This window comes from Callospermophilus lateralis, chromosome 6, assembly GCF_048772815.1.
Source record: "Callospermophilus lateralis isolate mCalLat2 chromosome 6, mCalLat2.hap1, whole genome shotgun sequence".
NCBI lineage: Eukaryota > Metazoa > Chordata > Mammalia > Rodentia > Sciuridae > Callospermophilus > Callospermophilus lateralis.
The window spans coordinates 48498672-48787029 of NC_135310.1; the positions used below are offsets into that span (position 1 = coordinate 48498672).

Consider the following 288358-nt stretch of genomic DNA (forward strand, 5'->3'; position numbering starts at 1 on the left):
TCTGCTCACTCACTAGCTGAGTGATTTGATCCCTAGGAGGCACCTTCCAGCACTGAAACAAATTTAAGTCCAGGGCTTTAATTATTCTCTCAATCTCCTACAACTTGGGAAGGATTATAGCTCTATGACTCAGCAATGGGATAGGGGTAGGGGAGTGTTATTTTCTACCCATTTTATCCTTAAATCTCAATTATCATCATTTAAAAAAAAATAAATTCAACCTACAGACTGAATCTTGCAAATCACCATCAGTGTTAAACAGTGACTTCAAGTAAATATCCAGGCAATTTAAACACCCTGTCAGGGTTGTTGTCCTGTCAATGAATTTCCCCTTTCTATTTCTCTTTTCGTAAGTGGCACAGGACATGGAAGCTTAGTGTCCACATTTTGTGTTCTGTCTCCTTGATCCTTGCTGACCTTCACTAAGATGTGTCTTCTTCCACCTAGGCGTCCAGCAAAGGTATCTCTCAAGTGAAATTGGCAACTACAATTGGGGGCAGTGGACCTGCCTTGTCTAAGGTCTCAAAAGTCTTCACTCAGTCACCTCCTTACCCTTCCCCAGGCCCTTCTTCATCCTTTGACAGGAGCTTGGTAGAAATTCTTTATGTCCTAGAACAATGATTCCCACCCTGTTAAGACCTTATCTCTTGTATTCCCCATTTTATTTTCCCCACAATACTCTGTTTTAATGGAAGTATAATAGACATACTACAAAATACATATATTAACACATGGATTATGGATTTTTATAAAATACATTTCCATCAACTCAAATCTTTTCCAGTCAGTTTCCATATCTGAGACAAGCATTATTTCAGTTTTCTTAACATAGGTTTTGCTTCCTGAAACTTCATATAAAGAATAAAAATCATCTTTTGCTAAAAAAAAATTGAGACTCATCTGTTTTCTAATGTATACCAGGAGGTGTTCTTTTGTAAATGCTGAGTAGAATTTTGTATAAAAATCACATAAATTGTTCATTTACTCATTGATAGCTTAGGTTGTTTCTAGTTCAGGATTTTCATGAATAAAATTGCTATGAATAGTCTTGAACAAGATCTTGTTTTTGGACAGACATTAAGTCTCTTGCATAAATACCTAAGAATAAAATCACCAAGTCGTAGAGCAAATGAATTGTTTACTTATAGGAAATTCCTGTTTTCCAAAATGATTATACAATTTTACACTTCTAGAATCATTTGTGAGAGTTTCAATTGCTCCACATTCCCACCCTATTGAGATTATTTGTCTTTAAATTGTAATCATTCTAGTGAGCCTGAAGTATTTTATTGTGGTTTCATTTACGCTTTTCAAAAAGTTCTAATTCCTTTACTCTCCTGAGATAAAATCCACAGATAGCATGACATATATATATATATATATATATATATATATACACACACAATTTGGACAAAACTCAATACCATAACTAAAAAGCAGAAACAGGAGTGTAATAAAATTGATTTACATATATTTATATGTGAAATATGCAAGTACTACTAACTATAACATAGTAAGGTACAAATTATTACATCTATAAGTAGAATCACTATAATTCAAGAACTACAAATGTATAAAATATATACATTGTCTTGGCAATTCATGTATAATATAAAGCCTTGGAATCAATAATGCTATTTTGTTAAATGTTGATAAGCTCTTGATAAATTTCTGAACACAATGAAGTGTAATCTTTCCTCAATTTGTATGGCAATTACATTCTTAAAACACTCAATGGATATTAAAAGTTTACAAAACAAACTTTGAGTTTATATGTAAAATAAAATGAAGTTCTGCACTCAATTTTATATATGTTTTTCCACAGTCATAAATGTCTAGAGAAACATTAGAAATTTGTGCAGCATTTGGAACAGATTTTTGTCTTGTTGGACTATTCATATCAGAAAATGTCTAGTATCAGCTACCACATATTCTACTACCCACCCAAAACCTCTCTTATTAGCACAACCTGGAGTCAGTGGGAGTTAGCTTAGGCACTAGCTCAAGACCCTTCTGACCAAATTCTGCTCTCAGCCAGGTCTGATCTACTACCATCTGCCATTGGGTCACCATGATTTTTTAATTTAAATCATTGTATAAGATGCCTTAGTTTGAGTTCTCCCAGGGAAGAGACGGAGGTGTATATAGGCTGGGAAGAACTCCAAGGAACCATATCTTTGTGGGAGTGGAGCAAGTATGACCTAGCAAGGGAGAAGCTGAACTGAAAAGCAGTTGCAATAGAGACCACAGCTGATCAAATAGGGGGATAAGGAGCTCCCTATTCTACTCTTCAGAATTATTCTAAGTTGAGGCAGGTTGGCTGCCATAGGTGGCAATGCAGAGCAACATTTGTGCAAACTAAAGGAGATACACACTGCTAAATAAACTTTTGACTTTTTCTGGGTTTAGATATTTTGAAGATATAGTAACAAAGGAAGATGGAAAAGTATACAGCAATGGAATTCAATTGTGTAGGGCTTGGGGAATAAGATGCATCAGGAAACATTTATAGGCAAAGCCCAGTAAAAAGCTTTACTGTAACTAACCAATAACTCAACAATTTTCCATTTCTAAAGATGAATCCTTAAATATTATCATCCCACCCTTACAGATGAGACAAGGATCAGACAGGTTCAGTGAATTTTCTTGAAGATCACACTACTTGTGCATGACTATTTCAATCCTCACCATTCTATACAACTGTACCATTCGCTTGCATACTAACAAATGTGCCAACATAACTGGTGAAGTAACATATTAATTTTTAAATACTAAATCTTTACTCTTATTTCTTGTTTTCTCTTGTGCTAAAGCCCCTCAGCACTGGCTCAAAGTATGCAAGTTCATTACCAATTGATTTCCAATGAAGATAGACAGAAAAACACCAACCTTTCCACATAATAAACAAATGTGCAGACTTCCTATCCCAAACAAAATCCCATAAAATTAATTAATAATAGCAAGGAAAGAGAATAGTGGCAAATATGATTTTATTTAAAATGCAAACTTCATCAAAGCTATTGTTTCCCATTTTCTAATCACTGATTTTGTTATTGCTATAAAAATTTATTTTAGTATTGTCATATAAGTGCATCATGAGATAGTTTATGGCCCAACCCTGCCTCCTGCTTTTGGTGGGTTAAATAATTCATCATTAAAAAAGGGGAGAACTAAAGATACTTTGTTTCCAACTTATTTTCAATGAATCCCATGATGCATCTTTCAGATAAAAAATGGTTCAACAGTAAAAAAATTTCCAAAAGTAAATACTCTTCATCTCTGTGCAAGTAAAGAAAGTCAGAAAAACTAGCAGAGTGTTCTTTCAAAGAAAAATTGTTGCAAATGTAGAGATGAGGTGGAACTAGAAGAAGAAATTCTTAAGTATGTTTAGGATGAGCAAATGCCTAACAGAAAAAGCCAACAGGCAGGAAAATGCAAAAATTTTTTAAAAACATTAATTAAATGTAAAAGGAACTGAAAAGATTTGGTTAACTATGGGAAACAATTCTCTTAGTTTTTTGAAAACAACCCTTTTTCTCATTAGCCTCTTTCAGAGACTACATTTTCCAAGAGTATGAATCAGTGTGTCTCTCTTACTCTACCTATCTCCTCTTCCATCCAGTGCTCTCTTCTCAGTTGGCTTAATATACCTAAAATATTTAGCTGCAACCACAGAATTGAGAAACAATGAAATGCCACTTAACTTGGTAGTTCAGGACTGCAAACAACACCATTTGTGTTGGTGTGCTTGCTTGTGGCGTACTGGGGAGTGTCTTTAAAAGTGGTTATTACAGAACCTAACCTATATTTTGGTGTGGCTACAAGTGGATAAAGTGATGGTCAGAAAACATGGGGCCAAACTGCATTATTTTACTTCTTTTCACAGTGAGGAGGGAAAGAACATTCACATTACCACAAAGGACAGCTGGCACACAGTAGCACTCAAATGTTAACTGAATCAGTTGCTCACCTTACTGGCTCAATAAGTCAGCTTAGTAAACAGAACTTTCAAAGTGAGCATTCCCAATAAGAAACAACAAAGTAAATTTGTGTGTATCTTTCGTACTTTCCATAGTGATTGTGAAAATGAAATTTTTAAAAGTTGGACCAAAAAATGAAAACTGGGTTGAGGTTCAGTCACTTAGAAAGGATAATGCAAAATAAGTTTAGATGTAAGATTAAATCATCATAGACCATTTTTTAAGTCTTTTGATGAGTTTAACCAACAATTATGAGTTTAACCAACAGAATGACCCATCAGCCACCTTCTGACACAAGTAACTTCATCAAAAGTTCACATGAATTCATGTAAAATGAAACCTGAAAACCAAATAATATAACTTTTTGACAGTATTTTTAAATGTCACTTTGACACAGTTCTTAAAACAGCTAATTGTTGTTGTTCACATATATACAGTTATACAAATTCTTACTTTTCATGTCATTTCTTTTGAAAAAGTTAATCTACCATTCAACGTTCTCAAAAAACACTCGCTACAGTTATTAAAGTGTGTGATTCATTTTGACACCAAATCACATAATGTCTCCTACTTTTACCATCTGACATGTGTATTCTTCAAAAGACAAACACCATATATTGAGGCAGTTCCCCTGCTTTTCATTTGTACTTCAACACACCTAACAAAGTGCAAGCACACAAATACTGAAAACCCACAATAATTTTCTTTGTCTGGAATCCAACAATGCAGCTCTTTCCTTCTTGGCACATGTATCTTGAGGTTATGACAATACCATCAATAAACTCATTCTTCCCATTGAGATGTGACTGATCACTCGCCTTGGTTCTGTCCAGGCAATGTCCACATAACTATTTAATGTGCTGCCTTAGATCACAACCTGTTCAGCCTTATACCCAAGAGAGCCCCACTGGCAAAAGTACATCAAGTAATATGGAATCTATTACTGTCCAAAGATGTAGTTGGCAAAAATGAAATTTCTTTGAATTCTCATGTTTTATCTTTTGAAGTACATCATTTTGCATTCTATTCCATTATTCATTCATTCCACAATACTAGCTGCTTACTCCATGACAGGCATTACTAGAGTAAACTGTAATGAATATAGTTTTTATTTTTAACCTAGTAAAATTTAACTTGGCTCAAGTAGAAAAACTAAACAACGATTTGTCCAAATCCAAGAAAAAAACAGATAATTCAAGACATGCTAATTATTGCTTCATATACCATTAGCCATGCTTTGCTCATCCTGGGAGTCTGTGTACTCTATTTTGAAAAGCTGAATCTTGATTTAATTCCCAAAATAACACCAAGAGCAAACTGAATACCTACATGAAAAGACTTGGAAATGATATTAGAACTAACCAGGTAATATTTATTTCATCACTAGATTTTTCGTATAGTCTGAAATGACAAAAGTAGAAACCCATTTCAATACCTGGAGGAAATATATAAAACTGATCCTTAAAAACAACATGAAGGGGAGAGAGGAATCTTTTTTAATTTTTGGCAGTGCTAGGGATTGAATTCAGAACCTCACACGTACTAGGTAAGCACTCTACCACTGAACTACATCCCCAGGCCCGGGAATCATTCTTGATACCGCGAGGTCAAGTCTTCACTGAACTCAGTACCACATGGCTCCTCACTGCTATTTTAGCCTCAGACTGCTTCTTCTACGTGCTTATGCATCTTTTATTTTATTTTTTTTTTATTTTCGCATTTTAAACTTTATTTTTAGTTGTTACATAAAAACATGAAAGTTTTACATATTAACGGGTTAGCACATTATTTTGGGGGGCAAGGTTGTAAAAGTCTTTTTTTTCTTTATTATTCATTTTCTAATTTCTAATTAGCATTCTGTTTTTATTATTACTTGTTCAAAACATTACAAAGCTTTTGACATATCATATTTTGTACATTTGATTCAAGTGGATTATGAACTCCCATTTTCACCCCTATACAGATTGCAGAATCACATCGGTTACACATCCACGTTTTTACTTACTGCCATACTAGTGTCTGTTGTATTCTGCTACCCTTCCTATCCTTTACTCTCCCCCCTCCTCCTCTCCCCTTCCATCTTCTCTCTCTACCCCATCTACTGTAATTCATCTCTCTCTCTTGTTTTTTTTCCTTTCCCCTCACTTTCTCTTATATGTAATTTTGTATAACAATGAGGGTCTCCTTCCATTTCCATGCAATTTCCCTTCTCTCCCCCTTTCCCTCCCACCTCTCATCCCTGTTTAATGGTAATCTTCTTCTCATGCTCTTCCTCCCTGCTCTGTTCTTAGTTGCCCTCCTTATATCAAAGAAGACATTTGGCATTTCTTTTTTAGGGATTGCCTAGCTTCACTTAGCATAATCTGCTCTAATGCCATCCATTTCCCTGCAAATGTCATGATTTTGTCATTTTTTAGTGCTGAGTAATACTCCATTGTGTATAAATGCCACATTTTTTTTTATCCATTCATCTATTGAAGGGCATCTAGGTTGGTTCCACAGGCTAGCTATTGTGAATTGTGCTACTATGAACATCGATGTAGCTGTATGATGTTCATAGCAGCACAACAGTACACTCTTTTAAGGTCTTTGAGGAATAGTCCAAGAAGGGGAATAGCTGGGTCAAATGGTGGTTCCATTCCCAGTTTTCCGAGGAATCTTCACACTGCTTTCCAAATTGGCCGCACCAATTTGCATTCCCACCAGCAATGTACAAGTGTAACCTTTTCCCCACATCCTCGCCAGCACTTGTTGTTGTTTGACTTCATAATGGCTGTCATTCTTACTGGAGTGAGATGATATCTTAGGGTGGTTTTGATTTGCATTTCTCTGACTGCTAGAGATGGTGAGCATTTTTTCGTGTACTTGTTGATTGATTGTATGTCCTCCTCTGAGAAGTGTCTGTTCAGGTCCTTGGCCCATTTGTTGATTTGGTTATTTGTTATCTTATTGTTCAATTTTTTGAGTTCTTTGTATACCCTGGATATTAGGGCTCTATCTGAAGTGTGAGGAGTAAAGATTTGTTCCCAGAATGTAGGCTCCCTATTTACCTCTCTTATTGTTTCTCTTGCTGAGAAAAAACTTTTTAGTTTAAGTAAGTCCCATTTGTTGATTCTTGATTGTAACTCTTGTGCTATGGGCATCCTATTAAGGAATTTGGAGCCCGACCCCACAATATGTAGATCGGAGCCAACTTTTTCTTCTATCAGATGCAGAGTCTCTGTTTTGATATCAAGACCTTGATCCATTTTGAGTTAACTTTTGTGCATGGTGAGAGAAAGGTATTCAATTTCATTTTGTTGCATATGGATTTCCAGTTCTCCCAGCACCATTTGTTGAAGATGCTATCCTTTCTCCATTGCATGCTTTTAGCACCTTTGTCTAATAAAAGGTAGTTGCAATTTTGTGGATTGGTCTCTGTGTCCTCTATTCTGTACCATTGGTCTACCCGCCTGTTTTGGTACCAGTACCATGCTGTTTTTGTTACTATTGCTCTGTAATATAGTTTGCAGTCTGGTATCACTATACCGCCTGTTTCACTCTTCCTGCTTAGAATTGCTTTTGCTATTCTTGGTATTTTATTTTTCCAGATGAATTTCATGATTGCTTTATCTACTGCTACAAGAAATGCCTTTGGGATTTTGATTGGCATTGCATTAAACCAATAGAGAACTTTTGGTAATATCGCCATTTTGATGATGTTACTTCTGCCTATCCATGAACAGGGTATATTTTTCCATCTTCTAAGATCTTCTTCTATTTCTCTCTTTAGGGTTCTGTAGTTTTCATTGTATAAATCTTTCACCTCTTTTGTTAGGTTGATTCCCAATTATTTTATTTATTTATTTATTTATTTTTTGAGGATATTGTGAATGGGGTGGTTGACCTCATTTCCATTTCAGAAGATTTGTCACTGATAAACAGGAATGCCTTTGATTTACGCATGTTGATTTTATATCCTGCCACTTTGCTGAATTCATTTTTTAGCTCTAGCAGTTTCTTTGTAGATCCTTTTGGGTCTGCTAGGTATAGGATCATGTCATACGCAAATAGTGATAATTTAAGTTTTTCTTTTCCTATCTTTATGCCTTTAATTTCTTTTGTCTGTCTAATTGCTCTGGCCAGTATTTTGAGAACAATATTGAATAGAAGTGGTGAGAGAGGGCATCCCTGTCTTGTTCCAGATTTTAGAGGTAATGCCTTCAGCTTTTCTCCATTTAGAATGATGCTAGCCTGAGGCTTAGCATAGATAGCTTTAACAATGTTGAGGTAAGTTCCTGTTATCCCTAGTTTTTCTAGTGTTTTGAACATAAAGGGATGCTGTACTTTGTCAAATGCTTTTTCTGCATCTATTGAGATAATCATATGGTTCTTATCTTTAAGTCTATTGATGTGGTGAATAACATTTATTGATTTCCGTATATTGAACCAGCCTTACATCCCAGGGATAAGTCCTGCTTGATCATGGTGCACAATTTTTTTGATATGTTTTTGTATCCGATTCACCAGAATTTTATTGAGGATTTTTGCATCTAGGTTCATTAGAGATATTGGTCTGTAGTTTTCTTTCCTTGAAGTGTCTTTGTCTGGTGTTGGAATCAGGTTGATGTTGGCCTCATACAATGAATTTGGAAGAGCTCCCTCTTTTTCTATTTCCTGAAATAACTTGAAAAGTATTGGTATTAATTCTTCTTTAAAGGTTTTGGAAAACTCTGCTGTATATCTATCCGGTCCTGGGCTTTCCGTGGTTGGTAGTCTTTTGATGGCTTCTTCTATTTCCTCCATTGATATTGGTTGATATTGGTCTGTTTAAATTGTGTGTATCCTACTAACTCAATCTGGGCAAACCATATGACTTAAGAAATTTATCAATGTCTTCACTATCTTCTACTTTATTGGAATATAGGTTTTCAAAATAATTTCTAATTATCTTCTCTATTTCTGTAGCATCTGTTGTGATATCACCTTTTTCATCCCGTATGTTAGTAATTTGAATTCTCTCTCTTCTTCTGTTCGTTAGCATGGCTAATGGTCTGTCGATCTTATTTATTTTTTCGAAGAACCAACTTTTAGTTTTGTCAATTTTTTCAATAGTTTCTTTTTTTTTCAATTTTGTTGATTTCTGCTCTGATTTTAATTATTTCTTGCCTTCTGCTTCATTTGCTATTGTTTTGCTCTTCCTTTTCTAGGGTTTTGAGATGAAGTGTGAGCTTATTTATTTGTTGGTTTTTTCTTTTTTTGAGGAATGAACTCCAGGCAATGAATTTCCCTCTTAAAATTGCTTTCATTGTGTCCTATAGATTTCGATATGTTGTGTCTGTATTTTCATTTATCTCTACGAATTTTTTGATTTCCCCCTTTATGTCTACTGTAACCCATTGATCATATTGTTCATTTTCCAAGTGATGTAGGATTTTCCTTCCTTCTTTTATCATTGATTTCCAATTTTATTCCATTATGATCAGATAAGATACATGGTATTATCTCCAACCTTTATATTTACTAAGGGTTGCCCTATGGCATAATATATGGTCTATTTTTGAAAAGGATCTATGTGCTGCTGAGAAAAAAGTATATCCACTTGATGATGGTTGATATATTCTATATATGTGGGTTAAGTCTAGGTTATTGATTGTGTTATTGAGTTCTTTAGTTTCTTTATTCAACTTTTGTTTGCAGGATCTGTCTAATGATGAGAGAGGTGTGTTGAAGTCACCCATAATCATTGTGTTGTGTCTATTTGATTCTTGAACTTGAGAAGAGTTTGTTTTATGAACATTGCAGCACCATTATTTGTTTCATAAATATTGATAATTATTATGTCTTGTTGGTGAATGGTTCCTTTTAACCATATATTTTGTCCTTCCTTATCCCTTTTGATTAACTTAGTCTTGAAGTCGATTTTATTCGATATGAATTTGGCCACCCCTGCTTGCTTCTGAGGACCATGTGCGTGCTATGATTTTTCCCAACCTTTCACCTTCAGCCTGTGTATGTCTTTTCCAATCAGATGTGTCTCCTGAAGGTAGCATATTGTTGGATCTGTTTTTTTAAATCCAGATTACCAGCCTATGTCACTTTATTGGTGAGTTTAAGCCATTAACTTTTAGGGTTACTATTGATATATGCTTTGTACTTCCAGTCATGTTTGATTATTCATCTTTTTTTTTTTTAATTTGGTTTCTCCATGATTAGCTTCCCCTCCCCCCACTCTCGCATTACTGAGGTACTTCCCACAGTTGGTTTTGATTGTTGTTTTTCATTTCTTCCTTGTGTAGTGTTTTGCTCAAGATGCTTTGTAATGCTGGTTTTCTGGCTGTGAATTCTTTTAACTTTTGTTTATCGTGAAAGATTTTTATTTTGTTTTTGTACCTGAAGCTTTATTTTGCTAGATACAAAATTCTTGGTTGGCATCCATTGTCTTTCAGTGTTTGAAATATGTTGTTTCAGGATCTTCTCGCTTTCAGCATCTGTGATGAAAAATCAGCCGTTAACCTTATTGGTTTACCGCTAAATGTAATCTGCCTCCTTTCTCTTATAGCTTTTAGTATTTTCTCTTTGTTTTGTATATTGGCTATCTTCATAACAATGTGTCTTAGCATTGGTCTACTGTAATTTTGTATGCTCGGTGTCCTATATGCATCTAGAATTTGTACTACCGTTTCCTTTTTTATATCTGGAATTTTTTCTAAAATTATTTCATTCAACAGATTGCTAATTCCCTTGGTTTGGACTCTATACCTTCCTCTATCCCAATGACTCTTAAGGTTTTTTTTTTTGTTTTGTTTTGTTTTTTTATGTTATCCCATAGCTCTTGGATGTTTTTCTCGTGGTTTCTTACCAGCCTTTCTGAGTTGGCTAGACTCTTTTCAAGATGATATATTTTGTCTTAATTGTCTGACTTTCTGACTTCTACTTGCTCCACTCTGCTAGTGATACTCTCATTTGAGTTTTAATTTGGTTTATAGTTTCCTTCATTTCTAGGATTATTGATCAATTTTTTTTTATAATCTCTATCTTTTGGTAAACTTGCTTATTTGCTTCTTGAATCTGTTTATGTAATTAATTTTCAATGTGTTCTTTCATTGTTTGAATTTGCTGTCTCATGGCCTATTTAAGATTCCATTTCATCTGTATAAGGTATTCCTTGAGTTCTTTATTTGACCATTTTTCTGATGCCTCTAGGTTCTCCTGTAGACTTAGGCTGTCCTGCATTGTTTGTACTCCTTTTCTTCCTTGCTTTTTCATGCTGCTCACGTTACTTCTGGTTCTGTTTGATTGCTGAGTTACTGTTTACTCCTATAAATTTATTTTGGTTTTGTGTATCTCCGGAGTCTCTCCTTTGTGATGGGAGACTATGACTAGAGATGATGAATTTTATTGCACTTTAAAGCAGATTCATTCATTTCATAAAATGCATACAGATTCTGATGGCATATAGCAATCTGCAGTTTGGTCTTGGGACTTATGTTTAGGTGGAGTGATGTGATGGTATAGAGTTTGGTATATCTTGGCAACCTTGGAAGATTGCTCTACTGATGAGGGATATTAACAGGAGAATGGTCTGGAGTATTTGGGGGTAGCTAGGGAATTGGTAGCACTATATAACACCCCAGAACATTTACCTATACACATTTAGTAAATTACACATAAACAGCGTCATAATGCTTGGGAGGAAAGGTACTATAAGGGGAGGGAAGAAGTTGCTAAAGAGAATGAGAATAAACAGGTAGAATTCAAGAAAAGCAGAATAAGGAAATTGAAAAGAAATGAAAAGACGAAAATATAAAAATAAAAAATAAAAATAAAACCTTAAAAATGCAGTCTTAGAGTTCAATTAACTTCTCTTAGAGTAGGTGGAGCTGTGAGCACCGGGCCAAGCATCTCCTCTTGATATGCAGGAACCAATCCCTGTGAGGCGGCTCCTCCTCCCCCACTGGGTGGCTCTCCAATCCTGGGCACCCAGGGCCTTTCCTGTTCTCCAGTCACTTCCCTGCTTTTCCTCCAGCCAGGCCCTACTCATTGGTGGCATTCACCACAAAACTGGCTACACGCAGGGTCTGCCGCTCCTGGGAGCCCTATTTACTTGAATGACTGGGCCCACTCTCTCTGTTTGCCATTCCCCCAGACCCTAATGTTGTGGAGCAGGGGGCTGGGAACCGTCAGCTTATTCTGCCTGCTTCCCACCAGTAGCCATGCCCCCGGGAGCTGCCGCAAGAGACGTCGGTTGTCAGCGCTGGTGGGAGAGGTAGCTGGGGGTCAGGCGCCACTCCTGACTCCCTCTGTCTGACAATGAGCTCACAGGAGGGCTGGATGGGGGGCCCTTGAAATTTCCCGCTGTGTGGGGATAATGGGCCTGGGGGTCACACACTTGCAATTGCCGGTTTCAATGAAGCTATCCCCTCCACCGATTTCTGGTGACATCAGTTCTCTGCCAAAGTGGTGTCCAATGCGAAGAGTGGGTCTGCTCCAGCTCTCCCAGGTCCCTTCTCAATTCTGGGCCCGCTGCCTAAGAAGGCTCGGTTGGTATCACCTCAAAAGGTTCACGGAGGAACTTAAGAGTTGTTTCTCTATTCCGCAGGAGCTTCTGTAGCGCTGAGTCACGGCGGTTTGGCGGTGAGACACAGTCAATCAGCCAGAAACTGCGTATGGGAGCCTGAATTCACCGGTTCCAGGTTCGGTGTGGGTTCTGAGGGGCACAAACTGCTCGCCCCAGGTCCACTTCAGCCCAGCATTGCCAAGTGATCCTGAGCAAACAGCATTCAGTCAGTTTAAGACTCCCTTTGCCCGCACAGCTGAAGAGGGCACAGAATTGATCTCTCAGCGCCCGCCACCATGTTGGATCCCTTATGCATCTTTTAAACAGCTTTCGGCAGGAGCTTTTAGATAAAACAAAACCTCATGTAACAATATTTGGATTTCTCCCTGCTATTCTGTTGTATTGCTCTGGCATCAAGACTGACTAGAAGTTTCCTTCAAAAAGTATTAAATTTCCAATGATAAATTGGCTTTTAATAACAAAAGTCCAAAAGTCAATGTGGGATTGATATAGTTTTGTTTGCAGATATGTGGCATGGGTCTTTTTTGACTAAAGACAGCTCTATACAACAGCACAAGTGATTTCCCACTGGATTTAGATCAATCCTCCATGGCTTCAAAGACTGGAAAATTCACATGAAGCCTGGCTCTCGCATATGGTACACCCAAGTCAATCATTTCAAATTAATAAAAAGACAGTCTTACACATGTATGGAGATTGATGTGTGTTCCTCTTGTACACAGTGTATAACTCTTATAATTCAGAAAACTTCAGATTGGCTAATTAGAAAGCAGTATGGAAACATTAAAACGTACAAAATTCACAATTGCAAGACAGTAGTTCAATCAGGAGTGTGCATCAGAATCACCTGTAGAACTGGTATGCAATTGCACTGTTTAAAAATGCAGACTGGGACTTACAAAAGTCTTACCTGAGAAGTGACCTAAGAATAAACACCTCTTAAAAATACCACAAATTCTGACTCCAATACTACTATTATAATGAAATCCATCTTTTTTCTGCCTATAATATAGGCTCTGGTTTTATTAAGACTTAAATTTATTGTGTCAGAAGGATCTAGGATTAATGCTCTATTTGACTCAGTCTTCTGATACAAATGATAACACTTAGAAAACAAAGAAACAACTATCACCAGCAGAGAAATTCTGAGATATTCTGATTCCTCATGTATGAACCCTCACATGCCAAAGCCTACCCTCAAGTCTTGGTGTTATAGGAAGGATCTCTCTTCCACACTAAATACCTTTATATATGTTATCTTCTACTCATCAATTAGAAGACATGAACATTCTATATTTGAAACTTTAAGGTCAGTTTATTAAGTTCATTGATGAAAGTGATCAGAGGAATAGTCTCCTGAAAATTATTATTTTTTTCTTAGAAAAAAAGAAAGGAAGATCAAAACCCTCTCAGCATAGCCACAGATGCTTTGGCAGTCAACTTCTCTGCAGATGGGGACAGTCCATTAGTCTGCCAAGTCACTCCCTGGGTCAGCAGGATTGTAGTCTGGATCATCTTCATCATCCTCCAGCTCCAAGTCATTCACTTCCTGGAATAAAGACTCATCTACTCCACATTGTTTCCAGCTGCAAAAAGCAAAACAAAATTCCCTCTCAGCTTTACACTCAAAAATCAAACATAGAACTCACTGGAGTGCCAGACAGAAGCTTCTCAGTGTATACAGGATGTGTCACTTATGAAATCCCAAACTACTAGTGCAAAATGACATCTTTCTTCATCGGTAGAGACTCTTAACACTTTAAGAGGAATTTCATTGCTCCAGGTCACAGTTCAAAAATCTGTTGTTATTGTTGTTTTTAAGGGATTATCATAGAATACATATTTATAATGTGGCATGTTATATACTGAAGATATGTTGCTCTGGTTATAGTAAGTTAACTATCAATAAGACTTGTACCAGAAATCTCTCATACTTGCTATAATTGACAGATGGAACTTGACCTTTTCTCTCCATCAGTACTCCTTGTAATCAATAGACTTCTCAAGATTCCATGTGTCTGAGTCCTACAGTAAGCAATAGCCAGGCTCCCCATTAAAGATCTCACTCTTCACTTTGTCTGAAGTAGATAAATAAAGGATAGCATAGCTCTATTGAATCCCCACACATTGTAAACTTCCTTCCCTCTCAGATTTACTTACTGACCTTCACTGTAATGAGAATATAAAGAAAACAAGTGAGGGCTGGGGATGTGGCTCAAGTGGTAGCGCGCTCACCTGGCATGTGTGCAGCCCGGGTTTGATTCTCAGGACCACGTACAAAGATGTTGTGTCTGCCGATAACTAAAAAATAAATATTAAAAAATTCTCTCTCTCTCTCTCTTTAAAAAAAAAAGAAAACAAGTGTTGTTTCATGCCTATGAGTAGATCAGAAAGAAAAATATGAAATGCTAAGCCCTAGTCAAAGAATAACTGTCTCTGTAGGGTTTCACAGAGCAAATGAAATCTAAAATATCTTTGTGATATATTTGAATTCACCAAGAAGAAAAGGTCAGGTGAAAGTAATTGTTGGTAGAAATGTATACAAAAGCACGAATAATAGTAAGACCTTGAACATGTCGAACTGGAAGGCAAGATTTTTAGGAAAAATACCAACAGATAAAGCATGGATAAGGGTCAGACTGAGGACAGCATAAGTCAACCTTTTTTTCAAACTAATAGAAACCAAGAAAGAATTTCAAAAGAGAGGTTTATGATTAAATATAGATTTTAGAAATGCCATCTCAAAGGCAGCAACAATAAAACAGATAAGGACATTAGAAGGAGGAACAGATTTGGGGATAGAGTTTCAGAGGCTACTACAAAAGTCCAAGTGAAAATGATAAAATCTTCAAGTAAGGGAAGGAAATTGATCAGGAGACATTTCAGAGGCAAAATCAATAGGTATGTTTTGGTAACTTACTGGATATGAAGAGACAGCGAGAGAGGAAATACTAGGAGTTCTATATCTGAGGTTTTACCAAGCTCCATGAGAGACTATGGAAAATCATTCCCATAGACTTGTGATACTAGAAATTTTGGGGAAACAAGTCATCTGAGTCACCTGTTTTCTTGTCACCATAGATGTCTATCTGTTCCTATCTAAGATTGTTTAAGTTATCAAAAAACGTTCAAATAGTACATTGTTGTAGAATTAAATATTCAGTTCAAATATATTAACTGATCAACTGTTAGAGTTCTTGCTTCAAAATGAATTTTTTTTAAATCAGTCTTGGGAGGAAAAATTTACATTGAATTATCACTCTGATCTTTATGGTTTAAAATTAAAGATAAGATTATACACATATGGAATTCTGATATTATCTCACCATCCTCCAAGAACTGGATATCAGATGTGTCAAGATTATGATCTGTTTCAAATAGCTGTTTCCCTAAAAGATATAAGTATGATTAACTCAAATGGCGTAGTGTTCATTCACCTTCCATAAAAACATTGAAAAAAATATAAAAATTCAGGAAAACAAGTCTGAAAATCTATCTTCCTACAAATTTCAATAAATTTATGAACTCAATTAGTAGCTAGGATGTATACGAAATATATTCACATTAAAAATGAACTAGTGATAAACCTAGTCTATATAGAGTACTAGAAAAGTGAGATTGCTTCTATATAAAATGTAAATATTCCTGTATTTCAAAATCTATTTGCCGCAGTCCGGCTGCAGCAAAATAACCGGGGGGGTGACGAACAACTTGTGTACATTTGTACAGCAGGAGTGAGAGCCGTTTATTGTAGGAGAGGAGCGGTATTTATACATTCCACACAGCTTATCTTAATTAACATAAACTAGATACAGCAGTCAACCAATAAGGAATCTCCACACTTAATGGCTCACTGGCCTTACTTCACAAACCACTCCCTCTGGCAAAATGCCAGGCACCATCCAGGCTTGTTTACAGACCTTAACATCTATTAGTTGTAATATTTGTACCAGAAATCAGACATAAAAATTCCTCATAACCAGGCACAGTGAAACATGCCTGCAATCCCAACTACTTTGGAGAATGAGGCAGAAGGATTGCAATCAAGACAGGCCTTGTCATCTTAGTGAGACCCCCATGTCAAAATAAAAAATGAAAAAAAAGGCTGGGGACATGGCTCAGTGATAGAAGGTCACTGGAATAAATCCTTAGTACTGGAGAAAAAATAATTATAAATTATAGTGTAAAAAAATAACATCATGTTGATATGTTTTCTCTTTTTGTCCTAGATGCCTACAAATATTATTGTCTTATAAAAATCTGTTCAAATGATCCTCTTGCTGCACAAGAAAGAATACCAAAATATTTGAGGGTAACAGAAAAAAATACGGGGTAGGGGAGTATCATACCACTTAATTTATTTTTTCCTACTTGCTCTTCTTCTTTTATCTGTTTTTTTTTTTTATTTGCAGAAGTTCTAGATCAAACTTGGCCTCCCAACTTAAGAAATTCTCTATTTTAACAGGAGTGCCATGGAATAATTGCTTAGAAAATAAAAATTAGTCCACCAAAAACTGAAAAATAAATATTAGAAAAAATTGTCTCTCTTAAAAAAAATAAAAATAAAAATTATATAACTCACCAGATTGACATGAAAGTTTCACAAATGAAGCCTAACAATGTCTTCTAGATAAATAAGTACAACAGCTTAAAAGAGAAACCACTTATAAGAAAAATTAATGTTTGAAATTTTGAAACATTTAATCTGATTTCTTCCTGCCCTGGCTGCTTTCATTGGTTTTGGCAACTTGCTCTGGAAAAGCCCATTTTTTATGTTATTATAAAAAACAAAATAATACACAATGTAGTTACTATATTTACCACTGATATTTACCATTAAGAAGAATTTTGTCAGTTTTATTCATTTATTTATTTTTTTAAAATTTATTTTTTAGTTATAACTGGACACAACATCTTTATTTTATTTATTTGCTTCTTTATTAGTTGCTCAAGACAATACAATGATTTTGACATATCATACATTTGACTCAAATAGGGTATGAATTCTCATTTTTCCACATGTGCAGATTGCAGGATCACATTGGTTATACATCCATGTGTAGCAGAATGAAATTCAACCCCTATCTTTTACCCTGCACAAAACTCAATTCAAAGCACATCAAGGACCTAGGCATTAGACCAGATACCCTGTGCCTATTAAAAAGGAGGCCCAACTTTCCATGATACTGGCGCAGAAACTGAGTTTCTCAAGAAGAAGCACAAGAAATAAAATCAAGAACCAATAAATGGGGGCTAGGACTGTAGCTCAGTAGCAGAGTGCTTACCTAGCCTATGACAGACACTGGGTTCAATCCTCAGCACCACATAAAAATAAATAAAATAAAGACATATTATCCACCTACAGCTAAAATATTTTTAAAAATCAATAAAAGGGATGATATCAAACTAAAAAGCTTCTTCACAGCAAGGAAATAATCAAGAATGTGAAGAGAGAGCCTACAGAATGAGAGAGAATTTTTTCCATGTATGCCTCAGATAGAGCATTAATCTCAAGGATATAGAAATAATTTGAAAAACTTTACCACTAAAATAATAATAATAATAATAATAATGACCCAATTAATAAATGCACAAAAGTGATCTAGTCTGTTGGTGATGCTTTCTATTGAGTTTTTTATTTGATTTATTGTTTCCTTCATTTCAAAAATCTTAACACCAAAGAAACAAATAACCCACTCAATAAATGGGACAAGTATCTGAACAGATACTTCTCAGAAGAGAATATGCAATCAGTCAACAAATATATGAAAAAATGCTCAACATCTCTAGCAATTAGAGAAATGCAAATCAAAACTAAGATTTCATCTCACTGCAGTCAGAATGGCAGCATTAAGACTACAAACAACAATAAGTGTTGGTGAGGATGTGGGGGGAAAGGCACACTCATACATTGCTGGTTGGACTGCAAATTGGTGCTGCCAATATGGAGAGCAGTGTGGAGAATCCTTGGAAAACTGGGAATGGAACCACCATTTGATATAGCTATCCCACTTCCTCGGTTTATACCCAGAAGACTTCAAACCAGCATACTCCAAGGACACAGCCACATCAATGTTTATAGCAGCACAATTCACAATAGCTAAACTATGGATCCAACCTACATGCCCTTCAGTAGATGAATGGATAAAGAAAATGTGCTATAGATACAATGGAATTTATTCAGCATTAAAAGAGAATAAAACCATGGCATTTGCAGGTAAATGGATGGAGCTGGAGAATATAATGCTAAGTGAAGTTAGATAATCCCCCAAAACCAAATGCCAAATGATTTCTCTGATTTAAGGATGCTGATTCATAATATTCTGCAGGGGTGAGGGGGATGGGAGGATTAAATGAACTCTAGAAAGGACAAAAGGGAAAGGGGAGGGAGTGGAACAGAGGGGGAATAGGGGCAGGAAAGACAGTGGAATGAGATGGATATTATTACCTTAAGTACATGTATGAAGACACAAAGGATGTGAATCTACATTGTGTACAACCAGATATATAAAAAATTGAGTTCTATATGTGTAATATGAATTGTAATGCATTCTGTTGTCATATATAAAAAATTAAACTTTTAAAAACTCAGAATAAAACAGGAAAATCTTCCTATTGGATTTAGCAATTAATTCTTAGATATGACATTTGAAGTATAAGCAACAAAAGAAAAAAAAAACAGAATAAATTGTGCTTTTTCAAAATTGAAAAAAATCAGTTATTTGTACTATTAAAATATCAGTTATTTGTAATAATATAGTGACTAATAACATTATTACTACTTAAAAAAAGAATACAAACAACAATAAGTGTTGGCAAGGATGTGGGGAAAAAGTCACACTCATACATTGCTGATGGGACTGCAAATTGGAGCAGCCTATATGGAAAGCAATATGGAGAATCCTTGGAAAACTGGGAATGGAACCACCATTTGACCCAATTAACCCAGTCCTCAGTCTATACCCAAAAGACTTAAAATCAGCATACTACAGGGACACAGCCACATTAATGTTTATAGCAACACAATTCACAGTAGCTAAACTATGAAACCAACCTACATGCCCCTTCAGTAAATGAATGGATAAAGAAATGTGGTAAGTATACACATGGAATATTATTCATTAAGAGGGAATAAAATCATGGCATTTGCAGGTAAATGGATGGAGTTAGAGAATATAATGCTAAGGGAAGTTAGCCAATCCCCCAAAAACAAATGCTGAATGTTTTCTCTGATTTAAGGATGCTGATCCATAATGTGGTTGGGGAGGGGCATGGAAAAATTAGATGAACTCTAGATAGGGTAAAGGGGAGGGAGGGGGAGGGAGAAGGCCTGCAGGTAGGAAAGACAGTGGAATGAGATGGACATCATTACCCTAAGTACATGTATGAAGACATGAATGCTGTGACTCTAATTTTTGTACAACCAGATAGAGAAATTGTATTCTACAAGTGAATTGAAATGCATTCTGCTGTCATATATAACAAATGGAAATTTAAAAGAAAGAAAAAAATGGGCAAAAGAACTTAACAGGCACTTCACAGAAGAGATATGAATGGTCAACAAAAATATATAAAAAAAAAAAGTTCAACATCTTTAGCCATTAGAGAAATGCAAATCAGAACTATACTGAGACTCCACTGTACTCCAAGAAGAATGGCAATTATGAAGAATACAAGTAACAATAAATGTGAGCAAGGATGTGGGGAAAAGGGTTCACTCATACATTGCTGAGGGGACTGCAAATTGGTGCAGTTGTGGAGAGTGGTGACTTGAAACCTGGTCTCTGATTCCCTCATGGCTCCGTTTGTGCTGGTAGTTGCCTATAAAAAAGTGCAAGTTGAGATGTTCCAATTGCTATGGTAACAATGTCTACAGGTGGCTACAAGCAAAGGCATGCTGCTCTAACAGTTACAACCTTGGATTCAGACACCAACTCCTGGGATAGACAATTCTGGGCATAACAAGATGACCTCAAATTCTCTCAAGTTTTGCTGCATCCTTCAGGTGGCCTGCTTTGCTAAAACTTTCTCACAAATAACCTTCTGATGACAAAACCTATATAATAAACATGTTGAACAAGCTCTAGTGTCAGTCAAGCCTCTCCAGGGCTTGGCTATCCACCTGGCCCCAGCTTTGTCCTCTATGTTTGTCTGTTTGTCTATTGTTCATCCCCTCACCAACTTTCCAGTTTCTGAATTAACAGTCACGCTGATTGTGATATGCAATCACTCTAGAAGGCAGTGTGGAGATTCCTCATAAAACTAAAAATAGAAACACCATCTGATCCAGTTCTGTCACTCCTTAGATTATAACCAAAAAACTTAAAATCAGCATACTCCAATGATGCAGTCAGATCAATTTTTATAGAACTCAATTCACAATAGCTAAGCCATGAAACTAACTAGGTGGCCCTCAACAAATAAATGCATAAAGAAAATTCGGTATATATACTCAATGGATTATTACTCAGCCATAAAGAATAATGAAATTATGGCATTTGCTGGCAAATGAATGGATCTGGAGACTATCGTGCTAAGTGAAATAAGCCACTCCCAAAACTAAAGGCCAAATATTCTCTCTGATATATGAAAGCTAACCAACAATCAGTGGGCAGCAGGAATAGAAATTTATTGGATCAGACAAAGGGGAATAGGTAAGACAATAGAATGAATCTGACATAACTTTCCTAATGCATCTATGAATATACCACCAGTGAACCTCCACAACATGTATAAGCACAAGAATGGGATCCTAACTAGAACGTTATACTCTATGTATGTATAATATGTCAAATACCCTCTACTGTCATGTATATCTAAAACAACAAATGAAAAAATGAAAAAAATACAAAAAAAAAAAAACTTAACCCTTATTTGACCTCTATGTTCAAGCAGGATGAGAGCTCCAGCAGGATCTGGCTAGGTACTTTCCTTAAGGCCTTATAGGACTAAAATCAAGTTGTTTTCCTTTCTGATGGCACTGTGGAAGAAGCGGCTTCCAAGGTCATTCATGAGTTTGAATACATTCAATTCCTTGTGGTTATTAGACTGAGGTCTGCCTTTCCTTCACATGTGGTTCCCTCCATCATCAAATCAGCATTACCTTATTGGATCCATCTTGGTTTTCTGATTTTCTTTTCTGTTTCATGGGCTTGTAAGATAACACTGGGATCTGCTGGAAAATAAAAAATAATCTCCCAATATTAAGGCCACCTGATTAGTAATCTTCATTCCATGTGCAAGTCTTTTTGCAATGAGATAATGCACACTTGCAAGGAATGGTGCGTGGGAGCTTCATAGGGGCAGCATAATATATATACCACATAATTCATGTTTCATACTTAAAGGTTAACAGCTGCCAAGTGTTCATCATTTTCTATGAGGTAATAAGATATCTTTTTATTCATTCTCTTCTGTATTTTATAAGGATGACTAGAGAAAGTAGTAGGACAAGAAGTACTCTTTCTAACTAATTCTCCATGGCTTCATTCAGAAACTGCATTACTGGTGCTATGCAGCCTGGAGGGACAGTAGGTGATATGCAGAGTACTAGTCCAAACACAGAGAGAAGAAGGCTACAAAATGAAGACTCTTCACAGCTGAAGCATGGCATGGCCATCTTTCATCCCACTGAATCTTAAATATGGACCCTGCGTCTCTTCATGATGAAGAATATAGAAAAGTAAAGCACTTAAAGAAAAAGTAGATGTAGGTCAGAAGCCAGCACAGAGAACATATTGGCCATGTGTGCAGATGACCATTCGCATTCCTCAGTATTCTGGATGCCAGAGCAGCCCTCCATAACCAATGTCACATTCTGCAATCCCACCAGAGCGTGGGCCTCTCATCCACACCTTGTCAGCTCCCACAGGAGGAACCCAGGAGTCTGCAGTTATCAGTTAAGCAAAGAAGCCTGGATAATAATGATGCAGACAACATTACAGACATCATGTATTGCTTAATTATGAAATACAAATAGTAGATAAGACTACAGAGAACACCTTCACGCTTACACTGAAGTCACATACACCCACCAATCAGTTTTAGATACAGAAAGTATCTTTCTCTGATTGCATTCCCCTCTTTGCTACACCCTCCCACAGAGAAAAGTAAATTCCTACTGATGTTGCTTCACAGATGTGTTTCTTTAACTTGATATGTCAAGTTGCTCTCCAAATTGTGTCAATTTTTATTCTGACCAGTAATACCTGAAGTTCCTGTTTCTCCACATCCCCTCGGACTTACCCTGTCTGGCTTATTTTCAAGCATCCTAGTGATTGGGAAGTAGTTTCAATTTGTATTTCCATGATTACTACCAAAAACAAAATTGAAGATATCTGTTAATACCCCAATCAGATTTCCTTTTGTGTACTTATTCATTCATATTTTATTCATTTATTCCATTGGGTTGTTTTGATTTTTCTTACTAAAGTAGTTCTTTATACCTCATTAATCTAACTCTGATATTTTTATAAAAGATTAAAAGCTATAATCTTTATTACATTTTATTTAAATTATTAATTTCTACGTCAGTCCCCAAAAGTCAAAGGTTGAATGTTTTCTCTGATATGCAGAAGCTAATCCAAAATAACAAGGGAGGATTAATAAGAAAAATATAGAAGAAAGATCAGTGGAGCAGACAAAGGGAAATAAAGGGAGGAGGGTAGATGGGATGGGGAAAGACAGTGGATGAATCTGACCTAACTGTCCAAGTACATATATGAATATGTCATAGTGAATCTCAACATCTTGTTCATCCACAAGAAATTAATTTTAATAAACTATAAGTGAATAGCAGAAAGATCAGTAGAGTAGAATGAAGGGTAGAGGAGGTGGAAAGAGGAAAGAGTAAGGGGAAGTATTGGAAACAGAATTAGAACATGCTTGTATAATTGCATCAAAATGAACCACATTGTCATGTATAACTAAAAAAGAATTGATTAAAAAAAAAGAAAACAATTGGAGTGCAAAATAGTATGCAGTTATACTAGCTCTGGAAATACTTAAGCTTGCCTACTGATAAAGATAGGGGGCTTAATTTAAACTGATGTAAATGATGATGATAATATTAAGTGGATGCTCATTTTCTCAGGAGTTTGTGTGATTAACAAAAGCACCCTGAAGTGCTTTTTAAAAATACTCTATTTTAATTTAATTTTTAAAATACTATATTTTTATATTTGTTATTTTCTTTACTATACTACATATCTCTTTTTCCTTTTACATATATAAGAAATATTTGAGGCTTTGGCTCAGAGGAAAGAGCACTTGCCTGGCATGCATGAAACACTGGGTTCAATCCTTAGCAACACATAAAAATAACATAAAAGTATTATGTACACCCACAACTAAAAAACTAAATGTTTAAAAACAATTTGAGACTAAAATCATATCCTTGTATTCCTATTTACTTACATGTGAATTTCCTTACATGTGAATTTCCTTACAATAATGACATTATCTAAAACATAATATACTTATCAAAACCAGGAAATGGAATATTGATATAGTCCTATTATATAAACCATAAATATATATATTTTAAAATGTTCAGTTGTAACAACAATGTCCTTTATAGATTTTTTCTGTGATAGGATCAAATGCAACATCATGCATATTTATTAATTTATTTACATTTGTGCTCCTGGGTATAGAACCCAGGGGCCCTGTAACACAAAGGTACACTACCAGGCTCTTCTATTTTTTATTTTGAGACAGTGTCTAACTAACTTTCCCAAACTGCCTCAATCTTGCAATCCTCCTGCCTCTGCCTCCCAAGTCACTGAAATTACAGACGTACAGTACTGTGTGAGACTATGCTTTGTATTTAATTGTCATGTCTAGCTAGTTTCCTTCAATCTCAAATCATTGTCTGTCCTGCTTGCTTATTCCTTTTCGGCATTTATAAAAATAGTATATGGCATAATGGGGTTAACTTTGAGTTTATCTGATGTTTACTCATAATAGAATAAGGTTGAACTTTTTGACAGGAGTGCCCTAAATTCAATGTGCTCTCAGTGGTCAATAGGAGAAATGTAGGTTGGCTTAATGTCAGTATTAGGGATGCTACTTTGATTAACTTGGTTAAAGTGGTGTCTACCTGGATTTTACCTAGTAAAATGACTCTTCTGCACTTCATTACTTAAAAATTAATTATTTGGCAGTACAAACTTTGAAACATGTAAATAACCCCATCCTCATTCAAGCATTTCCTTCCATTATTTCTTCTATATTTATTTCTTGATATTTAGGTCCAAAGATATATTTTTCCTTCTCATATATTTAATCATGCCTTCATTTTTTTACCAGTATCCATCAGAGATATTTTATCTAAATATGTGAGGCAAATCCACCCCATCATCTGTTTCTATATAGTCTGTGAAGGAAGAATGATTTTCCTTCATGAATGGAAAAGAATTAAAAGAATTTTTTTCTCATAAACATTATATGAACTCTAAATTTCATTGTAATTTCATGAAGTTTCATTTTCAAAATGTTATGATTCATTTAATATGTCTCTGTTCACTTTTGTATTACATAGTCAGTTTGATCAACAGTTGCAGAAACTACACCTGGCTGTCTACATGAACATTGCTTTGCACTCTTGCCTATATCACTACAAGTCACAGTGATGTCATTGTAACACAACAGTGCTTCATGTGGCATGTGTTTTTTCATACCCTGGTAGTTAGTTAATGTTTTAAAATTACCAGTGCATACTCAGTGTGTAAAAGCTAGAAGAGAAAAGTGTACTATGAGTGTTTTTAAGGAAACCTGGAGTGCAGATTACTTCTTATTAAGGAAGTTGGCAAAGTACCCATTTGCCTATCAAATGCTGAAGAACATAGTGTACATCAACATTATCAGATTAAGCAGTCATCACAATATTCCCAACTCACAAGAAAGAAATGTTTAGAAACATTTAGAAGCTTAAAACCCATCAAGTTCCAAATTTTTAGTTTTGCAAATATTTCAACACAGGTTACTGCAAAGTTATTGAAAGTGTTATATTTTTTGCTCCATTTAAGCTTTTATATGTATTCCACATTTGACAGAATGGGACAAAATATTAAACATGGTTTCATAGATTCCATATAAAGGAAATAGTCTGCCCTGCTTGACTATCAAATGAATCACTGAGATGTTGACTTTGATTACAGATTCATTTTCATGGTTTTGTTTTTATAAAAAAAATATTTCACATGAGATTTAATGAGTGATGCCTTCTAAACAGTCTAGTCTTTGGAAAGAGTAATACTTTTTAAACGCATGATTTTTTACAAAAAAGAAAAGGAAAAATGAAAATGATGCTGGAAACAAACTTCTCAGTATTCATTTGTGAGTCAAGCAAGGCAGGCTGTATCCTGCTGTTCAGTCAAGTAAATGATCTTTGATTAAAGCAGCTGAAGATATGTGCCCAGAGAAAATAAACGTGCCTAATATCATATCCCATTCCAAAATGAGTGCACTCTAATTTTAGTTCAGGTATAGACAAGAACTGTTATAAATTAGTGTTATCTTTGAATCTGTTAGTAATATTAGGAGCTTTTTTTCTTACTTGTTGTCAACACCTGAATATTATTTCATTCTTGCCACTTTTCCTGAAAGGCCTAAAACTTTTAATGTCTGTCTCAGCCAGTAAGGTTTGTCTTATCTTTATATAAACTCATATTTTCTCATTGTACTGAAATGGTTGTAATCTACTCTATGATTATGTATTTCAAAATTCAAATTGTTCCTGAAGTAGTCAGATGTGATACCTGCAAGCTGGCTCTGGTGTCCTTTTGACTTTGTCATTATTCTTTGTGTGAATCTTTACACTGTGGTACAAGATGTCCCACATCTATCCTTTCCTGCTCCACCTCTGCACTCAGCCATTGCTCTAGATTTCTCTCAGGCCGTCTTACTTGCTAGATGCACATAACATTGTGTGGTTGGGAAGAAGGGAATCAAAACGCTGCCTCTCATTCCTCACATAAATAGAAAAAGCAATTATGAAATTCATCTAGAAAAATAAGAGACACAGAATAGCTAAAGCAATTCTAAGCAGGAAGAGTGAAACAGGTGGTATATATACCAGACCTTAAACTATACTACAGAGCAATAGTAACAAAAACAGCATGGTACTGGCACCAAAACAGGCTGGTGGAGCAATGGTACAGGATAGAAGACACAGAGATCAACCTTCAAAACTACAGCTTCCTTATATTAGACAAAGGTGCTAAAAGCACGCACTGGAGGAAGGATAGCATCTTCAACAAATGCTGCTGGGAAAACTGGAAATCCATATGCAACAAAATGAAATTGAATCCCTATCTCTCACCATGCACAAAAGTTAACTCAAAATGGATCAAGGATCTAGGAATTAAACCAGAGACTCTGCATCTAATAGAAAAAAAAAGTAGGCCCTAATCTCCATCATGTGGGGTTAGACCCCAATTTCCTTAATAAGACACCTATAGCACAAGAATTAAAACAAGAATCAACAAATGGGATGAATTCAAACTAAAAAGTTTTTTCTCAGCAAGAGAAATAATATGTGAGGTGAATAGGGAGCCTACATCCTGGAAACAAATTTTTACTCCTCAAACATCGGATAGAGTCTAATCTCTAGAGTATTCAAAGAACTCAAAAAGCTATACAAAACAAACAAACAAATAACCCAATCAACAAATGGGCCAAGGACTTGAACAGACACTTCTCAGAGGAGGACATACAATCAATCAACAAGTACATGAAAAAATGCTCACCATCTCAGCAATCAGAGAAATGCAAATAAAAACTTCTCTAAGATACCATCTCACTCCAGTAAGAATGGCAGCCATGATGAAGACAAACAACAACAAGTGCTGGTGAGGATGTGGGGAAAAAAGGTACACTCATACACTGTTGATGGGACTGCAAATTGGTGCAGCCAATTTGGAAAGCAGTATGAGATTCCTTGGAAAGCTGGAAATGGAACCACCATTGGACCAGCAATTCCTCTTCTCAGACTATACCCAAAAGACCTAAAAATAGCATACTACATAGACACAGCAATATCAATGTTTATAGCAGCACAATTCACAATAGCTAGACTGTGAAGCCAACCTAGATGTCCTTCAATGGATGAACGGATAATTAAAAAAATGTGACATATATACACAATGGAATATTACTCAACACTAAAAAATAATAAGATCATAACATTTGCAGCAAAATAGATGGCATTAGAGCAGATTATGATAAGTAAAGTTAGCCAATCCCCCCCAAAAAAAATCCCAAATGTCTTCTTTGATATACATGGGTGACTCAAAATAGAGAAGAGAGGAAGAGCAAGGGAAAAGATTACCTCTACATAGGGAAGAGAGGTGGGAGGGAAAGGGAGGGAGAAAGAGAATTGCATGGATGGTGGAAGGAGACCCTCATTGTTATACAAAATATATGTATGAAGATGTGAGAAAAAAAAAGAATAGTGTTACCCTAGATTAAGTAGACAGAAGTAGAGAAAGGAGAAGGGAGAGGTTGGGGAGATAGGAAGGATAGTAGAATGAAACAGACATTATTATTACTGTGTGTATATATGTGACTGATGACCAATGTGATTCTGCAACCTGTGTACTCAGAAAAATGAGAAATTATATCCCATCTGATTCAAATGTATGATATGTCAAGATCATTATACTGTCTTGTGTAACTAAGTAAAAACAAAAACAAAACCGCTGCCTCTGCTCATGGAAGCAGCTGTCTTATTCACTTGGCTGTTATTACTGACTGGTCTAAATGTATCACAGCTGGTAACTATGGGGAATCAGGGAGAAAAAGAGGGAAGAGAGGAAGGCAAAAGAGTCCAAGAATCTGAAAAGAGCCCCTTATACATTTGGTTCATTAAAATTTGTATAATAAAAGAAAGTCTTACTGAGTTTGTCATAATAATAGTCTACTCCTATTTCTACCCTTCACAATGTGTTGATCTTCACAAAATGGACTATTTCAGAAACACAGACTTAGTTGACAAATATCATGAGGAATAAGAGACAGGTTTAATATTTATAAACTGAAATTAGCCTCAGATTACATCTTACTTTCTAAACAAGAGGATTTGTACATTGAAAAGATTCAAGATCTCCCCTGGGATCAAATTCTGTATTTAGCAGGAACTTGAGAATCATTAGAGAATCATTATCTAAGAGCAGCTTGTATGAGCAACAAAAGACTGAGGAATGACTCAAGATTCCAGGAAAGATATTAGAACAGACCTGAGATGAATAACAGTTATGGTGGAAAACAAAAAGGTAATATCCACCATTAAAACAAACAACGGGACATCGATTAGAAAGGGCAACTCTATGTGTAGTGGAAAACAAATTTATGTCCTTAGTGAGTTCATATAACCCACTTGCAAGTTTATATATTTGCAAGTTTATATAACCCACTTGGAAGTTTATATAACCCCTAGAGCTTTTGTAGCTACCGCCAGTTAAGCAACAGAAAAAACAAACTTCCTGAGATTATGCAAGAAAGGACCTGAAGAATGATCAGCAGCCACTGAGATGGGCTGGAAAGAGGTTTACCATCATTCAGGTACAAGGAAGCTGCCCTTGTAGATTTCAAATGCATCCTTGTCTTTGTTTCATAATTGCTGTAATTCAGTAAATGTGCCCTCTCTTCTACTAAAGGTTTTTAAGTATCTCCAAAGCTTTTGATCTCTTTAAAGAACCTGGGATAACCTGATAGGCTTTCTCCAGTGTCAGCAAAATCTTTCCCAATTTATAAGAGCTGATTTACTCAGGTTCTAGTACACTACTTACTGGCCAAAACAAACTCCATAGGGACTATTTATTCCTCAGTGACAGAGCAGTTCCTGTCAGCCTGAAATTTTTGTGAGAACTGGTTTTCCTTCAGCAGCTGATCTCAACAGTGAGTACTAACAGAATAGATTCAGAGCCACTGTCAATTCTCACCCTCTTTGGAATGAGAGATTACTATATGTATTTACCTCTTTTTCTCCCTAATTATCTATGAACACCCCCACCCCTTTTCTTTGGGACTTCCATGAAGGAATAAGAAGGAGACACAGACAGGCTTGCTACTTACACAATTGCCTTCTCCTACATGCATCAAAGACATGAAAACTATACTGAGGAGCCAGTGAGCACCCACCTGAATCCTCCTCACATGCAGCTTTCTCCTTTGTGTCTGTGCCACAGGTTTTAAATTTCTTTCTCCCTTTAGACTGAAAGTTGAGTGATTAAATATAATAAACAAGGAAATAGAAAAATTTCATCCAAAATGTTTGTAGACACTGCCTGATGCTCTTTCTCATCACCCAGCATTTCTGGAATCCTTGGTGATATTTCAGGGTATGTGTGGTGGTGTTATGGACTGATAGGAGGGATATGGTAGGGATCACACTTCACTTTTGGCTTTCTCCTCAACTTATATCTCCTACTATGGGCTTCTCCATTTTATCCATGTGATGCAGTATAAATTCTCCCTCACTACAATCTGAAGGCTGAATTCTCCAAGGTTTTTCCTAGGAAATGCAGGATGTCAATATCAAAATAGCTCTCCATCTGCCTGTATTGAAAACAATATTTTGATGCATCAGCCCAGCTCTTCTGTCCCCAGGACTCAATATTTCATGTTTCCTAGATGTCAACTTAATTTACTATTATTAGAACTACAGGATTGTCTCAATCATGTAACCTTCAAGGAAAGATTTCTCAGGAAGATCTAATAGAAATGCTTGGATGGTCTGAATATTGTAGGTAATCTAACTGTGGAAATACACAGGGAAGCATTCCTTTTGTGAGCAAACTCAGAGAGGGTAACTGGCACTCTGTTTCCCACACTTAGAAAGCCCTGCAGTTTCTCCTAGGAACCAGTAAGATAATGAATACATGAGTTATGTCTAGCTGCCTCGGCAATACCCCTAAAGTCTTATCAGCCTCAACCTTGATTTCAGGCACCCAGCTCCTGGGACAACCACAATGTTTCACTGAGCCTAAACCTCTCCACATAACAGTAACTTTATACAATGGACTTTCTTGAGACCTACACAAAGTTCCTAACTTTGCACTTTGCAATTTAGTATGTAACTGAGGGATAAGCTGCATAATGTTGCTAAGTCTGTAACCTGCCTAGTAATACAATGAACAATACATACTAATGATGCCAATGACTTAAAGTAAACTATGGATATAAATAAAGCTGGCTGCTTGGCCATTCTGCCATCTTTCCTACTTGTGCATCTTGTCTCTGTGTCTCCCTTATTATTTTCCTTACAGATTTTTAATATTTGTCTTTACATTGTTTGCTTTCTGCTTTTGTTTTAGTTTATTATTGAGATTCATACAATTTCTGATTTTAAAATCTACTACTGTAAACTATGATAATTTTTATGAAGTAACTTGTAACTACGAGGGCAGCATTTCTGAAGTAAAAACTAATTTAAAAAAGGAAAGCATTTTTATTTTTCAATTTCAGCAGCATCTCAGATCCCTAATTCAGAAGTTTCTTTCAGAGACAATAAGTTATGTATACTCTAGAAAAACATTAGAAATAAAAGCATATCCATTGAAGAATTTCTTATTTCTACAACAATCAAAAATAAAGGGAATAAAATATAAAACAATAAGAATTTCTCCATAAAAAGTATGAATTTTCTGGCCAAATTATCCCTTCTCCAATATTTCCAGTTCAGCTAGCTGGACAAGTTTAAATAATTTGGTTGACTTCTCTGACTTAATTTCCTCTTCTCTATGTTGAGGATCATGAAATATGTTCCTCATGGACCTTTAAGAAGAGTTGTCTCACTTTTCAGCATTTCTGCTGCCTCATCTTTAAAATACTGATGCTAGCAATACAGCAATTTTGGATTATTGTGACGTTTTAAATCATTCATATTATGTGCTGTGGTTAGTGTCATTAGTATGTTCATACACATCAGACATTGCAACAATGCTTGGCATATATTGACCACTCAATAACTATTATTCACTTCTAAAATAACTTGAAATTATATGTTTGCACTTGTAGGTGAAAAAATATGGACAACACAGAGGAATACTTACTTGAATTTAAAGGCTACAATTTTGAAAGGTCTTTAGTTAAAATTCATATAGTAGAAAGTGTGGATGATTTTGAAATTAGAGATGATGATGTCTTCATAATCACCTATCCAAAATCTGGTAAGTGCAAAGAGTGGTCTCATGATAATAGATTTTTGCCTAAGTTTGGTATATATGTGTTTGTGTGTGTGTGTGTTTTTTTTTTTGTGTGTGTGTGTGTGTGTAAATGTGCTGTTTTTCAGACATCCACAGCAGCTTGACCTACATTTATATATCCATTAAGAATCAGAAAAAAGTTAGATGAATCTCAAATCTATACTACCAAAGCTCATTTGTAATGGATATACTGTCATTCATATATATATATATATAAAGAAACCAAATGCTGAGCCATGAGCAGGTACTGGTTAAATGCTGATCTGTTGGCTTGGTCTGCTGGACAGAGCTGAGACAGTCTAAACTCATCTTTTCTCTAATTTGTAAATGCTTCCTGAGTTGGAAGATTTATTCATGTTCCAAGATGTTTCATTTTCTTGAGAAGTATTCCATGACAGCTGAGTTCCACTGAAGATTCTCAAAAACGTTTTCAACCAGTAAGTTCTACTAGAAAATAAAATAAGAATGATTTTGAGATTTGTGAAGACCATCATTACAAAGAAGTGGTAAAACACAATCCTAAACAGGTACTAATGAGTCTTATGTAATAGTGGCTTCTACTTCAGCAGGGCAGGATACTTGGCTTGGTTTGAGTTTTTATAGTTGCCCATGCAGACTAAGAGATAAAGCTGTAGTTATTAAGATTCTACATACAATGTTTTGCTTATTTATAGTGTGGTTTCCCCAGAACACCACAAAGAAGTTGGTTGGTCATATATGATTAGGTCATACAATTAAATAAAATTATATATATATGGCTTTGCTCATGTCAGGTTCTGCTATTTCCTGACATCCTTGGATGCTTAAATAGTTTACAAAACCACCTTAAGTGGTAAAGAGAAAAGGGGGAGAAAGTGAACTTGCTTATAATTTTGTTAATTTGTCTATAATTCTAAAGGGTAAAGTTCTAAGAAAGGAATCTCAGGAAGGAGAAAGAGGTGCCCACGAAATATAGTAAAAAGAGATTCAGTAACCAGTAACATATTTTAAGAAAATATAGAAGAAATAAGCTCCAAGACTCCAAACAGAAAGAAATGATACAGAAAGGGAAATGCTAATTTCCCTGATGTGATAGTGCAGGGTGTATGCATGTGTGGAAATATCACACTCTACCCCATCAATATGTAGAATTATTATGAGTTAAGGAAAAAGTTAAAAATACTAAAAAGGACCTAACATGGAGCAGGAAACAGAGAAGGAGAGGCAGAAATAATCCAAATCATCACTATCATGGAATCAGAACAAACACAGATCTTCAAGTGATAAAGGAATTTAGAGTCTTTGATCTTCTTTATTAACTTTAATGTTTCATAGAGAAAAAAATGAAAATCAGACAAAGTTGTTAGCATACTTAGAGTGTTCAAAAGAAAAGAAAGCTGAAATGATTTTATGGTGAATGACACTATTGTTGACTTAATGTTTAATGACTAATTGAGTTTGAAAACAAGATGATTTATTTTTTTCAGGTACCATCTGGACTCAGCAGATACTAAGCTTGATTTATTTTGAGGGGCATCGTGACAGAACTGAAGACATCAAAACAATAGATAGAGCTCCCTTCTTTGAATACAATATTCACAATTTGGACTTTATCAAAATGCCATCCCCTCGCCTCTTCGCTTCCCACCTCCCATATTATTTAGTTCCAAAAGGTCTGAAGAACAAAAAAGCTAAAGTATGTCCTAGAGCTTAATCTTTTTTTTTTTTTTTTCACAAACGAAATAACCTGGTTTAAGTAGATTCCCCAACCTCACTAAACCACAGTTTTTCAAATGTTACAATCATTTTATATTTAGGATATTGCCTTCCTCAATAAAAATATATGAAAGTCCTAAAAACTATGCCTGTAATAAGCAATTGTGGATATAATTTGCAATGTAACTCTATAGCATATAACAAAAATTATTTCACATTGGCCATAAAATGCCATTCTTTTTTATGGTTTCATAGAATTTTATTGTGTGGCTTTGCAATAATTAATGTGTATTTGATGGACAGGTAAGTAGCAGCCAATGGATGTCTTGTGTTGTAATAAACATTCCTATAAAGATTTATACTTTAATTCTCAAGACATGTTTCAATTAATGTGAAGGTTTCAAATTAAAATGTCTAATATTTTAAGTGTTAACAGGAATTACCTACCTGCTTTTTATCATATATATGAATCATACTTCATCAAATACCATGTAGGAATGCCTCTGTCCTCACATGCTTACTAGTAATGGGAATTATCAAATTTGCCTAATATGCTAAGTAAGAAAGTAATCTCGTTTTTGAGGAAATTTAAGTCTTTTACAATTTTAATAAGATTATCTTTTTATATTTTTATTGGTCTTTAAATATTTTTTCCAGGTTTTCTTATTTACTGTTTTGTGGAAAATTTATTTGTGGCAAAATCTTTCCCTTTATAAAGGAAAGACTTTTAAAAAATTGTTGAAAACTTTTAACCTTATGTAACCCATTAATACTTCTTTCATGACTTCTGGTTCTGATGCTTTACTAAGAAAACACAACACCACCAACAAAGATTATGTAAATGCCCTCCAGCTTTTTTCTAACTAACAGTATAGTCAACCTCTTTGTTGGTGGGGTGGGAGGGTGGGGTGGTAACCAGGGACTGAACTCAGGGTCACTGACCACTGAGCCACATCCCAGCCATTTTGTATTTTATTTAGAAACAGGGTCATACTGAATAACTTAGCACCTCTCTTTTCCTGAGGCTGGCTCTGAACTCATGATCCTCATGTCTTTGCCTCCAGAGTAGCTGGGATTACTGGCATGGGACACGGAGCCTGGCTATTTTTAACCTTCTTATGATTATAAATTAAATCTGATACTGCTTATGAGACATGAACATTGCCTTATACTTGTCTAAGGAGTTTGCTGATTGGTCCAAAACAATTTATTAAAACATTCACTTGGGTACCTCTACTGTTTTGAAGCCTATATATTGGTATGCTAAATTTTCATAGTTGGACACAAATTTATTTTACTTATTTATTTTTATGTGGTGCTGAAGATTGAACTCAGGGCCTCACCGCTGAGCCACGGTTTGAGCCCCAGATAAAGCAAATTTTTCTATCAACTTTTTACGATGTAGTTTAGTTCTACACTGATTGTCAAATGTCGGTTTTATTTTAAGAGAGATTTGTTCTGGGAAAACAAACATTGCAATATTCTGACATTCCTCGAGTTTCATTCTATGTATTAGGTCTACTTTAATGCCATCTATATGTACCTTTTATTGTTCTCAGTATGCTTTTTTCCCACTTGTAGATATTTAACATTGAAAAAAGTATAAAATTTTAATGATCTTGTCAATTTACTCCAATTTTGTGGTCATTTATTTGCATTCAGGCTGCAATGATAAAAATTTCATATTCTCTTATTTTTAGAGTTTTCAGGATATAAGGAGTTTTCTATTTTACTAGGTTTTTACTCTCTGAGGAACTAGCTTTTTTTAAGCATAATTCAAGTTTTCTTTTTTGTTCATGTATACTTTCATTTTAATTATTGTCTCATTTTAGTATATATCTTTCTATCTTTTTAAATTAAATGTCTAGTATATCTATTTCCAGTGTTTATTTTTGTCAATATTAACATTTTTAAATGAATACCATTTTTAGTGTAACTATGGGTGTAATTTTGTTAATGTTTAAATACTTTGTCATTTCAGTTTTACCTTTTTAATTGGTTTCAGCTCTTTTGAGATTTTTTTTAATTTGAAAGTGTTTGTATAGTTTTCTATCATGGGCAATGGTGTTTACATATTCTAATTTTGGGAATTTATTTTAAAGTTAATTGTCAATTGCATGATCAATTTTCAAACATGTAATATGTTTCATACATGAGAAAAAGAGATAAACTTTCTGTGTTGGATACTTATACAAATTTTAAAAACTAAATAAAATAAAATTTTAATAATCAATTTAACAAATATTTTTCCTTTTATTGTTTTGTTAAAGACAATTCTCTGTAAATGTTCTACTATGATTGTGGCTAAATCAAAATACTTACAGATTTACTGGAACTTTTCCATTGAAGTTTTTCTATTATGATCATCAGTGTGCAAATGTTCCTTTTCTGTTGGTCTTTGAAAACAAATTATGGGCCATTCTGTTAAATCATTTGGCCTGCAATTTTACTTAATTTCATTTTATTCCTTATTATTCTCTAATTCGCTGGGACTTTGCCACATGCTCTTGTTTGTTCTTGATTTGAAATGCCATTTTCAGTGCTGCATAACTTTACAACTTTTGAAAGTAGTTTTATCAGATCTGTTCTTTTTCTTCATAGAAAAATTAGAATATTCCAGCATTTGAATATCACTACATGCTGCTATGAGTGTTCTTGAGAACACCCTTTGGGCACATATGCAGGAGTTTCCCTGGAATATACATCCAAGAAGGGAACTGCAAAGTCAAAAGTACAAGGATGTTCAGTTTTATGGGATTGGGGCTATATTTTCTTAAGAAAGTAGGTGTATCAATTTCTACTGAAATTGGTAATGGACATGTTTTTATTCCCCCCCCCAGTAATGATACATATCAGACATTTAAATTTTTTCAATGTGTTATTTATGAAGAGGTATGTTAAAGTGATCTTAACCTACATGTCCAATACTCAGTAATGAGAATAAGCCTATTTTGACAGGTTATTGACCATAATTATTATATATTCTGTGAAAGGACTTTTTTGACCCAATTTTTCATTAGTGGTATTTTTCATATTAACTTTCTTTATACAGTTTCTCTCCTATATATAAAAGTATTTATTTCAACAATACTTTTTGTAATAGAGGAAAAATTGGGGGAACACCTAATTTTCCATGACTAGAAGAATGGATTAAAATAATTATGATTCATTCAGCTAATGAATATAATGCAACTGTTAAACATTTGAAATAATATACTGGAATTGTTAATATTATTTCTAATTCTCCCTGCAGATTCTTTATATCTACAGAAATCCTAAAGATGTTTTGGTTTCCTTTTTTCATTTTTCAAATTGGGTGGCTCGATTAAAGCCTTCTGATACTTTTGAGAATTTTATGGAAATGTTTCTAGATGGACAAGGTAACTATGAACTTATTTATCAAGGAATTTAGGAAATATATGTAGAGAGATGGAAAAGGGCAATTGTACAATGGATGCTCTTGAGTAGTTACTATGACACATCAACTTAGTCTGCCACCCAGTGGCTTTTCCTTCCTTGCCAGGACCATGTGTGTCTTGTCAAGTTTTCAAAGGCATGTTGTTTAGGAAACATTTTGACCAGTCCATAAGAGGCTTACACGTATTCTATCAAATTAAACTAGCTACAAATATAATTAAAACAATACATTCCAGAATCACTAATGATCAGGGTGTTTGTGTACTCTCTCATGGACCTGTGGTAAGCCTTCTAGGGCCATGGTGGAGTTTATCACTCCACTACTGATGAGGATTGATTGCTGCAAGGCCCTTGTAGTGAAAAGTATCTGGATCTCACTCACTTAAAGATTACATTCAGGTTCTGTCTCATTGTAAACAGGTGGCTTCCCTATCCAGAGATATTAGAGAATGAAAAGAAAAATAGACATGTGTGTTTTCTGGTTGATATAGGAAAGTGTAAGAAATTGCTTTAAAGGAATCTGATTTAAACTTAGGTCCAGGGGCTTTTTATTTCTTTATTGCTGCCTTCCTTCCTCCATAAGGGCGCTTTTCATGGTCACTTCTCTATGAAAACCATGATTGTTCCCCTAAGCAGTAATCATTTCAAAACAGTAATATAGATGTCCAGTGGTTGGGCCTTTATTTTTGTTTTTGTGACTATAAGGAGGAAAAGACAGAATACTTTGCTATTCAATAAGTGCAACATCTTCACCTTGTTACTAATTAATTTTTGCACAGTGGTGGGAAGTCGTTGGTTTGATCACATAAGAGGCTGGTATGAACACAGACATGACTTCAATATTCAGTTCATGAGCTATGAAGATATGAAAAAGGTAAAATAAGAATTATTTTTAAAATTTCATTTTTGTAAATGTTTTTTTTTTCTCCTGGTTTCAGGAAAACTCATTCTCCTAGTCATTTATGAAAATACATATTTTGTAGGCTTTTGGCGGTAGTGGGGGTTCTAATTTCCTGCTTACCCATTAATTACTGGTTTTCCTCAAGGGTTTGTTCTCAGTCACCAGTATTATCATGTAACAACTGTAGTATTAAAGGCAACCTCAAATATCTAGGATACCAGTCTTTGTAAAACATTTTTATTAATATTAATTACATATTAATGAATTTTGTTTTCTGATTTCTATATGACCATACAACATGCACTGATCATATCCAATCTCTCCTTCTTCCACTCTCTTACCTCCCCTTCCCCCTGGACCCTTCAGAGGCCCTAGTATTCATGATTCTACTTTCAGTCAATATTTGTTGTTGTTCTCATGTGTGCTGCTTGTGCTATTTGTCTTTCTATGTCTGGCTTATTTTAGTAACATCATGTCTTCCAGTTCCATGAATTTGTCTGGAGGACTTCATTTTTTATATGTGAATAATAGTCCAGTGTGTGTGTGTGTGTGTGTGTGTTTGTGCGTGTGTGATAATTTCTTCATCTGTTCATCTGTTGATAAACACCATGTAGGCTGAATCCTTATCTGTTGTGAATAGTGGTACAATAAACACGGGCATGTGAGTTGTCTCTTGTATGGTGCACCGTTTCTTTTTGATATATACCCAGGAATGTGCAGTTGGATTATACAGTAGTTCTGTTTTTAGTTTAGGTTTTTTTTTTTTTTTTTGAGGATACACCAAACTGTTTTCCTTGGTAATTATACTTAATAAAGTTCATCAAGGAGCACTAAGGCACTGAGGCATGAAGTCACTACTAAGAGAGGATAATTATTGTTGAAAATGAGGGTGAGCCCTGTGAGGCACGTTCTTCCTGTAAAGAGAATCTTAAAACTAGTTCTCATGTGAAGTCATAGAATGCTTATATGCTGGTGAAAGATGCTAAACTGCCTGAAAACTTTGTGTATTCAAACACAAGACCGGTGAATCTTATTGTTCTGTGGACTCTGGTTGGTATGTTGATTCATTAATACATCATCTAATTAGTTACTTTAAAAAAATCACTGAATGATTGCTCTGTGCCTTGCACTGAATCATGAGTAATAGACGACTGAATCTTTAATAGACAGCACTCATAATCTATCAGGGAAAACACATACTCACCAAGCTAGTATATGTATTTCAAAAGTAATAAGTGCAAATATTAAGGAAATGTTTAATACAATGTCAATGTGTATATGTACTGAGAGTATCTAATATACTCAAAAGTAATGGTCTTTTTTTTCCTTTCCTGAAATAAAGAACATGAGAAATGCAAGCTAATAAATAAGAGCTAAGAGAAAGAAAAAGAAAAACATGGGAGAGACTTATAAGATAAGAAAAAAGGAAAGTACATGAGACCTTTGAGGACCTAAGGGAAGAACTTGAACAATGTGGGAGAGATGAAAGTTTAATATAGGGGGGTTTATAGGAACCAGATTTTATAAGATCTGTAGGCTATGTTAATGAGAGTGATTTTTTTAATGTTAAAAGTAGTAAGGAGACTCTTAAGAGCTATTAAGAAGGGTAGCCATAGATTATACTTAATATTTTTGAATATTATTTACATTTATGAGTTGAAGAGGAAAAGTAGTGAATATAAGGAAACCAGAATAGACAGAGACCACTGTATTAATCCACTGTACATCGGTGGTAGCTTGGATTGGAGTAGTGTCATTGTGAATGAAGAGAATACAGAGTTTTGAGGCACAGTTAAAATGTTAAAAGAAAAGGGATCATCTTCTCTAACTCCATTCATTTACCTGCAAATGCTATGATTTTATTGTATTTAACTGCTAAGTAATATTCCATTGTGTATATATGCCACATTTTTTTTTATCCATTCATCTACTTAAGAGCATCTAGTTTGGTTTCACAGTTTAGCTATTGTGAATTGTGCTGCTATAAATATTGATGTGGCTGTGCCCCTGTAATATGCTGTTTTTAAGTCCTTTAGGTATAGCGGGATAGCTGGATCAAATGGTGGTTCCATTCCCAGATTTCCAAGGAATTTCCATACTGCTTTTCATATTGGCTATACCAATTTGCAGTCCCACCAGCACTGTATGAGTATACCTTTTCCCCACATCCTTGCCAACACTTATTGTTGTTTGTCTTCATAACAGCTGCCAATTCTGACTGGAGTGAGATGCTATCTTAGAGTAGTTTTGATTTGCATTTCTCTAATTCCTAGTGATGATGAACATTTTTTCATATATTTGTTGATTGATTATATATCTTCTTCTGAGAAGTGTCTGTTCATTACCTTGGCCCATTTGTTGATTAGGTTATTTGTGTTTTTTTTTTTGGTTTTTAGCTTTTTGAGTTCTTTATATACCCTAGAGATTAGTGCTCTATCTGATGTGTGAAGGGTAAAATTTGCTCCCAGGATGTAGGCTATCTGTTCACCTCACAGATTGCTTCTCTTCCTGAGAAGAAACTTTTTAGTTTTTTTTCATCCCCTTTATTGATTCTTGGTCTTAATTCTTGTGCTATAGGACTCTTATTAAGGAAATTGGGCTAATCACATGTGATGAAGATTAGGGCCTACTTTTTCTTCTATTAGACACTGGTTTAATTCCTAGGTCCTTGGTCCACTTTGAGTTGAGTTTTGTGCCTGGTGACAGATAGGGGTTTAATTTCATTTTGTTGCATATGGATTTCCAGTTTTCCCAGTACCATTTATTGAAGAGGCTATCTTTTCTCCAATGCATGTTCTTGGCACCTTTTCTAACATAAGATATTTATAATTTTGTGGGTTAGTCTTTCTGTGCTCTCTATTCTGTACCATTGGTCTACCAGTCTGCTTTGGTGTCAATACCATGCTATTTTTGTTACTATTGCTCTGTAGTATAGTTTAAGATCTGGTGTAGTGATGCCACCTGCTTCACTCTTTCTGCTAATGATTGCTTTAGCTTATGGTTCTCTTATTTTTCCAGATGAATTTCATGATTGCTTTTTCTATTTCTATGAGGAATGTCATTGGGAATTTGATTGGAATTGCATTAAATCTGTATAGTGGTTTTCACAGTATGATCATTTTGATAATATTAATTCTGCCTATCCAAGAGCAAGGTAGATCTTTCCATCTGCTAAGGTCTTCTTTCATTTCTTTCTTTAGGGTTCTGTAATTTTCATTATATAGATCTTTCACCTCTTTCATAAATTGTGTCCCAAGTATCTTATTTTTTTTGAGGTTATTGTAAATGGGGTCGTTTTCCTCATTTCCTTCTCAGACAATTTGTCACTGATATACTGAAATGGCTTTGATTTATGGGTGTTGATTTTATATCCTGCGAGTTTGCTTAATTTATTTACTAGTTCTAGAAGTTTTCCGGTGGGACTTTTAAGGTCTTCTAGGTATAGAATCATATCATCAGCAAATAGTACTAATTTAATTTCTTCTTTTCCTATACATATCCCTTTAATTTCTTTCATCTGTCTAATTGTTCTGGCCAGTGTTTAAGAACTATGTTGAATAGAAGTGGTGAAAGAGGGTATCCCTGTCTTGTTCCAGTTTTTAGGGAGAATGTCTTTAATTTTTCTCCATTTAGAAAGATGTTGGCCTAGGGCTTAGCATAGATAGCCTTTATGATGTTGAGATATGTTTCTGTTATCCCTAATTTTTCTAGTGTTTTGGACATAAAGGGGTGTTGTATTTTGTCAAATGCCTTTTCTGTGTCTATTAAGATGATCATATGATTCTTACCTTTAAGTCTATTGATGTGATGAATTACATTTATTGATTTTTGCATATTGAACCAAACTTGCATCCCTGGGATGAACCCCACTAGATCATGGTACATGATCTTTTTGATCTGTTTTTGTATTCGATTTGCCAGAATTTTATTGAGAATATTTGCATCTATGTTCATTAGAGATTTTGGTCTAAAGTTTTGTCTTTCTTTCTTTCTTTCTTTCTTTCTTTCTTTCTTTCTTTCTTTCTTTCTTTCTTTCTTTCTTTCTTTCTTTCTTTCGTGTCTTTGCCTGGTTTTGGAATCAGGGTGATATTGGCCTCATATAATGAGTTTGGAAGTGCTGCCTCTTTTTCTATTTCCTGAAATAAATTAAAGAATATTGGTATTAGTTCTTTTTTAAAGGTCTTTTAGAACTCGGCTGTGTATCCATCTGGTCCTGGGCTTTTCTTGGTTGGTAGACTTTTGATGGTGTCTTCTATTTCGTCACTTGAAAGTGTATATCATTCTGATTCAAGTTGGACAAATTATATGACTCTAGAATTTGTCGATGTCTTCAATATTTTCTATTTTATTGTAGTACAAGTTTTCAAAATAATTTCTAATTGTCTTCTGTATTTCTGTAGTGTCTGTTGTGATATTTCCTTTTTCATCACATGTTAGTGATTTGAGTTTTCTCCTTCTCTTTGTCAGCATGGCTAAGGGTCTGTCAATTTTATTTATTTTTTCAAAAAGACAACATTTTGTTCTGTCAATTTTTTCAATTTTTTTGTTTCAATTTTGTTGATTTCATCTCTGATTTTAACTATTTCCTGTTCTCCTTCTTTTGGTGTTGATTTGTTCTACTTTTTCTAAGGCATTAAGAGTAATGTTAAGTCATTTCTTTGTTGAATTTGTCTTCTTTTAAGGAATGAACTCCATGCAATAAACTTTCCTCTTAGAACTGCTTTCATAGTGTCCCAGAGATTTCAGTATGTTGTATCTGTGTTCTCATTCACCTCTAAAATTTTTTTAATCTCCTCCTTGCTGTCTTCTGTAACCAATTGTTCATTCAGTAGAATATTATTTAGTCTCCAGGTGTGGGAGTGGATTTTATTTCTTATTTTATCATTGATTTCTAATTTCATTCCATTAAGATCTGATAGAATTCAGGGTAGTATCGCTACTTTTTTATATTTGCTAAGGGTTGCTTTGTGGCATAGTATATGGTCTATTTTATAGAAGGTTCCATGTGCTGCTGAGAAGAAAGTGTATTCTCTCATTGAAGTATGAAATAGTCTATATATATCAGTTAACTCTAGGTTATTGTGTGTATTATTGAGTTCTTTGTTCAGCTTTTGTTCAGAAGATCTATCTATTGATGAAAGAGGTGTGTTAAAGTCACCCAAAATCATTTTGTTGTGGTCTATTTGACTCATGAATTTGAGAAGAGTTTCATGAACATAGATGCTCCATTGTTTGGGGCATATATATTTATAATTGTTAAGTCTTGTTGGCATATGGTTCCCTTGAGCAGAATATAGTGTTCCTCTTTATCCTTTTTGATTGACTTTAGTTTGAAGTCTACTCTATTTGATATGAAGATGGAAACCCCTGCTTGTTTCCACAGTCCATGTGAGTGATATGATTTTTCCCAACACTTCATCTTCAGTCTGTGGATTTCTTTTCCTATGAGATGAGTCTCTTGGAGGTAGAATATTATTGGGCCTTTTATTTATTTTTTTTATCCAATCTGTTACTTTATGTCTTTTGATTGGTGAGTTTAGGCCATTAACATTCAGGGTTATTATTGAGACATGATTTGTATTCCCAGTCATTTTTGTTTATTTTTGGTATTTAACATGACTTGGTTTCTCCTCTGATTAGATTTTCCTTTAGTGTAATACCTCCCTCTGCTGATTTTCATCACTGTTTTTCATTTCCTCTTAGAATATTTTGCTGAGGATGTTCTGTAGTGCAGGCTTTCTAGTTGTAAATTCTTTTAACTTTTTTTTTTTTTATCATGGAAGGTTTTTATTTCATCATCAAATCTAAAGCTTAGTTTTGTTGGATATAAGATTCTTGGTTGGCATCCATTTTCTTTCAGGGCTTGGTATATTTTGTTCCATGATATCATGTCTTTGAAGGTCTGGGCTGAACATTTTTCTGAGATACAAATTGTGAGCCTGGGTCCCACATGGGCTAGTGTGGATGGTCCCAATTTTAAGTTAGTTTTAATATGTGGCATAGGATCAGGATCAACTTCAAGCTTCTGCATGCAGTCATTCAATTTTCCTATTACCTTTTGTTGAGGAAACTGTCCTTTTACTATGAAATGTTCTTGGCATTCATGTCAAAAATCATTTGACCACATGTGTGAGAGCTGGTTTCTGTGAACTCTATTCAACTCTATCGATTCATACTTCCGAAGTTATGGCATTATCAGACTATTTAGATGACCATTATTTTGTAGTAAGTTTGAAATATGGAAGTGTGAAAACGGAGAATCTAGTATTCTTTTTCAAGACTAACTATTCAGGATGCCTTGGAGTTTTATAAGAATATTGTGATGGATTGTTCTTCTTCTTCTTTTTTTTTTTTGCAAAAAATATCATTGGGGTTGTCACAGAGCACATTACATCTATCTGTGAATTGTTTTACATTGTATTTTTTTAATTCCAGTCATCAGTGTAGGATATTGTTTCTTTTATTTGTTCGCTTTTACTTTTCAGTAATGTTTTGTAGGTTTCAATAGGCAACACTCTTACATCCTTGTTCATTCCTTGGAGTTTTAGTCTTTCTTCTTGTGATTATTAGTATAATTGTTTCTTAATTTCCTTTTAGGTTTACTCATTGTTAGTGTATAGAAATTCAACTGATTTTTACAAGTTGGTTTGATTTTTGATTCTACAACTTGATTAAATTTCTTTGTTGTTATGTTCTTTTTTGTGTGTGTGTGAGTGCTTTTTTGTGTGTGGGGGGGTTCTACATATAAGAAAATCTTATGGGCTAACAGGGATCATTTCATTATCTTTATTTTCTATTTCAATACCTTATTTTCTTTTTTATTGCTTAGTACCTCCAGTTAGTATTTCTAGTATCATAATAAACAGAAGTGGAAAAACTGAATTGGACTTACTCCACATCTCAGATGAAAATCTTCCTCTCAGTTGAGTTTGCTGTTAGCTACAGGTATCCCAAATAAGACCTTTTTTCATGTTGAGGTAGTTTCCTTCCATTGCAGATTTATTGAGCATTTCATCATAAAAAGATGTTGGGTTTTTTTAAAGCTAAAAATTTATTGTCAGAGTAAATAACAGTAAGTATTTTTTTAACATTTATTTTTTTCTTTTTTTGTTTTAATTATTTATACATGATAGTACAATGACCTTGACATATTATACATTTGAATCAGATGGGATATAATTTCTCATTTTTATGAGTATACAGATTGCAGAATCACATTGGTCAAGCATTCACATATATACACACAGTAATAATAATGTCTGTTTCATTCTACTATCCTTCCTATCTCCCCAACCCCTCCCCTCTCCTCCCATCACTTCTCTCTACCTAATCTAGGGTAATTCTATTCTTTTAATTTTTTTCTCACATCTTCATACATGTATTTTGTCTAACAATGAGGGTCTCCTTAATCCTTCCATGCAATTCTCTTTCTCCCACCCTTTCCTTTCCATCCCTCTTCCCTATATAGAGCTAATTTTCTTCCCATGCTCAAAGATGTTGGGTTTTGTTAAATGTTTTTGAGCATTAATTGAGATAATCATGTCAGTTTGTTTCCCCATTCTCTTCTCATAACAAACTGCATGGTTCATATGATGACACTTCTTTGCATTCCAGGAATTAATTTCACTAGAATATGAAAATGTTGTGTGTTTAGCTGTAACTCATGCATACTCATGATTCTTTCAGGACCTCAGAAGTGCAGTACTGAAAATCTGTAGATTTCTTGAGAAAGAACTTAGTGAAGAAGTTGTGGATACTGTTGTGAAACAGGCTTCATTTCAGAACATGAAGACTAATCCACAAGCAAATTATCATGATATTATAAAATATGAAATTGGAACAAGAAGTGATAAAGGAAATTTTCTGCGCAAAGGTACTATTCAGTAGTTTATAGTAGCAAGATGTAAGCTGTCATTCAAGTCCTTGGTACCTAGGAGAAATGATAAGTGCTTCCAATATGTCTCTCCAAGTAACAATGACATTTGGAACCTAGAGAAATTAAGCGTCTAATTGAGAGTAGGTCTGAAGAGTTTTCCAAGAAAACTAACTGTTTTAGTACATAATCTGACACATTAACTTGTTTAATTAATATTGCCTTATGTCTAAGCCACATGAGCCTGTTTAGGTATATCAAATGAGAGGAACACTAATCCTTGTTTTTCCTTTTTTCTTCTATAACAATCTAGGAAGTAAACTTAATGTGTATTTTGCTCTGCTGGGAGGAGGTTTGGATTATTGTGTTCCCATGTGTCAGATTGCAACATCACAAAGAGTGTTATCTTGTTAGTGCTATCTGCTATGAAATCAGTTACTTCAAAAAGTCATTGAAATAATTTTTACTGTGATCTTATTACATGCCTGAAGTAGTTGACAAAAATGAATATTATTTCCTTGTAACTGATACCCTTTAATTCAAATTATTATTATTATTATTATTATTATTATTACTACTACTACTACTATTACTACTACTACTACTACTACTACTACTACTACTTCTACTACTACTACTACTACTACTTCTACTACTACTACTACTACCAGGGATTGAACTCAGGGGCACTCAAGCACTAAGCCACATTCCCAGCTGCTATTTTGTATTTTATTTAGAGACAGGATCTCACTGAGTTGCTTAGAGCCTCACATTGCTGAGGCTGGATTTGAACTCAACATCTTCCTGCCTCAGCCTCTTGAGCTGCTGGTATTACAAGCATACACCACCACACCTGGCTTCAAATTGTTAATTTTTAATTTAATCATTTAGTGTATAAACATTCTAAACACTTCTACTTTATTCACATTTTGTGTCATAATTAGCTCATGATTTACCAATAGGATGATGATATTAATTTATGAACAATTATATAAACATCTTATGGAAATTGCCCTAGATATTGATATATTTTAAAATTCTTATTTTTTTGATGACATTTATTATCAATTCTCCCGTTTCATTCCCCAGCTACAGCAGATAAAAAGTAATTCTCATACCCCTAAGAGCTTGTTATCTACTCCAAAGGCCAATAATAATGTCTACACAAGTGAACCTGATAGCTGGAAATGCCAAGTTAGTTTTCACTTAAGAATGGCGTAATGTAATCCCTGCTGCTCAGAAGGCTGAGGCAGGAAGAATGCAAGTTCAAAGCCACCCTCAGCAAAAACAAGGTGCTAAGCAACTCAATAAGACCCTGGCTCTAAATAAAGTACAAAATAGGGGTGGGGAGTGGCTCAGTGGTCGAGTACCCATGAGTTCAATCTCCAGTGCACCCCCCAAAGAAAAGAATGGCATAATGATGGTTTAATTTTGTATAAAATAAAGATGCAGAAAGGGAAGCTCTGGTGCTCTATATGACTTTAATTTTGTTAGTTGAAAATATTTGAGTCTCTTTTTTCAAATTTAAAAAGAAAAAAGTACTTACCTTGGAGGGTTTTAGTAAGAACTATATTACAGTTGATAAATGTGGTTCACTTAGTGTGAGGTTCACTTAGCATATATACAAGAGTATATATACTAAAATATACTTGTTAAATTCTAATATAGTCATATCCTTTATAGTTTTTCCCTCCTAAGGATCATATAGTGGGAAAGGCTAACATAAGGTGAAGTGAACTTTAAATCTATTTACTGCATTATTGTGTTCCTAGATTCTTTATTCAATCATTCCTATGTAAGAAAAGATGAGGTCTCCAATCCTGTGGACACGAACAAATATTTAGCTTGGTTGAAAAGAGATTTACCCATTAATTTCCAATTTTTTAATTCTGTGAACACAATAATATTCACATATTATTACAAAGTTACCATAAGAGGTATATTTGTTGCTCCATTTAAATTTGACAGGTGTTCCACATCTGGAACAATGGGACACATGGGTTCAAATGGTTGAGGCAGTCTTTAACATGAAGTGTTCTTTATTCACCAAGGTGCCATTCATTTTCTTATCCCATTAGGTACCACTGGAGATTGGAAACATCATTTTACTGTGGAGCAGAATGAAAGATTTGACCAGATATTCCAAAAGGAAATAAAAGACATTCCCCTGAAGTTCATCTGGGATATAAATGAGAAGTAGAATTCTAATCAATCTATAAAAGAATCATATAAACTCTAATCAGAGGCTATACCTTAACATACATAATAATAATAACATACATAATGCCTATTTAATTACTAATTATATAACTTAATTAACAAAATAAATAAACTATGCTTACATTAGTTGCCAAGAATTCTTTAAAATTAAAAAAGATTAGTTTTACTTTAAAATTAAAATTACAAATCAGAAATTAAATTACTTTTGCAGCTTTGAAAATGGAAAAACAGAAAGCATAAAACATGACTTGCAAATGTCTTCAGAGACGGTTCTGTATTGTGCATTTTTCTTTACTCACCATTAAACTCAGGATCAATTAAACATTAAAACTCATTTTATTCTTATACTTAAATTTTAATTTTTTGGTTTCAAAATCAATGTGGATATTCAAATGTGATATAGAATAAATGGAGAAATCCTTTATAAACAGGTACTTCTTTTTAATAATTTTACAGATCACAGTTTGCACTAGTTTTTTTCTGGCTGGTCAGGATGGCATGCACCTGTAACCTCAGGACTCAGGAAGCTGAGGCAAGAGGATAGCAAGTTCTAGCCAGCCTCAGCTACATACAGAGACCCATCTCAAAAGTTTTAGAAAAGGAAAGGGAGCTTGGGGATATAGTTCAGTAGTAGAACTCCCCTGTGGTTATTCCCTAGTACTGTAACAACACTGCCACCACAACAAAAGTTCTATCCATAATGTATCACTCAGTAAAATTACATCACAGAAATTTAACAGTTGAATATTTAATAAAACTTTAGTAGATTTATAAGCCTTTAAGGGTAGCACCATACGAAGTCATCAAATGGAAACAACCTGTGTTACTTGACTTTCCGTTATTATAACAAAATACCTGAGATAATAAATTCATCAGAAAGGAAAAGTCCATTTTGGATCATTGTTTCAGAGGTTTCAGACACAGTCACTTGTCTCAGTGGATTATAGGCTGTAGTGAAACATTATTTCATGATGGGCAGTGTGTAGTGGAGTAAAGCTGCTCCCTTCAAGGCATCTGGGAAGAAAAAAGAGAGAAAAAAAAAGTCCAGGGCCCTAATATTCCACAATTGAATGGCCCTGATGACCTAACTTCCTCCATCTAGACCCAACAGGTTGCTCTGCTTCCTAAGAGCACGAGGGGGTAGGGATGGAGCTTTCAACAGAGGGGTCTTTTGGAGGACACTTACCCAAACCATAGCACAAACCAATTTCCATGTGCATCCAAATAAATAAGTAAATTGTGGCATTTCACATAATAAAACAAATTATCTATAAAGAATCATGAATTACAACTCTCTGAAAAATACACAAGTCTAGAAATATAATATTCAGTGGAAAAAAGCCAGACACTTATTGCATGTTTTCTTATATGATTCAAAAACAGGTGCAACTAATGATGGTTTTAGAAGGTGTTCACCTTCAAGGAATAATGTGGTAACTTAACAGGTAAATGAAAGCACTTCTGGGTTGTTAGGATCATTTTTTCCCCCTTGATCAAGTACTGTTAATTTTGGGAATATTTGTGTGACAGTGTACATAGGATTTGTATATTTTTCTGATTTTTACCATACATTTATGAGATTTATAAAATAAATAAGAAAACATTTTCAAAGAGCAGAAAAAAAAATCTTGCAGTAACTAAATGGACAAAACATTATTTCATAATTAGCAAAAGTTTAAAAACTAGGGAATACTCAATGTTGTGCCCAGACACAAAATTCCCGGAGGAAGAAAGAAAGAGAATAAAGCATTGGGCCCTTAGAAAACCACTGACAATAAGGACTGATTAAATTTTAAATGTTAATTTTAATGTTTCCTCCTCTGAAATGGGCAGAAATCTCCTATCCTTGAGAATGGAAGGATCAAGTATGCCCCCTACAGACTGAATTGGATGGATGTCATTACAAGGATTAAAGAATATCTTCCCTGTAACTGTTTAGGAAATTGGGCATATAATGTTTCTTAAGCCATATATCTCTATAGAACCTGAAATACACAGGACCCTTAAAAAGATCTAGAAAAGGGATATGAATTTTCATTTATATGGATTTTATTGTATCATAAAAATAAGCACACTGGTTTACATTTATCTGGGAAAGTCTCAACCTCTCGGGTCACCCTTTAATAAGGTCAATGATCTGGGCTGGGGTTTTATGTAGCTCAATGGAACAGCACATACTTAGCATGTGTGAAGCACTGGGTTCAATTCTCAGCACCACATATAAATTAATTTAAAAGATTAAAAGTTCATTGACAAGTAAAAAAAAAAATATATATATATATATATATATATTTTTTTTTTAAAAAAGTAAGGTCAAGGGTCTATCTATTTCTCTCCTTTCAATGGAGTTGATGGAGAAAATAAGGAATCCCTCACCTCTAGAGTCTTGGATAAATGGAGATGAAGATGAAGTTTAAATTCAATATCACTGTAACCTGGAAAAATCAGGAATTCTGGGAAAGTAGGGAATTCAAGGAAACAAAGGTTCCAAGGGAAAATTATAGATGCCAATTGTGGGGAAAAATGTACCATACAGGAGAAAAACCCACCTAAGAGACCAGGGTTTTGTCTCTAATAAATCCAGCCTACAGGAGGTTAAAGCTCAGTGTGGTTATTCAAAGATTCATACAATCCTACAACCCAAACTGTACCATTCAATTTCCCATATCATTATGACAACTTAACCCCCTTTTAGACCATCTGTCAAACATCTATAAATTCTAGGCAAATAACAAAAATACACATAGCTGAAGATATAGAAAAGTAAGCAAAGGCAGGAAGATTATGGAGGGGAAACAAAACTCAAAGAAGAATCTAGAATGGGGAGGGTAAAGTTTTCCCTTTTTGTTTTTTATTTTTGTGTCCCTTTGCTCTCAGGAGCCATATACAGATAACAATAATACTGGCAACTAGAGCACCATAAATATTTCAACCAGTAAGTGGCACTCATGAACACTGCCCTTTCAAGACAATTTACTCTATTTGGTTAAAGACTGCAATAGTGTCTTTTATAGGATCAAAAGAGGCATTTAAATTTACCATCAATTATATATTCATGGTACATTTATTATGCATACATTTTACACTTAGAAAAACATACAAAAATATTTCCTATTTAATAATAATGTATTGGCCTCATGTGATAATTGAGAATGAAAGTCACATTAGTCTCATTTCTCTCATTCACAACCATGAGAAACTTAAGATGTGCTTATTTCGGGCCAAGGATCTGAACAGACGCTTCTCAGAAGAGGATATACAATCAATCAACAAATACATGAAAAAATGCTTCCCATCTCTAGCAATCAGAGAAATGCAAATTAAAACTACTCTAAGATACCATCTCACTCCAGTAAGAATGGCAGCCATTATGAAGGCAAACAACAACAAGTGCTGGTGAGGATTTGGGGAAAAGGGTACACTTGTACATTGCTGGTGGGACTGAAAATTGGTGAAGCCAATTTGGAAAGCAGTATGGAGATTCCTTGGAAAGCTGGGAATGGAGCCATGATTTGACCCAGCTATTCCTCTTCTCGGACTATACTCAAAAGACCTAAAAATGGCATACTACAGGGACACAGCCACATCAATGTTTGTAGCAGCACAATTCACAATAGCTAGACTGTGGAGCCAACCTAGATGTCCTTCATTGGATTAGTGGATTAAAAAAATGTGGCACTTATACACAATGGAATATTACTCAGCATTAAAAAATAAAAATATTACTCAGCATTAAAAAAGATCATGGCATTTGCAGGAAAATGGATGGCATGAGAGAAGATTTTGCTAAGTGAAGTTAGCCAATCCCCCCAAAAAACAAATGCTGGATGTCTTCTCTGATATGAGGGAGGCAACTCAAAATGGGGTAGGGAGGAAGAGCATGAGAAGAAAATCACCTCTAGATAGGGAAGAGGGGTGGGAGGAAAAGGAGGGAGAAGGGGAATTGCACGGAAGATGGAAGGAGACCCTCATCGTTATACAGAATACATGTATGACGTTGTGAGGGAAAGAAAGAAGTGTGTCACATTAGATTGGGTAGAGAGAAGTGATGGGAGGGGAGGGGAGGGGGGATAGAAAGGACAGCAGAATAAAATAGACACTACTATTGCAGTATATATATACTTGACTGTATGACTAATGTGATTCAGCAAACTGTACACTGAGAAAAAGGAGTAATTATACCCCATTTGATTCAAATGTATGATATGTCAAGATCATTGTACTGTCATGTGTAACTAATTAAAACAAATTAAAAAAAGATGGAATAAAAAGATGTGCTTATTTTTTCATCATAAACAGTATCAAAAAATTTTTTTAAAAAAGTAAATTCATTGCATTTACTTCAACACAAGTCCTGTCTTTGATAAATAATGAACATTGTTGAAGTATAACTCACTGCAGGACCTACAAGATTTCCGTGTTCATAGGACTCTTCAACAGTGCTGTGCTCTGCTCACTCACTAGCTGAGTGATTTGCTCCCTAGGAGGCACCTTCCAGCACTGATACAAATTTAAGTCCAGGACTTTAATTATCCTCCCAATCTCCTACAACTTGGTAAGGATTGTAGCTCTATGACTCGGCAATGGGGTAGGGGAAGGGGGTTTTATTTTCTACCCATATTATCCTTAAATCTTCATTATCATTGTTTAAAAAAAATAAATGCAACTTACAGACTGAAATCACCATCAGTGTTAAACAGTGACTTCAAGTAAATATCCAGGCAATTTAAACACCCTGTCAGGGTTGTTTCTCCTGCCAACGAATCTTCCCTTCCTATTTCTCTTTCCATAAATGGCACAGGACATGGAAGCTTAGTGTCCACTTTTTGAATTCTGTCTCCTTGATCCTTGCTGACCTTTACTAAGATGTGTCTTCTTCCACCTAGGCGTCCAGCAAAGGTAACTCTCAAGTGAAATTGGCAACTACAATTGGGGACAGTTGACCTTGCCTTGTCTAAGGTCTCAAAAGTCTTCACTCAGTCACCTCCTTACCCTACCCCAGGCCCTTCTTCATCCTTTGACAGGAGCTTGGTGGAAATTCTTTATGTCCTAGAACAATGATTCCCACCCTGTTAAGACCTTATCTCTTGTATTCCCCATTTTATTTTCCCCACAGTACTGTGTTTTAATGGAAGTACAATGTACATACTACAAAACACATAATATTAACATATGGATTATGTATTTTATAAAATATATACATTTATATCAACTCAAATCTTTTCCAATTTCCATATCTGAGATAAGCATTATTTCAGTTTTTTAAAAAAAAATAGGTTTTGCTTCCTGAAACTTCATATAAAGAATATCAATCATCTTTTGCTTAAAAAAAAATTGAGACTCATCTGTATACCAGAATATGTTCTTTTGTAATTGCTGAGTAGAATTTTATATAAAAATAACAAATTCTGAATTTACTCATTGATGGCTTAAGTTGTTTCTAGTTCAGAATTTTCATGAATAAAATTGTTATGAATAGTTTTGAACAAGATCTTGTTTTTAGACACACATTAAGTCTCTTGCATAAATACCTAAGAATAAAATCACCAAGTCCTAGAGAAAATGAAATGTTTATTTATAAGAAACTCCCTTTTTTTTTTCAAAATGATTATACCATTTTATACTTCCAGTATCATTTGGGAGAGTTTCAATTGTTCCACACTCTCACCATATTGAGATTGTTTGTCTTTTAATTGTGATCATTCTAGTGAGTCTGAAGTATTTTATTTTGATTTCATTTACACTTTTCAAAAAGCTCTAATTCCTTTACTCTCCTGAGATAAAATCCACAGATAGCATGACCTAAATGTACATCTGCAATTTAGAAAAAACTCAATACCATAACCAAAAAGTAGAAACAAAAGTGTAATAAAATAGAATTACATATATTTATATGTGAAATATGAAAGTACTACTAACTATAACATAATAAATAACAAATCATTACACCTATAAATATAATTACTATAAATTCAAGAACTACAAATGTATAAAATATATACAGACCTACGTCCGACTGGCAGAACAGACCCAGCAGCCCGCCAGCATGGTAGACATGTCACCACAATTGAAGGAGGGGCAGAGCAGAGCCGAGCGGCCCACTGGCCTAGTTGAAAGATCACCCCAATCGGATAAGGGCACGGCTGCCGCCCGCGCCTGCGAGGTAGGCAGACCTGCAACCTGGAGAACAGGCCCATCAGCCCACCAGAGTGGTAGGCAGATAATCCCTATTGGAGGAGGGGCCCAGCCATTGCCTGCAAGGTAGGCAGACATCACAACCTGGAGAAGGGGCCCAGCAGTCCGCTGGCGTGATAGACAGATCACCCCAATTGGAGGAGGAGCAGAGCCGCCGCCCACCCCTGCAAGGGAGACTTTGCAACTATACAAGAGCAATATAAATATATAGGGGGAAAATTCAATAACACAACAGTTTCACCAAGCAGAAAGAAACTCAAGCAGTATGAAAAGACAAGGAAAGAAAGGACCACAAGCAATGCAAGTCAATTCAACTTTAGAAGACGTAATAGCTGCAGCAGATGGAATGTCAGATAAAGAATTCAGGATTTACATGCTTCAGATGATCTGGTGTCTCAAGGAAGACATTGGACAGCAAAATCAGACAATGAAATATCACTTCAACAATGAATTACATAAACAAATCCAAGAAGCAAAAGATCAACTATACAGGGAGATAGAGGTTATAAAAAACAAACAAATAGAAATCCTAGAAATGAAGGAAGCAATAAACCAACTTAAAAACTCAAATGAGAATACTACCAGCAGAGTAGAACACTTAGAAGATAGAACATCAGACAATGAAGACAAAGTATTTCAACTTGAAAAGAACATAGACAGCTCAGCGAGACTCTTAAGAAACCATGAGCAGAACATCCAAGAAATATGGGATAACATAAAGAGACCAAACTTAAGAGTCACTGGGATACAGGAAGGTATAAAGGTCCAAACCAAAGGAATGAGCAATCTGTTCAATGAAATAATACGAGAAAACTTCCCAGACTTGAAGAATGAAACAGAATCCCAAATCCTAGAAGCCTACAGGACGCCAAATGTGCAAAATCATAAGAGATCCACACCTAGACACATTATAATGAATATGCCCAACATACAGAATAAGGAGAGAATTTTAAAAGCTTCAAGAGAAAGGAAGCAGATTACATTTAGGGGTAGACCAATCAGGATAACAGCTGATCTTTCAACCCAGACTCTGAAAGCTAGCAGATCCTAGAACAACATATTTCAAACGCTGAAAGAAAATGGGTTCCAACCAAGAATTGTGTATCCAGTGAAATTAAGCTTCAGGATGGAAGATGAAATTAAAGCCTTCCACGATAAACAAAAGCTAAAAGAATTTGCAGCTAGAAAACCATCTCTTCAAAACATCCTTGGAAAATATTACAGGAAGAGGAAATGGAAAATAACAATGAAAACCAACAGTGGGAGGTAGTACAGTAAAGGGAAAAATAATCAAAGAGGAAAAACAAACCATGTTAAGTAACATAAATAAACAAATATGGCTGGAAGAACAATCCATAGCTCAATAATAACCCTAAATGTTAATGGCTTAAACTCACCAATTAAGAGACACAGGCTAGTAGAGTGGATCAAAAAAAAAAAAAAAGATACAACAATATGCTGCCTACAGGAGACACATTTGAGAGGAAAAGACATATATAGACTGAAGGTGAAAGGTTGGGAAAAAATCATATCACTCATACGGACTTCAGAAACAAGAAGGAGTGTCCATACTCATATCAAATAAAATAGATTTCAAGCCAAAGTTAATCAAAGGGGATAAAGACGGACACTACATACTGCTTAAGGGAACCATACAACAACAAGACATAACAATTATAAATATATATGCTCCAATCAATGGTGCAGATATGTTCATCAAACAAACTCTTCTCAAGTTCCAGAGTCTAATAGACCAACATACAATAATTATGGGAAACTTCAACACACCTCTCTCACCACTGGGCAGATCTTCCAAACAAAAGTTGAATAAAGAAACTATAGAACTCAATAATACAATTAATAACCTAGACTTAATTTACATATATACAATATACCACCCAACATCAAGCAGTTACACGTTTTTTCTCAGCAGCACATGGATCCTTCTCAAAAATAGATCATATATTATGTCACAGGGCAACTCTTAGATATTATAAAGGAGTAGAGATAATACCATGCACCTTATCTGATCATAATGGTATGAAACTGGAAATCAACGATAAAAGAAGGAAGGAAAAATCATGCATCACTTGGAGAATGAACAATAGGTTACTGAATGATCAATGGGTTACAGAAGATATCAAAGAGGAAATTAAAAAATTCTTAGAGATAAATGAAAACACAGACACAACATATTGGAATCTATGGGACACAATAAAAGCAGTTCTCAGAGGAAAATTCATTGCCTGGAGTTCATTCCTTAAAAAAAGAAAAAACCAACAAATAAATGATCTCACACTTCATCTCAAAATCCTAGAAAAAGAAGAGCAAAACAACAGCAAAAGAAGTAGAAGGCAAGAAATAATTAAAATCAGAGCTGAAATTAATGAAATTGAAACAAAAGAAACAATTGAAAAAAATGACAAAACTAAAAGTTGGTTCTTTGAAAAAATAAATAAGATCGACAGACCCTTAGCCATGCTAACGAAGAGAAGAAGAGAGAGAACTCAAATTATTAGCATACGGGATGAAAAAGGCAATATCACAACAGATGCTTCAGAAATACAGAAGATAATTAGAAATTATTTTGAATCCTTATACTCCAATAAAATAGAAGATAGTGAAGGCATCGATAAATTTCTTAAGTCATATGATCTGTCCAGATTGAGTCAGGAGGATATAGACAACCTAAACAGGCCAATATCAATTGAGGAAATAGGAGAAGCCATCAAAGGACTACCAACTAAGAAAAGCCCAGGACCGGATGGGTATACAGCAGAAGTTTACAAAACCTTTAAAGAAGAACTAATACCAATACTTTTCAAGCTATTCCAGGAAATAGAAAAAGAGAGAGAACTTCAAAATTCATTCTACGAGGTCAACATAACCCTGATTCCTAAACCAGACAAAGACACTTCAAAGAAAGAAAACTACAGACCAATATCTCTAATGAACCTAGATGCAAAACTCCTCAATAAAATTCTGGCAAATCAGATACAAAAACATATCAAAAAAATTGTGCACCATGATCAAGTAGGATTCATCCCTGGGATTCAAGGCTTGTTCAATATATGGAAATCAATAAATGTTATTCACCACATCAATAGACTTAAAGATAAGAACCATATGATCATCTCGATAGATAAAGAAAAAGCATTCGACAAAGTACAGCATCCCTTTATGTTCAAAACGCTAGAAAAACTAGGGATAACAGGAACATACCTCAATATTGTAAAAGCTATCTATGCTAAACCTCAGGCTAGCATCATTCTGAATGGAGAAAAATTGAAGGCATTCCCTCTAAAATCTGGAACAAGACAGGGATGCCCTCTCTCACCACTTCTGTTCAACCTAGTTCTTGAAACACTGGTCAGAGCAATTAGACAGACAAAAGAAATTAAAGGCATAAAGATAGGAAAAGAAGAACTTAATTTATCACTATTTGCAGATGACATGATTCTATACCTAGCAGAACCAAAAGGGTCTACAAAGAAACTATTAGAGCTAATAAATTAATTCAGCAAAGTGGCAGGATATAAAATCAACACACATAAATCAAAGTCATTCCTGTATATCAGTAACAAATCCTCTGAAATGGAAATGAGGACAACCACTCCATTCACAATATCCTCAAAAAAAAAAATACTTGGGAATCAACCTAACAAAAGAGGTGAAAGACATACAATGAAAACTACAGAACCCTAAAGAGAGAAATAGAAGAAGATCTTAGAAGATGGAAAAATATACCCTGTTCATGGATACGCAGAACTAACATCATCAAAATGGCGATATTACCAAAAGTTCTCTATAGGTTTAATGCAATGCCAATCAAAATCTCAATGGCATTTCTTGTAGAAATAGATAAAGCAATCATGAAATTCATATGGAAAAATAAAAGACCCAGAATAGCAAAAACAACTCTAAGCAGGAAGTGTGAATCAGGCAGTATGGTGATACCAGACTTCAAACTATACTACAGAGCAATAGTAACAAAAACAGCATGGTACTGATACCAAAACAGGTGGGTGGATCAATGGTACAGAATAGATGACACAGAAACCAATCCACAATATTACAACTATCTTATATTTGATAAAGGGGCTAAAAGTGTGCAATGGAGGAAGGATAGCATCTTCAACAAATGGTGCTGGGAAAACTGGAAATCCATATGCAACAAAATAAAACTGAATCCCTTTCTCTCGCCATGCACAAAAGTTAACTCAAAATGGATCAAGGAGCTTGATATCAAATCAGAGACACGGCATCTGATAGAAGAAAAGTTGGCTATGATCTACATACTGTGGGGTCGGGCTCCAAATTCCTCAATAGGACACCCATAGCACAACAGTTAATAACTAGAATCAACAAATGGGACTTACTCAAACTAAAAAGTTTTTTCTCAGCAAAAGAAACAATAAGAGAGGTAAATAGGGAGCCTACATCCTGGGAACAAATCTTTACTCCTCACACTTCAGATAGAGCCCTAATATCCAGAGTATACAAAGAACTCAAAAAATTAAACAATAAGATAACAAGTAACCCAATCAACCAATGGGCCAAGGACCTGAACAGACAATTCTCAGAGGAGGACATACAATCAATCAACAAGTAAATGAAAAAATGCTCACCATCACTAGAAGTCAGAGAAATGCAAATCAAAACCACCCTAAGATACCATCTCACTCCAGTAAGATTGGCAGCCATTATGAAGTCAAACAACAACAAGTGCTGGCAAGGATGTGGGGAAAAGGGTACACTTGTACATTGCTGGTGGGACTGCAAATTGGTGTGGCCAATTTGGAAAGCAGTATGGAGATTTCTTGGAAAGCTGGGAATGGAACCACCTTGGACCCAGCTATTCCCCTTCTCAGTCTATTCCCTAAAGACCTAAAAAGAGCATATTACAGGAACACTGCTACATTGATATTCATAGCAGCACAATTCACAATAGCAAGACCATGGAACCAACCTAGATGCCCTTCAATAGACGAATGGATAAAAAAAATGTGGCATTTATACACAATGGAGTATTACTCTGCATTAAAAATGACAAAATCATAGAATTTGCAAGGAAATGGATGGCATTAGAGCAGATTATGCTAAGTGAAGCTAGCCAATCCCTTAAAAACAAATACCAAATGTCTTCTTTGATATAAGGAGAGTAACTAAGAACAGAGTAGGGAGGAAGAGCATGAGAAGAAGATTAACGTTAAACAGGGATGAGAGGTGGGAGGGAAAGGGAGAGAGAAGGGAAATTGCATGGAAATGGAAGGAGACCCTCATTGTTATACAAAATTACATATAAGAGGATGTGAGAAGAAAGGGGAAAAAAAAACAAGGAAGAGAAATGAATTACAGTAGATGGGGTAGAGAGAGAAGATGGGAGGGGAGGGGAGGGAGGATAGTAGAGGATAGGAAAGATAGCAGAATACAACAGTCACTAGTATGGCAATATGTAAAAACGTGGATGTGTAACCGATGTGATTCTGCAATCTGTATACGGGGTAAAAATTGGAGTTCATAACCCACTTGAATCAAAATGTGAAATATGATATATCAAGAACTATGTAATGTTTTGAACAACCAACAATAAAAATTTATATATATATATATATATATATATATATATATATATATATACACACATTGTCTTGTCAATTCATGTATAATATAAAGCCTTGGATTCGATAATGATATTTTGTTAAATGCTAATAAGCTCTTAATAAATTTCTGAACATAACGAAGTGTAGTCTTTCCTTGATTTGTATGGCAATTACATTCTTAAAACACTGAATGGATATTAAAAGTATATAAAACAAACTTTGAGTTTATATATAAAATGGAATGAAGTTCTGCACTCAATTTTATACATGTTTTTCCACAGTCATGAATTTCTAGAGAAAAGTTAGAAATTTGTGCAGCATTAGGAACAGCTTTTTGTCTTGTAGGACTATGCATATCATAAAATGTCTAGTATCACTGGCTCCTACCCACTTTGGTGTATCCAAACACTAAAAAATGCTCCCACATATTTCCACTGCCCACCCAGAACCACTCTTCCTAGCACAACTTGGGTCAGTGGGAATTAGCTGAGGCACTAGCTCAAGACCTCTTGAACCAAATTCTGCTCTCAGCCAGGTCTGATTTACTACCATCTGCCATTGGGTCACCATGATTCTTTAATTTAAATCATTGTGTGCCGCAGCCCGGCTGGCTGGGAAAACTGGGTGACGAGGAACTTGTGAAGGTTGATGCAGCAGGAGTGGGAGCCATTTATTGAAGGACAGGAGGGGTATATACACATTCCACACAGCTTATCTTAATTAACATAAACTAGATACAGCAGTCAACCAATAAGGAATCTCCATACTTAATGGCTCGCTGGCGCTACTTCACAAACCACTCCCCCTGGAAAAATGCCAGGCTCCATCTTGACTTGTTTACAGACCCTAACAATGGAGGCAGGGTGTTCACGGGAAGTGTGGGTAGAGTGTAGGTGAGAGTTCGGAAATAAAGATTTCCTGTTTGAATCTACAAGGCTTTGTGGTGGCTTGGTTATTTTGTGCCCATCCCGGCTGCAGCAATTGTGTAAGATGCCTTTGTTTGAGTTCTCCCAGGGAAGAGACGGATTTGTATACAGGCTGGGAAGAACTCCAAGGAACTATATCTTTGTGGGAGTGGAGCAAGCATAACCGAGCAAGGGAGAAGCTGAACTGAAATGCAGTTGCAATAGAGGCCACAGTTGATTAAATAGGGGGATAAGGAGCTCCCTATTCTACTCTTCAGAATTATTCTAACTTGAGGCAGGTTGGCTGCCATAGTTGGGAATGCAGAGCAACATTTGTGCAAACTAAAGGAGATGCACACTGCTAAATAAACTTTTGACTTTTTTCTAGGTTTAGGTATTTTGATGATATCATGACAAAAGAAGATGGAGAAGTATACAGCATTGCAATTCAATTGTGTAGGGCTTGTGGAATAAGATTCATCAGGAAACATTTATAGGCAAAGCCCAGTGAAAAGCTTTACTATAACTGACCAGTAATGCAACAATTTTCTCTTTCTAAAAATGAATCATTAAATATTATCATCCCCACCTTAGAGATGAGACAAGGATCAGACAGGTTCAGTGAATTTTGGTCAAGTTCACACTACTTGTGCATGACTATTTTAACTATCACTATTCTAAACAGCTGTCCCATACATTTGCACAGTAAGAAATGTGGCAGCATAACTGATGAACTAACATATTAATTTTTAAATACTAAATCTTCACTCTTATTTCTTGTTTTCTCTTGTGCTAAAGCCCCTCAGCACTGGCTCAAAGTATGCAAGTTCATTATCAATTGATTTTCAATGATGATAGACAGAAAAACACCAACCTTCCCACATAAAAAACAAATGTGCAGATTTCCTATCCCAAACAAAATCCCATAAAATTAGTTAACAATAGCAAAGAAAGAGAATAGTGGTAAATATGATTTTGCTTAAAATGCAAACTTCATCAAAGCTACTGTTTCCCATTTTCTAATCACTGATTTTATTGTTGCTATAAAATTTATTTTAGTATTGGCATATAAGTGCATCATGAGGTAGTTTATGCCCTACCCTGGCCCCCTGCTTTTGGTTAAATACTTTACCTTTTAAAAGGGGGGGGGACTAAATATATTTTGTTTCCAACTCTTATTTTCAGTCAATGAATATCATAGTGCCTTGTGCAGATAAAAAAAGTTTCTACAGTAAAGAATTTCCAAAAGTAAATACTCTTCACCTCTGTGCAAGGAGATAACATCAAGAAAACTAGCAGAGTGTTCTTGTAAAGAAAAAGTGTTGCAAATGCAGAGATCAGCTGGAAGGAGAAGAGGAAATTCTTGAATATGTTTAGGATGAACAAATGCCTAATACAAAAAGGCCAATAGGCAGGAAAACAAAAACAATTATTTAAAAATATTAATTAAATATATAAGGAAATGAAAAGATTTGGTTAACTATGGGAAACAATTCTCTTAGTTCTTTGAAAACACTTTATTCATCGTCCTCTTTCAGAGACTACACTTTTCCAAAAGTATGAATCAATGTGTCTCTCTTACTCTTCTATTTCATCTTCAACCCAGTGCTCTCTTCTCATTTGGCTTAGTATACTTAAAATATTTAGCTGCATCACAGAATTAAGAGAAACAATGAAATGCCACTTAACTTGGTGGTTCAGGACTGCAAACAACACCATTTGTATTGGTGTGCTCACTTGTGACGTATTGGGGAGTGTTTTTGAAAATGGTTATAACAGAACCTAACCTATATGTTGGTGTGGCTACAAGTGGATAAAGTGCTGGTCAGATGAAAACACAGGGCAAAACTGCATTATTTTAATTCTTTTCACAGTGAGGAGGGAGAGGACATTCACATTACCACAAAGGACAAATGGCACACAGTAGCACTCAAGTGTTAGCTGAATCAGCTGCTCACCTTACTGGCTCATGGCTCAATAAGTCAGCTTAGTTAACAGATCTTTCTAAGTGAACATTCCCAATCAGCAACAACAAAGTAAATTTGTGTGTATCTTTCTTGCTTTCCAAAGTGCTTGTGAAAATGAAATTTTTAAAAGTTTGGACCAAAAAATGAAAACTGGGTTGAGGATAAGTCACATACACAGGATAATATAAAATAAGTTTAGATGCAAGATTTAAATCATTATAGGCCATTTCTATAAGTCTTTTTATGAGTTTCACCAAAAATTAGAATGACCCATCAGCCACCTTCTGACATAAGTAACTTGACCAAAAGGTCACATAAATCCACTTAAAATGAAACCTGAAAACCTAACAATTACCATTTTGGCAGCATTTTTTAGTGTCACTTTGACCCAGTTCCTAAAACAGCTAATTGGTGTCATTCACATTTACACAGTTACACAAAGTCATACTTTACATGTTGTCTCTTCTGAAAAACTTTACCTACCATTCAATGGTCTCTAAAATCACTCTTTCAATTATTGAAGTGTGTGATTCATTTTGACAAAATCATATGTCTCCTACTTTTACTATCTGACATATGTGTTCTTCAAAAGACAAACACATATTTTGAGGCAGTTCCCCTGCTTTTCATTTGTACTTCAACACACCTAACAAAGTGCAAGCACACAAATACTGAAAAAAAGCTAATTTATATGCTGAAGCAACATAAAACTGCCTAGATTAGAAACTGACATGATTCTCATTCAGAAAATAACATCTTAGAATTAAAAATCTGAACTAATAGTTGTGCATCTTCCCCTTATTATCTGAAAACATGGTCTACTTTTTCATTTTGTGTATGAGATGTTGGGTATCATTCAGTATCTCAAAAATTTAAAACAAGTTCACATATTTTCTTAATTACTTGACTTTCCAAAAAGCCTCTCTTTTTAGTGGTAGATTTGTGCACTGATTAAATGAACACACTTCAAATGTAGAAGCACTAAAAACAAAAAACACCTCAGCTTAGTTTCTGTCCACATCTGGGATAAAGCAGGCATAAAACTCGGCAGAGGAAAGTCAGGGAATTCTTCAAATTCTTAAGAGGGGTAATGTTAAAGACAGCACACCAGAAAAGACAGATTTAGGCAAATAATGAACAGTGATTTTCAGTTATTAAAAGGAAAAGCCAATAATAAAAATCCATCCTGATTTTATTCCTTGGTTATATCAATACAAAAATACCTATGAAGTAATTTATGTGTATCAAGCGCTTATGCTTTACTATATAGAGATGCAGAATAAAAGTAAATTTAAACCTTGGCCTGAAGGATCAGAAAACACACCTTTAATTTTATGTTAATCAAAGTGGAAAATTGGTTCTTAGACAACTTTAATATTTTCTGGATTTTGTTCAGTTAATCACAGAATGAAAAATTGAATTAAAACAAAAGTATTATTAGGAAGAATCTAGCTCCTAGGAACAGTCAACTACACATGGTTTAAAATATAAGAACATCTATTGTTTATTAACTGAAATCCAAAGTAGACTAACCTGAGGCTAGAAATGATAACTCAAGATTAAGTGAATTTTTCTACTATTAAGTTTTAGATCTTGCTTTTATTTTTGTGTATGAGTGTGTATTTCTATTATAGGTTTTCAGGGTTTTGGTTGTTATCACTTTATTAGTCCATTTTTTATTGCTATAGAAAATAACAGAGGCTAGATGCTTTATAAAGTAAAAAGTTTGCTTGGCTCATGATTTTGGTAGATACAACAACATAGAAAAATTATATCCAATTCTATTCTTGAGGAGAAATTAATGGCTAGAAAAGAATAAGAAATCATTTGGATTCCGGTAATTTTCTGTTTCTCATTCTGAATGCTTGTTACATAGGTGTGTTTAGTTTTGGAAATTTCATTGAGCCATAAAACTTTCAGCTGTACACTTTTCTGAATGTATAATAATTTTCAATAAACTATTCATTAATAGTTTACATATAATCAAAGAAAACAAAAATACTAGTAAAGTCAATCAAATAACCAAAAAGTTAAACATTTATTAGCTGCCTAAAATTGTTGACTTTATTCTTACGATTTTCTTATATTTTGATCAAGTCTATTTTTGACCATCAACAAATATTATCTACTGGTAGAATGAAGCAGTAAGCATTCTGGTGAGCAAATAACATCATGGCTGTTTGTCAAAGAAAGTAAATTAACACTGAACCAAAAATGGGGCCTTGGTAAATGCCTATAGTAAGTTTTTTATTAGTAAGAAATACCTTATTATTACTTTGATGAAAAGTGAAAAAAAAATGCATTGATAGGGGAAGTAGTAATTTAGGTTCTGACACAATCTTGAAAAACAGTGGGAAGCATGACTATGAATTATATGAATTATCTTTTTCTGCAAGTGTCCTTTGAATTTGTCATTAAATGTTGTTTCTAGAAGCTACCTTAAAATTCAAAAGTGTTTTCCTCTACGTACATGGAGGGGTTTGCTGCCTTTCATAAATAATTTAATGAGATAATAGTATCTATCAAAAGATGAAGATACTAGGTACCTTGAATTGTTCCCAGCTCGGCATCATTGTCTGGACATAGGCTATTAGCATCATGCTAATAATGCCCCTCCTCTATGGACTGAACCTCTGAAAACATGAGCCCAAAATAAAGTTTTTCTCCTTGTGAGGCATTTTGGTCACAGCATTGAAAATCTGCCTAATATACTATATATTTCCCAAATAATTCAATTCAACAAGAAATACTTGTGTAAATACTATGTGCCTGGTTTTGTGGTGAACACTATGAATAACATAAAAATTAAAAAGATGGATACTTGCCCTTAACAACTTATGTAAAATTTGGAAACATATAATAAAACAATATATACAAGACACCATGTACTTATTAGGTATTTCACTATACCTGACTTAAATGATCACAAATGAGACTTAAAATGTGTATTACATTCTCCCACTTTGCACCCTGCAGTTTGTGACAGTAAAGTCTCCTCTTTTGTAAATGTCCATCCAGTATATTTTGCATTGCTAGATTTAAAGAACCCATTTGAATCATTTTCTAACAATTTATAAGTCCTTCTACAAATTATCTTCAACTTATTTATATTTTGAATACTGAGTAGACAGTAAGTGCTTATTGGAGTGGGATAAAACTTATGCTATCTATACCAACCTAAATTACAAAAGGAGGAGACTCAAGGAAGGGTATAGACCATTGACATACTTCCCTACTGCCCCAGCATGGTTTAAATAAATGTCCTATGACTGAGGAATGTCCCCTCATTTAAGCCCCTGCTTTATCAAGGTAGAAATACCCCTATGCTGAGAGTGTAGCCAAGTAGGAATGACGCATGGCATTTTTGGTTGAAAGGTGACGCCAGCAAGCCATTGAGATGATATGATTATGTTAAGATCTGCATTCAATTGGATATTAGACCCCTGCTGTCTGCCTTGGGTCTGCTACTTTGGAGCTCTAGTGGGACTCCCGGAGAGTTCCCATTAGTTGGGGAAATGTGGTAGGAGGGATTTCCGGAGGAGGGATTTTCCTGTTGGTGTAGTGTGGCCCAGGAGAACACCATGTGTGTGGTTCGGCATATTTCCCAGGAGCATGCATGGCATTGGTGGGAGTTTCAGAAATAAAGTTTGTTCCTGCTTGAGTGGCTCGTGATTTTGTGCCCAGCCAGACTGCAGCACCCCTAAGTTAAGATTGATCCTGAAACTCAATCCTACATTTTACTTGGAGACCTTAGTGAATGGTATGAGAAACAGAATGCATTTTCTAGCAAAAATGGAGGTGGGAATGTTTCCATCTTTATTTGCTAGGTGGCTGCAATTTTGTGCTCCTGCTGCAGTATGGCAGCAGGGAAACTAGGAGCAACAGCAGTTTCCCTTCACACAATGCTACAGTGTGGTTTGGGTATGGTTCCTGAACATTCAGCCTCAAGTCTGGTTCTTTGGATCCCCAGTGGTCCTGCAAACTCCCCACTATCTGTTCTTTTAAATAAACACCTTTTCTTATTTAATTTATCCTGATTCTTTTTGCTTCCTGTTAGAAGAAGCCTTGCTAAATCCAGTTAGTATGAATGAAGGAAAGCAATTATGATTCACTGATATATTAAAATTGAAACTGATAGTTTTCTGTACAGGTAAGAAATAAGGGTAATCCTGGCTATCAGAAAGGCTAGACTAGAGAGAAATCCAATTTGTAGAGAACAGACCGGGATAAATTAGAACCAACACTCAAAACTCCATTCTTGAAATCCTGCCATCTCTGAAATCAGACAAGTCAATGTGAAGAAGTCAGCCTTCCAATCACTCCAGGCTCAGAAGAACCTTAATGGCTTATTTTTCTTACTTACCACTATTCCCAAGATGTTCTTATACACAGGAACTTAATAGTGAAATTATGCAAGGACAGAAACAATAACATTTCTGAGAATCTATGAAGCCAAACATATCCTATGTGTGCTGAGTTTTTATTTAAATAATGTGCTGCACGTTTTGTTTTCTCAGCTGCAGTCCATTGTAATGCAGTAATTTGACTTTTAGTTTATGAGTGATTCTTAAGTACCATTGGAGTGAATCCACCAGCTCCTGCCAATGATGAAGATTGCCTTCTAACAAGAGGTTTCTCAAGCCTAGCTACACATTGATGGGGTGTGGGAAGGTGGTTACCAAACACTGAAGCTTGGGCCTCAGCACCAAAATGTCTGAATTGTTCAGAGGTATGGCCTGACCATCAGGATATTTTCAATTTCTGAAATGAGCCAATATTCAAAACCACATGTCTAACCCTGGCTATGCCACAAGAGCAGTTAGAAACACACCATCTCGGTCCCCACCCTGTACTACTGAATCAGAATCTGCATCTTTAAAAGGTCACAGATGAATGGTTTAGATACTAAATTTTAAAAAACACTTTCCTAGACCACTTTCACATTGCCTGTGTTGGGATCATTTAATAAAATGCTGAAATCACTACTGGTGAATAAACATTGCTCTTTTACCTCACATCTTTTCTTTCTTCTCCCTCTATCTTCTCTCACTTCCAGTGTGTTGGGAGCATCCCAAACAAATGTTTCTCTTCACTTCTTCAGGTTAGTAATTTATATGCCTGAGATTACACATAAAATTTCTATTTTCCTCTGAAAATTAAACATTTCACAATTAACAACTGTGCCTTAAGACACTGAATGCACAATGAAGCATAAGCTAATATTAATTGGGGGGAAGCATATGAGGAAAAAATATTGATGAATGGTATTTTGAATTAAAAGGATATATTCTCTTATAATAGAAAAAATATTTTATCAAACTCATCATTCTAACATTATTAAATTGAACAATAATATTATCAATTGAGATGTTTACAGAATGAAGCAACAAGTCCTTTTGAAATTTAAAAGTAGTTTTATTTACAATGTTCCAGAGCAAAGAAAAGCTACATAAAAAATTGTTTTACAAGAAAGTGGGTTGGTCATGTGGCTTTTTCCATTGTGTTGTTTTTCCTTTTTTAAAAATAAGAACCTTTTAAGAAGAAGAAATTAAGAAAGCTTAGAATATAGTATCTTTTATTGCCATTAATCTATCACATGTTATAATATGGGTTTACCCCTGATTATATCATAGGTCCATACATACCAGATATAAGCATACTAAATTGCACAAGTTGGTGTTTTAGTTTAGAATATTTAAATCTCCTAAACAGAGAAATGACAGAACCTTTGTAACAGTTTTTAAATAAAAACCCAAGTGACTTCCTTTAGGGACACAATTTATCATCTGTCAGACAGACCAAACTCTGATTCTTTCCCTGTTTTCCCAGAACTTGTTAATGTCTGGGCTGAGATAGATCTCTCTGTGCCACCTGCACAGGTCACCAGCCTAAGAATGGTCACACTTCATTGTGGTTATTATGCCTATATTCCTGGAAATACATTATTTTTAAGTAGAAAAAAAATAAGCACACAAACAGATCTGGTTGTCCATTGCTCTATCTCCTACTCCAAAGAGTGCTGGCATGCAGTTGGGACTCAAGAGATTTGTTGAAAGAACCATAGTTAATTAAAATTGAATGACATCCACTTGCATAGTTTATCCACTAGAGTTATAACAAAATCTCTCCCAATCAGGAGACAGAATAATGTATAGAATTTAGAAACTTTCTTATAAACTTAACCTGTTTTAATTACACATCCATTTTTGCAATATCATTAAATGGAATTCAAATACCCGTGAAAAAAAAATGTCCCACACCTGTTTCTGGCTTGATAACTGGGATACTCAACACAGAATAAAACTAAAATTTTTCTCATAGCACACATTACGTAGGTGTTACACAGAACTAAAAAAATTATTCCCTGTTTAGTTTTTCAGAAGCATTTCCTTCAAGGTTCTTGACATACTTCAAACAATCCCATGCCAGTCTTTATTTTAGCCAGTACTGTGGCTCCTCCTATCTGAGTCTACTCCTGTGATATTGAGGATGACGCCCTTCTTAGTTTTCTAAAGTGCTAGCTGTAAAGTCATACTGAAGTATAACTTGGAGTGATCTTCTTTTCTTCTTTATCAGGGAGCATTTTCTATTTCTTGTGCCCCTTCCATAATAAAAACATCCTATATATTGTGTATAATTTCAAGAGTCTAACTTGGAAACATCTTGTGATTTTTTAAGTTCCCTTTTTTCATCACATACAACCTAAGTAAGTCCCGCCAGAAGTTAACATGTGACCGAGATGAAGACTGAACACCTTTTGAGGGGATCTAGAATAATTCAGGAAAGATTTTCATACACACAGTTGTTACCCACAAATGCAATTAAAGATATAAATCAAGAGCTTTGGCAGGTGAAAGGTTTCATGTATACTCCTACTCCTTAGCTGTAAACATCTTCTCTGGGCATTATTCTGAATAACCTCTTCTGTCAGTGAAGAATTGCTTCCAAGTAACACAACCCCTAAAACAGTGGTTTAAATAAATTATATGTTGCACTTCTTTCACATCAAGAAATGTCCAGAGATAACTGTTTACTGGTATTGGTTCAGCAGCTCATGTATATCAAGATCCAAGTCTGTGCATTCCTCTTGACCCTTCCCTCAAGGTGGCTTTGTGGTCAAAACATGATGCTCCACATCTGGAACTAATCCATATTCCAGTCATGAAGAAGAAAGGGAAAAGTCATATATCAGCTGAACCTGACCCTTTGGCAAGAAATTTTCCCAGAAACCTCACTTCTACTTGCATATCACTGCCCACAATTGGGTTACATTACCACTGTTAATCTTCAGGAGAGGTTAAGATATTGTTTTGAATTAAACATTGCTGTCTCCAACTCCAATCTGAATTCTTTGAGTATGAAAAGGAAAATTAATGTTGTGTAGGCTACATCATCCCTACATTTTTATTATCTTTCCTTAAAATTTCACTTCTGCTTATCTCTCTCTGGCTCCACTATTTTCTCCTAAAAATATCAATATACTTAAAATGTGTATATGCACACACACGTGTATGAGATAAATTCTGATCTACCATAGCACAAAATTTATAATAAAATGAAAAATAAATGCACGTGGGAGAAGCCTTTTTTTATTACACTAAAGTATAACAATGGTGTTTGACTCCTTAATTTTCATGCATTGTGGAAAGTAAATGGTCTGCAACTTATTCTCTCCCTTTACCTATGAAAGAAAAATAATCTAGACCAATCTTTAAAAATGCAAATAATTCTCCTCTGATACTCAGATTAACTCTATTTGAAATTATCCATAAAGCTTGATACTGGTAAAAATTTTAACTTGTGCTAAACTGATTTGGCAATTTGATCCTCGGAGTCATATTATGCTAAGATATGAACAGATGTGTATTAGAGCACCACAAAAATCAACTATTTACTCTGCTTTAGACACGTACATTTACCTTATCTGTCTTGTGCATTCCTAACTAGTCTTTTTTTTAAAATTTATTTATTTATTTATTATTGGTTGTTCAAAACATTACAAAGTGCTGGGAGCCATTAGCCAAGCAGGTATGACAATTTCTTTGCCAGCGTACCCCATGTTGCTTAGTGAAAGGACTCGTGGAAATAGGACATTTTGCAGTGACATTGCATGTAAGGTGGCCTTGCTCTAGGACCAGGGTGGATCCGGGTTTAGGGCGTTCCCGGTTTAGGAAGGTTATTCCTGCTGGGAGTAGGGCGTATCCTGCTGCCTGAGTTCCTCTTGAGTTCTCATGGCATACAGACAGTATTTTTGGGAGACAGAAGCCCAGTGGAAGTGTGAATTTGGGCAGAGAATGTGGATTTCCCCAGAACGTGTTTGTAGAAGGCCAGTGTGAGATCAGGAATAAAGAATTGCTGTTTGAATCTACAAAGCTGTGAGTGGCTCGTGATTTGTGCCCAGCCAGACTGCGGCAACAAAGCTCTTGACATATCATATTTCATACATTAGATTCAACTGGGTTATAAACTCCCATTTTTACCCCAAATACAGATTGCAGAATCACATCAGTTACACATCCACATTTTTACATAATGCCATATTAGTAACTGTTGTATTCTGCTACCTTTTCTATCCTCTACTATCCCCCCTCCCCTTCCCTCCCATTTTCTCTCTCTACCCCATCTACTGTACTTCATTTCTCTTCTTGTTTTTTTTTCCCATTCCCCTCACAGCCTCTTATATGTAATTTTGTATAACAATGAGGGTCTCCTTCCATTTCCATGCAATTTCTCTTTTCTCTCCCTTTCCCTCCACCTCATGTCTCTGTTTAATGTTAGCCTTTTCCTCCTGCTCTTCCTCCCAGCTCTGTTCTTAGTTGTTCTCATTATATCAAAGAAGACATTTGGCATTTGTTTTTTAGGGATTGACTAGCTTCACTTAGCATAATCTGCTCAAATGCTATCCATTTCCCTGCAAATTCCATGATTTTGTCATTTTTTAGTGCTGCGTAATACTCCATTGTGTATAAATGCCACATTTTTTTTATCCATTCATCTATTGAAGGGCATCTGGGTTGGTTCCACAGTCTAGCTATTGTGAATTGTGCTGCTATGAACATTGATGTGGCAGTATCTCTGTAGTGCGCTCTTAAGGTCTTCAGGGAATAGTCTAAAAAGGGCAATAGCTGGATCAAATGGAGGTTCCATTTCCAGCTTTTCCAGGAGTCTCCATACTGCTTTCCAAATTGGCCGCACCAATTTGCAGTCCCACCAGCAATGTGCAAGAGTACCCTTTTCCTCACATCCTCTCCAGCACTTGTTGTTGTTTGACTTCATAATGGCTGCCAATCTTACTGGAGTGAGATGATATCTTAGGGTGGTTTTGATTTGCATTTCTCTGACTGCTAGAGATGGTGAGCATTTTTTCATTTACTTGTTGATTGATTGTATGTCATCCTCTGAGAAGTGTCTGTTCAGGTCCTTGGCCCATTTGTTGATTGTGTTATTTGTTATCTTATTGTTTAATTTTTTGAGTTCTTTGTATACTCTGGATATTAGGGCTCTATCTGAAGTGTGAGGAGTAAAAATTTGTTCCCATGATGTAGGCTCCCTATTTACCTCTCTTATTGTTTCTCTTGTTGAGAAAAAACTTTTTAGTTTAAGTAAGTCCCATTTGTTGATTCTTGTTATTAACTCTTGTGCTATGGGTGTCCTATTAAGGAATTTGGAGCCCAACCCCACAATATGTAGATCAGAGCCAACTTTTTCTTCTATCAGACGCAGAGTCTCTGATTTGATATCAAGCTCCTTGATCCATTTTGAGTTAACTTTTGTGCATGGCAAGAGAAGGGGATTCAATTTCATTTTGTTGCATATGGATTTCCAGTTTTCCCAGCACCATTTGTTGAAGATGTTATCTTTCCTCCATTGCATGCTTTTAGCCCCTTTATCAAATATAAGATAGTTGTAACTTTGTGGATTAGTCTCTGTGTCCTCTATTCTGTACCGTTGGTCCACTTGCCTGTTTTGGTACCAGTACCATGCTGTTTTTGTTACTATTGCTCTGTAGTATAGTTTGAAATCTGGTATCGCTATGCCGCCTGATTCACACTTCCTGCTTAGAGTTGCTTTTGCTATTCTGGGTCTTTTATTTTTCCATATGAATTTCATGATTGCTTTATCTATTTCTACAAAAAATGCCATTGGTATTTTGATTGGCATTGCATTAAACCTATAGAGAACTTTTGGTAATATCGCCATTTTGATGATGTTAGTTCTGCATATCCATGAACAGGGTATATTTTTCCATCTTCTAAGATCTTCTTCTATTTCTCACCCCATTCACAGTATCCTCAAAAAATAAAATAAAATAAAATACTTGGGAATCAACCTAACAAAAGAGGTGAAAGATTTATACAATGAAAACTACAGAACCCTAACTAGTCTTTACTTAAGAAATCAGTACTCCATCTCCCTCATGATCACTGTTGGTTGTTTTTGTTGTTGTTGTTGTTTTGAACCATAAGCATTGCCTAGCAGGTTGTCCTATTTTGCCCTTTGTCATGGATGTGTGTGTTTAATTGTTGAAAATGAGAATGTACAGACATTCTTAGCAGAACACTTAGCACATAAATTGTGCCAAGTTAATTGTGGTAATCATTGTCAGGATGATTGTTCGTCTGTCTTTTGATCTTTTTAAGCTTAGCCACACAGTCTGTTTTTTTTTTTTTTTTTTTTTTCACATTCCTAGCAGTACAAAGTCTGGTAGTGGCTCAAAAAAAAATCTGTTAAATTAATTATTTTAAAAAGTTTTGAGAGCCCAAGTCCCTTCTTTACTTCATTAACCCCATTTACCACCTTTGAATTCTTTTAAAGTTTTATCTTTAAAATTTCAATTTAAAAAAGGAAATAATTAAAATTCATTTTTGCTTCTAGATTCACACACAAATGATTTCCACGTTTGGATCAGAGAAAATAGATCTTTACTCAGTTAAGATGAAGAATTCTCATAGAAGCCATCTCTGATGTTACTTTAAAGAGGGTGGTCTTTCAAGAGACTTTTTTCAGCATGTTATTAGCTTTATATTGCTGTGTAAAATTATGCTACAAATTTAGCCTCTAAAAAATTACATTGATTTATTATTTAGTAGTCATGCAAGCAAGTGACCTGAGGATGTGTCAAATGGCATGAATCTATGTACTATAGGAGACCCATGGGTTCTTGATGTATCTATACCAACAGCAATACCGACAGCATGAACTAAACAGAAAAGGAGATTACAAAAGGAAAAGTTGTTGGACCTCTAAAATTCTATTGGCAGGAAGTGAGCTAAAAGTTGGGACACAAGAGCCCAGAGGAGAGCTAAGAACCACAAAGCACTTTTCCCAGGCTTTGAAACCTAAGGAGTCTGCAGCTGGATTTCAAAACTTCTTTGAATCAATGACTCTTTTTTACTTTCCACTTTCCCCTATTTTGAAACATAATGTCCACAGTTATTATCCTGTTCTCTCCCACCATTATATGATAACAGCAGATAAATGTTTATTTAGTATCATAGATCCATAGAGTAGGATTATGAACATAAAATTCATCCTAACTGATTTAGATTATACATGAGATTTTGAATTTTGAGCTGATGCCATAATGTAATGAAAATTTGGAGGGTATTGAATAAATATATTTCATATATGAAATAGATATGAATTTTTTAGGGGCTAGAGTGGCCTGTAGTAGATAGCATAATGGACCCTTGAAGATGTCTTGACCCCAGAACATGTGAATATGATAGTTACCTCTCCTGTGATTATGTAATGTTATATGAATGTCAGTATTGGGCCAAAGACAGGGAGACCATCTGGTTTAGCCTAATGTAATCATACAAGCCCCAATCTAATCTCAAAGGGTGAGAGCTTTTTTTCTAGCTGATGGCAATAGAGGAAGTCAGAAGAAGGATTCAATATGTCAGCGATGACATTGAAGGCAGAGGGGGCATGAACCAAGGCATTCAGGTGACATCTAGAAGCTGAGGAAAACCTTCAGCAAACAGTCAGTAAGTGAACAGAGACCTCAGCCCTGCAACCACAAGGAACTGAATTGTAAGTAACTTGAATAAGACTTAAAGTGAATTACTCCTAGACTGTCCAGATAGAAATCCAGGCTACTCATCTCTTAATTTCTTAATTTCAGTCTTTTGACTAGGTATAGTAGGCAGCTGAGCTCACTTGGACTATTTATTTGTATGACTATGAAATAATCAATCAGTGTAGTTTTAAGAGGCTAAATTTGTGGCATAATTTTACACAGCAATATAAAACTAGCAGCATGCTGAAAAAAAGTCTCTTGAAAGGCCACCCTCTTTTAAAGTAGCATCAGAGATGTTCTCTATAAGAATTCTTCATCTTAACTGATTAAAGATATATTTTCTTTGATCACAGCATGTGGGAATCATTTGTGTGTGAATCCAGAAACAAAAAATGAATTTTAATTATTTCCTTTTTAAATTGAAATTTTAAAGATAAAACCAAGAATTCAAAGGGGGTTAATGGGGTTAATGAAGTAAAGAAAGGACTTGGGCTCTTAAAACTTTCAAAAATAATTAATTTAACAGGTTTTTTGTTGTTGTTGTTGGTTTTTTTTTTTTTTTTTTTTTTTTTTTGAGCAGCTACCAGACTCTTTACTGCTAGGAATGTGAAAATAGACCAGACTCTGTAGCTAAACTTAAAAGGATTAAAAGACAGATGAACAATAATCCTAACAATGATGACCACAATTAATTTAGTACAGTTTATGGACTAAGTGTTCTGCTAAGAATTTCTGTACATTCTAATTTTCAACAATTAAACACAGACATCCGTGATAAAGGGCACAATAGAACAACCTGCTAGGCAATGCTTATAGCTCAAAAAAAAAAAAAACAAAAACAAAAAAAAAAAAAAACAGTGCTCTTGAGGGAGATGAGGTACTGATTTCTTAAGACTAGGGACACACAAGACATATAAGGTAAAAGTGAACATTTAAAGTAAAGAAAATAGTGTATGTTAAGATTTCTTTTCTACTTTCAAATTTATTTCTATTTTATACAAAAAAACTTAAAAAGTGTACATATTAGTGTGATAGTATTTAATATTTCATTATAGTACAATGTGCAATGTTCAATTCAGGTTAAACATGTCTACCTCCTCAAACATTTATCATTTCTTTATGTTGAAAACTTTCAAAATCCTTTCTTCTAGCTTTTTGAAATGTGTAGGATACTATTATTATCTATAGTCACCGCACTGTGCAGTTGCACACCACAACTAACTGCACCTATGTAGCTGTAACTTAGTACCCATTTTTTAACCTTTCTCTATCCCTCTCTCCCCTGCTTCTTCTCCCCAGCCTCTGAAGATAAACTTCTTTTAAATTCTTCATGAGTGAGATCATGTCTTTTCTTTCTGTGTCTGCCTAATTTTATTTCACATTATGATTTCCAGTACCATTCATATTGTGTTAAATGACAGAATTTCATGCATCTGTATAGTTGAATAGTACTTCACTGTAGGACATGGCTGCCTGCTTCCAGGTCTTGGGGTCACACATGTGACTGGGTCCGCTCCTGGTGATCAGCCAGGAGGCGAACCACCTCCAGGATAAGTCCAGGACTCTTCCACCCTTGTGAACAGCTCGTGCCTTCCCTTATAGACTATGGGATGTGTGTACACGTGAACTTGCTCCACCCCTCCGACCTTTTTCTGATTGACTCCTGTGCAGTATATAAGCTGTGTGTACTTCCTCATTAAAGGACATCCTGCTTTGACTGTTCTCCCTGGAGCGTCTGATTGTCCTCCAGCGAGGGAGGGCTGGGTGAGGGCAGCCAGTCGACCTTTACCTCTCTTGGCTCCTCCTGGTCGGGTTGTGCTTTCCCTGCTTCTCCCGCTGGTCAGGAGGACACGGGGCGGGGGGGGGCGGAGGGGGGGCTAAAAACCTCAACACTTCATGGTATCCATGAATCATACTTTCTTTATCCATTCTTCAGTTGTGATGGATACATTGGTTGTTTTCATTTCTTGGCTATTGTGAATCATATTGCAGTGACCATGGGATCACAGATGTCTCTTTGACATTTACTCATTTCCTTTGGATACACATCCAAGAGTGGGATTGCTAGATTATACCACAGTTTTATTTTGAATTTTTTGAGGAACGTCCACATTGTTTTCCATAATGGTTGTACAAATTTAAATTCCCACCAACAGTGAGAACATCCTCACCAGCATTGTTATCTTTAGACATTTTGATAGCAGCATTTTTTTTTTTTTTTTTTTTTTTTACTGTGGTCATGATGATTCTTCATTGTGGCTTTGATTTGCATTTCCCTGATAATTAGTGATGTTGAACATTTTTTCATACACCTGTTGAGCACTTGTAAGTCTTCTTTTGAGAAATGTCTCTTTAGATCTTATTGACCCTTTTTGAAAATCAGGTTATTTGGGGTTTTTTGCTATTGAGTTGTTGGAATTCCTTATATATCCTGGATGGATATCAACCTCTTGTCAGAGGTATAGTTTGCAAATATTTTCTCCCATTCTGTAGGTTGTATCCTCAATCTGTTTATTGTTCCATTTGCCATGTTGAAGCTTTTTAGTTTGGTGCAATTTTATTTGTCTACTTTTGCTTTTGTTTCCTGTGCTTTGAGGGTCTTGTCCAAAAAGTCCTTGCCCATTTTAATGTCCTAAAGTATTTTCCCTATGTTTTCTTCAAGTAGTTTCATAGTTTGAGGCCTTATATTTCACTATACACATTTTGAGTTGATTTTTGTAACTGATGAATGATTGGAATATACTTTCATCTTTGAGTATGTGGATATCTAATTTTCCCAGCACTATTTATTGAAAAGATTGTTCTTCAATGTGTGTGCTTAGCTGGCCACAGATGTGTGGGGTTACTTCTAGGCTCTCTGTTCTGTTCCATTAGTCTACATGCCTGTGTTTATGCCATACTATTTTCATGATTACAGATTGGTATGGTTTAAAATCACATAAGGTAATGCCTCTTGCTTTGTTCTTTTTGCTCAAGACAGCTTTAGCTATATGAAGTTTTTGTGACTCCATATAAATTTTAGGATTTTTTTTGCAGTATTTTCAAGAATGACATTGGCATTTTGACAGGATTGGACTAAATCTATAATCACTTCAAGAAATATGCACATTTTAATAATATTGAATCTTCCAATCCATAAATACATAATTTTCAGTGTACAGATCTTTCACCTCTTAGATTAAATTTATTCCTAGGATTTTTTTTCCTTTTGTTTTTTGGTTTTGTAGCTCTTTTAAATGGGATTTTTATTTTGATTTCTATTTTAGTTCACTTGATACTGGCATACATTAATGCTACTGTTTTTTAGCTTTATTTGGATCCTGCAACTTTGATGAATTCATATATTAGTTCTAATAATCTTTTGGTAGATTTCTTGGAATCTTCCAATTATAATATTCTAAATATACATAATATTATATCATCTATATATTATAACACATATAATATATAATATTATGTCATCTATAAAGTGACAATTTGACTCATTTTTCCAAATTTGATAGGCATTCTTTCTTTCTCTTCCCTGATTACTCTGTCTTGAACTTCCAGCACTGATGAGAGTAGACATTCTTCTTGTTCCAGATTGTCATCTTTTCTGCATTCAGTATAATGTCAGCTGTTGGCTTATTAAAAATGGCCTTTATTATGTATTTTCCTTCTGTACCTAATTTGTTTAAAGTTTTTATCAAGAAGTAATATTTAATTTTATCAAGTGCCTTTTCTTTATCTCTCAAAATGATCATACCATTTTTGCTCTTCATTCTGTTGATGTGGAGTATCACATTTTTTTATTTGCATATGTTGAACCATTCTTGCATCCTTCTTATGAATCCCACTAAATCATGGTGAATAATCTTTCTAATGTGCTATTGGATTCAGTTGGCTAGTATTTTGTTTGGAGATTTCTGAGTCTATATCACCAGGCTTATTGGTCTGTAGTTTTCTTTCCTTCCTTCTTTTCTTTTTGTTTGGTTTTGTTGTATTCTTACCTAGTTTGATATGAGGGTGATACTGGCTTTGTAGAATGTGTTTGGAAGACTTTATTTTATTCATTTTGCAATATCTTAAGGAGAATCAGCATTAACTCTTCTTTAAATGTTTGGCATATTCCAGTAGTGAAGCCCTCAGGTCCTGGGCTTTTATTCAATGAGAGATTTTTATTTTTATTACTGATTCAATACTGTTTCCTTTCTTTGTTGTTATTGTTGTTGTTCTGTTCATACTTTCTATTTCTCCATGATTCAATCTGGGTAAGGTGTATATGTGTAGGAGTTTGTTAATTTCATCAAGATTATCAAATTTATTGGCATATGTCTAACATATTGCATATTGAACTCTTTGTGAGCCTAAGACAACAAAAGACTTGCACCCTGCCTTTACACATGAGCCTCTGGCAACTATTATAATCTCTTCTCTAAGCTCTTTTTCTTTACACACACACACACACACGCACACACACACACACACACACTTCCTTCTCGTCATTATACTGATTCATATCCACATATTTATATTCTTAAAAAATTCATTTTTAGATGTTTTTCTTTGGATTCTCTAATGCATTTTAAAAATACCTCATTTCCTACTGGGCATGGTAGTGCATGCCTGTTATCCCAAAGACTCCTGAGGCTGAGGCAGGAGATTGCAAATTTGAGACCAGCCTGGCATAGTGAGATCCTGTCTTCAAATAAAAAATAAACTGGGGATGCCACTCAGTGGTAAAGCACCCCTGGGATAAATTCCAGTCTCAATAATAATAATAATCATCATAATAATAAGACATAATTTCCTAAACCATTAAAATTAGTCCCAACCTTAAACCATCCCAGATTCCCTAGTACCCATCTCTGTAATAATGTCAGTCTTTGAAGATAATATTCTAATACCTCATATCAAAAATATCAGGAATGTATATTTTATATCAAGAAAAGTGTGTTCATTTATAAAAAGAGAAAAGAGAAAAAGTAAGTGTGTGCTTTTTAGCTTACCTGTATCCATCATAATAGTTAAAACCATACCCAAGACAGAGGAGAATGCCAACAAATTTTCTTTATAATTTTCACCCACAAAAGATTTTAGATGAAGTAAAAAAAAATACATTGATTTTTCAAATAAGACTTTTTAGACTTGAAGAAAGTTTATAGGTTTATTCAGATAGTTCTTCCTTAGGTTTAGAAAAAAGAGGGAGGGAAAAACTAACTTCATATCAGTACATTTGTAATCATGGACAAAATGCCTTCTAAAACTTCAGGAGACAACACTATTAGCCAATTTAACCTACTCACTGTGGCCAATTTTACTGGTGCTCAAAATACTTTCAGTCTCTCCTCATGATGCCCTGTCCCTAAGGGAGAATTGTCTGTTCTCAAATGTTTAAATAAGGCATAATCTCTGGACTTCCCTTGGTCAATGAAATGCAAACTGAAGACTATGTCCTCTTCCCCTGGCAAAAACTTTCCAAGCCACCATATTGTTCATCATGAGCTGTTTCCCTCAGCCGCTGATTGACAATGTTACAGTCAGAGGTAGTTCCATCCTCTTTGTCCTGGCATAGAAAATGGGAAAGAGCTACAGTTGATCCACAGGGAAAGAAAGTGTGAACAAAATGTAAATCTTTCATTGCAAGTCACTGTAACATAAAGGTCATTTGTTATTACAGCCTAACCTAAACTACCCCAAAATAGGAGGAGATTTCCTTCTTAACTATAGCAAAGATGACACTTAATAGTAGAACTTCAGAACTACGCTCCCAGTGAAAGCTAGGTTAAAGCTAAGGATAGCCACAATCAACAATATTATCTAACAGTGTACTGGAGGTCCCAGTTAGCACTACAGGCAAGAATAAGAAAATAAAAATACAATATGTAACGGAGGACTGGGATTCTGGCTCAACTGTAGAAAGCTCACCTAGCATGCATGGGGCCCTGGGTTTGATCCTTGGCACCACATAAAAATAAATGAATAGAATAAAGGTATTGTGTTCAAATACAACTAAAAAAATAAATATTAAAAAAAAACACATAACAGATGGGAGAAAGATTTTTCTTTCTTTTTTCGGGGTGGGGGGCAGGGATTAAATTCAAGGCTACTTTACCTCTGAGCTACATTCTCTGCCCCTTTTCTTTTTTAACTTTTTATTTTGAGAGGAGAGCTCACTAAATTGTAGAGACTAGACTTGAACTTGTGATTCTCCTGCTTCAGTTGCCTGAGTCATTGGATTACAGACATGTGCCACTGAGCCCAGTGAAGATTTAGTTTTTCATATGTAGATTATCTCTCTCTCCCTTTATATATACATATATGTGTGTATAAATACTACACATATATATAAGAAAATACATATTTAAAATAATATACCCAAACTGCCATTGTAAAAAAAAACCCTGAAATTCAAATACTACAATTAATCATAGATTTCAGAAATGTTGCTGAATTACTGTCAACATAAAAAGCAATGCAGAATATCAATTGCATTCTTATACAACAATAGCAAACAGCTAGAAAATGAAAATTTTCCAAGTTTCCATTTATAATAACAATAATAAGATACCAGATATAAATATGAGATGTCATAAGTAATGATAAAATATTATTGAAAGGTTGAAGAAGACTTAAATAAATGGAAATCTGCACCCCAAAATGAACCTGTTAAATCATTAAATTACATTCATACTTACAGGTCAGTTTATTCAAGTTAACAAAATCAATTTTCAAATGTATAAGAATGAGAAAAGACCCAAGAATAGTAAATATAATATTGGAGAAAAATAATAAGATTAAAAATAAATACAATACAATACCAAAAAAAAATAATATGTATGATATAGAGATTTCTTAGCTAACTATAAAGTAAAAACAATTGAGACAATGTGGTACTGGTGCAGGTGTTTAAGGGGAAAAGGGGAGAGGAAGTGGAGGAAGAGAAGAAAGTCTAGGAAGAGACATGCACATATGAGAACTCCGTGTATAACAAAAATTGCTATAGTGGCTGAATGTCTCTAGTTCTTCAGGATAGAAGCAGTAAGTTATTAAGGAAAAGATTGTAAATTAACCTATAAATTTTAAACTAATGTAATCAAAGGACACTGTGAAAGAGAGAAATAAAAAGAGAAGAAAGGGAGAAAACTGAGAAAGAATATTTAACCTGAATATAAGCAGCAGAAAATTAGTAACCAAGATATATAATCACACGTAACTAATTAAAACAAGTACAAGTCAATAAAAATTATCAAAGAACAGAAAGTAAATTCCTAGAAAATGAAAATAGAGGGGCCAATAAACATATGTAGATATGATAAAGCTTAAGTAATTAGAGAAATACAAAGGTAAATAAGATTTTCACACCCCTCAACTTGGCAAGTTTTAAATGCCTGATAAAAGGGCAGTGTAAGGTTTCATGTATTCCTGGAGGTAAAATGATGCAATTGGCCTGGAGAGCAAATTTGGTCTTATCTACTAAGATAAAGATGTACATTTCCAACTTTCCCACTTTCGCAATGCCTCCCACAACAACTGCCCCATCTCCTGGTGTGGATGCCTCCATCTTGGGACACTGTTGCTGCCACCATCACCATCTCAAGATTCACCAGCCTCTATCTTGGGACACTTGCAAGGGCCTAGAGGCCCAGTGTCGTGCTGCCTGCAGGTTTTACTCACCAACACCTTGGGACATGGATGCCTCTTTCTGGGGACAAAAACCAGGGCCTGGAGGTACATTATCAAGGCTTCTATAGGTTTGACTATACCTTAGGTCTTCCTGCTAAGTGTGCTGGTAGTTACATCTTGCTGCAGAGGCAGGAGGGAGCCAGGCTCTCCTCAGCTTTGTGAGTCCTGAAGCATGTGGGGATGAGCTGGACTGGCTACAGTGAGGGGAAAGTTAGAAAGGGTGTGTGAGGACATCTTGCTCTTGGTTTCCCCAGCCAGCTGGTCCGGCACCCATCATGTTCCTGGGGCCAACTTGTGTTGACACTTGCTGTGTCGTGGCAACAATATGGTCCCTGGCTCCTCCCCAGTCTGGCATCCACCAATCCCCTGGTCCTTCCAGGTTGAGCCTCAGTCCCACACCCATCAGGGTCCTCTGGTTCCCCAGTCCCTCTTTAGCCACCAACTCACCCAGTGCTTGCAGCTACAAGGTCAGCCCACACTTTCAGGGCCTGGTCCTGATATGCCTAATACAAAGCACCTCTCCACAACAAGCACACAGGTCTTGGTGCTCAGCCCTCAGGACTGCCTGGGAGAGAAGTACCTAACATCTTAATAGGAGCTATTTGGTTTAAAGTTGTATATTGCTTGTGTTGGGTACTGTTAATATTGATCTTTCCCTTAAACATGAGGTACTGAAAATATTCAGGGACACTATAAGTCTATAGGGTAGAAACTGTACTATCTCAGATTCACACTTCTAGATGAAAGATACATGAATACCATGGGAAAAAAACAAGGGAAAAAAGCACCTCAAACACACCAGGATGCTCCAATTATAGAGTCCATTGATGACACAGTAGAAGATGTCAGAGAAGGAGTTCAGAATGGACATAGTTAAAATAATCCATGGACATAGAGGATAATGTCAGGAGTGAAATCAAAGATCAATTTTAGGAGGTAAAAAATCAATTTAATAATTAGAGATTATGAAAATAAATCAGGCAGCAATCCTCAAAATGAAGTAATCAATAAACTGAATTAAAAATTCAATGGAAAGTATCACCAACAGACTAGACCACTTGGAAGACAGAACCTCAGACAATGAAGACAAAATATTTACTCTTATAAATAAAGTTGACCACACAGAGAAGATGGTAAGAAACCATAAAAAAAAACTTCCAAGAATTATGGAATAACACTAAAGGACCAAATTTAAGATCTATCAGAATACAGGAAGGTGTAGAGATACAAAACAAAAGGATGCACACAATCTTTTCAATGAAATAATATTGGAAATTTTCCAAAAACTAAAGAATGAAATGAAAAATCAAATACAAGAGGATAATAGGACCCCAAATGTACAAAATTACAGCAGACCAACACCAAGGCACATCATAATTAAAATGCCTAGTACACAGAATAAGGATAGAATCTTAAAGACCCCAGGAGAGAAGTATCAGATTATATATAGGGAGAAATCAATTTGGATCTCAGCTAATGTCTCAATGCAGACCCTCAAAGCTAGGAGAACCTGGAATAATGTATACCAAGCTCGGAACAAAAATAGATGCCCACCAAGAGTTTTATATCCAGCAAAATTAAGCTTCAGATATGAAGATGAAATAAAAACCTTCCATGAGTTAAAAGAATTCACAACTGGAAAGCCTTCACTACAGAATATTATCAGCAGAATATTCTATGATGAGGAAATTTTTAAAAGTGAAAACCAGCAAAGGAAGGAGCTACACTAAAGGAAAAGACAATCAAAGGAGAAACTAATTTAAATTAAAATCCAGAAATAAACCAAAGTGAATGGGAATATAAGTCACATCTCAATGATAACCCTGAAAGTTAATGGTCTAAACTCACAATCAAAAGACATAGACTGGCAAATTGAATATGCTGTCTCCAAGACACTCACCTCATAGCCAGACATTCACAACCTGAAGGTGAAAGGATGGGGGAAAAAACATATCACTCACATGGACACATAAACAAGCAGGGGTTTTTATCCACATATCAAATAAAGTGGACTTCAAGCCAAAGCTGGTAAGAAGGGACAAAGAAGGACATTTCATACTGCTTAAGGGAATCATACATCAACAAGACATAACAATCATAACTATTTAATGCTCCAAACAATGGAGCATCAGCATGCAACAAACAAACCCTTCTCAATTTCAAGAATCAAATAGACCACAGCACAATAATACTGGGTGACATCAATACATCTCTCTCACCACTGGATAGATCTTCCAAACAAAAACTAAACAAAGAAACTAAAGAATTAAATAATATAATCAATAAATTAGGCTTAACATACATATATGGAATATGTCATCCATCAACCAGTGAATACACTTTCTTCTCAGCAGCACATGGATCCTTCTCAAAATAGACATATGCCACAAAACAATTCTTAGAAAGCACAAAAAAATGGAGGTACTATCCTGCATCCTATCAGATCATAATGGAATTAAAATTAGAAATCAATAATAAAATGAAAATAGAAGCTACTACAATGCCTAGAGACAAATAACATTCTATTGAATAACAAATTGATAACAAAAGAAATCAGTGATTAAATAAAAAATACTTAGAGGTAAATGAAAACACCAATACAACATACCAAAATCTCTGTGTAGGAAGGCAGTGCTAAGAGGAAAGTTCATTGCATTGAGCTCATTTATTAAAAGAGTAGAAAGTCAATGAATAAATGACCTAATATTACATCTCAAAGCCTTAGAAAAAGAAGAACAAATCAACATCAAAAACAGTAGAAAACAGGAAATAATTGAAATCAATGAAATTGAAACAAAAGATACAATTTTAAAAATCAATTAAAAATTTTTGGTTCTTTAAAAAAATAAACAAAATTGATAAATCCTTAGCCATGCTAAAAAAAGAAAGAGGGAGAAAACTCAAATTACTAAAATTTGTGATGAAAAAGGAAATATCACAACAGACACTACTGAAATGCATAAGATAATTAGAAACTATTTTGAAAAATTTATACTTCAACAAAATAGAAAATCTTGAAGACATCAACAAATTTCTAGAGATATATGATCTACCCAAATTGAATCAGGAAGACATACACAATTTAAAAAAATCAATTTAAAGCAAGAAATGGAAGATGCCATCAAAAGCCTATGAACCAAGAAAAGCCCAGGACCAGATGAATTCTCAATTGAGTTCTATTAGAATTTTTAAAAAAATTAACACTAATACTCTTCAAATTATTCCATGAAATAGAAAAAGAGGGAATCCCTCCAAACTCATTCTATGAGACTAGTATCGCCCTGATACCAAAACCAGAAAAAGACACATCAATGAAAGAAAACTTCAGATCAATATCCCTGATGAACATAGGTCCAAAAATTCTCAATAGGATTCTGACAAAACATATTAAAAACATAGTGCACCATGATCAATGGGGTTCATCCCAGGGATGCAAGGTTTGTTCAACATATAGAAATCAATAAACATAATTCATCACATCAATAACCTTAAAGACAAGAATCATATAATCAGCTCAAGAGATGCAGAAAAAAATATTTGACAAAATACAGCACTCCTTCATGTTCAAAACACTAGAAAAACTAGGGATAGTAGGAACATACCTCAACATTGTAAAAGCTATCTATGCTAAACCCAAGTCCAATATCATTCTAAATGGAGAAAAACTGAAAGCATTCTCTCTAAAAACTGGAACAAAACAAGGATGTCTTCTATCACCACTTTTATTCAACATAGTCCTGAAAACTCAGCCAGAGCAATTAGATAGACTAAAGAAATTTTAGGGCTACAGATAGGAAAAGAAGAACTCGAACTATTACAATTTATCAACAATATAATTCTACATTTAGAAAACCAAAATATTCACCAGAAAACTTCTAGAATTAATAAATGAATTCACCAAAGTAGCAGGATACAAAATCAACACCTATAAATTAAATTTATTCCTATAAATCAGAGATGAATCCAGTGAAAGAGAAATTAAGAAAACTACCCCATTCATAGTAGCTTCAAAAAAATAAAATAAAATACTTGGGAATCAATCCAACAAAAGAGGTGAAAGACCTCTACAGTGAAAACTACAGAACACTAAAGGAAGACATAGAAGAAAAAACACCTTAGAAAATGGAAAGATCTCCCATGCTCTTGGATAGACAGAGTTAATATTGTCAAAATGGTCATACTACCAAAAGTGATATACAGATTTAATACAATTCCTATTTAAATCCCAATGACATTCTTCAAAGAATCAGAAAAAGCAATCATGAAATTCATTTGGAAAAATAAGAGACCCAGAATAGCCAAAGCAATCCTTAGCAAGAATAGTGAAGGAGGAGGCATCACATTACCAGACCTTAAATCCTACTTCAGAGTCACAGTAAAAAAAAAATGACATGATACTGGCACCAAAACAGACATGTAGACCAATGGTACAGAATAGAAGATACAGAGACAAGCCCACATAAATACAGTTATCTCATATTAGACAAAGGTGTCAAAAATATTCATTGGAGAAAAGATAACCTATTTAAAAAGTGGAACTGGGAAAACTGGAAATTCATATGTTACAAAATGAAATTAAACCCTTATCTCTCACCCTGCACAAAACTCAACTCAAAGTGGACCAAAGACCTAGGCATTTAAAAAGAGACCCTGGGACTAATAGAAGAAAGAGTAGGCCCAAATCTTCATCATGTTGTCTTAGGAGCTGACTTCCTTAACAAGACTCCTACAGGGCAAGAAGTAAAATCAAGAATCAGTAAATGGGATGGATTCAAACTAAAAAGCTTCTTTACATCAAAGGAAACAATCAAAAATGTGAAGAGAGAACCTACAGAATGGGAGAAAATCTTTACCACATGCACTTCAGATAAAGCATTAATCTCCAAGATATATAAAGAACTAAAAAAAAAAAATCAACACCAAAAAAACAAAACAAAACAAAACAAAACAATAAATAAATGGGCTAAGGAACTGAACAGACACTTTACAGAGCAAGAAATACAATTGAGCAACAAATACATGAAAAAATATTCAACATATCTAGCAATTAGAGAAATGCAAATCAAAACTACTCTAAGATTTCATCTAACTCCAGCCAGAATGTCAATTTTCAAGAATACAAGCAACAATAAATGTTGGCAAGGTTTAGGGGAAAAGGTACACTCATACGATACTGGTAGGACTGCAAATTGGTGCAACCATTATGGAAAGCAGTATGGAGATTCCTCAGAAAACTTGGAATGGAACCACCATTTGACCCAGCTATCTTACTCCTTGGTTTATACCAAAGGACTTAAAATCAGCATTTTACAGTGGCACAGACACATCAATGTTTATAGCAGCTCAATTCACAATAGTCAAACTATGGAACCAATTTAAGTGCCCTTCAACAGATGAATGGATAAATAAAATGTGGTATATATAAATGATAGAATATTATTTAGCCTTAAAGAAGAATGAAATTATGACATTTGGTGGTAAATGGATGGATCTAGAGGATATCATGCTAATCAAAATAAGTCAACCCCAAAGAACCAAAGGCCAAATATTTTCTCTGACATGCAGATGCTAATTCACAATAAGGTCTGGGGCGTGGGGTGGATGAATAGAGGTACTTTGGATTAGACAAAGGAAAGTGAAGGGAGATGAGGGGTTTGTGGGAGTAGGAAGGATAAAAAATAGAATGAATCAGACAATCAGATAATAGAATGAATTATTACCCTATGTACATATATGATTACATGGCTGATGTGATTGTACAACATGTACAACCAGAAGAATGAGAAGTTATACTCCATTTATATCTGATGTGTCAAAATACTTCTACTGTCATGTATAACTAATTAGAACATTTAAAAAAAAAAAAAAGATGTGAATTCCCTGTGTCCAGTCTCAGCAATTCCACTCCTAAGTATGTGACCTGGAGAACACCCAGGGAACCACCAGAAAGGAACAAGAAAGGTCACCATTGTTAATATTGATGTACCTTGTTAATATTGATGAGCCCCTCATTTATAAAATGGAAATAATATCAACACCTGCCTCAAAGGGCTATTGTAAGAAATAAATATATCTTGACATGTAAATTTTTAGAGAAGAACTTGAAATAGTGCAAGTGTGTAATATGTGTTAGCAGTTGTTAATGAATCCATTTTTAGGACTTCCTTTTCTTTATTTTAATTCCCAGGAATTACTGCACTAGGCTCAGAGCTAGAGATATTTTCTTTTGCAAGCTCTCTTTTCTCTATAACTCATTTAATGGGCTGTTCCCTAGTTCCCAGACAAGTGTACTTGCCATGTAATACAAGGGCAGCCAGGCCTGCTGGAATCTGGGTGGGACTTGCACATTCTCTCAGGTCATGTTTATGTTAATCCTTTTGTCCAAGGGTGAATTGGCAGCTGTCCCATCATACATTATCCCCAGTGAGGTCTGCCAAAGTTCTCAAAATTATTTTGATCTATCACATCAACAGATGCTAAATCAGGCCAGTGGCCATTTCAATTTCACCCCTTAATGAGATTTTTAATTGTAAGATTCTACTCTCAATAAATGCAAAAGGGAAAAGAAAACAAAGAAAGGAAGATTGGAGGTAAGGAAAAGGAAAAAACATAAGAGATTTCAAATGCTTCTTTTTTGCTTTTTTATTTGTACATTATAATTAAACATAATAGATTCATTGTGACATATTCCTACATGCACATAAAACAATTTGATCAGTTTCGTTTCCCAGAAATTTTTTTCCCATCCCCTCTTGCTTCCCTCTAATCCCATTCCTCTGTTGGTCTCTCTTCTATTTTCAGAAAATCCCTTTTCTTTCTTTCTTTCTCTCTTTCTTTCCTTTCCTTCTTTCTTTCTTCCTCCCCCTTTCTTTCATCTTTAGCTTCCATATATGAGAGAAAACATATGACCCTTGACTTTCTGAGTCTGGTTTATTTTGCATGATATGACTCTCTAGGAAAATTTCATATAATTAATAACTTAGAGAAATGCTGGTAATTTAGACATAAGCAAGTTTTGCCTTTTTTAATAACAATGTAAATTTTTTTAAAAAATTTATATGCTGATATGCCTTTATTTTATTCATTTACTTATATATGGTGCTGAGAATTGAACCTAGTGCCTCACGCAAGCTAGGCATACACTCTACCACTGAGGCACAACCCCAACTCCTTGCCTTTTACACTCACCTTTATTTCTTACTTCTTTTCTTTATTTGAGTAACTATTCATTAACCCCAGAATCATTGATTGTCTAAAATTCTTTTTTTTTTTTTTTTTTGGCACTGGGGATTGAATTCAGTGGCGCTTAGCCACTGAGTGACATACCCAGCCCTGTTTTGTATTTTATTTGGAGACAAGTTCTTACTGAGCTGCTTAGCACCTCACCATTGCTGAAGCTGGCTTCGAACTTGCGATCCTCCTGCCTCAGCCTCTGGAAATTCTTAATCACAAACAAATTAATATTAAGAACTGGTGGGTGCTAATATAATAAAGTGTCATATTTTTCAGCTAACATAGTGACATTTTTAAATGGCCCTCTAAAATAGATATAGTTTATTTGCCAATATTATATAAACACTTATCCTTCCACTGGTGTAGATTTTAGTCACCTTGACCATTCAGTGTGAGAGAAATTCTGAGATAGTCACCTTCCAGGACTCTAACATGTGGCATGAAATATCTGGTTTATTTGCAAAACAGGTAAAGCTGGCTCTGAAAATACCCTCCATCCCAGCCCCGAACTGTTTTCTATATATTTACTAGAAGATATTAGCTTAATATGAACACAAAAGATGTATATTCTTCTTATTAGTAGCCAATATATGTATTTCATAAATATTTATAAAGCATTGTAATGTGCCAGGGAAATAACTAACTTTGTTTCAAATCCTTACTTGATTTCATCTTTACTCTGTATTTACCTATATGATTCCCATTCTCACAACTAAGACTTGCTGCTCTTCCTTCTCCAGTCTTTCCCCGCTTCCTCAACACATACACACACACACACACACACACACACACACACACACGATGAATATAAGGTTGGTCTGGATGAAGTCATATGGGTTTCCCTGCTTCAACTAAAGTACAATCTGATTCTTGACTTTGAAGTCCAGGTTTGAATAAGCAATGCATAAAAATAACTTATTTTCCAGTATATTTACTTTTAATGATTTCTTATTTATCTTTATCATCTTTTATGCCCAACATTACATAAGATTTTATAAAAATAACAGTTCTTTACATTGTTTAGAAACTTCTCATTTAAACACTTAATAGAAATTTTTAGTATAAGATAATATTAAAATAGTACAATGAAATAATAATTGTTGGTTTACTATGACTTCATAAGACCACTAAAATGCAAAAAGTACATTTTGTCATTTTCAGTAAAAATGCATAGCATTTAAAAAATAATAGTAACCTCAGGATCTGGACCATTGATCTGATGGACTCTATTCTTTACAAAATACTCAATTTTTTGTTTCCTTGCTCTTTGGAGACAAAGTATCTGAGTGCTTTTTTCTTATTCTTTTTTTTTTAAATATCAACACAGGAAAAGAGAACAATGCTTTGCTCTTATTGAAACGGTGTTTTATCAGTTTTTTTAAAATCAATGTTCCTTCCAACATATTAGGGTGACCTGGAATCCTCCCTGCTGATTATTAGAAAGGCTGTTGCAATTTCCTCTTCCTTTGTCAAATCACATCAAACACTCTAATCATCTCACTACACTTTGGTCAGTTGAGCCTTCCTCATGCCCTTCAGCTATGTCTCTTCCCATGACCACTTGAATCCTTTTAACTTTATGCAGTTGTAAATGCTGAATTATTTCTCCTTTCATCATAAGTCAGCTCCTCCTAGGCTCCTCAATTAGCCCCAGACTCTCAGTTTGAACATTTTCCAATCAAATTACACAAAAATAGTAAAGTTGGTCCAGATTTGTTTATTAATGCTAGTAAAGACACTGAATTTCCACTCAGACAAAGCTCTTTGCTAAGTAATTTTTATATACCTTGTTACCCAAACTCTCAATAATTCTATGAGGTAGGAATTTTACAAACAAGGAAACAGATCTAATGAGTGTAAGAACTAGGAACTTACATGTGATCACCTAGTTGGCAATTGGGACAGCAGCTAGTCAAAATAATCCCAAAGTCTGTGTTCTTCCTTAAACATTCATTAAATGATGACTGAGAACTGTCTGCAGCAGAATTGCTTGGAATATTTGATAAAAATTCAGGCTACTGGTCCCTTTCCTGGCTGGATAAATTATTATCTCTAAGGAAAAGAACCAGAAATAACACATTTTTAACAATACCTCCCCCCAAATAATCCTTAGGTATACTAAAGTTTGAAAAATCACTGAACTGCAAGGCCTACATTCTGTGATACTAAGTACTTGATGATCTGAAATCAACCAAACGTACCATGAGGAAAATGTGTTGCTATTGGTACTGTGACTTCCACTTTTTAGTAAAAGGATCTATTAAAACACTAGTAGATATTAGTATTTTTACATCAAATTTGGGTGCTCCTAATACTGGCATTATGCAAACTTAGTGTGAGCCACCCTTGTTTGGTACACACGATAGTAAGGCCACTGCACAACAATTCTTACTAAAGAGTTGTTGGGAGGCTAATAATAGAATGTCTTAAGATCATCTCTGACTAAAAATTATGTAAACCTCAGAATGTAGATTAAGAAACAAACAAACAAAAAAACTCCTGTCCAAGATGTCCTGTTCTAGTTAATGAAAATAGTTGTTTAAACTAACTTCCAGCATTCTGTGGTAGTACTGACCACCCGGTCTGCAATCTCATAATATGATTGTTAAAAAAGGTTTGCTGTGAATCATTATCCAAAATAACCATCTGCTAGAGAGACATGATTAATTATGTGCATAAATAAAATCACAGCTAACCAACAACAGCCTTTGGCCTAAAATAGTGGGAGAACTAATGGCCATAAAAGGTAAAATTTAAAAATATTTCTTTCTTATTTTTCTATTGGGGAGAAGGACATGAGAGTATTTTCCCTGTGGCATCAAAGGACTATGCAGCTGTTTCCCTTTAACCCTCTGCCTGGTTGGAAATCAGAAGCAATAAGCTGATTTTCAAGGTAATGGGAAAATTCTTCCTTGATCATTAGGAGTGCTAAAAATATCAAGTTAAGAACTCGAAAAATTCTTCCAGCTCTGCTTATTTGCACAGTATCTTTCAGGCTAGGTTTTGTAAGGGACAAAAAATTGAGAGGTAAATGTATACATATTTTACACACACACATCCTTCTACTGCCTTTCTCTCTTATTTAGGACAACAATGCAAGATAATGAAGAAAGCTTCTTGTGCAGGAAAATGACCTTTAGGTGAGATGCAGCCAGGGTAGGCCCATTACCCAGTGACAACATGGGGTCCCCTCAGCCTCTCCTCAGGGGAAATCACACATCTGATCCTTGCAATTAAGCACCTCCATTAGGCAGCCAAGAGTCATCGCTAGCACCCCTTCTAAGGCATTTGTCTTTAGATGCTTTGCTGTGCTGATTGAGCTTCTACGCCTTCTTGCTTGTGCTGTGCAGGGACAACGAGACTTGAGCCCTTCTACCTTCTTCTCAGGAGCATAATGCATGAAAATACACTATGATCATCATTGAATTTTAAGTCTCATTTCATACTGTTATCCCAAATGTGACTCTACTAGGAATTGAAATCATCTTACTTTTCATCTCACACCTAATTGACTACAATAATCATAGAACTCACTGAAGGACTGCCATAGAGTTTGGTCTGTATTAAAAGTTTAGATTACCCCAATTTATCTAAAACCCTTTTAATCAGTAAAGACAATTGTATTTCATCCTTTTGAATTTTCATAGTAATTTATCATTCACAGAACTCCCTTAAGGTTTGTGTGGGTATTTCTCCTTGGATCCCTTTCCTTCCTTTCTGTGTCATAAACCATTTGTAGTTCTATGTTCCTTCTCCTACCACTTCCTCACAGAGGGCTCCAAAGTTTCAGGGAATTATTGCCTCTTCCTTTGGACCTGTCCATGATTCCCTCTTCTTGTGCTACAGTCACTGGCAGCTACTTTGCTGATACATTTCCTTATTTTCCACTTTAACACCCAAGCATCCTCTATCTCCTAAGGTAATTTGACCAGAGTAAATGGCTGTTGCCCATGGAAAAAAAAAACACTATTCCATTTGTTGATAAGAAGCAGTGAAGTTTTCTGGGGTCAAAAACCCCAAAATTGAGGGTAAATGAGTGAATAATGTTTTAACTTCAAGATCAGGGAGAGTTCCAGCAAATATATGTGATATAGTTGACACAGCACAAAATTTAATTAAATCAGTATAGTTCTGAGGTATGTATGAATAGAGAGATCACAGGAATAGAAAAATCCCCAAATGGATCTTAGCAACAAGAAAAAGAATCAGGAATCATAGGTTAAGGCAAAGCATGTCCAACATACTTGAATTTACTTACTAAGTGTTGATTAAAGGTTAGATTTAATAAATAAATACACACTCATTTAAACTTTGAAATGGAGTTTTCTAAAGTAAAAATGTGATGCTACTTTATTTTAACTCACCAAATAAGCAATAAAAATAATATTTTCAAGAACTCAATAAAATGGACTCTCAAACTAAACTTCTCAAAAATGATAATTGGTAGAGATTTTCTGAAAATAACTTGGCAAAGTATTTAAAAAATATTTTCACATTCAAAAATTTATTATAAGAAATATATAAAATGTAAAATCCATATTGTGTGCAAAAAAGTTAGTACAATATTGCTTATAATAACAAAAATGGAACAACAAAAATCAAACATTTAGAGGATGGTTAAATTGTGATAGATTTATATAGTGGGATATTAAATAACTAATAAAATTATGGAATCCAATGTCAGAAAAGGGTTAACTTGGTTTAAATCCTGTACATTCCAAAGGAAAGATTGACACTGACTTTCTGGGAAATGATCCTTCATGTCTTACACTATCTGGCCTGATTAGAGTGTCTTTGTTGACCTGGAGCCGCAGATGGTTAATGCTAACATGGGATTTAGGTAGATGAATTGGGCCTTGTGTTACCAGTTTGACTCTAAGGAACCCTGGGATCTCAATACCTAAGTAAGTTACAAGGCACTCTGTGACTCCATGGTTGAATCCCATTAGAAACTCTGCACCTGAAGCTTGTTTGATTTTTCTTGGTTGGCAATATTGTGTTTATAGTGTTTCACATTGCTGGGAAGATTAAGTGTTGGTGATACAACTCCACTGGGTAAGGTCAACTGGATGCTTGCACCTGGTCTCTCCCAGACTGGTCTCTTCATTCTCTTCTTTTTATGAGTTGAATCTGTATCCTTTTGCTTTAATAAAATATAACCATGAGGAAAATTACATTTAAAAGAGCTTAAATGAAATGCTTCTCTTATAATGTTCATGGAGAACAACCACAAACTGTTTGTACATAAGAACTCAACTTTATTTTTAAACAATCACTTTTAAAAGTTTTCAAAGTATTAGCCAATATGATAACTGGCCATCTTTAAGCAGTGGGATAATATGTCATTTACTTTTCTCTGACTCATTATCCTAATTAATACTTTCCACATTTTTTTCATTAAAAACTGTAAACAACAATAGCAAAAACAGAACATGCAGATACACACCAAATAAGGGAAAATGTTTTATTTTTTATAAGATCAAGAATAATATCAGTGGTTAAGCATCTCTGGATTTAGTCCCTGGTACAAAAAAAAAAAAAAATCATTGAAAAATGTAAGTAGATTTTTAGCTTGGTTTGGATTTGGAATTCTGTTTTAATAGTTAAAGATCTATAAAATATTTTAAATGTGTAATGCATAGGACATACATGAAACACATTAGTTATTGGTTTTGTGAAAATGGAAGGGAGGAGTAGGAATAAAAGAATAAATACGTGAATAAATAAAATACAAAAATAAACTGTTCTAATAATGTCATAAGATGCCTTCCTCCAATCATTAGCAAATATACTCCACGCAGGTTTTAAGAGAAAAAAATATAACTTTAAGATTGTGTGTTTTGGTTTCATCATTTATTTTTGAAAGTTAATATCTACTTTTAAAAAAGTTATGTCTGTAAACTACACATAATGTATCAAAATCCAATGCCCTTTTCCACTTACAGTTTTAAAGTTTCAAGACCAATTTCTGCCTCCTTGACATTTTCTTTCCCCTCTCTTCATTGACAGTGATGTACAACAAGGGATCAGCTCATGCAGCTCAGCAAAATGTGGAGGTACTTCTACAGTATAATCAAAAATGCCATGTATTAGTTTATCTATAGATTTATCAGAAAAATTTAGTTCTACCAGCACTAAATTTGCATAAAACGTTGAGACTAACTTATCCACCTATGGAAATCATTTAAAATATCAAGGGTTAATTTGGTCTGTATGGACTGAATAGAGACAGTAATAAAGTAAGTATCCTTTCATTTTAACAGAATCAGTTGCCTTGTTATTGTTGTAGTTTTAATGTCCCTTTTTTACTTTTTTCTTAGATATAATTAACTTTCAGATGGCCCCTCCTTAAGATTTTTGAACCAGGTGTGGTGGCCCACACCTGTAATCCCAGTAGCTTGAGAGGCTGAGGCAAGAGGATTGCAAGTTCAAAAGCCAGCCTCAGCAATTTAGCAAGGTCCTAAGCAACTTGGGGAGAACCTGTCTCTAAATTAAATACAAAAAAGGGCTGGGGATGTTGCTCAGTGGTTAGGCACTCCTGGGTTCGATCCATAGTACCAAAGAAAAAGCAAAAAATTAATGATACTATCTTGCAAGTAACAAATAGCTCTTTCTGACATTTGTTTGGCAGTCACAAATTTAGTTACTAACTTTGTGTTAGGACCAATGATCACTAGAACACCCTGAATACTTTAAATTTCATCAGAACTGAAGACAAATTATATTTGTATCCCAGAATTTACAACTCTCTTTTTTCTTTACTAGTAGCATCTTTTTTTTTTTTTTTCACAACTCACTAGAAAATATTCACGTAAGAAATAGTCACAAAATAAAGATGCTGTAAAGAGCTACTAAGAGAAACGGGGATTTTGAATTTCATTCAGTCCATTGCATGATTCTCATTTGTTCCACTTTATTTGGACTCTGGGTCTTTAAGCTGATCTTTACAGTCATTCCAAAAACATGTTTGACTAATGTAAACTAAAAGTCCAAATCAGTGAATACTGAGCTACAGGGTTTGGTAGGAATTTGTGTTATATACAAATTAGGAAAGTAACTAATCATGTTTGACATTAAAATAATACAAAACAAAAGCTTAAAAATTAAAGCAATAAACTATTTGGAAACATAATACAACTTTAGGGTAAGCTTTAAATGTATCCAGAATAATTTATGCCAGGTAAGAAGTCAAGAATGTTAATTTTATTCCTCTTTTTTTCCCCTTAAACAGTATGGTCTGGATAATTTTGCTGTATCTGTGGAATATACAAGTTTTGAGATTGTCTTAGATACTGCCTTCATTACCACAAGCTATTTTGCTCTTATTTACTCTATGGAAACACACACACACACACACACACACACACACACACACACACATTCTAGGAATATATATATATATATATATATATATATATATATATATATATATATATATATGTCTTTTTTTGTTTGTACATTTAGCTTTAATAAATTTCTTACAAGTATAATCCTTTCTAAATAAATCAGAAAAAAATAGTTTTCATTGCTTTAACTGCTCCTTGTTGACTACAGATTAATGTCCACACCTTTTCAGCCTGACATTTAAGGTCCCGCACTAGAGGTTCTGAACAAAACCTTCCTTCCTTCAATTTTCGTACATCTTTACAGGCAATCAAAAATCCTCCCTCATTCTCCTCTCCCTTCGCCCACATTCAGATCTGGATCATCCTTCAGCAGAATATTGTAATAGAACTATAATTTGGATCTGGGATGTCGCCTAATGGCACATGCATTAAAGGCTTGATCTGCAACTTGGCACTATTGGGAGGTGGCACAAACTTTAAGAAGTGGGATCTAGTGTGAGATTTTCTGTCTTTTGGGGACTTGCCCTTGAAGGGCCTTGAAGGAGACTGTGGGACATTGTTCTTCCCCTTTCTCTTTCTGACCATTAGATGAATAGCTTCTCCCTACCCCCGCTTCTCACTGGGGATTAAACCCAGGGACACTTTAACACTGAACAGCATTCCCAGTCCTATATTATTATTTTAACTTTGAAACAAGTTCTTGCTAAGTTGCTTTGGGCCTTGCTAAATTGCTGAGACTAGCCTGGAACTTGCAATCCTCTTGCCTTAGCCTCCCACATTGCTGGGATTACAGGCAAGCACCACCATGCCCAGAGAGGTAAGCAGCTTTTCTTTGCCATGTGTACCCCACCATGAAGTGCAGCCTCACCACAGGTACAAAAGCAATTGAGCCAATCTTTACTCTGTATAAAGTTATTACCTCAGGTATTTAAATAACGACTGAGAACTAACATTACTGGCAATCAAAGTATGAGCTAACAGGATGAATGGCAGGAATAAAACAAAAATAAACAGACTTAGAGGTCATTTCTAGGTTTCTTTCCTGGAAAGTCCAAAGGTATAGAAACAAACTATGAAGGGAGAGAAGAAGAAAAACCAAAAAGTGAAAAATGATAATACTGTCATTTTGAACTATTTGAATGCTTCAATTTTGCATATATTGTAATCTACGGTAAGAGCATTTGTATCTTCTTTTTTAAAAATATTCTTTATATGCTTCAATGGTTTTCTTAGTGATAGGTAACTATGATGCACACAATAAATATTTGGTGAATAAATGAGCAATGTCAATTTTTCACTGAATTATCATTTTATTAATATCTCTTTTATTTAAAAATGTCTATAAATCTTGACACTTATAATATAACCTAACTCAATTAGCAAAAGTTGAGAAGACTAACAATGTCAAATATTGGAGAGGAGAAGGATCAACTGCAATGCATACATGACAGAAAGAGTAAATCAAAATGACCACTTTGGAAAAGAGTATGGTCAACTGCAATGATAAGTTTTTGGTGTGCATTATGTGGTATATGTTTTATATCTTAAATATATGTTACACCTAGTCTTATGTAGCAATTATTATTTTTAGTGATTATAAAGCAAAAATGTTCAAAAAAATTTGTAGGCTGATTCTTAAGTGTGTTACAGCATGGGATTCAGATTTTTGCTTTTTATCCTATTATACAACCTACAAATAACTTTTTAAGGGGAAAAAACACTGAGTTATACATAGACAAAATTTGTAGGTCCTACCCTAGAGAAATGGCAATGTTAATAACAACTAATAGCATCATATGACAGTGGGACATTCAAGATTATAACGACTTTGCTGGATTCATTTCTTGTTTTTACTTTATTAACTTTTTTTCCTCATCAAAGTACTCTGAACAATGAACTTAGTTTGTCCAGCATATGGGAAGAATTAGACAAAAAATCTTTTATTTCACATTGTCATGCCCCAAACAATCTTTTTGTTTAGCCAGAATACTGGCTTTGTCCTCAAATTTACCAGGGACAAGCAGAGGGGGTGGTTTGTGACAAATATCAATTCAAGTGTTTTTGTTTAGTTTTTCTATGTAATTTTGCAGCATTTTTCTTTCTCTTTTTTAAGCAATTTCATTACAAAGAACTTTTCTAGAACTTTATGTGGTCTGCTTGTGACACAAAACATTTGCTCTTTGACTCAGTGTGATCAGCCGAAACTATTGACCTAGATATTGAGCCAATTATTTCTCATCTCCTTTTAAGAGGTTTTGTCACTAAGCTATAAGGTCCATCTAATTCACCTTCCTGGAGTGTCCTAGCCCATGAGCCATTATACCTGCCAAGCTTTCTTTGTATATCCATCTGTCTCCCTTAGGAAATCACTCAATGATAACATTTCACTATCATATCACATGAAAAGCAAAGCTGTTTTTAACAATGTAACACTTTTAGTGGCAATGATCGTAACACTTTTAGTGGCAATGATCGTCACATCCATGAACTTTAAATATCCATTTTTCTCTTATAAATGTAAGTTTTGTGTCCTCACATTCTTTGGGTGATATCTGAAGATTTTTATGTTCCTAAAATCAGTGAATAGCTGAGAAAAACATTTTCCAACAATACAAATCTGCTATAGTTACTTAGGAATTAAAAGAAATTCAGAGAAATTTCTACTTTATTAACATATCAAAAAAAATTTTTATTCACTGTAGGAAAGAAATCAATACAAGAATTGCAAAGAAATCTAGCAAGTAGAAGTTTACCTAGAAATGTAAATATTCTAAATGTCTTAGAGAGTCCTGTTTCTTATAATTTCTATGCCCTGCTCCCACCATCATCTCTCGCTTTGTCTCATTCAAATGACAGAAGTAAAGTGAAGATATTAATTCTACAAGTTAACAAATGAAAAGTCAATAAATGTTTCCTGAATAATATAGTAGGATAAAAAAACCAAAAATCTGAATCCCATGAAGGAACACGCTTAAGAATCATAATTTTCTTTAAGAAATCCTGCCATGAAGATTCCTATCTCTAGCATCTCTGTAACCAATGATCATTTAGCCTCCAAAAATAGAAAATGCATCACCACCAAGGGAGGCCTATTCCATCATTAGCCAGCTCTACTGGTTAGAAAATTATGTTAGAATTCAATTTACTACTTTGTAGCTTTCCTACATTTGCTCTGTGTCTATTAGAACAACAAGCCCATCCTTAGATTTACTTAAGGATTTTTAATGCCTGTTTAAAATATCCCCTTAGGGGATGGGGATACAGTTCAGTGGTAAAGCATTTGCTTAACATGTGCTAGGCCCTGAATATGATCTCCAGCACTGCAAAAAATTAAAATATCCCCTTTTACTTTTTTATTTCACTAAAACATTTCCCAGAAGATAATTTTCAGTTTTTTTTTTTCTCCAAAGAGGTTTCCAAGTTTTCCTACAGCATAGCATTTTGTCAGTGTAACACTAAAAATATGGTACTCAGAAGCAGATGTAATATTTTGGATGTTAGCCATTTTATATACCATAGACTTTAAATTTCTATTACTGCAACCAAACACAATTCTAACGCTTGTATAATTCAAGGATTGTTCATTTAGCAAATATTTATCACTGGGCATGGTGGTGCATGCCAGTAATCTCAGAAACTCAGGAGGCTGAGGTAGGAGGATCACAAGTTTGAGGGCAACCTCATCAACTTAGTGAAGCCCAAAGCAACGTAACAAGACTCCATCTCAAAATTAAAAGGGCTGTGGTATAGTTCCATAGTTATAAAACCCCTGGGTTCAATGCACAGTATAAAAAAATGATTCACCAAGTACCTACTAAATGCTAAGTTTTAGCTAGGCCTTGGGAATTTAAAATCAAAGAAGGCTTCCTTCCTTCCCTCCTACAGCTGCATTGCCCTATTAACTCATGAGGGTTTATGATTAGTACTTCTGCATATGTATTTCTGCAAGCTGATCACTACCTCTATCCATTGCTATGCAGAGAAATTTACCTCCCAAACTGTGAAGTTCACTGACTTTAATCACAATGTTCCTTTTTTAATGGGAAATTTTTATTCTCCTTTTCCAAACTATATAGTCTGCTTGTTATCCCTTTCAACTTGTATGAGGATGAGAAAAAAAGTTCTATTTTTTTTTTCTTGAATGGCCTTTGCAAATAGGACATTTGGGACAGACACCTCTCTGCTCTCCTTAAGTCATGGTGGGCACAACAGTTATTACCAGATCAGAACACATCACTGCTGTCACTCACCCAACATAGTATCAGTTGCTTCACAAATCATATCAAGGGCTTCACCAAGCATACCAAGAGCTTTATTCAGGATACACTGTGAGCATATTTTTCTGATTTACCACGTTAAAGATTCCATTATGAATGAATATAAGGTTTCTTATGTCTTGTTCTCAGTAAACTCATATTGTGATGTCAAGTTCTCCAAAGTTCTTCTAAATACTCACAAATGTTTTATTACTTCACTCTATAATTTTTCTAGGTATTGAGATTATGTTTTCAGATCTATTGTTTCCAAGTTCCCTCTTTTTGTCTTCTGGAAATTAAGCCATTGATTCACAGTTTTCTGTCACTTTTCATCCCCCATTCTTCCCCTTACTCCCAATTAGCAAGAAAATAATGATTCTTCCTATGGAACTAGGCACTTACTAATGCTAAAAATGAAGACAGGCTCACAGTGAGAACAGAAATGGCTGAAAGAAGATGCTTCTGCATGGTCACACCTGAGGTTTTCAGATTCCTTTCAGTTCCCTTATGATTCTTCAAATGAAAGACTACTTACTAGTACTTAATGGTAGTCCAAGGACTGAAGAAGACAAGATTGAAGTGCCTCTGGTTGCATAAAAGGAATACATCACAGCATGGTGGTGAATGTCTGTAATCCCATACGTTTGGGAATCTGAGGCAGGGAGATCACAAGTTCAAAGTCAGCCTCTGCAACTTAATGAAGCCCTAAGCAACCTAGCAAGACTTTGTCTCAAAATAAAAATAAAAAGGGCTAGGAATGTGACTCAGTGGGTAAATACACCTGGATTGAAAGAAAGAAAGAAAGAAGGAAGGAAGGAAGGAAGGAAGGAAGGAAAGAAGGAAGGAAGGAAGGAAGAGATTGATTTTCTACATACTTTTAATATGTGCATGACTCTCACCTGAGGATCCTGTTTAAACTGCAGATCCTAGATCAGTGGGTATGTGATAAGCCCAAGAATCTGCCTTTCCGATGATCTTGTAAGTTGATGCCCAGATTTTTACCCACAGACTACACAATGGAGTAGTTATGGGATATGGATAGCCTCTCAAAGCTGGAAAACATGAGGACCGAGTATTTATTTATTTATTTATTTATTTTGATACTGGGGATTAAACCCAAAGTTGCTTAACCACTGAACCACATCCACAGCCCTTATTTATATTTTATTTAGAGACAGGGTCTAGCTAAATTGCTAAGCTGGCTTAGAACCTGCAATCTTCCTTCTTCATCCTCCTGAGCTGCTGGGACTACAAGCAGAACCCAGTTTTCTTCCACAGCCTACACAAAGGAATGCAGTCCTACTTATATCTTGATTTTAGCTCAATGAGACTCATTTCATACTTCTACTGAATTGTAAAATAACATATTTGAGTTGTTTTAATCCAATATATGTGGTAATTTGTTATAGAAGCAATAGAAAACTAATAGATTCTCCATACCACATGTTTTTACTGAATAAAGAGCTAACTCAAATTGTCTACATAATATCATGAGTTTCTCTTTTTAAAAATTAGATAAGATTTGAGTGAAACTTTTGTCCTCTGAATTGCTACTTTATTTTCAAGCTTCAAAACTATAAGGAAACTCATTTTATGTAAGAGTCAGTGGTGCATGTGTATGACAATATAATATACTTTATTGCACTAACTGAGCATCTGGAATTTGTTTAAAAAGTACTCAAAATTAGTGGTTTTCATTTTTATTTTAGAGTAAGATTTACTACTTAAACTAATTAAGTAGAGTCGATTTTTAAGTGTGAAATTTTGTTGGTTTTTTATGTGTTCAGAATGTGTCACCATTAGTGCTTTTAAAAAAAACTAATTGAAAACCTATAAAATGATTTTTTTTGTTAAAATTTTTCTCCTTGTGGTATTTAAAGAAAGTTCTGCCACATTTACCACCAAAATAAGTTTAAATGTCAGCATAATAACTTTTTAATAAACTCTAAATTAGTTATAATCTTGGTTGGAAGGAATCAGTACAAATATTGCAATGAAAAACATCAGGAATTGGGCCCCATACATGCACAATCTTTAAACTCTCAGAGAAGGGGGAAGGGATGTCAATAAAAGTATTCTGAAATTTTATGTTTCTAAATAATGGAAGTTTCATTATGCAACAAAGTGAAAATTACCTAAAAATAAGTTCACATAATTTAATGACAAAATCTCTGCATCTCAAGTATGAAGTTGCTAAAGAATATAAAAATATGTTGATATAAAGATAAAGACTTATAAATGAGCTTAATCTATCCAGATATAGTGGCCTCTTCTTTCTACAACATTCAACAACCTTTGTTCTAGAAAGTTGACTCCAGGAAGCAACAGGACTAATTTCCAATGTAAAATGTTCAACAATAAAGAATATCACACTGTTTTCATCTTCCAGTGGGAGAGGAGATCAGAAAAAAAATGTCAGATCAGAATGAGAAGAGCCTCAGTAGATATCTAAATGGAAAGAAAATCAGGGAAGGGTTCCAGTATCACAATAAAACAATAGTTAAAGCAGCATGGAACTTTCATCATCAGAGGGTTTGAAGTTGCAAACAACAGAAACCAACACCGACTTTGCGAAAATGGGTATTATTTGAGAACTTACAATGTTGTTCACAATTCTTTGCATTGGAGAGCAGGAGGAAATGAGGGCAACAAAGCAAGGCCAACTTCCAGAACCAGTCCATAAAAGTCACCACTGCTTCTGTCACTAAAGGTTGGAGACAGGTCTGCCATAGCTTTTGGCACTGAACATCGAAAGCCATAGTAATACTGCTATAGTAATATTGTAGTAAAACCATAATAACACTGCTAGAAACAGTATTACTGCCACTTCTGCTGACACTATTCATCTCCAAAATGGATTTTCTCCAAATCTTACTCCTTTGAATCAGTAACTTCTTATTCAAAGTCAAAAGAGGTTATCATTCCAACCAGACTGGCAGTCATCAAAAACACAAATAATAATTAATGTTGACAAGGATAGGGGAGGAAATGAACTCTTAAACATAGTTGGTAGGAATACAAATTAGAACAAGTATGGAGGTTCCTCAAAAAACTAAAAATAAAATTACCATGTGATCCAGTTATACCAATCCAGACATTTACACAAAAGAATCAATGTTAGCATACTTTACAGATACATGCATACCTATGTTTATAGTGGTACAATTCAGAATAACCATGATATGAAATTAGTCTAGATATCTGTGAAGAAATGAATATATAAAGAAAATATGATGTATATATACATAATGGCGTTTAATTCAACTGTAAAGAAGAATTAAATCCTGTCATTTACAAGAAAATGGATGGATATGAAGACCATCATGCTAAGCAAAATGTCAGATTCAAAAGTATTATATATTTTCTCCCATATGAGAAATTTAAAGGAAGAGGTGAAGGGGGACATCATGAATGTAAAAGGGAAACTAACTGTAGAGAAAGGGGAGGCATAAGAGAGAGTAAAAGGTGGTAGTAGGAAATTAATCTGAGCAAACTATGTTATAAGCATTATGAATATGCCACAATGAAATGCAATATTCTGAATAATTAATATGAAACATGAAAAAAGTTAGAAGAGGTTCTGTATTTGTCTAGGTTGTAGAATAAAGGTTATGTGCTCACATGATATATCTCTGGGGATACAAATATCAAGTATGAGAATATCTATTATATAAGACAGATTCTATCTGTCACCAACACTATAGTTATCCCCTTGTTATCCACAGGGTTGGCTTCCAGGACACCTCTATACACACAATCCCACCTTCATGCCCCCTGTGGAGCCCAAAATTTGTAGATGCTCAAGGCCCTTATATAACATGGCATAATATTTGCATATAACCTATGCACATCCTCCTGGACATTTAAATCATCTTTAGATTATTCATAGTACTTAATGCAATGAAAGTGCTATCAAAGTAGCTGTTATTCTGTGTTGTATGGGAAATAATAACAAGGAAAAATGTCATTATATATTTGGTATAGATACAATTTTCCTTTTTCTGAATATTTTCTATGTGTAGTTGATTGAATCCACAGATGTGAAAGGCCTACTGTAAGATATGGAGGGCCTACTGTAATTATGTGTGGAATCCCAGAAATATAAAGGGACTTAAAGTGTTGGTCAACCCTAGCCTCTCAAAAAAGGTATTATCCATTACAAGCAATCTGAATTAAATGAAAAGAAGCATGGAATTCAGTTAGTGTTGCTTTCCTTCAAATTAGCTACAAGTTTTTGGAGTAAGAGATGTTGAAAAGACTCCTTCTACTTTTCCACTGACTCATTCTTACACTCACTACCTGAAGTACAAGAACATCAGATTATACCTATGTGTCAACCCCCGTGATGATTCTGAGTACAAGATTAAGTATAATAACAATTATGGATTTACTGAATATTAGTAGATTTTTTTTATTTTTAAGAGCACAAATAAAAATTTTACTATCTATCTTTATGGTAAAAAAAATAACAAAAAAAGGGCTGGGGTTGTGGCTCAGTGGTAGAGCACTTGCCTAGCATGTGTGAGGCACTGGGTTCAATCCTCAGCACCACATAAAAATAAACACATAAAATAAAGGCATTGTGTCCATCTACAACTCAAAAAAATTTTTTTTCAAATAACAAAAAATTATAAATTAATTATGACAGTATCTTTAGCATATAATTTTGGTGCATTGTCTTCTCCATTTAATGGTTTATGAAAATATTGAAAAACACTGTTAGTTGCTTATAAAATTCTTTTATTCCATCTTCATAAACAACTTTATGAGGAAAATGGAACAGACTTGTTGCAGTTAGAGACTTGCTGAGGATTACACAAACATAGCAGAACTAAGGCCTCACCCAATTATATCTTAATTTCAAGTTCCAACTCCTAATTCCAAAGTTCAGCACTGATTAAAACATGCTATAGAGAAGCCCAGCAAAGTTTATCTTTCCCATTTTGTTTGATTCATTATTCTCTCCTAAGTATTAAAATTAATTATATCAAAACTTTAGGGGGAAAAAAGTCTGAAATTGCAACTGGAAGTACTTACATAATTGTAAACCCCTGTGAGCTTTTTTAGACCTTGGAAAATATTTTTGTAGAATTCCTATCTAAATAATTTGACTTCAAATAAATTATAGAGGGCTGGGGATGTGGTTTAGTTGTCAAGCACTCCTGGGCTCAGTCTTCAGCATCAAATTAATTAATTAATTAATTGCAGATCTAATAGGTCACTGTAAAATTAGCAAGGTATTGATGAAGATTATAATAATGGGTAGAAAAGAAGTATTTGTGTGTTTATTATCTAGTCATGTGAAGTCTCACAGTGTCCAGATGTCACCTCTTACTGTTCAGAGCTATGAACCATCCTCTTATGTTCTTTGTTCTCAACTGTGCTAATTTCACTATCTCCTACTGTGAGACTGTTATTATCCAATGTCATGGCTCATCAGAACCTGTTTGTGTTGAAACAATGCACACCTTTCCTATGCAGCTCCCTAATACCATTTGCTGAATGCTGGTTACATCATTACTGATGATTCCGAAATATCCCTCATACTGCCCATGGATATTTTCATCCAGCTGCTGATTTTTCTTCTCAAAGAATAATGATGATTAACAAATATTGTCTTATACAGAGGAGGAAGGAAACCTGGACAATACTTCATTTATGGGCCACATTAAATTTATCATTCAGAATCTTACAAAATATGTGCAGAACAGAACATCGTCTAGTAACGTTGACTGCATGGTACCCTCCTCATACCACCTCACCAAGAAAGACAAGGAAGGGACCCCTGGGTGAAATGAGAAGAATGTTCATATTTAAACAGGAATATGAATCCTATATCCCTCATGGCTTAAGACCAACCCAAGAGAGCATATTCTGGCAGCACTAACATTGCATAAAGATCTCAGAATCCCTGAAGATTGCACAATGCATAGTTATAAGCCTGAAAAGGAGTGGGGTTGGCCACCCTGGGTGCCATTGATGGGGATGGGGAAGTACGGGGAAGGAAGCCTGCAAACCCACCCTACTACTAGTTGTTTACTTTTGTACTTTTTTTGCCTTGTTGCTGCCTCATCTATGTCATTATACTTGACTTAAACTCTAAAGAGAATTTATATGTGTGAGGAGTCCTGAAAGTCACGAATTCTCTGTAAATACATCTACTCTGGTCTTGGTAAATCTGAGGATATTATGTGACAATTTTTCCTAGTTCTTTTGACCCTCAGTTTAAATATCTGTTCCTCTGGTTGAATTGCATCTAAAATTTAGCAACTGGTTAATATCTTGCAATGGTCAATGTTTTGACAAATGCCTGTATGATGCTGCCTCAAAAGCAAATTACTAGTTAAACAAAGTATTGGATAAAATACAAAAATAAAGAAACACAATCTACTAAGTATTTGCTGAGTAATCTTGCCTGTGGCTGGACAAATATATATGCCAGCTGACATCTGTTTCGATCTATCCTCCTAAATATAAATGGGCAGTTTGACCTTACAGTTCTGTGCTGCTATTAACTGTGATCAAAGCATCCTATGACAAATTTTAAGGGGATCCTCAGGAAAAATAATGTCTGCTAGAGATTAGTAAAATCAAATTATGGGGAGGAGGAAAGGAAAGATTTCTTTTAAGTATAAAGTTAGAAATGTCAAAAGGTTTTTATGTTTGTTATCACTACAGTGAACGCAACACGTTTAGCAAAATACAGTGAATTATGTTACTTTCAATAATTTCATGTTGTTCCTTTTCAGTTGAACAACACAGTTAATGTTTTATCAGAAATTTATAGTTAATCTTTTATCAGAAATTTATAGTTATTCTTTTTCAATATGTGATTTAATTTTTTTCTTGGTAAGTAACATAGTTTTATCTAGCCAAGTATCATCTCTAATTTAATGATAAAATAACAAGAAAAATAAAACCAGAACCTTTTACCAAAAATTTGGATAGCAAACTTTTAAATTCTATTAAGGGAAGGGTGGATGAGTGGTCAAGTATAGCTCAAACTGTCAGATACCTTCTGTAGTTAATTAAATGCTTATTTATATGGCATCTACAGATACCTAAGGCACATGAAGAAAGAATCACAAGTACTCCCAACAGAATTTTCTTTAACTTTTGATACAGGCCAAGTTCTTTATCCCTGAGAAATAGTTTGTATAGAGAAGTGTCCTAAATTCTTCCACAGTGCACTTCCTAGCAGCTCCAAGTAATACATCTTGTCCTCATACATGAGAAAGTGTTTAGTAAAACCAGATGGCCAACTGTTTTCATGTCCCGAGACACTAAAAACTGGGAAGAATAGATTTAAGGTCAAAAAAGTTACAGATTCTAAGTACGTGAACAGACTCTCGAAAACTCTGGTTCGCCCATAATTAGATTATTTCATTTATTCTCCACCCAACCCATACTAAGGCACAGTTTGCTATCTGAAAAATATTATTCTAATACACCTTGAGCTCAAATCACCTCTATCCCTAACTTTGTGAAAGTCTATAAAAGATCTATTTTGTTGTTTGAAGCACTAAGAAACCATTGGGGAAATAAATGTAAATTTTCAACCTGCTGTTATAATCAACTCAACTTTATTATTGGATATCTTCAATGTCATCCCTGAATACTCAATTCAGAGATGTCCAAAAATAAGTGGGTCTTCTAGGCTAGTCCTTTCCAAAAACATATCACCTAGAGATCTTGTCACTAAGAAGAGTGCAGCTTCATGATCTGCATTTCTAAAAAGTTCCCAGATGATGTCCATCCTACTAGACTAAGGGCCATTTTTGAATAACAATTTCCCAGGGCTAGATGATATTCAAAATTCTACTGTTGGCACTGACTCCAGCTTCTCCCACAATTTTCTTACAACCTTCTTATTCCCTTCTCCATGACTCATTTTTTATAACCCCTACCCCAACTCCTCTTCTATTTTATATTGATGTGTCTGTCCATGGAGTGTGTAGCTTTGTCTATATCTCCAGTCTCTATGTTTCTTATTTTGAATGAAGCCTTCCACTTCTAGTTTCTGCTCTCTGGAATTTCTGCTTCATTTGTTGTCACCTCCAGAGCTCCTCATAAATGAGCCAACATTTGGGTAATAAGAATATAAAGAAAGGGTGAAAGCAGACTCTAAAATACCAAAGGAAGTGCAGTAAGATAGCAATGGTGTCATTGGGAACCTGAAATCTATTTAAGAGAGATCCTAAATTAAGATTAAAATGCTATTAGGAACGTCAGATCTCATGTATGGGTCAAGAAATCAACCAGTACTTACTAATTCAAAGAGAAGAGCAATTAATCACAGCAATTAATTCTTAGTAGGGAAACTTAGTAAGAAATATAAACTCTAAAAGTTGTATGGGAATAGATCTTGGGTTTATAAAAATAGATAAATTAGCTAAATATCATACAAACTTATAAATACAGTTTGTTAATCACTAGAACTTTTCAAAACATAAAGTTCAGAGTCGATAAACAGATTTGTAGAAAGTTAATAAGAGGGAATCTTCATCTTATTAAAGCATGTTAAGAATCAATGAAGAAGGCAATGCGCAGTGTGGGGAGCATATATGGGGAGCTGCTTAGGATGACAACAGTCATGGAAAAATAAGTTAGATGCCAGATACATTTTAGTTGGAGAATCAGTGGGGCTTAGAACCTGCCTGGCTACAAGAAAAGGAAGAAATGAAGGATGGATTTTGAATTTTAACCTTGGATGCCTAAAAGATATTATTAGAAAAGCAAGAGGGACTGCAAAGCAGGAGAGAGGGTTCAGCAGACATATTGATGGCGTTATCCTCAAGTGAATGTACCCACTAGGTACCTCAATTAATCACTTAGCCTAGAAGCTGCATTCTTCCCTTTTATTTTTTATTTATAGAAGTCATGTCAGTATTCTCTGTTATCTCTAATGTATCTATAAATCCAGAGGGTGGGGAATCTCAATGAGAATTTATCCTTTCCTTTTGTAAATAAATCAAATTTCTAGCTTGTGTTCTGAACTTCAGGGCATCCTTCATGGATGCTCAAAACATTGACATTATCCACAGTACTTTTTATGAATTAAGAGGCCATCAATAGGACAATTATCAATTTAAGTTATGTTTTACACTATGTGACCTTAATATCAATCTGCACCCAAATTCAATGGTATATAAAAAAAAACTATCTTCATTAAAAATTGTAAATGAAAGACAAAAATTGGTTTGATGTACACATTTAAGAATGAATTCTGCTACTCTATTTTCCCAGACTCAATTTATATGAGCTATATTCCTGTTTTATTTTAAACCTGAAACAAATGAGATTTGTTATTACCTGAACCATAAGGGTGTAAGAAACTGGGCAGACAGTATTATCTCAACTATTGAAATTTTCTTGGAGATGCTGCCTTAAATTGGTCCTTTTGTTCATTCACTTGCCCTACACTTCAGGCTCTTATCAGTGTCTTAAGCAAAGACAGCTCAGACTTTGAACCCTCTGGTTTCCCTTGTGCTGGTATAACATTTTCTCCCATGTTATACCAATATACAAATGCCATATTCAAGGATGCCTTGACTCTTGTTTTTTGTCGTAGTGTCTAACATCATTTCAAACTAAACTTTTTATACTCAAGGATGTTTCTGGGCTTTTCACCAGCAGGAAATTTGATGACCTTTACACACAACCTAAATCATAATGTTAAAGTAGTGAGGGAAACATGTGGAATACAGTAATTTTATAGATGAAAAAACTGAGCACAGATAGATCTATTAACTAAGCAGGGCCATAAGGCAAATTTGTGGCAGTTTCAAGCCTTGGAACCAAATGTTATATCTTCTACTTCAATGGTTTGTTTACCACAAAAGTTTATTTATTCCTTACCTATGATCCCAGGGCTAAGACCCAATTTAACAGTAATTTTATGGTAATCATCTGTAAATACATCATTCTATATTCCAGTATCTTACTAAGCTTCATTACATGGATAGCTAATTCATTTTCACTTCTAAAACTGAGATCTTCCTGGAGTGAAATATAATAGCTACTAAAGCTATTCACTGGGAACAAATTCAAGCAACAGATAAGTAGCAATATCCATTTGAAAGGATATGGAGAATCTAAATGATGCTGAGTAGCTATCAAAATTTATAAAATGGATACAGCTCAGATATATTGTCACTTTAGTAATGCTCCTGGAGAACTACTACCATTCAAGGAGAAGTTTCATGGGGTTTCATAAGAAATTAAAACTTTAACACTTCCCAGAAGCATAGAACTAGTTTGTATAGTCATGATTCAGTACTATTTCAAAAGGATAATTCTGCATCCCAAATTGCCAAAGGGGTGGTCTAACAAGTTGGAAGCTCATTTTGTCTTTGGATTTCAATTCCTTTTGAAGATAAGTTAAATGAATATCAACATTGACACAAGCATGTCCAACCCTGAGAGGCACAGAGGGTTAAAAATCACAGGAGAATTCCAGAGTCTCAAATCACAGCTTGTTCCAGCAACAACCCACATGAATTTCACCCTTCCCCACCAAAAATGAAAACATTAATTTAAGTGCTTTAAAACTAACATGGCTTTGTGTAAAGCATTTATTGGATGCTTGTCATGTAAATAAATCAAGAGATGGTAAGAAAAATGTCTTACACTGAAGAACTAGGATTTACAGTTCAGGTCAATATATCCTTCCCCTACTGTTTCTATTTTCCACAAGTCTCAGAGGAGAATAAGCTCAAATAATGAAACAGGAAGAATAAAAGTTGGAACATCTGACTTCCCAAGCCCTCAAGAGAAATTTATCAGTAAAAAGGAAAGATAAAAACTGAGTCCAGCCTGGTTTCTCATGTACACAGGAAGGCTGACTTTTTACTTTGAACTTTTTGTGTGTGCATTTTTAAATAAAGTACATAGGGATATAAACAAAGTTTCTTATTAAATACCTTCATAAAATTAACAAAATTAATTTAATCAGAAAGCTTATTAGTTTCCTGTTTTGTTGTTTTGAGACTGGATACAGACTTCTGAGTTAGTGAAAAGATAAGAATGCATTTTGCATTTTTGACTGACATTAGAAATTGCTGTTTCTCTGTTGAATGGTTTCTCCATTGTTAAGTAATTTTGGCATGGATGATCTTTTTTTCTTATAGTTATAATATTTACAATATTCATGGCAATAACAAAATGACTGCACATATATCAATCCCCCTTGCTAGGTATATTATAAAAATCTCAAGAGGAAAAGTAACCTAATTGATTAAACAATTACTGTGTTCCTCTACTGATGCTAAGGGTATTAAGTACAATTTTTACAGTAACTTTAGAAAGTATATATTATTGACCTCTGATACCAAGGAGTCTACTATGACACAGCACTCTACAGCCACTAGCAATTGCAGGTGGTCAACCAAAAATGTCAATTAGACGATGATTTTAACAAGCTATGCTATGAAATCACCATGATGTTTTATTAAGATATCACAGAGGCACCTGGGCACAGTGGAGCATGCCTGTAATCCCAGTAGCTCCAGAGGCTGAGGCAGGAGGATCTGAAGTTCAAAGCCAGCCTCAGCAAAAGCAAGGCACAAAGCAACTCAGTGAGACCCTGTCTCTAATTAAAATATAAAACAGGGCTGGGGATGTGGCTCAGTGGTTGAGTGCCCCGGATTTCAATCCCTGGTACCCTCCCCACTCAAAAAAAGATATCATTGATGCACAAATAACTAATAAAACTATTTAGAAAAATCCCTAAATTATTCAATGCATTATTTTCTGAATATGTATTTAATGGCTTTTATCATTCCCCCCATATTTCCCTACTAGAAGGGATAATTAGTGGTAAGATGATTTCATAGATGAAATTCCTCAGAATTGTCATTGGATGCAACTTTGAGTTGATTTCCAATAATAGATATTAGTTCCAACCTTCAATTTTGAATAAGTATGTAAGGAATAGCTAACCAGAGATTTGAAGGAAGCCTGTGCCAAGGAACAGTGTGTGCTTCTGTGTGACACTAACTGGCACCTACAGAGAACTAGTCATGTTGACCTCATAGAAATCAATCTATCATCAATGAAAGTGTCTGGCTCAGATAATCTATGAGCTCCTGACACCCCTCCAAAACCCCACATGTTAGCTATATGTATTAGTTCCCAACGGTCATATATTCAGTTACCAAAAACCTCAGTTGACAAACATGAAAATGTTGAGAAAAATCTTCAAAATTCACTTTCAATTCAGAACCTCCTTCTGCTTTGTAAGAAAATGAAAATATTGGTTGCTCTTTTATAATACTGAAAAAGCAGACATTCACATAATATTCAATGATCAGAAACCTCTCAAAGTGAGAAACTACTCCTTTAAAACCTGAACTTTGCTTTACTTGAGAAAAGAGTGTTTGGCATTAAGTTCATCTTCCTCAAAGCCACATTACTGCTGAGTGAAATAACAAAACTAGATTATTTAGCATGACAACCTGCTGGGCACAATTTTCTGAGTGGTTATCACAAACCCTACCTCAGGTGACTATTGCAAGGCCCCCGGCCAAAAGCAAAGTGATTTCCAAGTACTGTATAAATCAACCAGAAATCATTTTGCTTGGCTCTCATATTGCTATTATGAAATAGAACGAATAAAAACTAAAAAAGAAAAATCTGCTGCAGGCTGAACACTCCCTTTGCCTTTTCTTCATGTTCATGATAGACTTTGGTTTGTAAAGTACCATGGGATTAAAGACATGTATAAAGTTCTCCAGCTTTATAAGGACATTCTGCAGCTTATATCTGGTTTCTGGTTACTGGCATATACCTGCTTTGGTAGCTCAAAGGACAGACTAATGGGTAGCATACAACTGTATCAAATGTGGAAGTAACTTTTGCTCAACTGGAGTATAGTATATTTCCAAAACATATTGAAAATTAGTTATGTACCAAAAATAATTTGTTGGTAACTTCATAAGCATATATTATGTTCTAGAAACTTGGCAATCATTACTTCATTTTCAGTAGGCCTATTTTAACACAGCTCCATTTTTGAGTTGAGGAAACAGGAGAGATCAATTAATATATTCTTTCACTTAAATATTATCAATATGAACATAGTTTAATTCATTTATGAGTTGCTAAAAAAATCACGCATACAGTAGATGTTTAAAATATAATTGTTGTTGAATTTATCAATTCCAAAATTGAAGGTACTTTTCTTTGTACTATGCTAATTCTCTAAATAAGAAGGAAAAAAAAATGAGAGAAAGTGGGAGGGAAGGAGAGAGAGAGAAAGTATCATCTCTTTAGTAAAAAAAAAGAGAGAGAGAGAGAGAGAGAGGAAAAAAAGAAACGTCCATACTTTTAATTGTTCAGAACATTCAGGCAATTATTTTTCTATCCTTTCCCTGTGCAGCTAATTAGTTGTAATTACAACGTAGTTACTGAGTACTGTCAAAATCCTTTTTATATATTTTTGGAACTTAAAAAAAAGTGCTTCAAATTTGTTAATGAAGTACTAGTTGAGGCAAAGTTATATGACTTGCTCAAGATCATCATATAAATAGCAAAGCTGGGGTCATCTAATCGTTCATTTTTTATATGACTATATACTACACAATGTTCTAAGTGTTGGAGATTTATATGTAAGTGCAGTACAATGCCTGCCTCAAGAAGTTTACAGGTCTGTGAGTAATACTCTAAAGTAACTAAGCAATGAATATAAAATAATTAAAACTCCAAAGAATCAAAAACATAAAAGAATATCTTCATGACCTTGAGATGGACAAGAAAACTTTAATCCAGACACAAAATCTACTAGTGATGAAGAAATAATCATAAATTAGACTATAACACAGTTAAGAATTTCTGTTCATTAAAGAATAATTAAAAGAGTGATGGTTACTTTTATGTGTCAACTTGACTGAGTTAGCAAAGCATTATTTATGGATGTGTCTGTGAAGGTTTTTCCAAAGGAGATTAGCATTTAGAATCAAAACACTGAATAAAAAAGGAGATTCTTACAAATGTGGGCAGTTATCATTCAATCCACTGAGGCTCTGTACAGGATAAAAAGGCAGCCAGGGGAAAGAGAAGAGTAAATTCACTTTCTCTGTTTGAACTGAAGCATTTGTCTTCTCCTACCTCTGACATTGGTGCTCCTGTTCTCTGACCTTCAGGCTTGGACCAGAACCTAACACCATTAACTCTCCTGGTTCTTAGTCCTTCACACAGGCTTTGGAATTTTGATTGAATTATGGTATCACTTTCCTGGTTCTCCAGCTTACAGCCTACAGCTAGGATTTTGCAGCCTCTATAATGGAAATAACCAGAGTTACAGGAGATATTCACAAGACATTACAAAATGATAGTATTTGGAACATACAAAGAACATAGAAATTAATGTAAAAATTAAGATATTTCAATAGAAAACACTTCACAAAAGAGGATAGCCAAATGCCCAATACACATATGAAAGATGAGACACTACATTGTGTACGACCAGAGAAATGAAAAATTGTGCTACAACTGTGTACAATGAGTCAAAATGCTTCTACTGTCATATATACCTAATTAGAATAAATAAATAAATTAATTTTTGAAAAAATAAAAATTGCTGAATTACTTCTTTAAAAACCCCCTGTTCCTGATAATGGGGAGAATCCTATACTTTAGGACAGGAGTCCTCTGTGTTTCTCCTTTTCTAGCAAAACAATAAACCTCTTTTTTTCTTTTTCTCAAAAAGAAAGAAAGAAAATTGTCTGGGTGATGGTACATGCCATAATCCTAGCAACTTAGGAGCCTGAGACAAGAGAATCACTAGTACAAGGTCAGCCTCAGCAACTATGCAAGGCCCTAAGCAACTTAGTGAGACCCTGTCTCAAAATAAAAGGGCTGGGGATGTGACTCAGTGATAAAGTGCCCTTGGGCTTAATTCCTAGTACCAAAAAAAAAGGAAGAAAAAATGAAAACTACAATAAAATATGACTGCATATACACTAGCCTTGATAAAATTAAATAGATAAAATTTAATATGTACAAAATGTACTACAATGATGTAAAACAAAAAAATCATACATTGCTGGTAAGAGTCAAAATTGGTATAAAACCTTATGAAAACCAAACAGCACTGTTTAATAAAGATATATATATATATATATATATATATATATATATATATATATATATATACTCTGTTATCCAATAATCCAATTACTATTTATATTCCCAAGAGAAATACATTTAAGGAGTGCATGGTGGTATATACCTGTAATCCCAGTGGTTCAGGAGGCTGAGGAAGGGGGGATCGCTCAAAACCAGCCTCAACAACTTAGAGAGGCCCTAAGCAACTCAGGGAGATCCCATCTCTTAATAACATATATAGAAAAAGCTAGGGATGTGGTTCAGTGGTTAAGCATCCCATGTGTTCAAAATCCATGGTACCAAAGAGAGAGAGAGAGAGAGAGAGAGAGAGAGAGAGAGAAATGAAGAAAGAGAAAAGAAAATGTTCACCAGTACACATGTACCTCCTCAGTATTTATCCAAAAAAGTTTTAAAAGTCAGTATACTATAGCAATATATAAATATCCATATTTATAGTGACACAAAAAAGTACTTGCCACATAATTGCAAAATTAAAAAGGAGAAGAACCATAGAAAGAAATGAATCTATGCTAAGACTTCCACATTCAACCAAGATATAGTAACAAGGAATTGATTTAAAGTTCTACCTGAAACAACTAAATCATCAGATAAAATATAGGATATAATGATGGATTTTGTAACACTAAGCATGAAGCAATGAAGGAAAGTGATCCTGAGAGATGAAAAACAAATGAGATCAGCCGTACCATTGCCCAGCTCTAGCCTGGAGAGAGATTTCTGGCCATGGCCCATGGAAGAAAAATAGAGCCATATTGCAGAAAGACAGATGAATTTCCCAGGAGCCAGTGGTGGCTGGAGTTTGCAAAGCAGAGTAGAGAGAATGGAACTTCACACAGAGTTCTCCAGAGCTCTGCAGAGTTTTCCTCCACTCTCCAAACAAGTATTCATTATCATATGATATCTAAAGTGCTACCTATGGCTAAAGAAAGAACCATCAGAAAGAAACAGAGGGAATATTATTGGAGTTTACAAAGAAACTGAGACCGTTACTGTTCCCCTACCCAGAGTGCGAAACCTCATGGTTCATGGGTTTCTGAGGAGACCACTTAGAAGAGTTCTGCCCAAGTAGTGGGGCAAATTAAGACCTAGGAAAGGCTGTTCTGGTTCTATCTAACAAATTTTACATAGAAGATATAAAGGTATTAATATGTTTCCAAGTAACTTAACAGTTGTCCAGAAGAAAAGTTCAAGAATATTTATAAGAAAAAAAAATGTTCAAAAACCTACAAGGGGGCTGGGGATATGGCTCAAGCAGTAGTGCACTCGCCTGGCATGCGTGCAGCCCGGGTTCGATCCTCAGCACCACATACAAACAAAGATGTTGTGTCCGCCGATAACTAAAAAATAAATATTTAAAATTTTAAAATTTAGAATTTTAAAATTCTTTAAAAAAAAAACCTACAGGGTTAAATTCCTGATGTCTGACAATCAACAACAACAACAAAAAATCACAAAGCATGCAAAGGAACAATACAAATCAATAGTAAAGAAAATATCAATTTAAACTGTTAGACAGTCATTAGACATGAGCAGTGGATCAGGAGTTTATGAAAATTATACAGAGCAAATCAATTGATCAACAGCTCTGCTTCAAGGGCATTGCAAGGTCTAAAAAGTATAGCTATTTGGGACCTTTGCCTGACCTCAGCCATATAAACTATTCTTCTTACGTCAGGAGGAAAATAGATAAATTCAGGGGAAGACAAAGATGTTTGCTCAGGAGAACCTAATTATTAAGACATCTTAAGAAAAGCCCTACACAAACAACACAGACTAGAGATTCTCAGACGTATTAATAAGGGTTCTCTAGAGGAACAGAACCAACGGGGGGATATTTGTGTATATATATACATATATACGTATATAAATATATATATACATATATACGTATATATATATATATATATATATATATATATATATAGAGAGAGAGAGAGAGAGAGAGAGAGAGAGAACATAAGGGGGTTTATTTATTAGATTGGCTTACACAACCAGAAGCTACATAGTTCCATAATGGCCATCTGCAGGCTGGACAGCAGGAAGAACCAGTAGCTGCTCAGGATAAGAAACTGAGCCTCAGAACAAGAGGCATCAATGATGCAGCCCCAGTCCAGAACTGAAGGCCTGGAAACTCCCTGGAGAGTCACTGGTCAAGAGTCTACTTTGGAAGCAAGAAGGATCTGGAGATTGATGATCTCAGGTGATCACAACAGCAATCAAAGAACTCACTCAAGAATTGAATTTTTACTTGCTGCTGCTTCCTTGTTCTTCCAGCTTTCGTTCCATATATGCCCCCAACTTATTGGACTATGCAGCCCACACTCAGTGTGGTCTCTGTGTCAGTTTGCTGCCCCATATGGCAATCTTTCTAGAAACACCCACATTAACACACCCAGAAGCCTCTAAATCTTAGACATCTCTTAATCCAATGAAGTTGACAAATCAGATTGACCATCGTGCCTAAGAAAGCATGATGATTAAGACTGGAGATCACTGACCATAAATTCTGAAAAACCAGTTTCAATTAGGACCTGTCAGCAATGAGCCAGAATGCAGCACCATCCACTGCCTTCACTAGAGGCCAAACCAATGGAGGCTAGAAAATCTTGGATTCTAAACATCTAAAATTCTAAGATAACCTTTTTCTCTTTATAAATTAGCAGCTTCTGGCATTTCATTATAGTGATAAAACACTAAATAACACAGTAGATTGCTAAGCAAAGAATATTACCAACAATTCAAAGATTCATTTCACAATGATAAAGGGATAAATTCATTAAGATAATATAATTGTAAGTTTTTTATGTATCTCATACATGAGTATATGAAATTACATAGAGCAAAAACTGAAAGAACTATAAAAGAAATAGAAAAATTCAAAATTATGTTTAGAGATTTCAGCATTGAAATATGTCTTGATAGAATGAGCATACAGAAAATCAGTAAAGAGCCAAGAATGTAATCACCTGTCAATCAGTAGAGTGCCTATAATCCCAGCTCCTCAGAAAACTGCTCCAAGAGAATCACAATTTCAAGGACAGCCTGATAACTTAGTAACACCCTCTATCAAAACAAAAACTTTAAAAAGGGATGAGGATGTAGCAAGGTAGTAGAGTGGCAGGGGGCTTGCCTAGCATTTGTGAGGCCCTGAGTTCAATCCTTAGCACCATATAAAATAAACAAAATAAAGTCATTCTGTTCATCTACAACTATAAAAAAAACTTTAAAAAAAAGGAATCAATAAACAGAATGGAATAAAACTAAAAAGCTTCTTCACAGCAAAAGAAACAAGCAAGAATGTGAAGAGAGAGTCTACAGAATTGGGAGAAAATCTTTGTCACCTGCACCTCAGATACAGCTTCAATATAAAGAATTCACAAAAACTTAACACCAAAAAAAAAAAAAAAATCAGTAAATGGGCTAAGATACTTCATAGAAGAAGAAATATGATTGGTCAACAAATATATGAAAAAATGTTCAACATCTCTAGTAATAAGAAAAATGCAAATTAAAACTACACTAAGATTTCATCTCACTCCAGTCAAAATAGCAATTATCAAGAATACAAGCAACAATAAATGTTAGCCAGGATGCGGGGGGGGGGGGGGGGGGAAGAGGTGGCTTTTTAATGAAGAATTTTTGCAAATATAGAACTTATTGCAAAAGTAATTGGGGAACAACTCCTTAGGGTTATTATAGATACATTAAGTTGCTAAAGAAAATAAAAATCTGCATAGCTTGAAGGGCATATAGTGTGCATCATCAAAAGGAATAATTCCAAGAATTATTAGGTGAGTTTCAGAGTGCCCTGGAAGCACACACCAAAGGTGGGGCATATGAAAACAGAGCCAGGAAAAAGCACAAATCTGTGTTAGATGTTGGTCTGATGGAGAATATCTCCTGGGTGGGATTATCAATGAGTTTAACTTGAACAATATTTATATAAGAAGTAGCTATTTTGATGAGTCTAGATGATATCATTATCAGCATCTACAAAAATCTGAAGGAAAAATCTGGATTATTCAACAAAAATAATCTTGAGGGAAAATGCGATTACATGAAACAGTGTCAGAGAATGAAATCAAACAATTTATGATGGAGTTTTAAATTCAACAGGGCCTCTCTGAAGGTGGAATTCAAGAAAGGGAAATGAAATTAGAGACAACAGGTGCAGAACAAGATGTGGGAGAAAATATTGTTACTCAAGACCTGGAACATTTGAAAACTGAGCATAGAAATAATTAAAAAAAAAAAAAAAGTATAACGTTTCAATGTGCAGGCCCCTAAGGGGCAGAACTTTCAGAATAATCAAAAGTAATTTCAGTTTTGAAATCTATTAAGAGTCATTCTTAAATAGGTACCAGTAGAAAACTTCCCTCTCAGCAGGTGTCTGGACTCATGCAATTTATATCACATAGAAATGAAAAGATACAAAATGAGAAAATGACTGTTCACAAGATATTGGAACTCTGTATCTGTAGGTACAGTCATCCTCACTAAGGTCTAGGATGCTGGACATACAAGACTCAAAGGGGAAAACAGAAATTTAAAAGGTTTAAATATGCAAAAGGAGAATAAAGCACCTGAAGTGAGATCCATGGGCCAAAGTTACCACCATTATAATTTCTGAGCTTGGAAAAATGTACAAAGGACCTGGATCTCTAAATCTGATCATGAGATAATGCCAATATGAATTCCTTCTAGAAGATATTGCAGTCTTTCAAGTTCATTGTTTAAATTAGCCAGCTTTCTGTTACCATAACAAAATACCTAAGATAACGAACTTAGGAAAGGTTTATTTTGGCTCACAGTTTTGGAGTTTTCAGTTCATACTTAGTTGGCCTTTGTTTTGGGGCCTGGGGTGAGGTAGCACATCATGGTGGAAGCATGTGGTAAAAGAAACTGCCTACCTCACAGCAGTCAGAAAGCAGAGAAAGGGCAGGGGCTGGAATTTCAGTATGAGTACGCATATCTAGTGATCTAAGTTCCTCCCACTAGGCCTATTTCTTCAAGATCCTACCATCTCCCACAGGCTGGAAACCAAATCTTTAATACATGGACCTTCAAGAGACATTTCAGATCCAAAGTATAACACTAGTCATGGATTTGAAAGAACTAAAATTATGTATGGGAATCATTTGAGGTGTGAACCTCCCCCCAAAAAAGCTACATCTAACTTTCTTCTCTAAAATTACTATTAAGACCTTAGGAAAGTTAAATTTAAGGATCTGGGAATGCACTTCTTAAGACAACTACTCTAGGAGATAGGAACCGACCCGTTTTTCAAATTGCATGAATGTAGGATTGACGCTCAGATAATATTTTGTTCTACTAACTCTTTCATAAGTGTTTTTATTTAAAGCAAGATTTAAGACTTAACTAAAACAACTGAAAGAATCATACATACTATAGTGAAAAACTCTGATCACAGATGCTAGCAGAAAAAAATCGAAGATAGACTGGGGTTTTGGCTCAGTGGTACAGCACTTGCCTAGCACATGCGAGGCACTGGATTCAATCCTCAGCACCACATAAAAACAAATAAATAAAAGTATTGTGTCTCTTTACAATTAAGTAAATAATCTGACTCTACCTGAATACCAGAGAGACAATAAAAAATTGGGGAATAATTGAAAATTTTTATCTTAATTTTACTTAAGTGGTATAATTTGACTTGGGACTTAAAATCTGAGGCATCTTCCCTAAATTCAATAATTAGAAAGCACTTATATTCAAATTTGGGACATCTCTGTGTGATAGTTTTCTACCAAAAAGTCTTAATGTATCATTGAATCTCATTGCAAAACTTGGACAAGGAATTTTGGACTATCATCATCCTTAGATGCAAAATGTTAATTTAGACAGTAAACTGATCTGACTTATTTCAGGGCCTTCTGAATACATCTGCATTGTCAACTGATAGTTCCAAAATGTTTAAAAATTGGTAAGAGGAGACTGGCCTCACAAAGAGAGAAACTGTCTCAAAAAGCTGATTTTTCTCCCAAAAGGAAAAGCCACACTTCCCAGTGAGCATAAGCCAAATGATTAAACCCAAAGGGTTAAAAACAATCAAACCATTCTATATACTAAGACTATGGTAGAGTGTTTTGGCCCCTTCAGTCTGCCATAGTACAATGTCATAAACTGGGGAACCAGTAAGCAACAGAAACGTGTTTCTTACATTTCTGGAGCCCGGGAAGTCCAAGATCGAGGCACCAGGAGGTTCAGAGTAACATGGGGGCTTCTTCCTTAACCTTAACCTTAACCCTTAACCTCACATGGCAGAAATGCAAGAGGCCCTCTGAGGTCTGTTTTAAAAGGACACTGAGCTCACTGATGAGTTTGCTGCTTTTGAGGCAGTCCGCTCCCAAGACCCTACCTCCTAACACCATCACCTGGGAGCTGAGGATTTCACATGAATTTGGGGGGAATATAAATATTCAGGCCATGAGACAGAAGTAGAGGGAAACTCAGCACATTATTATATTGATAAATTTGGGAGCAAGCACTGGACAAGCTGAGTTGAGATTCCTCCCGTTCCCTTCTTCCTTTCTTGGGAACAATCCACCTAAGGAGCACACATTATTCTCTATTATTAACACAACTAAAATTTTACAACTCTGCCTTTTGGGAAGTGGCCTGCTATAGTACAGGCATGTGGGTGGGAAAACTGGCCTGTTTATGGGTTCAAAATTTATAGGGTTTGATATCTTTACCACGCACCCATACAAGTGTCCCAATAGCTCCAGCAGTTAAAAAAACAAAACAAAAACAAAACACCTAACATTCAGATCCTCCCCAGCTGGACTTCCTTGTCCATTTCAATTTAATCAGAATTAAGACAAGGAATTCTGAGAGATGTTATGTACTGCTCCTCTTTAAACCCCAGCTCTTAAAGGTTCTTAAAGGTCGACCACATGCTGTTGCCCCACAGCAGATAGCCCTGCTAACCTGCCTAATGGAAGATAACTTCTGAAAGTTGCCCTTGTACCAGAGTAATCACAGTGGGAGTGAAGAAAGGTTTACTAAATAAGCATGGATAGGATTTGGTGATAGATTATTACAGTATTAGTGGGTAGTAGATGATGTCAAATGTTTCATTTGGGAGCACAGCAGAGGAATCAGAAAAATGCTTCCAATAAGAGAACTAAAAAGAAGAGAAAACAGAGCTCAGCCTGGTATCACTCTTCTTTCAAAAAATTGAATATCTACTTGGTACATGCTGTGTGCTGGCACTGGGTTGTTAGTTAATAGTATACAGACAAAAGGGGATCCAGGGGTGCCTTGCCAATTACCCATTGCTCCTGCTGGGCTGCACCAGCAGCAAGAACAGTGGCAAACAACATACAGTAAAATACAAGCTCTATACAAATTCTTTACTTGACATTCATTCAGTATCATGAAATACCAGGCACAGTGGCACATGCCTGTAATCCCAGCATCTTGGGAGGCTGAGGCAAGAGGATTGCTGGTTCAAAGCCATCCTCCACAACTTAGCAAGGCCCTAAGCAACTCAGCAAGATTCTGTTTCCAAATAAAATATAAAAAAGAACTGTGGATGTTAAGTTCTTTTTTATATTTTATGGTTAAGCTCCCCCTGGGTTCAATTCCCAGTACAAAAAAAAAAAAAAAAAAAAAAAAACATACAAAGGAGAACCAAATGCATAGCCCACAACATAGCAGAATTCCTTTATATATGATTTCTCTTCCTCCCTTCATGTCTCTAAAAACTCTTATTCCCTAAGATCCAATTTCTCAACCCAGAGTTTGTTGTAATTTATTTTTAAACTCTTCCTCTTCCTCCTGGTTCTTCCTTACTCTTCATTTCTGTCTGTATATGATGCTTCAGAGCCTTCCCATAAATCATAGCTTCCCGAGAGATGCCCCCTTAGCATGCATAGATTTCCCCCTGAGAACCAGCCCACTGGCCTGGTTCTTTCCATATCTGCACTTGTTCTCCTGACTTAAAATGCTTAAAATGCTCTCTGGAAATGTCAGAATCCTTTGTAAGGTGGTAGAGGAATGAAGCCAAGTGAGCAGACCCAGAATCCTTTTCAGGGGAAACTAGAGGGGAGAACTGAAAATGTTTAATCAGTTTTTCCCAATCACAAGTCACTAATAAAAACAATAATTAAGCTGGACCGGTGGCGCATGCCTGTAATCCCAGCGGCTGGGGAGGCTGAGGTGGGACAGGATTGCAAGTTCAAAACCAGTCTCAGCAAAAGTGAGAGGCTAAGCAACTCAATGAGACCCTGTCTCTAAATAAAATACAAAATAGGGCTGGGGATGTGGCTCAGTGGTCAAATGCCCCTGAATTAAATCCCCTGTACCAAATCATTATCATCATCATTATCATCATCATCATCATCATCATCATCATCTTGAATGCAAGGACTTATGCTGAACATTCTTCCATGGAATTTTCCATATATTGCCACAATTCTTTGGGATAATTAGTGCTATTTTCACATTGTAGATAGAAAGGAACTGAGATTTATGGGTCAAACATTACCCAAGTCCACAAAACTAAGTGGAAATGAAATTAGAACTAGAACTTGGGTGTACCTGACATAAGAATCCTTAAAATCTTAATGTTGTACATGACAACATATTTACTAAGCACTGTGCTATTACAAATACTATCCAGTTCAGTTCTATGGCAAGAAGGATGACTATAAATAACAATAATGTACTGTGTATTTCTAAAAAGTTAAAAGAAATCATTTGAGTGTTTTCATTAGAAATGATAAATGAAGGAATCTATGTGTCTACTGCACATATATCAAAACATTTTATTTTAACCAATAAATATTAATGATTCCTATGTGTCAATTAAACAACTACTACCTAGGAAATAATAATATGCCAAGTAAAAAATAAGAAAGGTTGGGAATGTAGCTCAGTGGTAAAGTGCTTGCCTATCATACACAACATAGCTCCAGATCCCAGATTCAATACTCAGTACTACAAAAAAAAAAAAAAAAAAAAATAGAAATAAGTAACCAGTGAAACAATTTATGGTGTATACTTCACTTTTGCTTAAAAAGGAGATATGTATAAAATATATACACATATATATGTGTGTATATATATATATACATATATTAACATACACATATATATAATTGGTCTTCATGTGCTAATATGGAAAGATATTTATGATATAATACTAAGGGCAAAGAACAAATTTCTTCAGCAAAATCAATGAGTTTGCAGGAAAATTATAACAAGATAGAAGAAAAGACAATCTCAAAAAAAGTTTCATACTGTATAATTCCACTGATAGAACATTCATAAAATAACAAAATTATAGAAATTAAGAACAAATTTGTGACTGCCAGGGGTGAGGGATTGGGGCTAAAAGGGGTAGCATAAAGGAACCTTGTGGTCATGATGGCATTCCCTATATTGATTGTGGTAGTAATTACAGGATGCTACATATAAGATAAAGTTCCACTGAAGTATATACATAGACATTAAAAAATGGGTGCATATAAGGGTTGGGGATATATCTCAGTCAGTAGAGTGCTTCCCTAGTATGCACAAGGCCATGGGTTCAAACCCCAGCACCACCAAAAAAAAAAAAAAAAAAAAAAAAAAAAAAGGTACATATATAGTTGGTAAAATCTGAATAAACTCAAACTTTGTGAATTTTATCAATGTCAATTTTCTGTACCATATATGGGAGAGAATGGATCAAGGGTGCATGGGACCTCCCTGTACATATCTTTGCCATTTCCTATAAAGATATGATTATTTCAAAATAAAAACACTTTAGAAAAGCCTAGGGAACTCCTCTGTGTTTACAACAAATGCAGTATTAGAGTGAAGTATCTTACTAGAATAGAAGCTGAATATTGATAATACTTGAAGATGGTAGGGGTATTATATAAAGGTTAGAAGTATTAATACATGTTAGCATAATCTTAATAATTCTTCTTGTAAACCTCTTAATAATTCTTCTTGTAAATATGTAAGAATAAAAAGAACAGTTGTAGAATAGATGTATGATTATAACTCATTTTCAATATTTAAACATTTATGTAATTAAAATAGCAGGAATATATATACCTAATTATTAATAATGTTTTCTTCTAGGAAATATGACAGGGAGAATTGGGAATAAGGAGTAGAAAATTTTATTTTTTATTAATTTAATAAAAAATTTTATGTTTTCTGTAACATTTAACTTTACTTTGTATAGGTGTATATTTATTTAGTAATTTAATATTGGTCAGGAAAATAAGGAGGAAGAAACCAAAAAGGGAAAATAAATGAAAGGAAAAGGAATTCCTCCTCTGAGCCTTTGCCCATCATAATTTTTCAAGACCTGTTTGACAATTTCCTGTGTGAGAGGTCAACAGAACTCTGAACACTAGAGGTATTAGACTTACTGTTCAACACTATATATTTGGGATTTAGGAAAGTGTCCTGCGATTTTATACCTTCAAGTAGTAGGTTCCTAAGAAATGTTCATAATTATAATACTAACACAACATAGCTATGAAAAAGCAGGATAAATTTTTTAAAATGTTAAAATTATCATACTGATACTTAAAAATGAACTCTGTCCAAACATCTAGTCGAATGCTCATTAATCCACTGCTGTATCATTTCCTACAAGAAGCTGCCCTGCACTCTTGTGGTGGTTTCTCTCCTTTGCAGCAAACATCCTCAACAGTGTTTATAGTAAAGGGAAGATAACCCTAAATGCATATGCTGATCATTCAGACTTCCTGTACTTATGATCAAGTTGTTTAATGTATATGGAAGTAGTAGACCTTTGAAGAACTCAACCGAAGTACTTGCAACTCATACACATCTTCCATTTTGCACTGATAGCTGTTTTGTTATGGTGGTCTTGATATTTAGATATTCATCATTCATTTGAAATAACTGAAAGAATGGATCTTATGCATATCAAATTTTTCCTTTTTAAAAATGAAGAATTAGTTTTATAATACCAAGAAAAAGAGTATACTAGCAATTTTCAAAAAAATATCGTATACATTTCAATATCTCAAACATATGATGTAATATCATCTCAATTATTAAATTATAGTAGATAGAAAGGATTTGGTTTTATTCAGATACAGAATAAAATATAGAAAGGTCTTAAGAATGTTCTACTGATTCTCTAGCATAACTATGCCTTGTGCACCACCTACAGGAAATATGTAAGATTTGCACTGAACATAACCGCTTGTGTGGGTTATAGAAACAAATCTAATGTTCATTATGAGATTTGTGAAATAGAGACAATTTCATCTATCTAAGATGATTTTCATGTAGTACTGATGGAATATGACTTCCAATATTATATATATGAAGTCAGATATCAATTAGAATCTAGCACAAATATTTGAAATTACTTAAACTTATCACTCAAATATATTTTAAACTCTACTTTCCTTTAATAAATTGGAGACAGCACAACTAGATTTTCCTCTAACATTCAAATCTATTGTTATTAATTAAATATATCATTTGTGCTGTCAATAAATAGTTTACACAAGGAAAAAAAAAACCTGTCTTTCCTTTTTTTTTCCCTATCTAAACAAGGAAACTGAAACATAGATTTAAAAAACATCCAAACCTAAACATTTTATTACCAAAAAAATAAAAAATAAAAATCAGAAGATCTGAATTTTTCACCAAATATTTTTAGAAATTATCTTTCTAGGCCTCATAGCATCCCTGTAACAAAGTGAGTTGCTTTAATGGTTAAATCACCTCCTATGAGTAAACATTTTTAATATGAAACTCTGTACTTGTGGTGTTATTATTTTCTAACAATATTTATTATGAACACATTTTTAATGAGGAAGTACCATGTTATGCTATATCAAAAACACCTAATCAGGACTAAATCTATGCCTTCATTTGTTCTCAGTATTTGCCCTCTCCCTAATAAATCTCATTTAAAATTTCAGTTATATTCCAATGACTCCGAATTAATATCTGTAACAAAGATCTCACCTCTGAATATCCAAAGGAAAACTTATAATTTATATGTGTATGTCTGAAAGGCATTTCAACTCAACATGCTCAAAGGTATTATGTTGTGTCTCCCAAACTTCAAGTGCACCTCTTTATTCTGTGGCATTATTGAAGTCATCCTTGGAAAACTCTCTACTTCCTTATTTAATGCATCATCCAGATCGCCAATTTCACTGTAAAGTCACCCCAATCTGTTCACTCCAGTCCATCTCCACTTCTGCAATTCTAGTGCAAATTATTAACACTCCACACGCGAGCAATTGCCTTAACTACCAAATTCATCTCCCTTCCAGTTCACCACACAGCAGCCATGAACAAGAATGGTAATTTTGTTCTTCATTCTAACGGGAGGAAAAAGATAAAGGACCAAATTATCTTCTCTCTTTGCCACAAACCAACAAAACTGGTAGTAAAGGTATACACACAATCACACACACACACACACACACACACACACGCACACACACAAAATAGGTTAGGCCAGTAATGAGAAAAAGAGGGAGAAAGAGGGCATTTGAGAAGTAATTTCAAAAAATACTGGGAAGAATAAAAAACGATAAACCAGTGCCCGATAAATAAGGCAATGGAAAGTGTTATCAAGTGCTCACATAGAAAAGGCAGAAGTAGCAAGATGTTCTGCCCCCACAGAATCCAGGGAACTCTGAGAACTTTGAAGGTTTGATCAACTTGAAGAACAGAACTAAGGCATAAGCTAAAAATGGAGAGATTAATTGAAAGATTTCAAACAAAGCATGTCACCTTCCCCAAAACCCATCTCTTTCACCCATATGCTTTCTTAGATGGTTCAGCTGCTGCCTAAGATTTACCCCATCACAACTAGAGAGAGAGATAGAGAAGAGAAAAGAAGGAAGAGGGAAGGAAGGAGTAAAACCTGCCATTCTTCTCTATAAAATCTAACATGGTTCTTTGGAAGAAGCTGGGCAGCTTGTGTGGGAGTTGGAACTTTGACATTCAGGAGTCTAAAATTATAATATTTAGCTCCCACCCACATATCTTAGAACAAAGCTTGCTAGTGCAATAACAGCACCTGACAGAAACTCACCTGGTTTTTCTGTTACTGCTTTTATAGTGCAAACGGACAGCAAGAACCACCAAAAATGTGGAGGGAAAAAGTGCAATATGAGAAAGCTCAAAATAAGCAAAAGTGACTCCAGAAAAAAGAGATAATTCATCAACACAGAAAAAAAGAAGAAAAGGAAGAAGGAAGGAAGGACAGATAGATAGGTACCTTTCTGATGGTACCATCAAAGATATTTGGGAAGATATCTTTCTTATCTACAAAACAAATAAAAAGTACAAGTACAAGATGTTATTAGAAATAAGAAGGCCAGGCTTAGTGGCACAGGCCTGTCATCACAGTGACTCAGAGGGTTGAGGCAGGAAGATCACAGGTTGAAGGTCAGCCTCACTCAGCAACTTAACAAGACTTGTCTCAAAATAAAAAGGGCTCAGGATGTAGCTCAGATGTGAAGCATCCCTGAGTTTAAGCCCCAGTACCCCCACAAAAAAATCAGTATGTTCTTGCAAATTAAAATATTAATATTAAAAAATCTTCATAATAATAAAATTAAATATGCAATAGAAAATATAAGAGAAAATGAGACATGGTTTACTTGCAGATGTCCAATATTAGGGAGCACAGAATAAACAGGAAAAGGTGATAATAATAAATAAAAATAGAAGAAATCTCCTACTGCTAAAATGCTTCTTACATGGAAATCAGCAAATTGAAAACATCCATGCCGACACAGTGGCACGTCTCTGTAATCCCAGCAGCTCAGGAGGCTGAGACTGGAGGATCACAAGTTCAAAGCCAGCCTCAGCAAAAGCAAGGTGCCAAGCAAATCAGTGAAACACTGTCTCTAAATAAAATACAAAATAGGGCTGATGATGTGGCTCAGTGGTCAAATGCCCATGAGTTCAATCCACGGCACAACAACAACAACAAATTTAAAGCATCCATGATGTATCTGATTCAATAACTAAAAGAAAGACATAGGCTGAGATATATCATTATAAAACTTCAAAACTATAAACATGAAACATATAAATATAATTTATAAATAAGTTGTCCAGTGTGGAGATAAAAACAAATTCCCTAAAACAAACAAACAAACAAACAAACAAACAAAAAAAAAAAAAACACAGACTATCATCAGAATTACCAGCAGTACTAGATCAGGGAAAATCATGAATGGATGTTTTCAAAATTTTGAGGGAAAATAATTTTTCACCCAGAAATCTCTAGTCAGCAAAGTCATTCACCAAATATGAGAGCTGAAAAAAATCAATATCTTCTGACATGTAAGTAATGAGTAAGTTCAGTTATTATAGTGCTTTCTGATGAAATTTCTTTAGAATTGATGTAACATATTCATCAAAAGGAGGGAATACACTAAGAAAGAGGAAAGTTCAAAAAAACAATGAGTCCTCTTCAGAAGAGCAATAGTGAGTCCCAGGATGACAGCAGGGTGGATCAGGAAGTTGGAGAGCTCCAAGCAGGAACTAGGTGGCAAAAAGACCTACAATACCAGGGACTCGTGATAGGAAGTTCTAATAAAATTTAAAATCCAAGAAAGATAGATGGTGCAAGAGAAAAAAATTAGAAACTACAAGAAAAAAAAAAACGATATAAAAGAAGGGAAATACAAATATAATGCATTCCCAGCATTATATTTCAACAGTACTTACAGGATCATAATAGTGTTAACACTCTGTTGAATTTTGTACTTTAGAATCAACTTACAGAGAAAGTATGAAAGTCTTGTGGCTATAGAGTAGAATGCAGTGGTATGAACCTCATTAAAAGTGAAAGGTCAAGAGGACTGGGGATGTGGCTTTGTTGTCTGGAGGTAGAAAGGAAAGAAGGGAAAGTAGAACTGACCAGATAAGCAGGGAGGCTGCTCCTGTAGCACAGAGTGGAAAGAAAAGACACTCTCCACAGCTGGAAAAACGAGATGTCAAGGTAGCATAAAACTTAAAATGGCAGGAACTAAAGTGATTCTATAGAAGACAGATTTTCTTCTTAAAACAAATTGCAAGATCAGGATATAGGAGAGCTTGATAAAAATGAGCTAAATCTTCATCTATCATTGCAAGAAGCCAATAAAGAGCCTTCACAAATTCGTAAATCTAGGAATACAAAGATAAGAATATTTTGAGGATACCTTAGTGGTATGCTGGTTGTGTGACAGCTAAGATAAAGCCACTGTGCATCATTTACTTCATCTATAAAATGAGAATAATAGCGGTACATGTTCATCTTGTGTGGCCTCTTCATGTTTATTAGGAACATTAAATAAGTCAATATATGTAAGTCCCTTATAATGTGGTCTGGTGCATTATGAGTGCCACATACAAATAATAAATATAAATATATATATCAACGTCTCTTGATGAGTGATATGGTGGAGATGGAGAAAGCAATTACAGGGCTCTTAATTTTCATTAGTCACCTTTCTTATAATTTTTTGTTCTAACAAAAGATATGTGTTGTTTTGATTACCAAAAAAAAAAATACTTTTTAAAAATATTGAAAAGAGTCAATTCCAAAACCTAGAGATGCCAAATTTACACTTATCCCACATTTTTTTCTTGTTGGTGCTCCCAGCTTCACCCAGGTCTTCACACATCATGCTTGCTGGGGAAGTATTCTACTACTGAGCTACATCCCCAGCCCTATCCCATGAGTTTTTAAGCTCTGCTATAGAACTAATTTAAAAATCTACATAAAGTAAAATTGAATTAAAGCATTAAACATGAGTGCTATTAAATAAAAAATTTAATTTACCATAAATCTCTTTAATTAAATTGATCAATTTAATTAAACTTGAAATTTTTAATATAAATTTATTTTGGAATAAAATTTTATTTGTTAAAGTTCCAAAGATAACAGAAAGGGTTCCTAAATATTCTCCATCCTGTTTCCCCTTATGTTATTTTTTACAGTGCCAAGATATATTTGTTAGTACCAAAAGACCAACATTTGTTCACTACTATTAAATAAACTACAGCTTCATTCACATGTTATGTTTTCTAACTTCAATATATCTTATTGTATTCTAAGATCCAAGTCAGAATATCACACTATCTATAGTAATTTTGTTTCTCGAGTCACCTTCATTTTGTGCCAGTTTCTCTGTTTCCCTTAGTATGTTTTCTTGATGTTGGCAGGCTTGGGGAGGACTGGTCTTGTCATTTCTAAAGCATCTTTGAAGTTTATTTTGCCTGATTTTAATACTCAATGGATTCATGCCTATAAAAACAGAATTTCAGACATTTTATTGATTTCTATAACATAGTTATTAATGTAAATAAAACATTAAATATTATAATGTGCTGTACTTGTTTCCTAACATCTCAGAAGGGACCATGTGTTTTTAATTTAAGAGAATAATTTTTTAAAGTATTTAATGATATAACAACAATAATATAGAAATATTCTGAACTTCCAATATCCTAGTGAATCATTTAAATAAATAGGAGAAATCATATGCCTTTAACATCTGTATACTTTTTTGTAAAATTATACTTTCAAGAGAAGCACTTGCTATGTGTTCATATTTTATTTTTTTTTTAGTATTTTATTCCAGTTTTATTGTAGAATGATATTACATTGTAAGTATATATCACAGTTTCCTTTTAAAACATTTTATGAGCTTGTTATAAATATAAATAATAGGCCATTGTGTATAGTCATACCTGAAGTGAACAGTATTTAGTCAGTTTCATTATTTTTTATTTAAAAAATAACATTAAGGAAGGGAAGAAAATCTGATCTTAGGAAATGCAACACTCTAAAATACATTCAATAACATAGTTTTTCTAATAATGAGAAATTCTAATGGAAATTAAGAAATTAATCATATTAAATGACACTAGGGGCCTAGAGAAAGTGGAAACTAGGAAATTAATCACATTAAATGCCATTTGGGATCTTTGAAAATCAGGTTCAGGTTTCTAGTAGACATTTCTCTTAGAGGTGGTCTTTTTCTTCTTGTATTTACAGATCACAGAAGTAACAAATAATGAACACTAGAGGAAGCCAGAGGCACAGGCCAGAGGATAAATGTCAGCAACTATGTTTGGGGTATAGCCTTAAAGGAATGAATCAGGAAGATCAAAATAAAAAAGTCATTATTTATTTTTCTATAGCTCATAATATAAGAAATAAAAATAAATATCCATAAATGTATTATGAGTACCATAAAAAATACAATAATTTTTCTTGGGATATGTCATAAAAAATGTTTATAAGGAAATAAGCTTTGTAACGGATCTGGGAGAATGGTAAAAGATCAGTAAATATAAACGCAGAGGTCAAGATGAATAACACTGAGGCAGGAATAAATAATTGTGCTGAAGCGAGAGATAAATATGAAAGAGTATCTGGAAATCGTGTACCTTGTCAGACGATAAAGATTCCTTCCCTACAATAGATTCTTTCCCTACAATATTCATAACAGACTATCTTTTGGTAAACCTCTTTTACCCTTCTGTAGACTTGAAGAGGAAGATTGAAAACTTCAATTACCAATCTTCGCTCTGCTTCTTTTATCATTTATAAAAAATTAAACTTGTACTAATTCATAGGGGTATAATGAAATTAAGCAAGTTAATAAAGACAGAGAATTTGTAACTGTTCCTGGAGCATATTAAATACTATAAAGATGCTTCTTCTTGTTGATGCCATTGTTGGTTATTTGGTATCCAAATACTCTGTTCTTTCCATGAAGAGTTTTCTAATCTCTCCAATCCACTCTGATCTTTCATTTCACTGTACTCAAATTCAATTTTACCTAGATAATATTTAATATTTCTCCAATTATTTTGTATGTCTTCATGTTGTGCCTTCACTAGCTCATATTTTTCTTGGTAGGGACCATCAAATACTGTATACTCATTTGATGTGTCCATGGGACCAATAAAATTGAGGTCAGTTAATGGACAGTGAAAGAATGTTGTTCATATCTTAGAAATGAAAAAGTGAATAGCATGAGATGTAATTACCCATTAGCTAATGGAAAGTGAACATTATAAATAAGCTCAGGAGACATCTGAGCAAACATGCTCAAATAAACACAGCATTTTACTATTTCAACATTATTCAGTAGTATCAGGGAACATTTATTTGACATCTACAATTTCCTATACATTTACTCACAATAAATTTGAAAATAAATTTATTTAGAATTTTACAACAATCTTAGAGGGTTTTGTAAATGATTGAGGTTCATAGAGTACATTTTTGTTAATAGTGATAAAGTTTTAAATCTATGTTTACCAAACTTCAAGTATGTACTGTTTTGCCTATTACATCTTCTACTGATATAAATAAATTGGAGAAAAATAATTTTCATTTTTTAGATTAAGATGGCATATAATTATAGAGTGAACAAATAAAATGAAAACAAGAAAAATAAAAATGAAGTAGGAAGGGTGGATATGATCAAAACATGTATATGAGTTTATGAAAACGTCACAGTGAAACCCTCAATTTATACAATTAATGTGAGTTTATAAATAATGTTTACAAATAATGTATTACAAAAAATCTGCTCTTTTTGTTTATCATTTTCCAACAAGTGTTTATTAAGCATTTATACTGTTCCAAGCACACTTCTAGAATTTGGGATTTACATCTGTGAAAAAACAAAGATCCCTATCCTTGAAAGACATTACGAGTATGTGGGATGGGACATTGAGATAGTTGCAGTATTGAATATGTTGATCAAGATAGGCCTTATGGAAAATATTACATTTGAGGGAAGACTAAGGGGATTCTTATCTCTAGGAAATATAGGCAAATAGTATTCCAGACGGAGGAAGCTGTCATTAAAAAATTTCTAGGGAAATATGCTCCTGACATGTTTAAAGAATAATAAAGAGTCCACTCTATCTGGACAGAAATGAGAATAGTAAGAGAGAAGCTGGAGGGGTGAGGGTACAGGTCATGGGGAGACAGATCAGGTAGGCTCTTATAGGCATTAAAAGTTGTTTCTTGGAGGCAAATGAGGACCTTTTGCAGAGTGAGCATAGGAGTGACATCTTCTGATGTACAGTTTCAGTTTAAAGTAAATAACATAAAGTCATGCAATTATTTATTTAATTCAAAAGCAGGAAGCTAGCAAAGAGGAAAAAATGGTTTAACCTCTAAAACATCCAGGTCAATTTTTTTCCTTAGGTTTTCAAGGACTTATTGCATATTCATTAAACTCTTTTTTAATTAATGACAAATATCACACAGATAATTCTAATTTTAATATAAGTAAATAATTCTTGGCTCACCTAGGGCAAGAATAATGCTTTAATATCTAATTGCTAATTTTTTGTTATTAAATACAAATATTAATAATAATTTAAAATGTGTATTAATCTATCCAGTCATTATAAATCAACTGTCATAATAAAATATTTTGGTTAAACTTGTTCTAATATGCATAGTAGTTGGGCTTTCGGGACGTCTGGAGAATTTGGTGTAGTTTGAAATCATGAACCTCCTGCAGAGCATACATGAGCAGTCTTAACTACAGAAGTTTCCAGTAATAACAGTGTGCAAAGGAGAGAGAGAGAACAGGAAGAACCAGGGCTAAAACTGGCTACAGACCAGATGGGAGTGAACACTGGCAGATCCGGTGTTCGCTGTGTGTGGCGAACTTCTCTACTGAGGACAGCACTGACAGATAACCCAAGGCAGGGAAGCCAAATAGGCTGCTACATTGTTCACCTACTATATTAGTGTGCTAGAGTTACTAGGTGGATTAAACAACACAAATCTGTGTTCTCACAATTCTGGAGATTAAAATCCAAGATCAAGTTGTTGGCAAGTCTGGTTTCCTCTAAGGCACCTTTTGTTGGCTTCCAACTACCTGTCTTTTCCTTATGTTCTCACATAGTCACCCCTTGCTGTGTGTGTTGTCTGTATTGTATGCTCTTCCAGTCATATTGGATTCAATCCATCCACATGTCCTACTGATATAAAGAAATTGGAGAAAAATAATTTTCATTTTTTAGATTCAGATGGCATATAATTATAGAGTGAACAAATAAAATGAAAACAAGAAAAATAAAAATGAAGTAGGAAGGGTGGATATGACCTTAAAGGACCTCATCTCCAAGTATGGTCACATTTTGAAGCATCAGGGTGAAGATTTCAACGTATGAATTTTTATGGAGCATGAATCAGCCTATAACACCTTGCATCAAGATCCAAATGATCTATCTGGTTGAAACAAGACTCAGGTCTGGAGTACTCAGTTACCTAATTAAGCTCCAGGTAAAACAGGAGACCTAAAATATGTTTTTGTTTGTTTGTGGGAGTAGCATATTTGTTACTACAGATTTTGGTAATTTAAAAAATGTCAAAAACAGTTATCCTGAAAAAAAGCAGCATTTTGTTGTACTTTCTTGTATTTATTATAATAGTCTTAATTTTTAACTGGCCCCTAAAGTCAGTCTGCCTGTGACAAACCATGTGTAAGAGCTAAGAGAGCAGCCAAGCCAAGTGGGTATACATTGGAGGCCCAAATCTGCACCAAATCAGAAAACTGCAGCCCAGTTATAGGCTTGAGAAGAGAAAGAGAAGCAGAGGGAAGGCTACCACTTTGGACTGGGGATGGCAAGCACTTATTCCAGACACATCAGATACAGGAGACTTGAGACACCAGGTTTCATCTATCATAGAACAGGCCCATCATAAGATAAATCCTAAACAACATAGTGGAAAGACATAGGCTTCAAAGTGGAAATGTTTTGCATGTTCCCAGTACCCTCTCATATGTACATACATATTTCGATACATAAACATGCTGATTTGTGAGCCTGTGGGAATGTGACCAAAATTCTTTGGATCTCAATGCCCGTAAATATCTCCATAAATATTGGCTGCTTTTCTCCTCTTTCAGTTGAGTAAGCCTACAGGAGATAGTTACCATAAATTATTAATTGAACTAGTGAAAAATAAAACATAAATAAATTAGTCCAAAACAGATATAGAATATATCTTCAACTACCAATTCCCCAAAAATCACAAGTAAGATTTAGTTTCCTGATGTTGCATTAATGGTTATGAAAATACCAAAGAATAAAGGTATTTTCTTTCATTTCTATCCAATGGTGAAATCTCCCCTGAGCACCAAATATTAGATTCTTTTGTCAAGCTTAAATATTTGCTATTGTCATAGAAGCATGATGTTGACATTTCTGGTTGCTAGGAGCGTCATAGCCTTGGATGCATATACAATAGCTTTCTCTTGGCTCAAATAGGGGAATTTTTTTTTAATCAGTGTTACTTTCTTTTTGTATGCTGGTAATAATGGAAAATATAGATTTGCTATGTAAGTCATACATGAATATCTGAATTCACTAATTCAAAGAAATAAAAGCACCAATATTTAAGGATTTAAGCTTGAGATTTCTTTCTTTCAGCCAGTCTTTCTTTCTTTTGTCTCTTTCTTTCTTTTCTTCCTTCCTTCCTTCCGTCTTTCTTTCCTTTCTTCCTTCTCTCTCCCTCTCTCCCTTCCTTACTTTCTTTCTACCTTCTTTACCCTCTTTCTCTCTCCATTTTTTTTTTCAGGATCTTTAAGTGTAAATAAATGCTGGGCATGATAGTACATGCCTGTACCCTAGCATCTGGAGAGGCTGAGGTAGTAAGAGGATTACAAGTTCAAAGTCAGCCTCAGCAACTTAGTGAGGCCTTAAGCAACTTAGGGAGACCCTATCTCAAAATAAAAAATACAAAGGGCTAGGGATGTGGTTCAGGGGTTAGGTGCCCCTGGATTTAATCCCCGGTGGAGGAGGGGTGTAAATAATTAAATAAATAAGCTCCTTGAAATGAAACAAATGTCCATCAGTAGCCTGGATATATTCTGCTCTAAACACATTGTGGAGCACCACAAAATTATTAAAAGGAGTAAATTATAATTGTGCCAATTGAAAGAATTTTCACCAAGTGTTGTCAAATGAGAAAAGCAAAATTCATCAAATTATATATATCAATGTTCATGGCAACACCATTTATAACAGCCAAAAGATGGAAACAAGTAGCATGTCCATTGACAGATAAAAGGATACCAAAATGCAGTATGTTGAGTGTGTGTGTGTGTGTGTGTGTGTGCACATATAGAAGATTCTACCCTATAAAGAAAGAAAATTATAAAACATGCTACAACATGGTTGAATCTTGGGGATATTATGGCAAGTGAAATAAGCCATTCTCTAGAATGAATACTGCATGAACAGATATATATGAGATACAGATATATGTGAGTAATCTAATTTATAAAGTCAGAAAGTAAATGGTGGTTGCCAGAGACTGGGGGAGTGGAGAAATGGTAGTTGTCATGAGAATAGAGTTTTACATTTATAATATTAAAAGAGTTTTGGAGATTGTTTACACAACAATATGAATGTACTGAACTACTAAATTGAACACTTAAAAATAATTAGCATAGCCAAGCCTAGTCGTGCAAGTCTGTACTTCCAGTGATTTGGAAGGTTGAGTCAGGAAGATCATAAATTCAAGGATAGACCCAGCAATTTAGCAAGGTCCTAAGCAACTTAGACTCTCTATCAAAATAAAAAAAAAATTAAAAAGCTGGGAATGTGGCTCATTGGTTAAGTACCCCTGGGTTCAATCCCCAGTACCAAAAAAAAAAAAAGTTAACATAGTGAATTTTATACAATATATATTTTACCACAATTAAAAGTAAATATAGATTTTTTTTAGGCAAGTACAGTGATGCTAGCTACTCTGTAAGAGTAGACAGGAAGATCACTTAAGCCCAGATGTTCAAGACCAATCTATGTAACATAGTAAGACTCCACCTCAGAAAAAAAAATATTAAATACCTGTGTATAAAAATAATCCACAAAACCATCTACATGTATGTGAATATATATATGTGTGTATATATACGTATATATGTATATGTGTGTGTGTATATTATATATATAAAATGTAAATCTGGTATTAGATTACTAATTATGTCAAAGTTGAAAGGATGCCACCAGGTGTCAAATGAGGTAATTTGTACAAATGTTTGGTAGGTTGTTTCAGTAGATCAAGAAAATAAATGGTATAGAACTTATATGGAGGAAATGGGAGTTCTTCACAGAGTGATGTTAGGAGGTCTTTATCATAAGAGTTTGGAAATATATCTTGGAATATATCCTTAACCACTAATATCTGAAAGGTGCCATGAAATTAAACCTACAATCCAGCACTGAAATTTAGTTTTCCATCTAACTGAACTCATAGTTCAATGTAAGGATCTGTTTTGTTGCTTCAATCTGGAGAATTTTGCCAGATTTATATTCTTGGATGACTAATCTAAGCCAATTTGACTGTTTCAGTGATTGGATTTTTTGTAGTCCCAAAGAATCAGAATTAGTGAAAGTCGACTCATTTTCTTTTCACAACGGTACCATCAAGTAGAAGAACTAAGAATCAGTTGCTATTCTGCCACAGTTACAAAGATATGTTACCAAAAATATGCAAAAAGCTACTCCCCCATTCTATAAACCAGGTGAAGTACACTGATGTCACAATGTTCCAACATTAGGTCTCAGCAAATGTTCAAGAGAGTTGGTAAAATCTAGATGTATTACTTTTATACTCTAGAGCAGTTCTCTGCCTAGAACCCAGGACTTTAGAAGGCCTTGAATATCCTAATGCATACACTCATTAAGAATCAAATAGGCGGAGGCAGTCTCCTGGAATAAAAATTGGTGTGCCTAGAAGCAGATTTTAAAGGTGGTTGCTCTTCAGAACATCTTTCATCATATGGTCTGATCATCTTTATAACACCACGGCAGCGATAGCATTCAAATGGATGATATCAAAGAGAATTCTCTGGAAGCATTTATTTCCAGTTCAAAACAGTGCTTTTTCTGGTGTTTGTCATAAATCCACATTTTCTTCTCTTCCAGATGCCTCTAATTGCAAAGTAGAGCTTGCTTTGACATCTATTGGCAGGACATTGGTATGGTGTCCTATTCTGTGGATATCCCATATGAACATACACAACCTATTCCTCAACCAGATCCTGTGCACAGTAATGAAGAAACACATGATCAAGTGCTAAAAACCAGATTAGAAGAAAAAGATGAACACCTTGAGCAAGGACCCATGATAGAAAAATTTAGCAAAATGTTCTTTACTACTAAACATCGTTGGAATCCTCATGGACAGTATCATAGATGTCGTAAGAATCCAAACCAAAAGACAGATGATATTGAGACTCCTGGGAGAATAAAAGAAAAATGTTATCTGGTGTCTCATTTGCCATTTGAGAAAATGCAATCTAGTGTATTCACTAATATGTTATTTAGTAATATAATAAAATGTCTTTTCATATATTAAAAAAAAGAAAGAAATATGCCCCTCTATCACTTGGGATCTAGCACTCAGTGTTGGCATCCTACAGTTCTTAACATCACTCCATCTCCTATGCCTTTGAAATACAAGATTTTAGGTTACTCTACTTTCTATCCATGCCAGAGACAGAACTGTTTCAGAGTAAAAGAGAGTTTATTTTTTGAAGCATTTAATCCATTTGATTTTCTTTCAAAATATTAAATTTAAAATATGATATTTATGTGGATAGTTTTTAAAAATTAAAATTTATTAAATAATAATTTATTGAATTTTAATTTTGTAACAATTCTGAATATAACTTAAAATATGAACATACCTAATTTTTCAACATTCAACATTTATTTTTAATAATTTTAGAAAATAGATTGGTTTTAAATACATTTGTGCTTTGAGTGCAATTACATTTTTAATAGTTTGATAAATAACATCCATACAACACAGATTATGTAACAATTTTGATGATGACAGCCAAATCAGTGACTTTGTTGAAATAAAATCAAGAAAAAATAATTATATGGAATAAACATGATTTAATAATTGTGTCTTTATTCATTAATTATTTTACACATCACTGTTCCATTAACAGAATACCAGACAATAATAATTAAATTTGATCTTCTTGGATATTTTACCAAACATGTCTTTTTTCTTTTTCTTTTTTGTGCTGGTGATCAAACCCAAGGACCCATGCTACCAGCATTCACTCTACCACATCCCTAACCTATTATGTCTTATGAAAACTATGGCAAAAAAATTGTAGGAGAGCCTCCATTTTTACTTTCGCCCCAGATCACCCAAATGCTTTGATTAAGAGGATAAGAATCCTAAGGTCAGGGACAAGGGCACCTTCCGAAGAAGGATGCTATTGCTCAAGTATCAGGATTCCCAGTTTAGTCCAAAGTGGAGGTGTACACAGTTTTTAGTAAACACAAATATCCTGAACTTCACTCATTTCACACACAAATTCATTTTCACATATATTATCCTAATTAACAAAACTTTGATGCTGATTAAAAAAGAAAGAAAGAAAGAAAGAATGCTTTCAGAGAGTAGGAATTTGATACATCTTTCAAATGCTAACCAAATGCATCTGGAGTGTGTATTCTTAATTAGAGTATTTCAACCATTAACTATTCCCAGGGTGCAAATTACAATTAAGGGTCAAACTACATATTACTGTTTAAGTATGAGTATTTTAGAGTAAATTATAGCAAATCTAACAAAATCACCACATATAAGGGCTTTATAAAGCAAGAGTTCTGTCATTAATTAGCAAGTCTTTAATGTGTCCCAGGGAGTCCTTGATTCAGACTTTGATCTAAAAGGTCAGAAGTCATTCAGTTCTATCCTGGCCTTTTCAAGGAAAAGGAAGCTTGACTAAATGGATGGTTAGCACTTATCTGTGTATTCATTGATTTATTCAACTAATACTTATTGAGTTTAATGTATACAAAACACTGTGATAGCTTTGTAGGTGAATGGATGTAATTATGACAGTCTTTATATTAAAAGTATTTTCATAGTCCAGTATAAAAAGGCACATACATTTCAATATGATGTAATAAGTGCTATAATAAAGATCACCAAGGAAGATTTCACCAAAGAGATGAGATCTGCATGCAACTGACCTTGAACTTTAAGGAGGAATTTAGGGTATAATGGGGAACCAGAAGGACTCTCCAGGAGAGGCAACAGTGGTGGAAATATACAGAGGTGTGAAAGAATGTGACTTGTAAAATAACAGCAGTGAAGCAGTCAGATGTGGCTCAGGCTAAGGTGTGAAGAGTGCTGGACCATGACTCGAATAGTAGGTAGTATCAGAACACTGAAGGTCTTTCATGCCATCTTAAAGGTTTAGACTTAGTTCTGGAAATTATGGGAAGCCACTGAATGACTTCAAAGAGAAGATAAGGTTTTCAGATTTGTGTTTTAGAAAGGTGTCTGTAGGATTGTGGAGAAAAATGTCAGTTCGTTGAGTTTCACTCTGTGAAGTAAGTATAGGGGGTATTTTCACTCACATTTGATGTAAGAGGCACTAGATCTGGTAAATACCATTCCAAAATGGAGAAAAATCAACACATTGTCCAGAAAGGAATGTAGGTAGAAACCTCTGTGTAGTTCATCTTTGGCTTCAGTCTTCTTATCCTTGAAAATAATTATTAATCACTAAGTCTGGTTACACTGTTGATACCAGATTTTTGCATAATTGATTGGATCAGAATCTGAATCAAGTACTTTGAAGCTTCAATAATTGGATGGTTGTGGGGATTGAATAAGAGCTGTAAAGCCCTTGTCATATATACAAGCTAATCAAAAATCCTTTATTACTTGTATCCCTTCATACATCTGATTTTGTTTCAGGGAATAAGCCAGTGCTGAACACAAAGTCAGTATTCAATCAATATGTGCTCATTGGAAATTATGTACATTTTAAAAAATAGACTATTTTACATATACCTAGGAAGGAAACTAATTCTATAGTGAATTATCTTTATTTGCAAATCTTATTTTTTGCTGACTATTGTAAAAGCTAAAAGTTTAATTTTGCACAACCCTTCATACTTTCAAAGAATTTTTCAGCTATATTATTAGGGAAAATATATTCTTATCTCCAAGGATGAAATGGGAAAAAACCTTTGCAGATACATTAAAGAATTCTTCCAAATGACACAGTACCAGTGTAATTTAACATACATTAAAGTGTCCCTGAAGCTGAACCCAAACTCAGACTTACTTTTTCCTTGCCCAATAATTTTTTCCATATGCCAAACTATTTCAGGTAAATAAAAATGTACCTACAGTGTACCTGAAGGAACAATGAATTTGACTAAAATAATATAAAGTATTAGACAATGAGCTGGGTCTCGTGGCACAGGCCTGTAAACCCAGCAGCTCCAGAGGCTGAGGCAGGAGAATTAAAGTTCTGCAATTTACTGAGGCCCTTAGCAATTTAGGGAGACCCTACATCAAAATAATAATAATAATAATAATAATAATAATAGACTGGAGATGTGACTCAGTGGTTAAGTGCTCCTGGGTTTAATTCTGTTCCGCCTCCTAAACTCCCCCTCACTCTCCTTACCCACTCCTCAGAAAAGAATTAGGCTAATTCATTTTAGGCTGGGCACAGAGTAGGCACTGATGTTTGCATAATTATAAACAATATGTAACAGCATGCCTATTACAGTGCCTGGTTTACAGTAATCCGTATTTACAAAATAGTTATTGTTTAAATTCCTCTTTTCGATAAATATTTTAAAGGAGTCGCTTTCCCCTAATTAAAATTTAAGGATAAGGTTCATTATTTTAACAGTTTGTATTTGGGCCTAACACATCACATTGGAAAGCTGCCCTCTGCCTCAGTGATTTATCCCTTCCACTACCCAGATGCAAATTACAAAGCCCCTAATGGCTTTTTATAGCCCTTTCTGGCACAGCCAGAGAATTCAATGCCCTTCCCAATAGAAACAACTGGGCGCCTTCTCCTAAGCTGAAGGTCCGCTACAGCTAAACCTCCCGTATAAAAGGCAAATGAGAAGGCAGCGCCCCCTTTAACTCCCACCCATCGCGCCGGCAGCATCCAATAACTTTTCTCTATGGCGCCGCCGGGCCTAGGACTGGCTCCGCGGAGGACCAGCGGGAGACCAGGGCGCATGGGCGGAGCACAGAGATTTGTCTGTCACCTGCGGTTGCCAGGCCTGCCAGCCTAGCTGAGCGCCCCGCGGGGCTGGGTGGGGGCGGGGCCCGAGAGCTACTGCGCCTGCGTGGTGGGAGTTCTCGGGGAGCAGCCGCCACCTCACAGCCTGCGCCGGCACCGCCTCCGACCTGCACCGCCGCTGCGTTCTGCCTCTGGTTAACGTTGAAGCAGAGTTTGATCGTGCCGGCTTTCCTCAGCAAGCTGTGGACGGTTGTGGAGGAAACCCACAGCAAGGAGTTTATCACCTGGAGCCAGGTATGGTCTGGGCACCGCAGCCTCCGAACCGCCTCCTCCCGCTCCCTCCCGCGGGGTTGTCTCTCCCGGCCTGCGGCTTGACGCTCCCTGCGCCCGTGGCACTAAGGTACTAGGCACCGCTCCCGCCCGCGGGAGGCGGCGCCCGCGGGAGGCGGCGCCCGCGGGAGGCGGCGCCCGCGGGAGGCGGCGCCCGCGGGAGGCGGCGCCCGCGGGAGGCGGCGCCCGCGGGAGGCGGCGCCCGCGGGAGGCGGCGCCCGCGGGAGGCGGCGCCCGCGGGAGGCGGCGCCCGCGGGAGGCGGCGCCCGCGGGAGGCGGCGCCCGCGGGAGGCGGCGCCCGCGGGAGGCGGCGCCCGCGGGAGGCGGCGCCCGCGGGAGGCGGCGCCCGCGGGAGGCGGCGCCCGCGGGAGGCGGCGCCCGCGGGAGGCGGCGCCCGAGAACGCCCACCACGCAGGCGCAGCAGCTCTCAGGCCGGCACCCCCACCCAGCCCCGCCGGGTGCTCAGCTAGGCTGGGAGGCCAGGCGACCACACGTGACAGACAAATCTCTGTGCCCCGCCCTTGCTCAGCCGCTGCCAGCGCCGCCTCCCGCCGCCGGCGCCGCCTCCCTCCCGTTAACATTGAAGCAGAGTTCCAATGTGCCGGCTTTCCTCAGCAAGTTGTGGACGCTTGTGGAGGAAACCCACAGCAAGGAGTTCATCACCTGGAGCCAGGTATGCTCGGGGCATCGCGGCCGGCCTCTGAACCGCCTCCTCCCGCTCCCTCCCGCGGGGTTGTCTCTCGCGGCCTGCGGCTGGACACTCCCTGCAGCCCGTGGCACTAAGGTACTAGGCACCGCTTCCGCCCGCGTCGGCGGGAGGCGGCGCCGGCGGGAGGCGGCGCCGGCGGGAGGCGGCGCCGGCGGGAGGCGGCGCCGGCGGGAGGCGGCGCCGGCGGGAGGCGGCGCCGGCGGGAGGCGGCGCCCCGAGAACGCCCACCACGCAGGCGCAGCAGCTCTCAGGCCGGCACCCCCACCCAGCCCCGCCGGGTGCTCAGCTAGGCTGGGAGGCCAGGCGACCACACGTGACAGACAAATCTCTGTGCCCCGCCCTTGCTCAGCCGCTGCCAGCGCCGCCTCCCGCCGCCGGCGCCGCCTCCCTCCCGTTAACATTGAAGCAGAGTTCCAATGTGCCGGCTTTCCTCAGCAAGTTGTGGACGCTTGTGGAGGAAACCCACAGCAAGGAGTTCATCACCTGGAGCCAGGTATGCTCGGGGCATCGCGGCCGGCCTCTGAACCGCCTCCTCCCGCTCCCTCCCGCGGGGTTGTCTCTCGCGGCCTGCGGCTGGACGCTCCCTGCCGGCCTGCGGCGCTTGGCGGCTGTGAGGCACCGCGCGCAGCCTCTAGAGGACCCCTGGTACTGTTCAGGAGGGGAGCTCTGGCCGGCCGCAACGCTCAACGGGGGCCGAGGTGGGGGAGGGGCGGCCCGTAACGGTCTGGCCGGGTCGCTTTCCCAGCCCGCGCAGCCTAGGCAAACGACGTACCTAGGGCGCGGGAGCCACATTATTGCACACTCATCCTCCATCCGGCTCGGGTAGGGATCGGAACCGGAGATCCAGGCCGGGCTCTTTGGCTGGGGGTTAGCTGGGGAAATCTGTACCCTAGCGACCTGACCACACGCACACACCCCTCGCTTTGCATCTGGGATCTTTTATGAGGAGAGCTGTCGGGGGAGTAGGTAGATGTTCAAACGCAGGCTATTGCTTATCAATGGCTTTTTCAAACATTAAATAGAAAATGGCAAAGTATTCTTTGGAATCGGGCCATTTGTGTAATCGGGTATTTTATAATTATGATAATGAAAGTGCTAATAGACCGTGTTCAGTAACTTGATGAGGAGCTAAGGAAGAATTACTAAATTTCCCCAAACAGTTGCCCACAGAATGGTATATGGGTGCCTAGATTATTTGATCATGACTCTGCTTCCAAACAAGGATAACCCCACTCAAGCCTCTTATCCTGTCTGGTCTAAGTTTCTCTGTGCATAAGATGGATGGATAGGTTGCCTCCATGACCCGAGACCCTTTCTAGTTCCAAACACAAAGATTCTAGACAGAATGATTATTAACATCGACACTACATTGACTTTAGTAGACACTTGGATTATTGGAATCAATTTATGAGGCATTTTGGGTTTTTCTTAACTGTAGATGATCACTCAGTTGGGAATATTTTCATGTATGGAGTTTTTGAGAACAAGTCAAAACTACCAGCATAATGCCTGACACCTGTTACATGCTACATCCCTTTTCTTTGTTTCTTTCCTTTTTATTAATAGTTTTCAATTTTATTTTTAATAGTCTACCCTATCAAGCATATGAGATTTTGACTATTCTTAGTGTCATTTATTCATTTTTAAACTTTCTAGTGTTTAATTTTCTTGTGTTGTCAACTGGATTTTTTTTTTTAAACCCTTCTGGGTGAAGCTGTGCGTATTAAGCATTTGATGAATTCTGTACAGTTGCGCAAGGAAAGGTGAAAATAAGAAAGCCAGCTACTAGGATGTACTTAAAATAAACAGATGTCTCATGCTTTTCATCAGTCAGAAGGATTAAAAGTTGACAAGGATGGATCAGCACAGTCTGTTACTCATCTATGTATTCATGTTAGAAATTGGATGAGGTCCTCTTTCTGCCTGAGCTGACTTTATCATACCTTTTTGACTTGGAAAAGCCTTGTTTGTACTACTTAGAAATGGTACCTAAATATATTGGTAATTGGTTTTAATAAAAGGTTATTATTATGTTAGTGGCAAGTCCAATAAATTCTCATAAGCCCAGTATATTAATAACAGTCTTATTTTCTCTGCAGTATCAAATGCAGAGTTTCATACTCATCCACAAATACTTAGTTTCATGAATTTTAAAGCAAAGAAATAAGACAGTAATTTTTTATTCCATTATTAAATTATTAAGTCTTAGCTTTTTTTTTTCCCCCTGTCTGCACAGGGGACTGAACCCACCGGCATTTAATTGCTGAGCCATATCCCCAGCCCTTTTTATTTTTTATTTTGAGACTGGGTCTCAAAAGTTGCTGAAGCTGGCTTTGAGTTTGCAGCCCTCCTCCCTCAGCCTCCTGAGTCACTGGGATTACAGGCGTGCGACACTGTGCCCAGCTTAGTATATATTTTAACTACTCATTTTTCTAATATGCCAGTAGGAAAATGAAAATGAACTCAGGTCTGTGTGCAAATTACAATTAAGGGTCAAACTACATATTACTGTTTAAGTAGGAGTATTTTAGAGTAAATTATAGCAAATCTAACAAAATCACCACATATAAGGGCTTTATAAAGCAAGAGTTCTGTCATTAATTAGCAAGTCTTTAATGTGTCCCAGGGAGTCCTTGATTCAGACTTTGATCTAAAAGGTCAGAAGTCATTCAGTTCTATCCTGGCCTTTTCAAGGAAAAGGAAGCTTGACTAAATGGATGGTTAGCACTTATCTGTGTATTCATTGATTTATTCAACTAATACTTATTGAGTTTAATGTATACAAAACACTGTGATAGCTTTGTAGGTGAATGGATGTAATTATGACAGTCTTTATATTAAAAGTATTTTCATAGTCCAGTATAAAAAGGCACATACATTTCAATATGATGTAATAAGTGCTATAATAAAGATCACCAAGGAAGATTTCACCAAAGAGATGAGATCTGCATGCAACTGACCTTGAACTTTAAGGAGGAATTTAGGGTATAATGGGGAACCAGAAGGGCTCTCCAGGAGAGGCAACAGTGGTGGAAATATACAGAGGTGTGAAAGAATTGACCTTTTCTGGTTTTCTTTAGAATGGCCAAAGTTTTCTGGTCTTGGATGAACAAAGATTTGCAAAAGAAATTCGTCCAAAATACTTCAAGCACAATAACATTGCAAGCTTTGTAAGGCAACTAAATATGTTTAAGTATGGACAGCAGTTTATTAGTTCTGCTAACCAATTACTGATTAAACCATTTTTTTCTCATTAAGATGATAAAGGAAAATTCCACACAAGCATTGTGACTTTTTGACTGTTGTCTAATTCCAGTGTGAGTAAATTTTCAGTTTTTTTCAGATGGTTTCCGTAAAGTAGTACAAATTATTGACTCTGGAATAGTAAAGCAGGAAAGAGATGGTCCTGTTGAATTTCAGCATCCTTACTTCAAACAAGGCCAGGATGACTTGTTGGAGAACATTAAAAGGAAGGTGAGTTGTTGTTAACATTATTTAGCTAAGATTTTGACATGGATGGTTGACCAATGAGCAATTTTAGCTATTGTAATGCAGAATGTACGGAAAATACACAGGTGTTCTTTCTTAGAATGAATCAGACCAATAAAACTTTAATTAAATATTCTATTCTCCATCTTTCCCTGTGTTCATCTGTAGAGAGAGCTCATTCTTCATTTTCTTGATGAAAGGAAAATGCTTACAACATTCTGATTGAGGATGAAGAGTCATTATTATAATAGGAAGGTTCATTCCTGCTTTGACTGAAAAAAAGTCCTCACTGTAGGACTTTTTTTGTTGTTTACTTATATATATCCAATGTATAGAATAAGTCCTTTGTACATGATAGGCATTAACTATTACATTTTTGAATGAATATCTTTTACTGAAATAAGCTAGTTTTACTAAATCCATAAAAGGGCTGTAAACCGTGAAAGGCAATGACCTGCCATGTAGCCATTACTGTATAAGTTTAATTAAAAGTGGAATGTGGTAATAAAAAGGCTTGAGAAAATTACAGGGAATTTAGCAGAAGGAAAAGAAAAAACCCTAAGATGTTACTGCTCACGGAAACTTAAAGAATTTTTTTTTTTTTAAATGATTATTTCTTGGGTTCTCTCTTGATGAGCTGTGAAGTTTATTCTTTTCCTAGAATTCCACCCTGGGCTTTTAGAACAAAATCTCCCTTTGAGTAGATCACAAAAAATTCTTATAATAGGGAAGCTTTGAATTATAATCATGGGTATGCAGTGTATTTTTGATTTTCTTTTTTTTTTATTGTTGGTTGTTCAAAACATTACATAGTTCTTGATATATCATATTTCACACTTTGATAGTATTTTTGATTTTCTAAATTTGCATTTTGGAAGGTGCACTAAGGTACTAGGCACCTCTCACGGCGCCCGCGGGAGGCGGCGCCCGCGGGAGGCGGCGCCCCAAGAACGTTCACCACGCAGGTGCAGCAGCTCTCGGGCCGCACCCCCACCCAGCCCTGCAGGGTGCTCAGCTAGGCTGGGAGGCCAGGCGACCACATGTGACAGACAAATCTCTGTGCTCCGCCCTTGCTCGGCCGTCGCGGGCGCCGCCTCCCGCCGCCGCTTTCCTCAGCAAGTTGTGGAAGCTTGTGGAGGAAACCCACAGCAAGGAGTTCATCACCTGGAGCCAGGTATGGTCGGGGCACCGCGGCCTCCGAACCGCCTCCTCCCGCTCCCTCCCGCGGGGTTGTCTCTCGCGGCCTGTGGCTGGACGCTCCCTGCCGGCCCGCAGCGCTTGGCGGCTGTGAGGCACCGCGCGCGGCCTTTGCGCGCGGCCTTTGCGCGCGGCCTTTGCGCGCGGCCTTTGCGCGCGGCCTTTGCGCGCGGCCTTTGCGCGCGGCCTTTGCGCGCGGCCTTTGCGCGCGGCCTTTGCGCGCGGCCTTTGCGCGCGGCCTCTAGAGGACCCCTGGTACTGTTCAGGAGGGGAGCTGGGGCCCTGCGGCAATGCTCGCTGCGGGCCGAGGTGGGGGAGGGGCGCCCCGTAAGGGTCTGGCCAGGTCGCTTTCCCGGCCGGCGCAGCCTAGGCAGACTAGGTACCTAGGGCGCGGGAGCCACGTTATTGCACACTCATCCTCCATCTGGCTCGGGTAGGGATCAGAACCGGAGATCCAGGCCGGGCTCTTTGGCGTGGGGTTAGCTGGGGAAATCTGTACCCTAGCGACCTGACCACAGGCACACACCCCTCGCTTTGCATCTGGGATCTTTTATGAGGAGAGCTGTCGGGGGAGTAGGTAGATGTTCAAACGCAGGCTATTGCTTATCAATGGCTTTTTCAAACATTAAATAGAAAATGGCAAAGTATTCTTTGGAATCGGGCCATTTGTGTAATGTATATGGATATAGAAGTGTGTTTTAAGTTTTTTTTTTTTATATTTTGCCATGAATAGCAGATAATACATTTAAGAAGGAATGATTCTGGAGTTGTGTTGATAGTTGTCATTCCTGTATTATTGAACCAGCTTTCTGGTCTCATAAAAATACATATCATACTGAAAACAAACACAGTTAAGTTCTCTAGGTTTGTGTTTTTTAATTCTCTAGTATTCTTAATTAAAGATACTGGGGTTTGGTTTTCTGACTAAATCTATTTTATTTTATTTTTTTTTAAATTATAATAGTGAGAATGAGTCCCTTTGGAAGGAGTTGTCTGAATTAAGAGCAAAGCATGCAAAGCAGCAACAAGTTATTCGAAAGGTAAGAAGCTCTTTTCCTTGTGACTATCATTTGCATTCGTTTAATGAGTAATGTGTGTAACACAAAAAAACCTCTGTTGAGTAGTTAGTAATTGATCTTAGTTTTTTATGTATTAGGTACACAAAAGTAAAATTTTGAAGACAACCAAATTAAGCCAAGTGTTATATATCCTTTTTAACAACAGCAGAAACATTTCTCATAGATAATGATAGTTGTTCTATACTCTCATATAATATCTTATTAGCTTTTACCTGGCATAACAATTTTGAGATACTTTATTCTTGGGAGCTTAATTAATACACTAGCCAATTTCTTAGCTCTTTTTATTATTATTATTATTATTATTATTATTATAAAACAGTCTTACTGTGTTTTGTGGGAGATTTCTCCTTACTTTTTACTATAATATTCATAGTTAATTTTTAAATAATTTGACCCAATTAAGAATTCAAAAGGATTTTTCAGTGGATGCCATTATTAGTTTCTGCATAAAATCGTAATATAATGATTACCATAATAAAATAAAATCATTAATATAATGCTGTAAAATGACTCTTAGATTTTATATTGAACCTAAAATGTGTTCTTCTGATTTAATGTTTGCATATCAACTTTCATTTGTTAATAAGAGATGAAATATAAAAATAATTAAGGCAGCTATTTTTTACTTATGAGTAAATGGACTCTAAGCTGCAGGTTTTTTAATGGGAAGATGGGGGAGAGCTTCAGCTTGTTCCTACTTGGAAGGCCCTTGAACTAAAAATAGGTCTGTGACTGACAGGATCTGGGTCTAGTGGAGCAAACTTAGAGCAGAAATAAATAGTAATTGCAGCCTTTGGTCTGTAGTCAAAATAGATTCTTCTTCTTTTTTTTTAATCAGTGTGCAAATGAAGGTTGAATATAGGAGAATTCAAATCTAAGTGTTTAGTTTAAATATGTGTTTTAAACATTTTTATTGGGGTCTCTAATGCATACCCCTTTTAAGAATATCTGATATAAAAGAAGACATGTATTTTAATATGTACTTTAATATTTTTCAGAAAACACAATTTTGATTGAATGTTAACTTAAAATACACCTTCATCTGTAGGGTTTTTTTTTTTTTAAACAAGAATTATTAGTATAATAGTTACATTGAATTTCAGTTTTTCATGGACACTAATATTGTTTCATTAAATTTATATTTAAATATATGTGTATTGGTGAGTGGATTTGCCTAATGACCTCCAGGCGATGAATTTTCCTCTTAAAACTGCTTTCATTGTGTCCCATAGATTCCGATAAGTTGTGTCTGTATTTTCATTTATCTCTAAGAATTTTTTGATTTCCTCCTTTATGTCTTCTGTAACCCCTTGATCATTCAGTAACATATTGTTCATTTTCCATGTGATATAGGATTTTCCCTTCCTTCATTTATCATTGATTTCCAGTTTCATTCCATTATGATCAGATAAAATGCATGGTATCATCTCCACCCCTTTATATTTACTGAGGGTTGCCCTATGGCATAATATATGGTCTCTTTTTGAGAAGGATCCATGTGCTGCTGAGAAAAAAGTATATCCACTTGATGATGGTTGATATATTCTATATATATCAGTTAAGTTTACGTTATTGATTGTGATATTGAGTTCTATAGTTTCTTTATTCAACTTTTGTTTGGAGGATCTGTCCAATGGTGAGAGAGGTGTGTTGAAGTCACCCATAATTATTGTGTTGTGGTCTATTTGATTCTTGAACTTGAGGAGAATTTGTTTTATGAACCTCGCAGCACCATTATTTGGTGCATAAATATTGATAATTGTTATATCTTGTTGGTGAATGGTTCCTTCTAACAGTATATAATGTCCTTCCTTATCCCTTTGGGTTAACTTAGTCTTGAAGTCGATTTTATTCTATATGAGGATGGCCACCCCTGCTTGCTTGCGAGGACCGTGTGCGTGGTATATTTTTTCCCAGCCTTTCACCTTCAGCCTGTGTATGTCTTTTCCAGTCAGATGTGTCTCCTGGAGGCAGCATATTGTTGGATTTGTTTTTTTAATCCATGTTACCAGCCTACGTCGCTTTATTGGAGAGTTTAAACCATTAATGTTTAGAGTTTCTTCTATTGATATATGGTTTGTACTTCCTTCCAGCCATGTTTGATTATTTATCTCTCTCTCTCTTTTTTTTTAATTTAGTTTGTTTCTCCATGATTAGCTTTCCCCTCTCCGTCTGTCTTTACTGAGGTACTTCCCACTGTTGGCTTTGGTTATTGTTTTTCATTTCTTTCTCGTGTAGTGTTTTGCTCAAGATGCTTTGCAATGCTGGTTTTCTGGCTGCAAATTCTTTTAGCTTTTGTGTATCATGAAAGATTTTTCTTTTGTTGTCATACCTGAAGCTTAATTTTGCTGGATACAGAATTCTTGGTTGGCATCCATTGTCTTTCAGTGTTTGAAATACGATGTTCCAGGATCTTCTCGCTTTCAGCATCTGTGATGAAAAATCCGTTCTTAACCTTATTGGTTTACCCCTGAATGTAATCTGCCTCCTTTCTCTTGTAGCTTTTAATATTTTCTCTTTGTTCTGTATATTGGATATCTTCATAACAATGTGTCTTGGCATTGGTCTACTGTGATTTTGTATGGTCGGTGTCCTGTATGCATCTACAATTTGTATATCTGTTTCCTTTTTTATTTCTGGAAAGTTTTCTGTAATTATTTCATGTAGCAGGTTACTCATTCCCTTGGTTTGAATTTCTATTTCTTCCTCTATCCCAATGACTCTTAAATTTGGTTTTTTTATGTTATCACATATCTCTTGGATGTTTCTCTCGTGATTTTTAACCAGCCTATCTGAGTTGGCTAGACTCTTTTCAAGATGATATATTTTGTCTTCATTATCTGATGTTCTGGCTTCTACTTGCTCCACTCTATTAGTGATACTCTCATTTGAGTTTTTAATTTGGTTTACAATTTCCTTCATTTCTAAGATTATTGTTTGATTCTTTTTTATAATCTCTATCTTCTGATAAAGATGCTTAACTTCTTCTTTTATCTGTTTATGTAATTCATTCTCAATGTGTTCTTTCGCTGCTTGAATTTGCTATCTCATATCCTCCTTAAGGTTCCATTCCATCTGTCTAAGGTATTCCTTGAGTTCTTTATGACAATTTTTTCTGATGACTCTATATCCTCCTGAATATTTAGGCTGTCCTGCATTGTTTGTACTCCTTTTCTTCCTTGCTTTTTCATGCTGCTCATGTTGCTTCTTGTTCTGTTTGACTGCTGAGTTACTGTTTACTCCTATTAATTTATTTGATGTAATTCCCGGCAGGTCTCCTTTCAGCGGAATTTTGCTAGAAGTTTCTCAGCAGGTCACATGTAGGTGTATGAATGGGTTTCTCTGATCCCGTTACTGCGGAGGCATTGAAAGTGCTGCCTCCTCGCCGGCCGCCATGTTGGGTCCCCACATACCAATACTTATTTGTTTCATGTGATATTATGGACATTTTTATATTACTTATTCAATTCTTCTATGTGGACCAATCTCATTTTAATTGTGGTATAGAATTTCAAAATACAGGCAAACACTAATCTATGCTCTTCCTATTAATAGCTTTAAGTTTTTTTGCTACTGAAAATAATGCTACAATGAATGTTTTTATAAACAGAACTTTCTGTATAAATAGTATGGCTTCCTAGAGATATTATTGTTAGATCAAAGAGTCTATGCTTTCATACTTTTTATTAATTATGCCAAATTTTCCTTCAAAGAACTTGTATCAGTTTGTCATCCCACCATCAATTAGTAAGTGCTACTTTCCACATTTGCACTTTCAGTGAATATTATTAGTTTTTTATAAAGTGATACATGAAGACATCACATTCTTTATATATTTTTATAAGTACATTATAGTTATACATACTATTGTGGTTCATTTTTATAATCATACATGCATGGAATATAATTTGCTTCATTTAAGTCCCCAGTGCTTACCCCTCTCTTTTCTTTGTCCCACTGTCCCCTTCCTCTACTCCACTGATCTCCCTTCTATTTTTATTGTATTCTTCATATCCACTTTTTTCCCCTTATTTTAACTTCCCCATATGAGAGAAAACATTCAACCCTTGACTTTTTGAGTCTGGTTTATTTCACTTAGTGTGTTGTTCTCCAGTTTTATCTATTTACCAGAGAATGCTACAATTTTATTCTTTTTTATGGCTAAATAGGACTTCCTTGTATATAGATGCCACATTTTCTTCATCCATTCATCTGCAGACAGGCACCTGGGCCGGTTTCATAACTTGACTACTGTGAACTGCACTGTTACAAACATTGAAGTTTGGCTTGAAACACTAGAGTATACTGATTTCAGTTCTTTAGAAATATTAAGGAGTAAGGTAGCTGGGTCTTGTGGTGGTTCCCTTGCTAGTTCTTTGAAAATCTCCATACTTCTTTCCGGAGTAGTTGTAGTTATTTGAAGTCCCACCAACAGTGCATAAGTGTACCTTTTCCCCACATTTTCACCAGCATTTATTATTATTTGTATTTATGATGACATTCTGACTGGAGTGAGATGAAATCTCAGTGAAGTTTTGATTTGTATTTTTCTGATTTCTAGAGATGTTGAACATCTTTTTCATATATTTGTTAGCCATTTGTATTTCTTATTTTGTAAAGTACCTGTTTAGTTCTTTTGCCCATTTGTTAATTGATTGTTTTTTGGTGTTATTTTTTTTTTTGAGTTCTTCATATATTCAGATTATTAATACCCTATTAGAGGAGCAGCTGGCAGAGATTTCCCATTCAGCAGGCTCTCTCTTCATGCTCTTAATTGTTTCCTTTGATGTGCAGAAGCTTTAGTTTGTATCTATTTGATTAATAGTTAAGTTGAAGGAGCTATAAAGAATTAATTTAGGAACAGTAAGGGGAAGGGGGGATGGGGCAACAGCAACATTCAGTTTTCAAAGTATAGTAGTTAAGGTAATGTTTAGCTGGAAAAGGCGACCCCCAAATACAAAAGCTTAAATAGTTTGTAAGCTCTCTGTCTCAGCCCCTCCCCCCCTCCTCCCTCCTTCAACCCTTCTCCCTCCCCTCCCTTCTTCAAGCCCTCTACTTCTTTTTTTCTCTCCTTCCCTCTGTCCCCCCTCCCCTATTCTCTGCCCCCCCCCCCCCCCCGCACATCTCTATCTCTATTTCTATCTCTTCTTTCATGAAACCTTGACCAGTCTGGACTGGTGGGCCAGCTGTATTCCAGTGGCTATGTAGGGACTCAGATGGTTAATTTTATTTAACATATAAAATTAACCATCACAAAGTCTTAATCATTCTCAGGATTCAGATTATAATATGGATTAAATGTCACTAAAGAACCATCTTTACCCTTTCCAAAAATAATTTTTTGCTCTTAATCTATAAATGTTTGAGTTCATTTTAACATTATATGGTCCTTGTAAGTTCTGATTGAAGTTCATTTAAGTGCTCAAAAATTCCACTTCAATTGCACTTAAGAAACTTTGTTTTTGAGCCAAAAGGTTGATGTTCACTTAACCTATTGTTGTTTATCAATGCCAAATATAATCCAGGTTTGAACAGTGCAGAGTGAAATAAAAAGTTGAGAAATTTTCTACTATGGAGGAACAATCCTAAATTTAAATCCCATACCTAAAGTTAAGGATCAGAAGGAGTTAAGATAAGGCCCTGCTTTCCAAGGTGTTTAAATTCCAACAAGTTAATGAAGAGGCAGTTTTGTAGAGTTGGGGACAAAGCAAAGAGATGAAGCACATGGAATGTAACAGGCATACCAATTGGGACCAAAGCAATTTTGGAGCTAAACTGACAGAATGCATTTATAAAACCTCTCTCACTTGCAAGAGTTGAAGAGTAAATGAGAACATAGTGTGTAGTTCTCACCTGATGGCTGGTGCAGAGAAAGTGGCCAACAAATAGAGCCTGCTGCCATTTTGTTCATATTTGCTTTTTGTTTTGTTTAGGATCATTTTCCTTATTACCCTTTAGAAGGGGTTTGGGTTTGCTCCCATTACTCTCTTCCCAGAGCCCATATTCAGGAGACTCTTTTCCTTGAGCTCTTCTTTCTATATGTGTATTCAGGGAGCAAATACTCAAGGTGGCAGAAATAAAATTTTAAAAAGGAAGAATTTTAGGAAAATTAATGGTTAAATAGATTCTAAGGATTATATTAATCACCTCATAATGTCTCTTGCCTTCAAGATAGAGCAAGTAGACATAATTCCTCAGATTGCTATCAGAAACTAGTGACTGCATTTGTGTCTTGTGCTAGAAAAGGAAATCTTCTTTGTCTTTCTTATTCATCTCCAAATGTGAGAGAGAAATCAGGCCTGTATTAGTCAATCTTTCTTCATAAAAGACTAATATAAAAATTTAAGCCCCTTTCAGCATCTGCTGAAGTTGAGAATCCACGCTATATCCCAGCTGTGTCTACTGTTGAAGAAGCCATCAACAATACCAAGTATCCTTTTCTCCCTTTTGACCATTCCTCCTGTGTGTGCGTGTGTGTGGGGGGGGTGTTTGTGTTTGGGTGTCGGTGTGTGTGTGTGCGTTTCAGAAGCCACTACATAAAAAAAAAAAAAAAATAAAGATGTTGTGTCCAATAAAGGCTAAATAATAAATATTTTTTTAAAAAAGAATTTAAATTGTCCATAAATGTTATACAAACTGTGAAATTAGATGCTTTCGCATCTAGTGACTTTTATAACTAGGACAGAGAATTAAATGTAGTTCTGCTGTGTATAAAATGATCAAAATAAATCACCAATATCATAAAGAAAGTTAAGTCTTGCCTATGTGGAAGCGATTGTTAAAGTCATGAGCATGGAGGATTTCACTGAGAAAAGAAAACACAGGGAGGAAAAGGAAGCTTCAGTTTTTCAATTGCTTATTATGTTTCAGCATTGGTTTGTTCTTTCCTAGACAGTATTTTATTTATTTAGTATAAAAATTTGGGGGAAATATCTAGTAGAAGAACTGGAAGAAAAAAAAAAGAGGAGAAGGATTTGAAGAAGAAAGAACATGAGAGGAGAAATGGATAAAGAAAAATCGTGATATTGTTTGTGATTAAGGCAAAAGGAAAGAGGGTGGGGGCAAAGATTGGTGTACATGGTCAGATGCTGCATGAGGGGCACATTGAGGATGAAACCTGAGGAAGTTGGTTATTGATGATCTTTGTGGTTCATGGGGAGTGAAAGTGGGATTTCAAGGTAGTCAGGATGAGCTGCTCAAAGGTTCAAGTCAGCATTCAACAAAGATAGTGCCTTTTCCTTCATAAACCCTTCACGCTACAGAACAAGACCTACTTCCCCTCATACTTTATCTCTTGTAACTTTCTCCTTGTGGTCTTCTGTCTCATTTTCTTCCATGTTTCTCTCTCTGAAAAAGAGGACCCTTGGATCCTGGATCCTCATTAAGCACATATTTATAAAATCCATTCATATATTGAATGCTGAAAAGGGAACAATGAAGTATTTTCCTTTCTAGTAGTTCTGAATATTTTCTTTATGTCAGAGACTCTTCCCTTTTATATATGTATAAATTGGTGATTTTGAAAAAAAAATCTGTCATTTAAATTTAATCTGTGAAAAATCACTAGTTCAAGACAAGTGTTAATTCTTACCTTGAAAGTTTTTGTTGATGTACATTAAGGTAGTCAGTAATTGATATATGGTTGGGTTATCTCCTGTTTTGCATTGATTTCATGGGTTTATCATGGAACTTTTTCTTAGGCAGATATACTTTATACTGATGCATTACATTTTCTTTGATTTTTCTTTCCTAATATTTATAATCTAGTGGGTGCTAGGTTTTTATATCATTTCTTTCTTGCTTCTATTGCCAAACTGCTTATTAAAATACAGGCTAAATGAAAATAATGTTATAATAAGAGTGGAATGAGTCTATTGCTTTTCTGAAAATCTTTCTAAGTTGTTCTCTTGGTTTCTGTTTCAATTTACAGCCACAGAAACTAAACAAACAACACCCCTCTAGGGAAGACAGGAATGTAACACACACAATGCTTATGGCCCTGTGAGACAGATTTAGATTATTAGGCAGGTGAAGAAAAATCTTAAAGGGAAAGGTTGATTTTTTCCCATTTCTGTCTTGCACAGTAAGACAATGACAGCTCTTTGTGTGATTTTATAGTGTACAAATGTTCCAGTAGAGTAGTCACTGATTTAATCAATCATCCAGATGTTTAATCAAACATTCAGATATTTTTGTCAACTCTATGTGAAATAATTTAATGCCCCAAAGTGACTTGTTATTATAATGTATAGAAGAATTGAACTATGGAAAGTATTGAATAGAACCCTTCCATACAACCTGAACAAAGAAATAGAAACTAACACACACCCATCAATTCTTATGGTCATGCTTATTTACAGTGATAATTTGAACTCAACAAAATTTGTTTTGTTCACAGAATCTAAGGCTTTAGTATAAGGTGATATTTTGAATATTTCTTCAGTTGTATAAATTCGAAAAATAATGTGAATTAGTAATTATATTTTATGTCTGTCTTACTGTAAATCAAGTTCAAAGCATGAAATGTCACTTTAATTTTTATAAAACAAATTACTTGTAAAACTTGTAAAAATATTAATAGTATTTCTTAGGTCAACAAATGTTGCACACAATACAGGATAGTAGTGCAAAGAATATGGAGGTCTTAGAAACAAACCATCTAGTTTTGAATCTTAACTAAGTTATTATTCATAACTTGATCTTGGGTAGATTTCTTGACTTTCCTAATCTGAAGTTAATTCATCTGTAGAGCTCAGTGTCATTGTAAAAATTAACTATAGTGAATATAAAATGCCTGGCACTTTATTCCTTGTAGCTCTTATGCTTTTTCTAAGTTCTCACAATAGGTACAGTGCTTTAAAATCATGTGTTCTATTTATCTGGAAAATAAGCCTCATAGTGTTCCTTTGCTCTCCTAAAGTATACATAGAATGTGCAACTCTATAGGGCCAATATTATTACCTTACTCCAAAAGTATACTTTTAACACTGAGAAGGTTCTTGGTACTATCTCAGCAAAGGAATTCGTGAGGAACAAACAGACATAAGTTCTGTCCAATTAGAAAACTAATTTAGAAGAAAGAATAAATAAGTGAATAACTAGATGAATAAGTACATATTATAAAATACACTCTACTCAAAATGTACAATTACTGCAAGGAAGCAGAACTGAAATGCCTGCTTTGCAATAGATAGTCCAAGAAGAGTCTGAGTCAATGAAATATCATCTGTTTCTTGAAGCATAAGTATGCTAAACACGTACATTAGAAATTATATTATAATTAGAAATTATATTTTATGTCTGTCTTACTGTAAATCAAGTTCAAAGCAAGAAATGTCACTTTAATATCCGTAAAACAAATTACTTGTAAAACTTGTAAAAATATTAATAGTATTTCTTAGATCAACAGATGTTGCATACAATACAGGATAGTAGTGCAAAGAAAAGGGAGGTCTTAGAAATAAAACGTCTAGTTTTGAATCTTGACTAAGTTATTATTCATAACTTGATCTTGGGTAGATTTCTTGACTTCCCTAATTTGGAGTTAATTCATCTGTAGAGCTCAGTGTCATTGTAAAAATTAACTATAGTGAATATAAAATGCCTGGCACTTTATAGCTTGTAGCTCTTATGCTTTTTCTAAGTTCTCACAATAGGAACAGTGCTTTAAAATCATGTGTTCTATTTATCTGGAAAATAAGCCTCATAGTGTTCCTTTGCTCTCCTAAAGTATACATAGAATGTGCAACTCTATAGGGCCAATATTATTACCTTACTCCAAAAGTATACTTTTAACACTGACAAGGTTCTTGGTATTATCTCAGCAAAGGAATTCATGAGGAACAAACAGACATAAGTTCTGTCCAATTAGAAAACTAATTTAGAAGAAAGAATAAATAAGTGAATAACTAGATGAATAAGTACATATTTTAAAATATACTCTACTCAAAATGTACAATTATTGCAAGAAAGCAGAACTGAAATGCTTGCTTTGCAGTAGATTATCCAAAAAGAGTCTGAGTAAATGAAATATCATCTGTTTCTTGCAGCATTAAGTATGCTTAGTAGGTAAATTATGAAGAAATTTACAGTTCTAGGCAAAGAAAACTGATGTGTGAACTGTATCAGGAAAGAGTTTTTTCTGCATTGACAAACTGAAACAAGACGGGTGGATTGGAATGTCAGAATAAGGGGAGGCAGATGTGAGATTTCAGTGGAGGCTGGGGGAGTGGAAAAGACAAGGCATCAAAGGCATTTAGAGTAGCTTAGGTGTAATTTTTTTTTTTTCTGGTATATAGGATTGAACCTAGGGCCATTAAACACCGAGTCACATTCGCAACCCTTTTTAAACTTTTTCTTTTGAGACAGGGTCTTTCTAACTTGTATAAAGACTCACAAAATCGCTGAGGCTTTCTTTGAACTCCTGATGATCCTGTCTCTAAATAAAATACCAAACAGTGAGATCCTGTCTCTAAATAAAATACCAAACAGGGCTGGGGATGTGGGTCCAGAGTCCCTGATTCAATCCCTAACAGCCACTCCCCCCCCCCCAAAAAAAAAGACATCTGCTCTCTTATCTATTATGTAAATGCTTAGTATAGTGACATAAATGTTATCTGTTGTTGTTTAAACAGTATAAAGGATACATAAATTTTGGCTTCTATCTCAGAGCTGAGAGTGTTAATCTGTAATCCAAATAGAAAGGTGGACAAAAGACAGGTGAAGGGTAACTTGCAGTTGGTGGCCCAGGTGGCTCCACAGAAAGGTGAATTGGATCATGAGGTCAAACCTCATCAGTGGATCAATCCACTGATGGGTTTATAATTTGACAGGATTATTGGGAGTTGGTAAAAACTGTAGGCAGTAGGGCATACATTTGTTACCAACTCCCAATGGGAGGGTAGGTCATTGGAGTTGATTCCCTAGAAGGGGACATCTCATTCCTCAGATCTTTCTTTCCCTCACTTTTTTTTTTTTTTTTTTTTTTTTTTTTTTTTTTTTTTAATCTCTATGAGATATGCAGCTCTGTTTTGAAGCCAGGCTCCCTGGCTTGTTGATGTTCATTTTCTCCTGGTGTCTTTAAATATTCTTTCCCTTATACACATCTATATTCAAATTTCAGCTTATAAGATTTCCAATCCTAGCAAATTAGAAGTCATCCTAATAATCTCGTGTTAATTTAATCCTCTCTTTAAAATGTTCTCTCCAAATACAGATACCTTCAGAGGCACTGGGGATTAGAACCCCAACATATTAATTTGGGGCAGGGACACTCTTCAGCTTATCCCAGAAGAATTTTTCTGATTATAAAATCTCAAATGGGAAAGAAAAAAAAAAAAAGTACTCTAAAGGTAACTGATAAACCATTATGTGCAATGTGTGGGGCTGGTTAGTTATTAAGTAACAAAGACATGCAAATACATACATAGAGTACACAATAGATACAACCATTTTCATTAGCCAAAAGCCCATCGCCTTATTTAGAGAAAATGATAGAGCAAATGAACAAAATGTCCTGAGTAACTTTTATGTATAGACCATTGCTTTCAACTACTATCTTTTCGTCTTTCTCTTGCTTTCTCTTTTCTAGTCATGAATTTGAATTATCAAGAAAATATTTAAAATAGTTCAGAGAGTTAACCCTTCTGAACCACAGAGATTATTTCTTTTTTTTTAAATTTTTAAGGAAACATTAAGCATTTTACAATTTTGTCTCTGTCTACTCTATTTTAAGTCTCTGAAGAGCATCAAATATATTTTATGTGTCATGGACTCCAAGAGTCTTACACAGTGCTAGCTTAGTAAAGACACATGAGTGCTAGTAAATATTGGTTGGATAAAATGATGAATAATTTCAGATAAGTTAAGTCAGTCATTCAGGAGAATTATCAGGAGATTTCAAAACACAATTTTGATTGCTTTCAGGTGAGCATTTGATTCCCCTACACTGTTTACTTACATTGAATTTTTGAGTCAGTAGTTTTCTTTGTGTTATGAACTAAAAGTGAAAAGGAGAATAAAGAGAAGTCACTTGAACAATTAATCCTATATAAAGACATGTGCTTAGTCATCTTTTCTTACTTTCCGACTATAATTATTATGATATTATTATTATTGTTGTTGTTGTTATTATTATTATTATTATTATTATTGTTATTATTATTATTATTGCTGGAGCTGGGCATTGAACCCAGGGCCTTGTGCATGATAGGCAAGCACTGTACCAGCTGAGCTATATCCCCAGCCACTTTCTGATTATTATAACCATATTCATTACATGATATTATTCTATACAGATTTACCCAGAAAAAAAATTATAATCCTTTCCATTGTATTCTACTACAACTATAATCTTACTTATTATTTTAAAATTTGAAAAATGTTATGTAATTGTCTGTTTCACTTTGTTTGAGAAATTTATATTATTTGTATCTTTGGCAATTTGAAAGTGATTCTTAAATTTTACTCATAATCATTAACTATAGAATGGTATATATGCATTGTAATTTTATTCTATACACTTCCTAGGGTATCTTGCTAAAGGGTCCTCTGTAGGAAAACTAACATTTAATTTAAAAATGCTCTTACTACTTGAAGAAATCACTTGGTGCTTGGCGATAGCACTCGGTACCTATGAATATAGTTAAAATAAGAAGACATATAGTTTTTTTGAAGACGATATAAAGATGACTATAACGATCTGAAAAGATGTTGGAAATCATTAGCATTAGGGAGATGCAATCTGAGACCATCTTGAGGCATCATCACACTTCATAGGTTAAACAAAGATAACCAAAGTGGTAATACCAGATACAGATGATACAGGACGCAGAGAAACTGGATCTCTCATACCTTGCTGGTGAATACTGAGAATGGTACAGCCACTCTGAAAACAGGTCACTAGTTTCTTAAACAAGTAAACCTACCCTTATCACAGGGCCCAGCTCTGACTCTGGTGGATGTTTATTCCAAAAAAAGGAATGAAATGTTCACCCATGCAGCAACTCAGGTGAATCCCAAGGATATCATGCTGCATGGAAAAAGGCCAATCTCAAAAAGTCATATAGTGCATGATTCCATTCATAAAACATTCTTGAGATGACAAAATTATGGAGAGGGAGAAAAAGTTAGTGGATAGTGATGGGGGTGGTGTTGGCAGTGATGTTGTAAAAGGGTAGCAAGAGGGAAGAGAACTGGAGGACATTATATTAAGCAAAACAAGTCAGGCACAGAAAGACAAATACTGCCTGTTCACACTTACATGTGGAAACTAAAGGTGATCTCAAAGAAGTACAAGAAAGAATAGTGGTAACAGAGCCTGGGAGAGGTGTGTGTGGGTGTGTAGACAGAGAATGATTAATAGGTGCAGGGGTGCAGATGGATGGAATGACTCCTTATTTTGTGTAACATGTAGGATAACTACGGCTCACAATAAGTAATATTTCAAAACAGCTAATAATGAGAATTTTGAATGTTCCCCACACAAAGAATTGGCATGTCCTCTGTGAGAGATATGCCCATGACATGATTATTATACATTGTATTTATATATTGAAATGCCACTGTATACATATATTAAATGCTATGATTACCACATGTAAACTCTACACATACACACAGACATACACACAACAGAAAATAGAAAGTGGAAAGAGAAATTTTAGTGGTAATGGAATAGTTCTCTATCTGGTTTGTATTGGTCACTACACAGATGATACAATGTCATAGAACTACAACACATTGTTCTAACATTGGTTGGTCTTCCTAGTTTTGATATTGCACTACAGTTGTATAAGAAGAAACCATTGGGGAAACCGAGTGGAAGGTACATACTACTGTTCTATACTTCCTTTAACACTTTCTGTGACTCTATAATTTTTCAAAACAACAAAATCCCTTCACTTATTTCTTCCCATCTTGAATTGAGTTCTAAAAGAGGCAATACACTATTTTCTCTTTCTTTCCTCAATGCAATTTTCCATTATTTTATGTTACCATTGTTATGTTCTGGTGGGTTTCAAAACTCACTAGATTGAGCTTTCTCAGCAATGTTTTCTGCTTTTGTAACAGTAAATACAATGTTATGAAGAAAAAGTTTTGCAATCTCTGTACTCAAGCATAAGGCTAATTAGTACACAGAACATAGTATGCTCATTCAGGAAACAGATATGCTTACATAGAAGGAAAATTTATTTTTAAGATAAACATTCAAAATATTGTATCCAATAGCTGAAGTAGTGATAGCTATCTATTTTTAGAAATATATAAATCCTCGCTTTTGACAAGTTGGTTATACTCAAGACATTACCAAATTGTAACTTGCTTTCATATTCTATATCACATATTTAATGTGAACAGAAAAATAAACAGGAATAAATTTTCAATTTATTCCCCCATCAAATGAAACACTATACAATGAAATGCTTTGCATTTTCATTTGTTGCACAGATGTGTCTGGAAGAAACTTGACTTGAAATCTGGGATATCTAGCCATCAATTATTCTCAGTGTGATACAGAGGATATACTTTTTAACTACTATTTTTACTGCTAAAGGATCCTTGAAAGCACTATTCAGGGATGATTGGGAAAATTTTTGAAATAAACAGTGAGATATTTATCCACTAGAGATACTTGGCTTAGGTCACAAGTTTAGAGAATAAACTATCAACTGTATACCAAGAAATCTAATTAATTTATGATTTTTCCTTATAAAGCCTAAGGGATCACCTTATTTGTCAAAATTCTTTCAGTCTCTCACAAAAACTAAAAAATCAACATCCCAAGGAGAATTCTGATAGAACACTTAAATTGTTAAACATTTCTGCATATGAACATTTGCTCTAAAAAGATTTTTATACTTCTCTCTCTGTATATATTTGTTAAATGTCTTTATGAGATAAAATATAAAAAGTGTTCCTGTAAGAAACTTTTTAAAACTTATTAAGGCCCCTTTCTATATAATAAAGCAACGTTTATATTATTACTTTTATCATCTTCAATTCTTGGCTATTCTTATGTGCAGAAGTATATATTTTAGCAAAACTATTTCAACAAATACTTTTCCTTTTAGCTTCAAGTGTATTATATACTTTACATGGAGCTTAAAGTGCTGTATTGTTCTTGGAGCTGTTTTTCAGTCTTTCTTTTCATGATATTATATGCCCCTTAATAAATTCCATGAGAACAAAGCTCCAGAGTCCATAATCCTGAGGATGAAGTGGCCTGTATGGGGGATATTCAAGATGAAGTTGCTATTAATTCTGTACCCAAACCATCAAATTCCTTTAGAAGCATTAATCCTGAATATGAAAGGAGAAGAAATGTGTTGCCATGTGACAATACTATTCTTGTAGCCAAGGTGAGCTAAGGTCCTAGGCCAAAGACTACTGTGGTTTAGCCTTCCTTAGTGTGGCTCAGCCTTGCTCACTGTAAGTGCCACCTCCAGCTTCATATGCTCCCTGTGCTCAGCACTGGCCTACTCTTGTATAAAAAAAATAAAAGCTGCATTTAGCCCTAAGCCTTACATAAAATAGAAAATGTATTTCTTAACTTAGTGACCCAGATTTCCTTTCAATGGGAAGGAGAATATCATCCCTTTCTTACTGGTTAATGGAAATTGCCAGGTAAAGTATGAACAATCACTCAAAAATCCTGAAGTAATTAAACTACTGAATGGACATTCCACATCTCTCCACCACCACTACTCTTAATCCTCATGCACACACACACATTACCGCCAAAGACCATTAGCTCATGTCTTTATGTAACCAGCCCTAGCTAAGAGCTGAGATTGGCACTGTGAAATAGATAGAAATATTGGTTTGAAGTCCTGTTGCTTTGGCATTTTCCAGAACATCTTAAAATGTCAGTGGTGAATATATGTTCAAATATTGTTGTCTGGCAAGTTGCCCAGAGCTCCAAAAATAAGATAGAATAAGTCCACATTTCATTAGTTACTGTGAAAGTTCCATCAAGCTTATCAGTTGGTTCTTAAGTCCCATTAGTTAAAGTCACCTGACTAGTTTTTCAGTTGTCAACTCTATCATTGTCCTTGCCTGAAGACCACAAGGTGTGTGTCAACACAGATGGACCCAAGGATTCAATGAAGCACTCCCTCTGCTTGTCAATGAGAGGAACTCTCTGTGGCTCCCACACACATCCTCAGGTGGATGGGCACTCCAGGATTCCATACCCTCATTTGCTTATTCATCTTGATCTGATTTTGTTCTGTATACACATAAATGACTTGGAAACTCTCAGCGTGGCTGCTAGAGAAGTAAATCAAAGGGCTTCCTAAGCCTGAATCCAACTTAGGTCTTTAGAAGCAACAATTGAACCTCTTTCTCTTGCTCTACCAGGATAGGAAGGATACAGCACTATTTCCAACCAGTTCCCTAATTAAAATACCTTCAGAGTTGTCATTGTTTTTTAAAGTAGTTACTAAGCTGACTAAATAAGATTACATAGACTCAGCATCTCTAGGAAACCATAACAGGTAGAATATGGAGTTAGAAATGTTATTTTTAGCCCATATATTACAGCAAGAGATTAGCACTTGTGAAATTAGATTGTTGAAAAACTGCCTCATGAGGTTACTGAATTTCTTTATAGACCTGAAGATACATGAATCTCTGCACATACACAGATGAAAGTCCACACATTTTTTGTTAGGACAGTCATTTTGCATAAGATTCATTGGTATCTAAAACTCAAATTCAAATTCATTATGTGTTTGTGCCACTGGTGATTTGAATGACTTTGTGATCAATCTCAATTGCATAGGTTTAAAAAAGATTGTTTACATGATTTTTGTTTGTTTGTTTAGGTATGGGATTAAACCCAGGGATGCTTAACCACTGAGCCACATTCCCAGTTGTATTTATTTTATTTTGTTACAGAGTGTCTGTAAATTGCTGAGGCTGGCTTGGAACCCCTGGAATTAAAGGAATCTGTCACCACACCCTGCTAAGTTTACAAGATTTTTTTTTTTTTTTTTTTTTAATCCATGTCCTCATAAGACTAAGCCTTGATAAACAGGTAAAAAGTCCGATAGATAGGCACAAACTATTTTTAAAATAGTTTTCCTAAAGATCAGATTATTTTGAAGTTATAGAAATCATATTATTCTTTTTGTTTCTTTTAGTAACATCATTGTTTGGTGCATTACAATTGTTCAAAATAACGGCCTTTGTTATTACACATTGGTACATTCACATAACCTAATTTGGGTTATTAGATTTCCCAGTACCTTCTCTTACTCCTCCCTCTCCTCATGTCTGGAAATCACTTATTATCATCCCTGAGAAGGACATGAAAAAAGGAAATAAATTGCTGGATGACAGTTCTTCAGTGCCAAGGATCATTCAAAGTATCACCTACAGTGCATTGCTCCAAAATTGGGGGCAGAGAAGAGGAAGCTACTCTGGTTAACTGTTGCAGGGTTTGATCAGTTCAATGGATTTTGGTCTTTGTTATATTTTGCCTGTCCCAAATAAAAGTTTTTCAAATGGACAAGCTAACCAGAAAAGCTGCTCCAGTCCCTTCTGTCCAGTCTAGTCTTTCTTACTCTAAGCAAATCATCCTAATGTTCCTCCCCAGCAACTGAGGAAACAAAGACTTATGATAGACATGAAAGAAAACTCCATTTTTTTATATCATTTGATACTCACTCCATGTCCATAAACTACTAAAGTGTTAGGGTCTGTAAACAAGTCAGGATGGCGCCTGGCATTTTGCCAGAGGGAGTGGTTTGTGAAGTAACGCCAGGGAGCCTTTAAGTGTGGAGATTCCTTATTGGTTGACTGCTGTATCTAGTTTATGTTAATTAAGATAAGCTGTGTGGAATGTATATATACCCCTCCTGTCCTACAATAAACAGCTCCCCCTCCTGCTGTATCAATGTACACAAGTTGCTCCTCACACCCTGGTTATTTTGCTGCAGCCGGACTGTGGCACTAAAGGTTTGCAATAAATCATCTCAAATACTATTTCATCTGTGCTCATAAAAAGTAGACACATTTTAATTGTTGGAACCTTTTACCTCTCTTGGGACCGAGGCCATTATTGGTTGGTGGCTGAGGTGGCCTCATGGGTTCTTCCAGAGCATTTCCGTATACATGACCTGGCTGGATTGGTGTTCGCAGGCTTTTAGCCTCTGCATGGGCTTTTGACCTTAGTGCTGCCTAATGGTTTAATCTGAAATCTTCCTAGGCCCCTTAGTGATAGTGACGGTACCTGCCCCTTATTCGTTCTTCCTACTGTCTCTTCCTACTCCCTCCTTCTATCACTATATAAACTTGTCCCTGACAAAATAAAGTTGAGACTGTTGCACCTTCTTGGTTGACTCCTCTCCCGACTCAGTGTGATTGTGGGCCAGGTTGGGTGGCAGGCCAGGTTGAGATACTTACCCTCTAGCTCAGCCCAGGAGAAGCTGGTGTGCTTCACTACCTCTGTCAGAGGGTGGTTCCCACAGCTGGTGCCTTGGAGAGGACAGGCTGATCCTGCCTGCCTCCCGTGTACCCTTTGTCACAGGGAGCGACATTAATGTGAGACCAAATCAAATCCAGGGATAGACATTAATAGAATATCTCAAATAAGTATTTAATAAAAAGGCTAGCAAATTCAGGGTCTTTAATGAAACTTTAATAAAATTTATGAGACAAGGAAACTGAAAGCACAATATTTTCTTAGGAACTTTTCTGTTTGGTGTTATCTTCTTTACAACATAGAAGCTTTTCCTAAGAATGCAGGGAGTATGAAATTTCTAAGGCTCTCTTGCTGTTTTCTCCATTAAACCCCTGTCTTAAAAATCTTGAATCTATATTAATCTTTGTAATTTTCTGGCTACCTATATAACATATTTTTCTCAAGCATGCAGTGAGGTCGCTGTTTCCAAGAGCTCTTCAATTCTGAAATATAAGAAGTGTGTTTCCAGGCATTGAAACCCAAAGGCTCACCTAGACACAATGGAGTGAGCAGAATACATAAAAATCTCTCCTGACAAATCTGAACTCTGCTTTTCCCAACCATGTGAAGTCTATTGGAAGAAGATTCCAAGTAATTTGGCACGTCGAAGCAAAATATATACTTTGATATTCTTCTCAGGAGTAAGCCATGTTATGTTGCAGGAAGGCAGATTTTAGTGCTGAATTTCTGATTGTATCCCCCCAAAAGTTGTTCCAGGCATATCATGCAAGAATGTAACCTCCAAAAAATAAATTATAAAGAGAGAAAATTGGACTTCAGAAGGCTGGATAATATTTGCATGTTCATGCATTTTACCACACATCAGACCTCCTTCCTTCTTCCTTGCTCTGATGTGAAGCATGTGCTTTCATTTTTCATTTTGGCTTAACATGTTATCACTTAATAATAATTCAGTAAATTTACTTAGAACAAGAAAGTCACCTAATGACTCATGTCTTAGGGATGGTTTCAAAAAAAATTAATTGTGCATTTTGTACCATAGAGTATTCCCAGTGTTTCCTAGAATTGTTGCAGCTGATGCTGGAAGCTTCGAAATAGAGCAGAAGGCATAAGGTCTGTGGCTTGTGACCCTTCCCAAAGTATGTAAGATCGGTAGACATTGAATGCAAACAAAAAACTATGCATCATTGAATTTTTTCCTGTCACTAAAATGCTAGCAGAGCTCAAGGAATTGTGAGTCCCTTTTTCTATAGTACAGGAAAAATAAGAAATTTCAAGACTTGAGTTACCTACAATTTCTGATAACGTACCTTGGTACTTAGAAGGTTCTCAACTTAAAAACACACAAAAAAGAAATGTCATCATTTTCCATAGCATTTGGAAACTTTCCATAGGTTGGAAACTTTACTATCAGAGGTCATCAGTTCTCAGATATTTATATGTTTTGAATACTTAGCCAATCTGACTTTGGGATGCATCTTCCAGTTGTTGTCTCAGTGATTTTGTTCATGCCTAACAACTGATGGCATCTTAATTTTGGTAAAATAATGTAAATGTTAAGGTGAAATTTAGAAATAAGAAAGGAAAAGCTGATATGGGTAGCTACTGGGTGTTTTGTCTTCCTTTTTTTTATTTTTGTAAAGTGAAACAAAAGATAAACCAAAAGTTTCTATCTTAAGTTAGGTAAAATCAAAGAGGAGAAAAAAGAAGATAATATAGCTAATACTTCACTGCCACCTGTAATTTCTAAAACAACTAAGAGCATTTTTATTAAAATTAACTTTGTTGACATGTATATTAAATTATAGAGTAAATATTAAATAATTCAATCTATATTATATTATTTAAATTTACTTTGTTAAATTGTATTAATTTAAATGAAATTTAATGAATTTTTAAATATAAATCATACTATAATTCAAGTTAATAAACAAAGCAGTTAATAAAATAAATGTAAATCAAACAATAGTATTAATAAAAGAAATTTAAACAATACTAATTAATAAAGTAAATTTAAATTCGATTAATTTATATTAAATGATAATATAATTTATATTTAAAAATATATTAAATTTAATTTAAATTAATTTTAATAAAAATGTTCTGAGTGGTTTTAGAGACGACAGGTGTCAGAGAAGTATGTGCTATGCAATCTGCTTTTTCTCTTCTCTGATTTCACCTACTTAAGATAGAAACTTTTGATTCATCTTTTACCTTAATTTATCAAAAGTTTGTAACTACTACTATTTTAAGCTTTTCATCTTTCAAAAACTGTTGTTAGCTTATTTCTCTCCCCAACTTGTTTTGATCTACTGTTGTATAAAATGTGTTTATAAGAATTATTGTAGAGCCCCCAATAGTATGTAGATAAACAGTCCAGATATTTAATGATGCATTCTTACTAATTAACTTTTGCATTGGCAATGGATCATGTGATCCCACTTTGGGGTTGACTCATAAAAATACTCTTCCTTCTGGACATATTTAACATCTGGAAAACTGGATTAATGTGAAGTGACTTTTCTTTAGAAGTGGAAATAAGCAAAATGGATAGGGGTCATAGAATTGGGATTCAAAGCATCTTAGAATTTATCCACTAAGCTTCATGTTTAGGTCCTCCCTGTTGGAATTTTCCCTTGCTAGTTGTACAATGTTATCTTGGATAAAATAAATATTCTCAACTTTTTGCAACATTATATTTGGTTTTCATGTACTCTAAATCTGAGACCTCCTTCTTATGGGTTGGATTGTTCTTGTTTCCTGTAATTACATGTATCATTTTTATCTTAATGCCATTAAATTTAAGAAATATTATTCTTTTTTTTTAAAAAAAAAGAGGTTGGAACTAATGGTTCAAGAATGCTGCTCTGTACAGTTGCTCACAAAATTACATCAGAATTGATGACTGGTGATGATTAACTGCTACATTGGAACAAAATTCTATAAACAAAAAGTGCTACAAAAAACAAAACAAATTTTTAAAAAAGTACTATGGCAAAAAATCACAACAACAAGAACTCAAAAAATAAAATAAAATGCCTAGTAGCTATACACTTACATACACCAGCTTTTTTGCTTTCTCTTACTGACACCACCATGATCTTTATGCAACAACTGCTCCATTTCGTCCTTTGGAATGTCCAGAATGCTCCCCATCAACTGCAATACTTCAAGACCTTTGCTTTTTGGTGCCTTGAAATGACCGATCAAAAGGTTTCTCATGAGGACCTTGTCTAGTTTTCCTTCTGTGCTATTGACCAAAGTGGACAATTTCTGTTGTGCCTGGTCCAACATTTCTTTTCGGAGCTCGTTTTGTTTTTTCAGTTCTTCCATCTGTTCTTCCTTGAGATCGAAGTCTTCTCTCAGTTTGGAAGCAGAATCCAACATAGCATTTGCTTCATGCAAACGTTCCTGCAATGATGATACTTCTCCTTCTAGCTTTTCGGCCTTGTTCTTCCATTCAGCTACCAACTGTTTTTCTTTGGCTAGTTCAGCAGAATGCATAGCTTTCTCTTCTTCTTGGGAGTGCTCTAGAACCCTTTGCAGGTTACTTGATGACAGGGCACACTGCCTTACTCGTTCCTGGCAGAGCGAAAGCTGCAGTGCATTCTCATCCCTCTGTTGAGAGACCAGACTCAACTGTTCCTGCAGGGACTCTATCTGCACACTGGCTTGATGACTTGCCTTAGAAGATGTAGCTAGCTTTTCCTCCAAGAGTGTGACTTTCTGTCTCAGTTGAATCTCTTTGTCTTCCGCAGCCAATATTTCCTGGGCGTAAGACTCTTCTGATTCCAAGAGCTGGCTGCGTAGCCTTTCTAGCTCCCGGTTTAGGCGTAATTCTTGGTCCTGTAAGTGTTGAACCTCTTTTGTTCTTAGGATTTTTACTTTGGTCTCTTGAAAAATATCAGAATTCAATGTTTGAGCATCTCCTCTTTCTCCAGGCAACTGGGCTTTTATTTTTTCAATAGTTGTCTGCAAGTTCTTAATCTCCTCCTCTTTGTCTAAAAGTACCTGGCTATGCGCAGCATTCATCTGCTCATATTGGTACTTCAATTCATCCATTTCCTCCTTCTGCTCCTGTAAAGACTGAAGTAGTTGCATTTTACGCTGGTTTTGATTTTCAATTATATTCAGATGATCTTTAATTTCATCTTCCAGATGATTTTTGACTATATTCAGTTGGGATACCTCCAATTCTAGTTCTGTGATAGCATCAAGAGCTTTAGGCTCAGCCACTGGTACAGCTTGATTTTGCTGTTCCCTAAGTGTTTCCAGTTCTAATTGCAGATAGTTGTTTTCTGCTTTCATGTAGGTAAGATTTCTGTCCTTTCTTTCAATGACTTGCCTTAAAGTTTCATTTTCTCTTAAGGCCTGAGAACACTTATCTAAATCCTTTTGTAGTTCTGAATTTTTTTCTTCGAGTTTTTCAATAAAAACTTCTTTCTCATTTAGGACTTGTTTCAATTGCTCCTCATCTTCTATATAAGATGCCAAAATTTCCTCCATTTCTTTTTCATCAGCAGTCATTTGCTCAATATTCTTTTTGAGTCCTGCTATTTCAAAGTCCTTCTCTTGATTGAGTTGCACTACACACTCGTGTTTCAGCTGTAAGGCAGAGGTATTCAAATTATGTGCATTGGAGAGTTCCTGAATAGTCTGCCTGTGATTATTTGCTTCTTCCAACAGTCTTTTTTCTGCCTGGTGAAGTTTGGCTTCTATCTCTTCTTTGTCTCTTTTTAGAGTCTCCATGATAGTGTCTTTTTCTTGAGAGATTTGATTGTTAGCAGCAATAGATTCTTCCAACTTACGCCTTACATCTTCACGTGCTAAAATCAACATTTCATTTTCTGTTTTGAGATCAATGGCAACTTTCTTTAAATTTTCATTGAGCTGTTCTACTTCAGAAAGATTTTGCCTTAAGTTGCCAATTTCAGCTTCCCGTTCTTTAAGCATGTCATCCTTACAATGACTGTTAGAGTCTTCATTCAGAGAACTTCGGTACTTACTCTTAAATCCAGACAGCTCATCTTCAATTTGTCTAATGGGATCCTTAAGCCCAAGGTTTTCCTGCTGGATGTTTAAACTATTTTTTTGTGACTGATTTAGCTGATCTACTAAATCTTCTACTTTACCTTCAAGCTTCTGCTTGGTTAAATGCAAATCAGTGAGGCTCTGTGCATTCCCAGTTAACTTCTCCTTCTGCACATGCAACTCTTGGGATATGTTCATTTGATCATCCTCAAGTTGATGAACTCTCTTTTTTTCATCATCTAGTTCTTGTTCCAACTTCTTGATGACAAGGTCTCCTTCATTTTGTTGTTTGGATAGCTCATCTTTTATCAAAATCATGTGCTTTGTAGCTTCCTGATTCGGATGATCCAGTTCTTCTAACTCAGCTATCAGCATTTTCTTTTCATTGATAGTCTCATTCAGTTCTTCCTCCTTTGCCTTCAAGTGAACTTGTAAGTCTAGTAATCGTACATTCAAATTCATGTCTGTTGAAGCTCTGTTTTTCATGACTTGATGGTCACAGCTCAATTTTGACAGTGACATCTGAAGTTCCTCTTTTTCTTGACTCAATGATGACTTCTCTTTTTCTAAAGCTTCAACATGCATTTTAAGTTTCAGATTGTCTTCAGCAAGACGGTTATCCTGGTTTAAGCCATTTAGTCTCATGATTTCCTTCTCAGCATCAGCCAGGGCTTGTTTTAGCCGGAACACTTCTTCCACTGCTGAACTCTGAGGAAGGATTTTTCCCTTTTGTGCCACAGTAGAACTCTGCTCCAAAACTGACATTTCATGCTGATGATCATCTATGTCTGGACTTTGGTTTGGTTGAAGAGTCTTGATAGCATTTTGTACTTTGCAGATTTCACTTGTGTCAGAATGATATTTTCCCTGAGCCTCAGCAATCTGCCTCGAGTGACCAACTTCAGGTTCATATCTTGCAACTTTAATTGACAATCTGCTTGTTTCCTGTCGTGATAAAATTATGTCACTAAAATCCATGTCATCATCACGAAAGGCTGAAAAATGACTACTGATCCCGGAACCGAATGGAGCCAGAGCAGTTGTTGTTGGTACGCCACCAGCTCCTGAAGGTACCCATTGAGCAGCTGCCTGTAGTTGAAACACTTGATTTTGCAGTACAATCTGTCTTGCTTTAAGATGGAGGCTGATCTCTACCTCTTTCTGTTGCAGTTGGTTTTGGTAACTTACAGACTGATGGTTTATTTGCAGCTCCGATGCTTCATGCTTTTCTTCCAGATCAGTACAATACTTTTTCAGTCTTTCATTCTCACATCTTAGTGTGGAATCAGTAGTTTCCATTTCCTTTTCCCAGCAATGATGTAATGCTGCTTCTGGGTCTCCGAAGTCATCCAGAAGTATTTCCCTGGTGAAGCTGGAGATATGGCCAGTGAGGGAAGCCAAGCTGCTCCCCACCTGACCCAAGAAGTGGCCCAAGCCTGAGACCAGGCCTCCAAACCAGGACGACATCGCCGCCACTTCAGTGATCCATCGGACCAGCTCCAAAAACCGCGTCCATCACCGTCCACTTCTCTGCCCCGAACGTCCTCCAGCGTTGCTAGGGTCAATTATGACCCAAGCGCTCAGAATTCCTCACAGCGCGAGGTTCCTGGGGCTCCACCAATACCAACCATCCCTCCCTGCCTCTAAACTCAGAAGCTGGTCCTGGGCTTTGACCGGGGGCTGGCAGCCAGTAGCACACTCACCCCCTGCAGGGCCTCTGCTTCTTCCCTGCACTTGCCTGTCAGCTATTGGCTCACAGGATTGGGCAGGGTTGGCTGGGAGGAGCTAGAGATACAGGAAAGTGTCCTAGTTTGAGTCCAAAGGCACTCCCACGAAGAATCAATGTTGTAGTTGAAATCCAAAGGTAGTTCACTGGACAGTTCCCTCTTGTCTGGGAGAGGTGGATTTTTTGTTGCTTTCAGTTGCATTCAGTTGACAAGGTGAGGTCTCGCTCCATTACAGAACGCAATCTATTTAATTAAAAGTCCCCGATTCAAAAGTAAATCTCACCCCAAAACACCAGAGTAATTACCAGAGTAATATTTGGCCAAATATGTGAGCATCATAGCTCAGATGGTTAATTTTATTTAACATATAAAATTAACCATCACAAAGTCTTAATCATTCTCAGAATTCAGATTATAATATGGATTAAATGTCACTAAAGAACCATCTTTACCCTTTCCAAAAATAATTTTTTGCTCTTAATCTATAAATTTTTGAGTTCATTTTAACATTATATGGTCCTTGTAAGTTCTGATTGAAGTTCATTTAAGTGCTCAAAAATTCCACTTCAGTTGCACTTAAGAAACTTTGTTTTTGAGCCAAAAGGTTGATGTTCACTTAACCTATTGTTGTTTATCAATGCCAAATATAATCCAGGTTTGAACAGTGCAGAGTGAAATAAAAAGTTGAGAAATTTTCTACTATGGAGGAACAATCCTAAATTTAAATCCCATACCTAAAGTTAAGGATCAGAAGGAGTTAAGATAAGGCCCTGCTTTCCAAGGTGTTTAAATTCCAACAAGTTAATGAAGGGGCAGTTTTGTAGAGTTGGGGACAAAGCAAAGAGATGAAGCACATGGGATGTAACAGGCATACCAATTGGGACCAAAGCAATTTTGGAGCTAAACTGACAGAATGCATTTATAAAACCTCTCTCACTTGCAAGAGTTGAAGAGTAAATGAGAACATAGTGTGTAGTTCTCACCTGATGGCTGGTGCAGAGAAAGTGGCCAACAAATAGAGCCTGCTGCCATTTTGTTCATATTTGCTTTTTGTTTTGTTTAGGATCATTTTCCTTATTACCCTTTAGAAGGGGTTTGGGTTTGCTCCCATTACTCTCTTCCCAGAGCCCATATTCAGGAGACTCTTTTCCTTGAGCTCTTCTTTCTATATGTGTATTCAGGGAGCAAATACTCAAGGTGGCAGAAATAAAATTTTAAAAAGGAAGAATTTTAGGAAAATTAATGGTTAAATAGATTCTAAGGATTATATTAATCACCTCATAATGTCTCTTGCCTTCAAGATAGAGCAAGTAGACATAATTCCTCAGATTGCTATCAGAAACTAGTGACTGCATTTGTGTCTTGTGCTAGAAAAGGAAATCTTCTTTGTCTTTCTTATTCATCTCCAAATGTGAGAGAGAAATCAGGCCTGTATTAGTCAATCTTTCTTCATAAAAGACTAATATAAAAATTTAAGCCCCTTTCAGCATCTGCTGAAGTTGAGAATCCACGCTATATCCCAGCTGTGTCTACTGTTGAAGAAGCCATCAACAATACCAAGTATCCTTTTCTCCCTTTTGACCATTCCTCCTGTGTGTGCGTGTGTGTGTGGGGGGTGTTTGTGTTTGGGTGTCGGTGTGTGTGTGTGCGTTTCAGAAGCCACTACATAAAAAAAAAAAAAAAATAAAGATGTTGTGTCCAATAAAGGCTAAATAATAAATATTTTTTTAAAAAAGAATTTAAATTGTCCATAAATGTTATACAAACTGTGAAATTAGATGCTTTCGCATCTAGTGACTTTTATAACTAGGACAGAGAATTAAATGTAGTTCTGCTGTGTATAAAATGATCAAAATAAATCACCAATATCATAAAGAAAGTTAAGTCTTGCCTATGTGGAAGCGATTGTTAAAGTCATGAGCATGGAGGATTTCACTGAGAAAAGAAAACACAGGGAGGAAAAGGAAGCTTCAGTTTTTCAATTGCTTATTATGTTTCAGCATTGGTTTGTTCTTTCCTAGACAGTATTTTATTTATTTAGTATAAAAATTTGGGGGAAATATCTAGTAGAAGAACTGGAAGAAAAAAAAAAGAGGAGAAGGATTTGAAGAAGAAAGAACATGAGAGGAGAAATGGATAAAGAAAAATCGTGATATTGTTTGTGATTAAGGCAAAAGGAAAGAGGGTGGGGGCAAAGATTGGTGTACATGGTCAGATGCTGCATGAGGGGCACATTGAGGATGAAACCTGAGGAAGTTGGTTATTGATGATCTTTGTGGTTCATGGGGAGTGAAAGTGGGATTTCAAGGTAGTCAGGATGAGCTGCTCAAAGGTTCAAGTCAGCATTCAACAAAGATAGTGCCTTTTCCTTCATAAACCCTTCACGCTACAGAACAAGACCTACTTCCCCTCATACTTTATCTCTTGTAACTTTCTCCTTGTGGTCTTCTGTCTCATTTTCTTCCATGTTTCTCTCTCTGAAAAAGAGGACCCTTGGATCCTGGATCCTCATTAAGCACATATTTATAAAATCCATTCATATATTGAATGCTGAAAAGGGAACAATGAAGTATTTTCCTTTCTAGTAGTTCTGAATATTTTCTTTATGTCAGAGACTCTTCCCTTTTATATATGTATAAATTGGTGATTTTGAAAAAAAAAATCTGTCATTTAAATTTAATCTGTGAAAAATCACTAGTTCAAGACAAGTGTTAATTCTTACCTTGAGAGTTTTTGTTGATGTACATTAAGGTAGTCAGTAATTGATATATGGTTGGGTTATCTCCTGTTTTGCATTGATTTCATGGGTTTATCATGGAACTTTTTCTTAGGCAGATATACTTTATACTGATGCATTACATTTTCTTTGATTTTTCTTTCCTAATATTTATAATCTAGTGGGTGCTAGGTTTTTATATCATTTCTTTCTTGCTTCTATTGCCAAACTGCTTATTAAAATACAGGCTAAATGAAAATAATGTTATAATAAGAGTGGAATGAGTCTATTGCTTTTCTGAAAATCTTTCTAAGTTGTTCTCTTGGTTTCTGTTTCAATTTACAGCCACAGAAACTAAACAAACAACACCCCTCTAGGGAAGACAGGAATGTAACACACACAATGCTTATGGCCCTGTGAGACAGATTTAGATTATTAGGCAGGTGAAGAAAGATCTTAAAGGGAAAGGTTGATTTTTTCCCATTTCTGTCTTGCACAGTAAGACAATGACAGCTCTTTGTGTGATTTTATAGTGTACAAATGTTCCAGTAGAGTAGTCACTGATTTAATCAATCATCCAGATGTTTAATCAAACATTCAGATATTTTTGTCAACTCTATGTGAAATAATTTAATGCCCCAAAGTGACTTGTTATTATAATGTATAGAAGAATTGAACTATGGAAAGTATTGAATAGAACCCTTCCATACAACCTGAACAAAGAAATAGAAACTAACACACACCCATCAATTCTTATGGTCATGCTTATTTACAGTGATAATTTGAACTCAACAAAATTTGTTTTGTTCACAGAATCTAAGGCTTTAGTATAAGGTGATATTTTGAATATTTCTTCAGTTGTATAAATTCGAAAAATAATGTGAATTAGTAATTATATTTTATGTCTGTCTTACTGTAAATCAAGTTCAAAGCATGAAATGTCACTTTAATTTTTATAAAACAAATTACTTGTAAAACTTGTAAAAATATTAATAGTATTTCTTAGGTCAACAAATGTTGCACACAATACAGGATAGTAGTGCAAAGAATATGGAGGTCTTAGAAACAAACCATCTAGTTTTGAATCTTAACTAAGTTATTATTCATAACTTGATCTTGGGTAGATTTCTTGACTTTCCTAATCTGAAGTTAATTCATCTGTAGAGCTCAGTGTCATTGTAAAAATTAACTATAGTGAATATAAAATGCCTGGCACTTTATAGCTTGTAGCTCTTATGCTTTTTCTAAGTTCTCACAATAGGAACAGTGCTTTAAAATCATGTGTTCTATTTATCTGGAAAATAAGCCTCATAGTGTTCCTTTGCTCTCCTAAAGTATACATAGAATGTGCAACTCTATAGGGCCAATATTATTACCTTACTCCAAAAGTATACTTTTAACACTGACAAGGTTCTTGGTATTATCTCAGCAAAGGAATTCATGAGGAACAAACAGACATAAGTTCTGTCCAATTAGAAAACTAATTTAGAAGAAAGAATAAATAAGTGAATAACTAGATGAATAAGTACATATTTTAAGATATACTCTACTCAAAATGTACAATTATTGCAAGAAAGCAGAACTGAAATGCTTGCTTTGCAATAGATTATCCAAAAAGAGTCTGAGTAAATGAAATATCATCTGTTTCTTGCAGCATTAAGTATGCTTAGCAGGTAAATTATGAAGAAATTTACAGTTCTAGGCAAAGAAAACTGATGTGTGAACTGTATCAGGAAAGAGTTTTTTCTGCATTGACAAACTGAAACAAGACGGGTGGATTGGAACGTCAGAATAAGGGGAGGCAGATCTGAGATCCCAGTGGAGGCTGGGGGAGTGGAAAAGACAAGGCATCAAAGGCATTTAGAGTAGCTCAGGTTTAATTTTTTTTTTATTTCTGGTATATAGGATTGAACCTAGGGCCATTAAACACTGAGTCACATTCACAACCCTTTTTTAACTTTTTCTTTTGAGACAGGGTCTTTCTAACTTGTATAAAGACTCACAAAATCGCTGAGGCTTTCTTTGAACTCCTGATGATCCTGTCTCTAAATAAAATACCAAACAGTGAGATCCTGTCTCTAAATAAAATACCAAACAGGGCTGGGGATGTGGGACCAGAGTCCCTGATTCAATCCCTAATAGCCACTCCCCCCCCCCAATAAAAGACTTCTGCTCTCTTATCTATTATGTAAATGCTTAGTATAGTGACATAAATGTTATCTGTTGTTGTTTAAACAGTATAAAGGATACATAAATTTTGGCTTCTATCTCAGAGCTGAGAGTGTTAATCTGTAATTCAAATAGAGATGTTTACAAAAGACAGTGAGGGGCACTTGCAGTTCGTGGCCCAGGTGGCTTTACAGAAAAATGAATTGGATCATGAGTTCTAACCTCATCAGTGCATTAATCCACTAATGGGTTCATAATTTGACAGGATAATTGGGATTTGGTAAAAACTGTGGGCAGTAAGGCCTGGTTGGAAGGTAGATCATTGGAGTTGATTCCCTAGAAGGGAACATCTCATTCCTCAGTTCTTCCTTTTCCTCACCATTTTTTCTGATCTCCATGAGATTAGCAGCTCTGTTTTGAAGCCAGTCTCCCTGGCTTATTGATGGCCATCTTCTCCTGGTGTCTTTAAATGGTCTTTCCCTTATACACATTTAGGTCCAAATTTCACCTTATAAGGATTCCAATCCTATCAAATTAGGACTTATGGTAATCACACGTTTTATTTTAATCCTCTCTTTATAATGTTCTCCCCAAATACAGATACCTTCTGAGGCACTGGGGATTAGAACTCCAACATATCTTCTATGACCTTTATAAAGTGACAGCCAAAGTAAGAAACAGAATTATGGCTAGCAAAGTGCTCCTCCTATCCAGGGCCTCCAAAGCTGAATTGAAAGAAGAAAGTCAAATTCTGACAAATCTCATTAGTATCACATAATCAGTAGAGAGATAAGCAATCAGGACTAAGTCATGATGGTATCCTGAAGAGTGTTATTAGTGACTGGGTTGTGTGCTCTCAGCAAATGCAGCAGAGTTGCCTGAGCTCACTATTTTACAAAGCTTCAATCAAAATTGAGAAAATAATCCCAAACCAACTGCCATAGGACAAATGGTACAACTCCAACTTGACATAAGACAAAAATCTCAAGTCAGGAAATAAGGAACAGGGCCACTCAACATAGGGTATATTCAAGACTTAACAAGTTCATGACTTGTCTGGGTTTTGCCCACAAAGAGGCTCTGAAATGTAACTTGAAACACCATATCATGGCTCTAAAATTTATCTCAGAAGTAGAAAGATATCAGATATGGTAATTAAAGGCAAATTACGACCACATATTCTCTAAATAAGATCCAGTGAGAGGTCTATTCAAAGCTGCTTCTATGAAGCATAAGCTAAATGAAGGAACTATATGCATACATTTGTAAACACACACACACACACACACACTACATCAAAAGAAAAGCAAAAAAAAAAAAAAAAAAAAAAAAAGCCAGAGATCATGATATGTAAAAGCTAGATGAAGAATTTGTTTTAGGAAAAACAAATGATCAAACCTAGTGAAATATCATTCCCCAGAATTGTGCTACAAAAGAATTTAATAAGGACATAAATTTAATAAGAGCTCAAAATTAAGACAAACAATCAAATTAAATTAAAAAAAAAAAGAAACTCCAGGGCAGAGAAGCAGAGTCTAAATGCCACATTCAATCCAATAAATAAATTACAAAAATCAGGCCATAGACAAACAAGAAGGCATGAAATTATCAAGTGCATGTGAATAAAATGGATTGAGTATCCAATGATATAAGTACATCTATCACTGGATATTTTGTCAGGAATGCACCATAAATAAAATATACTTTCTAATAGCCTTTGAGATACCATATGGCATCAACATTCTACAAGGTAGAATTCCAATACAACCAGAAAATGTGCTTTGAAGGTATCAATTGAATGAATTGCATCTGTAAGTATTCATATAGTACAGCCAGTACCAGAAAAGTACTATCTTAGAATTTGATTCTTGTACCAAATTATGGGTTTACAAACACATCAAACATGGGGGTTATAAACCAGCAATTTTAGAGCAGTCATCATACCAATCTTTTTTTTCCATAATTTCTTTTGGTTTGAGCTAATTTGTGATGAGTCATGGAGTGAAAAACTTCTAACAATGAAAGCTTTAAGAACTCAAGAAGGGGGTTGAGGTTGTAGCTCAGTGGTAGAGTAGATATGAGCCACTGGGTTTGATCCTCAGCACCATAAAGTAAATAAATAAATAACCTTGTTGTGTCCATCTACAACTAAAAACTTATTTATTTTTTTATTTTTTTAAGAGAGAGAGAGAGAGAGAGAGAGAGAGAGAGAGAGAGAGAATTTTTTAATATTTTTATTTTTTAGATCTCGGCAGACACAACATCTTTGTTTGTATGTGGTGCTGAGGATCGAACCCGGGCCACACGCATGCCAGATGAGCGCGCTACCGCTTGAGCCACATTCCCAGCCCGCTAAAAACTTTTTAAAAACTCAAAATTATTTATAAACTCAAGATGGGGGACTTTTTCAAGATAGGAGAATAGAGGGGGTTGCTTTCCTGGTTGCTTCTTGGTGTTAAACCAAGAAAGCAAATAGGCAGCTTCACAGGAAGGTAGATTAAAAAAAAAAAAAAAGAGGGGGGACTTTACTGGGAATTAAAACTGGATATTCAAAGCAAATGGGAACTCAGCAGGTTGTCTATAATAAAATAAGGGAGAAATTCCCAGTGACATCACCAGCAGCAGCACCAACCAAAGTGGTACCCCAGTGAGCAAAGTGGAAGGGTAGGGAATTAAAGGAATCCACATTTTTAGGAGCCTGAGGCATGCTTGGGTATGGAGAGATCAGAGATAAAAGACATTGTCTGACTAAACTGAAAGGCATGCTGCACATCGTTTTGTTGGAAAGAAGCCACATCTCTCCCAGGTGGACATGGAGTACAGATGAAGGAAATATTTTGTATCTGCTTCACTGAGTTCAGCAGCTGTCAGAGCCAATTCCTGGAAAACTAGAGCTTAACTGAAATTGCAGTTCTGAGAAACCAATGCTGCACAGCATAGAGTGTGCCTAAGTGACCAGGAGAAAATCAAACGTGAATAGAAGTTTACACAGGGGAATGCAGGTCATGGAAACCCACCTGGCTCCCCTCTCCCTCAAGACTGGTGGCTTGCAGGACCAGCTAGGAGAGAAGCACCCAGCCAGGAATTTGAAAGGGCAGGGACAGGAGTGATTTATTGAAGAGTGACCAGGAAACAAAGGGTCTGCAGGTGACAGAGTAAACTAAGGATTGACTCTTCCACTGCATGAGTGGAACCCAGGAGAGATCCTGGGGTGCAGTGTTCCAGCACGGACTGACAACTTCTTGGCCCTGGAGATGTATAGATTTAAAACTTTCAGACCAATTGTCAATCAAGAAGAAACCAGAGCCTACCCAAGACTAAACCTCATCTCCAGTAGCTCTGCCTATGGGATTTTCTCTCACAGAATATTCCAATGACCCCATCCTGAGGGTAGAGCAGACATCACACTCCATCCCACCCCACCAATCACTGCTGAGAAGGGAAGATCAGAATCAACTCCAACAGAATCAATTCTATAAATTTTCATCATTTTTTTCTATTTCTTTTCTTTTAATTTTATTTATTTTTTATCTTTTTTCTTTCTTTCTTTCTCTTTAATTGTGACCTGAACAGTTTATGGACATTTATACATATTCATGTTTGTTTCTTCTTTCTTATCTCTAGAATTTTTTGAAGGTAGTTATTTTTCATTGATCAATATTTTAAGGAGTAGGATGTTTTATTAGTATATTGTGGTTTTGTTTTGTATTCTTTTATTTTTATTTAAAAAATTTTTATTTTACATATTTTTCTCTCACTTATCTGTTTCCCTTGATTCTATTTTTCTCTTTTTATCTGCTAACAGCCAATATTTATTGCTCTATCATTCACTCTCCCAATAATATTTTATTTATATTTGTATCCCACCTATAATCAACACATCCTCAATCACTCATAGTTTGCTCCCTGTTAACCACTCAAAATGGTAAACCCATTTGCAATCTTACTGTTTTTACTGTGGATAATAATTGTTAATGTCATTTCTATTTATTGTGATGACTAACATTGTAGATGTCATAGTAGGAACTATTTGGTTTAATGCCGTATATTGTTTACATTGGTTGTTGTTATTATTTGTCTCCCACTAAGCAGTGACATACTGCAATCCTTCAGGGATACTATACTCCCACAGGATTGAAATTCTGCTGCCTCAAAACCACACTGTTAGAGTGGACTTCAAACGAAAGTTAATAGGAGGGACAAAGAAGGTCACTTCAAACTGCTTAAGGGAAAGATGCATCAACAAGACATAACATTTGTAAATATTTATGCCCAAACAATGAAGCATCTATGTATATCAAACAAACTTCTCAATTTCAAGAATCAAATAGACCATAACACAATAGTACTGGGTGACTTTAGCACATCTCTCCCAAACCCAGATAGATCCTCCAAACAAAAACTAAATAAAGAAGCTATAGAACTAAAAAATACAATTACTAATTTAAACTTAACAAACATACATAGAATATTTCATTCATCAGTGACTAAATACACTTTCTTCTCAGTAGCACATGGATCCTTCTTTAAAATAGAGCACATCGTAGGCTAAAAAGCAACTCTTAGAAAAATACAAAAAAATAGAAATAATGCTTTGCATTCTGTCAGATTATGATGGAATAAAATTAGAAATCAATGAGAAAATAAAAAATGGAGAGTCTCACACAACCCTGGAGACTAAATAACATGCTATTAAATGACCAATGTTCATCTGAAGAAATGAGGGATGAAATTTAAAAAATGCTTAGAGGCAAATGAGAATAGTGTCACACATATGAAATCTCTGGGACACTATGAAGGCAGTTCTAGAAGAAAGTTTATTACATTGAGTTCACTCATTAAAAGAATAGAAACTCAACAAATAAATAACCTAACATTACATCTCAAGGCCCTAGAAAAAGAAAAACAAATTAACACCAAAGCAGTAGAATACAGGAAAACTTAAAATCACAGTTGAAATCAATAAAATTGAAAGAAGAAAATTTTAAAAATCAACAAAACAAAAAGTTGGTTCTTTGAAAAAATACATAAAACCCTTAGACAACCTAACCAAGAGAAAGAGGAAAAGGCCCAAATTCCATGATGAAAATGGAAATATCACAATGGATTATCAGAAAATATTTTGAAAACTTATAATCTAATGAAATAGAAAAATTTAAAGACAACAAATTTCTAAAGACGTATGACCTACCAAAATTGAATCTGAAGGATACAGAAAATTTAATCAGATCAATTTCAAGTAAAGAAATTGAAAATGCTATCAAAAACCTACCAAAAAAGAAAAGCCTAGGATAAGATGAATTCTCCGAATCTGTAGATTTTTTTTCTTTTAAAGAAGAACTAACATCAATCCTCAAATTATTCCATGAACTAGAGAAGAAGGAAAGATTGCCAAACTCATTCTATGAATTTACTATCACCCTAACACCAAAACCAGACAAAGACACATCAAGGAAAGAAAACTTCAAACCAATATCCTGATGAACATAGATGCCAAAATTCTTAATAAAATATGGGCAAATCACACACAAAAAAATATTAAATAGATAGTGCACCATGATTAAGTGAGTTTCATTCTGGGGATGCAATTTTGTTATTTATATGGAAATCAATAAATGTAATTCACCATATTGAAGAATAACATGATTATCTCAATAGATGCAGAAAAAAATTTTGACAAAATTTAGGATTCATTCATGCTCAAAACACTAGAAAAACTAGGGATAGTAAGAACATACTTCACAAATGCTATGTAGATGGAAACCAAAGTCGATATCATTCTAAATGGAGAAAATTGAAAGCATTCCCCCCACATGGAACCAGACATGGAAGCCCACTTTCACCACTTCTATTCAACTTAGTCCTTGAAACTCTAGCAAGAGCAATCAGACAGATGAAAGAAATTACAGGGATATAAATAGAAAAAAAAGAACTCAAACTTTCCCTAGTGCCGAGGACATAATTCTATATTAAGAAGAAACAAAAAACTCTACCAGAAAACTTCTAGAATTCACAAATGAATTCAGAAAATTATCAGGATATAAAATAAATACCCATAAATCAACTGTGTTTCTATACATCAATGATGAATCACCTGAATGAGAAATTAGGAAAACTACTTCATTCAAAATATCCTCCAAAAAAAAAAAAAATACTTGGGAATCAGTCTAACAAAAGAGGTGAAAGACCCTTATAATAAAATCTACAGCACACTAAAGAAAGAAATTAAAGAAGATCTTAGAAAATGAAAAGATCTCTCATGTTCTTGGGTAAGCAGAATTAATATTGTGAAAATAGCCATACACAAAAAGTGTTATTCAGATTTAATGAAATTCCTATTAAAATTCGAATGACATTATTTATAGAAATAGCAAAGCAGGCATGAAATTCATTTGGAAAAAATAAGAGGCTCAGAATAGCCAAAGCAATCATTAGCAAGAAAAGTGAAGCAGGAGGCATCACAACACCAGGCCTTAAAATGAACAAACAAACAAAAAACAACAACAAAAATTCTACATAGCATTGGTAAAAAAACAAACATGGACACAATAGAACAGAATAGAAGAAACAGAGACAAACCCAAATAAGTAGAGTTATCTCGTACTGGACAAAGGTGCCATAAACATACATTGGAGGAAAAAATGGCCTCTTTGACAAGTGATGCTAGGAAAACTGGAAATACATATGTAGCAAAATTAAATCACACCCCCCCCTCATTCTTCACAAAACTCAACTCAATGTGGATCATGGACCTAGGCATTATACCAGAGATCTTGTGCCTACTAGATGTAGGCCAAATCTCCATCATATCAGCTTAGGAACCAAATTCCTCAACAAAACTCCTAAAACACAAGGAGTAAAATAAAGAATCAATAATTGGTATGGTATCAAACTAAATGACAGAAATACAATAAAAACTACATTGAGATTTCATTTCACTCCAGTCAGAATGGCAATTATCAAGTATACAAGTAATGATAAATGTTGGAAATAAGCATGTTGAGGAAAAGGTTCACCCATATATTGCTGATGGGTGTGCAACCACTCTGGAGAGCAGTCTAGAGATTCTTCAGAAAACTTGGAATGAAACCACCATTTGACCCAGTTTTCCCACTCTTTGGTTTATACACAAAGGACTTAAAATCAACATACTAGAGGGCCATGGCCACATCAATGTTTATTGTGAATTGACCTACTATGAGCAGAGCTATCAACCAATCTAGCTGCACTTCCACAGATTAATTGATAATGAAAATGTATATATGTACATAGGGAATATTACTCAGCCATAAAAAAGAATGATTATGACTTTTGCTGGTTAAAGGATGGTTCTGGAAACTATCATGCTGTAAGTAATAATTATAAAGAGGAGACAGAGACAAGGTGCAGAGGCAGGGAAGGTAGCAGAGTGGCTCTTTGTTCAAGAGACCACATTTATTTATACCAGTAGGTTACATTAGGTCATTAGTACCATAACTACATTATTGTTTAGAGTAGCAGTAAGGTTGCTTATACTGCAGTTACATTTCACAGTTACAATATTCAAGGTTAGGAGCTTTGTGCAGTTCTCCAGAAAGTCCATTGTCTGAAGTTACTGTTAGGTAGGCAGATCCAGGAGCACCAGGACTTGATAAAACATTATAATTATCTATCAAACAAGTTTCTTTATTCCCAGGAGCTATGTGCCTGCAATCAAGATCCAGGCTTGATGAGACACTAACACAGAGGCTTCTCAGGGCATTGCATACCAGCTAGACCTTGTACATGTATTAGCTATATTACTGGATCCCAAGAGAGATTGCATGGCTTTCTAAGGGTGAGAAACAGGGTACCTATAATCTCCTGGGAGTTTGCTCATCAAGCAAACACTCCCCTGTACATTTCCACAGTCAGAATCCTTTCATGTCCCCCTTCTTGTTTTTTAAGGCCTTTCAGATGAATAATAATTGTTTGTCTTTTTGTTAATGTCAGCAGGGGCAAAAAAAATAGGGTAAACATTGGCAACATCAAGCACAACGTAATAATCCCAATATTAATAAACATGTACCTATGAATAATTGTTTGACCCAAGTAAAGTTGGATAAACAAGAAATTAGCCAATCCAATAAATCTAAACCTCCATTGTCTTCTTGAGCCTTTTAAATGATATCTTTAAGGTAGTCTAACTCCTTTGCGATACAGTTACTATTATCACTTAAATTGAAGCAACACATTATTAAGCTCCTGACATCCTTTATGATGTAATAGCAACAAATAATCAATTGTGGCCCGATTATCAAGAAGAGTTTGATGATGTTGTTTTTGTTCTACATTAAGCATATCAATTGTCATAGAGGTATGATTTATATGTTTTTACAATAGCACAGGCCAGTTTTATAGTGGTTTTGTAAGTCCTGAGAGCTGGGGGGGGGGTGTGACGAACAATTTGTGTACATTGATACAGCAGGAGTGGGAGCCGTTTATTGTAGGACAGGAGGGGTATATATACATTGCACACAGCTTATCTTAATTAACATAAACTAGATACAGCAGTCAACCAATAAGGAATCTCCACACTTAATGGCTCGCTGGCGTTACTTCACAAACCACTCCCTCTGGCATTTTGCCAAGTGCCATTCAGACTTGTTTACAGACTCTAACAGCACCACATAAAATTAAACAAATAAAATAAATTTAGAGTCTGTAATAACATTTAAAATAGTAGAAAATAGTCTTGGCACTAAGATAATGGCAACTAATTCCTCTCACTGTGGAGAGATGTAGGGTATAGTAGTCCATTTATCATTAATAAGAACAGATATTACTCCTCTTTATTTATTTTTATCTGTATACACCTTAAATCCATTTATAAGAGGAATGGTAGAAATTAGGAGGCTATAATTAAGAAACCTGATATGAGGCAAGTGAAAATCAATTGGTGTTAAAATATCTGTTTATATAACTTGATAGTAGAGGAAATCTGTAAGTATAGAGATATGGAAGTTTTTTCATAACTAAGGTGTAAAATATGAATGTCCAAGTCGGGTAAAGATAAAGTTTTAGTATGATTATCAGTAATTAATTGAGCATACATGTCAGCAAAAGGCAAAATATCATAGCCTGAAAAAATGAGGACAATATAATTATTTTAACATATTTTTTTATTATAATTATCAAATGTTGTTGTTAAAACATAGGTGTTTTACCAATAACTATCAATGACAATGACACATTAGATATTGAAAGTTGATCCATCATTATTTTTGATAATCCTTATTAATTTTCTGTAAACTCTGTTTTAATATTCATTTTTTTTAGTTATTGGCGGACACAACATCTTTGTATGTGGTGCTGAGGATCGAACCCGGGCCGCACGCATGCCAGGTGAGCGTGCTACCACTTGAGCCACATCCCCAGCCCCCTGTAAAGTCTGTTTTAAAGAAGGAGTTAAATAAAGAAAGGAGTCAGTGTCTTTTTTTTAACAACTGGAAAAAATAAGAGAACAGTTTGGCATCAGCTGTAATTTTTAATTTATATATTTAAGAAACTATACTTACAAAGGTTAATTTCTCTTATGTTAAATTTAATTTACTTACTTTAATTATAACAAAAACATAAGACAAACATGATTTATACTATTAATCATCTTTGTTGAAGAAAAATTTTACGCATAATGAATATTATATTATATTATATTATATTATATTATATTATATATTAGAAATTAAGACGTTATTGTTTGGTCACCTAGAAAAACTCATAAGCCAGAACCTTAAAGACATCTATATTTTTATTTGATTACTTGATTTGAATTAAGTTATTTGGATCCATTTTTTTAATTTAAATTTTAATTGATGAACCACGTATTTGTTTAAGTGTCAATTTAATATCAAGTACATAATATAGAGATTTAAAACAGGCCTGTACAATTGGAAATGTCAGGTATAGAACCTAAGTCCATAGGCAGATATATGTCCTTGATGATTATCATATTCATTCCCAATATAACCATGTTTTTATCTTTTTAGGATTTATTAAAAGAAATTTTGAATGTATTTGAGAATTAACTCCAGAGAAATTGGCCTTTGGATAAAGACAGAATGTAAAAACCTTTATAGTTAGTTAAAACAAGACTGATCAGAAAAATACATCAACTTATATAGAATATTTAAAAATTTACATCGCTGAAATACTAACTTTTTATCAGGTCAGAGTGCACTTTTGGCTCAGATAAGAGCCAGGTGAAAGCCTGTGAAATTTTTTTTTTTTTTTATTGGTTGTTGAAAACATTACAAAGCTCATGACATATCATCTTCCATACATTTGATTCAAGTGGGTTATGAACTCCCATTTTTTACCCCAAATGCAAGTTGCAGAATCACATCGGTTACACATCCACATTTTTACATAATACCATATTAATGACTAAACTTTTTTTCAAAAAGAAGCTTATACTTTTAGAATGTTTCTATTTTTCTCTGTGTTATAACATTAGGAACTAGTTAAGAAAGCTGGCTGAAAAAAAGGTAAGATAGCTAGCCAAGCAGTTTGGATTTAAAAGAGATGCTTTTTTTCTTTTGTTTTAACTGTTTTTCATAAGGTAAATCTTGTAGGTCCTGTAATTTATATTTTAAATATAAGGCTAGGAAAATTAGAGATCCAGCAGATCTCTAAGTAAAACTGTTGTAACCATTTTTTCTTTTCTTTTATAATTTTCTTAAAGCTTGGTGTTGTAGTTTATATACTTTGTGGCGAGTTATTTTTTCTTTTTTCTTTTTGTTTTAAATCTTGTAAATCTTGTAACAGTTTCCACATATGGTTGGTTATAAGTAATGATTTGTTGTGGACTGGAAAGGATAGAGCATGGTAGCCACAGGGAGCTTTTGGATACTTGTTTATTTTTACTTCCTTTGCCCCAAACCATGGTGGCCTCTTGAGGCTATGCATAAAGCCATACCATAAAATTATTTATTACCATGACATTAGTATTTGTGTCTGATAACCCTTGACTGCTCACTTAAAGAGTTAAGTTAGGTCTACTTACAGTAACTGATAAAAATGCTTCAATGACAGTAGAGTCAAACCTTATATTTTTCCTTTCATTTAAACATTTTAACTCTTTGAATACAGCAAAAGGGAGCTGTTCATATTTAGGTTTATTAACAGAATTTATCTTTATGAGACTTCCCCTCCTCCACAGGTTGTCCTGGGATCCAGCCGGGAGCAGCACAGTTGCTATAGCAGACCACAGAGGCAATGGCAGTGAATTAATTAGAGGCCTCTTATGTATGGGAGGCTCCAGGACAAAGAGTTGTTGCCAGGGCTATGTCAATTCTGTTGGAGGAGCAGTGAGGGATTTAAAGGTGCCACATAACCAGGCACAGAAGGAGAAGAGCAGGCAGGTTGAGAAATAGAGGTTTTATCAAGCACATCTAAAAAGAAACCAAGTTTGAAGCATAGGTATAGAAGTTTGTGGCTTCTCGTGAAGTGTTTCACCTATTTTGTCCTGGTCCTTTAAATTTAGTTTCCCACTTTCTGGATAAAAAGACAAGAGCTTATCTCTGTCAGCAAGGCAGTAAGATCAACATTATTTATGGTATGTCCAGCCTTGCAAATAGGAGAGAAAGCTCAACCTGATGATGTCCTTGAGTGTCAGATAGAGATGGAGAATTACCCATAGCCTACTGATTAGCGGTTAGTACTAGCCGATGAAAGAGATGCATGTCAGAAGCCTGTTCCAGGCATGAGTAAGCTACTCCCTTCCCTGTTGCCTGTCAAGGTCAAAAAGGGTCTCTATTAAGGCAGATTCTGCTGTCCCAAACTCTCTGTGGATTGAGAGGATTTGGGGGGAGATATCTTGTCTTGTGCCCCAACATTGGTCACCAGTTGTAGGGAATAATAATAAAGAGGAGACAGAGACAAGGTGCAGAGGCAGTTGTTAGGCAGGTAGATCCAGAAGCAACAGAGCTTGATGAAACATTGTAGTTATCTATCAAACAAGTTTCTTTATTCCCAGGAGCTATGTGCTTGCAATCAAGGTCAAGGCTTGATGAAGCTCTAACACAGAGGCTTCTCAGGGCATTGCATACCAGCTAGACATTGCACATATATTAGCTATATTACTAGATCCTAAGAGATTGCATGGCATTGTAAGGGCGGGAAACAGGGTGCCTGTTAACTCCTAGGAGTTTGTTCATTAGGGGAATGCTTCTCTGTACATTTCCATGGTCAGAATCCCTACATCATGCTAAGTGAAATAGGTCAATTCCGAAAAAGCAAAAGTTGAATGTTCTTTTTGATATGTGGATGCTAACAGACAACAACAGGTAGGGAGGGAAAGAATGAAAATTCAATAGTTTAGACAAAGGGGAATGAATGAATGGGAGGGAGATAGGAATAGGAAAGACAGTAGAATGAATGGAACATTCCTTTCCAAATTTATATATGAACATCCCACCAGTGGAACTCTACTTCATGTGTAACCTTAAGAATGGAATCTTAATTAGAACCAGTTATACTCCATGTATGCATAATAATACTGTCATGTATATCTGTAAAGAACAAATTTAAAAAAATTTTTAAAAAGTACTCAAGAAGGCCAGTTGGTCATCTAGACTACCCATAGATCCACCCTTAACACTGAATTTTTATTCTGTTAAATATGTTTTGTTTTGTTTCTACAATTCAGGTGTGTATCACTGTTTATTAAGTAGGTTAGCATAGGTGATTTGACCCTGGCTCATTCAATTTGTATATTTTAACAGTTTCATTACTGGCTCACTTAAAAGTCTCCTAAAGCATTTCCCTAGTACTAAATTAATTCCTACACTACTTAATGTTAGATTAGATGTTTTAAATGAGCCAACCACTTTCTTCAATGGATTTCTGAGAATTCTTACCCAGTTCAATGGTATGATATTAAAGTTATCAAAAACTTGTACTTGCCAGTGTTCTCTCCATAAATCTTCTCAGTATTAAAGACCTTAGGTTTATACTTCCATGCATAGCTTTCAGAAGTGTACCAAAATTAAATAATTAACTATCAGCTGATGACAAGGTTTTACATAACCATGGTTAAAGATCTGATGAGAGTTTATGAGAATGCAATTGACAGGAAATTTTGTTATTTTTTCAAAACACAATATTTTAAGATAATAATTAGTATGCTGACTATAACTACACCTGGACTCTCAGATTTCATACATTTTTGAAACACACCCTGGTTACATGCTCAACATACTCAACATAACTTAAAGAAAGCTAAGTATAATATATTATTTTACAATGCTTTTCATGCAATTTTACATATCAAATCATCTTAATTTAGTAGTTCTATTTTTATAAGGAGAAGTAATAAAGTTTTTATGATATTTTAGGGAGCCATAAGAAACTAATACTCTAAAAATATCTCATCAGAATTTCTTTAAAATTTGTTCTGGAGAAATTATCAAAAATTTCTAAGAGTTACAGCTTTTGATTAAAACAGAATCACAATAGTCATTTGATTAATCAAATGATTAAAAAAATACTTCAAAGGCAAATAGAGAAAGTTACATAGTTATAGGGGGGAAAACCCCTTAGCTCATTTAATAAAGTTCAGTTTTTTTAAGTAATGAATGACCTAATAAAGGCAAAGTGAAACAAAGGAATATCTTTAAATATGGTTTGTTTTGTTTCTACAATTCAGGTGTGTATCACTGTTTATTAAGTAGATTATCATAGGTAATTTGACCCTGGCTCAATCTTATAGAGAAAACAAAGAAATATCTTGATAGAAACAGAGCCTTTGTTTTCTAGTTCAATTATCTGAAATACAGAGAAAATCCTTTCTTAATTCCCTATTTAGAGCAGACAAACACTTCAGGAAAAAAAAAATTACTTAACAGAGAGAATCAGCTTCTAGTTTCTCATCAATGTAATTTTTACATCAATTTTCATTTTTTAGAAAAACTTATAATTTACTTTTTATCTTAATACACACAATTCATTTTCAAACTCTTCAATAAATCTTGCAAAACTTTCTTATATCTATTCAGTTTTTGTCCCATACCTTTCCTCTTTTTCACTTTGAAACCACTAGTCTTTCTACTTTAAAACAAAAATGATCCTCTGTTTCCCTTAACATGCTCATGCCTTTTAGATTTCCTAAAAAGTACATCTTCCCTTCTTTGTATTCTTGCATATGGTATTGTTTCCTTTATTACTTCCATTGATTTCAACTACATATACATTAGTTAGAATTCTTAACCCTTATTTACCTTAATTTTCAGTGAACACTGGCAATTTGTGAACTGTCAATCACACCAACAATGTGTGGATTGGAAGTCTATGAATTATAATTTCTACAAGTATTTGTTTTCTTATAGCACAATTTTCATTGCATCACAGAACATGTTTACTAACTGTCCCAAATATCTTCAGTCTCTCTTTAATAAAAAACTGTAAGGAGGAAAAATTTTATTTCAATCCTCTTAGCTTTTACTTTTTTTTTTTTTTTTTTTAAGTTAGGCCTGAGAATTATATAGTTAATTGGGATTTCCCTCAGCCTCAACTTTCTGTGCATCATGATAAGAATAGTAAAACATTTTGGTATAGGAAAAATATCTCTCACATGGGAATTTTATCTTACTTACATATTTTAAGACACTAGCAATTTTGCTACTATTGCTTATGAAAATGAGACAATGCATAGATAGAAATCATCTTGAGTTATTTTCCTTGTTGAAAAAATTTTGTACTATAGAGATAACATCAGCTTATTTTACTAATAAACCTAAGTAGGAAAAGTTTCATTCTATATTTATTTCTGACAACTCAAAACACATGTCTATTTTAATCAAAATGACACATTTTAGATGTTTTTCTTTTTCCCAAAGATTATCCCAGTATACATTAACTTGGAAAATAATTTGGGTTAGTTTATATCCTTGTAAGAATTTAAGGAATACTTAATTAATGTAAGCACTTATTATTATATTTGTTAATTAAATAAAGTTCTATGACAACTTAATTTTGGCAATACTACAAAGAGTAGAAAAGTTTACATACAGATAACATATAAACACATATAAATAAAAGCATATCTTATATATTTTATTTAAAATTTTTATATACAAGCCAAATATAATAATACAAAGCTTACTAATTTATTAAAGAATATCTGGAGCTGAATTGCTTTTCTAGGCAATGAACAAGATTACTGGCCCAGATTGTCAAAGCTTGTGACTAATACTTGTGGTAAAAAAATTGGGTATACTACTTTTGCCTTCTAAAAGGAATCTTTTAGAGGCAATCTTGGATTCATTTAATTTTAGAGATGACTCTGTGTATCAGTTAAAGACTGCATTCCATTTTTTTCTTTTGATGTTTTTGGATTTTTTTTCTTTTCTAATATGACTTTCAAATGAGCAACTTTATCTAGATTAATAATTCCCCTCAGTGTTTGCTATAATTAAAAGTTGTCCTTAGTATGGCTGATCCATTTTTCCAAACATACATAGATTCTAGGCTGGTAATTCTTGCCTAAATCAGCCAGAGTCCCAGAAAATGAAGGTCCATGCTCTTTAGAATCAAAAAAACCCACATTCAAATGGTACCTACCTAAGGTTTCTAACTGGAGGCAGCTCAATTATTTATCAGCTCCAATCTAATTTAGACTCCTATCCAATAAAAAAAAAAAATGTTCAAATAAAGTCAAAGCATTCAAAATACCTACAGAATGAATTCAAGAAATAACTCACCCACAATTGCAGTGAAAGAGCTAAGTACTAAACAGGTTCTTTTACCTGGTCTTTTGGTAATCCTGAAGGTTGCTCAAGGGCTATTTTTTTTTTTTTTTTTTTTAGTTCAGAAAAGCACTTAGCAAAAGTACTGATGAAAGTCAAAGAATAACAACAAAATCTTACGTTTTTAGTGCTATTTTTTATCCTCAAAGTACTCTTCACAGAAGATTTAATTACTTCTCATAGAATAACTGAACAGCAGAGGTATTTATACATAACTGAATACACAGCTTGTTTCAATTTAGCATCATCCAGTTACGGCAATCAGTCATTAAGAAATCCTCATGTTAATAATTACACACAGCTTAACTCAATGAACATAAACTAGATACAGCAGTCAGTCATTAAGGAATCTTCATCATCTTAATAGCTCCCTGGCATTACTTCACAAACCACTCCCTCTGGCAAAGTGCCAGGCACCATCTTGACTTGGTTGTGGCTCTCAACAAACTGGCACACCTTAGGATACATCTTTATATTTATCTGGAAATCTATAAAAACTGGATATAGTTTAAAGTCTCTTTCTCCATGAAAATACTACTTGTTGTCAGATGCACTCTGGTCTGATGTCATCAAGTGGGACTAAGGGCATAGGGAGTTGACATAATTCTTATCTTGTTTTTGTTGTTTAAATACTAAATTATCTGCCTTCATTTAGGCTTGTTGTCTTTTCATACAATTAAACTATGAAATGTGTGAAGAGTCAGCTTAACAGTGGCAGTAGTAGTACATGTGACTAACATCAGCCACTGCACTACCATGACTGTGAATTCTATATATATTTGAAAAGTAGAAAATACCTAATCCTGCCCTCAGATAATACAGGCAGTGGGAGAATGTACCAATTGTAACTGTTACCTTGATACCAATTACTCTGAAACCAAAGTCAAATGAAGACATCACAAGAAAATTTAAACTATGGACCAATATTGCTCATACAAAGACACAAAATCCTTAATAAAATATTAGCAAAGCAAAAACAGCAGTATTTACAAAAGGTCCATCATAAATAAGGTCTTATCTCAGTAGTGCAAGGAGGTTTTAACATTCAAATTCAGTTGATGTAATACAATCTGTCAGTTGAATAAAAGACAAAACTCACCTGATTACAATAGATTCAAAAAAAAGTATTTCGAAAATAAAACACACAATCACAAATAATCTCTTAACAAATTGGGGAGGGAAGGGAATTGGTTGCCTGATAAAGAAAATATATAAAACCTGATGGCTAAATCATATTGATTAAAGACTAAATGCTTTTCTCCTAAGAGTGGGCAAAACACAAGAATGTCTGATCTTGATGCCTCATTCAACATTGTACAGGAGGTTTCTAACTCAAAGGATGATGATGAGGTTGATGATGATAAAGACAATTATATTGAAAAAGAGGTATAAATTGATCTTATGCAAAAATGACATATTATTTTACGCAGAAAAATCTAAAATACACATACACCCCAACATAAAATCTGCTAGAACTAGTAAAGTAATCAAAAGTAAACCAAAAAAATGTTGAAGGTTGCAAGACACGAGATTAATAAATAAAATACAATGGTATCCTTTTACACTATAGTCTTAGCTTTTTCACTGCTATAACTAAAAAACTCAACAAAAATAATTTTAGAAGAGGAAAAGTTGATTTGGGGTCACGGTTTTTTCAATTTGCATTTTTCTGATTGCTAATGATGTTGAACATTTTCTTCATGTATTTGTTATCCATTTTCTTTCTTTTTTTCACAATTTCTTGTTTTTATTGGTTGTTCAAAACATTACAAAGCTCTTGACATATCATATTTCATACATTAGATTCAAGTGGGTTATGAACTCCCATTTTTACCCCAAATACAAGTTGCAGAATCACATCAGTTACACATGCACATTTTTACATAATGCCATTTTAGTAACTTGTATTCTGCTACCTTTCCTATCCTCTACTATCCCCCCTCCCCTCCCCTCCCATGTTCTCTCTCTACCCCATCTACTGTAATTCATTTCTCTCCTTGTTTTTTTTTCCCCATTCCCCTCACAACCTCTTATATGTAATTTTGTATAACAATGAGGGTCTCCTTCTATTTCCATGCAATTTCCCTTTTCTCTCCCTTTCCCTCCCACCTCATGTCTCTGTTTAATGTTAATATTTTCCTCTTGTTCTTCCTCCCTGCTCTGTTCTTAGTTGCTCTCTTTATATCAAAGAAGACATTTGGCATTTGTTTTTTAGGGATTGGCTAGCTTCACTTAGCATAATCTGCTCTAATGCCATCCATTTCCCTGCAAATTCCATGATATTGTCATTTTTTAGTGCAGAGTAATACTCCATTGTGTCCATTTTCATTTCTTCTTTTGATAAGTGTCTGTTTAAGTCATATGCCCACTATTAATTGGGTTATTTGTTTGTTTGATTTTTTGTGTTATTTTTAAAATTATTTATATAGTCTAGGTATTTATCTTATATCAAAAGAATAGCTAGCAAAGATTTTCTCCCATTCTGTAGGTTCTCTCTTTACATTCTCAATTGTTTCCTTTGCTTGGCAGAATCTTTATAATTCAATGCCATCCCATTTAATAACTCTCAGCATTATTTCCTGAACTTTAGGGGACCGCATGTATTTTTTATTGTAGCCATCCTAGTGTGTTTACAGGGGCATTGCACTGTGATTTGTATTTGCATTTCCTTCATGATTAATGATTTTGAATATCTCTTCTGTGTCTAATGGCCATTTGTATACCTACTTTGGAGAATTTTTACTAAAACTCTTTGCCCACTTTTTAGTTATTTATCTTTTTATGGTTGAATTATTAAGAGTAATTTATTCTGGATTCAAGTCTCCCATAACATATATGATTTGCAAGTATTTTCTCATATTCTGTGGATTGCCATTTTGCTTTCTTAATAGTGTCCTATGAGGCTAAAAGTTTTAAATTTCACTGAAGTTTAATTATTTGTTTCATTTTCTGTGCTTTTGTCTTTCATAAGACAACATTGCCTAATATAAGATCATGAACATTAACTTGCATTTTTTTCTGACAGTTTATTGGGTTAGCTCTAAAAATTTAACAAAAGTGAAGTATTTTATTATTCTTAATACTATTCTAAATTGCATTTTTTACCAAATTCAGTTTAGGATTTTCATTAGTATAGGCCTATGATACATTTTGAATTAATATTTTATACAGTGGGAGGTCTAGCCTTATTCTTTTGTGTATGGATAATTCATCACTAGAGACTATTCTTTCCTTATTAAATTTTTGTGGTACCCTTGGTTAAAAAAACACTATTGTTCATAGTGTGTTTAATTGTGATTCTCAATTATATTCTATTGGTCTATATGCCTTTCTTTATGTGAGCATCACTTACTCTTGGTAGCTGTTGTTTTGTGTTTGTTTTTGTTCTTGTTTTGATAGAGTATGAATCCTCAAATTTTTTGAGATTGTATCAGCCATTCTGGGTTCTTTACATTTCAATATGAATTTTTGCCTCAGCTTGTCAGTTTCTGGTAAAAGGCAACTTAGACAGTATTAAATTATGTTGAATCGATAGATGTATTCATCAAGCATTGCCATCTTAATCACACTTGCTCCCAATGCACACATTTGGAATGCCTTTACATTTTTCAATGTTCTATAGTTTTCAGTGTGCAAAAGTTAAACTTCTGTTAAGTTTTTCTTAAGTATTTTATTATTTTTAATACTATTCTGAGTTGTATTTTGTACTAAATTTCAGCTTAGGATTTTTAATACTATAAAATAGAAATACAAACGATTTTCATTTTATAACAGTGCTAAACACATTTATTAATTCTATTAATTTTTTGGATCCATCAAATGGAGAAGTGATAAATTAAATTTAGTATGCTCATATGATGAAATGCTATTTGACAATCTAACATGCTACAACATTGATAAACTTTGAAAACATGCTAAGTGGTAAAATCTAGACAGATAAAAATTATACACTGTTTAATTCCATTCATGTAAAATGCATAGGACAGAAAAATTTATTTTTTAAAGCAAAACAATGGTTAATGTGCCTTTTAAGTGTTGTTATTAAGTTTTATATCTCAGGACTAGGATAAAGCTCAGTTGGTAGAGTGCTTACCTTGCATGCACAAGGCCCTGGGTTCAATACCCAGCACAACAGGAAAAAAAAAAAGCTTTATATATCTCTGTAGCTATAAAATAATCTGCTGTATTTAAGCAGCTGCCTTACAACCAGAAATCCAGTAAAAGCAGAGGTCCTTTCCTCTGTATCTGATTGTGAGGATTAACATCTTGTTTCTGAGGTAAAGAGTCCTAAGGAAAAAATAGGTTCAATTATCTTGTTTAACTCTGGAGCTAAATATCTGAACTGTGGTGTTTCCCTTTCTTAGCATACATACATATGATTCTAACATACATTTGACCATGTGGAATCTGGTAATTGGAATGGTGTACAGTGTCATTGAATACTGTTTTCTGGCCAACTTATAGTTTCAAGTTACTGCTACAGAAAAATTTGAGAAGTATAAGTACACTTCATTTTTTAACATTTTAGCTTACTTTTTTAATTGTAAAAATAACTTGAGCATCAATAATAATTTTGATTAATAATTCTTACTTTTCATAAAGTATCTTATATTTTCAATTATTTTTCCAGAAAAAATAAATCATAACAATTTATGCTTTCTGTACCATATCTCAGCAATAAAACATGAACTTGAGCAGATGTCTGACTCTGAAGCTCTTTGTGTTAATTGTTTGTGTTAACATTTGACTTTATTGCATATCAGGAAGAGCACTGTCTACCTTCTATATGAAGAAAGCATATTGAAATCATTTTCAAGGATTTTAATGAATCTTGATTCAAACAAATACACTACATGTACTGATTTCCCCCCTTCCATTTTTCCTTAAAATATTCAAATCCAAAAATCATCGCTAGACAGACTTATTCCAAGATTTTTGGTTGACATTATGGTGGGTGATATCATTACTTTAAAAAAAAAAAAAAGTTGTCTTTTTACAAAATGCAATTGTAACTGTTTACTCCTAAAAAAAAATAACCTTGGTAGTTAATATTTGCTCCCCCAAAACAAGTTTGCTGATAAGCAATGCTGCCAACAAACAACTGTAAATTTCCTCTCTAAGGAACTTCATTTTAATGATAGCATCTTTGTGGATTACAAAGTGACATTCCATCTTTAGTTACACCAATACTAGTGTGAGAACTGTGCTACTACGGACTAATGTGGGTCTTCATTTCAAATGAATTTTATATTGCAACAGTGACTGGAGGGATATTATAAGTAGAAATCATTTCTAATTTTGTATCATATGCAAATAAATAAGATATTATTGCATTTTAATACTGACAGGGTAATCCTTTGACAGCAGCATCATAAGTTTTTTAGAATCTTCATAATTCAGATCTCTGTGGAAAAATCCAATATCCTTTTGGGAATAATAACTCAGAAATGTAATTTTTCAGTCACTGAAAAAGACCTTTCAGTGGGCTTGCAGCTATTAGCATTAAAAACATGAAATCACTAATGCAGTAGTATGTATCTATTTACGAAATACAGGAGTTTAGGAAAATGATCAGATGAGAATCTAACAATAGAAAATAATGTCTTATCAATATTTAATTTATGAAGTCCACTTTCTCCTTGCCTATATCAAAAATGTTTTAAATTCCCTGGGCTCATAGTTTAGGGGTGCATAGTAAGTACAAAGTTTTTAGTTGTTCAGACTATCAGGAGTCATAAAGTGATTTTTGTCTTTAATTCCATTTTACAAACTGTGTAAAATGAGCTTTTTTGTTGTATTTTAAGAAGCTTATGGTTGCTTTGATGATAAGTGAATAGCATTCCTATTGTTAAATCATCTTGATTTAGGTATAATATTGTATATGCAAAGTCTAAGATTTTATCATTTAATAATAATAACATGCAAAATCAATGAAAATGTTGTATATTAAATAATATTTCTCCCAAAAACTTTATCCCCAGAAATACTGAGTAAAACGTCTTATCTTTGTCCATATTCCATGCTTCCATTGTTCCAGAACTAAGTGACCTTTCATCCTGGTATATAATTATCTCACTACTTCTTGATAACAAAGTTAATATTCTAAATACAGTCTGGTTTTGAGCATCTCTGTTAAAGATCTCAGATTTAGTGAATAAAATGTACACAAACTCTGTCATGAATATTTTTATTGCTCTAGTTCTTTTACTAAGTTTTACTCTATAAACATATGAATGTTGAAAATTCATAAAGTAAGCTTATTTAAACTAAAAAATTTAATTATTGAAAGTAAAATTATTTCAATAATTTCTACAAAATACTTTCTTTTATTTTAATGATAAGGGTCTAGTGGATCTATATAACTTCATAAGAATAGATGGGGTGGTGGGGGATTATATTGCAGATTATTCTCTTGAAGGCAATTTCTTTACTCTGAATAATTCACTTCTAAGCTTATTTCCACTTTTCTTCCACTAAAATATTCTTTCCCATCTTATTGGCAATTTCTTTTGAAAGTACAAACACACAATTACAACAAAATAATGATATTTAATTTTCCTGGCCACTGAATACCTTTGATAGGTCTTTCAGTGGCAAACTGAAAGTTGCTGCTAAGCAAGATGATACCACATTAAAACATGGTCATAAAACCTGAACAATGAAATGAGCTACTAGGGAAGGGTGCAGGTCATGCTTGATGAGAATGGGGATCATGATTTAAGCATGAAGTCAACTTTAGGGAAGAAATCTTGATAGTCTCATTTAAGGTTAGATTCTATCTTCTCTCTGCATCTTTTAAGGTGGGGAGAAGAACTATATCAAATAAGCATGTGAAATATCATAAAATATATTTGTAATGTATTATGTTGTATTATAATGGCAACATTATACAAACATGAAAAAACAAATGTAACCACTTGTAAATTTTTTATCATAGTTTGTAGGTTTAAATTTTGAAATGAGCACTATTGTTCATTACTACTAACCTTTTCCTGCACTCAATGTTTACTATATTACAAATGAAAAAAACAAACATGTAAGACATGCTACAAATGTGTACTTATTAGATATATGTAAGACAGTGAAACCCAAATTATAAACAAACTATGTAAAACTTCAAAGATTATGCATTTCTAATTATTCCCTATCAGTCAACAACCGAAAGCAAATGTGTGAGACATTTTCAGTAAGTACAGAAAATACAGCATTATTTATTAAAAGTATCCAGTGGAGAACATCTTGATAGGAAACATGAATACACTTTTCAGGTGGAAATGCTTGATCTCTTGTGTTAACAGACTGTCTGCATTCGCCAGAGGCGCTCTGTGGCATCAAAGCACAGTTTTTGTTTAACTGCTTGATTGCTTATATATTCATCCAGCTGAAGTCACAGGGTTTCCATCTAAGTTACATGGCATGCACATAGCATCATAGACAAAATTTGCCTTTGGGACAGAAAACTATAGGCAGCCATTCATTATCAAATTATTTGGCTCATTAAATAATTAATTGATTAAATGTTTTTTATCTTGTCCTCTGTGGAATATTTTAGAAAGATCAAGATATATACAAGAAGGTTCCTGCCTTCAGGAAGTAAACCAGTTAAGGAGATATGATAGGAATAATAAGAGGATAATGCAAAACAACAACACAATAAGTAGTATATTATGTTTAGTTAATAGGATTCTAGTAGAATTGCTATTTAAGACAAAACCAAAAATCATATCATATTTTTCCATTGATTTAAAAAGGTATGACTTTCTAGACTGGAGGAAATCTAATGTCTTGCTGTCCTTACAAGGAGATGATGCTGTGTCTTAGTGACAAGTTCTCTCTCATTAAGTAGATTTATCTCCCATAGTGAAAAACTGTCTGACCCTCCAATCTTTATAAACGGGGTGGTCTTTCAGTCAATGTTGTCCATTCTAAATCCTGCAGTTAGTATTATAGCTCTTCACCACTGTATAAATTTGACTTAGTGACTTCTAAGCTATGAATTTTTTATTGTGTTATTCCAGACCAGTTTAAAATGAAAGGATATTCCAACAAATTTTTTATCACATAAAACTTCTAGTTTAATTTATACTCTGCATATTGCTATCAAAACTGTGTTATCAGGTTTCTTTCAATTCAATTAATGGAGCCTCAAGCCATTTTAAGAAGGATGCAGGATTTTAACAAATTTAAATTAAAATAAATTCATTTCAAATAAAGAATTTATAGAATAGTGATTTTAAATGTTTACTAACAAGTAAGAGAAATAAAATAATATTTTCCCCAGTTGTCAAAGGAACATAAAACCACAGAATAATATCTGACATCAATAATACCAAGGCAGATGTTGAAGAACGCAATCAAAAACAAAGCCTTGTCTATATGAGGGGTGATTGGGAGAATGCTGTTGTACATACACACACGTGCTCATGTGCATGTACACACACACACACACACACACACACACACACACTATTTTCTCTTAATTATTGAAACTGAATCATCATAAACACCAACAGGTATAATTGATCACTCTAAAAAGAAATCTAAGACCTGTAAATGAAGGAAGGAGAATATTAGCTCTCTGATTCCAAAAGCATTAGTCTTTGGTTCCTACCATAAGTGACATACTTTAACAGATGTGTATGTTTTGTGAGACAAAATGCACTAAGGATTTTGAAAATATGAATCATTAACGAAAGCCAATTTGTATTCTTTTTAAATTATTTGAGGGTAAACATTCTAAGAGATCAAATTTCTCTAGTACAAGTGCCTTTATTTTTAAAAAAAAGACATATGCAAGCCATAATGAGGTTTGGGGGAAACCCCAAACTCTTTAAAAACCATTTTGCAACTTCAAATCAAGGTCCAATTAGCTGTCTAGACAGACATCAAGGCACATCTCTAGAACAGCCACTGTTGTCAAATTCCTTCAGATGGTTCTTGTAAATGAAGCCAATGCAGGCCAAAATAAAGAAAAATTCTTAAAAAGATGATTAAAATAAAGACCCAGCTCCTAAACTGATCTTTCCCAAATGCAAAAAATCTTTTGAGAAAAAAACTGAATGTGAGCAACATAATCATTAGGATTTAGTTTACCAAAATATCTTCTGCAATAATGTATCAGGAGACTGAGGGTGCAATGATTGAAAGATGCCAAGAACTGGTTTAAAAAAAAAAAACAAGAGAAATAAAGACCTGGTGATTTTATAATAAATTGGTTATGTGAGCCACTGGACATGAATTTGTTGAATGTAAAATGGAAATAGAGCAGAAAGGGATCAGCAAGCAAAGCCAAAACCCACTAAAAAGACATCCGCATTGTCTTTGATTATCTGTTACAAGAAAGAAAAAGAAACCTACTCAGACTTCTTGTGCAATAAAACATAAAAGGTCCATGTGAAATGAGTGAAAAAAGACAGAATCCTGAATAATCCCCACCCAATTATCCTTAAGCATCCTCTGCTATTATAGGAAAATTGAAATCATTAGTGCTTAGTCTACATACATAAACACTCAGTTACATCAACCCCCCCACACTGAGTTAACCCCCAATCTAAACACTACTTTCTCATTTTAGAGAGAAATTCAAAGATTAAGTTTTAATCTCCAATTATCTTAGCAAATTTTCCAAGAAACTACAACATACTTTCAAAATAAGGTAGGATCTTAGAAAAAATGAAGGATTTGCATCATTTCAGTTGCTTATTAAAATATTAAAATATATTTTGGGTTGTTTTGTTATTGTTTGAGGTCACTTTTAATATTTAAATTGTTTTATTACAAAATGTAAGAATAAGGAGTTAATAGTTCAAAACATGATTGGAAAAACTCACGAGTGATCTTGATAAGTAGAATGTTATATTTTAACTAAGGGAAATGTTGGCAATTACATTAAAGGAAATGCTTATTTAGTTCTAGAATAAACCAGCTGTAAAGGCATAACTTTTAACAGTTCAGACCTTAGCATTCCAGTAAGAAAGAGAGAACTGACATAAGACCTGACCCAAGAGCCTTCCCTGGACCCTCTCTCCTTGCCTGCCAAGGAGTTTTTCTGGTCACCTAATATTAACAACCATTTTTAACTTTCCCTACTGTATTTAAATCTTCAACCCACCACCCCCAAAATACCCCACATCACCCATTTTATATTGGCAAGTGATATGGTCTACTTAGCAAAGAAACTTCAAGCCATGAGACATGCACTATTTGTAGTTATACATGACAGTAGAGTATAATTTTATTTATTTATATAAATCTGGAATACAAGCTACTCTAATTAAGATCCTAATCTTGTGGTTGTCCATGATGTGGAGATTCACTGTGGTGTATTTATACATATGCAATAGGAAAGTTATGTGGGAATCATCCCACTGTCTTTCCATCCTCCTCTCTTTCTTACCATTCTGCAGACTGAGTTCTAGGTCCAACTGACTTCATATCAAACTTCCCCTAATGTCATCAGTGTACTCCACATTGAGAAACCCAGTGAGCCTTCAGTTTTAACTATGCTCCAGTTTTCATCAGTAAAAACAAAACAGCGCTCCACTGCTTTGTGAAGCATTTTTCCCTTAGCTTTAGTAACTCTTGGTTTTTCACTCACCTTCCCATACTTTGTATTTTAGAGCCTTCCACTGCCAAATTGTTCTACCCATGGTTCCAGTGTCAGAGGTTCTCAAAGCAAAGTCTAATGCCTCACTCCTTGAGTTCTTAGAAGGCATAGGATTGATTTCAACAATGATAATTTTCTAGTATTAAATGGTATGAAGGAATTAATTTTTGACAGATAAAAAAATGACATTTAGAGCAGTACAGTGATTATTTCCAGGCCTTCAGGAAAATTGTGCCTCCCCAACCCTGATGCTTCCTTGTGGGGAGACCTTCATTAGAGCGATATCCTGGCCTCTCCATATAGCTTTAGGTACTCTGCTTCTTAAAAGGAGAACTCATCTGATTTCTGTAGAAGGAAATGTGCAGCTCAGACCCACCCAATTCTCTTGCCTTCTTTTCAAAGTCTGCCTGTTTGCCAAAATAAAAAATCTGATCTACCTTTCATGCCATACATTTAAAGAGACAGGCCCTTATATGGAAAGTTTTTCATTCTTCAGTTACCTGTACTATGCGATAGAATTTGAGAAAATCTCCTGATTTAACAAATTGTCAAGTTTTCCAACAGCTTTGAATGAGAAAGCTATTGTTTTTTAATGCTCTGATTAGTATTCTGTTTTAGTTGATTTAGAATGGATGGGGGAAAAGATTTTCATTTATTAGTCATAAAATGCTTAGGCTAATGCCACACAAATATGATCTGTATGATTGTTGAAACAAAAATAAATAAATAGATGCATACAGCTAGTGGGAGGAAATCTCAATATTTCAAACTCTCAGAATATCAAGTTGACAGGTCAGAATATTGAACAAATTAGAGTGGTAGCCTATTGAATCAATTAAGATTCAATAAATGCATAGACAGATGTGTAAATAAGAGAAGGGAAAACTCTTTCTTAGGTAATGTCAAATATGGGAGGAACAATGGTATTAGAAAGTCATCCATTTCCCACCATTAGAATAAGCCCTTGCTCAGGCAAAAAAATTATCAATGAACACTAAATGCAGAATTGATCAATAAATTAATAGGTTTGGTGAGGAACAGCATGTTTACATAGGGTATATCATTGACTCTTAGCCTTGTCACTGTGAATAACAATCAAGGGTAGAATGTACTTTGATACATTGCCTGGTGTTCTCTATCATTTAACTGTATAGTATTCAATGAAATAAAGGGACTTTTCAGAAACACCTTTACTATGTAAGGAGATAAAATTTTGAGTTTAAAATATAATTCTAAAATATTCAGTCAATGCAAACACCTCAAGTTTCAAGGACTAACATATGCATAAAGCTAGGTCAACCTTGTGTTTGACAAAGATAAATGAAATGTGATACAGAAAAGTGGCCTCGTCCATCACCATGAAATATTCATGTTTTTGTGAATATACGATCATGTAAATTAGAATTACAAACTTACATTATATCTACATACTTTAAAAGTATACTATCTCAATTTCTAGAGCTAATATAATGTTTTTAACACCACTGGGTAACAAGGAAACTAAATTGTTAATATATGAACTGGCATTCTGTTCTACATGAAATAGACACCTTAATTCAAATACTTTGTCTATTTAAAGTTTAGCTCTGTATTTAGTCTGATTTAAATAGCTCTCCGGGATGACTTCTTCTTCCCTAGGGAAATTCTGTGTTTTAGGGTTTGGACTCTTCACCTTCCTGCCTTCGGATGGCATCAGAATGGATAAGAGAATATACAGCATCTTTGAGATGATATGGGTGAGCCCTGATGTAGCTGAAATAGGCCTGTGCAACCTGCATAGGTGACTGACATAGCCTTGAGGTTCTCCATGGCATAGTGGTTTTCTGCTGAGAAAGGATTTACTCTCCCTCATCTTCTTAGGGACTACCTATACCTGCCTAGATGTTTCTAATGTCACTTACTGCATCACTGATTATGGATCTGGAGGGCAAGACATTTGGAGTTGGAAGAGGAACACTGCCATCTGATGCCCTTGCTAGTTCTATAAATATCCCTTTCTACCACCCACTATACCCTAAAGAGGAGAACTTTTATGTTTGTATTCATTTGTGTGTGTGTGTATGTGTGTGTGTGTGTGTGTGTGTGTGTGTGTGTGTGGCTTCTGGTTGTGCATGAATTTGGAACTCAGGTAAAATGCATTCTACCAATACAATTCTCAAGAGATTCTCCTTCAATTTAGTTGTCTCTGGAGGCAAAAGGAAGAAATTTATTTGGAGTTTTCTTATGAGCATTTTACTTTTAAAAAATTTTTTTCTAAAATATAATACATAATCTTTTTAGTTTTGTATATATTACAGCAGAGTTGTTATGGTTTGAATGTGAGGTGTCCTCCAAAAGCTAATGTGTGAGACAATGCAAGAAGGTTCAGAGAAAAAATGACTAGGTTGTGAGAGTCTTGACCAAATCCCCTGATAGGGATTAACTGAGTGGTAACTGAAGTGGTAGGGTGTAGCTGGAGGAGAATTAGGGGAAATTAGGGCAAGGCTTTGGCATATATATATTTGCATCTGAAGAGTGGGATTTATCTCTTTTTCCTGATCACTGTGATATAAGCTGCTTCCCTCAGCCACAATCTTCCACCATGTTCAGCCTCTCCTCCAGCCCCAAGAAATGGAGTCAGCCTTCTATGGACTTAGACCTCTGAAACTGTGATCCCTCAAATACCTCTTCCTCCTCTACATTGTTCTGGTCAGATCCGTTAGTCACAGCCGTGAGAAAGCTGACCAAAACAAGAGTATATTTTGAAATACTATACATACATAGAATAAGTATAACTTGTTCCAGTTAGGATCCCATTATTGTGGTTGTACATGAAGCATATTTATATTGGTCGTGTATTTATATATGAGGATAGGAATGATATGTCCAATTCAATCAACTGTCTTTCCTATTACCATTCCATTTATCTTCTCTTCCCTTCTTTCCCCTTTGTCTAGTTGAATAAACTTCTAACTTCCCCTCCCTTGTTGTGGGCTAGCATCCACATAGCAGAGAGAAATTTCTGCCTTTGGTGTTTTGGAACTGGCTTATTTCACTTAGCTTGATATTCTCCAGTTCCATCTATTTACTGGCAAATGCCAGAATTTAATTTTTCCTTATGACTGAGCAATATTGCACCATTTATATGTACCACATTTTCTTTATCCATTCATCTACTGATGGGCATCTAGGTTGGTTTCATAGCTTGGCCATTGTAAATTGAGCTGCCATAAACATTGAAGTGGCTGTGTCACTGTAGTATGATGATTTTAAGTCTTTTGGGTATAAACTGAGGAGTGGGATAACTGGGTCAAATGGTGGTCCTATTCCAAGTTTTCTGAGAAATTGCCATACTGCTGCCATAATAGATGCACCAATTTGCAGTCCCACCAGAACCTATAAGTGAACTTTTTTTCTCCACACCCTTGCCAACACTTATTGTTGGCATATATAATTTAGGGTCTGGTATTGTGAATATAATTTAAGGTCTGGTATTGTGATGCATCCTGCTTCTCTCTTTTTGTCAAGAATTACTTCGGATATTGTGGGTGTCCTATTTTTCCAAATGAATTTCCTGACTGTGCTTTATATATGTTAACCCAGGGACAACATCATTCTAAATAGAGAAAAATTGAAAGCATTCCCTCTAAAAATTGGAACAAGACAGGATGCGCTCTTTCACCTCTCCTATTCATCATAGTCCTTGAAACCCTAGCCAGAGAAATTACACAAAAGAAATAAATTAAAGGGACATGAACAGGAAAAGAAGAGCTCAAACTATCTCTATTTCCTAACAACATGATTCTGTATTTAGAAAACCCAAAATTTCCATCAGAAAGCTTCTAGAACTCATAAATTAATTCATCAAAGTAGCAGGATATAAAATTAACACTCATAAATCAGTTCCATTCCTATACACCAATGATGAATCAACTGAAAGAGAACAGGAAAACTACCCCATTCATAATAAGCTCAAAAAAATAAAATATTTGGGACTCAATCTAACAAAAGAGTTGAAACACTTCTACAATGGAAACTACAGAACACTAAAGAAAGAAATTGAAGAAGACTTTAAAAATGGAAATATCTCCCATGTTCTTGGATAGGTAGAATTAATATTATCAAAATGACCATACCACCAAAAGTACTATACAGATTTAATGCAATTCCTATTAGAATTACAATGACATTCTTCATAAAAAGAGCATCTTGTTTTTTAACCACCAGGCTCCTCTCAGTAATCAAAAGCATTTGTGTTCAATGAACTCTAACTGAGCAAACATACCAAAAAAGAAAAAGACCACCCCTTCTGGCATGTAGATCATGATCGTGTATGATAAGAACATGCATGAAAAACATCCCTATCATCACCATTCAGGATTGTACCAAATATCTTTGCTTCCAAGTTGACTGTGCTTCAATCTAAGCTTCCATATGACCCTTATACAAGTTCCATGTTGCATAAAATATGCAATATATGTATCATCTTAGATAATTTCATACTTAATAATTAAAAGATAAACATTATTTTATCATAAGGTAAAAGCATTTATAAACATAAATTGAGTTAGGGTAATACCTAATGTACTTAAAACAATAACATAATATTTTCTTTTCATGTTCTTGAATTCCATCTCTTCCAATGTTCTTTTCCTGAAAATAAACAAATTCATGGCAAAAGAGTAACTATTATTTCACAGGTAATTTAATGAAACTTTTCAGAGTGGAAAAAAATGCAAAACATAAATAGAAGGTTAAACTTCATATCATGAAGTCAAATCATATAAATGAAATAAAGATCAGAGGAACTATTGGAAAGTTCTGGAAGCAAAGAAAGTCATTCATGGGTGAAAAAAAGAAAAGTTCAAGTAGATATGAGTTTATATTTTAACAAAATCTTTGACATACTAGACATAATACTGAGCCCTTATCTAACTAACATCTTCAGTAAACAATTTTAAAGAGAGCTGTAACCTTTGAATAGTGGAATATGTTTCCTAAAATGTTCTGGTCCATCAGAACAAGGAACACTATGCTATGCTCCTTCTGAACCATAATAGGCAACTGTGGTTTGGAATGATTATGAAAGGTGATTTAACTATGGTATTAATTATCAACATCTCGAGGCTGTTATTGTATTTCTGCTTTTTAGTTTTCCCTTAAGGGACAAATTTTTAAAGGATCTCAGGAGATATTTATGCTAATACATCATGTATAAAATTAAGATAATTATATAATAGAAATTTAATATTCCATGCTAGTCTTTGGGCTTCCACACACACACACACAAAGATCAAGGAGTGGGTAACTTAAACAACAGAAATTTATTTTCTCACAGTTCTGAAGTCTGAAAAGAACAAGATCAAGATCTTGGGGTGGGTTTCAAATGAGGGCTTTCTTCCCAGCTTTTAGATGTTTGCCTTCTCATATGGCAGAGAGAAATAGAGAGTTCTCTTTTTCCTTAGAAAGCCATAGTCTTATCAGATTGTAGTGCTATACTATGAACTAATTTAATCTCAATTACCTCCTAGAGACCATATCTTTAAATCCAGTCACATTGAGGTTTAGACTTTGATATAAGAGTTTTTGGAAATAGTATTTAGTTCATAGTATTAGTCAATCAATCTTATATCTTAAACATAATCGTTAGGATTATACAATACTATGCTCTATTGCTCCTTCTTGACCCAAGTAAAATTAAGTAAATAAATTAATGTTTTCATTGAAGATGATAAAGACTAGACTTGTACCATATTACTGTTGACCCTAAGGTTTAAAAGCAAGTGTTAGTAATTTACCAAGCCTGAAGAATTTATTCCCAAATGTTTAAGGCCATATCATTAGTAACATGTCACTGATAATATAGTTATGAGTTCTTCACAACTGAATTTGAATGTCAAAATATGTGTTTTCTTTTCCTCCACTGTATTTTTAGTCCAAAGTTGAAGTTTCTATGCCTTATCTTGACATTTTATCTTAACAACAGAAGTTAATTTTTCCTAACATTAAGTTCATTTGACCTACAGAAATGCCAACAATCATTATAGCCATAGGGTCAAGTAATGAACTGGCAGAAAGTGTATGACATTCTTTTGTCAATTTCACTAATAAAACAAAACCAATAGAAGAAAATTCATGTTTCATTTCTCCTTTATTCTTACTTTGACTTTTATCTACTTCTTTTGGTCTTATATCTAGAACTAAACAATATCTTATTAGACTTTTCTGTCTTATAAATTGTTTTCTAAAAATTTTAAAACTAAACTATAAGCAAATATTTTGCTTAATTTAGCATGCATTTGTTGGAAGAAATAGTCACCAATAGGTAAAGTACCTGGCTTTTCTGTCTTCAGCATGCCAGATTCTGAAGAAAGTTTCTGAAAAAAGTTCAAATATTTTGCCAGTTAAGCATATATTCTTGATTGAGAACCTGACCAGAAAAAGTTAAATTTTAAGCAATATTTGGGGAAACACTGTATGATATTTTGACATACTATTATTGATTGTTTGCACAAATGGAAAACAAGTGTGAAATACTTTAATAAAATCCAACAGTTATCCATCCAAATGGCATTCCTTCCATCTGCTTTACCCTATTTTTGGAAAACAATGTTAGAAAACAATATCAGGATTGTGAATTTGGTTTTTAATTTTCCTGCAACTCCACATCTTCCTAGGGTTATACTGATAAACACTGTCACCGTGAAACAGAAAAAGAGGAGAAGAGAACAGAGCTTGACAAATCAGCCCTATCAAACTAATGTGGCAGTCTCAGTCATTCTATAAAGGGTGGCCAATGAGAAAAAAATTTTAAAAAGGAATCAAAAATCAAAACTATTTTCATAGAAAAGAATCCAGCGCCAGTCTGTTGTTTCATCATTGGTGATGAGTTGAGTACTTCTTCCATGAGATCTCTTCAATTGGTTTTATTTGGTTTCTAGCACAATTTGTTATTAAATGTGACCCCTGTGTAATAGTGACTGTGTTGCTTATTTCTTCACAGTGGGTTAAAATCAGTAGCCCAAACCTACCAGCCTCAAACTCAATTGCGTACACATCCAATTGTGTTAAATCTAGCTCCAATAAGTGTAGTTTCAACAAGTAGAGCCTGACAGTTTTGTATGCTTCACAAAACAGCACCAACATCTGTTGGTCAAAGATAAAACAAACTGTGGTTATAAAAGACTGGAACTTCCAGCTGCCTTTCTGAGTTCTCCAATCCAGAGATACCTGCACTGTACTGCCAAGCACCATTACCTCAACATATTTCCCTCTCCCCCAAACATACTCCCGTCTCTTCCTCTTATAGATGGTGGCCCTGTGCAACATCTCTGGAAGGTCTTCTGCTATAAGTAACTCACATGAAACCTGTCCAAATGCTACCCAACAAAGCTTGTCACACACTTCTACATCTTGCAGTCCAGTCTTCCTCATCATATTCTTTAAGTAGGTGATGGATAAATGAAAACTTGAGACACGAAATTATGATTGTATCTGGCTCACAAACAGAAAAGGAAAAGACATCGTAGTAACCAGGAGAAAATATATGAAATTATTAAATTATGATTTCACATTGAAGGTATCAGAACTGGAAAAATCATATTGTGGGTTGTACAAAAATATGTAGTATTAAAACATTATTATAAGCAGTTTAATTTGACAAATCGATTGAAAGTAAATGCAGGAGGATTGGATGGAAAATATGGTAATTACATGCATTAGATGTAAATTTTGAAAATTTTAAAGGATCTCTATTTCTCCATAATACAATAACAAACAGAAAGAAAACTATTCAAAAAAAAAAAAAAAAAAAGAAGATCCAGGGCTGAGGATGTTCCTAGGTGAAAGAGCATAGGAAAAAGGGCATAGGAGAAACTGGTTTGCAGGTACAGAATCAGAACCAAAAGGAAGGAAAACAAACCTGCACTCGATTACACAGAGGTTGGTGACAATTCACACTAGGATGCCATACAGTTCAAAATGGGCAAAAGAGAGGATTTTGAATATTCTCATCACAAAGAAATGATAAATGTTCGGCATTATGGATAACCTAAATATACCTTGATGCAGAGAGGAAGAACCAAGAACTGGAGAAACCAAAGGAAACCACAGACCACACCAGTTCTTACAATCTCACAAAAAGAATTTCAGAAGAGTCACAAGTAGTAGCAGGATGGAGTTTGTTAGAAAGGAAAGGGAAATGGAAAAGAACACTCTCAAGGGAGAAAGAGTGTCAGTCCTCTCCTGGAAGAGAGGAAGAGTGCACACACCTGCTCCTGCCACACTCCTGTTTTATTGGGAGTCCTATGGAAGTTTCCAGAGAGTCCCAGTCAGGTCTACCTCTCAACTTTTGACTAACAGAAGGATTACATCAGACTTCCAAGTCTCCACTGCACAAAGTCTTACCCACAGTTACCCAAGCAAAGTCCACAGGATTTTACTATTATAATGAAAGGCTAAATATCCAAAGTCAACTCTAGGTCACCTTGGCCTGAAAATTGTTCTTACAGTTTCTATGGTCAGTGGGCTTTTTTTCTAATTATCCTGACTTACAGAGCTCTGGAATCTTTGTTCTGTATAAAGGTCACAAAAGTCCCCCTGAGCTCCAGGAGGAGTCTTTGGGCCTGCATTCCTTCCTCTCACAGACAACAGGTTATTTGCCAAGGAATGCAACATATCCCACTGAAGTGGCCCCAGGCAAGCCACTTCTTCAAAGAAAAACAAGTGGGGGTCAGCACAGCAGGCCCAGTCTAAAGAACCATCTCCCAACCCCATGCTTCTATCCTCATGTCTGTCTGCTACCTATCATTCTGATTTGATCAATGTGCAATGTATAAACATATCAAAACATCACACCACTCCATTACGAGGTACAAACATCTGTCAACAAAACAAAAAGAAAAGAACTATACAGACCAGGGACTGGCAGATTTTTCCCATGAAGTTTCTGATAGCAAACATTTTAGGCTTTACAAGCCACAATACAGTTTCTTCCTCTTTCTCCTCCTCTTTCTGTCCTCTTCTATCTTGTTTTTATTTCTTAGCAGTTCTTTAAAAACAATTCTTACAAAAGGTTAGATGTGACCCCTTACTATAGTTTGCTAACCTCTGATATAGACAAACAAGATGCAACTAGTGTGCATGATTTTCCAATATACTTTCATCTTGATACACATTTTCTATTTTAAAGTCTTCGAGCAGTTTTCTTCACCTGGACTGCCTATCTCCCTTTGGAGGCTAATTCAAATAACATATAATTTAAAACAAAATATATGCTCTGCTTCTTTCAAGCTATTCATCTGCCATGAAGTAAAACTAATCTTTCTGTTGTGAATGTAACTATAGAAGTCAATGAAATATCATATAATTTACTATTTGTACACACTAATCCAAGTACCAGTGTACAGTCATCACATGTAAAACTTCTCTACAATTTTTTATAATGTCTCAATACTGTAAATGTTGAAGTCATGTGTACTAATATTTAAGTCTCAAGTTAAGTGAATAATATATCCCATGTTTCACAGTTTTCTGTTAATTAAAATTAATTCTAAGTAAATACATTGTTCAGTTAATTGACTGCTTTAAAACAATTATTTATTCAGGGAGGTTCTGCACCTGGTTAGAATAGAGAAAGCCACGATAAAATGTTGCTCTCATCTTAACAACAACAACAAAAAAAAAACCTCAAATAATCTACAAAATCATACATTTTCTCTAGTCCTTAGAAAATTGAGTTTGTCAAATAAGAAAGTTAACTGAATACCAAAGAGTGACAAGCTTTTTGATGAAAACAATACATTCAATTCCATCATGGCAAGACATAGAGAAGAGGAGATCATCACAGAGCACTGAGAATAAACCACATTCAATTTTTACAAAATTACAAAGGCAGAAACTTGACTAGATTGCCAGTTTAGAAAATCTGAAAACCTCAGGAACAAGTTTGCACTCATTCTGAAGCTTTTTTTCCTGAGTCAATTCCATGGAAATTAAAGGGATTGGACACAGTAGAAGAAAAATATTAACAAACTTGAAGATAGGTCAATATTAATTAACCAGTCCACTACAAGAAGAGAAAAGAAGGCAGATAAAGCAGCTGAGAGGTGAAAATAATATCAATTGCATTAATATGCATCATATTTGAGTCCCAAAATAAGAAAAAAAATTGTATAGAAAAAATATTCAAAGGCACTCAATATTACATAGAGAAACAGAATTATAGCACACTTGTGATTAAAATCTATACATGCTAAAAGATGATCTTTTAAAAGTATTGTCAGGGAAAAATAAATGTCTTTTCAGAATTTTACTCTCAGTAAAAGAAGTCTTACAAAAGATAAGAGAAAATTAAGATTTTTTTAAAAAGTGAAATTCATTTATGTGGAGAGACCTGTGTCAGAGAGTTTAAGTAACTTTCCCAAGGTTAAACAGCTTGAATGTACTGTGTCTGGGATTTAATGCATATCCCTCATATTCCCACTTTTTTTTCATTATTAGCACGTCCTGAGGGTATTAGTAAAGATATAGAAAACCATAGCACTGTCAACTTGATATTTATACAATATGTCATTTAAACACAAGAGATAATTTTTCCAAAATTTGTGCAATGGAACATTACAAAGATGTGCTTCCAAACAACACAAGATGGATTCATTGGATAGCTACAATAATATAAAGTGGAGTTTAGTTGAAATTATTTATTCTCAAATATAAATTTCCTAAAAATTGCCAGTAAAGTATTGAGAAACAAAATAGAATTTAAAGGGTTTTTTTTTATAGTGAAACTAGTCTGTTCAAAATATTAGACTTTCTAAGATTATTCCTTAAGGGGATGGTATTTTATCTTAAATATCACCTAGTCAGCTGGACATACAAGATTAAGAGTTGTTATCCTCCTTTCAGAAAACAAACCTTCATAAAGCCTTCATAATATTATAAATAATCTGTATTTTTTACCACATAGCTTGATTTTGACATATTTTTTCAGAGAGATGAAACTCACTAATTTTAAGCTAATTATTTAATAAACACTAAAATCTGTGAAGTTTGAGTTTACTTGACTACTAAGAAGTAAGTACCATTTGAAATTCCCAGTCACAATTTATAGCTCTTTTTTTAGCTTCTATAATTACTTGTTATTACAGTATACTAATTTAATATGCACTTTATTCTGGTTAATTTAAAAGCTATATTAATAAAAAGTTATTATTTGACACATTTTATTACTGGAAAATAATTCAATATTGATTAAAAATCAATCTTGGAGCCAAGTGTGGTGGCACTCACCTGTAAATCCAGCGGCTAGGAAGGTAAGGCAAGGTTCACAAGTTCAAGACCAGCCTCAGCACCTTAGCAAGATCATAAGCAATTGAGCAAAACCATAAGCATTTTAGCAATACTCTCTCTCAAAAGATAAATAAATATAAATAAATAAATAGGACTGGGGATGTAGCTCAGTGGTTAAACATCCCTGGGTTTAATCCCTAGTACCAAAAGAGAGAGAGAGAGAGGGAGAGAGAGAGAGAGAGAGAGAGAGAGAGAGAGAGAGAGGGAGAAGGAAGAAAATCAAGTATTTTGCAATTTAAAAATTAAAGGTGTCATTAGATTCTAGTTAATATATTTGTTTCTGGAAAAATAAATCAACTTTTTGGTATATTTAACTAATTTCAAGAACCTCTGCTTAACTCAAGATAATAAACTAATATAAATGGTTAAAAATTTTTACAACTCATGATAATGACAAATATTTTAGACCATACAAAATTATAAGCTTCAGTTTGTCCTTATAAAATTAATAATGTAGTCTCCATTCTGGAATGATGAATACTTGACATAATAATAAATACAGTTGTAAAACTCAGGTCTTTATCATTCTCATTTCAGTGAGCACCCATGATAAAAATACACTTATTATACTTTTATCATTAATAAAGCTAATGATTATTAATACTAATCAACATTTGTTAAAATTTGCTTACAAATAGTGATTCATTTCTAGACTTTCTAGCTTCAAATTATTTAAGATAGTAAACTTCAGAAAGAAAATAAGACATTAAGCCAACCTTTTCAAAGAACACAGTTTACTCCAAACATAAAAACTAAGTCATTTATAAAAATCTCCTGCAATAAACAACAAAGGGAGAAACATAATAACTAAATTAACTGTGGAAAGAACAAAAAGAAATGCAGAAATCAGAAAATAATTTTAATTAAACTTATATTCATAAGTAGTACTAAATTGAAATGATTACAGATTTGATATTATTGATTCAATCTGAATGCACTCTTGAAATGCCACGGTTACCTGTTTCCAAGAATGGCAGTATAGATTTTTTTACTGACATGCTTAAATTCAACTAAAGATATACACTGACTGACTTTTCCATTTTGATCTTTCCTTTTCACTTAGTCTACTAATGTGAGACAGGTTTGACAAGTATTTAAGCAAATGTTGAACATATTTCTGCCACCGCACAGTTTGGGATGTCAAAACACAATTTAAAGCTATCGAATCCAATATTATCTATGATCAATTTTACCTTTCCTCATGTAAAAGTTCTTACAGACATTTGCCTTGGAAGTTGACTAATATTTTTCAAAATCAAAAGCCATGGGAATCCTAAAGTTGGATAGACCAGTACTTCTTATTCTTGGGATACTATACGAAAGCCCTCTTGGTGGAAATACTATATAGTATTTACTCAGAAGTGACATTTAAAATGGTAACAGATTTCCTTTTTTTAATAGATATGTATATATTTTTAGTTGCCAATGGACCATTATTTTACTTATTTATATGTGGTGCTAAGAATCAAACCCAGTGCCTCACACATGCTAAGCAAGCGCTCTACCACTGAGCCACAACCCCACCCCCACAGATTTTCATCATGATATTTATGTAACTTCTTTTCATTTATTTAACAAATATTAAATGTCTATTAATAATTTATTAAGTACCAACATAGGTTATCTTCTGACCAAAATTTTTTTAAATTTTTTACAAGTAATTAAAAAATTAATTTCCTCACTTTTAATTTTGGTGTTGTTAATCTTAGCCAAGCCCATGTCAAAAACAACAGAAGTATAACCAGACATAAATATTAACTTGAGGGTATTTGCAAGACAGCCTGACCAAAACAGATGAAATCAAATAAAAAAATATTAAGAATTGATCATGTGATGAAAGTTAAGGGAAAGGAGTGTCAAGTGCGTGATCAATAAAGAAGAAACCAAAGAAAATAAAGTAACAAAGGATGCTTCTGGATTTAAAAGTAACATTATATTATGAAAAGTATTCAAGAGTAAAATATCTGATGAGAAGGCCTGTTGATAAGAGGGTCGTTTATGTGATCCATGCCTTTCAGTTGGTTTCATGTATCACACACCATGATCCACTGCTGTAGTATAACCCCTGCCTGGCTCTCTCCATGTTTTCTTTTTTTTTTAACATTAAAGATTTGTAATCTTTTATTTTTAGGTGTATCATTTTAAAAGTAAAATCACATAGAGAATAAAAATATATTTATACTGCTCTGGCAATTTTTACAAGTTCCACTTCAGTTCTTCTTATAGCTTAAAGTGAAAGTGAATTAACAACTATTATGTTAAAATATATTGTGATCCATTTTTCTAAAATATTCTTGTTTGTTTGTATTTCTTTTCATGAGTGTAGCTTTATTATTTCATCTAATTAAATAAGATGTATCCAGCATAAAAACCTCAAAGTGCACGTGCACACACACACACACACACACACACACAAATATGAAGAAAATAACAGTCACACAAATGTTTCATTCCTGAAAAACAGCTATTAATATTTTACTCATTTCTTTAAATATTTTCATTTACCTTTAACAATGGCCTGGTGTCATCAGTCATATGATTCTTCTCTGGATATTAAATATTGTGTAGATAGTGAGTTTGTGCTATATATTTAATGGTTACTAACAGCAGAATGGAAAAGGTAAAGGAGTCTCTAAGGGGAAGAATAAGACAAAACATATTGTGTAGAATGAAATTTCCTGAGTCATATGATCCCTAAATTTGTGTTATTAATATGCTTGAGATTTTTAAAGTATATTTTATCAACATGTTTTATTTAACCAATGTATCTTTAATGTCTAATTTAAAAATCAAAACAAAACAAAAACCTTTGCTTCTTTAGCAAGTAACTCGTAAATCTATAGGCATTGAGGAAGCGTCCAGAATCAAAGATTTATCTTCCTTAAAAATTAGGACCAATTGATAATCCATAATCTAGTGCAGGGCTGGGCATGTAGCTCACTTGGTACAGAGTTTGTCTATTATGCTCAAAGTCCTGGGTTCCATATCCAGCATCACCAAAAAAAAAAATCAAATCATAATTTAGTATAAAGTCAAATATTTATAAGTACAGGATTAGGTAGTTACTTTTCAGATAAGTAGCAGTATCTCCAATTTTGCAAAAATGAAAACAAAATAATAACTATAAGAATTTATGACAGAGTCAACCCAAGACCCATCTGAAGCAAAATCATATAGATTCTCAGCTGAAAAAATATGTAAGAGATACTTAGACACTTGTTCTGAAGCCTAATGATAAGGTTCTAAAGTCAGGGATAAGGCAGCACATGAAAGTATCTAAAAGGTAATTTGGTTCATTGATCATCCATATGGGCTGGACGTATCAGCCAAGAGACATTTAATGGATCTTAAAAGTAGCTTAAGTAATTATATTAACCATGTTTTCCATCCATGTAGACACCTTGTAAAAATATTTTTCAAAGTCTGTGAAAAAATTCTGCTACTTGAAAATTTTAAATAATAGAAGGCAATTTTTTTTTTTTTGGTGTTTAGCTTTTTGAGTTCTTTATATACCCTAGAGATTAGTGCTCTATCTGATGTGTGAGGGGTAAAGATTTTCTCCCAAGATGTAGGCTCTGTATTCACCTCACAGATTGTTTCTTTTGCTGAGAAGAAACTTTTTAGTTTGACTCCATCCCATTTATTGATTCTTGATTTTAATTCTTGAGCCACAGGAGTCTTATTAAGGAAGTTGGGGTCTATACCCAAAGGACTTAAAAACGCATACTTCAGGGACACGGCCACATCAATTTTTATAGCAGCAAAATTCACAATAGCTAAACTGAGGAACCAACCTAGATGCCCTTCAATAGATGAATGGATTTTAAAAAATGTGGCATATATACACAATGGAGTAATAGTCAGCAATAAAAGAGAATAAAATCATGGCATTTGCACGTAAATGGATGGAGTTAGAGAAGATAATACTAAATGAAGTTAGCCAATCCCCCCAAAAAACAAATGCCAAATGTTTTCTTTGATATAAGGAGGCTTATTCATAGTGGGGTAGGGAGCGGAAGCATGGGAGGAATAGAGGAACTCTAGATAGGGCAGAGGGGTTGGAGAGGAAGGGAGGGGGTATGCGGTTATTAATGATGGTGGAATGTGATGATCATTATTATCCAAAGTACAGGTATGAAGACACAAATTCGTGTGAATATACTGTGTACACAACCAGAGATATGAAAAATTGTGCTCTATATGTGTAATAAGGATTGTAATGCATTCTGCTGTCATATATAAATAAAAATTAATAAAACAACAACAACAAAAAGGCAATGTAACATATTCAGAAGCTAAATCCACAGTTTTTAATAAATAATAAAGCTAACAGCTACATATTAGATGTTCCTTTTATTAACTACTTCTACAGATAAGGGAAAGAGAAATTGAAAAGTAGGCAGGATGGGTCAATGAGAACCAACTTGCATTAATAATCAGCAACATGTCAGGAACTTTGACCTTATTTCATTGAATATTCTTTCTTATGCATAAATAAAAATTTAAAGTAGAAATCACAATCTGGTGCTAAAAGGCTGAAACCTAGGCAAAGAAATGTTTTTAAAATATTTTAATTATTTGCCAACATTTAAAAACCAGGTGATTTAACAGAAAAATGTATACATCCACCCTCTCTTGAGGACTTAACAATATGGAATAGGAAACCAGTGACTTCCAATTTGGATGAGATAAAGACACGCCAAATCCCCAAATATAGACTGATTTCATTGCTTTCACTTTTGCTGAATCACTATTGACATTTAACTTTTTGATCCCCAGCTTAGAATAAATTGTCCAGGATTTTACTACAAAGACCCAAGCTTGGTATTCAGAGCCAGAAGTAATTCTCTCCAAAGGCCTTGTTTTGGTTTATAATTCTTGATAAAGTCTTTTTGTGTATAGAGAACATTTACATTGAAATTTTCTATAAGTTATTCTAATTTTCCCCCTGTCTTTTAAGAATCATGGTTGTAATTCTCCAAGAATGCCAAATATTTTGTCTCAACCATTTTGAGCTAATTTCTTTTTTGAGCTAATTTCACTTTTCCTGTATGCTGTGCAGAGATTAAAATCAAAACAAAAACAGAGTATCATAAGTTAATATCAGTATTGTTCTGCCTTACTTAGGTATGTCTTATAATTCTAAGAAAGATCCGGGTAACAGAGAAAATCTTAAATTATTTAATTTCAGTGAGAGTTGTAAATAATCTACTTTGTGAACAAATCTCTCTTTCAATCAATATAATAAGTCAAATCTTTGTAGTGCTTAAACTTTGCTTTAAAATTGAATCAATTTGTTATGTTATCCCAAACCCTTTTATGATTTAAGGCAACATCCAACGATTTAGCTAACATTTAAATATAACTAGTATAACAGAAAAATAATTACACACACATGCACACACACACACACACACAAACAAACATGTAGCATTATGGATTTAAGTACAAAGAAAATAATTTCCAGTCATAGAGATATGCTCTTAAGCTTAAAGAGGGGAACTTTGTCATGATAGGCAGCTTAAATCAATGTAAATCAAATAACCTCTAAATTTCTGTTATTATTGAAGAGTTGGTCCCATTATGAGATACAGCACTTTTATAATACATCTACATATAATGCTGTATTAGCTAATATTTAAATAAAGATGAGCCAAGAAAACTAAGGAAAGAAATATTTTGGCTGGTATTAATTGTTCTATGCCCTTTGTGTGCACATTGATATTTAAAAAAGCATTTGCAGGGAAATGGATGGCATTAGAGCAGATTATGCTAAGTGAAGCTAGCCAATCCCTAAAAGTCAAATGCCAAATGTCTTCTTTGATATAAGGAGAGCAACTAAGAACAGAGCAGGGAGGAAGAGCATGAGAAGAAGATTAACATTAAACAGGGACTAGAGGTGGGAGGGAAAGGGAGAGAGAAGGGAAATTGCATGGAAATGGAAGGAGACCCTCATTGTTATACAAAATTACATATAAGAGGAAGTGAGAGGAAAGGGAAAAAACAGGGAGAGAAATGAATTACAGTAGATGGGGTAGAGAGAGAAGATGGGAGGGGAGGGGAGGGGAGGGGTGATAGTAGATGATAGGAAAGGCAGCAGAATACAACAGACACTAGTACGGCAGTATGTGAAAATGTGGATGTGTAACCTATGTGATTCTGCAATCTGTATACGGGGTAAAAATGGGGGTTCATAACCCACTTGAATCAAATGTATGAAATATGATATGTCAAGAGCTATGTAATGTTTTGAACAACTAATAATAAAAATTTTAAAAAATTAAAAATAAAATAAAATAAAACAAGCCCCAGATGACTGGCTTTTTATTTACTCATATGTATGCCAGCAAACTCATATCTTCTAGTATTTAAATAAATTGAAACTATCTTGCTACTAGAAAAATCTGCTAGTTTACAATGCAAAAAAATTAATCAAATATCATTTTTATAAAGGATAATTAGAAACTATTACTTGACCTCTCAAAGAGGCAAAATGCCCCCATGTTAAAATTCACAGGCAGTAAGTAGTAGCTCTGACCACTCAAAAGTACTTTTGAACACCAAAGAATTGAGGTTCAGGTAAAATATCTTCACAGTAAATTAAACTAACACATTTTGAATTATTTTAGGAAGGCTCACAAGACCAGAAAATTTTAATTGACTCCCTCATAAAAAATTAACTTTGAATGCTAGTTAATAGATTTTCAGCAAAATATTATTCTCAGTTATCAAAGCTAAAATTTTTAAAAATAATATTTTGAAATAAATAACAATTTCAATGTCAGTGGAATTTTCCTTCAGATCTTTCTGACTGCTTTGCGCTTCCAAGGCTAAGAGTATCATAATAAATTAAGGTAGAAACTTCTTGCAATGTCCCAGTTTATTTAGTATAGGTAGCTTTCAATTTGCATCTTCCTTAATAATGCACCTATGATAACTCTACATTATATAAGAACAATGACTTAACATCTTCTATCAAAATATTTTTCTTATGTAATTCCTATATAAAACTCATTTCTTTTCAAAAAGTAGGTAAAATTAATTTGTTTATAATGTTTAGATTTAGATATATTTTTAAACTTTTCTATCTATCCAGGTGAAAATATTTGTATAGTTAAGTACCTGAATTACATATATTTTTTCTGAGTTTCTTACACCCTCATATTGTGAATAAGATAGAATCAACTACTGTAATTAATATACTAATTACTTTATATATATAAGCATCAGTAACTTACCTGGATTACAAATTTTGTTTAAAAATTCCCTCTATCATATAATTGCCAATTAAAAAAAAACTTAGCAAAAAGTACAATAAATTTTTTAAAATTCTTTTTAAAAAGACATTCATGTTTATCAGTACATGATAAAATAATCATTCCTTATTTCTTGTTTTTATAAATGCCCTCATTCATAGGTGAATTATAGTGAAGGAAAATGCCAATATCATTCTGTTTTAAGAACTGAAATTTTATTTCTTTAGGTAATAGAACAGTGATACTAGAGATATAAAAAACATAATACCAATAAATTTCAGCTACCAGATTCTCATAATAATATATCAGGAATTATTTTAAGTATTCTGGAAGCATGGACACCTCAAAACTTATTCAAATACTATAATCACATTCATTCTATAAACACATAAGTGCAAAGATTACTGGACCAATTTAATATCATAACTTATTTTGTAGGCAAGAAGGGATTTAATGGATAAATAATAAATAGAGGACGTCAAAAACTGGTCATATTTATAAATTAACTTATGAAAAAGAATGCAAAAAACCTGAAGTTTCTCAATAACTGGGAAGAAATGAATTTCTCTATTTTCTCCCGATTAATGACTAATTAAGTTGTTAAAATACACCTACAATAAATCTGTGAACGTTGAAAATGTTTATTGTAATCTTAACTATAATTACAACAATATTCACTAAAACATTTAAAAATATGTAGCTCTGAATTGACACCAAAACCAAAAGAATGGGATGACTTGTTTTCTTTCTTTTTTTTTTAGTTAAAATCCGAAAATGATCTGTATTCTAAGGTCTTGTTGAGGAGCATAGATGTGAACATGAAGGAGACATGGTTTGATTTCCAATTTTGCCCTCACCAGTTCTGCAAATTGAGTTAAGTTCATCAACCTTATTAGATTTGTTTCATTGGAAGTAACGTTAAATCACTTGATAACTATGCAATACCCATCAATCTGTGCTAGGCACCATTCTAGTGCTAGAAATTCTGCAATGAACTAAACAGACATGGGGCTTAAGTTAAAGTTACCAGGGGAGAAAAACAGAAAAAAAATTAAATAGGATAATCTTATGTATTGATAAGTTAGCTGGTAGGAAGTGAAAAGAAATGATGCTCTATAGAAACCCTGGGAGATTAGTTAGATGAGATATTATGGAAGGTCTCACTATGGAAATATTTGAGACTAACCTAAAAAAGAGGAGAAAAACTTCCTACTGAAGATTGAGACTCAGGATGTTACAGATAGAGGATATATATATTTTATTAGCATTAGATATTTATTAGGATTAAGGAAAGAATATTACAGAAGCTTTGTTGACAGAGATTGATATATAGAAAATATTCTACAATCAGGAACTCTACTCAAAGAAAATTTTTTTTCATATAAAAAATCCTTATAACAGCCAAGTGCAATGGCACATGCCTGTAATCCCAGTGACCTGGGACACTGAAGCAAGAGGATTGAAAGTTCAAAGCCAGCCTCAGCAATTTAGCAAGGCCCTAATCAACTTAGAGAGACCCTATCTCAAAGTAAAATGAAAAGGGCTGGGGACGTAGCTCAGTGGAAGCATCCCTGAGTTCAGTCCCTGGTATCCCCCCAAAAAAGTTCTTATAACATATAATTCCTATGTGGAACATCTTTGAACATAAAAATAGGAATATCTTTACATCTATAATACTCTCTATTTGTGATGAATTGTTTAGTAAGCTTTTCATCACTGTGACTAAAATATCCAAAGAGAACAACTTAGAAGAGGGAAATTTTATTGGGGGCTCACAGTTTCAGGAGTCTTCATAGACAGGAGGCTCCATTGCTGTGGGCTCAAGAAAAGGCAGATCATCATGGTGGAAGGACCCAGAAAAGGAAAGTTGCTCAGCTCATGGTGGGGTCAGGAAACAGAGAGTAAAAGGGCATGCAGAAAGAACAACCCCCTTCCCACACATGTGTCCCAGTTATTAAGAAAATAAATTTTCCACAAAAATAAATTATTAATTATTAATAACTAGGAAATAAATAGTTTCAAACAGGATAGCAAACACATAGGGAAAAGTTTAAGGTTTACATGTGATGAAATGAAAGTTTTAATTAATTGTCTAAGTTTGTTATGTTTTGTAGAGTTGAATAGATACCTTTTGAATATATAAATTAATACATTTACTTTGATATTACTGTACTTCACTGTCTTAAAAAATGCAATGTTTTTAATAGGAACTATAGGATCAACTTTCTGAAATCATGACATAAATCAGCTTGTTAACAGTTTTCTTAAAAAAGTTCTCAACAACTCCAACTAAATGATGAAATTATTACAATATAATCTTCACGGATTTTATTGATTAATTTGACATGAGATAAATATATTACCACAAAATGCTCCTACTGTCATATTTTTCCACTTTCAATCAACAAAATTAGTGAAATGTCACAATGGAAAAACATTCAGTTTTACTGAAGGAAAACCATCTAGTCTTACTGAAACACACATGTTCTTTCTTTTCCCAGTGCAAGTTCCATATGTACATTATGTTAAAGGGAGAAAGAAAAAGAGAATCTGTGTGCATGTATGTGTGTATGTGTATACGTGTGTGCATGTGTAAACTTGGCTATTTCTAGGAAGCCTCTTAGTCACTTGCTATTGTACCTTTCTATTTGAATTCTCTACATAGTAATTGCCTAATATTTTCTTGTTTACTGAATAATTGCTTATTTGTTGGTTGATTGATTTTCATCAACACCTTCTACAATATATGATTTATGACAGAATCACCTTAATTCTCTTGTTTTGCATGTATCCTCAATGGGTGGCCCATTATCAGCCTTTAATTTGGTAATGAGTGAATGCATTACTAATCATGACCAAAATTAATGACAGCAAAACTTCTAAATGTACAAGAAAGAAAGGGAATAAACTAAAACTTGATCCAATCAGGAAAAGGAAACAATAAAATAAAATAAAATAAAATGAGCCAAAAGAAATATAAGCAAAATTTCCAGTTATTTCAATAAATATAAAAATACTTTCTCTTGTCAAAATGCAAATAATCAAACTGTTTTTCTAAAGCAGCTTTTGGTTGTTTCCAAAAGCTACACCTATTACAGTAACAAAATAAATTGAAAATGACAGAACAGTTATGTGCAAAAATGTAAACAAGTTTAGACATTTAATATTAGATATTAATAGTTAATTAATATTATATAAAGTGAAATTTAAGTCTAATGGTATTGAAATAAGAAAGAGAACAGATAATATAAAATACATTGGTACTATAGTTATTCAATTAATCAAATTAAGTGAACACACACATATATGAATACATATCTGTGTTTCATAAAACTTATAATAATTATATAGTTATAGCCATCTTTATGAATGCAAAGTGATACCTTCTTCTAGTTTTCATTTGCAATTAACTGATGACTAATGATATTGAACATTTTCTCATGTGCTTATTGGACACTTGTTTTTCATAGTTACAGAGAACATCATTTTCCCATTTTTAAGTGAGTTATGTAATATATTTTGTTAAGTCATAAGAGTTCTTTCAATAGTTTGTATACTATTTATAGATGATGCTCAATTTATCTATTTTGTTGTTGTTCGCACTTTTGATGTCATTGTGACCTTGCCTAATCCAACGTCACAAATATTTATGCCTCTATTTTTTTCTAAGTGTTTTGTAATTTAGCTTCTCACTTGGGCTTATGAAGTATTTGGGGTTAATTTTTATATGACTTAAATGAAAATGTGCTCTTTGGCATGTAGATATTCAATTGTACCTGTATAATACATTTAAAAGACTGTTATCCCCATTGAGTTCTCAGTAACTTGGCCAAAAGCATCTAATTATAAATGTAAGAGTTTATCTCTAAACTCTCCAATATATTCTGTTAATCAATATGTCTGTCTTTATGGCAACACCACATCATTTGTACTACTGTAGCTTTTGTAGTAAGTCATGAATTTTAAAGTGTGAGCCCTCCAACTTTGTTCCTCTTTTTCAAGATACTTTTGGCTATTCTGGGTGCCTTGCCTTTCCATATGAATTTTAGGTCAACCTGTTAATTTCTGGAAAAAAAATAATCTGGGTTTTGATGGGGATATTATATTGACTCAAAAGATCAATTTGAGCATAATGACATTTGAACAATATAAAGTCTTCTGAGCTATAAACTTGGAAGGTCTTTTCATTTATTTGTCTTATTTACTTTCCTTCAATGATGTTTTGTAGTTTCTAGTTCACAAGTGTTACATTTCTTTTGTTAAATTTATTCCTCAGTACATTATTCTTCTTGATGCTATTATAAATTAAATTTCTTTTTATAAAGTTTTACTTTTGGATTCATCATTAATATTTTATAGAAATATAATTTATCTTTATATATTACTTTTGTATTTTGCAACTTGCTGATCTCATTTATTACTTCTAATAACTGTGTGTATGCATGTGTATATATCTTCTTTTGAGGTTTCACATTTTAATGAGCTTTTGTCTTGTTTTTTATTCTCAATAGCACTTTCGTTGCTATTTTGCAAGACTTTGTTCCACTTTCATTTTCTCTAAACATTCTCTTTAATTATTGAGAAATTTGATCAATTAGAATATCAGTTGCAAAATTTATGAAACACAAATGTGTTTGTATTCCTGTGGGTTCTCTTACACATTACACATGTTATTTGCAAATAGAAATAGTCTTATTTTTTTTTCCTTTCCAATTTGGACATCTTTAACTTCTTTTTCTTGCCTAATTGTTGTAATCTCTAGTTTACTGTTTAATAGAAGTAGTGAAAGTAGAAATTCTTATCTCATTCCCAGTCTTTGTAAGAAAGCATTCCATCTTTTTTAATTAAGTATGATATTAGTTGTGGTGTTTGCATAGATGTACTTTATCAGTGTAAGAAAGCCATCTTCAATTTCTAGTTTGTTGAGTTTTTATTATAAAAGATTTCGTTGGATATTGTTGAATAGTTTCTCTGTATTTTGAGATGATCGTGTTTTTTTTTTTTGTCCTGTGTCATATTGACATATATATTATGCTGACTGATTTTTGTATGTTAATCCAAACTTGCATTTCTGGGTGAAATCCTATTCTCCTATGTGGTCATTATGTATAAGTCAAATATTTTATATTGGTGGAGCCAGTTTGCTATCATTTTCTTGAGAACTTTTGCATCTGTATTCACAAGAAATATTTATCTGTTGTTTTTCCTTTGTTGTAATGCCTCAATCTTGTGTCCTAGTTCATATACACTGAGGTGATAGGATAGTACATAGAAGATAAAACGTGTGGCTTTGTATTCATCCTCTCAAAAAAAAGATGACTATTCATTTTTTGTATTCATCCTCTCAGAAAAAGATGACTCTGGAAAAGTCATTTGTTTTAAGACACCTGGAATAACTCCAAAATATACTAAAAACAAAATAGTCAAAATCAAAGGTTTTAAGAACATTTTACTTCAAAGTATTCATCTTGTCTTACTATTCAAAACTGGACCTTTCTCTAAATCATAATTTTCATAGCTATAAAGCAAGCTGGCAGTTTTAAAACACTGTGAAAATTACTTATAAGAATATGCTAACAGCTACATGGGTCATTATCTTTATATTTAACTGACAAAATGTGCAGAAAAAAATACCAGTCATATTTTGTTTCATCATTACCACTGGACTTCTGTGACATTTCTCTTGAGCACATTATTTGTGGTTTGGAAACATTTTCTTTTCCAATGTGGCTTGCTTTCTTTTGAGGTTTCACATTTTAATGGGCTTTTGTCTTGTTTTTTATTCTCAATAGCACTTTCTTGGCTATTTTGTAAGACTTTGTTCAGTTTTCATTTTCTCTAAGCAGGTTTTTTTATGTTAATGAGAAATTTGATCAATTAGAATATCAGTTGCAAAATTCATGAAAGGCAAAATTTTTTCATTGCTCAGTCTTTTTTCCAGGCAACTGGCCAACCATTGAAGTGTTAGTAATCTATAAATCAAGAGAAAGATATATACTTTAATTTTTCCTGTTGAGTCCCATTTGGCTCTTAGAATCAGACCTGTTTCCTATAGACATCAAAATCTAATTTTTAATTTCCTGTACCTCATTTCTGATTTATTTCAAAGCAAAGTTGTAAAATTTTAAGTTCTGCAAACTTACTATACTTAACAATTGACTTGAAACTAATAGTAAGAAAATCTTTCCTCAACCAAAAGGAATTCAAGGGCCCATGTCTTATATTAGAATTTGGGTTTCTGATTCATTAGAACTGTATGTCTTCTTCGATTCTCTTACCTAACCCAAATATTTCAGACATTGTTTACCCAGACTACCTTATAACATATCTGGAGATTACAAATGATAAAAAACCTAATAATCCTGATCTTTTGGAAAGTAAGAGACATCTGTTTTTCAACTGCTACATCATGCATAATTTAATGTTTTTCTTACCTGACCCAAAGAAGAAAATGGAAATGAACCAATTTATAAACATTTCTTCATTTCTATTAAAACCAATTAAGGAGAACAGAGATAAAGGCAGGTAATCAAGCTTCATTAAAAGTTCTCCCAAATTTGCAAGATGCACCCACATATTCAAAGTTTTTCTGTTATTAGTTCCCAAATAACTGAAAATGTTTTTATTATGCAATAAGTACTTTATACTTATGTTGAAAAGTCAGCAATTTTAGCTCAGGAGAGAGTTAAACAAAACTACCAAGCCAAAAGTCACCTTAGAGATCCAACTCATCACTCCAAGAAACAAGTGGAGATGCTAGAAGTCAAAGACATAGATCACACAGACGGTTAATGGAGATACCAGATTTGAACACACGTCTCTAAAGTCCTAACAGTGCTCATTCTCACCGAGTTTCCTATTGTACACAGTGTCTCTTGACCTTAGAATGTGTTTCACCCTTAAGAAAATGCAAAGACACAATGAAGAAAACAACCACAGATGAAATCATTACACTTTTGGGGTCAAAGGTTTTGTGAAATTTCTTAGGATAAAAATACTCAACAAAAAGAAAATATAATTTTTCTACAATTGCAGATATTTCTAGATTTAAATTAAAAGTGCTTTAAAAAATCTTAAATCTGATTTCTTAATATTTGAAAGACCTTTTTTCAAAGGTAAATAAACTTAAAAACTAGGTAGATCAGCCTTCTACTTTCTTTCCCACCCATAGTCTTTTGAAATATAAACTATAAAATCTCTCCCATTACCTTAAATAGAATTCCAGTGTGGCCCAATGTTAACTTTCATTTCATATATGCATTATGTATAGTGTTCATGTGTTATATAGTATGTATCCTTTTTTCAAGTTCAAGTTCCCCATTGGTCAGCTTGTTTCCAATTTAAAGAAAAATCTATTATTCTAGGACTTGTACTAAGGAAAATACATTTTAGAAAAATTATTTTTGCCCACAACAGTTCCACAATTTTGCCTGATTACTGTTTTGGCTTCTACTCAGAACCGCAAGATTAAAGTCTAATGTTTACAGTCCTTTCATTTTAATTTTATTTCTCTGGACTGCCCATAATCCCTTCTAATCATTTTGTCTATGGCAATTTTACCAACTGTGATAATGCCTGCTTCAACATTCTGGCTTTGTGTGTGTAGTTGTGTTATCCACTGACTTGGCACATTTGTGTCATATCATCAAATCCAAATTTTCTCAGTGGGCCTTCTTTTAGACTGGCAGTCATTACCTTAAAGTGCTACTTCTTGCTGAAATATTGGTTCTGCACAAACAGTCCAGTATAATCCTCCTACTCAATGTACTGTCACTCTTCTTTGCCAGAGAAAAAATTTTAAACATGAGCAAAATTTTCATTCATTTATCTTTGCCTTTCAACCTTATATCTAGAAGAAGACGTAATGATTATTCCAAATTACTAAATAGTATTTATTATTAAGGCATTATTTTAAATATCTTAAACCAAGTCCTATAAAATAAAATAGAAACATGCATGATATTTCTAAATCCAAAACAGTGCAAAAGCTCTTCTAGAGGAATATCAACGAAGCCACAAGACCCAACAAAACATCTAAGTGTCATCTCAGGAAATAAAAGTCAAAAAATTAAATTATCAGCAGAGAAGCTATTGAAACATTGAAAATTCATGTTTCAATAAAGATGTTCAAAATACTAATAGGAGCTATTCAAGATTGGCATAGAAGTTCAAAAAATTTATAGCACACAAGCTACCAGAATCAATTCCTTCATTTTGCAATATGTGTAAATGAACTGCCACACTATCACAGCAGAAAAATTGTAGCAGGATCCTTAAGAAAGAGACAAGATGAGGTCAAAGTGGGTAGTTGGTGTTTTCCAGGCTGTGATTCTCTCACCCTTCACATGAGATTCAAAGCAGCAGCTAAGACTGATATTCATGTGTCGTTTTCAATTGCGAGTGTGCACCCACTGCAGCTAATATCTTTCCTGGTAATGGAATTCTGGGGCCTTAACTCTGGGAGCCCTAGGAAGATGCGAGATTAGGCTACAGAACTCAGTGCTTCAGGGACACACGCTTGACAGAAAGCTCAAAGTTCAGGAGCTTCTAAGTAAAGAAAGGTCATTCTGGAGTGTTACACCAATTCAAATATTTCTGAGAGACTTCTGGTCGATGCATAGGGTATTACATATTTCCAAGAAGGTAATTACAATAATTCAAGTTTAAAATATTTTATTACAAAAAAAGTTATAGTTGTATGTATTAAGGGGATACAGCATGATGTTTTGATTTATGAATACAATGTAGAATAATTCAATCAAGCTAATTAATGTATTCATAATTTCAAATATTTATCATTTTTGTGGTAAGAATATTTGAAATTTAATCTCAGTGACTTTGAAATGTCGAAATTTTAATTGGTTTAGATATAATGGGTGTTTAGACCCTTTCATTTCAGATTGAAAATATTGCAAAAATAAAGCATATAGTAGTTTTCTGTGACATTAAACAATTCGATGCCTGGGCTTAAAGAAGTGAGTCTCAGTAGCCCAAATAGAAAATCAAAATGAAATGTCAACCAATGGATGACTAGATATAGAGCTGTTTCGGGCTCTTTCACAAAGTATCCTGTTAACTTACATTGATACTGAATTATTAATGCCAAGTACTTTTCTTAATGTTTTAAAGATGAAATAGAAAATATTATTGCATATGTAAGGATGAATTTCAACAGATCTCTGTAGCTTTCAATTTTTGGAAGTTAAATGGGTATAGGACTTATAATAAATGTCTCATTAGAGAGGGTCAAGGGTTGACATCCCTAATTGGTCCTAAAGGGCTTCTGGATTTTGTCTCCAAATAGCAAGAGCATTTGTTAAAGCTTGATTAGGCTGTTCAGTCACTAAAAAATTGCTTTTATTCTGAAAAGTTCCTGTTATATGAATTCAGAAGAGTTGAATAAGATTAAATGAAACTACTGCATAGTTATTATTGATCATTTGGTCTTGTGTATTTCTTCAGTTGAAGATAGTTAATTCTTAGAAGCATTTATTTCATGCTGTATCCCCTAAATACATACAACTATAACTTTTTTGCAATAAAATTTTTAAAACGAATTTGGTTTCTTAACACTTTTGGCTTTTGACTTTATTAAAGGTTATGTTTAATAGATAATGAATATTTTATTATCTCATTTGTTGTCTTTAGTTTTCCATGTTAAAAAGTCCAATTGTTATTAATTGCCTTTTGCACACTAGGCAAAGTAAGATAAGACTAGTGTCTTATCTGATGTAAATTACAGAAAATATCTACACAGCCTGTTTTCTGCCACCATTTTTGGACCACATAGATAGAATACTAATTCAAAGAAATATTATCTCCTTCTTTTTCATATAGTAGAATAGTATTTGATATCTAAAAGGAATTCAGCATAATCAATTTTATCTCCCCCCAAAAAGTTTAGAAGTCAATATTAAAAGCTTTTATTTTGGCAGAAAGGCACTATTGAAAAGAGATTTATTTCAAATTTCAGGCTAACTGATAAACTTTTGAAGGATCAATAGTAGGGAGTGGCATCAGAATGGTTCCACTTCATGGTCTACCTTATGTAGTACAAATCCTTTGTGAGCAGGGGAAGACATGTGACAGTGGCATAGGACAAGGAAATTCAAGCAGTAGTCAATAAAGCTAGTAGAATGTGACTTTTCACCATGAGTCCGTATTCACGACTGCCCAACACTCACAACTCTTTTAGACCCTGAGAATAAGCAGAAATTTCTGTGTGTTCTCAGGATGAGGAGTGGACTGCAAATCTCAGTAAGTTCAAAGTAGTATGATTTTTCAGGCTCCAACGGAGTTTGTAATAAAGGATGGTCAAGACAGACTGAGTAGTTTAGATGCTGAACTTTCTGGGACCAGGTAAATAGATAGGATAAAGCAGAGATTCAGGAGGATAGTATGCCCCGGCCTGTGGGCTTGAGTAGGTAGATATGTTAGAATAGCAATGTAATTTTCCAGTAGAGTGTATGTGTGTTCTGTGTGTATGTGTGTGTGTGTGTGTGTGTGTGTTTCTGTGCATGTGTGTGTTCATGTCCCTGCAGTTTTATTCCATAAATTTCCTTATTAAAGAGTTATAAGATGAAAGTAGCTCTTTATAGTAAAACATATTGTAATTTAAAAAGTTTAATTTGATTTAAGTACAGATGTATCAATAAAGCACAATATGTACTAAAAATATTGATTTTATATATTGGCTTTAATAATGTCTTACATATTACCCTGAATAAAATCAAAAAGGAAAGAAGAGAACTTGCAATAATTAGTTCTAGGACATTTAATTATTTGGGGGAAAATATCATTTTATCATTCCATATATCAAAATATATTTCATGAGATAAAAATTATGTAAATATAAAATACTATAAGAAAATATATTTATTTTACTATCTCTTAATAAGGAAGGACATTTAATTTTAAATACATTGGAAGAATTTCATAAACAGGTAATAGATTTGACTATAAAGAAATGTCAAATTTCAGTGCAAAAGAAATAGCAAAACCAATTTGCTAATTAACTATTTCAAAATATTCAATATCTTCAAACACAAAGCAGATGAATCATTCTTTCAGAAACTAACAGTTTCATTTTTCATTTTATTGAATTTTCTCTCTGGTTGTTGAGAGACAAAGTTTTATCTCCTCAGTTATAAGTTCCAACTTTTTCTGATGATAGAAAATGTACAAGTCAAAATAGTAATTTTGATATCAGACTCAAGTAGGTACTAACATAACCAATAAATAAAATGTTTTTCTTAAAAATGAACTTTGAAGCATCAAATTTGTAGTGTAGGGGCTGGGGATGTGGTTCAAGCGGTAGCCCCCTCTCCTGGCATGCGTGAGGTGCTTGGTTCGATCTTCAGCACCACATAAAAATAAAGATCTTGTGTCCACTGAAAACTAAAAAAATAAATATTAAAAAAATTCTCTCTCTCTAAAAAAAAGTGTATTTTTTAAATTAAATTTTAGAAAAATCACTGATTTTTTAAACTACTCTTTTATCTAATCACTAGAAAATTTTTATGAATATAAGATTTTTAATTTCTAATTATTAGTATTTCTTGAAGTGTCTCTTCTTGGCATCTGTGTCAAAAAATCGGTAACCATAAATGCATATTTTTATTTTGGAATTCTCTATTCTGTTCCATTAGTTTGGGTGTTCTTTTTTTTGTGGGGATGTTACCAAGGATTGAACTCAGGGGCATTCAACCACTGAACCACATCTCCAGCCCAATTTTTGTATTTTAGTGGAGACAGGGTCTCACTGAGTTACTTAGCACCTCATAGTTGCTGAGGCTGGCTTTGAACTCTGACTCTGGATCTTCCTTTCTCAGCCTTCCAAACTGCTGGGATTACAGTTGTGCGCTACCTGGTGGCCATTTTTTTAATATTAGCACTATGTGGTCTTGATTACTATAACTTCATAGGACATTTTGAAGTCTCATGGCATGATACCTCTAGTTTTATTCTTTTTGTTCATAACTGCTTTGGCTATTCTATGACTTTTGTGGAGATTATGTATATATATATATATATATATATATATATATATATATATATATATATACATATATATATATATATGGGCTATTTTATTCTGTGATGTCATTGAATTTTTAACAGTGATTGTTATCAAGTCTGTATATCACTTTGAATAATATGGACATTTTAACCATACAAATTCATCTAATTCAAAACACAAGATAACATTGTACCTTCTTAAATTTCTTCCATCTATGTTCTATAGTTTTCAGTATATATTTCTTTCACTTTCTTAGTTAAGTATACTCTTAAGTACTTTATTATTTTTCACAGCTATTGTAAATGGGATTATTTTACTGATTTCTTTCTCAGGTAGTTCATTGTTAATGTATAAAAATACTAATACTTGTATGTTGGATTTGTATTCTGCAACTTTACTGAATTCATTTATTAGTTCTAATAGTTTTTTTTTTTATGGAGTTTGGATATCCACATGCAGAAGAAAGGAAATGGACAACATGTACAAAAGTTTAGTGTGAAGTTGATTTAGGAACTAACTGTTGATCTAAAACCTTATAACCACTAGGGAAAGGCAAAGTAAAAACACAATGAGATATCATCTCACTCCAATAAGAATGGTTAGCATAAAAAAATAAGATAACAAGTGTTTGTGAGGATGGGGAGAAAAGAGGACACTTGCACACTGTTGGATGAAATGTAAATTAATTCAGACATGATAGAAAATAGTGTGAAAGTAGAAGTACCATATGGCCCATCAATTTTACTACATTTCTTTCACTTTCTTGGTTAGCTATACTCTTAAGTACTTTATTATTTTTCATAGCTATTGATTGTAAATGGGATTGTTTTCTTGATTTCTTTCTCAGGTAGTTCCTAAATCAACTTCACACTAAATTTTCTGTATGTTGTCCATTTTCTTTCTTCTGCATCCAAAGAACATGAAATCAATATATCAAAGAGAAATCTGCACTCTCAAGTTTGTTGCAACATTATTCACAATCCACATGGCCATCAATAAGTAAATAAACAAAGACAATGTGGTATATATACAAAATACAATACTATTTAGCCTTAGAAAAGAAAAAAAAAAATCTGTCTTTTGATGACCCTAGAGAACACTGAGTGTTAAATTAAATAAGCCAAGTACAAAGAGACAAACATCACATGATTTCACTATATGTATATACAATGTAAAAAAGTTAAACTCATACAAGTAGAGAGTAGAATGATGGATATTAGGGGCTGTGGTGGGGGTGAAGGGATCTGGATACTGATCAAGTGACACAAAATTTTATTTATACAAAAGAAATAAATGCAAGAGACCTATTGTAAAACATGATGACAATAGTTAATAATAATGTATTGTATTCTTGAAATTTACTACAAAAATTTTAAGTTTGCTCATCACAAAAAAAGAATCTGATAAGTATATAAGGTAGTACATATATTGATTAGCTAAATTTAACCATTTCACAATGTATTTACATTTTTAAAACATCACATTGCATACCATAAATATATACAATTGGCATTTATCAATAAAATATGAATAGGAAAAAAAGAAGTATGATTTCTAACTTTCAGTTATGGAACTTTGATCTTAAACTGAAAAACCCCATATATAATTTTCATTGTAGCAGGCCATGTTATTTGACAAGATGATTTCATATAGGGGACAAACAACAAGAAAACAGCTCTTTATAAATAAGGCTCTTCTTTACTCAGGAAAACAAAATTCATCTGCTTGATTAAAAATAAAAGCAAAGAAAAAATGATTACCAAACACAAAAGAATTTATTTTAAAAGCGATTCCATGTCAACAGAATTATTATTCCCCTACACATTTTTTATTTGATGTCAGCATGCTTTTTCAAAGTTACCTTTCTGTTAGAATTCTTATTTTTGGATGAATGATCAATTGCTTCATGTTGATTCTCCCCAGCAAGGTATAGGTTCACTCCAGCTGCAAAAATTTTCAGAACTCTAAACAAAGCTCCATAGGCAAAGTCAGGCTATGATCTTTCAAAGGCAAACAATGTGACTCTGTAGGAGTCTACTTAGGAATTTGAGCAAGGGATTCTGTGAGAATAAAAAGTTTTTAGCTTTTATCACAGCAGAGTTGATACCAAAAAGTGATTAAAATGCTCATATAAATTACTAACTTTTAGACAAGACTTCTGATACCCTAAATTTATTTAATTTACCAATTTTTCTCCTATATATTATTAGCTAAACCGAGACAGAAATAACATGGGAAGTTTGGAGCCAGTTATTCAGGGAGCACCCATGTTAGTGCCAAATTTGGTATATAACTTCTAGTCTCTGATCCAAAGTCAGTAGTGCTGAGGGTATCCCTATAAGCAAATGTTGATAACACAGAGTTCTGCTAATAAATTGGATTTATTCCCTGTCATCTTCTCAAAAAGGACTGGAGTTTAATGTGTGGGAGTCTGAACACAGTAGAGAGTGTTAAAAATAACATATGTTTGCATAATTATCCTCTTGTCACAGAAGTCTGAAGAAAATAAAATCAAACTTATTTCCTTGGAGATTCTGTAAAGATTTATCCAGCTGTACTCTACTCTTCCAGTGGAAATGGATACTGCATCCTGAAGGGGACTCAAAAACACTCTAAACCCAAATGACATCAGCAACAGAACTGTATTACCCTCCACTTGTGATACTCATGCTACAGGGCATGTTACCTAACTCCCTCTCACGAATGGCCTCTTTCTTTTGCCTTTGCCTAGTCTATCATAAAAGCATATTCTGCATTAAAAATTGAAACTTCATTTCAGAAATGGGTCTAGGTGCTGGAGAAAAGATTTTTATCCCCTACTTTTCTTCCTTCCTTTCTTTCTTTCTTTCTTTCTTTCTTTCTTTCTTTCTTTCTTTCTTTCTTCTTTCTTTCTTTCTTGAACATTCTTGTCCTCCAGATGTAGCCAACCTGAGTCACATTTCCCATAATTTCTAACAGTGCTGTGTGATCATGTGATGGGTTCCTTGCTAACAGTATTTGAATAGGAGCAACATGCATCACTTCAACCTTCCCACTTGAAAAAAGAAAAGAAAAGAATACCTTCATTTTCCCATATATCACAGCCTAGAAGGAAAGATGGCTGTGAGCCAATGTCCTCCTGGTCATTGAAGTTCGTCTAGGGAATAGCTGAGTAACAATATATTTAGAACCTGGGGTCTTAAAGGACTCAGTAGTCTCCCCCAGGTGTGTTATACTGGGTATCTATTCCATTTGAGCCACTGTGTTTTGGTCTCTTTGTCATAACATCAAATTTGGTCTCTTTGTCATAACATCAAATTGAAACTTCGTTCATGTAAAACTAAAATGAACAAATAATTAAAAAAAAAAGCCCAGAACTTCCTGCACCTCATTCCAAACATTTTTTAATGTGTTGAAATGCTGCTGGTGAGAGCCTTACCAAGGTATGTGGCAAAAGAATATGATGGGACTAGTGTTTCTTCTCTTTCTGAACAAAGAAAAGCTGCTTTGTGGTATGTGTCTTGAGCCACCAGACTTAAACAAATTCGCAGTATTTAGGCTGCTGTCCTTGGGCTCCATGGCATTTGTTTTTCATCATTTCATGACCTCACTGGAGTTGTTTGAAGCTTTTTTCATGCTTTCTTGCACTGAATCTTATTTCTGCCTTTTTGATTATCACCACAGAACATGCATTTGTGCGTCTGTTTATTATCTGTTCTCTGCATGTCTGACCAAGGGCAATCAAGCAATGAAAGTATTATTTTACTAATATTTACCAGATTTCCTGACATTTTATAGATCTTCTGAAGTTCTCCCATTAGAATAATGCTCAGCATATGACAGCTACTGTGACAACGTGTTTGCAGGTGTTACCTGAGGTACTGTAATTCAATTATGTATATTTCTATCACTGATGTAAGCTTTGTTGATAATATTCTACAACCTGGATTAATTACAAACAATTATTCTCTTTTAGTCTTTAATTCCCTTAAAAAAAAAGATAAAAATTAAAGTTTCAATAAAATAATGGGCAATTTGAGAGGGAGGGTCAATAAAGGGAGGTTGGATAACAGGCACCAAAAGACATAGATAAAAATTCTGGTGTCCCATAGCACAAGGGATGACTATAGTTCACAACAACCTAATATATTTATTTTATGAAGATCTAGAAGAAAGGAGCTTCAAGGCTCAAACATAAAGAAGTGATGAGGAGAAGGAATGCTAATTACCCTGATGTGATTAGCGTACATTACATACATGTGTTGAGATATCACACCGAACCCCATTAATATGTAAAATTAATAAATGTAATCAATCAATAAAATATATATGAAAATAATGTGCAACTGCATCAACAATGTTTAACATTATATCTATGATTTCTAATCTTTACAGCTGGGAAAAATGACCTTCATCTTTGGTCTCACAAATTAGAGTATTTTCAAAGGGAGATGAATTTTAAAGATGATCTGATAGAGCAGTTATGAAATTGTGCTTCTGGTGCTCTACAACTCTGCAGAAGTAGCTTAGGGTATTGCCTGCAGTGGGATGGAGGGCGGAGGTTGAATGGGAAGAACAAGTCTCCTCATCCTGCTTCAAGGGGAGAAGCTTTTCTTTCATCTTTTAATATGTTAAGTTTCAGTCTGAGATTTCATTTTTAAAAGGGGACTCTTAATAAATGTTTGAAAAGCATTGATATAGTCCAAAGCAGATGAGAGAATTAGCTCAAGAATGTAAGATTTACAGAAGATCAGAGAGAGCTGACTGCTGGTGAAGCTCAGATGAGATGCTGGTCTTCTGACATCTGGTCCAGAATTTTTATGCCTAAAATACAGAAATTTATTAATAAAATGTGGGCACCCAACCACACCAGAGTTAAACTGACATAGCTGCTCATAGGTGCACGTGTGACTGTAAGAGCATCAATATCAACTTCAAATTTCTAATACCCATTTAGCTTATATTTCAGAATAATGCTAAATATATTAATACCCTATTTCTGAGCCCAGTAATTAAGATGCTAATGTTAGTATTTTTCCATTGTTTAAAAAGCAACATTTTTATTAGAAAGATATTTATGATGTGACATAAAGAACAGGACATCAAGTTAGGAAATGATTCAAATAGCACCCTGCAACCAAAGAAATAGCTTTGGGTCCTCACCTCACCTTGACAGAACTCAAGTTTCTTAGCTTTTGGTGAAGTTAGTCTGTACAATTTATGAGGTTTCGAGATTTTCCAAGCTAATTTTGTTTATCATTACATCAAAGAATAAAATATATAACTACTCATCTGTATCTCTCTGTGTGATTTATGTATGCGTTAGCATATGCCTGCTAATGAGTGAAATCTTGGGCTTCTCATTTTATAGTTCTAGTTTATGTTTTCCCACTTTTTAGACTAAACAGTTACTTATATACAGTAAATTCACATCTTAAGTATACGGTTCTGTGAATTTCAACAGACAGTTTTGTTATCATAAATATCAACATATGTAACAGTTCTATCATTCCCCAAAATTCCCTTGTGGCCCTGTATAGTTGACCACATCACATTTCTTTTCCCAGGCAACTGTTGCTCTGTTTTCTGTCACTGTAGTTACACCACTGGAAGGTTTTGTATTTTAAATCTTAAGCCTGCTTATTTTCTTTCTTTTTTTTTTCTAGGATTCTGAAAGTTGAATAATATACACTGAGCCAAATCTGATAGTTGCCTTATATAAGTTATCTTATTTAATTTCAATATCACCTTTATAATGCAAGTGCCCCTGAACCAATTTTATTTATGAGAAAACTGAGACTCATAACAAGAAGCCATTTTTTAGGTTCATGCAGCTAGTTAATGAGGGAGCTCAGTACCTTAATGCCCATTGCACTATTGGTCTTGGTTCAACCCAATTCCCTGATTTCTTTTATGTAAGACAAAATAAATTTCTACTTGTTAGAGCCTCTGTTAGCTTTAATTTTCTGTTAAGTGAAATCATTTTCTATTAAATGTAGCCTCATTTCTTTGGAGTTCTACTTTTTCCATCACCCTCTTCTCAGAACCTGTACTACTGACCTCTACCATGACCCTCTCTAAGCCAGGGAGAGATCATAGATTGTGCCCACAGGTAATGGTGTATTCTCAAATTCACACTTTTAAAAACTTCAGGCAAACTTTTTTCAATTAGTTCCAAACCCAGAGCACAGAAATGATATTTATCAGAGAATTTGGAGACCCTAAAGTTCAACATTCTTGTGGATTTCAAATTTACCAATGTCAGCCTGTTCTTCAATTCAACTTGTGCTACATAGGATTTTCAGAAACTACTTAGTCCTGCTTTAGTACACACATCAAAGATCCATTTTACACCATACTCACATTTAAAACAGTAGATTTGCTTTATAAATTCAACTCTGAAGTACACACATAAAAAGAAAGTCTATTTTAATCATAAATGCAAGGTCCAGAGGCCAAGTCTGCATATATTTGTATGGAAGATATTGGAAAAGCACAATTAATGCATCAACCACTAGGTAAATAGTACCTAAGCAAGCTACTTGTATGAATACCTTAAAAATTAAGGAAAAGTGTCAATTTTTAAGTGTTAGAACCACTAACTTGGGAAGGAAAAATAATGTTATCTGATATTATTAGATGATAACATTATTTATCTCATGGAAATAGAGAGGAGGTCATACTATGCATATTTCTGAGAAATGGATTTCTCTGCTTTTAGTATAGAAAAAAATGTATTTTTTTTTTTTTTTTTTTTGTGACCAGTAGCTTTGTTTTTAGCTTATAACCTTTTCGACTGTTGAACACATAAGGGTGAGCATTTAGGGTGGGCATTGTGGTACACAGAAGGCTAGCTGCCAACAAACTGTTTAGGAATTTTCCATTAAAAAACAACTATTCTGAAGGCTGAAGGATTATAGGCAATTAGAAGATATTGAGATAAAAATAAAAGTGTTATCAGCAGAGGGGAGCTCTGATGCTAGAAATTATTTTTTATGTTCAAAGGAGTGAAATTTCAGCTTATTTCACTTTACCATGTGACAAGAGGAGACTCTAAGTAGGCAATAGGAGCCAAATCATGAAGGACTTTTAGAACATAATAAAATGACTGTACTATATTCAGAACAAAAGTGAGATTCTTTTGAAAAGTAAGAATGCAAATTTTAAAGCTTAGAATATTTTCTTGATTGTAACATGGGACATGGACTAAAAAATTAAAAAACTGGAGGCAAGCAGGCTTTTAAAAAGTTATCAGGTTTTTGTTTGTTTGTATGTTTCATGAGTGACTTTCATACTTTTATTAGAAGTCAAAATCAAGTGAAAAAGTAAAGAAGCCTTGAGTAATATAGTTAATAAGTATTTGTAGATTAATAGATATACATCTAGATATAGGCAACTACAGGTATTACCACATAGCAAAATAAAAATAATAAAAAAATATGAAACACAGCATATATATATATATATATATATATATATATATATATATATATACACTAGATTTAAGTCAGAGATGGCATTGCAGCTGAAGGGGGAGCAATTAAATTTTTTTTATTTGTTCTTTTTAGATATGCAATACAATGGAGTTTATTTTGACATATTATGCATGCATGGAGTATGATTTAGTCTAATTAGAATTCCATTCTTGTGGTTGTACATGATGTAGAGTTTCACTATTCATGTGTCCTATATGAGCACAGCAAATTTATGTCTTATTCAACCTACTGTCTTGCCTATTCCCATCCCTCTTCTTTCCCTTCATTCCCCTTTGTCTAATTAAATGAATTTCTATTCTTCCCTCACTTGCTTTTTGTTTCTTGGCATCTGCATATCAGAGAGAACATTTGGCCTTTTGTCTTTTAGGACTGGCTTGTTTCAATTAGCATGATAGTCTCCAGTTCCATCCATTTACCAGCAAATGCCACAATGCCATTTTTCTTTATAGCTGAGTAATACTCAATTTTGTATGTATGCTACATTTTGTTTATCCATTCATCCGTTGCATCTAGGTTGGTTTCATACTTAGCTGTTGTGAAATGAGCTGCTATAAACATTGAAGTAGCTGCATTGCTATGGTATGTAATTGTGTTTGTGTCATCAAACAATATTGGTGAAAAAATTTTTAAAAAGACTTCAACTTATTATTTGTTTTCTTTTTTTTTCTGTAAATATATGTTATAAACTAGGTTAGTGCCAATGGGAGCAAGGAAAATAGGTGGGTTTTTTGAGTTTAGCACTAAGAACTGACAAAATTATTGGCCCATGAATTAAGTAAGAAGCAAACTGAAGGTATTTTTAAGTGATATGAAAGTTTTTGCATCAGCCACTGAGTAGAAAGTTACAAAACTTTCCTTGAAATTGGCAACTTAGAAAACAAAATGAAAGAAAGTTTTAGGGGGAAAATGATAAATTCAGTGTTGGAGATAATGCATTTGAAGTATCCATGTGAAAACTGAAGTGAAGATATCGTTAGAAATTTATGTCTGGATTCAAGGAGAGAAAGGAGGGAGAACTAATGAGGAGCCACATCTGTAGCTATAATCCACTATAGGTGTTTATTGAGGTCCTGGAGGTGACTGAGATGATCCAAGAGAAATGGTGGGGGATGTGGAAAAGTTCTAAGACAGGTCCTGAGGAATTACACCATTTAAAACACAAGGAAAAGAGCCTGCAAGGTAGTTTGTGAAAAATCAGTAACAACACATGAAAGAGAAAACCCTGAAGACCTTATTGACATAGGAAGCAGTATTTAAGAAAGCCATAGGGAACAGTGTTAAAAGCTGCTCAAAAAGAATTAAGTTAATGAAAGTTGAGACTTGCCTCTGGATTTAGTATCCAAATGAGTTTATAAATTCTTAAACTTCTGTTTCAAAGATATTGTGAGGAAAAACCTACAACACAGCATATGAGCATTAAATAAGTAAAGCAAGGAAAATTTAAACATTTTGGCTAGAGAGAGGATCTGAATGATAAGGCAATAATGAAGGGGTAGGGACATTCAAAAAAGGTGTGCTATAGAAGTTAATATGGATTAAACTGATTGATGTAAAAATAGAATATGGAAACCTAGGAAGATTGGGAGGTGTTTAAAGTTGGCTTTAGAGGCCTTGATTCTCTTCATCATGGTATAAAATTTTGATGTTATATTGCTCTCCATAGCAGCCTGCTTGAAGGTGTAGAGGAAAACCATTAGTTTAATCAAGTGACAAATTTAAAAAATAGGGTAAAAGAAAGTGGAGAAATGGAATAAAAAATATTGTCAAGATTTTGCCTGATATGTTAGCCGGGGTAAGTGATGATTGCAGTGAAAAATGAGATTGGAAAGTTTTGATAGAGAGGAATGAGAAGTGGCCTTGTTGCTAGAGGTCAAAGTATAAGTGAAATGAAAATGAGAAATAGGACTCTTCCCCAAAAAAGAATGAATTCTCAAAGGCAACATTTGAGAAGTAGAGGTGTCCAGGATGGTGATAGAGTAGACTGTCACAGTAGGAATAGGCGCACAACGGGAGCGGACTTCTGGATCATGGAAGTGCTGCCACACGGACTGAAGCAGATGCTAATGCATGAGCTTCCCATTTTCTATGACTAAATTAGCATTCTTGCTGACTCTACCTCCTCTGCAGTTTTTTTTTTTCCTTAGATCTGCCATTTATTTCATTTTGAGGCACAGGGCGCAGGAGAGTCAACTTATCACCTCTGCGTCACCATCAGTCACTTCACCTGACATAGCATTGATGACTCCTTGTTCAATTTCTGTCTTCTTCATTGATGTCCCCCAGACATTTGAAGGCATCGATCTCATGCAGCTAGATATTTTCTCCTCAAATTTGCCCAGTAGCCACATATAATCTTAGTCCTCCCCCATCTCTCATGACTGTTTCTGTGTCTCCACTTTGGGAAGTTTTCTTAAGACAGATCTGTCCAAACACTAAGAATGATTGATCGACTGTACTGTGTTACATGAGCTCAGAAAGTTCCTGGCACCATTTTCATGAAGATTACTATGAAGCCTATTTTTTTCAAATAAGAATATTGTAAAATGGCTTTAAATTGTACACTCATAAGCAAATTTATTTATGAAAAAATAGAAGAAAATAGCTGTGTTTTTTTTCCAGTTCCCAATTTGAATTGCTTATTAATTGCTGGACATTTCAAATAAATGATTTTTTAGTTCTTCAAATATAATATGCCTAAAAACAAACATTTGCTTGCTCTTAAGTTAAACCCCATAAAGTAAACACTTTACCAATGCTTTCAGTCTTCTTAACTTCAAGACATCTGCTGTGGTCTTGATCATAATCACCAGTCCGCTCTTGGCTATTAGAATTTGGGATCTTTTTTTGAACTTTAGTACAGCAACTTCTGTGATTCCCTTTTCTCTATTGATCCCATGTTCTTTGACACACTATTTAGTCATCCTGGAAAAACTTATTCTTTCTTCTGTGCCTGGTGAAATTGTATTTATTTTTATAGGGGTTAATTCAGATACAATCGCCACGATTTTCCCTAATCATCATAGGAAATAATCATGAAACAAATATTCTGTTCTCTGTGCTTTTTCATCTTTTGAATATCCAATTTTAGGCATGCAATCCTAAACCTGTTTTGAAATTCTCTTATCAGAAAGCCTATCTTTATGTCAGTTAAGTGTTGAATTATTTTATATATTTATGCTTATTTAATAAATTCCTTTTGCCTTTTTATACTTTTTCCTGAAAATCCTTGAGTGTGTTTTTATTTTTACACCTATTCTCTAAACTAATATTTTAATTTATCATTGTTGGAGGGTTTATTAAGTATTAAATATACTTGTTGAAAATGAAGATGGCATCTTATTGGGAGTCCTGCTTAAGATCTAGCAAAATAAATAGCTTTTAATTATAAAGAGGCCTGAATTATTATTGTCTGTTTAAAGCTGTCTTTCAAAATATAGAATTGAAGTCAATATTTTAATTACCCATGTGAACACACATGAACAGACATTTACAGAGATACTGAGAATCTGCTTAGTAATATATCATATTTGCAGTCTTCAGAAATATGATATATATCCATTTGGACCTGTTAAGGACATTATTTTCTCAGTCCTCATCTAAACCTGAGATATGTAACTAAGAATTATAATAAAATAGAATAATACAGAAGTGTTTGTTACTAAATAGTGAGTGTTAAAAAATATGGTAAAAAAATAATAAGTGATAAAACAGAGTCTTCTCCCTATTTTCTAGTTTCTGTCCTGGGTACTGTTTTACCAATTTTGGAAATAGGTATAGGACTGGTTTGACTGCTACCTGTGCTTTTGTAACAGTCACCTTAAAAAAAATGTGAAATAGTGAAATGTAAATAGTTTGGAGGTTGCCTAATTTTACAGTAACTGAACTAAAATAATCCTATGCCAGTGCATTGACAAAGAAACAAAAGTTATAGAAATCTCTTCCCAATCCTAAAATCTTTATTCTGATCCAATTACAAAACAGTTTGTTTATATCATATCTCATAACTTTCTCTTTAACAGATATCAAAAAAATTCATCATTTAAATACATTGCTTTATTCATACGTTCTCTTTTCCTGTTCTACTCTGTAAAGTAGCAATAACTTTTTTCCTGAATGTACAGAATGCTGAGGCCTAGATTAAAAACCTATATTTAGTTGGTTTGTTTGCATTTCATTTCCTGTATGTCTAAGGAAATGAATGCTTAAAAAAATGACTCTTTAACATGGTTGCTTAAGTGTTTGTTCCTTTTTCCTGCTGTGGTGACAAGGGTCTTATTAAATTTTGTTTTAATTGGATACTTTAAATGGTGTTACTTCCTGTAAACTGCAAAACTGCCAAAGTCAAGGAACATTTTAAGGTAGTTTAAACATTTATTTGCATTGCTCTTGGAGATAAGGATGAAAAACAATTTTAAATAGGGCAGAAAACATTTTCAGAACTTTTCAAATGCAATGCAAGAGCTAAAGAAAATTTTAACTAAACTATTTTAAATTCAATTACTTAATTATTATAATGTAAAGGTAAAAATAAAATAATTTAAGTTATTCTTATAGCATCACTTATCACTCTTTTATTTTTCTGAGTGATGAGATATTTTTTCTCATTATAAAGAACACTCTAATAATACTAATTAATATCTAGCATGAATTTTTGTGTAAATTATTTCTTACTTGCAAGGATTTAAAGGACAGTAAGTCAACAGTTAATGGGGGGAAATGTCAAGTTCTTTATCTTGATATCATTGTTTATAGTAGTAGTATAATAGCTGAGTAAATAATAAATAGGAAGACTTATAAAATTAAGTCTTAAAATTTAAAATGTGCTTCTTTGTCAATATTGTAAGTCAACAGTACAACTTATCAGAGACAGCATATAGATAAGTTCAAAGAACTGATAGTGAAAAAAAGAAGTTTAGACATTTGTCATAGATTACATTGTTGAGCTCCAAGACACACTTTGAAATACTCAGAAATTTAATAAAGATTCACCTAGATATAACTATGTAGTTGAATAAAGAGGCCAGGTCAAAAGAAATATTTTCTTCTCTACAATCTTTGAAATTTTCTAAAATCAACAAAAAAAAAAATGAAGATAAAGCAAAGAAGTCTATACTCAAGTAGAAAAGTCAGACCAAAAATATACAGAAAAAAAGCATAGCATAATTAACTCCAGTACATATGAAAGACAATGTGACAACATATAGTTGACTCAAAAGATCAGATAGGTACATATTTTCCTAAAGGTAGTTAAGTGTTGTTGTCTTTTGAAGAATCCATCTGCTATTTTTTATTACAGTGAACATATCTGATGGCTAGGCAGAGCAGGGAAAGTGTGCAAGGGTGTGTCTCCATGGAGATCTAGTTATATGTGAAGATGTGGGATGGAGAATGGACCTGAAGATGAAGTCAGGTTAAAAAATGCATTTCCCCTATAGCCCAGTTCTTTTATTATAGGGATTTCTGTGGTAGGCCATGATGAATGAAGAAGAAACAACTATAAGACCATCACAGCTCAATCTCCCAATTGTCACACTAACTCAGTCACACTGAAAACAAGGGGAGAACACCTCCCATGGCAATCATTATCTGGAGAGAAGTTTGAGATATTTAATATAAAAATATCAAATTAAAATTAAATTTTTCTCTAGTCTACCCACTTTTTCTATTGACTTAATACTCTTCAAAGATGAGTACAAATAATCTGTAAACATCATAGAACTGGAGAATATACAATTAAGAAAATGAAAAGGAATTTATGCAAAAGGTAGATAAACAAGATCATAACAAGAGTATTCTAAAGAATGGGTGGATATTAGAAAAATATGCTACATAGTTTCAAAGAAATGTCACATAGAATGATACTCACAAGATGAGTTAAGTTAAAGATATTGAGGAGGGAAATTAATTTAAATAAGAGATTATTAAAATAAAAGAAAATGATGAATAAAGGACTGAAGAGACAACATATAAAGATGTAAGATACAATTAAAAAAATAAGAAATGTAGATTAAAGAAAACATAGGGCAAACAAGAAAATAATGGCTATGTTTAGTGAAATCACAAAAAAAACATGGAAAAATTTTAAATGCATTAAAAATAATTAGGAAGATGATAGATATTAAAGTAAGGAGATTCAAAGTAAACATAATGGGAAACATAAAAAAGAAAAACACAACTATAAACACACAAAATAAAAGTATTTAATAGATAAAGCATTTTAGTCATAGACACTTCAATGAAACATTTTATGGACAAATAGTCAAGATCATTAATGATGCCTTACCACAGCAATCTTATCATTCCTATTGCTATTATCATTTGGAATAACTTTAGAACTTATTGAAATTCAATGGAAAGAATAATTCTGATAGGCCCTTAGGTAAGGAAATAAAATAATCACTACAAGGAAGTTCTCAATATGTCTTAGTTTTCTCCATAGCATTATTCAAACCTAAAGATTATGGAGAGCTATATAGCAATTATTTTTTTATAATTTCAATATGTGCTAATCATTTTAATATTTTATATTTCAAATAAAATGTTTTCAGATATGCCAAAATTATAGCACCCATTAATGAATTATTCAAAAGAAATCTTAATAAATTCTGGGAATTCAAGAAAATAATCGATTTTAAGTATTCAATAAAGAAAATCTGTCATAAAAAGATACCTGTGAAGAAGAATATAATTTTTTACATAGAAATAGGTTGGACAAGAGTAGGAGTTATAATTAAAGAAGATATTGTGAGCCATGTGCAGTGGCACATGCCTGTAATTCCAGTGGCTTAGATGGCTGAAACAGGAGGATCGTGATGAGTTCAAAGCCAACCTCAGCAACGGTGAGACACTACGCAACTCAGTGAGACCCTTTCTCTAAATGAAACACAAAACAGGGCTGGAGATGTGTCTCAGTGATTGAGAGCCCTGAATTCAATCCCTGGAGAAGGAGAAGAGAAAGGAGGAGGAGGAGGAAGAAGAGGCTGAGGAGGAGGAATAATTGTGAAATATAAATTTGACAATGTGACAATGATATAATAAAGGAAAAAGTGCTAAAACAAAACAAAGCAATACTAAAAGACTGAGAGAGGAGGTTAGGATTAATCTATATTTTTTTCCATTCTTCATTCAACTTTTCTTCTTAAACAGCTAACTTCCTTCATTAAATAATAGTGTTTTAAAAGCAAAGTATACTAAAAATACTACACACAGTAACCCAATTCTGCATGTGCCATAAAAAATTTTTTTCAAACATTGTCATAAAATCAGGAAGAACAAATTGGACTGCACAGCCAGAACTTCTATACTTTTTCATTGGTATTATATAGAGAACATCATATTCTTGGAATTGTCTGTAAGTAGAGAAATAAAATAATCCCAATAGAGCTTAATGAAGAGGAGGAGATAACTGAAAGGAAACACAGATGAAATTACCTCCAGAAAAAAGAAACACAATAAATGTCAAATTAAAGAACTTGTATCAGCACCTGTTACAAGTTACAGAACTGACTCAAAGGAGAAGACTAGAAGTTGTCGGTAAGAAGACATAGTGGCATCTGCAATGCACTGATTTAGAGGGAATCATATACATAGAGAAGCATCATTTCCTCTTGGAGACCAGATAACGAAAGGAAAATGATGCATACTAAGAAATGAAAGAAAAATTAGATATGCCAATTCTTTTAAAGTAGGAAAAAAGCAAGACAATATTAACTAAACATCATATTAAATCTGTCCTGAAAAGGGATCAGGCCATTTTTCAAGTGCCCATGGAAATTTTACAAGACTATATCATGTTCCAAAGAGAAAGGGAGGCTTCAAATTTGTTCTCATATTAAAAGTACATAGTTAAACATTTAATTACAATTCAGTGGCAATAGAAATTAATAAAACAAAACAAACAAACAAACAAAAACAAGAATGGGCTCTTTTATTTGGAAATTTAAAAAGAATCAAAGCTTTCCTAAAAGATAAGGTCCAAATATAAACTCTATAACATTTATAAAATACCTAATATCCTATTAAATATAGTTACCCTCCCTTTGGTATGTTTTCCTTCCTCTTTGTAAAAAAGACAAGGAAATAGTTTATAAGTTGTTATAGTTTGGATATGAGGTGCGCCCCCAAAACCTCATGTTAAGCAATGAGGAATGTTCAAAGTTGAAATAAGCAGACATGTGCATCTTCTCAAAAGAATGAAGTAGAACACTAGGCACTGACATGTAAAGATCAACCGATATATACTGTATAATCCTTATGTGCCTTTTAAAATGACATATATTTACAGAGATATATATATATGCTGTTGTATATATGCTTTCTAGTAAGGAATAATAAAAATACTGTATTTATTTTTAAAAATGTATGGGAGAAAATAAGTATGTTTACTTTTCTTTGTTATGCTTTGTTCCATGTAAATTTCCAAATCATAAATATCTATATCCATATCTAGCTACATATATATCTAAATTACATTTATTTAAAATGTCCAATGTGAATAGTTAGTTTATTGCCTTTTTACAATTTCTTCTTGATACTTCTCTACCTTAATAATTTATTTCTAAATTAAAAAAAAATAAGTGTAAGGCAAGTTTTTAAAAAATAATATTTAGTAAAGGTATAGAAATACTATAAGAAAAATTTATCAACCCAAATACTGTTAGTAAATGGAAAATAAGTATTAAAGCTACATTTCCAAGACCAAATATTAGAATAAAAACCATCAAATAGAACTAAAGAATTATTTGGCATAGGAGCTAAATAAATTATTACCAAAGGAGTAGAAGTAAGTTACGCAGAAAATAGGTCCAAATAAAAATAAACACATATAGACTAGGTTGTTTGAAAACATAAGTCTCAGTTAATTACATCAAATTATAAGGAGAAAATAACAATGTTAAAAATAAGAAATTTTAAACATGGAATGTCATAGAATCAGCAAAAATTGCATCAATCACAAGTAATTCTGTTATTTATGCAAGTGTTTTGAATACATAAGTGAAATTAACTGCTTTATAGGAAACTATAGCTTACTAGAACTCATGACAAAATAATACACAATAAAAATATTTTTTTAATATTTATTTTTTACTTTTAGGTGGACAAGATGTTTTTATTTTATTTTTATGTGGTGCTGAGGTTTGAACCCAGTGCCTCACACATGCTATGCACTCTACAACTGAGCTGCTGCCCCAGCCCCACAATAAAAGTTTTTTATAAAATTTTGGAAAGCAAACTGCCTCAGTTTTCTGTTTCTGTACATTCTTGTCCCTGTGAGCAACAAAATTGATATGATATAAATAATGAAGCCTCCCATTCCTCACACGTGCTTTCTCCAGTGTAAGCTAATAGAGCTCTAGATACTTCCAGTACCCAATTTTTCCTATTCAAGGAATAATATAACCTCTTATAATCTTCTTGAAGCCAGTTGTTTACACTAAGGTTGCAGAACTTGGTCTGTTGTTGCAAGGGATTGTGTGTTTACATTCCAGAGTTAAAGATATGTTTCCATCTCCATCTTAACCTTTCTAGTCTTTTTCGATCTATGGAGCGGAGAATCAGTAAATACACCAGTCATTACTATACAACCTTTGAGTTTTGTAAAGTTCCACATATTTACTTTGCACACTGATGTAATGGCCTGGCTTTTTTTATGTTGCCTCAACTGGGTGTGGAAAACCTACATTTGGAACTTGTTCTGGGTGCTGTTATTACCATGAGCAAATAATTCATTACTTTTATATGTACAATAATCATTGAAAATATATGACAAAGAAGAGACTCAGTTATAAAACTTATGATAAGGGCCAAGACGAAGAATGGAGAAATATTTTTACAAAAATAACTTTTAGGTTTGTAAGTGGCATAAAAATGTCTTGATCAAAATACATTTCTTTGCTGGGTGGGCGGTCTTCCCAGCAGCTCCAGAGGCTGAGACAGGAGGATCGCAAGTTCAAAGTCAGCCTCAGCAACAGTGAGACTCTAACAAACTCGTCTCTCTAAATAAAATAAAAAATAGGGCTGGGGATGTTGCTCAGTGATTAAGTGCCCCTGAGTTCAATCCCAACATTGAGGGCACACCTATAATGATCTAAACCTTCTCACTAGGCCCCCACTTAGATTTTCAACACCTTCCATCAGTAGCAGTTCAAGACTAAGCTTTTAACACATAGACCTTTGGGGAACATTCTGCCTAAACTATAGCCATAAGAAAGACCATCAAGAGTGGTTCAGTGGTTTAGAAAGGTTCGCTACAAAAAGTCGAAGAAAAAAGTCTCATGATCATTTTTACGGGACAACATCTGAAAAAAAAAAAGAATTAATATAACAATTTTAGAGAGCAACTGAAAATATCCATCAATATTATAAATTATAGCTACACTCTGGCTAACAATTTCATTTTCAAGAGTTTATCCTGTGGATTTACTCATACGTTTGGGGAAAAAAAATGTAAGTATGTTGTTAATGAGTATAGCATTGTTAGTTATTGCAAAAGATTGGAAAGAATGCAACTTTGATTTTAAAAATGATCTGCTGACCTGATATGTCTATACATTGTCAATTTGGCCATGAACAAAAATATTAAAAAAATAAGTGGAATTTTTTTCTTTTTCAATAACGAGTAGTCCATAGGACTTTTTTGAATTTTTGTTTTGTTTTTTAGTTGTAGATGGACACGTGGTGCTGAGGATCAAACCCAGCGCCTCCCACACGTGAGACAATCACTCTACCACTGAGCTACAACCCCAGCCCTTCTATAAGACTTTTCATATGAAGAAAGTAATATGCAGAATATTGGCACCATTTTTATAATAAAAGAAAATATGTATACACATATATGAATATGTATACAAAATATATAAAATATTTCTGCAAGAATATACAAATATTATATTGTTTAGTTGAAGAGAGAATCTGGTGCTTGAGTTGGAGTTAAGAGAAAAAGACTTTACTTTGTCATATTTTTAAAATTTGGAATTTTAAGTCATATCAAGTATTATCTATTCAAAAGCAAATTCTAAAGAAATATTTAAATTAAAAATGATTAGAAGTCAGACATTGAAACAAATTTCATTCTTGAAAAATAATTATTTTTTACAAATGGAAATCAATTGTCAAAGCTTATAGAACACTAACAACAGCCTGACTAAAATGCAAAACACTCTCCTAAATGACTAGTGAATCATGAAGAGACCAAATGTGCAATTAGAGGTTTATAAAAGCAATGGATGTAAATATCACTCATCAAAAAAACAGGATGCCATTAAAACTCTATGGTAATAAAACCATAAGTATTTTTAATTAATAACAAATAACCCAATCAACAAATGGGCGAAAGACCTGAACAGACATTTCTCAGAAGAGGACATACAATCAATCAACAAGTACATGAAAAAATGCTCACCATTTCTAGCAGTCAGAGAAATGCAAATCAAAACCACCCTAAGATACCATCTCACTCCAGTAAGATTGGCAGCCATTAGGAAGTCAAACAACAACAAGTGCTGGCGAGGATGTGGGGAAAAGGGTTCACTTGTACATTGCTGGTGGGACTGCAAATTGGTGCGGCCAATTTGGAAAGCAGTATGGAGATTTCTTGGAAAGCTCAGAATGGAACCACCATTTGACCCAGCTATTCCCCTACTCGGTGTATTCCCTAAAGACCTAAAAAGAGCACACTATAGGGACACTGCTACTTCCATGTTCATAGCAGCACAATTCACAATAGCAAGACTGTGGAACCAACCTAGATGCCCTTCAATAGACGAATGGATAAAAAAAAAAATGTGGCATTTATACACAATGGAGTATTACTCTGCATTAAAAAATGACAAAATCATAGAATTTGCAGGGAAATGGATGGCATTAGAACAGATTATGCTAAGTGAAGCTTGCCAATCCCTTAAAAACAAATGCCAAATGTCTTCTTTGATATAAGGAGAGTAATTAAGAACAGAGTAGGGATGAAGAGCATGAGAAGATGATTAACATTAAACAGGGAAGAGAGGTGGGAGGGAAAGGGAGAGAGAAGGGAAATTGCATGGAAATGGAAGGGGACCCTCAGGGGTATACAAAATTACATACAAGAGGAAGTGAGGGGAAAGGGGGAAAAATATAAGGGGGAGAAATGAATTACAGTAGAGGGGGTAGAAAGAGAAGAGGGGAGAGGAGTGGGGGAGGGGGAATAGTAGAGGATAGGAAAGGCAGCAGAATACAACAGACACTAGTATGGCAATATGTAAATCAATGGATGTGCAACTGATGTGATTCTGCAATCTGTATACGGGGTAAAAATGGGAGTTCATATCCCACTTGAATCCAAGTGTGAAATATGATATATCAAGAACTATGTAATGTTTTGAACAACCAACAATAAAAATTAATTAAAAAAAGGAAATGGTTGGATTTTGTTTATAACTCAAGAAGTTAAAACTATATTCAAATGGAAAGAGAAGAGAAACTTGAAGTAGTAGTCATTAATGAATTAGAAAATTTAAATTAACAAAATTTGTAATCATCTCGAGCATTGGCTCCTGATCCATTAAAGAGAACTTAGTGAATGGAATCAACAGGAACAGGAAATGAAATTAATCTCAAAATGTGGCAGATACTACATGTACAAATTAAGATACCTGTCTCATTCTCTTATGTGTAGTAGTCTTCTTATCTGACTACTTTATTCCTCCCCCCCAAAAAAAAGAATGAAACAAACAGAAAAAGAAAAATAGAATGAAAGTATCTCTTGAATGAAAAGTTGATGGAAGAAGAAATTTAATTATGTAATTATACCCTAAGAATTACTTACATAACAAAATAATGGAAAAAATATTATGCTAATTATAGAAAATATTAAAAACTGCTAAACCTTTTGAGGTCACACTCTGTACTATGTACTGTCTTGTTTTAATTGCTAGTTTAGCTCCTCCCAAGAATCATTTTTTATAGGCCTTATTTTGTTTATTTTGAATTACTGCACTATAGTTATTTGTAGTAGTGGGCTTCATTTTGACATAATCAATATGCATGGAATATTGTTTGTTCCATTTCAGTCTCCATTACTTCTTTTTCCCCTCCAATCCTATCTTCCCCTATTACCTTTTCTCCACTCCTTTGGTCTTTTTCTATTTATTTTTATAATTGGTTCTTTATAGACATATATTAAGGTGAAATTCACTGTGGCATATTTATACATATACAATGTGGTCATTTTCATTCTACAGTCCTTCCCTTTCCCTGTCTCTCCTCCTTCTTCCTGTACCCCTTTTCTCTACTCCATAGATCTACCTTCATTTTCAAGATAATTCCCTTCCCCCACCTCCATTTTGCTCTAGCTTTTACAAATGAAAAAAAAAAATTACCCTTGACTTTCCGATTCTGGATTATTTAACTTAACAGGTCTATCCATCTACCAGAAAATGACAAAATTTCATTCCTCTTTATGGTTGAGTAAAACTCCATTGTGTATATGTTCCATTTTCTTTATCCATTCATCTGTTGATGGGTATCTGGGCTTGTTTTATAATGTGGCTATTGTGTGATGATTTTTAGTTCTTTTGCCCATATATAATTGGTTTATTTGGCTTTTTTGTGGTCATAAGTGTTCTAGTTACTTATATATTCTGGATATTAGTTAACCGATACAGCTGTAGTTAGCAAAGATTTTTCTCCCATTCTGTAGGTGCTTCATCATAATTTTAATTATTCTCTTTCCTGTGCAGAAGCTTTTTAATGTGATGCCATCCTACTTCTTGAGTCTTGGTTTTGCTTTTTTTTTTTTTTTTTTTTTTTAGAACAGTCCAAGAGCTTTAGTTCCATTGCTCTTTTTTTTTTTTTTTATTGGTTGCTCAAAACATTACAATGCTCTTGACATACCATATTTCATACATTTGATTCAAGTGGGGGATAGGAAAGGCAGTAGAATACAACAGACACTAGTATGGCAGTATGTATAAACGTGGATGTGTAACCAATGTGATCCTGCAAACTGTACATGTGGTAAAAATGGGAGTTCATAACCCACTTGGTTTTACTTCTTGAGTTTTAGGTGTATGAGTAAGGAAGTCAATGCATGCACCAATATGTTGAATTGTTGAGCCTATATTTTCTTCCAGAAGTTGCAGAATTTCTTCTAGAAGGTTTTGATCCACTTTGAATTTGCCGCAGTCTAGCTGGGCACAAATCAGGAGCCACTTAAGCAGGAACAAACTTTATTTCTGAACTCCACCAGCACACTCCCGGGAACTCTCCCAAACACCACGCTGGCTCCTCCAGGAACCAGCAACTGGAAATATACCTCCTCCTGCACTTCCCCAACCACTGGGAACTCTCCGGGAATCCCAGCGAGAGCTCAAGTGGAACTCAACGGGAACTCCGCCAGAACTCAAAAGTCATCATCTTAATGGCTACCTAGCGTCAACTCTCAACCACTACCTCTGGCAAAAATGCCATGGGTCAAGCCAACTCGGATGAGGCCCTCAACGTCTCCCCCCTTCTGTTTAATTAAACAACAAGAATATGGCTTAGGGACCGTGCCTGTTAGGCTGTCCAGTACTACATATGGTCCTTACCCATCATTGGATGAGCTGACCTCAAGGCGTCAGCCTCCTGTCTTAGGTTGGTACCACTGCAATTGGATCATACCCATCACTGACTACTGGTCCAGCATACAGCCATACTTGTGGATAGGCCTTTGCACCAGTGGGGGGGTGAGGTTATTTGGCTCACCTCTGTTGGCCCCCAAATTTGCCTCACCTCTGTTGGCCCCCAAATTTGGCCTTGATGCCAGTGTGGGGGGGTGAGGTTCTTTGCCTCACCTCTGGTTGCCCCCAAATTTTAGACCATCACTAGCAGAAGGGAGGAGGATGCAAAATGCCACTACACCAAGCCAAATGATGGCTCTTTTTGGAAAAATTGTACCACCGATGACACCATCTGCAAAGATACGCCATCACTACCACAATTCGCTGCATCAACAGATAGTTCACAATGCATACAAGTGATACATAGTCCAGACAAGTTCTGCAAGCAGTTCAAAGCAGAGAAATCCATCAATATGTCCATTTCCTCCCAAAGTAAATGGACTCCTTTATTGAGCATTACTTGTTGAGTTTTTATTCATTGATGCATCAGTTTATACAGTTTGTTGTGATAACTATCGAAGAAGCTGTAGTTTGGTTTTATCTTTGTCTTCACCGGCACTGGGATGAAGATAGAAATTCTGGCAACAATGGCTAAAAAAAAATTATGTAACATTCCAACAGGTACTAAGAAAACAATTTTCTGAACAATTTACAATATCCTGAACAGAATTATTAAATATAATGAAAAGGAAAGGTGAAAGTAAACAAACAGATCTGTTAACCTCCTTTTTTGTTCACATATTAAAACAATCCGCAACAGCTGTTTACCCAATTTAAATTAAACCATTTAAATCACGTGAATAAAAAAAAAATTTGGATCCATTTTTTCATGAGCGCTCCTCATACATGATATATGGACATATGCACATACAGACATACAACACAAAACACAAGTGTGCACACATAACATACAACACATAAGACAATAGTAAAGGCATTGTAGCTTTACACAGGTGAAATCTCCATTGCAATGTTTAAAAACTCCACAGTCAAAAAATAAAACTGATCAGAAAAACATTAACCTAGGTCTGTATGAGATCAAAAAATAAAATAGAACTTCATGATTTGGGAAAAGGGAATAATAAAATAGATATTGAAAAAAGCATCCTGGTTAATCACTGTCGCACATGTAAGAATAGCCAAGCTGGAGCTCTGGATATAAGCTGTTATGGATTTGAGTCAAATCATCTTCTTTTTGGTCTGTAGAAATTGCTTTGGTTAGTGTCTCTGGAATCCAAATAGGCTGCTGTTCTCTTTGTAGAAACACACAAACAGAATCCCGACTCCAGACAATCACTGGGCCAGGACCTTTGTTAATCTCTCTGGAATCCAAATCAGCTGTTATTCTCCCTGTGGAAACACACAAACAGAACCCCAACTCCAGACAATCACTAGGTCAGGACCTTTCCATTGTCCTGTTAGAATATCCTTCCAAAGTACCTTAGGATTATGTACATTTTTTTGGATACATATGCCTTTCCACAGCACTAAGCCCTGATGAATCCAAATTTAAAAAGTTTAGAGTAAAAAGCGTTATTTTAAGTTTATCTTTGGGGGATATATACCCCTTTCCAATTCCCTCTTTTTGCTTTAATAAGTACATTTTAATAGTTTTATGAGCTCTTTCAACTATGCCTAGTCCCTGTGGATTGTATGGGATTCCTGTTATGTGAGTAATGCCAAATGATGAGCAAAATTGTTTAAAAGAGGTAGAGGTATAACCAGGACCATTATCTGTTTTTAACTGTTTTGGAACGCCCACAGTGGCAAAATTTTGTGAGCAATGAACTATAATATCTTTAGTTTTTTCTCCAGCATGAAGGGAGCCCATCAAAAATCTGGAAGAAGTATCAACTGTAACATGCAAATATTTTAATTTTCCAAATTCTGGCAAGTGTGTGATATCCATCTGCCAAATATGGTTAGGTATCAATCCTCTAGGATTGACTCCAAGATTAACTTGTGGTAAAAAGGTCACACAATTTTGACATTGTTTTATTATTTGCTTAGCTTGTTCCTTAGTTATTTTAAAACACTTTTGTAAAGTATTAGCGTTGACATGGAACCTTTTATGAAAATTTGTAGATTCTTCTACTATAAAAAAAATATGTATGTCATGTGTAGATTTATCTGCTAAATCATTGCCCAAACTAAGGGCTCCAGGCAATCCTGTATGTGCTCTGATATGTCCTATAAAGAATGGATCTTTTCTGTCCCAGATTAGACTTTGTATAGTGGAAAGCAAAGAGAAAACAGTAGAGGAAGGGGAAATCCTACCAGTATCTTCAAGGGATACTATAGCGTTAACTACATCCTGACTATCAGAAAATAAATTAAATACAGAATCTTTAAACATCACAAAAGCTTGTAATACTGCATTAAGCTCTACCTTTTGAGCTGATTGTTTGGGTACTAAAAATGTAAAAGTTTGATCAGGTGTAACTATTGCTGCTGTACCATTATTTGACCCATCAGTGAATATATTTGGAGCATTCATGATAGGTGTTTTTCTTGTCATTTTTGGAAAAATTACAGGATGCAATGACCAAAAAGACAATAGAGGATTAGATGTTTCAAATGAAACATTAGATTTGAACATGATTATTGCCCAAGTATTTAACTCATTAGCTAACTCATCAATTTGATCCATAGTATATGGAGTAATAATTTTATTGGGATTAATTCCAAACACTCCCTTTGCTGCTTTTATTCCTTTGAGTATTAATTGTCCTACAGCCTCAGGATACCTAGTAAGAATAGTGTTAGGAGAATAAGATAAATGTATCCACAATAATGGACCTTCTTGCCAAAATACTCCTGTAGAAATATTATTTGTTGGTAGTACAATAAGTAATAAAGGCAAACTTATATCAATTCTATCCAAATGCATATTTTCCATATATGTTTCAATAATTTTTAATGCCTTTCTTGCTTCAGGTGTTAACATTTGAGGTGAATTTGGATCTGATGGACCTTTTAGGATATCAAATAAAGGTCCCAACTCTCCTGTTGTTATGCCTAGATAAGGCCTTATCCAATTTATGTCTCCTAATAAACTTTGAAAGTCGTTAAGTGATTTGAGTTGATCTACTTGTATTTGAATTTTTGGTGGGCGGACCATGGTTGAGAACTCCTAAATAATTAATTGGAAAATTTAATTGTACTTTATCCATTGCTATCTCTAGATTATAAATTTTTAATAAATTTGTAAGTGTGGCATAACATTCTAGCAATGTGTTTTTATCTTTATGTGCTAATAATACATCATCCATATAGTGAAATATTTGTAGTTCAGGATTTTGATTTCTAAGTGGCTGGATTGCCTTGTTAACATAAATTTGACACATAGTTGGGCTGTTAGCCATCCCTTGAGGGAGTACTTTCCATTCATATCTCTGATCAGGATCTTCATGATTCAGTGCAGGGATAGTAAATGCAAAACGTGGACTATCCTCAGGATGAATTGGAATTGAAAAAAAAAATCTTTAATATCTATAGCTAAAACATACCAGGTTTTTGGCAAAGCAGAAAATTGAGGAATCCCTGATTGAGCAGGTCCCATAATAATGATCTCATTATTAATGGCTCTTAAATCTTGCAATAATCTCCATTTACCAGATTTCTTTTTAATTACAAAAATGGGAGTATTATAGGGAGATACGGAAGGTTGTATATGTCATGGGCTGCTTGTATCTTTTCTTTAGTCAGGGGCCACTGAGGAACCCATACTGGTCTTTCTGATTTCCAAGTAATTTTTATTGCCTCAGTGACCCCTTGTGAAAACCTAACCCATATCTATTTCTTGATCTATTTGTATTGGTGCTGCTATACCTTGTTCTTGTTCTCCTAATCTTTTTTCTTTCCTAAAATCTTATCTAGCCCTAATAGTAGGCACATTTGGATTGATGTTATTTGTTAATGTCAACCCTAATTGATTTAGGACATCTCGTCCCCATAAATTTACAGGAAGATGATCCAATACATATGGCTGTATAGTTCCTTCACATCCTTCAGGATCCTTCCAATCTAATACCATTGCACTTCTATGGGGATTAGTTGCCACTCCTAGGCCTCGAAGTCTTTGAGTGGCTTGTTGTAATGGCCAATGTTTCGGCCGTTCTTGTGGAGATATGATGCTAAGTTCTGCACCTGTGTCCAGTAGCCCATTAAATTCATGTCCTTGAATATTTAGTTTTAGCATTGGGTGAGAATCTAAATTTAAAGACAGCATAGCCCAATCTACACCTGTGGAGCCTAGTCCCCTGGATTACTACTGGAAAATTTACCATGCAGTGTCGGTATTATTAATAACTGTGCTATTCTATCTCCTGGTGAAATTACTGATATACCCTTTGGAGAACTAGCTATAATTTTTATTTCATCTTCATAATCGGGATCAATTACCCAGGACTTATCATAAGTCCTTTTAGAGTAGAAAACTACGTCCTAACAATAAGCCTACTGTTCCTTGGGGAAGAGGTCCTTTTACTCCTGTGGGAATGATTTGAACTCCCATCTCTGGAGTTAGTACTGCTCTGGCAGAGGCACAGATGTCCAACCCTGCACTCCCTCTGGTTCGTCTGATGAGAGATCTAATGGATAATGTGTCCTGGGCACTACCCTGATGGTGTTGCTGGGTTCCTCCAGTGCCCCGTATATTTGTGGTCATGGGCCCTGGAGCATTGGACCCCCCTGTCCGTTTTTTGGCAATGGAGCCCGATGCCTTTCTCCATGATATTGTGGGTAAACACCTGGTCCTTGTCTGTTTTTTTGATAACGGAGTAACCTACATGGTGGTTTGAGAACGGCATTCATTAGCCCAATGTCTCCCTCTATGGCATCGTGGGCAAATACCTTGTATTCTACTCCTTTGATACCTAGCTTTGTTAAAAAACCCTCCTCCTATGGGGCAATTCCTTTTAAAATGTCCTGTTTGTTCACAATTGTAGCATGTTTTTGGCCTGGCATCTAAAGCCTGTTGTACTGCAGCTGCCAAGACTTGCCCTTGTTCGTTAGTGTCTCTACATAATTTAATATATGTGTTTAAATCTCCATGTTTCCAAACCAATATTATATTGAATGGAGAAAAACTAACAGCACTTTATAAAAAAACAAGAAAAATACAAGAATGTTCACTCTCTCTATTCCTACTCAATAATCATCCTTGAAACTTTGATTAGAGCAATCAGGCAAGGAGAAGGAAATTAAAGGGATACAAGTAGAAAAAAAGAAGTCATATTATCTCTGTCCTGAGCAGTCTGTGTGCTGTGTGTGGACTAAGTTGCACATAATAGCCTAATGAAGGGATAAGTCTGGCACTGGGAACCCCCCTCTGGCACCCTTAAAATTCCACCTGATGCAGGTGAGCTTCCTGCTCAAGCTCTGCCAAAGATCCCACATAGCACCTGAGATGGGTGTGACCTGCCAAGATTTCTATCAATGTGTTGACTGCAAGACACCAGGAAGCAAGACTCCACCCTTGAAACTTTATTCCTGCATTTGATGTTCCCTGATATAAATGCCATAAATAAAGCAAGTGCAGGCTCCATTTTGCTTTTTTTTCAGTGTTTAAGCTTGATCCCTAAGATCTGGCTAGCCCATCTCACCCCCACTTTCTAAAATTAATTTTTGTATCCTGTGGTTTTTTCACCATTCTATTTTTCTTAGCTTTTATTTTGCAGCCAACCCATTCCACCAAGGGGGACCCCATTTCCATTGCCTGTGTGGCACATGGGCAAGAGTCTCTATTAACTGATTGATGTGTGATATTATATCTAGAAAACACTCCCCCCACACACACATCTCAGAAAACAAAACAAAAATTCTACCTAACGACTTCTGGAGCTCACAAGCAAACTCAGCAAAGTAGGAGGATATAATATCAATATAAAAATCAATAACTTTCCTATACTCCAGCGATAAGTCTATTTAGAAGCAAATAAATAAAATTATCCCATTCATGAATGATAACCTCAAAAAAAATTGGGAATAAATCTAACCAAGAAGGTAAAAGACATCTACAATGAAAACTATAGAACACTGAAGAAATAAATTGAAGAAGACTTCAGAAGATGGAAAGATCTCCCATGTTCTTGTTTAGGCAGGGAGGGGGCATAAGGGTAAGAAAGAGGGTGGAATGTGATGATCATCATTAATCTAAGTACATGTATGAAGACACTAAGTATGTGACTCTACTTTCTGTACAACCAGAAATATGAAAAATTGTACTCTATATGTGTAATATGAATTGTAATGCATTCTTTTGTCATGTATAATAATTTAAAATTTAAAAAAAACTTTAAAAAATAAAACAAGACCAAATACACTTCTAAAGCATTTGAATAATAAGAATTGAAGTACTACACCAAATAAATAGCATAGCATAGAGATTACTTAATGAAAATCAGTAGAAAGCATTTAGGCAAGTAAGACAGTAAGACAATAGCATAAGCGAATAAGCATATATACAGTCACAGAAACTTTAATGTGCATTATAATAATAAAATAAAAAATTTTAGAAAAAATACAAAATAGGAAAAGTATTTCTTCAAAATAAAAATAAGGCTTGAAAAATATAGAAACAATCTTTCCTTTCTGGGAGTTTTTTACTATTACCTGTCATCTTCTCAAACTTAATAAAACACTTTATAAAAGAATGTCACTGATAGAAGATCAGACAACTAGGTTAGTGGAAAAATATAGCCTAGATGTAGAACCATGGTATGTTGGAGCCACAGGCAAAAGCTCATATGAGTTTATTTTATTTTTTCCATCTCTTCTCAACTGTGCTTTCAGAGACCTCATGTTGGTAGTCTGAAATAGCCATGACAGCAGTGATTTACACCATGAAAGCTGATAGTGTTTTTTTTAACACATAATAATATGCAATTGTAATATGATAAAATTGGCTTCATTCAATAGTTGGGGAAAAGGCTCTAAAATGGTATTTCTCTTACATTCTGGTGGTATTAGTAAACAGTCATTAATCTTGCTTTTACAATTTCTTGCATTTAAAAAATGTTTCTCCTGTGGGCATACTCTTCTTTATTTTCTTTTATCAAATTATTATTATTATTTTTTTATCCTTCTGCTTTGCTGAGAGAGATGTATGTGACATAAGAAATGCCTCATTCCCAACTATAATACCCTAAGTACTAATCTGAACTAACCTTGAAGACTGAAATTCAAGGTGACTTTCTAGTTTCTGAGTGCAAGTTTCATCTTTGGATGGCCATAGCTTTAAGAAAACATATTTATTGAGTTGAAATTAGCATTCCTGTAAATCCATTGCCATACCATTCGTACCTGAAGCTACAAACAAGTTAATTCTTTCTTTATATACTGTGGTACCTCTCCCAAATTTGAATTATAGTCACACCTGTTCTCAAGTGTGAGACTTTTGACTCTTCTATTAAGATTTCTATGAATCACAGTTTGATGGAAAAATGACAATAATAGAATGGATATGAATTCAATATTTATTTTAAAACATTAGAACAAAGCAACTATGAGAATTGGTTAAATATTCTCTTGTTTATGTACCTGACACCAGGCAGGTCGGAAGACAGACTTGCACTAGGGGAGGGGCAGAACAGACTTGGGAATTATGAGAACTAAATGGATCCAACAATTTCAAACCAGAAAAAAATATTGTCCCTCATTTCCCCAAAGTATACACTATCAATGCAATAGGTGACCTACAGGAGAAGCTGGCATCCTGTACTAGGGGACTAAACATGTGCTATATGAGTAGGACAAATTAAAGGAGATTGTTGGGAAGGAGCGAACTGCTGGGTCTCTCAAGTTTCTGGAGGTCTTGTTGAAGAGGTTCTGACTATTTTAATTCTGAAAGTTCTTCTCAAGAATGTGCATATACTAAACCACCTTGGAAAGAGGGATAGTCTTTCCTTATGGAGTAGATAGTCTACTTGTTTCCTCACCAACATAATAAAAAATTCTATCTTCTAGTGCACTGATCGAGAAGACTTTGATTGTAGATTCTTTAAAAGATTAGGCTTTCCTAAGCTTAGAATTCCTCAATTTTGTTGTACAGTACTAAATTGGGCCATACTCCCTTGCCTCTGTAGGGTGTGGACACAAGAGGAACCAATGTAAACTTGGAGTTCATGTTGCTGTTTTGCTGTAAGTAATAAAGTCCTTTGATTCTGACTGAAGAAATTTGTGTCTTCTATAAGTATCCAGGAAACTGTGGCAGACTAATTTGTTAAAGTGCAAAATGTGTACAAGCTAAGACCTTCACAGTTTTTGACAAAGATTCATGGAATGGGGAGGAGTGGCAGGCCTGACTGATCTCTTACTAGGTGGCTTAATAAGGTAAGCAAGCAGATCTGTGACAACATGAATGTGTTACAGTACTGCAAAGTGTCTGCCTAACACCAACACTTTAAACATTAGTATCTCTGCTGTTTCCCTTTCTAGATCTCATGCAGATTTCTCTAGTGCCCAACCTTTGTCTAGATCTGTGTAGGAAAGGGAATTTCAGAATCCATGGTTTCAGCTTAGCCAATCCAATAGACTACACAGTCACTATGGAAGTGGAGTTTATTTCTGTAAATTCAATTTGGATTGTGTGGAGAAGGCCCAGAATTAATATGCAATTAATTAAGAGCTATCATCTCTGAGTTTTACAGTAATCCGCAGGCCTAATGTGTGTTTCCTTACTCTTGCCAGAGTTTTCTACCCAGTGGAAAAGACTGGTTAGTTTCACTTAAACCAGGTTCATTAAACTGGTTTCTAATCTAATGGATTTCTCCTTTTATAAAATTACTCAAACAAGCCAATCACATCTTCCTTTGACAACCCAGAGCTAACTCTCTCTTTTGATACTATGAACTTTGCCACCTATAGACATGGTTGGTTCCTTCTGTTTCCCAGTGCAGTTCCCCTGTGCTCCTACATGGTAGAATCTCCTGTTGCTGAAATCTGAGCTTATGTAACAAATAAGTTGCTATTGAGCACATCTGTCTGGTCTCAAGTATCATGTATTTAGCAAAAATCTAGGGCAGGAATTCCTTCTTTATTGACAGCTTGAAGAGAAAGTGAACAAAATAGGCTGGCTTTGAGACTTTCACTGGAAAACACAATTCAATGGGTGTGATTTTGTGTAGTTCTGAGCCAAGCCTCAGGAGTTTTACTATGGCTTAACTGTTTGTTTCTTCTACCCAATCTGTATGTTGGACCTGTCCCCAAACACTTTAAGGCATGGAATAATTAAGTTATATTATGCTTTATATCATTGATTTTAGTGACAACATGCAAGGTATATTGCTGTTCTCTTATTGTACACACTGAGAGCACATAATTATTTATTTATTTGTTTGTTCGTTTGTTTAATATAATTGGCCTAAGAATTCTGAAATGTACCTTTTTCTCTCAAAAAGAGAAAAGTCTTTTTCCCATATTCTATCTTTGAATGTCCTTTCTGATTTCTCATACTATAATAACATGCCACAGTTATTGACTCTTGACGAACGATTTTTCTTGATTAAGATATATAGATTCTTTTATTATAGTCTAGTATGGGACTTCAGTTTTCCATGACCTAGTTTTGTAGCAGTATTACAATCTTCTGATTACCTCTGACAAAGTACACAGAAGCAAATTATCAAAGAGTCAAACAACTATTTTAGCTCAAAGCAGCTTGCCTTCAACATACAGAATTGAAAAATATAATTATTTCTTCAATTTTATTTTATTTATTTAGTTTTCAATAAGTAAAAACTCTGAAGTTTTATGATAACATTGAAGAGAAAGATATTTTTATAAAGTGAATATGTTGCAGATTCTGAAGTTCATTGGGACCCTGCTTTAATGAATAAGGCAATAAAGCCTCAGAAAAGTATATTGTTAAAATTATACATCTGGTTAAGGTGCAAAATAGCAGTCTAATTCACCTTTCATAATAGTTCTAGATTATCTTGGAAGAAGAGATATTGTCACTAATTTCTGACTCTACATGAACCAATTTATTAACTGCTTAATTAATTTGAGAATCTGAATTGTAAACAAATTTACTTGAATACTTTGAGGTAACTTCATAAGTATGTGGACTATCTATGTAGCCTCATTATATTTGCAAGTAATGATTACTTTTCATAAACAGAACAAATTAAGATAATATTTTCATATCCTTTGGAGAGAGTAGTAACCCGTCCATGTCTTCTCAGGCATTTGTAAACATACAGAAATTTGAAAAATCAATTAATACTCCTCAAACTTCATGTGATCTCTTTGAGTTCCAAAATTACTTAGCTATTACCAAATAAATACAAATAATTACTATCAATTCATGTCAGCTACCAATAGCCTTCAGACTATGAAGAATGAAGAATAGAGAAAAGAAATTTCATAAAGTAACCTTTTCTCCTTTGAATCTTTATGCATTTATTCTTAACTATAAAAATATTATTGAATTCAAGGGTTCAGTTCATTGCAATTTGCCTATTCAAACAAAATAATTTTTTAAAACAAAAGTGTTAAAAATCAAAGTTAACTACAGTAATTAATTTTAAGTTGGAAATGCATCTAAACAATGTACATAGGACTGTTTAGATAATAATACCCAAATTTAAATATATTAATAGTAGGCAAAGTATATAGTTTTCAATGTTCTCCTTCCCAAATTCTTTCACTTATCTGTTCCCAAAAATGTAGTAAGCCACTTGGGGTGCCTAAACTATACAATTAATCTGTAAATCTTTTTGTCACTTAACACTTTTAAATATAAACTATATTGAAGATCATACTTAATAACTTTGCCTTTTATAGTACTGCAACACATATTACTACATAATGCAGGGCATATGTTCTTGCTGAAATTTCATAAAGTTTCAACATTTTAATCTAGCATGTGTCCTAGAGATCATCTGATCCAAACCTCCTATCTGTGAATAAAGAAAATAGATTCAAACTTTATTAAATACATTTCTGAAGGTCAAGTGGATATTTACAGATAAAATGCAAATTCCTTAAATTTAAGCCTGTGTTGCCTTTTAACTTAGTTAATGAATTGTATTAAATGTACAATATTTTAAAATCCATTTTTTTAGTAGCCAATCTACCAATTTTTAAAAGTTCAAACATCATGTATTTGTACTCCCATGGTCCAATGTTGTTTCTAAAAACTCAAGAATATATTTTGCATGATATTTTACTGAAGTCCTTATTGGATAAAACGTCCAGAAATTCCACCAAAATTTTTTTTCAAGTCAAATTAAGTAGATTTTTTTCTTTTTCTTTTTCTTTGTTATTTTTAGATATACATTATAGTGGAGTATATTTTGACATATACATACATGGAGTCTAACTTATTCAAATTAGGATACCATTCTTTTGGTTGTATATGATGTGCACTTTCACTGGTGGTGTATTCATATTATGAGCATGGGAAAGATATGTACACTTCATTCCACTCCCTTTCCTATTCCCATTTCCCTCCCTTCCCCTTTGTCTAATACACTGAACTTCTATCCCCCCACCTCTTGCTGTGTGTTCACATTACCATATCAGAGAGAACATTCAACCTGTGGTTTTTGGGGACTGGCTTATTTTACTTAGCATGATAGTTTCCAGGTCCATCCATTTGCTGGCAAAATTCATTAAGTCATTCTTTTTATGGCTGAGTGATATCCCAAATCATGTATATATACCACATTTTGTTTATCCATTCATCTTTTGAAGGACACCTAGGTTGGTTCCATAGCTTAGCTATTGTGAATTGAGGTGCTGTAAACATATTTTCTGATACTTTTATGTGAAGAATTACAGAGTACATTCATGATAGAATGTTAATTTGCTTAAATTATCAGTTTATATGGTCTTGGGACCGTATTTATTTTGTTCTTATATATACAAGGCAAATCCTTGGAAGTAGAAAAGCAGAGAATAGTTTGTACATCTATATATTACATATGAATATTCATGTGAATTGCATAATAATTTTATGTAAGATTAGTTAGGATATCCAAAAATATTTATCTAAAATATTCATTCATCAGCAACTCTATAATCCTAAATGACAATATTGATCCTGTAGCATTTGGACTGGCATTAGAAATATTTTTTGGATTTGGTGTATAGAATCTGCTATCTTCAGGAGGCAATTAAAAGTAGGTTTGGTCAAGACAAAATCAAAACAAAGAAGCAGCAGCATGAGATAGATTAAGAATCAAAAAAACCCTGAGATAAATACCAAGGGGATATATAGTACAGTTAGAGGGGTGATGTCTTATATTTGCTAAAATAGGAAAGAATGTATGCATCAAAAATGGAGAAACCTCCACTGTGTAATGAAAATCAGATGAGGCTTCAGTTATTAGTATGGAAAATTAGAAGTAATTGCTTCTTACTGAATTGGTCATTTTGCCTCCTACCAGTGCAAGATTGTCTTATTTAATTTGAATCAATTTTAATAAACTATGCTGGATTATAATTAGTATAATTGAAATATAGAATATTTTATCTGCTTATTTTGATGCAAATGTTATCATAGGAACAAAAAGAAAGGGGTTAATTAATCCATGTTTTGCTTGTAAGTGAATAATATGTACAAAACTCATGTTATTCTTTTATGTTTTTCATTAATATAGTAGAAAAAATCAATAGAAGGCTAAGTACAGACTATTTCCTTTAGTTCTGTGACATTGTGCTTATTAAATGAAAAAATCAAATTCTTCTGTGCCAGTGAAAACTGCAGAAGTCATCCAGTATTTATCTTGAGCAATGATAATTTTTAAACAGTGCACAGATCTCTATCAACTATTTGTAAAGAAGGCAAGAGGCAAAGACAGTTTTTTTGTCCTCTCTTCCTATTCTTTTTTGTTGTTTCTGTGTGTGTGTGTGTGTGTGTGTGTGTGTGTGTGTGTGTGTGTTATAATCAAAACTGCATGGTATCTTCATTTTAAGACAACAGGCTTATATTATATATACATTAATATATAATTGGAGCCTTAAATAAGGGTAACAACATTTTATTAACTCCTATTCAGTGTTAGTCATAACTAAATGCTTTTTGTAACTTCATATTTTAATGTCTAGTTATCAGAGCTAACTATATTCTGAATATAGGAAGTGCAGGAAGAAACTAAATTTAAAAAGTTTTATTTTACTGCCTTTATTTTTATGTTTCCTTGCTTCTAATCTTATCTCCCATGATTAAATGTGTTAGGATATTGATTTATGTTAAAACCATGTTGGGCCCTTTCTCTCTTCATTGATGCTACTAATATTCACAAGTGAAAATGATATGATAAAGTTTCAAAAATATATTTGAATACTTTCACATCTTGGGAATTCTCTCTGGCAAAACATATCTCTGTTCCACTTTTCCTGAACTTTAGGTGAGCCTTTTCCCAAAAGGAGTCTGGGAAATGCATTTGAACCTACCTGGATGAGCTTCTTGGGAGGCATTGTCTTTTTTTTTTTTTTTTTTTGGTTAATAACTGGCAGGTAGTTAGTACCAGGTAGGGGAGGAGTTCACCCTTCAGCAGGCAATTATAAGTAAATAATGACTATATTTCAAAATACTTTACTTTAATCTTTACACTTTTTTCATTTCAAATTTTCTGGTTATTTTAGGGACTTTTGCCTAGAAACCAAATTTTTGACCCTAGAAAATATATAAAAAACATTTTATTCTCTTCTGTAAATGAATGGATTGTGTTTTTTAGGCAAATTAATTTTTGAGCATCTCTTTAGGAGGATTAGTTATTCATGTAAATGAATCCAAGTCATGAAAAAAATAAAAGAAATGAGCTATTATGTTATTCTTTCTGCACCTTTGAGAGAGTTCACTACAAATGTGCTACATCTAGTTGCTGCCAAAATAGTAGCAAAAGTGGCTGCATTTTTGTTTCCTTCAAAATTATCACAATTATTGTTTGTGGAACATGTATTTTAACAATCCTCTACACAGTATTTCAGTGAAATATTTTTCATATTTGGAGAATCAATGATAAATTTGTATGCAAGCAGCTTCTGAAAATAGTCTCAAAAATTCTATGTGGAATGGTAATATGAAAGGGAAAGATATTTGACTTCACAACTAATTAAAGTCTCCTGTTTTGTTTTCCCTGCCTTATAGAGGTCACAATGAAGGCATTGCCATTGTCATTTATGTTTAAGAGGAGAATTATTATTAGACCCCTTCCACAATTCATAGTTACTTAAAAAGTAGATGCCTATACTTCAGTGATACTTCTATTTCTACAATAGTGCTTGAAGAGTGTGGCTTTTAATCTGCAATCATATAGTTCACTAATAATTAATTCCAGAATAAAATTGAATTGCCTACTCAATTAGAGACCACCCTGCACAATTCTAGCCCTCCTGCTTCACTCTTCAGGGGAGTAGACCATGTTTCCCAAAACTTGCCACATCTTTGAGGGCCAAGTAGAATATATCCTGACTGGAGGCAAGCAAGTTAAACAGTAACAGTAATGGCAGTAATAATGATGTCAATGACAGTGATGGCAGTAATGATGATGATGGTGCTGAGAGAAAAAGATTCAAAGAAAGGAAGGGACCATTCCCTTACCCTCAAAGCTCCCATTCAAATATGATTCTCCTTCACATGAGAAATAGTTGAAAAAGGGAGAGAAAATGGCCAGAGTTTATTTCAGTGGAAGTCTTTCATTGGCAAACATGAAGTCAGGAAAGTGATCTCTGCCCCAACTTCTGAGTTATTCTATTGATATTCAGTTTATAAGACAATTATATATTAAGCTGAATTAAGCTGTTCATGGAAATGTTTCATAGATATTCTCAAGGGATTTGATATTAAAATAAAATGTAAAAATATGTTCTCAAAATAAGATCAGAACAAATTATTAAGATTTGAATTTAACATTTCATGATTACTCTATAAAAAAGAAGAAAGAAAAATAATCTCGAATTTATTTAGTGATAAAATGGGGCTATCATCTGGGATCAAACAAAATCTCTTAAGAAGGTAGTGTCCTGTATGGCCACTAATTATATTCCAAAGTTGACTCTTCAGTTTTGCAGGTGCAGAAAGTTATTAAATACCTTATTTTCTCAAAAGTATTACTCTCTCAGGGATTGAATCATTTCAGCCAAATTCCCAGGCAACTGGTAGGTAAAGAATCATCTATCTAGGTAAGAAATCACTTATCTACAGAGCATTTGGGAATATTAGTAGTCATTGAAAATTCATGGCATTCACTATGAGCTCATTTTCCTCATTTAAAGAAATGATCCTACTTCATAAATTAGTTGTAAGATTAAGCACATCATGCATATAATTCTATTTTTTACCTAGTTCTGTATATGCTAATTACTATGTAGTATTATGTAGCATTTCTCAATCAATTTCTATATGCCAGACATTTCTTTCCAAACTTCACTTGTATTAACTCATTCAGTTCCTATTCACAACAATCCTGAGACAATGTTGCTATTAGTAGTTAAATTATGTATGAAGGAATTAAATCACAATTCAACTTCCTATTAGATACATGGTATTTTTAGATTAAATCGAATGTAGGCATCTGATTTCACCACTTTGTGAAAGCAGGAAATTGAAATTTCATGGTTAAAATATGATTAGTAAAAGGAAAGTAAGATGATGTTACAGTCTAGATTTTTCAGCCACATCAGCTTATTGAATCTGACTTCATCATAAATTAAAGATAGGATACATATATTCACTTGAATTGCATTGTCTGTAGGCCAGAGTCAAAGCACAATAACTAACTCTTGAATAATTTCTTATCAGTATGAAAACTCTTCCTCTTTTTAAATTATTTATTATTCTTCAGGTAATATAAAACTTACTTGATTAGATTTTGGCCTCTTTATTTAAAATAACATCACAACTATCCAGAAAATATAAAATATAATTTATTCAAGGAGGAATTTGGGCAGAACAAAGTCCTCAGTTATACAGTCATGTGTGTGTGTATGTGTGTGTGTGTGTGTGTGTGTGTGTGTATGTATTTATGTACAATAAATCTTTTTATATATCAGTGCTAATATCGTAGTTTCAATTTCTTGCTGAGGATTGTATATCTTTTCATTTTTATATAGAATCACTGTATGCCAATGAGTTAACATGAAGCATGAATATGCAACAACAATAGTAATGTAAAAAAGTACCTATGGGCTGGGGCTATATAGTTCAGCTGGTAGAGAGTTGGCAGAGAGCTTGCCTCACATGCACAAGGCCCTGAGTTCAAGCCCCAGCACCACACACACAAAAAAAAGTAGCTATGATTCACAATTCATATCACCTGCCCCAAAATTTTGTTTTCCCTCTTGTCTAACTATTTAGTTAAATCTCTTAAGTTTACCAGGTCTTTTTTTTTTCCTACCTGGCAAGATGCCAGAAATCTATAGCATCATTAAGAGAGTTATATGAGATAACATATTTAAAGATTCTTTATAAATAAATGTGGAGGTGTTTATAGTATTACAAATTCTTCACAATATAAAATATATAAATATAAATCCTTCATATAGAAAGTGTGGAATTTATATATAATTATGAATGAATTTTATCAGATAATATTCTTAAATTTAAAAATATTCAAAGCATCTATTGGATTTCAAATTATGCATACTGAGGAAATATTCAAGGTAATTCGAAATTTTATGCTCATTTTAAGCCAATAATTTATTAAAGTAATCCTTATTTTATTCAATACCAGCCTAGTGGAAAATAATATAATAAAAGACATGGTATTTTTCTTTTAAAAAATCAGTTTTAATACTTATTCTCTAGAAGTAGAGGAAAGGGGCAAAAAATGCATTTACTGATAATAATGATAGAGATACAAGTGGTGTATGTGTTCAACTTCATTCTCTAAATTAAAGAAAACAGTATGATTGTTAAACAAATTGTTAAAAAAATAAAGAAACTTTGGGGAAAGCAGAATTGTATCCCCAATTTTTCCTAAAAACTTTTACAGATAATAAATTCATATGTACTTTCATATTAATTAAAAACAAAACATAATTATTTCTAGTATTTTAATAATTTGTAATCATTTATTTTTATTAAATTTTATTATTTACTCAGATTTATATTTTTTCTAATAGTCTGGCTATATGTCACTACTATTGTAGTCCTGGTGCAGCACAAGTAGAAACCACATTTGATATTTTAAGCTGAAATAGATTAGATACAGGGTATGTGATCTTTTTGGAATTATTGGGTAGGGTGGCTGAAAGAAACAAAGGGACCACAGGGAGTCACAGGAATTGCTGGGGTTAGTTACCTCAGCTCCCCTATTCCCAACTCTAATGTGCCTCACAGCCATCCATAAATCTGGTGATGAGACTTTAGAAAGTTACAATGTCCTCTTAATAGTTGAATCTCTAAGACTATACTTGCCTGTAGAAAAACAGGAAAGCAGGAAGAGTATCTCTATTACTTTCATTCAAAATCTTGCATTGGTATATTTGATTGCAGAATAAAATTTATTTCCAGAACCTTCGAAGCAAGGGACTTGAGAAATAAGACTTTTAACTTCTAGACTTCACAATTTACTGGAAGGATGATGGCAATAATGCCTGTAACCCACAAGGTGTGCCACATATGTCTTTAATTCCATTCATGTTAAATAGTTTTAAAGGCAATCAAGGTACTTTCAATGGAGTAATGCACATAATTACATCTATTAGGGGTGTCTTAAGAAAATGACTAGTTCTTGAATTTTTGTTCTTTTATGCAGCTTGGATGATTGATAAATATTACCTGTGTGACATATTCCAATAATATAACTCAAAATAAAACTTAATTTAATACGTAATAGCTTGGCTTTCCTTTTCTCTATTCCACTGAACAATATGTCAGAATGCAAGGGAAAGGGGTATTATTATATGTTTATCTTGAATCTGGTCATATTTATGAAACAAATCACTTATAAGCAGTAATGCTTTATTATTAATACAATATTTACCCATTATAGCTAACAATAAAAGGTATCTTTTATGATACTAGACTCATTAATTATTAGGAATTTGGGGACCAGGTGGATTCACTGGTACTTCTCGATAATAAACTACTATGGTTCTAATAATAAACTATTATGGTTCCCAATGTAGCCTAATGTCTTAAAAGTTGATCTCTAGAAGTTATTCTCAAAATATGAAACACAGACCACAGATGTTCTTTGAAAATATTAAAAGCTTAAGTCCTTTCTTTGTTTTTTATGATCAGGTAGCTAGCCATTTATATAGCTTTCATATCATATACATTTAAGAGTAATGACTTACTACATTTTTGTGAATTATTATGTCTCAGCGAGTGAAGAATCCACTCCTTTTTAGTGTCCTGATCTCCAATCATTGAAGAGCACAAATGACAAATGACATCTAAAAGCATTATAAGGAAAGCGTATAAGAATTAAACCATATGCCTTCCTTACGGTTCACTGTTAGCTTTTAAAAAATCTTCAAACACGCATACTGAAAATTTCCATCTATTCTAAATCAGATGCATTTTTTTTTCTCATGGAAAAGCAACTTGAGCTGTATTATTAAAATAGAGTGATTTTATTTCAGGGGTTAACCCAGAATAGTATTTCCCAAGTGTCTTATGATGACTAACACTAAGAAATGATTTTAAAATATTTACTTAAGAAAGAAATTTACTATGAGTATGGTATATTATGAATTGAGTAATTTAAGCATATTATTGTTGACTATACAGAGTCTTTAAGATGCTAATAGCAATTGGAAACCTTCAAGAGTTCTTTATTATTTTTAGCATGCTCATAGCATTTTCCAAATTCATTTCAGCTTATAATCCTCTAAAATATTTCTACCAATATATCATGAGACTAGTATCTAATGTGAAATTTTTAAAATATTTATAAAATATCTCAATCCTTAAACGTCTTCCCTCTTTTCCATCTTCATCTCTCTTGCAGCCATGAATATACACTCGTGCACATAAACATAGGAAAGGAAATTTAAAAGTGCTAATTAAATTAAAAGGATATTTCTGTTGGTTTTAGATCTTTATTTTTCTGCAATACATCCCTTCTTAACCTTTTGCTGCAATCTTGCTGGTACAGACTGTAGGAAATTTTTCATTAGTTGGAACTATGGAATCATAGATTTGCTAGTGTTTCTTTCTACATATCTTGGTAAGCTTCTAAATATTCCACATTGTTTTAGTTTAACTTTCAAAATAACCTCAAAAAGTAAAATTCCAGGTTTGAACAATTGTTATTTCTTTCAGTGGTTAAATTTGATAGCTTAGTCACATTTTCAGCTTCTACATGTTTTTCTGCCTGAAAGACTGACAGTAGTTATATAAATAAATTCCTAGAATTCTGTTATAAGAAATGATATGCCTGTGATATCCCTCCCACACTTTCCTATAGTGATCTGAGAAGCTTCAAACTTAAATCCATTAGTAAAAAGAATGTTTGTCTTGACTTTGAATATGTACTATAATTCTGAATTTACTGGTGGTTAACATGATATAAATTTTGGATGACCTATGTATTTGGTGAGTCTAGATTTTTTTGTAATCCTGCTCATGAGTTATGTCAATTGAAGAGCTTAGGATATTCTATTTGTTTTTTTTTAAATGATCTTGGCAAAGAATGCATTAAAAATAAAAAATAAAAATCTCTTGAATTACCAATAAATTGTAAAAGGGTTTTGCATTCCATGATGGGCGTGAGAGTGCCACCCACAATCACACGTTATTCCCATGTCATTCTTTTCAGTATTGTTTTAACAGAAGAAAGTCTCAAATCTTAAAACAGAGCTCCAATCTGAAAACATAAATACACTTCACTGCGTGTGGTGTAGGTATTTGCAAATAGAACATTCATTCTCTGGCATTGAAGACAAGTTTTCCACAGAAGAAATGAAATTTTCCAAAAAATTTAAAATAGATGCTTCTGAATCTGATAATTAACCATATATCTTAATAACATATTAGATTATTAAATGTCTTTTATTAGACAATTTAGACTACATTTCATTTTTAGAATGACTTTGACCTTCAGAGTGATTCATTAGATGGGTAGGAGTTGATGTCAATGGGTGAGCTGACTTACCTGACATAATACTGCTGAAGAAGTCATGAGACCATGTGCCTGCATGCCACATTCATTTCCACAGTTAGAACTGTGGAAACATAGATACACACATAGCATTATAAAGAAATTTGAGTAATTTTCATAAAAACAGTGAGTGTGTCATGTTCTTTCAGGAGACAAATACTGTCAAGTTAAAAGAGTTTTTCCTTCTTTTACATTTCTTTCTCTGTAACAGCTATTTGTACTTGGCTATATGGGAAAACTCTCTTGCATAATTAAAATTAGAAAAAAAGGATGGGGTAAAAGAAGAGACATAGGTACAATAATATATTAAATTAACAGCTTTATTGAGGTATAATTGACTTGCAATTAACTGCATGCTTTTAGAATGTACAATATGAAGGTTTTGGACTGTATATACAATCTCGATACCATCAGCACAATCACAACAGTGAATACATCCACACTCCAAGCATTTTTCATTCCCATTTTAATTCCTGCCTTCGTTCCTTGTTGGTGCCTTTTTTTTCTCAAAAAAACATTAATTTTATTCACTTTAGGTTAGAGTGAACTTTCTAGAAGTATTATGTAAATGGAGTCACATAATGTGTCCTCCTTTTTGTAAGAAGAACAATTATTTTGAAATTTCTCCATTGTTTTAAGTATTACCATTTCACTATTTTACAGCTGAGTAGTTCTGCTTTAACCAATTTGGTCATTGTTCAAGATGTAGAACATGTATGAAAACTTAAAGATAGCATGTATGTTATATAATATATCATTATTAAATAATAATATAAATTTATATAGTTTATGTTATAGATTAGAATTCCCGACCTATTTTAATGCAGCTGTGTCAATTTTATTGAAATATTTACAGAATTGAAAACTCAGGTCTTCGTGGTTAAGAATATACCATACGTGCTTATTCATTTACCTACTGAAGAACATTTGGATATTTTAAATTTTCAAAGAAACCTCCTATGAACATTTGACAAAAATGAACAATTTTATGTTTTTGTTTCAGTAAATCCCAAGATTTAATGTACTGTATTACATAGAACCTTTATGTTTAACATTTCAATAGCACTTTAAATTGGTTAACATTTGATTAATGTATACATTTATACATTATTGCCAGACGTATAAAGGAAGTTCTAGTTCCTCCATGCCTTTATCAACAAATGCAGTCTGTTATTTGGGCCATTTTATTAGTTGTGCAGTGTTAATTAATTTTAGCTTTAGTTTGCATTTCTCCAAAGAATAATGATATTCAGGATTATTTTATGTGCTTATTCACCATCTGTATATCTTTTAATTAAAACATTTATTTGAAGACTTTGCCAACTTTTAATCTTGTTATTATCTGTGTAGCTACCACTTCTAATACTCTTCATTTTTTAAGTATATCACATTTCCATCTGATGTCATATTCCTCTTTCTAAAGAAATTTCCTTATTAGTTTTTGTAGTGGGAGTGTACTGGGAATCCATTATTTCCTATTGGTACTTCTGAAGAGAGCTTTATTTTATGCGTACTTTCAAAAGATATCTTTCTGAACATAGAATCCTTTGGGCAATTGTTCTTTTTCTTGTGGGGGTTGCTTTATTTTAATATTGTTTCTGACTCCTCATTGCCTTAGATTCTGACATTAAATCTATAATTTTTATTTTAGTTTCTTTGTATGTAATGCTTCTTTTATTTTCTGGCTGCATTTAAAAACCTATGTTTATCAATGGCCTTGAGTAATTTTCATATGATATGCCTTGGTACAGTTTTCTTTTTGTGTCATATGCCTGAGCTTCTTGAATCTTTAGGTTCATTGAGCCTCTTGGCTCTGTAGGTTTATAAATTAAAACACATTTGGAAATTTTTGTGGCTATAATTTCTTCTAATATTTTTAATCCTCTCCTTTCTTTCCTCTACTATAAGGATTCTCACTGCCCATTTATTAGAAGGCTCAAAGTTGTCCTAATGTTCACTGATGTTGTTTTCATTGTTTTTGGATTCTCTAACTCCATTTTCATTTTGGATATTTTCTATTGCTGTTTAATAATTCTTTCTTCTGCCATATTGAATCTGCTCTCTAGCATATTTCTTAACCTCATACCTCTCTACATCTTCTATATTTTATTTAACTGTTTGAGTATATGAAATGCCATTGAAAATAACTGAAATATGCTTGTCTACACATTCTAATATATCTGAGAAGTCTCATTTGGTTTTGTTCTTTTTTCCTTATCATGTGTTGCATTTTTCAGGTTATTTGTGTGCTTTGTAATCTTTGGATATATGACAGATTTTGTTGCTTTTAACATTCAGTTACAAGATACTTTTTGGTATCCCTATAGATATTCTTGAACTATGTTCTGAGACACGGACAAGTTGTTTGGAAACAGTTTGTTCCTTTTGAGCATTAGGTTTAAATTTGTTAGAAGTGCTCAGAGGTGCTTATAGTCTAGGCATGATCGAAGGGCCTTCTGCTCTAATGGACAACCCTGAATTATGAGTTCTTCCTATCTGTCTTGTCAGAACAGACATTATTTCTGGTCCTGTATCCAGTAAGCATTTTTTTATTCTAATCTTTTCAGTTGGTTCTTCCTATGGCTGCAAATAATTTCCTCATACATCCACTCAGAAGAATACTCTGCAAAATTATTCAAGGGCACCTCTACTAATCTCCAGAGTGTTCTCTCAGTGCTGCTCTTTTCTCTGCAGTATGCCATACTATAAATTGTAGTGCATTGCTCTCCCCCGTACTCAGCTCCGTCTCTCCCAGACCTCTGTCACATTCCTCCTGTGTTTATTTTTCTGCACCGCTACTTGGGAAAATTCTGAAAGGCACTAGGGGAGACAAGGACAGGAGTCATCCTGTCTGTTGTCCACAACATAGTACTCAGTCTCACTGCCATTTGTTCAGTGTCTTGAAAATCATTACTTCGTGCATTGCATCTAGTTTTTGGTTGCTTCGGGCAGGTAGGTAAATTCACTCTATAATACATCTTGGCCAGAAACAAAAGTCATAGTGGAATATTAAAAATTCACACACACACACACAACAACAACAACAACAAGTTTTTAAAGTACATGTGTTTGTGCAATAAAATGATGATAAAATGATGCACTTAGTTTCAAACTTCTACTTTCAGTATTTTGTTAATTATCATTTGATTTAAGACATGTCAAACTTAATTTAAAATATTTAGTATTAGAAAGCAAAGGATTGATTAAGATAATGCACAGAAATGTGCATTTTACAACAGTACAAATAGTTGGCATAATTTTATACATGTAATAAGTATTTTTATTTGGTATCTTGAACAATTAAAACATTTTTATGATGTACACAATGAACTAAATATCATATTACAATGCATATTGTAATAATGCCATCATGCATCAAAAGTCAGCATGTGTTTATATAGGTTTTTACTTTTATGTGGCCATTGAAATACAGATTTCCAGGACTGTGGACAAAAGTTTAGCATTTATTTTCGGCAGAACTTATGGAAAGAGTCTTGCCTCTTGGTAGTTAAACTACACATATTTTCTTTCCAAAATGCTTTTCTTGACTGTTCTCTATATACAAGTTAGCCAGGATCACATTGTTAAGATAAACCTTTGAGGATTTATTAATGAAGGTGAATACAAAATTGTATGATAAAGTTAATATAAGTCTATAAATAATACATCATCTTGTTGTTGAGATACAAGTAAAGAATCTGAGTCTTTGTTAAATATCCGATTCTTCCTGAGATTTTATGTATTTGTTGACTTTTAAAGTAAGTTCAGCTCCTTCCTTACATTTTTATTAAACTTAAATATTTTATATGCAAAGTATTTCGAGAACAGTAGGGAGAGCTTCATATCATGAGTGAAAATTTGTTCTGCTAATTTCATGAATGTTAAAAACATCCTAGAGGATAGGTCAAGATTAAAGATTAGTTACATATAAACTGAATATTACAACGGAATACAATCCATTAAAAAACTTAGTGACAGAGCTAGTTAGTAATAGGATAAACTGTATAATTAGAATTGTGGAAACAAATTGAAGCATAACTAAATATTTTTAATCTCTTAAGTAAGGTGATTAAACATCTATGTAGCAAAAAACCCTTTTTTTATTAAGTAAAACTTTAATTCAGATAATCTAGTTAATTTATTTCTAAAATAGTATTGTATACTTTATAAATAATACTGTCATTGTCTATTATTTACTACTTATTACCAGCATAGTTTAAATATTAAAAAATGTGAAATTATACTTAGATTTTTCTACTTAGAGATTAGTATTGCCTACAAAATTACTAAATTGAATACTATTTTAATTTAACATGAAAGAACATGAAGATATATATTAGGAAAAAATTGATTTAGGCCAGAAAGTGGATTACTAGAACAATTTTCTGTCACTCATAAATTGGGTTCTCATTAGTAAGATTTGTATGTTCTGTGAGATAAATCAACAAATAAGATAAATTCTCAAATTATGTGTTTTATGTTCCTATCCTCATATTGCAAACTGAAATCATATGTTCAAATTTTTTATTTTCCATTTTTATAGTTTATCATCATTGTGAATACTGAAGTGTAAAAGAAATGCACTATCTATAAAATTTCATATATGGTAAGTAGAACTATATATTTTGATTCAAAATTTGTAAAGAACACCAGCAATAAGCCCAATAAAAGATGTCTCAGTTCTTCATTGTAGTGAGCATAGGTTCTATGTTGTCAATACTTGTTATGTTTTGGATGTGAGATGTTTCCCAAAAGCTCACATGTGAGATGATGCAAGAAGATTTAGAGGAGAAATGATAGGATTTTGAGAACCTTAACCCAATCAGTGAATTAATCCTCTGATAGGGATTAACTGAGTGGTAATTGAAGTGGTAGGGTATGGCTGGAGGAGGTAGGCTTTGGGAGTGTAGATTTGGGGTATCTATTTTGTATCTGGCAGGTGGATTCCCTCTCTGTTGCCTAAGCATTATGTAACATGTTTCCTTCCATCACACTCTTCTGCCTTGATGTTCAGACCTCATGCCTTGAGGAATGGAGCCTGCTGCCAGTGAACTCAGATCTCTGAAACTGTGAGTCGCCAAATAAACTTTTCCTCCTCTGCTCTGGTTGGGTTTTTAGTCATAACAGCAAAAAAAAAGCTGAAAAAAAAGAAAAGATAAAAGAAAACAATACTGTTGGAAATTCTTTCTCCTTTTAAATAACTGAAAACTGAAGTTATAGCTGAGGGGAAAATTGATGACTTTTCCTCATGGAATCTTAACTGATTCTGTATTATGATGCTTTAAATGAATACCTACATATTGTTGGGTATGGAGTGGTACACTTTTAATCTTATTACATTTATTTTTAGCTCACTTAGTTATATCAAAGATTATGTACAATAGAGGATCTAATAAAGTATAGAATGCCCTTGCCTGAATCCTATTATGAACATTCTTTTGTTTAAGCTTCATCATCTTATCAACCCTTTAGAATACTTACAAGGTTTTATTTTTCAGTGATTACATATCTCACTGCATTTCACCATTAGAGAACACTGAAATACATGCAAGAATATAAGTAGTCAAGCATCCAGAGTCTCTTTGTAAGTGATGATTGAACTAATCATTGGGAGAATAAGAATAGCACAAAAAGCATTCTGTAGCATTTAAAATATTTTCTTCATTTAACAACTTCTAGTAATATCTACAAGTGGTAACTATCTGTTTCATTTACAGATATAGTGGTTTTTTTATATATTAAACTTATGCCATATTAATACTCAATCTCATTTTTCTTGTCAAATCTAAGTGAATTTTATCTTAATACAAAGTGAACATGACGTTTGGGTTTGTCTTAAGACAACATGATATTTGGGTCTGTGGTCAACTAGATTGTTAATCATAATCAACACTTTATAATCAATAATTTTAGAAAGCTATCTTAGATCAAACATTTTAAAAAGTGGTTTCCATTAAGTGTACAAATTCTTTATTCCTGATTTTTAAGTGTTATCAGTCCAGGGTCCAGTTGTGAAAACAGAAAAAAAATATTAATTTTTTAAGAGATGAAATTCTTTACACTGATATTGGAGCACATAATAAGCAAGACAGGAATACTGAGGTTACCCCAAGTTAACTTCAAGAAGTAAGTAACCTCCCTTAGGGCTGTAGTAGAGAGGCATAAGCAGAGGTTATGCAAATACAGAGTCTCAAAGAGGGACTTTCAAAGCTGCAACTCAAGTATTGGAAGTGAGGTGCGTCCATGGATGCTGCTGTCACCTCTGAAGGGTCTTCATGATGCTGGTTCTGAGTATGCCAATGTAATTTGCAATCTGGAAGCAACTTCTAAGCAAAAGTTACTTTGCTGAGGTGGTGCTGAAATGCAGTACCATTGGCAAAGAGGTCCTTTATTTCTCACTCCCAGGTCTTGGGACCAATATGGACTCATAGTAACTTCTGGGAATAGTGACCTGAGCTTTATGTAGACCTTCTCAGCCCTGTTCTCGGATTGCTAGTGTGTTTTCTCTGACCATGTATCTCAGGCACTTATTCAGCTATTGTTTTATGGTACTTAGAGCATTGAGCATATGTGGCCCAGACCCTGAAGAGCATCCTGAGAAACAAATTTTTCTCACTAAATCTGTAATCTTTCTTTTCAATAATATCAAAGATATATGCTGCTAGAACGTCGCTGGTTAGTGGAGTTTCTTGCTCATGTCAGATTAAGGATGAATTCAGGGCTATGGGTTATGGAGGATTTGCTTCCAATCTTTGGGCTTAAGTCACACATGTGGGTCTTTGTGTCAGACCTCACCTGTCTTTATTCTGACCAACTGTCTCCTCCAGTGACATGACTACAGGCATTCTTCACCTTGTGTCCTCTTCCCCTCTTGAACCCAGGATAAGCACCTTAACCCTTCCACTTTTTTTTATGCCACATTCCAAGTACTCTTGTGAGGGTGATCATGCCTTGCTCCATAAGGACTTTTAATACTGTTGCATGGCAGTGATAAAAACTCCTTCTCGCCTCTGATACTTGTGGTAATATCTGCTGTCCGGAGAGTTTCCATTCATACTGGACAAGTACAGGTATAACTCAATCAAATAGAGTGCTATTTTTGAGCTGGACACTGTGGCACATACCTGTAATCCCAGCAGCTCACGAGGTTGAGGCAGGAGGATCTCAAGTTCAAAGCCAGCCTCAGCAAAAGCGAGGTGCTAAGCAACTCAGTGAGATCTTGTCTCTAAATAAAAATACAAGATAGGGGATGTGGCTCACTTCTTTGTAATGGTCATTATATCCCCCCTAATTAATGCTTAAGAGTCTTCTATCAAACCTTTACCCATCCTAGGTTGTGGTGGATACACATTTGATCTTGCCATTGTCAGATAACCATGAGTTCCTTTGCCACCTGGATACCTATTAAATCTAGCTTCTATAGCTACAAGACTAAAAGCTAAATTTTAACTCTTGGCTTTCCTTCTGATAAAAAAACTACCCGGATATCTGGCGGACCAGATTTCAGATTTTTCTAAGTAAATAAACACATTTCTCCTTGAAATGCTTTACACTTTTCAGAAAGGGTAGGCTCAGTTAGATAAAACTGATAAAGAAGGACACAGAAAAGAAAAGAGAAAAGAAAAAGAAAAGAAAGGAAAACAGAGTGAGACACCCAGGGGTAGGTGTTCCCACAGGTAACTTAGACTTAGAAATAAAATGTGATAATCCTGAACAGCATTATATTTGGTCAATGAAGTGGTTTTCATGACAAGAGAGATGCATGTTAATTTTAATAAAAACATGTAGAATGGGCATTTTTCAATCAGTTTTGGCCATCATTAGTTCTAGTAATCATCTAAAATCTACTTTGTTAAGCATATGGAAGCGAATTCATGTGAACAAAGAAAAGCGATAAAACATTCCAAAACTTCTAACAATTCTGAAATGTGTGGACCATTCCAAGAAGAAATGTATTTATTCTTTAGAAAAATCTGAAGGCTCGTCAGCCAAATTTGAAGGTAGTTTTATATCAGAAGAAAAGCCAAGAGTTAAATTTAGCTTTTAGCCTTATAGATACAGAAGTCAGATTTAATCTGTATCCAGAAAAGATATTCAGTTGGGCTGA

At 34.4% G+C, this 288358-nt stretch overlaps 2 protein-coding genes across 2 annotated transcripts; both read left to right on the forward strand.

Annotated features, from left to right (window-relative positions):
- The first annotated feature begins 31570 nt into the window (after positions 1–31570).
- Positions 31571–47834, forward strand: LOC143402374 (amine sulfotransferase-like). Its single transcript, XM_076859814.1, has 6 exons — positions 31571–31712; positions 33215–33423; positions 36697–36823; positions 37640–37734; positions 45448–45634; positions 47713–47834. The coding sequence occupies exons 1-6, from the start codon at positions 31571–31573 to the stop codon at positions 47832–47834; spliced, it is 882 nt and encodes a 293-aa protein (XP_076715929.1).
- Positions 47835–82042: 34208 nt separating this feature from the next.
- LOC143401854 (uncharacterized) lies at positions 82043–181773 on the forward strand. Its single transcript, XM_077109726.1, has 8 exons — positions 82043–82256; positions 144109–144521; positions 145087–145230; positions 145616–145759; positions 148600–148740; positions 149634–149929; positions 150917–150992; positions 181705–181773. Exons 1-6 carry the CDS (start codon positions 82043–82045, stop codon positions 149640–149642), a joined length of 1065 nt encoding a protein of 354 aa, XP_076965841.1. The 3' UTR covers positions 149643–149929; positions 150917–150992; positions 181705–181773.
- Positions 181774–288358: the final 106585 nt, after the last annotated feature.

What these genes read in the sequence shown, in the direction of transcription:
- LOC143402374 (XM_076859814.1), top strand. Translation starts at nt 31,571, where the DNA reads ATGGACAACACAGAGGAATACTTACTTGAATTTAAAGGCTACAATTTT. An exon ending in AATGTTTCTAGATGGACAAG is followed by an intron (nt 36,824 to 37,639) that starts GTAACTATGAAC and finishes ATTTTTGCACAG; the next exon opens with TGGTGGGAAGTCGTTGGTTT. An exon ending in AGGAAATTTTCTGCGCAAAG is followed by an intron (nt 45,635 to 47,712) that starts GTACTATTCAGT and finishes TTATCCCATTAG; the next exon opens with GTACCACTGGAGATTGGAAA.
- LOC143401854 (XM_077109726.1), top strand. Translation starts at nt 82,043, where the DNA reads ATGCCTCCCACAACAACTGCCCCATCTCCTGGTGTGGATGCCTCCATC. An exon ending in AGTTTATCACCTGGAGCCAG is followed by an intron (nt 144,522 to 145,086) that starts GTATGGTCTGGG and finishes GCCCTTGCTCAG; the next exon opens with CCGCTGCCAGCGCCGCCTCC. An exon ending in AGTTCATCACCTGGAGCCAG is followed by an intron (nt 145,760 to 148,599) that starts GTATGCTCGGGG and finishes GTAAATTTTCAG; the next exon opens with TTTTTTTCAGATGGTTTCCG.